The sequence below is a fragment of the Ochlerotatus camptorhynchus genome, unplaced genomic scaffold (assembly GCF_037179485.1).
Source record: "Ochlerotatus camptorhynchus isolate MF236.1 unplaced genomic scaffold, CSIRO-AGI_Acam_v1.1 ptg000211l, whole genome shotgun sequence".
Lineage (NCBI taxonomy): Eukaryota > Metazoa > Arthropoda > Insecta > Diptera > Culicidae > Ochlerotatus > Ochlerotatus camptorhynchus.
In genome coordinates, this window is record NW_027040701.1 from 2970618 (window position 1) to 3258975 (window position 288358).

The 288358-nt window shown below is 38.3% G+C and overlaps 2 protein-coding genes across 19 annotated transcripts; both read right to left on the bottom strand.

The window, feature by feature from the left end:
* Positions 1-11377: 11377 nt before the first annotated feature.
* On the bottom strand, positions 11378-173541 carry Ndae1 (Na[+]-driven anion exchanger 1). 18 transcript variants are annotated; one of them, XM_065224407.1, is made up of 16 exons: positions 173141-173541; positions 142086-142637; positions 71414-71508; positions 65499-65642; positions 60187-60666; positions 59824-59988; positions 52126-52281; positions 33869-34109; positions 33129-33806; positions 28724-29009; positions 28156-28661; positions 27783-28095; positions 27460-27705; positions 13413-13663; positions 12983-13109; positions 11378-11942 (listed from the first exon to the last, which is right to left on the bottom strand). In XM_065224407.1, the coding sequence occupies exons 3-16, from the start codon at positions 71496-71498 to the stop codon at positions 11805-11807; spliced, it is 3816 nt and encodes a 1271-aa protein (XP_065080479.1). In that variant the 5' UTR covers positions 71499-71508; positions 142086-142637; positions 173141-173541; the 3' UTR covers positions 11378-11804. The 18 variants fall into 18 exon arrangements, 17 of the variants coding, with proteins under 17 accessions (XP_065080479.1, XP_065080488.1, XP_065080487.1 ...); XM_065224416.1 differs by lacking the exons at positions 59824-59988; positions 142086-142637; positions 173141-173541 and adding exons at positions 53501-53695; positions 65128-65190; positions 105153-105184; XM_065224415.1 differs by lacking the exons at positions 142086-142637; positions 173141-173541 and adding exons at positions 65128-65190; positions 105153-105184.
* Positions 173542-188933: 15392 nt separating this feature from the next.
* On the bottom strand, positions 188934-217206 carry Wnt4 (Wnt oncogene analog 4). The gene is made up of 5 exons (XM_065224485.1): positions 216687-217206; positions 190296-190548; positions 189945-190202; positions 189672-189884; positions 188934-189606 (listed from the first exon to the last, which is right to left on the bottom strand). Exons 1-5 carry the CDS (start codon positions 216782-216784, stop codon positions 189370-189372), a joined length of 1059 nt encoding a protein of 352 aa, XP_065080557.1. The 5' UTR covers positions 216785-217206; the 3' UTR covers positions 188934-189369.
* Positions 217207-288358: the final 71152 nt, after the last annotated feature.

Here is a 288358-nt window from a genome sequence, read left to right on the forward strand (position 1 = left end):
CACATGGATATTTGTCAAGAAAAATGTGTAAATTGTTTTGAGTCAACCATAACCGAAACATTGAAATACTTGAAAATTTTAAGATAAAGTATAATAGTCAAAAATGCATGAAGAACATCAATTTTGTGTGGTTCTACGTCATACTGCGGTCGTGTGCAGGACACAACCCTTTATTTTTTTTAAAATCCATATCCCAAAATGGTAAGAGACATCACTCTGAAATGTGCACCAGCGAAAGGTAAAACACTTTAATGCATGAGCATTTTTTTTAGGAAAATTATCGCTGCTCGGAAAATTATATTTCTTGATTTTCTTCGCTATTTTCTCAAACCGTGAAAATATTCGTCAAAATCATATTTCAGATTATATTTTTTTATGGATTACTGAGATAAATTCCATACGATTTCTCAATAAAAAAAAATGTTTTTGCTACACTTGGTTCATGAATTATGGATTTTTAAAGTAATCGGAAAAGTTGAAATAAAATTTCTGGGCAGTTAGTTTTTTTTTGTTTTCAACGCAAAAATGGTAAGGGACACAACTTTGAATTTTTCGCCAATAAAAGATTTTTTTTTCTAAACATAAACAATATTAATTTAACAAAAAATCATCCCTCAGATAACGGTTTTTCCTGCTTTTCTTTGTGATTTTCCTCCATCTTGAAAATTTTCGTGAGTTATGATTTTTTATAGATTGAGATGATCCGAAAACTTCAAATAAAGTTTTCCCGGAAAATTTACCATTCCATTTTTTTTATATATTAACTGTACCTGTAGGCGCAATTTCATAGCATTCCGAGAACCTTTGGCTAGAATCAATAATAAAAAAAATCCCCAGTTCCAAGTGATTAAGAAATAACCGTGAAGCTATAGCTATATGCCACGTCCCCAATTTTGTTTTTATTATGGTTCCAAGTATTTTCGAAAAAAAAACCGGAGAGCTATATTGTGTTACCTGACCTATAACGAATATGCGTTGTGCCCGCAGGCCTCAGATACTACGTGTAATTCAGCTAAATTAACATATAATTTGCAATGCAAAACTAGACAAGTTCATGTTCCCCCGGATTACAATGTATATTCGTTATGAGTCAGGTAAGATAGTAGGATCAGCTTCGTGAACTGTGCATTTTTACGGGTGTTCTGGATCTTCTGGTCATTGTTTATGTCATGACCCCAAATTCATTCTTATATCGCAGTTCCAAGTGTTGTATGTATGTATGTAAGGTAGCCACCATCCTTTCAAGACTTGTCTTGGATGCAGCTCCACTTAGGCTCTGAACCATTTGGCGAATTTTTTTAACTTTTGGTTAAAATTTGACAGATGGAAAGTTATTGATTAACCCTGCTATCCGAGCATGGTTATTTCTGACAGACAAGAAGTTAAACTTTGACAACCGTGGCTCGAAAACCGGTCGATCGACAGCACGGGGATTTTCGAACATAGAAAATAACTTTCGAAATGTCACTTTTAACCACGAGTTAAATTTAACTCGGCAAATGGTTCACAGCCTTAATAGCAAGATCAATTTGAGCTACCGATCTGAATTCACTATATCGCTGTATGAAGGGCCAAAAACGGAAGGGTGGACCCGTAAGCAGAGACACTTACGCGAAATCCACGGGAATTTAAGAATCTCCTTCCAACGATACGCTCCAACAAATCGAATAACACAATTCGCAATACTTATTAAGCTTCCTACTGGATGGTTTGTTAAGAAGGGCGCGTCAATCGCCCTGAAACTGTTGGAGTAGAATTCACACCACCACAATCGAATCGGTAGGATAAAGAAAATGATAGGGTTTATTCCCTCCTAGACTCCAGCTGTCAATCATACCATCGTCCAGTTTCAGTTTGAATGATACCCTGATGCTCCCTCCCAACCCAGTATTTATTTATATAATGAAAATATATGCAATGGAGAAATGAAATATATCAGAACATTAAAATATGACATAATGAAATACATTTATATGGATAATATAGTTGCTACTGCAATGAAGAAATATTTTACATATAATAAGATGCAGCTCTATACCTCCTCAGCTCACAATGGCAGGTGGATGCAGCACTGAAATGTATAGGGTATATAAGGCAATTAAATATATTTTGCTCGAATGGTACTAACAATAATGCTAAAAATTGTGATGAATAACTAACAGACGAAAAATATAATTTTATTTAATGTTGTTATTTCCTCTGCTTCATCAGCTTCATATTAATTTCGATGACTTGCTTGGGTAACTGGAATATTAAGCTAATAGTAATAGTACATCATGCAATGTATAATTTATATAATATATGTAGTGACATGCAACATATAAAAAAAATAAACATGTTTTGTTATTTATAATCATTGGCCGTGGTATGATTGAACTCAAATTTACCTAGGGGAATTTACGTATTCTCATCAATCTAAGCAGCGTCCGAACGTCTATTAGCGATTTCTCAGCGTACCACACATACATGACAGGTTTGTTTGTTGACATTTATCTGCTGCTTGCTGTTCTACCAATTCCAATCGACAGAATTGATCAAAACGGGTTGAACATGTTTTTACAACGCTCCAAACTTCTCAGGTGAGTGTGACTATTGTCGGCAGTCTCTTTTTCTTCGGCACCCTTTCCATTTGAACTGCGTGTTAACCAGCTGTTCTATTATCGGCAACTCGAAATCAGCCGTATTTTGTAGTGTGTATATTTCATTTAAAGAAATATATGGCATAACAGGATTGCACAGTCGTAAAAATGTAATCAGATTGAAGCTGAAAAGGTAAGGAATCGGCTTAATATATTCAGCGAATAGTTTTGATGGGAAAATACAGTGAAATTAACGTTTCAATTTCGGTTGCCGAAAACAGTCAATGGGTGCCGAAGCCATAATTTACCCTATTTAATTAATCCACAATTTAAATAAAGAATCAATTTGCTGCATAGTCGAGGATATATGAGCATACAAGATTTATAAAAAAGTATCAATGAATAATTCTTGAAAGAGCAAAATTCTGCAAAAGTAAAACAAATTAAAAACATTGGCCTAATGTATGATGATATTCAGTTTATTCTCTGGGTAGTCCAAATTCTGAAAACCATAGATCATATTATATAATAATAAAATAAAATGTAAATAACAATGATTTGCTATTTGATACACCATCAGTATCTGCAGGACAACTATTTTCTGTAAATGAAAATTATAATTATAATGATATAATGAGATTTTAAATATGTGAAATAAAAATAATTTACTAGTCATGCAATATATAAAATATAATGAATGTAAAATAAACAAGTATTACAAAATACACATAAGTTCAATTTAAGTTAACCGCAGTACATTTTTTTATTATAATTTTTGATATTTTATTGGAATTGAACAAACTCTTTATTATGCATCATGGAATGGTTTAACGCAATATGGAATGCTTTTTTTTAAATATTGGTAAGCTTTAATAAAGAATCAATAGTCACAAAAATCAAGGTTATTTGGACAGTTAACAGTTTTCATGCAATTGTAATCATGCATTACAATGTATTTGTATTTTCCTGAACGAAGGCTGATAAAAGTGAATCATTATAATATTAATTTAAAAATGTTCCATCATCGAAGAGCTGAAAATAAACTTAAGGATTTAAATCAATAAATCCAGCCTAAACGGAGGGTTCGCGAACACAATAAGTTTCCACATCACTCATATTCCGAATCTGATTAAATAAGTATTTACAAGTATACCAATAAATATATCAACAAGTAATGTAATTTTGTCTCCTAGAAAGGAAAAATAGAAAGGTTAATTGCACTATAAACGGTGTGCATACATTAGAGAAAATCAAACAATGTTACTGTGCTTATTCCAGTTTGTTTTGCTCCTGTTTTAAATATGTATTATTGAATATATAATAATAATATAATAGATTCGGGATCCATTCAAACTCAAACTCCACGGCGGCGCCCCCCACACAAGAACAAGCCTCTACCACCAACGATCCTCCAAACCTGGAAACAAAAAAGGTCCCATTCCCTCATTAAATTCTATTCTTACACGACGTTAATAAAAAAATAATAAGATTCTCTTCAATTGGTCGGGTCGCGTTCACTCCGGCCGCGGCCCAAGACCGGACTTTTCTTTTTCTAGTCACTTTGTGCACCAAAGCAATGCACATAATAAACAAAAGATCAGCGCTGTTCAAGTCAAATTATCGCGCCCGGGACACAAAACAATTTCGTTCGAAAAAACTTTTTTTTTGCAAGCGTACCAATCACACACGTATAAACGTCCGGGAGGCAGAGTGACAGCGCTAATCATAAAAGATACAGCGTAAGATTAAATTAAAATCACTTACCATAATTCCTCGTAATCCAAATAGTCCAGTAAACGTATCTTACCCTAGATACTCAATTCGCTTCCATTCCATACATTCATTCTCACGTTTTTCACTTTCACATACAGAAAACTCGCAGTCACACAATCACACAGAATGCCTTTTATCTGTATTCTTAAGCTCCAGCCTAGGGTTCCACTGAGAGTGTTCTCTTTGTCTGCTACACGTATTTCCCCTCTCTCTCTCTCTCTCGTTATCTCGGCCCTCTCCGCTCCAGAATCTCTACGCAGCGCAAGCACCGCTAGAACCATTCGAACACTGCTAGGCGTGTGTACGTTCGTAGAAATTGATTCGCTTTTCTCGCTCTTTTTTTTTTGCTCTCTTTTTTACCACTGCACACGCCAAATAACAGCGCCTTCCAAGTAACCATGAATCAATCACACTACCACTGTGAGCATATTTTTCTTTTCTGTGTTATTCTTACTATTTCGACCCTCCTCGCACTACGGAAACTTCTTGGCCTGAGCACTCTTTTCTGTATTGGTGGAAACGATTTTTTTTTTCGTTCATTCGCTTCCTCCACACTTCACTTGCTGTAGATTTTACACTCTCTATTCGTGTGTGTGTGCGTATGAACGTTGTAATCACTCACTCCGTTTTTCCTATTTTCCCCTCCTTTGAGAGAATTCTATCGCCGTCAAAATGGCGCCCGAAAAATTTAGAAAATTTCACCAATTTGTAGCAAAATAAACACTTCACAGGTTATCCACTGCTACCTTCTTCCGACAAGAAGGAAATTTTGCCTCCCTACATATTTTTTGAGCCACTGGGTGGCACCAGCCAGAGACCTCACAAAAAAGAAAAAAAAAAACGTACATAATTACGCTCGTTTCCGCACTGTGCAACACTTTTATTATTCCAATGACTGTTATATCGCAGTTCCAAGTGTTACAAAAAAAAAAAAACGCGTTGCTCTAGGATCAGTTTCATGAATTGATCATTTTTACGGATGTTCAGGATCTTCCAGAGGACTAGCCCATGACCATGTGGGTCCATTTTTATGCCACGACCTCAAATCCATTCTTATATCACCGTTCCTAATGTTTTTGAAAAAAAAAAACTGCAAAGCTCTAGGATTAGTTTTATTAAGTGTTCACTTTTACTGATGTTCCGGATCTTTTAGAAGACAGTTCCATAGTCATGCGGGTCCATGTTTATGTCCCGACCCCAAATTCATTCTTATATAACAGTTCCAAGCGTTTTTGAAGAAACCGCGGAGCTCTAGAATCAGTTTCATGGATTGACCCCTTTACGGATGTTCTGGATCTTCTAGAGAACGGTCCCATGGCCATCCGGGTCCATGTTTATTTCACGACCCAAAATTAATGCTTACATCACAGTTCCTATTGTTTAAAAAAAAAGCTTTGGAGCTCTAGGATCAGTTTCATAGAATGACCACTTTTACGGATGTTCCGGATCTTCCGAAGGATAGTTCCATAGCCATTCGGGTCCATGTTTATGTCATGACTCAACATTCTTCTATATAACAGTTCCAAGTGTTTTCAAAAAACCACGGGGCTCTAGGATCAGTTTCATGGATGGACCACTTTTACGGATGTTCCGGATCTTTCGGAGGACGGTCTTATGGCCATCCGAACCCAAGTTTATGTCACGACCACAAATTCATTGCAGGGCTGGTAGCAGGTCACTTTTAAGTGACTTGGTCACTATTTTGAAGCCAGTCACTAAAAAGTCACTTTTTGCACCAAAAAGTCACTAAAGTCACTATTTCCTTAAAAATAGTCACTAAAGTCACTTTTTCACTACTAAAATAGAATAAAATTTAAAAATATCAACATAATGTTTAAATTGAGTACTTGGCACTAAGAAAGTCTACAGTAGTTTTAACAAAACATACATATCTGTTAAAATATTGAAAATTTTAACCAGAGTGACCAGTGACCGCAAAACATGAGAACACCAGGACAACTATTGGTAAATGCCTTCAATTTCAATTAAAAATCGGGAAAAATATACCTCCTTTCCCAGAAAATAAATTGTAAAACTTGGAAACTTTCCAAAGGTATTTGTCTGTAATAGATTTTCAAAAGCCTTTCAAGGTTGATTAGGAAGTTTAAAAATCCGAAATCAATTTTAAGAGAATTTTAAAGGATTCCAGGGATGACACCAAGATATATCAGAGAAGAATACCAAAGTACATACTACGAAAGTCTCATGTAAAATTAAGTGCTCTGAGGACCGATTTCTTCATCTTCGCTTAAATCAAAGACATCATATCAAGAAGACTGGCAACTTTGCCAGAATCCAAGCGACAGATACAGTATCGCTGCGCTTGAGCGAAGGTGGAAGCAACGCATAGAGAAATGAGCAAATACACAAACCTTTCTTCTGAGGATGTAATCTTTGCTATCAAATTCGTTCGAAGCATTTACCTTTGAACGGCAGATGACGCGATTGTACCTGTCTCATAGCGGTGTACGAGAAAATGGAAGAGTTGCCAGTCTTCTTGATATGTCGTCTTTGCTTAAATCTTAATCCAGGTTTCCTTGTTTAGGTTGGTAATAATTCCATTATAATTGAGAGTGCATTTTAACGAAAGTTCTGAGAAGAATTCTATGATGATTGGATGAGGATTCTAGGTCCAATTCTAATAAGAATTCAAAATTAGTTCTGAAATTCTACTTAAGGGAGCTTGATGAAAATTCCATGAACATCCCGTGAGCTCCAAAGATGCTCTCTGCGGATAGTTCTAAAAGAATTCTGGGGTGATTCCTGAAGATACTTCCCAGATAATTTTAAAGAGTTCAAAATAAATTCTGAGAAGAATTCCAATGGAATCGAATTTTGAGAATTCAATCTCAAAGGAATTATGGTGAGAGTTTCAAAGTTATTCTGTGATGAATTTTTGTTTTGGATAATTCTGAGGAAATACTGTGGGAATTCAATGGAGAATACGAATTGAATTTCCAATTGAATGCAGGGGAGAAGTTCAAGATTATTCTAAGCAGAAATTTATGAAATTTCTGAGGTGCATGGAAATTCTAAGGAGAATTCAAATAAATTTAAAATTGATTTATGGAAGGAGCCTTCGGGAGTTCCTAGAAGAATCAATAAAAAATCGAAAATAATCTGCTTTAACTAATCATGTGTTATTACCATAGAGGTAACGCTAAGACTAGAAGGTCCCGAAGAAACGTGCTCAACTTTTTGGCTTAGCTCTGGTACTCTCTTCGGTCCCAAGCTAATCGATTCACCCCTCGAAACATAGGAAAATCCACTAACCCCTAATTTTATCTGTCAAACATTCATAGCGAATCAAAACAAACATTGTGTAGTACTAGAATTTCGACTAGAATGGGATACGTTAATCGGTTGTTATTATTTCATGCGTGAATTTAACGATTTACATAGTTGGAGATGCTTAACGTCAAATATCAGACTTAAAGTGCAGATTTTATACGATAGATGAGGAAATTAAATTATAGAGTTGATAGCTCCGTTATAGCAACAATCAATACGAAACTAACGATTTTAAATTGGCTCACCACTTTAGTAGCCTATTGGTCCCAAGCAAACGATTAACGTACCCTATTCTAGTTGAAATTCTATTACTACACTATGTTTGTTTTGATTCGCTATGAAAGTTTGACAGATAACATCAGGGGTGTGTGGATTCATGCAGAACAGACCGTTGTTCTGGTACTGAGTGAGCCAAAAATAATAATGATTTTCTTCGGGACCCAGTGGTCTTAGAGTTACCTCTATGGTTATAGCAACGGGTGGAAACTAACGATTTTAAATTGGCTCACTACTTGACTAGCCTATTGGTCCGAAGCAAATCGATTAACGTACCCCATTCTAGTATAAATTCCAGTACTACACTATGTTTGTTTTGATTCGCTATGAAAGTTTGACAGATAAAATGAGGGTGTTGGTTCTGGCCACACCGAATGCGATTTCCTTCTCCCCGCGATCAGCTAGTGGTAGCAGATGCCAATTTAGACCAGTTTCTCTAGCCGTTCTGGCAACCGCGGTTGCACAGCTGATTGTGTGTGAGGCAAAAACGGATATTGTAACCGAACCAACGATCAGATTTATTTGAACACCCGAGCAGTGAAGTGCAATAAAGTGCCATTGTAAAGTTTGTGAAAGTTCTCAAATAAAGTTCTTTTCTTACCGCTTACCGTGATTTGCTGTCCGTCCTGTTAAAGAAATTAAAGTGAACTTACCTGTGCATCTGCTGTGCTGCTTCCTGCCTGTGTCATCTGCTGTAAGTGGCGGCTATCCACTGTCGCTGCCCACCACCAAGTGAAAGTATAAAAACACAACATAGGATAACTATTTTCGTGGTAAGCGCCCAATGAGGTACAGAGAGAGGTGGCGCAGATCGTGAAATAGGGTTGTATTAGTAAACCAAAAAATCAACGTAAACGCAAGTAGTGACGTCACTACTTGCGTGTACTTGCGTGTATCGTACAGTGGTTGTGTGAGTGATTGCTTCACCTCGGTAATCCAGCTCATTGGTAAGCGCCTACATACATTTGGTGCCGTGACCAATCGTTTGACACCTGCGGGCAACGTTTTCAAGTCTATGTAACCATTGGATGTGTGAAGTGAAAAACGCGATACACTGCTGCAAGGATGCCGTTCCACTTCCAGCTACGATGGTGTGGCCTTCAAGGTAGCCATATAGCTGAGCTACTTACTATATACAAATTTTACACTGCCCTATTATAACGGAGTTATCAATTCTTTACTTTCATCTCATCATCTATCGTATAAAATGTCCACTTTAATTCTAATATTTGATGTTAAGCATTTCAAACTACGAAAATAATCTATTTCCAAGAATTTCAAGAATGCAATATTATTTTTGTAAAAGCTTGTTCGCCTCTAAGTTTAAGAGAAGGGGAATTATTCTAAAAAAGTTCTTGAGATCATTCTGAAGAAATTCTGTGAAAAGTTCTTAGCGAATTATCAAAGTTATCTAACTAGATATACCAAAATTCAAGATTATAAAAGAATGGGAATTACTATTTGCTAGTCATCGTGTATAACGTAAATAAAAGTAAATTATTCAAATCACTTAAATACTCTTCACAGGAGATTCCGTTGTGAGATTCGATTAAATTAGGAGAATTTATGAAATTTGATTTTAAGTTCCATGACATAAAAAGTTTATTTCAATATCAAACCTGTAGTCGGTGTATTATGAGTCATGCGAAGAGCGAAGCCAAGTCTACCTATCGAACTGTCAAACCAGCTACCTATCGTACAAAGCAAACAAACCTTACGATGCTATGAAAGGTCCACGAAAGGTATTGCAATAAAATATAAAATATAATCGAAGAAATGATAATAAACACGCAGTGAGCATTCAATTGTCATGGGATACGTTTGGTAATGACCAGTAATGAGAATTTCTACTATTTTTTGTTAAGATAATTTGACAAAATCACTGATACAACACTGATTTACTACAGCCGCTATTATTTTTCCTCGCTAAAAGTCATTTGAAGTTGATGTAGAAGTCCTCTGTTGCCAAGTTAAAAGAAAGGGAATTTTTCGAAAACCGTGATGCGAGTTCAACTGTTTTTCTCTTGGCGTGACTCATTATACACCGACTCTAATCAAACCGTATTTGAATTTCTAAATTACCATATAAATGGTTATTTATTTATTATTTCAAAGTCACTATTTGGTCATTTCCGTAATTTTAGTCACTAAAGTCACTACTATTATCACCGACAAACCAACATGACACTTAATTCTGACTTATTCACGAAAATCGTAAACGGCCATTTTAAATGTGCAGTGATCCGAACTGTCAAAACCATAGGATTTTTTTTTATCTAGATAAAAATAATTAGTCCAGAATAGATCAGACACGAACCAATTCATTACTTTTGCATGCGGATCCGTGGCTTAGATAAATATTTCCCGCGAAAACGGAGCCAGATGTCAGTAGTGTGCTTTTGTCAGAAATTTTATTGTTTTTACTATGGGCATTCATGTCGGTTTGTCGGTGCTATTATATCGCACCAGCACTGCGAGCCCTGTCATTGTTATATCATAGTTCCACGTGCTTTAAAAAAAATCAGTTTCACGGATGGCCACTTTTACGGATGTTCCGGATGTTCCGGTGGACGGTCCCATAGCTATCCGGGTTCACGTTTTTGTCATGACCCTAAATTCTTTCATACACCACAATTCCAAGCATTTTTGAAGAAACCGTGGAGCTGTGGTTTGAACATTTTTACGGATGTTCCGGATCTTCCGGAGGACCGTTTCATCTCCAGGGTCCATATATAGGAACCATGACTATATTCTGACTAATTATAAACATTTGTGCTCTTTAATCAAAATTATAGATCTTAAGCCACTTGTAAAACCCATAAGCACACCTTAAAAAAAAAGTGTAACGACTCTTTTCGCTTTTAATAAAAGTAGAGGGCCTTATTTTCACATAATCTACAGACCCAAGAAATTCTAGACGTACCAGATTTTTTAAAATTCATCATGAAATTGCTAAGCTATGTCATTGCAAACTTGCGTTACACGTTTTTCGTAGGCATCGTGTTCAGAGTGTTAATTGCTCACTAATCGTTAAAGCATGAGTAATATTGAAAAGTACCATCATTACCCGATTTTGTAGATATGCTCATTTCGTCTCATGGGGGTGCTCAACTCACCCCGTACCTCTAAAATATGGTACTTATGTCAACCAATCTGAAAACTGTATTTTTCAACTAATTTCACACTTTTAAAAACGAAAAGGATTATATTGAACTATACTGCCGTTATACGCATAACTGTCCCATGTTCTATGCAATCCTTATGCACCGTGGGACTCTTATGCGTATAACGGTAGTATAGACGTCTAAAATTTTAAATAGTGATGCATTAAGTCACCAAATAATGTGTACAATGCTTAAGGTGCTTATTATGCCCTTTCTTCCCCTAAATCTTATGAATTCGGATTTTTTTTTCACAAAAAATAAAACGCAAATGCGATCAACCTAATTTGCATTGATTTTGTGTATGTTTATTATCGCAATAATATCAGGTTCAAATTTTACAACTGGATTAGTCTTATCCACTCGAACGGTTTATTAGCCTAGGTCAGGAAAAAAATGCATTTCAATAATTGAGACATGCGTTCGAATATTTGTTTCATTCATGTGGTTTCTCCTTATTTGCCTATAAAAATGGTAGTCTAGTTGGGATATTAGAGCTGTCGCCACAATATTTCAGTCCTAAAAATATGCCACTTTTCATACAACAGTATTGACCTACTATACACGCAACACAACGCTGCTTGCTCTTATTTACGGACGCATTCTTTCCTGTCAGCCAGCAGCGATTCCCCGATTGAGCCGTCAGTCGATCTCACAAACGTTTGTCCTAACCTCTAATATTTTGCCTATTTTCAATGGCGACGGTTCCTAGAGGAACAGGTCCTCAAACTTGCGTTTCTGAAGCATCTCCTCCTCCTCCTCCTCCGCCACCGGCGTCGTTGTGCTTCGTTCCGAACGTCTGGTTGCTTTTGTTACCAACAGCTCCCTGTGACGAGTTCAGCCAAAATTCTCGCTTCAGTTTCTACGGAAATTGCAAACGCGCACGCACATGGGAAGAGAAAGGAAGTTTGCATCAGGTTGGGTTTGTCCCGTTTTCGGTAGTTAATGCTAGTTTTTTTTTTAGGTTAGGCGTGGGTATGTATATTGAACATCAGTTGCTTTTCTTTATGCTAATTGTATAACGCGTTATGGCTATCATTTGGGCTAGTAAGTTTGGTTTGCGCAATGCGTCAACATCTAGAACCATGAACTTAAATGGAACATTTCTCTAATGTGCATAAATTTGGTTAAGGGCTAAACGAAGAAATGCGTGAAATGTACTACATTAAGAGAGCTTTCAATTTGCTAAGTAATTATAACGGCTGGATCTGATCCAATAACGAATTTCATCGACGTTTCGAGTCTCATGCAAAGCATTCTTCAGGGTTAGCTATTTGAATATTTATTAACAAATATTCCAGTAAACAATATGTGGAAGCCATTACAATTACCCTAAGTAGTTTTTTTTATGATGTATGAAAGACATAACTACAGTGAATGTTCGATAACTTGGTGATGTTTGTCCAATGAGTAGCTTTATGTAGCATAAATGAAATGACTGGCGTAAATCTAAATGATGATTGAAATGATGGCATCATTTGCAATGGATTTCTAACAAGCTGCGTGCAGGTTCATTATTCTGTATAGCGTGAAGCTTTATCATCTACTTCTTGCAATTAGTGTTTTGATTCAAAACTCCTATAAAGTCTGCTTTTTTTCTGCATTGTTGTTTTGCGGCTAATCAAGCATGTCTATTGAAACTCAGCTTCAATACGACAATAATTACATAGACAAAGATATAGATAGATGGATCGTAGTTCTTACATAAAACCTGGGGTGTAAAATTATCACGGCTATTTAACTGTACACACTTTGGACACATAAAAACAATATTTGTCTGTCTGGTTTAGCTTGAGTTCGAAAAAGAAGGAATTATGGTGTTCTGTAGCGAGCAGAGTAAAGTGTCTTATGGAAGGGTCTCACTTGGCTTTAGGAGTTTAATATATGTGATTTGCTCTAAACCTGCGTTCGTTTCTGGTGGTTTAATTGACGGTTGTTGGCATCGTCCGAGTTCGTTTCCTCCTCTTCCCTCATCGTGGACAGTCTTTTGTCGATTTCACTCATTTTCCTCAATTTGTTCTCGGATAGTCTGCATGCATGAAAGAGATTTTATTAGTGTTTTTTTTTTCATCCTCGTCATGACATTTTTCAGCCCTCATACTTAATTTTGTTTGCTGAATCTCGGAAAATTTTGCCAGAATTTACACAGCCGGCAATCATTTTTTCTGAGATCTCTGCAAAAGTGACGTTTGGTTGCTGAACCTTGGACTTATGTTAGCTGAGTTCTCAGTAAAATGTCAGTAAAAGCACTCGGCTGTGCGAATCTCGACAGATGCCGAGATAAGGAAAACAAAACTTAGTGAGCTACCCACAATAAACTAACTAAACTCACGATTGTTGTTGTTGCGTTTGTTGGTTGGTGTTTGGATTGTCACCACTGTTGAGACTTCCCGGTGGGTTTTTACGGTAGTTCTGGGAGGTTTTCTTGGTTTGCTTCTTGGTGAACAGGACGTTACAGTTGTTCACTTGCTTCCAGATGGTGGTTCGATTGACTTCTTCCGATATGTTGATTTGGGGTTTGGAGATGAGGGTTCCATTTTCCTGCGGCAGCTGCAGATTGTCGGCCGAATGTTGGCCCGAATCCTGTGAAGGAGTACACGAAGAAGACCGGAAATGTTTCTTTTCGATGATGATGGATATGGTATTGTAAGAAGGCGAGTTGATTTTTTTTTATAAGAACGACCACAAGCACAAAGAGAATCAAAAATTCAATTCAAATTATATGAATACAAAATGATCAAATCATATCGGGTACGTGGAAATGAAACCAATTAGAATGCAACTATTTTTTTTTCCCGCAATGGTAGTATATTGATCATAATTTTTACATGCCAATTATATCATGTTTCAGTTCCATTGTAAAAATATCGCAAACATTTGATATTTTCATGTTTTGCTGTTTCTATCAATATGATCTATTTTCACTAGTTATGTTTCCATATAAATTCATTAAATTACTTGCGACATTCATAATGTACAATACACTTTCTGGTTTGTCTTTCACTGATCATTAATTTTACATCCAATTTCACTACCAATTACTGCTATACTCTTATGTCCAGAACCCTTTAAAACTTAAGCAAAATTGTTCCAACATGCGTAAAATAAAACAAAAATATTATCAATGTTCAGAAAATGTAACTGAGCGACTTAGGTTTCTCTAGTGGTTAGTGACGATGATTTGAGTGCTTGGCACGGGTAGTAGCGTGTGATTTTCCTGTCAGAGAAAAAATAAAACGAAAGAAAAGAAAAGTGAACGAATCGAAAATGATACACTTCAATCTGGTCTGGTTGTTGTTAGTGTTTTTACTATGTACTTATCACATTCGGTATTTCTAGGAATGAGCGGGTGATGCGAAAATGTATGTACAAAGAAGAGCTTGTATACATAATTGGGAAAATGTAGAAAAGCAAGATATTCTACCTTATGAACTAAAACACAGCAAATTTAACTTTACTTATTTTGTGCACATCTAAATGTATGCTTAATTTCACAAACTTATCTAGTTGCTCAAAAACCAATAACTAGACATATAATATTTCAACACTTTTAAAAGAAGTTGAGTGTGCAAGGGACGTATTTGTATACCTTAATCAACTGAGCAAATCCACGCCAAATAGCGAAAAAATAAATTAATTTCAGATTTTCCCTCTCCGAATTCCCTAAGAGAAGAGGTGACAATACGGGGGCGAAAATGAACCACTTTTCTGTCAAACGTGAACCAGCTCCTGATTGGTCGATTTCATGTGCGTAAGATAGAGATAGAGATAGATAAAGATAGAGATAGAGATAGAAATAAAAGAGGAAGAAGCCAATTGTCACCTCTTCCTCTTAGCGAATTCCATGAGACTTTGGAATTATTCGCTATGGGACTAAAAAACGTCAACCGTTCAAACCCCAGCACAACACAGAAGTTTCGTCAATATTTCTATCAATATAGGTGGGGTGAAAAGTAGCCTCCTTGACCGTCAGAATGCGCTGCAACTGCAAAAAAGGTTATGGTGCCTCTTGTAGTCCGTTCATATTTAGGCAGACATTCCAAAGTTCAGTGTGATACTGTATTTAGTTTTGTTTTGACAGCTGATTGTTGTTTACTGAACATGATGTATGGATAAAAACGATTTTCGTTCTCTCATAAAACATTATTTTTTGAAAGGCAAAACGGCGCAGGAAACAAAATAAAAGTTGGATAAATATTATGGGGCTAATGTTCCGTCAGATTACACCGTCAAATATTGGTTTCGAGAGTTTCGTGGTGGCCACAACTCCAATATCGATCAAGTCCGCAGCGGCAGTCCCTCCGATGCGGTTACAGATGACAATGTCAAAAAATACATGAAATGGTGTTGGCTGACCGGAAAGTGACGGTACGCGAGCTAGCAGATACCGCAAAGATTAGTACTGAGCGCACACGCCATATTTTGGGCAAGATTCTGCATATGAAAAAGTTATCCTGCCGCTGGGTGCCGCGCCAGCTCACTCCTGACCAAAAACACCAACGAGAGAGCACTTCGAAAAAGTGTTTGGACTTGCTGATGCGGAATCGGGCGGACTTTTGGCGTCGATTGGTAACTGTTGATGAAACCTGGATCCACTATTACACCCCAGAGAACAGAATGTGTGCCCGGCAATGGACTGAAGCCGGCACGAGTGCTCCAAAGCGACCGAGGGAGGCTCGATGGGTCGTAAAGGTTATGGCGTCGGTTTTCTGGGTTTGTCATGGCATACTCTTCGTGGACTACCTCAAAAAAGGAAAACCCATCAACAGCGAGTATTACTGTGCATTATTGGAGCGATTGAAGGTCGAAATCACTGCAAAACGGCCTCACATGAAGTGAAAAACACGGCTAAAATCAATGACTTACGGCTCCAATTGCTTCCGCATCCACCTTATTCGCCCGATTTGGCTCCCTCAGACTTTTATCTCTTCCCAAACCTCAAAATATGGCTCATCAATAAAAAAAATTCAGCTCAAGTGAGGAATTTCAGAATTTTTCAGACCTTCTGGAAAATTACTTTTCGGACGGGATCATGAAGTTGGAAAATCGCTGGAATAAGTGTATCGAGCTAAAAGGGGACTATATTGAATAATATAAAAACAATTCTTTCCTAGGGAGGTTACTTTTCACCCCACCTAGTACTTTTATGTCAATATTTTCAACAATATTCTCGGTGGGGGCTGCTCGTTGATAAAATTGTTGTATCTGATGGTATATTCGAAGACAAATCACAAAAACCTTGACAAATATTGAAGAGGAACAGGCCCCATCTGCTGCTGTAGCCAAACAGACGGAGAAAATTAAGGGACATATTGAAAAGCGAAATTAATCTTTTTAGATTTTGCATCAATATGTTCACCAATGTTTTCGTCATCAATAATTACATCAATATGATTGTCCATACTTTTAAGTATTGACAATATGTTTGACCGTGTGTTGCTTGCTGCCATTTGTCGTCATTTCAATTAGATGAGAAGTTTTATTGGAAAATATCGACATGACGTTTTACAAATTAGCGCCAACTCAAAATCGAGGGAGGCGACACATCTAAAGCTCAATTCTAGATGCTCAACAAAACTCACATTTCGAAAAATCTTCTTTCATTTCTCGCATCTACTTGCATTGCGCATCATATTTTTGCAGGAAATCTTCAGAATCATCATCAAACTTTTTTCTATCTACTCAATAATCTCAATATAACTCCACTGTGATAGAAAGTATTTTTTTTTTCGTTTCATAAACACGATTAATAATATGTTATCATCATATTCCTTAAATATAATAAGTAGCATGTGGGGACCTAAGATTTACACATTTGATACGAAGTTCAGTATAAAATTCCAGTATATTTCAACGAAATATGACGGATTTTTTGAAAGGGTATTGACTTAAAACTTTTGAGTAATAATTTAATGTAATAATATGTGAATGCAAAATGAATAAGCAAACAACATGTGATCCATTGACGTTGATTTCGCATTCATCGGGATATGATCCATGTCAAGGAGAGAAAGTCTGGCACTGTGAAACTAGTCGTCTCATTCACTCTTACTCTACCTACACACTTAAGTATCCTGAGGACCTCAACTGGTGCAGAGAGCCATCGTGGAAGATTTCCATCCTTGAAGTCTGTTTCTGATCCCAGTATTTGTAACTTTGTGGACGACTCTATCTACGATGCAGGAAAGATTGTGTTTTGCTGTGGCTAGCTGCGTGCACGTTTAGTAGATAGAAAGAAGATTGCCGACGATTCTGAAGATTTCCTGCAAAAAGATGCGCGATGCAAATAGATGCGAGAAATGAAAGAAGATTTTTCGAAGATTGCTTCGCTAGTTGGAGATTTGTTAAGCATCTAGACTTGAGATTTAGATATGTCGCCCCCCTCGGTGGAAACCTCATAAAATTTCTTGAATGTTTAAATATCGGATTTTCTGAATCAGGGTTGCATCCACTCACTTAAAAAATCGTCGGTTGCGACATTCTGAAAGCGAAATAGGCAGGTTTAATGTGTCAAAAACATACTTTACAACCTCTTCTTGTAACCTACAAGTACAAAATATCGTTATTGCATCCAATGAATCCATAATTTAGAAAAAGATTATTTATAGCAAAGTCAGTCGAAGCAACCATGTTTTGATTTCTCATAAAACATTCAAATAGTAGAATTCAGAAATATTGCAAAGTTCTCGAAAAAAAAACTCTTCACTTAATCTTTGGTTTCTGATATCGATATCTGAACATTTTTTCAAATCCTAGATCTCACAAATTGTATGAAAGTTCATTTTAGAATCTGAAATTAAAACTTCAATCGCAGTACAGGACCTACAACCCGAATAAACTGCTCATGTTTAAAAGAACGAAAAATCTCCCAAAATTATTATTTTCGAGCTTGTAGTATTTAGGCTACTGTCACTCGGCCTAGTGTTATAAAACCATCCGAACAGAGAGTGCTGCTGTTTAACTGCTGTTTAACACTCCTATAGAGTTTTATACCTTAAATTATTGCCAATCCGTCAGGCAAATTCAGTTTTGATTTGTTTTCAAATTCTGGCACAATGAAGGTAAGTTCTTTGATGAAGATCACTTTCAGAACTTCCCCCCTGAACTTCTGCGATGTTTTAAAATTTTCTCTGCAGTTCTCTAAACTTTCCTGGACTTTTCAAAACTTTTCGAAGGTTCCCACTATTTTGCTAAAAATAATGGAACTGTCCTAAACTTTTCGAAATTTTCCTGATATTCATGGAACTTTCTGCTCCGAAGTTCGCAAAACTGCTCCAAATTTAACGTAACTTCCCTAAAGATCTGTGAACTTCCCTGAATTTCGTCTTTCTTCATCGCATTTCAAGCTTATTGCATATCGGATTATTGCGTGATCTCAACTCAGTGTTTTAGGTGCACTTCCACAGTTATTAATTGAGAGCTTTCGATGCCTGTATCATTTTTGGATTAATATAATTGTGTGGCAAGTACAATCATACAATAGAAAAGTCGAGAAATGTTCCAACCCGAAAAATGAACCGCAACAATAGTGGCTTTCGAATAAATATCGACAACTATGAGCGCACTGGTTGTGATTAAGCCAATGGCATCGTGTAACCTCACTTTTTACCTGTGAACCAACTTTAGAAACGTGATATGAAGCCAGTCTTGTAAGCGGTCACCGTAGTCGACCCATTTTCTGTGATAATCGACTGCCTTTGCTTCCGACACTTGCAAAACAAGCTATCACATTACAGTACCAAACTAAAATGTCATATGACAGGCTCTGTCATACGAAACTTTCGCCCAAGACCGTCACGAATGTATGTATTTTAGTTTTTCTCATAATTAGAGCTGCTGATGTTGTGCTTGTGTGAATTCTGGAAATAGCAAGCAACGATGTCCTAGTAATAACATTTCTGATCAGAAATGGTTTAATGTACACCAAATTGAGGAATTAGAACGAAATCACACATGTCATATGATAGTCATTTGAAAATTTTCTTTTCGCCCGAACGTTGTTCTACCGTTTGTGTTTTGTAAAAGAGACGACGGTAGAGCATGAGAGTACGAAGACAAACAGACTGTCGCGCACGACAACGAAGCAAGTGTAGTAAAAAACGTCAACCGTTTACACCCCAGTATGTACCATTATCTATATTCAAATCGATTGAAAATGCACAGAATCGTCTAGTTTTACTGATATTTGAAATTTTATCAATTGCAAGCAATATTTTGGCATTTGTTAGTGTTTTGAGAGCTGGTGCACAGCGAGATTGAGATGTTATTTAAAGCGAATTTTTAATTTTGCAGCTAATAATCCTCTGTTGCAAAATAGGCTATTACTAGCTTAAAATTCAATTAACTAAAGAAATATTTCAAGGAAAATGTTGGTTATTCTTTTATCTAAGGACCTATTACAACACATCATCAACATTTACAGGAAAAACATGAATGTTCAGTAATTGGTTCGCATTTGGACTCGTGGTCCTGGGTTATTGTTTATAGGGATAACGCCTTAAGTTATGAGTCGTTTAGTTTTAAACAGCAGCTGCGTATATTCACCGGGTCAATAAAATGAGTAAAATAATCAATATGGTAAGTATAAAGTTACGTTTAATCTTCGAATAGAACCACTGAATGATTCTTATTCCTGAAAAATGTCATTTAGTTATATTTTATGGGTGTTCAATAATAAGATCATAGACAACGAGAAGTCGTATAGTAATGTACAAACAGTATCGTAAATTGCTACAGTTTTAGTCAAAATCGCATATAAGAATGGCATACTTCGCATTATGTTTAAGTTAAATCGTATAGAATGCAAATTTCCGACCAATATGCGATGACTCATTTTTCCATCGTACTGTATCACAAATTAAATCGGATTACATCGTAAGACTTTTCAAAATGAATTTTTTATTACAGATTAAATCGTATATGATGTTAAATCAACTCGTTTAATATTAAATTAAAATATGCACGTATATGGCCTCCACTTTTGTACGTATAAGCCATTTCTTTGCATTATATAAGAATTGTTTGTTTGTATATATGTTTGTATATCACGAAAACAACTTTGAATATACGTGCATTCTGGTTGTCTGGGATACAATGTATGTAATAATAGAATTTCAATACAAAGGTTAGGTGCAACAATTGGGCTCTGAGGCACATTTAGAACAGTTTTTACGAATATATACTACTGATGAACTCTGGAAATGCTTCATGAATCGCATTCACAGGTTTGCAACCTCGTGGAAACGCAAATAAACAAAGAGCGCGTGCAACAATTGGCAAATTAGACTACTTATGTTTACTAGAATAATTCATGTATCATGTTAATGTTAATTTAGTTGTTACTTAATACATCATTCTAGAATTTTCCAATCATCAGTATCTTGTCAAACTTTTCATATGTGAAAACTCAAGGATCTTTAAAATTTCTTTGAGTTCTGGATCGTAAAATTTTACTCAGCTTGTGATCTGTATTCTCATAATTTGTCCACGGGTAGATCATATATCAATAAAATGTATATTTTTTCTCAAGCATTCGGCCAAGCGACTTTCGACCAAACGACCTATTCGGTCAAACGGCGTTTGGCTAGACGTCATTCGGATAAACAGCATTTTATCAAATAGCCGAACACCAGGGAAATCGTAACTAAATCATCTCACAAAATGGAAGGTACCATACTCAACAAACAATTTGCAACTGATTAAAAGCTGAATAAGCATATTTTTTTGCTGAAAAAGCAAATTGTTGCCTGAATATGTTCTAATTCAGCTTTTAATGTTATGCACAATGGTTCAGGATGAGAAAGTGCTAGTGCTTTTGTCTTGAGTTTGAGAGGTTTATTGTCTTCTGTGATATTTTTCAGCTTAAAAAACTACGAGATGAACTAGCCAAAGAGCTTAAAATCAATCTAATAAAGTCTTTAAAAAAGCTTAAAAAGCCAATTTTTTCGCCGTTTTTAAATTAGAGTGGTTCTCAAATTATTGATGTACCTAGATGAACTTTTTTTTTTATTTTTTAAAGGAAAGACGCGTATCCTCCAGCAAAGCTGTAGCTGAGATTATTTCAAGATGCGGATTTATCGTTCCGGTTCCTCATCCGTTGTGAAGTCATGAGCCCGCTGGTGATCAAAAACTTTGAGAAGCTGCTAGAGCGGAATCCTCAAACACGATTCATGAGCTTGTACTACGAGTACATGACTCTGGACATCGGCCCCTCCTCGTTCAACCCCAATCGCGCTGTCTCCCATCATTTCAGTTGTTCTTCTGTGAGATTCGATCTCACAATGAGGTAGGAGATTCAAGGAATTCCAGAGCCTCACCGTTCTCTGATTGTCCCAACTATTTTTGCGAACAAATACCGCCACGTTCCCACCGAGAAGAGATTTTTCACAGATGGGTCGGTGATAAATGCGTCCACTGGTTTTGGAGTATTCCACGATCTTCATAGCGCCTCATACAAGCTTCAAAAGCCGTGTTCGGTATACGTTGCTGAACTAGCAGCTATATCGTACACGTTAGAGCGTATTGCCTCACTTCCACATGATCATTATTTCATTTTTACGGATAGCCTAAGCTCCCTGGAGGCTATGCGTTCAATGAGGCTGATGAAGCACTCGGCGTATTTCCTCCAGGAAATACGATCGTCATTGAGTGCTTTATCAAACAGCTCGCATATCATCACCTTGGTATGGGTCCCTTCTCATTGCTCTATCCCGGGCAATGAGAAAGCGGACTCGCTGGCCAAGGTGGGCGCTATGGAAGGCGATATTTACGAGCGACAAATCGCCTACCACGAATTTTTCACGATTTCTCGTCAGCAAACAAAAGTGGAATGATGGTGATCTGGGAAGATGGCTACATTCTATTGTCCCTGGTTCAAAGGGTTGGATATGAGTCGTGATTTTATTCGTGTACTGTCCAGGCTCATGTCCAATCACTGTTCGTTAAACGCCCACCTCTTCCGTATTTCGCTTGCCGACAGCAACTTGTGTACCTGTGGCAAACGGTTATCACGACATCGATCATGTTGTTTGGTCCTGCTCCTTGCATCGTGAGGCGAGATCCGTTCTATGTGATTCCCTTAGGGTCCGAGGAATACAACCCTTTAAGCCAATTAGAGACGTCTTGGCTTGCCGTGATATCGACTTTATGAAGCTTATTTACGACTTTCTTAAAGCTGTTGATGTATGTGTTTAATGTTTTGTGTTTTAGTCATCCTTTAAGTTTAAGTTTTATATTAGTTCAAAATGCTTTCCCTTGTCCTCCCTCCAAATGATCAATAAATTTAATCCCTAATCTCGAGTAAGCCGCGGCCCCCGTTCTACTAACATTAGTTGTAAGAAATGATATTCACTCTGTAAAAATCACCAGTATGTAAACACAATCATGTAAAAAATATTCGGCTCCGGCCATTTTTCTGAATTCACTTTGGGTGATTTTAATATTTTGGAGCGATTTGAGAAACGATATCGTTAAGAGATAGAAAAAAAATATTTCTTCAGCAAAGTACCTTGAAAGCATCTCAGCTACAACTTTACCAAAGAACATGTGTCTTTATTTTATAAAATTAAAAAAGTAGTTAAATGACCAAAAGAAGATTTTTTTTAAGCTGAAAAGGTTCACAAAAGACACAAACCATCTAAAATCACTAGGACTCTTGTCTTGCTAAATTTCCAACTTGTACTACAGTGAACGGGTGGTATGTCGAAAATTTTAAAAGATATCAATTATTTTTTTGGGCAAAAATGTGTACTTCAAAAAGTCATAATATATAATCATCTGAAGGTGACTTTCATGGAAAAAAATTAGAAACTTTTTAAGGACCACCCCAAGTCAATTCAGAATATTGCTCCAAAATGAGAACGGTAAGAGACAGAAAAATGTTTCTTCGGCAAATTATAACTCTAAAACTTAAGATAAATGTACTAGAACTTTTTTTCTTGCTAAATTCAAGGTTGCAAATACTCATTTGAGCTAAAACAATGTTTTTTTTTTTAATTATGAAATAATTAGATGCTATGATCATATTTTGAATTGGTAAGATACAAGAAGAGGTTACAAAGAATGTGTTTGACATATTAAACCTGTTTATTTCATTTCATGACAGTCACAATAAGCGATTTTTCACACACTCACTCACTTACTCAGCGATCAGCAAATCGCTGATTGTGACTCATAGAAAGCAACATTTACAGGTTTTATGTTTCAAACGTATACTTTGTAACCTCTTCTTGTAAGTTACAAGTAATACATGTCATCATACCATCTTTTGGTTTTATTATTCAAAAAAACATTATTTTAGCTGAAATGAGCATTTGCAACCTTGGCTAAATTCCCACTGGACCACTGTGCATTGATCACTAATTGAAACTAGAAGCGATCTGAAACGTACCTATCACATCATGCTATACATCCAGACACATAAGAATTGTGGGCAAAGAGTACTATATTGGCCACACCTGGATATGTTCCGGGTGACCCCGGGAATGTGAATGGCCAAAACGCATCATGCGACACATTTTATAATTGCATGAGAATTTAAAATCAATATCATTACAGGCTACATTGTGTGCCAAGGACCACATTGGTCTACACGGACATATTCCGGTGCCTTCAGTAAAGTGACTAGCTACTGGCTAGGACTAAAACTTATCATGTGACACATAAAATCACAAGAGGATTGAAAAAAGACATGACCAATAGTGACCACAATGTCCTGGGCACATACCACATTATGTGCCCAGAACCACATTGGTCTACTCGGACATGTACCGAGTACCCCATGTACCAGTGCTGATAAAAATCATTTCTTCTACGCTCAAATTACTTCCGCTCATGGCAAGTCGGTCCCATAGCACAAATCAGAAATCCCGTTTTTCTGTTTTTTCCTAAGATTTCCAGAACAAAGATGTTGAGTTCATCCACTATTACGAAAATAAAGGTGACTATCTACCATTTCAATTGAAAAAAAAATCAGTTTTGTCAAAAACGCAAATGGGACCGATGGGCGGCAGATTAGCTGAAAATCGTGACAACCTTGAAAGATAAACCAACTACCTGCCTGAATTTGAATTTTTACATGACAACATTCTCTTGATCAAGACAACCGCTGAATTTCGAAGTCATCATTTGTGTTTGTTCATTCGTGAATGTATGTTCATTATCGCCTGTGTTGTTGTAATATCAATAATCAGAATCGACTTGGTGGCAAGCATGGGAAAAATCGTTTCATTTTGCATTTACTACTCACTCACACGCATACAACATCAGAAACGAACAGCAGCTTGTGCGAGTCGCACTGATTCCGTTCGTATTCGCATTGCTACTATTTTCTTGCATGAACGCAGAATTGAGCAAAACAGACAACTGAGCGTAACATGAATGAATCTGAGTGTAGTAGTGTGGATGATTCCTCTTTCATTATTTTTTTTCCATGCTGAGCCTTTTACGGTTGCATTCTGCTGAGTGAGCTGAATGAGAATTTTGTAGAAAGAATCACTTTTTATTTTCTAGCTTTATACATACATTGACACATTTAAATCGCTATTAATATCGAGAAAACTGTTATACTGTAACACATAAACATAAGCGTCACGCAAATAACATAAAACTGCTGTGGCCAATTGGGTTATTTAACTTCGAAAAATATACCGATTTTTATACATCATCTGATAGAGCTTCGTTTTCTGAGCACAACGATATTTTTATCGATCCCGTAGATATTCATCTCGCTTTTTAAATCAAGATTTAAATTTATGATCGATGACACTAAATCTATTCGTTGACAGCTCGCTCCCATACAAAGTCCCGCCGAGGGGCGCTAAGATGGTGATTTTTGCTAATGTAATCGTACTTATCTAAAATAGTTCCAGTATACCAAAATTGATTAAATTTCGGATATCGGTTCCATTTTTAATGCAGATGACGAATATGTATTTACCTCAAACAACCCTAAACAACCCAATTCAACTGATTTAAATCAGTGGGCCAAAAACAATCTGACTCGGCTATTTAAATCGTTAGCATTCGGATTGGTTCTCCCTCGTTAGAGAAAATTGTTCGGCTGCCTTTCAGTTTATCCTTCTTTCCTTCTACTGCTGTCAGTTCTGAGTCGAGCTGCTTGCTTGGAAGAATTTACACTCGTTTGGCAATCTGTTTGTAGGTGAGGATGGCTATTTTGATTCTGTGATGCTCGCGCGAGAGAATGAATTTTCCCATGCTTGTTTGGTGGAAATGATTTTGAGTATCAAATGCAAAATGATTTTTTTGACGTAGGATTACATCTTTCGGCAACATATTTGGGGTGCAATTTCAAACAACGAAAATCGACCGCGTTACGAAAAGTGGTCAGATTGGATGGCGGATGGATTTAACTCTAAATTTTTCTACGAATCTGCTAAAATGAACACTTTATCAATTTTCAATAGGTTACTATTGAAAATTACACAAATATCCAACTGTTGCAATGGTGATCAAAATTATCACCGATTGCCTGCAAAAAAAGTGGTTTCCCTAGCACAGTCGTCGAATATTGATACCGAGCACGTAATCCTTCGTCAAATCTATGGTCGTGTCTTGGATACAACCTCTTATTTTTTCTTTTTTTCACAAATATAATGTTATGGAACGCGTGATGTTGCTTTTCACACTCGGATCGATGGAAAATTATTGTCTTTTCCGAATTAATGATAATATCGAGGTTTTAAGGTCTGGGATCGATAATATTAAAAATAATCATTATGTCAAAAAGAATTTGATTTTTTTTGCTATTGGCGATCGCTTCCGATTTTTCAATTCCGGAGTGATTTGAGAACCACATTGGCCATATCCGAATGGAAGTGAGCAGTTTTTGGCTTCAAAATCTATCATGCAAACACACTGTATCATAAATTAGCGGTCATATTGAGTTTCCTGCTGATCATTGTATGTCACACTCTTGAGGAAGTAGCGGAAACTTATCATACGAGACTTTAAATGACACGAGCATTTAAAATTGAGCTAAACCTGAACTTTACCTGTATTAAAGTTTGCGAAATTATGAAATTAAAATTATTCTAAAATTCCTGTTTAACATGAACTTCAAGGATGATCAACGAAAAAGGATAAAGTTTGGTGTGGTAAGCATATTTTTACTATCTCTATTTGATGCAATAAAATAAACTTTGAATTAACTGTACGGATACAGCAGTGATGTCTGCAGCTTTTCGGATATTGCCTTTTTAGTGACTGACAGTAATTGGACACGAAAATAAAGAAACAAACGAAACCAAAAAAAAAACATGGCAAAATGTTCCTAATTTATTATTCGATCCATTATACTACAGTACGATATAGAGTTGTAAATAATAAAAAAAAAAAAACTAGGAAAATAATAGACAAAATCGAATTTTATCGTTGTAAAAATAAATCAATTGTTCTAATTGCGAACGTGCGTGTGTCTGGTGCAAAATCAGCGCTGTGATTATGGAAGCATGTGAGTAAATGACGTGATGTTTAGTTGCTGTGGTTAGCATGATTAGCTGTATAAACATTTATACAATCACAATCAAACAGAACTTGAATGAAAAATGATGCCTACAATTCTCGATGAACATTTCAAATGGTCCTATCTGCTTTGATCGATTCTCTTCATCGACTTTCTCTTTTCATAACCACTGCTATGCAAACAGATTTCGCGCTAATTCTACCACATAGTTTGATAAAGGAGGTTCTTATCTAGCGTCCAAAACGTCAAATACAACAGGGAAAGGTTTTGCAGCTGAGTTATTGACGAAAGAGAAAGTCGATGAAGAGAATCGACCAAAGCAGATAGGACCATTTGAAATGTTCATCGAGAATTGAACAAAAGTCGAAAAAAGTGCATTCACTACAATAATACACGAAAAGTCAGATTAGTATAGGTTGATGACATTGAAACAGAGTAGTGGAATACCATCCGAAGAGGAGTAGCGATTTTCTAATCCTACTTAATTTAAAGGGTTATTTGTTCTAGATCCAATTTGAGTCTTTTGATTTCACTTTTATCCTACACAATCATAAGAGCGTGTAGGTCCTAAAAACTACGGAAAGTTTAAAATATAGTATAGGCGGTCACGTATTGGGAAACGAAAGGTTGAGAAAATAGAAACGTTTGGCAAGTCACAGCTAGTGTTTCGGGAGAGAATAATAGTGTTTTAGCTGCTATGTGTATGGTTGACATTGTTTGTGGTGGGAGTGGCGTGATTTGTTGTAGTGCAGGTGCTTGTATTATTGACGATAGTGTTGTTAGGAGTGGTGCTATTGTTCTGCTTAGATTCTACAACTTTTGTAACGTTTATTGTGGTAACGGAGGACGACGGCTTATCGCCCATACAACAAGCAATAAATCGTCGATATAGGCCCACCTCGCCATCCTCGAGCTGCCGGAGGTCGTCGTCATGAGCTCGCTTCGTCATCTCCGGCATGACATCGTCTAGGATTTTCAGCTCCCGGCGCGTGAAGAGGAGGTCCAATGACTTTCGGATACCGATCATGACGACCAACATCAGCGGGAATAGAATTGAGGTGGAGGAAAATGATTTGATCACCCACAGCATGACCAAACAGGCCAGCTGAATTACCGTGAATAGATGGACTCGACGGATGGGAACCTGTGGAAAGATATCGAAAGAGATGACATGTTAATACACACACGTTTTGAATGATTTGTTTTGTTTAGTCAATCAACCTGTCGTAAGAACATGTAGTCCGGCTGATACTTGTTTGGCATCAGCATGATCATCAGGCGATCAAAGAACTGCAGACCCTTGAGCGATGCCGCTCCCATGTACAGAAAGACGCCGTATAATACTGGCATTGGAATGTGGGACAGAAGCGGTGTCAACAGTACCGAACAACCGATCGTCAGGAAGATCAATATGTGGGTAACTCGTTGTTCGCGAACTCCAAGGAACTGGGGCTTCTCGCCAGGAGCTGCCGTTTCGGATTCTTGCTTGAGTGAATTGACATGATTAATACTGAGTACGGTAGCAGCGACAAACCTGAAAGTGTAAGGATATTTGTAGATTGTTTGGAGATCACTAGGGAGTAAGTTAACCTACCATGGTAGTCCCATGATTGAACAGATCTGTATCAGCAAGGCTAGTACGAAAAGATCCAGATGATAGCCACAGCCCTTCTTTAGCTTATGCTCTTTCCTATTGATTATCACAGCCGTAATTTGTTGATCCATGAAGATCAGAATGGTGCCCAGCAGGGCGGGTAATACAGCGATCACCGGAGACCAGATCGGGTTCTTCTCGTGGAATGGTTGAACGAGCCAGCCTCGATCCGGAATGGTTGGCTTGAACTCCCGAGGGACATCCAGTTTCGGTGTCGGTACGTTGGTTGCATAGTCCAGTATGGTCATCGAAAAGATCGCGATAATGACTGCGAAATCGCTTACCACTTGTCGGATGTTGGACGGGAAGAACAGAGCATTCTTGAAGTCCTTCAGGATGACCGATATTATATACGTTCCGATAAACAGGATGATTGACATCAGGAAGACATCGGAGATGTACTCGGGCTTCAAGCAATCGTCACCAGTGAGGGTACCATTTAGCAACTGTATCGGTATGGCGATGTTCAAATTCATGTTTCCGTGGGACAAAGATTGACAACACTTACCATGCATCTTTTCTTACTATACTGCGCCCATTCGTGAATGATGTCTGGGGATAGGGCTTCTCCTTCCGGTGGCAGACAAGAACAGTCATAGTTTGTACCAGCCGTATTCAAAGGGTAGTCCTTTCCGATGTGCAGAACGTTCTCCACCGCTTTGTAGATGAAGATAAACGCAATAAGGCAGGCAAAGTTCTCCTCGGTGAACCTCGTGATGTAGCACACCAATGCACTGGCATCGACCGCTACCAGGATGACCAGGATGATCGTCACCCATGTGCCGATCCAGAACCTGTTGGTGAAGGAGACACGTTGTACATATTTAAATTTTCTCTTCAAGTTGTGTGGAAGCTCCATACATTCATAGTTATTTTAGATTAGGATCTTATTAATATATTTTTCTTCTTTTTCTTCGCTTTTAAAGCTTATTGATTATCGCATATTAGTCTATTTCGTGCTCTCAGTTTAGTGTTCTAGATGCACTTCCACATTTATTAATTGAGAGCTTTCGATGCCTGGTACTATTTTAACATTAGTATAATTGAGTGGCAAGTAAAATCATATTCTATGCCCAGGGAAGTCGAAAAAATCTCCAACCCGAGAAATTGCTAGACTGGACCGGGAATCTAACCCAGCCACATCCAGCATGGTATTGCTTTGTAGCTGCGCCTTTACCTACTGAGCTAACGGAGGCCCCCTTATTGACGTGCCTCATATGTTTTGTGGAAAGTTCTTCTATGTCGTAGAATGCCCTCTTAATCCATGTGGACTCATTTCTGAAGTCTTGTGACACAGCTCTCATGTTTTGTGAAGAGAAACATGAACTTCTTCCACTGGAGTTGTCTCTTAAATCATGTACCGAAGCTCTTCACGCAGGGTGTCTACTATCTGGAAAACCTGGAAAATTCTTTAAAAACCAGAAATCTTCAGGGAATTTTATTTAATCTGGAAACATCTGGAATTGTCAGGGATTTTCAAATTCCTTTATAATGCAAATTTTTAAAAATATAACATATTGAATTATGCCAGAGAACCTTCGCAGAAATTTAAAAAAAATATTTCATAGTACAACCAACTTTATCTTCCTCATTAGGTTGCTCTTACTCTTTGAACAAAATAATTCTGGTGTGGATTTATCTTCAGTAACAACATACATTCTAAGGTTTGAATTGTGTCTTTTTAAGACTCTGAAACATGGATAATGTCTACAGATTTAAAACTTAAACTATTTTCTAAAATCTTGGACTGAATGTTATCTAACTTGGAGAAATTTTCAAGAATTGAATTCCAACATCCCAGATTTCAAATAAATTAAGGGCCTTCAAAAAGTTTCAAAGCTTATGAACTTTAATTATTTTGTTTTCCTTGGATGATTCGAAAAGTACTATTAGAAGTATTTCATAGAAAATTTTAGGAAAGTTTCAAGGGAATTTTCAACGAAGTTTTGAGGTACTTTTCAAAAGAATACTATGGAAAATCTCAAAGTTGTCCTGTAATCATCTTTAGAGAACTCAAAGAAGAGATTCTAGGGAATTCTGAGGACAGTTTCAAGGAATTCACATTAAACATGTTTCTTCAAAAACCTGGTCATTTTCCGTTGAAGTCCTGGGAAAACCTGGAAAACTCAGAGAAGTTTACTTAGCAAGGGACAAGACACCCGGTCACGTCAATATGTATAGCTCCTCGTTTGTAGTATCTCCTTAAGTCCTCTGGAGTAACGCACTTTAGTCCTGAAAAGTACCTCCAAAATGTTCAAGCTTTCTTCTGAAATCATATTGATCTGCCCTAGATCTGTGGAGTAGCCCCATCCAGTCTGATGAGTTGCTCATTATGTCCTGTTGACTTACCGGATAAGTTCTATAGGCTAGTTCTTTGAGCTCTATGAAGAACTCAATTACACTAGTTTACAGCATATTTGAACTTTGTACGTGACATCATTTTTCAGTTAGATTACTGATATTGTTGACAAATTGTATGGAGTAGCCTATGAGGACTATGCCTTCAGCCTGTGGGTTAGCCCTTACGTTTTATGGAGTTGGCATTTAAGGTTTGATTGAATCCACAAATGGCCGCTATTATGGTTGTCTTGCCTTGCAACTTCGAATTTTTGATGGCACAAGTCTCAAAAACTACAAAGATTTTGAGTACGGCATTATATCAACACGTATGCTGCAGTGCAGCAAAAGTATTTATGTACCTAAATTCGTACACGGAATCTTTGTAGTTTTTGAGATTCGTGCCATCAAAAATTGGAAGTCAACCATAATAACTGCCATTTGTGGATTCTATCAACGTTGATGGGTCATTAAGCTGAATGCCATAAGGCGGAATGGGTCATCAGGCCAGATTATGAAAATATTAAGCAGCTAATGAAGTTTTCAGAATTATGTCGATTATGAAGAAGTCAGAATCATGCTCTGAATGCCTCAAGGAAAAATCTGCTATGAAAAATATTCAACTAGACATTTCAGTTGATAGAATTTCTAGAAACTCGAAAGAACTGCTCATGATTGAAAGAAGGACAAATCTGCTTTGTAGAATAATTGTATAAAAATTACTCTGCTGAAAATATGCCTATATGCGAGATCTTGAAAATCTCTCCAAGTCTTCCCAAAATTCAAATTAAAGATTATGCTATGTTAAGAATATCCTTTCTCAGACAAAGGCCTTGAAAAATTCTCGATGTTACATGTTCTACTAAGTTTAATCTTTAAGTTTTCAGCCTAATGACCTTTTTGGCTTAATGGCTTTCGGTCTAATGACCTATTAACCCCACTGACGTTCGATAGTACAGTACTGGAAAATATTCCTATATGCGAGATCTTGAAAATCTCTCCAAGTCTCAGTCCTTAAAATAATTTCTACGCTCATATAAAATATCTATGCTTGTGATCTTAAAATCAGAACTAAGTTTGGCATGTTATGTTTGAAAAACTACAAAATCTTCACAAAATTCAAATTAGAGATTATGCTATGTTTTGAATATCCCTTCTCAGACAGTGGCCTTGAAAAATTCTCCGTGTTACATGTTCCAAGAAATACTAAATTTAATCTTTGACTTTTCAAAATTCAGCCTAATGACCTTTTCGGTCTAATGATCCATTCACCCCACTGACGTTCGGTAATACAGTACTGGAAATTTAGGATTTTAGTAAATTTTCAACCAATTGAAAGAATTATGTTTTGACAAGATAAGAAGCCGGAGATGAACCAGCGTTCGGCTGAAAGTCTCCTTAATAAAGATAACTAACTAACTAACCAAGACAAGGAAAAAGAAATACAGCACAATTGGATCTTTGTGCATCAACAAATAGCCATTTTGTTAGTAAAATAAAAAAACATTTAACTAAATGTTCTCAAACTTCGTAAAAAATCATCCAATCAAGTTCAAATTTTCACAAGTAAATCTTGAATATTTAATCCACGAATTGCCAATATTTCAGAAATTTTGATGCACATACTGGAAAGCACTTTAAAGTTTTCTTTTCGATTGACAACAACATTATGGTGATTACTTTATTGTTGCTAGTACTTTAGTGGCCCTACACCCTATTAACCATGTCCTGATTATTAATCTCTCAATTTTAATAAACAATACTTCAAGTCCTGTGGGACGAACCAGCCGACGAAAAATTGGTCCTTTGGAGTAACCCTTGAGTTCTAATGAGTGGTTCTTCAAGTTCTGTGGAGTAGTCCCTCGATCAGCCCGTGAGTTGTGGAATATTTCCTTAGGTTTACTAAAGTAGCCCCCCCCCCCCCCGATAGCCCCTCGGTAGTCTTGTGGAGTGCATCTTAACACTCGTTCAGTAGAACATTCAGTCTAGTGAAGTGAAGTAATTCCTTAAGTAGCTTGTAGAGTACGCTAAGTTATGTGGAATTGACTCTTTGGTCTTGCTTACTTGTTATACAAGTTTTGCAGACTTCATTGAAATGATCAGACCCGAATCTTGCAATAAACTGGATCGCAGCTACCTGTTTCTATTATTTTTATATTTTTTAGTTATAGTTTTATCACAGACAAACAGGATATTTTTCACTGTAAAACATCGTCACTAAAGCACTACCGCCATCTATTGAGTACATTGTCATGATCAGTACGCTCAACAGATGGCGGTAGTGAGTAAAAGTCAAAAGCAAGGGAATTGAAAAATATGCTAGTGTAATGTCTGTTTGTTTGTGGTTTTATGATTCGTGCACTTCTCACGATTGCTAGGAATCTTTTGAAGGGTTCAGTTGTGACCTGTAGTAGTCTATGTGTCACCAAAAGGTTGACAACTGTGTGTCGGACAATCGCCCAGAGTCATTTTTGTGAATTGCTCAAAAATGCTTCTAAGGTACAATTTTGTAGCTGCCTAATAACAAAAAAGTAGAAACTCTGACCTAAACATGCCCTATTTCCCCAGGAACTTACCTGAACGTTAGATAGTCCCATCCGACTCGCATGCAGAAATCGTAGACGATCGTTTCGAACACCAGCACCGGGCCGGTCGAGCCAAGGATCGTCAACGGTTGCCCGGAGAAGAACCCATATCCCATACCGCAAACGAATCCCGAAACCAGCGATTCCATGGCGGCAATGTTGTTTCCGGTGGCCGATCCCAGGAGTCCACCGAACGTAATGATTGGCGACAGACAGGCAAAGTACAGAAAGATCCAGGATGCGATGCATTGCAGCGATAGTCCCTCCTTAAAATCGGACCAGTAGAATGGCTTCTTCCGCTTTAGATCGTTGACTAGCCCCCCGAATAGGCGTCCGGTTCGCGAAAGACCGGATTCTTCACGTTGACGTTGTTCTTCCTCTTCCTCGTCAATCTCTTCCTTCGGGTTTTTCTCCGGAGGTCGTTTGCGGACTTCCTGCGACGGAATGGCGGCCGGTGGTTCTATCCGAATCGATGGATCCCACTCACCCGGTGGTAATACGGTGACGGCATCTAGGAATTCATCTACACCTGCCAGGAGGTGTTCTCGCTTCTTGGCACGATACGCGACTTCGTGGAAGATTTCATCCGACATGAGGGTGGCCATCGCTCGACCGATCTCGTGGAAGCTATTGTGACTCCCTGGGGGACCCAGCAGAATGAAGATAAACCTGAGGAAGTATGGAGCGAGTTGTTAGCATGAAACTCCAACCCGATTGCAGCAAACTCGTACCTAGTTGGCACAGGGACTTCGGTCAAATCACCCATAACGGATGCGTTGTTCAGCCGAAGGAATGCGGCAAGTGTTTTGTCCAGAAAGTCCACCTCACCGACAAGGATGTTGCTGGCTTCGGCACCCGGTGGTATCTTCCTCATAAAGTTCGTGTTGGATTTGTGTTCGCCATTCTGCAGCTCACCGGAGCTGGTATTCCGGGCCATCGAGATGCTGCTGGGGCTTTGAATGAGATTTTCCCCTGCAAGTAGGCAAGTAGGATGTTAGAAATGACCTTTATCTCGCATGCGGGCGTGGTAAATTCCAGTTTTAAATTGATTCAGCCCAGCCGTTCGAAAAGGGAATTGTTTTTCCGAACGTTCTGTGTTCCGAGAGGAGGGAGTAAAGTGAATTAGTGGGAAAATCCAGACTACGTTTACTACACTGGCATTGGGTCGGAAAAATCGAATGTGTATGTGTGTGTGTGTGTGTATGTATGCGCAAGAATACCGTGGAGACGAATGAAATGTTCGTTTAAACATGCAAAGCGCTTTATGTGGGAAACAAACGTGTGGAATCTACATAACACAATCCAATTGGCTTACTCTAGAAAGGCTCGGGAGTGTTTGTTGGAGTGTTATGGCGTTTCGTGTTTTATGTCGTTCTTTGGTTTTGTTCGGCTGAGGAGGAGGATATTTTACATTGTCCGATAATCCTGTTTGACATATCGTGATTTCCAGGCTTATCTAGCAATGAGCTTCTATGGTTGGATTAGTTCGCTGAATCACATTGGGTATGCACCAAACAGGTCGAATATCTATTATTATTATTATTTAGCTTTATTTAGGAGGCTTTCAGCCTTAGGCTGGTTCGCCTCCACTATGGTCGAATATCTAACGAAAATATCATCAATAAGGCGTTTTCTATAAATATCGAATTCAATGGATACCCACGGTGGTTGCAGCTTGTGACTTGCTGGTCCAGTGCTAATGCACAAACCGTGGTTTGATTACCAATACGAAGCTTTCTACCTTCTGGTAATCGGCAGATTGTTTGTTGAATGAAGGACAGGATCTACGTTCCACTAAATCCTGTAATTAAAATTCTTTTGGTACTCCTCGCGTTGTCCGTTACTGGTATTGGAACGTGCTTTAAAATGTATCATTAAAGCTTGTGTCGTTGTCAGTGTTTGTGTAATTCTGTGTTGTATATTTTCGTGTGACATAAAAGACTGGTTGAATTCACCTGCTGTAACAGAACACTAATCTACCAAAACAGTAAAACCAGATTGGCATATTAACAGCACGTCTAGATAGAAAAAATGAAGGGGGAAAACGGGCCAATTTTCAAAACGAGAAAACTACACAACTACGTATATATTTTATATCTACACAAAAATGAACATCGTAACGTAACATGGAAGGTAGAGCTGAAAACGGTCGTAGCAGAAGTTCAAGTTTATCGCATGAAATTTTGGCATGTATATGTTGCTCTGTGTTGTCGTTGGTGCCGTCGGGATGAAAAATGGAGTTGATGAAATTATCGATTTGTATCTGTTTGTCTGGATCCGGTTGGACCTACGGCATCGACCGGTAATGGGCGGAATGGGAAAATTTGGAATGCGATGGGGATGATTTACGGAGCAATCATGGTTGGGTGAGATGTTTCGTGATGTTAACTACAATATTTTGTGTGGGCTTTATGGACTGCAAAAGTGGTTTAGTTGAATTGTTTAGTGACAGTGGCTCATACATATTTAATTAGGTCAAGTCGATGGTATTTTCAGGTTAGAAATGCGCTCGACTTCCGTGGGCATACAGTACTTGCCACTAAATATACTTATGCTCAATTGAAAACTGTGGATTTGTTGTATATAGTGCAACATAAATTGACAATAACTTCTTCGCTTGTGGAGAATGCCGATATACCGAACAAAGTACTGCAAAGTGGCAGGAAATTGAATTAAAACTTTGATATAATTTGATTCCAGTTTACGCAATTGACAAATGTGATAACAAATGTTGTTTTAATTTTGCTGTGCATTTGCTCTTCATCAATGTGTTGTTGCGCTTGCAGAACATCAAATTGAATACTTATTTTGTTATCAACTGGAAAAATGTACACCATATTAAGTTTTCAGTTTGCTCTCACTGATAGCAGAATTAGTTTTCAATGTAATGTCACAGCATGACAAAAGCAATCTGAGTAATCATTATCAGCAACATCACAACATCAAATTTAGTTTTCAATTTGATCCCAGACTTTACTCGGGATTGTATATGCACATATTATGACTGTGTCCAAAATGAAGAATTAAATCTTAACGGTCCTCTTCCTTCTCCTTCTTCGCATGTCAAGCTTATTGCATATCTCATATTAGCTTATTGCGTGCTCTCAACTTAGTGTTCTAGATGCACTTCTACAGTAATTAATTGAGAGCTTTCGATGCCTCTACCATTTTTGCATTGGTATAATTGTGTGGCAAGTACAATCATACTCTATGCCCAGGGTAGTCTAGAAGTTTTCCAACCCGAAAAATTCCTAGATTGGTTTGTAGATGCGCCTTCACCGACTGAGCTAAGGGAGGCCCCAAAATCTTAACGGTGCTTCGTCGAAAATATATTTAAATGTTATAAAATCATTCTGTTGTTGATCGGCCGATTTCTGACTAGCACACGTCAGTGGTTATCAAGTAAAGCCAGTGAAGTAGTGTAACTTCTTATCTTATTCACCAATTAGAACACAGCCTTAATAAATATGAATCAAGTTACTACATTGTCGAAAAGAAAGATACACGTCTCGAGCAAGAGAAAATAATTTATTAATACCAAATTCAGGTATGAAAATAGCATCACTGGCAACCTAAATATGATATTAGTAAAACTGACATAAGAGGTAAAATACCAAAAAAGATACACACTTAGAAAAAGTCATGTAAATTTAGGTGCTCTGATAGTGACATATGCGAGCGTATATTATGACATAAATTTGAGTCATAACAGACGCGGAATATAGCTTAATGAATTGTACTTTTGTAGAGCAACGAACTTTTCAGTCTCGGAGCACTTGTGACATGACATGTTTGTTTACGTCTCATCTTTTATGTCAAAGATGGATTCCGTCACTTGTAAAATTAGTTATTTCTAAGTGTGTACCTCAAAATATTCTACGAATAACGAACTAATAAATAATTTAGTTATTACTATAACAAACGGATAACAGACGCTTTTTTAGATGCCAGATGCCAGAATACCATAGTTTGTTATTTTGATGGTCTTCTAATACCAATTCAATAACTTTTTTAGGTGTTATAGTCTAAATAGATCTTTCAATTTCGTTATTTTTGTATTCATTTGATATTTTTCAAAATATTTCCATAACTGAATAATATCAAAACAAGGTTTTATACCACAAGCATTTCAATTCCAACCACATTAAGATATTCATTTGTTATCGATTAGCTATCGGTTCCTGCTCGGGGTATAAACATTAATTTTCTACATAAGGTAAGGTAAGGACATTTGGCATGTTCATATAAAAGTATTTAGATTTTCCGTATGATTTTATAACTTCTTTTGAAGAATCGACTGTTGACTGACTTTGGTTGAATATATTTTTTCACTGAAAGTCGTTTGATTGAACACCGTTTGGTCGAAAGCCGTTTTGCTGAACGCCATTTGACTCAACATAATTTATTTAGGTAATTCAATCTCAAGTGACCGATCTAATTTAAACTAAAAAATCCTTGGAGGCAAACCAGCCCAAGGCTGAAAGCCTCCCTAATAAAGTTAAATAATAATAATAATTTAAACTAAAATTGTTGGAGTTACTAATTTTGGGTCAGCAATCAATTGGTGAAAATAGATTTTTTTGCGGCGTTGTCAACTTTGCTATTTAAAACTTTAATACAAATAATTAGGAGCACTCCAGGAACAAATGCACTTAATTAAATAAGTTAAAGTTGAGTTTTCTTTATTATGGAGGCTTTCAGCCTGAGGCTGGTTCGCCTCCGTATACTTAATTAAATAAATTCTGAGAATTATAAATTATCCAAAATGACAACAAATGCATTGACAATTCTCGTATTTTGCTTTGTTTTGAAATTAATTATATCAGCGGTTCTCATCTTGTTGTACGCGTACCCCTAGGTGTACGCCAGACATATAAGGCGATACATCAAAAAATATTTCAAAATGTTGGAAAAGTTTCAATTTATTTTGTCAGAAGTTCTACGTTTTCTACGGAATTTAATTGTGATGTAAGGCGTGTTGCTTATAAGTGCTTTAAATATTGGTAGTCAAGCTTCTCAATAGAGTATAGTAAATTAAGTTTATGAAAATTCTTAACATTCAAAATCCTTGATAACTGTTAGATCACTTTGAAATGATGTACAGCAACTATTTTTTTTTCTTTGTACTTAAGACAAAACAATTTTAGGAGAGCACTTGAAAATAACGAATGACCATAAAAAGTTTAAATAGGGAAAAGGACGCCTTTAGCAGACAGTTACTGTTTTTGGAAGTCTAAATTGAAACGTTAATCTCACTGGATTCTTTCACCAAAATACTTCGCTGAATGTGTTCAAATGATTTTTTAGTCTTTCAGTTTTAAGCTGATTAGAATTCTACGACTGAGCAAACGCATTTTTCCAGGTTTTTCTTAACGACCGTAGATCTTAAAACGAAACATACACACTACAAAGTGCTGCTGATTTCGACTTGTCTAGCACGCAGTTCAAATGGAAAAGTTGCCGAATAAAAACAGCTTACCGACAATATTCACATTCACTACAGAAGTTTGTAGGTAGGTAAGGTAGGTACAGTGTTTTAAAGCATTTTTGGACAATTCTATTGATTGGAATGCAGGCAGAAGGTTAATGTAAACAAACACTTACTGCATACAGTGTATCTAAAAATTAAGCGTACACCTGAATGGACAATTTTTCGGAACACTGTGAAGAGATAGATTTTTCAAATCTCGGCTGGTGATTTAACAATCATTTATTGATTTATCGTTATAGTTTTGGACTTTATTGTAAACTCGTAATAACGTCAAAACTAGTCTTAAGACCAACGAAATTACCTAAAACCACTAAAACAGCTTTAAATCGCAAAAAAAAAACCTTTAAAGCATCTAAATGGTGTTTAAAATTCCAGATAAAGCATGGAAAAATAGCACCAAAAGTCGCCAAAATGCCTTCGAAATCGTCAACATTGTTTTTTTTAAAACGCCAAAACGACCTGAAAATCAAACATAATCTTGAAAATGCGTCAACATGATTCTGAAAACGTAAAAAACGGCATAAGAAACGCCAAAGAGGCCAAAAAAGCAGAAGTGCTTGCTCCAAAAGATATTCATGAGCATTTAATGGTTTGTTTTGTTATAATGACGCTTAAGTAATTATTATCAATTTCAGCATTTTAAAATATCTAGGAAAAAAACCAAATTAAGTTCGCCTTTAAGCTCACCTTTTATTAACCCACCGATCATAATTTTTAATTCAGATCTCATAAGCTTTATAAAGTTTTGATCTAGTGGCAAGAATTTCTGTTACCCATCTCAATCATTTTTACTTAAATTCGGTCATTTTGGATCTTGGCATCCTTGATTTTTTTTTTAAATGTTTGCACGGAAACGGCATTTCTGATCGAAGTTAGGTCTGAGGCAAAGTTGTAGCTAAAGATAAATTGAGATTGTTTTTGGGAAAAATCTACAAACAAATCTTTTTAGTAAATTCATGTAAAAATTCTAAAGAAATGTTAAATACTGACATACATCAAAATGTACTTGTCAATTTTTTGAGAAAATAATCAAAAAGAAGCCAATGAAAATCTTTTGGAATGTTTAACATTATGGACACTTAAAAATTGATAAAAATTGCACAACAAGAACTTTTGGTCAAATTTTGGAACTTTTTGGTAAAACGATTTTTTATGATTTTTTTTTATGTACCGTAAATTTTACAAGACCCAAGATGGTAGAATTTTTGCAAAAATGGTAATCATTGCCCATAACAAACAATTAGGCAAAGTTTCATGCAAATCGCAGAAGGTCGATTCATTTTTTTTTCGCTATTTGTTTAGGGACAATGAACCAAGTTTGGGCCGGAATTCGGCCATTTTAACACACGCCTAATGTTTCAGAATGACGCTTTCAATATTTTTTAATAAATCTTAGCACTTGGTTCATTGTCGCTAGTGAACAATCATGCGAAGTTTCATGGAATTTAGAATGGGAAAAATAGAATCGGTTCATCAGTTGGCGTGGAACTGCTCACATGGGGAAATATTAGGGCTACGTTTCATACCTAACCTGGCGTAATCGATTCCTTATGTATTTCAACCAGTGCTGCAAAATTTCGACAATATACGGTGATACTCAAAATTCTGCTTTGGTCACTCGTTTGAGCTAACAGTCATCGTCAAGGCAAACCATGTCAATTGTCAGTTGCATTTTTGTCAGTGACGAACATGTGCTGATTTGTTTATTAGCTAAATTTGAAATGAAATTAAATGGCTTGAGCAAAACAATTACATGGAGCCATTAAAGTGAATAAGCATCTACGTCCTGAACCGCTTGGATAACAATAATGTGTCTCAGAATGCAAGAAATTACACTTTCTGTTACCAGGTGAATCTTTGTCATTGACGAAAAAATGAATGAGATTTTGACAAAGATTTTTTTGAGGATCAAGTCTATCATTGACTATGTGAAAAACAATTTTGTCAATATCGCGCAAAAGTCTGTCAATGACAATGACAAATCTCAGCACTGATTTCAACAAAGGATTTGATTTGAATCAACGTAACCATTTACGATTTACGAAAATGTTCAAATAACCATAATTTAGTAGCAGTTACATGGGTGGCCAGCCCCTTAAGAATGTTCAGAAGATCATGTATTTACATGCCAGGAAAATGCTGAAATCATTTGCATTTAGTCTTAGAATACATATCACAAAGATTAACAACTCTGCCAAAATCCAAGAGACAAATATAGTAGCGTTGCACTCTAGCAAAAATGGAACCAACGCACATTGCACAGCGGGAAAAAGAGGTCAAAATTCCACGTACTTAGATGGTGCCCGATAGGAAGCTTGCAAAATAGCTCATCTCATGTAAACCATTTCGGCGAATCGATCATTAAAGACAGTTTTCAGGAAGTGGTCCATTTTTGTTGGATCTTTTCCTCAATCTGGAAGAAATATCAAATAGTCATGGTTGCTGCAATAATATTGAATGCACATTAGACTGATGCAAAATTTGAAATTTTTGCTCCACGGTGTTCAAACGGTTTCAATTAGTCTCCTAATTAGCCTCCGAAAGTTTAAACTCATTTGATAAGAAACTGACTTGGCACAAACCATTTGAAGTTTATATGGAAATTACTATGGGAAAACAAAACTTTTTGTTCATTGTCTTTTAGCGTTTTTACATATTGTACTGTTAACAAATTCAATTATGTCAGTGACTTGAATCATTAATAACTTTTGCTCCTTATATTCGATCGGAAACTAGTTTTCAACAAAATTGTAGCTGAGAAAAATAGCAACAAGTTCAGCTATATTTTTTTAAAGTAGAGTGAACTGGTGAATTTTGAGATAGATATAAACCGAAATTATGGTTTCTCCATAGTAATTCCTATACAAACTTCAAGTGGTTTGTGCCAAGTCAGTTTCTCACTAAATGAGTTCAAATTTTGGGAGGCTAATCAGGGCCCAATTTGAAACCGTTTGAGCACTGTGGAGCGAAAATTTCAAATTTTGCATCAGTCTAATGCACATGCCCATAAGGTTTAGATCTAATTTTGACCCTGCTAAGCACAACCCACACCTTAACTCTCTTTTTAGAATGGATTTTTACACCAAATCATGAGAAGGTCTATAATCAATAATCTGGTAATCAGATCGAGAATATATCAAAATACGATGTTCAAAATATGACTTCTAATGGATTCAGTACACTTAGTTAAATAATAACAAGGTCCATACAAACTTATATTAATGGAAGACCTTCACAATTTTTTGGATTTCCCCAAATGGTTTCAATATTACTGTGCATGCACATGGCTCCCCATGGCTAGTTTTTGCACCTTGACGTTGGTGGGAAGGCTTTTTTTTTTTTTTTTTTTTTTTTTTTTTTTTTTTTTAACTCTTTATTTGTTCCAAATTTAAAATAAATTACATTTCATTTTAACCTAGGTGCTCCAGTTACTGCAGTAACGTACCAGCCTTAATTGTTATGATATATATCTAAGTGTTTTTACATTGTTCATGTCTTGGCAATTCAGTATTTTAAACAGGTTTTTTAACCTGCATGTCAGTATAACAATTGATATCTTAAAACTAAAAACTAAAACTTAATCTTATCTAAGTATAAAGGGAATTAATCGTTGCAATTGAGGATTGCAACGATTTTTGCCTGAAATTATTAATTATTTTGTTGGACATTTGTGCTAAAGTCTCAACATTCGAAATTCTATGTACTTCGGTTGTACTGTACCAGGGAGGCAACTTCAAAATCATTTTCAGAATTTTGTTCTGAATCCTTTGAAGTGCTTTTTTCCTGGTAGTGCAGCAACTAGACCATATTGGTACAGCGTAAAGCATGGCCGGTCTAAAAACTTGTTTAAATATTAGAAGTTTATTCGTCAGGCAAAGTTTGGATTTCCTGTTAATAAGAGGATACAAACATTTTATATATTTGTTACATTTGGCTTGAATGCCCTCAATGTGATCTTTAAAAGTTAATTTTTGGTCAAGTATTAATCCAAGATATTTCACTTGGTATGACCAGGAAATTGGAACTCCGTTCATAGTGACTATGTGACTACTACTAGGTTTCAAAAACGAAGCTCTAGGCTTATGTGGAAATATTATAAGTTGAGTTTTGGAAGCGTTGGGAGAAATCTTCCATTTTTGTAAATAAGAAGAGAAAATATCTAAACTTTTCTGAAGTCTGCTGCAAATAACACGAAGACTTCTTCCTTTAGCGGAAATGCCTGTGTCATCAGCGAACAAAGATTTGTGGCAACCCTGAGGCAAATCAGGGAGGTCCGAAGTGAAAATGTTATACAATATAGGCCCAAGAATGCTACCCTGAGGAACTCCTGCCCTAACAGGTAGTCGATTAGATTTGGAATTTTGATAATTTACTTGAAGAGTTCTGTCAGTTAAATAATTTTGAACTAATTTCATAATATAAAGTGGAAAATTAAACTTTTTCAATTTAGCAATCAAACCTTCATGCCAAACACTGTCGAATGCTTTTTCTATGTCTAGAAGAGCAACTCCAGTTGAGTGGCCTTCAGATTTGTTTGAACGAATTAAATTGTTAACTCTTAAGAGTTGATGAGTAGTTGAATGCCCATGGCGAAATCCAAACTGCTCATCTGCAAAAATTGAGTTCGTATTGATGTGAAGCATCATTCTATTCAAAATTATCTTTTCAAAAAGTTTACTTATTGAAGAAAGCAAACTTATTGGACGGTAGCTAGAAGCTTCAGCTGGATTTTTATCCGGCTTCAAAATTGGAACAACTTTTGCATTTTTCCATTTATCAGGAAAGTATGCCAAATGGAAACATCTGTTAAATAATTTTACCAAGAAAGACAAGGTACTCTCTGGGAGTTTTTTGATGAGGATATAGAAAATTCCATCATCACCTGGAGCTTTCATATTTTGAAAATTTTTAGTTATAGACCTTACTTCGTCCAAATCAGTCCCCCAGGAATCATCAAAAATATTTTCCCGAGAGAAAATATTCAGAAAATCCCGAGCAACCTGATTCTCAATAGGACTAGTAAGACCCAAACTGAAATTATGGGAACTCTCGAATTGCTTAGCAAGTTTCTGAGCTTTTTCCAAATTTGTGATCAAAATTTTACCACCTTCTTTAAGCGCTGGAATAGGCTTTTGAGGTTTTTTCAAAATTTTTGTGAGTTTCCAAAAGGGTTTGGAACTCGGGTCTAATTTAGAAATATTATTTTCAAAAGTTTTGTTCCTCAGGGCAGAGAATCGCTTTTTAATTTGTTTTTGCAAATCCCGCCAGATAACTTTCATGGCAGGATCGCGTGTTCTTTGAAATTGTCTCCTACGGACATTTTTAAGACGGATCAAGAGCTGAAGATCATCGTCTATTATAATTGAATCGAATTTAACCTCGCATTTTGGTACTGAGGCAGCTCTTGCTTCAACTATAGAAGTAGTCAGAGATTCAAGAGCATAATTAATTTCATCTTTGGTTTGCAAAGGAATGTTTGGATCGAAGTTATATTCCATAAATGTTCGATACTGCTCCCAATCAGCTCTATGGTAATTGAAAGTAGAGCTGTTGGGATTACAAATTATTTCTTGGGATATTTCAAAAGTTACTGGAAGGTGATCAGAACCGAAGTCAGCATGGGTAACCAATTGGCTACAAAGTTGACATGAATCAGTTAAGACCAAATCAATAGTGGAGGGATTTCTTGCAGAAGAAAAGCATGTTGGGCTGTTTGGATATTGAATAGTGTAATAACCTGCAGAACAATCATCAAACAGAATATTACCATTGGAATTGCTTTGAGCATTATTCCATGAGCGGTGTTTTGCATTAAAATCACCAATAATGAAGAATTTAGACCTATGACGGGTAAGTTTCTGGAGGTCACCCTTGAGAAAATTCTTTTGCTGGCCTACGCATTGGAATGGCAAATAGGCAGCTATAAACGTAAGTTGTCCAAATTTTGTTTCAACAGAAACCCCCAAAGTTTCAAAAACTTTGGTTTCAAATGAAGAAAGAATTTTATGTTTGATTCGTCTATGAATAATGATGGCAACGCCACCACAGGGTCCATCAAGACGATCATTTCTATAAATCAAGTAATTTGCGTCCTTCTTAACCTTATGGGCAGGTTTAAGGAACGTTTCAGTTATAACGGCAATATGCACGTTATGAACTCTTAAAAAGTTAAATAGCTCGTCTTCATTATCTTTAAGAGATCGAGCATTCCAATTTACAATATTTAATGCTTTAAAATCCATTACTGAATTTTAAAGTCATGACAATATTATTTGCAAATTTTACTCCAGTTTGAATAGCATCAAACATGGAGTTAGATTTAAGCATATCAGAAATCATGTCAATTAATGAATTCTGTAAAAATTCCATTTTGGGGGCAGTAATGCTTCCTAAGTCAAAATTGTCAAAATTTCCATTAGAACGTTGGTTAGTATTTTGATTTCTACCCGCTGCAATAGCAGCATAGGTAGCTCCATTAACTCGCTGAACATTGTTAGCAGCGAGGGGAGTAGGTACAGATGAAACATTTGAAGCAGGGGAGATATTTGTACCTACTGGTACGAATGTAGAATTTGTTCCTCGCTGACCGTTGTTAACAGCAGAGGAATTTGTACCTGGTCGGAAACGTGGAGCGTTTCCTACCTGACGGTTAGAACGAGATTGTAGGATCGCTTTGCGAGTCTTACATTCCCAAAAATTGGATTTGTGGTTTTCACCACAATTTGAACATTTAAATTTCTTAGGATCTTCCTTCACAGGACAGTCGTCCTTTGCGTGAGAGGAATCACCACAATTCATGCATTTAGCTGGCATGTAGCAATTTTTAGTTCCGTGACCCCATCCCTGGCACTTACGGCACTGGGTGAGGTTTTGGAAATTTCCTCCAGTCTTCCTGAAGTGTTCCCACTTCACTCGGACATGGAGCATAAGGCTAGCTTTTTCTAAGGCCTTAAGGTTGTTTGGTGGGAAGGCTTAATTTCATGTCATAATGGAGCGTTGGAAACAGTGGGAGATTCTGCATTCACATATCGGTACAATTTAAATTATGAGGTGGCTACTTTAGTAGGTAGCATTTCATAGATTTACTTTATTTTATTTTATTTTATCAAGTGCATTTTTAACTTTCCGCGGCTGTGTATAAACACGGGGCTCAAAGTGAACTACAGAGCTTTCGTAATACATAATTCGATAGACCTTTCCAAACGCGTTCTGGGTTTATGTAGTTTTTGGAATTTAGTCGGTACGGACGCGAAATCTTAGAATCTCTATAGTAAAATTAGTAGAATATTTTGAGAGGAAATCACAATTAATCAACTTGCCAACATAGGCTATCACATTTATTTTGGTGGCACTCTTTAAGTAATTGGTTGTTTATTTTCTGCTGTTTCGCGCGGCGTTCGGAACTCGCCCGGTTTTTGGAACTCACTTATTAGTATAGATATTATATGAACAGATTTACTGATTCAATCGCACACTAATCCAGCATTTAGTTGTTCGGTATTTTTTTGTACTGGGCTTACACGGTAAAACGAAAGATTTACTGAAAATTCAGTTCAAATCAGGTGAATAACCGACGTTCTGTAAAACACAAACTGAACTTCGGTATCGTTTGATGCAAAATACTGTACACAGAACATTTATTTACTGAGAAAGTCGTTAATTTACAAATTTTCGTGATTTCACGAAAAGTCAGTAAAAATAATTACTGTGCACAAAGTAGTCTTTATTTTTTACCGACTGGTCAGCAAAATAGCCACCTCGTTTTACCGACCACGAATTGTAAACTCTAACCTGTCAATTTTATTCCCGCCGCCATTTTAGCTTCAGTAAAATCCGGGAGCAAATGTTGAATCGCGCAGTTTTGTTAAAATTTGAATAATATCAAGAAGTACCACGTGGACGCAGGGTTGCTTCCACTCACTTGCTATAAAACTATATTTTTTCGGAATTATACAATCATTAGATGATATAATAATATGCTGTACTTGTAAGTAACGAGAAGAGGGTTTAAAGTATGTGTTTGACTCATAAAACCTGTCAATTTTGCTTTCAGAGCGTCACAATAAGCGATCTTATGATTCGTGAGCGTTCACTCAGAGTGAGCACTCACGAGTCATAAAATTGCTGATTGTGACGCACTGAAAGCAATATTGACAGATTTTATGTGTCAAACACATACTTCACATCCTCATCTTGTAACTTACATGTACTAATTATCACTATACCATCTCATGACTTCATAATTCTGAAAAACATTTTTTTACAGCAAGTGAGTGGAAGTAACCCTGCGTGGACGTATCCTTTGACTCGTTAATTCTATTTTATGAAGTGCATTTTAAACTTCGTGGCTTTCGGATTTAACGTGGTCTGCGGAGCTCACGGGACTTACAATTCAATACTGATTCAATCGGATTACTACGCGGATGTATCTTTTCTAAAATTTACTCACATAGATCAAGTTTTGAAAACTAAGCTGTCAAACAGCACCAGCTTGATACAATGAAAAATAGTATTGTGTATGTATAGTAGCGGCCGAAGGCATAATCAATTTGGACATTTTTCAAAGCTGATTATCACTTCCTACTATGCTTAAAATAACACGTAAGTTTTATCATGATCTTTTAGTATCGTTCAGAATTATTACGCACAATAATTATCTTGCCAAGTGGATGTCATCTTCTTCTTCTATATAAATAAAAATGGATTTGCGTTGTGTATGTCACGATTTAACTCGAGAACGGATAGGCGGATTTGCAATATTTAAACATGGATTCGTTCGTCTTGATCCCGCCGTAGAAGAAACCCCCAGGAACATTCAAAACCCGCGAGTCCCAGAAATGCCGTGGGCCCCAAAAGGATCCAACGCCTTTGAATCCACTTTGATCTAGGAGGCGGTATCGCAAATATACGAAACCGCGACCGCATCAGCTACTGTCATTCACAATCGATCGCCGACGTTTAGATTAAATTTTTCTATTTGAAAGTGGCCTGTCCAAACATTGATTTGTGAAAAAAAAATCTACTAGAATTTTGCAATATACAAGTGATTTGTGCCGAAATTCAATATTGTCATATCAGTTTCAGCAGTGTTTAAGGCATACCGGCTGTGATAGAAGTGAGACTGTTGGAGCTATTTAATCTCAAGTGGTAAGTTCAATTTCTTCTGAAACCTTTCCAGCTTGTTACGAGGTTAAATTCACAATTTTCATTACTTTTAGTTCTGCCGTCGTATACCAACGATGCCCAAAGTGAAACGTGCGAACATTGGCCGTTGCACACGCAATGCGAGCCAACAGAGAACCATCCGTGGAGCCAAAATGCGGAACAGTGGCTAAAAATGAACGAGGCCACACGACACCGTAACGCTGAAGCACGTTACGAAATTTCTGGCCAGTTACGCTCATACAAATCTATAGATTCCGTTAAAAACGAAGAAGATGTCGTGAACTACCCCACTGAATTTTTGAATTCAATATCAATCAACCTCGTCTTTGCAATGTTACCAGGTTGGTTGTAAAGAAACTGATGAACAACGTCATTGAAGCGACATTTCTTAAGGGAAGTATAAAGGGTGAGGACGTTTTAATTCCGCGCATTCCAATGATACCAACCGATTTGCCTTTTGAATTCAAACGTGTGCAGTTTCCGGTTCGCCTTGCGTTTGAAATGACTGTAAACAAAGCGGAAGGACAGTCATTGGATATTTGCGGATTGAATGTGGAATTTCCATGTTTCTCGCATGGTCAGTTATATGTTGCATGTTCACGAGTGGGCAAAAGCTCTACACTGTATGTATTTGCTCCAGACGGCAAAACTAAAAATTTCGTTTATTTAGCACTTCAATGATTAATCTGTATAATTTTCGAAAACAATGATATTCGTTGTTTCTTTAAGTAATGAAGACTAGGGGTTAGTATAGGTCCATTCAGTATTATTCATTTTTCAAATATCACATCCCGGCAAGTATGTACCAGCAAAGCATAGAAACAAGTTTATTGATGCAAAAGTAAAGAGCCGAAATTAACGGATCCAGCTATTATAGTAAGGAAGTTACAATAGTTCAAAATAATTTTCCTAAATCTATCAAAAACAGCATTAAAGTTTCCCAAAACATACTACTCCGAATAATCCGGAAATCATCACCCAGAGTAATCCATTTCTCTGAATTTATAATTTTGCATTATTTATAGCATAAGCTGTTCTGCCGTTCTACGCATATCTGTCCCATGTTCTAAAAGTAACATTTGAGAAAATCGCGAATATTTTTTTAGAATTATTTCTGCTCATTGGAAGAAATATAAGTTAATATAAGTTAGTGCATTGTTCGCATTTCAACAGAATCAATTTGTTTAAGTGAAAACTACAGAAATTACCTTCAATGAAACTAGTCAAGCCTATTTTTATACGAAAACAATTCAGTGGGACTGTTATGCCGAGAAATTTGCTATGAAGTAGGAAATTCTACGCATATCAGTCCCACTAAGAACTATTACTTTCCGTGTTGCTTTGATGGCCACGTTGCGTTTGACGTCTTTACTCCTGTGGTTGTAGTTGTGTTTACATGAGCGTACTTGAGTTCTCCGTGAAGTTTTGAAAGTGGATAGTTTGCATAGGTTTGCATCATTAACTGAAACCAACAATAAGTGAGTTGACATTGCTGCAATCGTCGTTTGCTACATCTATAAAGCCTATAAGTATGGGCATATTGAGAAACAAATGATGAATGCTCTGTGCAGATCACAATAAGATTGTCGATCGATGATTTCAAGAAAGACTTTGGAAAAGTTAACATACACAGTAAGGATTTCATTATATTCAACCAAATGCAACAACGGTAGGATATTGAGAGCATTCTAACGACTAAATTTACGAAAGGACTATACGACAACGGATATTCTGAATCAGTCAACAGGATCCATAATTTAACTACAAAATATGGTAGCAGCTATCAACTAGAATAATGAACTCATCAAGTGACAGAAAGTGGCATCATTGTTAACTGCGTTGATTCGAGTTGTTTTAGGCAATAATACGTACTTTTTCAATCATACCAATATTGGAAGATGTTTATACATCGTTGCTTTATACAATTGAATTTCAAATCATGTTATTTTGTCTTTGGTTTATGTTAAGATCATTACACTGCTTCGTATCAATTGATTATTATTACTCTAATAATGCACAGTTTGACATCTGAACTATAATCTGGTGTTTTAATATGAATTCCCGTTACATCATAAAATAAAGCTTCTACTTCCCGAAATGACTCATTGAGTTTCTTTTGATCATATAAATCCTGTTTCAATCATTCGTGCACTCAAATCGATTCGTTAATAAAAGATTCAGTAAAAAATTCTTTGTGGGACAGTTATCCGTAGAATTTCAACATGGGACAATTAGATTTGATGTTGTTTTTAAATAAGCTCAAAACAAATAACATGTTTTTCTATTTTCATTCGAAAGTTTACCTAAAAAAGTACTGTTTTATGAACAAAAGTGAAAAACGTCCAAAAGTAACATGGGACAGATATGCGTAGAACGGCAGTGTTCTTCCATATAAATACTCTTACATCAAACTTAGCAAGGTATAACTCACGTTCAGAAGAAGGAAATAACTATTTAATTGTTCATTATTCCTTCTTTTAATCATGAGCGTTTTATTTCATATTTGTACTGTTCTACCAAACTGTAAAAAATTAAAGAAAAAAACAACATAAAAAGGTTTTCACAATAATGTTATTTTGAAAAATGTTAAAGGATCAGGAAATCATACGAAACTACTTCTTAAAGGTTAAGAAGGGAATACACTTTAAAACAAAATCAGAAACAATTTTGAAAAAATGTCAACTTATTATTTGAACTATTCATCATCATTCAAGGCAGTACGAAGTTTGCCGGGTCTGCAAGTATTTAAAAAATAATGGAATATTCGGTTTAACGAACCGCCCGAAATTCGGATTATAACGGTAAAATCTTGTTATATTTTTCCTTTTACGAACAAGTTTAAATATCTGTAATCTTTCTGGATGTGCATAAACACTTCTGAAATCTTAGCTGCTGGTTAATAAAATATTCTAGATATGTCGGTACAGTTTTGGGCTTGATTTTCGGAATTAAATTTCACCATTTTTAGTGAAACACTTCTGTGGAGTAACTTTTGGAAAACTGATATTATGTGAATCAATGAACCAAGTTAGTTGAAATTTTTCCCATAGCACAAAGCTAGAAAAAACAAGATTTTCGAGAAATGTGCTAAAATTGTACCACTTCTAACCATTACATACCACTTTCGAGTATTGGTTACTATTCATTATGAATATGTTTTTTTTCACATGATATTGTAATCTTTGTTTCAAAAGTTCACTCAGGTCGGTCGTTAGCGGTGTGGGTCTAACACTGTGTCCGAAACGCATTAATTAACTTTGAACATGGGATTTTTCTTCGCCAATAGGTAGTTTGGGTCCTCAAATTCCTCAATCGGTTCATTTTAAAATATTCTGTCTACTCAATTTTAATATAATTTTCTATACAAATAATAGGTTATGGCTCTAAAGAGCCAAAATCACCTCACACAAAAATGCACAAAAAATTTCCTCCGGCATAATATTTTAAAACCAAACGATTTAGGAATGTAAGCAACCAAACTATCATTTGGCGAAGAAAAATCGGTTTACATGAAATTTGATTAATCCGCCACTTTGGACACGGCGTGAGTCACTTTTTCGCAAGCAACTGAATGTTTTTTTTTCGCTTTTTCTTTGTCTTGTCATTAACCGTGGGATATCACCGTGTGGATAGGGCATCGAATTGAATGGTGCGGTGCTTGAGCCATAAAAATTTCCACTCCATGGCTTTGATGCATCACTTCATTTCGAGAAAATAAATTAAGGGTAACAATTACCGGATCATTCTCCTTGTTAAATGTGGTTGTAAATCGAATTAGTTATCGTTGTTAGAATCTACAGTTTTACAGCCTTGAGGTACTTGATTCCATTGTCAGATTGTGGACTGTTTTACGACCTAGCATACGTTTAAGTAGTTATTGTTTTAGTATCACTGGCGTCTGGAACTGTATAGATTAGTAGTTCAATGATGAATTGTCGAGTCACATGTTTGTATTGAAGGAAGTTTCCAGCTGAGCCAGCTCACAAATATTGGTTCTACATCACGTCAAACGCTATCGTTTACAGTTAATGGGAAGCAAGTTATGGATGGAAAAGGAAGTTTGTCAGTAATCGTTTGTATGTAATTGACTTTTTTGTCACATACATTGACTATTGCGTGACGTTGGACGCAATGTTCAGCTAGTAAATTGAGCAACACTTGAATGTTTTTTCCCTGTTTTGATTGTTACTAAAATTGGAACTTTATGGACAAAACAACGGAAACAACGCAAGGGTAACGAAACATGACATTGATTTTTGCGCATTTTGGGCATTTTGGATGCGAGTTTTGTGTGTATATGTATGTGCGTGTAAAAGTAGAATCATTTTTTACCGGAAGGTCTTCCAGGTACGGTCAAAAGTTTTCCATTGTTGCCGCCGGGTTTGGCCGAGGTTGTGGCGTTAATATTGCTACTATTGCTGGCACTTTTCAAGACCGGTTGGGAGGCAGAATGTAAGCTATGCTGTTGTTGCTGTTGATGATCGTCAACTGGAAGAATAGATGTTTGGATATACACATTTAAGGGACGGAATGTTACATGTTAGAAGCGATAAAGTTAGCTGAGCTAGAAATGCAACGAGCGATGATCGAAGGAATTCGGTTCGATTTGTCTTTAATTGTTCGTTTGCTTGCATATTCCTCATTCAGAGGATTGGCAAGTGATGCACTACAGGGGTACTGGGTAAGATATGAAGTGAACTACATAGACTGTGGTTGTTAAAGTGGATGAAAATGCTTGATGGCAGTGAATTAACTAATGCTACTGATTAGAACCATTAAAATAGATGACCAACTCTGAAAAGGACACTTAGTGTTAATTTTTGTAAAATATTATTATCATTGCCTTCTCCTGATGTGTGTTAGATTTATGGTCATGGTTTGATGTGTTGACTTGGCGACTCTTGTGTGTAGCATCAAATTGTGAGTTACAGTAAGGGTGGATGCTCCTTCTTCAATTGTCCGACAATTTCCGCCACAAACACTTGACTAATCGCTGCCCGAATGAAGTTGATATTCTCATGTCTGCTAAATGTACCGTCAACGCTATCAATCAGTCAAGCGCAGCGATAAAAAATTCCCTATTGACATAAAAATTTCCCACCACGCTGTGGTGTGGCACTGTGTGGATAGTATTGCAAAAAGGCTATCAAGCTTTAAGAAGTACACTCCACCATGAATGTATGGGTAGTATATAACCATTTCAACAAAGTGGAGAAGCCACGCTGTTTTGAAGCTCTCCATTCACAACGGGAGGTGCGGTGAAAGCTGTCTCTGGCTTGACTTGACTATGGATCGGATCTGATTGTGCTTTATCAATCTCCTCTGACGATTAATTTATTGCATAGAAAGGTTAACATTGGTCGCGGTTAAGTTTGTTGAGTGTGGGTGCTGATGCAATGACTAAATGGATGACCTTTGAAAGAGGATGATTTGTTTGTGAATCAACATCAACAAGTGACAGGTGTGGCGGAGCTACGACAAATTGCAGTAATTAACATGGTCAGAAAAGCTTCTCATAAATCAACATATAAAAAGGAAATTTAGAGATTACTAGGGATAAGTCAAGTATAGAGAAGACATTAAACTTAAGCCACGAATACAGATGAAAACTGCTGATGACACTCGGCAAAGTAGTAGTGCGGAGAAACCGAAAAGTAGTACATCGAGATGTTTATTTATAAGTGAGCCCATAGAGTAGGGTGGTAACCTCTTAATGATAATGGTATGGCCGGTGATGAAGTTGTTGCCGCCGGCGTGGACGACGTCGATGCTGCTGTTACCATTGAAGAGCTGGATGCACCGGCATGGAACCATGTGGTAACTCCAACGCCCGACGAACCACTACCGGTTACAACTGGAGTGGCCGCAGTGCCACCGTGTGACGGTGTTGGCGAAATATCACCTACAGTGAAAAGAGACACAGAGAGATGGGGGAATACCGGAGGTGGTATTTATTATGAGTTTACACACATGTAGGTATGAATAAATAGACCGAACGGACAGACCTGTCGCACTGGATAATGCTATTTACAGGTTTCGATTAATTGCTATTCGTGCTTCCGGGTGGTGTGGCAAGTGAATTGGAACTTAAGCTGAGCAGGTTTGGTGGTTTACAAAAACCAGATTGGAACTATCCTGGTGCAAGTTTTGGAGACGTTTAGATAAATTTTTGATTCATATTGTGGAATTTCCAGTTAAAATTATTGTTCTTGTTCTACTATAATGGAGATTTATAGAATTGAAAGATATTCAACTTTTTTTTTGTATTTTAGTCAGACAGGTTTGAATCGATGTTAGTAAATTTAATAGTACAACTCATGACCTACTATCGAAAATTTTAAAATTCGGAATACATAGCCAATAATGCTAAGGAAGTTATGTTGAAATGGACTAAATATCAGCATTTTCGATTTGTATTATTTTAATGATATGCTTCACTCTTTCGCGCTTCCGGCGATGCAATTATATTTATCGACTATCAAGAGTGACATCATGGGAGGTTTCTTCTGACTTGCTTGAGTCCTTTTGGCTTCGATGGAAATGTATTCTGTATTCTCCAGATTATTTTTGCTAGTCTTCCTAGGAAATTCCTTCTGTATTTCCCCGGTAAACTGTTCAGACTCCTCGTGGAACATCTTTTTGATTTTCTTTAGATGATCTTCAGTCTTCTCAGGAAGTTTAAGGAAGGAGCAACAAGTTTAAGCTCCTTAAGAAGGAGCAAGTTTAAGCTCCTCAGAAGTTTCCTTTGGCTCCTCTGGAAAAATTCTTGTAACTATCGTTAAAAAATTTAAATCTGAAACTGGCAGTCGGGAAACGTGATTTTTCCGTAATTTCCCGTGAATGGTTTCTCGGGGTATCCTGGTTGGGATTCACTTCTCCAGACCTTCTGGATGTTTTATGGATCAGTTCCAAAATTCTAGATATTCTGGTATTATAAAAAAAGTCACTTAAGATTTATAGAACTGCAGTTCTTTATAAAAGGAACATTGAGAATACCAACAAGTTTTAGAACGCAAAGAACACCAGGAACCCTTATAAATCCTGGATACTGTGGTCAAGACTCTGAAATCTCCGTAAACTTTCAGAAAAGAACTATAGGAACCTCTCATTATTCAGTAACCTTTAGAACTTGTGAGAACTCCCACTGGTACTGTAGAACTATAGGATCTACAGAACTTCCAGATCAATAAGAACTGTTGAATTGTTCAGAACTTCTTGAATGTCAGCTCCCATAGCATTCCTGGCAACTGCTCTGATAACTTTAAAAACATCCTTGAAGAACCATAACTTCCACGAAGAACTTTTAGGATCTCCAAGATATTCTGGTACTGTATGACTACAGTGTCTGTAGAACGCCCGGAACATTAAGAACTGAAATAATGTTCTGAGCTTCAAGAATATATGTAGCTCCAGCAAACATTTGAACTCTTTGGAACTCCAAGAAATTCCGTTACTATTAAAATGATGCACAACGATAAGTTTGGTAGAACTTTAAAACCATTGTTTGCATAAACTGTCAGAAATTCAGGAGCTTATTAAGATTCAGCTACCCTTAGGCTTTAAGAAGCATCCACAGGATAAAACACCGAAGTTATCTTTAAAATGTCCAAACACCAAAAATGGCCTTATAAATACCAAAATGGCCTAGAACAGGTTTGAACATGATAAATCTCCCTTGAAATCATCAGAACAGTCTGACACGACTTATAATAATATTGGATGCGACAAATCTCATAAGACCTTTGAAATGCCAAAAACGACCCAAAAACCAAAATTTGACTATCCAATGCACAACTGAATCATTCATATTTCACTGACTTTCCGAAATGCCAAAATGGCCTGGAAACGCCAGAATATTGTTGAAATCCAAGGATAGAACACCCTTGAAAACAGCACAAGATCCCTTATAAATTACCCAAATATCCAATTCCACAAATAGCATTGAAATTGTTAAATTATTTTTAACAGCCATAGCAAAACGATATGGAGGTTCTCAGAATGTCGTAAGAATTTGTAGCTTTGTTCTTGTGACCATTTCCAGGTTTGTCCAAAAAATCTATTTTTTTAATGACTTTTTTCAAAAGCTCATAACTTTTGATTTCTAAGATCAAAATATCAAATGAAAGGTAATTAAAAATAAATAAATATTGATCGAATCAAATAGGTATAGATTATGTGACTATATTAGGTGTGTATCAATGGAGGCGCATGGTAGTCTAGTATTGAGCAAAAAACTAAAATTTGATAACATTGAAAAAATATAACTCAAAAACAAAAAAAAACACATCACTTATTTTTTTATATGTTGTGTAAAAAAACCCTAAATTTTCAATGAAAAATATAAAAAAAAAAACATATTGCACTCTCTGTCTACAAACCATGAAAACCATAAAAAAAAACAAATACAATCAATGTTTTTTTAATACAAAATGCCAATATTTCAATATCGATAAATATTTTTCTTAAAATTATTTTTATTTTCCTTTCATTTGATATTTTGATCTTTTAAAAGTGGTTCAAATGATATACATTTTTGAAGATTTTTTGGACCACCCCAACATGGAAATGGACACCCTAATGGCAAAATTTAAAAATACTTGTACAATATTTTGCGATAAGGAACAAATCTACCCATTTTAACGAAATTCTAAGAACCACTATATCGTTTTGCTATGGCATGGCTGTATAATAAGATAAGATTCCGATAAGAAGTTGAGATTTGCATAAAAAAAATTCCTTTAGTTTTCGGATTTTTTAAATAATTTGTTTTTCAAGCTGTTTGGAATTCTGCGACCCACCTATGGGTCGTGACCCATGGATTGAGAAACGCTGATATAGGGTGTTGTTTAATGTGTTTTCTTGTACAGGCTTATCCAATTAAGGATTTTTTTAAACCATATGAAGAAACTTAATAGACTTTTAGCGGAAGTGCTAAGTGAACTCATTAAAAAAGTTTAGGGTAGCTGTGAGAGATTTCGTTTCGATTTTGAACCATCTATTCTTAATTTTCACAATTTGTTCGGAGTTCATGCTAGTCTTAGGGCTTGTGAAAACTAAAGTTCTATCACTACTTAAATGAATGTATATTTGTGACATAATTAATAACCAAATTGCATGAATGGATTGGTTGACAGCTGTATGAATATTCAGTAAAAAACATCATACAAATTGATGCGATTTTTTCTGTATATGAATTATCTTCTGTGTACAAATAGTTGACATCGCATTAATGAAACACTAGTGATAATAATTGACATAACCAAACTTATTTTTAACGCTCAGAATATTTTGAATACAGTTAAGGTTCAAGACACAGTCAATCAATTGGGATTCTTCTTGTTTTTGAAATCTTCTTCAATCATCATCATTAATATACACATACATTCACACACAAGCCATCCGAAAATTTAAAGCAAGTATTTCATGATTTTACATCGTATATTTTCTGGGTAAAACACTATCACTGCATTTACTTACTTGTGTTATTCGTAGCATTCCACAATTTCATGTAATCGTATACACTAAATTTATAAAAACTGCAAATCAAATCTCTTGGTGAACAAAACAAAACACCAAGAAAATCACTTCGTTTCCACTTCTTTGCTAGCGAACGTAGAAGAATCATTGAATCAAGCGTTGCCAGATGTATTACCTCTAGCATTGAATATATTTTTTTTTAAACATGCCAATACGAAGTTTAACCCAATAACTTAGATGAGTGGATGTTTTTAATGGCGAATAAATATCAAAAACTGAATGAATAAAAATAAAAGGTCCTATTTTGGAACTTAAACGTTCCAATTACAAAGGTAAACAAAGATTGAATTAAACACAAACAGGGGAGATGGCAGCATTGCATGTAGCATGTTATTTGCTTTCCCGCTCAGGGGTGGTCATACACCGTAGTCTGGCAGTGTGAATGTTTTGTCTTCGACATTCTTATACACGTGCATGTGTGACGTCACATTTGCTGTTGTATTGAAAAGTAGAAGAATAAAAGAGACGGCAGATTTTGCCCACCATACCAGTTGATATATACGATTCATTGACTGCTTTGGCACGGCGACGCACGCTACCAACGAATTTTACCAATACTTTTAGAAAGTGATGATTTAGGATTGCAAGAAGAAGAAGCAAAAGCAAATCGAGTGATGGTTAGTTGCCTCTTAAGCATTTGTATTATCAGAAAAGAAATAGACAAGAAATGTGACTAGATTTTAGTTAAATCTGCTGCTTGAAAAAAAAAAAACAATTAGGGGAAATGACGGTTTCGGCATGACAGACTATTTTCGGCAACCCAAATTGAAACACTATTTTCACTGGATTTTCTTACGAAAACACTTCGCTGAATGCATGCAAACGATTCTTTATGCTTTCAGCTTCAATTTGACTATATTTTTACCACTGAGAAAAAGCAATCTAGCAGGGTTTTCTTGAAATGAAACACACGCACTACAAATTGTAGCTGATTTCGAGTTGCCGATAATAGAACAGCAGATTTACGTGCAGTTCAAATGGAACGGTTGCCGAAGAAAAACTGGTTGCCGACAATACTCGCTCTCACTAGAGAAGATTGGAGCTTTTTTAAAAGCGTTTCAAAACAGTGTTTGACAATTCTTTCGACTGAAATTGTTAGAGCAGCTGGCAGCAAAGATTGTAAACAAACCAAACCTGCATATGTGTGCGTTCCATAGAGCAAAAGGCTATAGAAAGAAGGTCGCTGCTTAGGTTGCCGAGAATACGTAAATTCCCCTATTACGACAGAAATGTACTTGCATTGATTTCGCTTTCCTTTCCAAATTATTTCACAAAGCATCTTGAAAATTATAAACCTATCAACATTCTTAGGAATCAATTTCATACTTATGATCATCCCCTCGGAGATACCAAAATCTTGCCACATCCACCCACCCGTCGATGTTCAATTTAATACGCAGAAAACCTACACATACTCACACAACCTGACACAACACATACCCTTGAGAGAGAGAGAGAGAGAGAGAAAGAGCACCAAAGGATGTTCCATTCATTTTCTGTAGGTAAAAGCTGTTGTGACTTGACTTTCATCAATCTTTCTCTTCTGGGAAAAAAATCGTCCAAATTTGACGACCGACAGGGACAACGACGATGAGAAAATTTCGATGCGAATCGCACGAATAACACATCATCATGTGTGAAATGGATGAATGCCACCAAGTGGGAAAGAAGTTTCCATCTTCTGTGAGGATAAGTGGGAAAACATCCCAAACCATGCGATGGGCTGTGGTGCCGGTGGGTTATGGAATCACGGATTACTCCGGATTGCGGTCTGGGAGTTGATATGTTTACAAAAGAAGCAAAGCAAAATGAGGAGACGGCGATATTGTCGGTGTCGGTGGAAAAGGTCTTCATTAGCATCAATTATTGATGACAGTTTGATGATGTTTTACATTGATTGCGTTTCAGTTTGTGCAAAAGATCAGTTCGAAACACTTCTTCAAACGGACATGATGCCAGCATCCCGGCGTAATTTAATCAATAAACCATCCCCGTATTTCACATTTACAAGCTATGTATTAGTATTGCAGAATGATAACTTAAATATTAAAGAATATTTTTGTGGCTTTACAATGAAGAACAAGTTCGTTGTTCTCCGCGTGACGTACCGCCCGGAATGTACACTAGTCAAGCAAATTGAGCCTAAATCTGATTATCTGCTGCTGATACTGTGTGTAAGCGTTAGTGATTGCTTGCTCGAGCACTAACGACGAGCAATCCATATAGAGAAGTCTACCACCAACCAACCGAACCAACTACAAATAGGTTATATCGTTTATCCTTGTTGTGTTACTTGCTAGAGGGTGCAGTCTATACATGTACGTAGTGAAAGTTGACACAGAAGAACCTCCACCTGCTGCAATGATGCGGAAAGCAATTGAATGGTGCAAGCTCTGGCGTAGTTTACTCTAGAGGTCGGAAACAGAACAGAAATGTGTATCCCCGAATCAGTTGGGAGGAAAAGGTATAGTGGGACCCCGCTTTCATAGATACCTGTTGGCAGTGCTAGATAGTGACCCCGCTGATCTTTGGAAGATCCACCGAGCAGTGCGGTGAGTGCTGACGGTGCTGCTTCACCAACGTCATCGTGCATCCCCGGTGCCGATGAGACGACGTGCATTGGGTATGAATTGGCGGTGGATGAAGAACGACGCATATCTGAACGGATTTGTGAAGATTTGAATTCTCTTTCAATTGCATTCGACGACACACTTCTCACGATTGATTTATCACATTTCTGATATAGACTAAATATTTAGATTCAAATGAACCTATATCTACGCTGATAGGTATAGGCCGGTGGACTACAAGTCCAGCAATTTCGATCACCTAGTAGGAGGGAATGAGAATACTTACTCTTGGAGCTCGAGTGATTCTTGCCAATATCGGCCAGCGATCGGATCAGTGGCAGCCGCGTTTTCTTGCTGCCGAACTCGTGCTGATGTTTGTGTCGTTTCAGCAGCGCGTCGATAACCTTATCCCGCGCCTCGATGGGCAACGTGCCAGCATTAACCATATTCTCGCAGACCAACTCGGCGATTTGCTCCAAACTGACGGCTTCCATATCCAGCATGACAGAGCCGTTGAGCAGCAGACTTCTCAGTTCGAAGAGCGAATGCAACGAGAGGGTCGCCACGTGGGGCTTGGACCACCGATTGCCGCCCTCTTCGACGTCCTCTTCGAACTTGACCCACCGGGCGGTCTCCTTCCAGGCCATTTCGTCGCCTTCCTTGACCAGCTCCTCCATCTCGGAGAACAGTGGATGTGACTCATGGTTGCCGTCGTCGCCGACTTCGCCTCCCAGAATGAACTGGACTCTTTGTGCGGGTGGTGTAACTACAGTGGTAGGGGGAGAATCGAGAGGAACGTGAATTAATTTAAATTGAAAATCTGTCAAGCACACTGCACCGGAGAGTAAACGAGAATATGTGACGAAAACCGATCGTGGATCCAGGGCGGAAAGCCATACAGTTGAGTTTTGTCATTCTAAATGGTAGTCGCGTGCGAGGAAATGTGCTCAGCTAATACGTTATAAATGTCAGCTTGGTATACGGATAGCGAATAATATTTGTAATGGGCATGAGAGTTTGTTGTGATGATTGAATCAAAGAGGATCGAAATTGGAACGGACCGAATAGGAAATGATTGAATTCTAATGACGACCCATTAGTCTAGGGTGTCCCATATGCAATTATAGACGTTTTATTGGCGATTTAGAATAGGGCTGAAGTTTGTTATGCCCCTGCAATAGTTTGTAGTAAAATATAAATAAAATGCATCAGCCTAAGGTATGGTAAGGTAAGGTAAGGTATGCATATACCTTTCTATTTTTAGTATATGATTCCCTCTAAGGATTCCCCAGACATTGCTTAGCTCAAAAATTTTCAAATTTTCAAAAGTATATGATTCGCTCTAAGGATTCCCCAAACATTGCTTCGCTCAACAATTTTCAAATTGAACGATATTTTCAGCGTATAAATTTCGACAAAGAATAGTTGCGAACAGACCATAACTGTCCAATTGGTGTTGATGGAATATTTTTATTTTTTTCCACTCCGTCATATAGAAATTCAAGCCTTCAAAATTTGTTCAGACTAGATAATAAAATTTCTATTTCCAAGCTTCAGATTCCGAAAAATGGTGCAGGAACATTTTCATGATCCAGATATTTTTTTCAAAGACTAGAATGTTGAATAATCCTTGAAGTTCGGTAGCTTTAGTATTCATCCAAACATCAAGAAAAATCATGCCGCAGACTTTTGAATTCTTTGCTTTAATAATTGTATTGTATTTTCCGGACTTGCAAGCTGGAATCAACAAATTTCTTAGACCAGATTTTAGAAAACTAAACCATGTCAAAGATCATAATTTTTAGAGATCGAGATTTTAAGTCCTAGACACATACACAATTTTCTTTGCCCGTTATCTTTCCTTCTTGGAAAACTTTCCTCGTTGCAGAATAATGAAATTTGTTTCTTAGACTGCTATCTATAAAACTTGTGAAGGTTTATCAGAGTTGTAAAAATTTGAGGTGTTACAAAAGTTTCTATATCCCAAATCTTTAAAATTTATTGTCAAAATTTGCCTAACATAAATAAATTACATAAATTCAGCAATCGGATAAATTTTCAATAGCGGCCAAAAATATCCATTAGTACCGTCCCATCGCGTTCATCTAGATAAATAGCAGATTTTTAGCAATGAGCCCAATCTTAGAGTCATTTCCTCTAACTGTTCAAAAATTTAATTTCAATTGAGTCAAGTCAAGTCAGATTCCAAACTGATATAATTTCGGAGTTTTTTTTTATCTTATCGATTAGATACATTCAGATAAACTATTCAAAAACAACTGCTCTATCTCATATGCGTAGTTGGAAGGGCCATACCCCCTCCGCACAACGCCACCATTACTCTCATCAATGGAAGTAAAGTTTCAAAATGAAATAACTTTGCAGTTCCTTACCTTATCGATTTGGTATATTCCGTTGAGTTGTTCAAATACAATTGCTCAATCTCATAAGCGTAGTTAGAGAAGGCGTTCTTAATATACCCTCATCCCTCTTACTAATATCAAAGGAAGTTAAGCTTCAAACTGAAATAACTTCAGTGTTTCTCATTTTGTCGAGTTAGTATGTTCAGATGTGTTATTCAAATCTATTTGCTAAATCTAATAGGCGCAGCTGTATGCCCTCCACCCCCACACTTATATCAATGAAAGTAAAGTTACAGACTGAGATAAGTTCGGAGTTTCCCATCTTCTGGGTTTTCAAACCCATTTCAATAATCTCATAGGAGTGGTTTGGAAGTGAGTAGTCCCTCCTCCTTCCCTAAATTTTTGGTGTAATATACAGCATCAGACGTTTTCACGCAAATCTTATGGGATTGTATGATTATATTTCAGTTTAATATATTCTACGATCTCTTAGATGTTGAACTGGGTCTGGATTTCTTGATAAAGTCAGAAATTAGCTTCACCCCTTTTCAGCCACATCGTTGACAATCATCCTGGAAGCAACTCGTTGTATCGCATTGCAATAATCTGTATCATTACTCTACTCGTTTGCGTTTTCGCATGAAGTCGGTCGAAATTTCTAAAAGGAATCAACAACGTCAGAAATTACGTTTGACTATGATTTAGGTGGGCTACAGACCAACTAATGGAAGTCCAACTAAAACGTAGCCCACTTAAAGATACCGCACCCCAATAAAATGGTTATGGTTCTTTTGCGTAGCGACGTGTTCCGGGTATCATCCAAACCATTTGTGGAATAGTTCTATCAGTTAGGTAATCTTTTATTAGGGCAACACACTGAATTTGACTGTACCTACTTTCTTTATGTCTTAGACGAAACTCGTGAAGCCATTTTTCTATTTTTCCTGTTTTTGATTTGTTTTATTTTTTTCTTTTCTGTTTTTTTGTGAATTAATCGTCGCACAGGAAATGTGATTTATTGACCACTGATAAAATGTAATTAGTTGTGATGGCTCGTTTTTTGTTTATTTTTTTATAGAACAGATGAAGGAAATGGTCTGCCCTTTTGAACTACGAATATGAAATTGAGTTAAGATTTTTTTTTAAATCCATTCTAATATACCAACTCGAGAAGATGGGAAACTCCGAAGCTATTTCAGTCTGTAACTTTATTTTTATTGATATAATTGGTAGGCGAAGGGGTTATAGTAACCCACCACCTCCTACTCAACTACGCCGATTGAGCAAATGTTTCTGAATAACACTTCTTAACAGACCAACTCGACAAGATGAGAAACACCCAAGTTGTTTCAGTTTGAAGCATTACTTCCATTCCATTGATATGAAAAAGGAGGGTGGGGTATAGTAAGCACCATCTAACTACGCTTGTGAGATCGATCAATTATTTTTGAATAGTTCGACAGTGAGCATGCATAAGGGCGTATACGCGATGATCGGTTCTCTTAATCGATTTTCTCTTTGCATTGCTACAGCTAAGCGAAACAATTTTCTAGAATTTGTTCAATGCAGAGTTGTAACAGGTTGTATTAGCTATCAACTGTAACAGCAAACGCACCGAGAAACGTTAATTCTAGCGAGTTATTAACAAAAGATAAAATTGACTAAGAGAATCGATCATCGTTTTCACGCCATTATGCATGCTCACTGTCGAATTCACCTATCTTTTCCCAAATCGATAAGATTAGAAACTTCGAAGTTATTTCAGCTTGAATCTTAACTTTCATTGATATGAGTAAAGGGGGGGGGGGGGAGGGTGATGGTGTAGTAAGCTCGTTCTCTCCCCCCTTACCAACTCCGCATATAAGATCAAGCAATTGTTTTTTAATAATTCATCTAACCATACTAAATCGATAAGATAAGAACAAATAGATCGACACACCTAATCGATAAGATAAGAAATTCAGAAGTTATTTCAGTTTGAAGCTTTACTTTCAGTGATATGAGTGACGGTGTAGTAATGCCCCACTCCCCCTCATCAACTACGCATATTAGATTAAGCAATTGTTTTTTTTTATTAATTCATCTGAAAATACTAGATCGATAAGATAAGAGACTCACTCCACAATTGATCTTTGATCTTTGATCTAAAATAGTAGTAGAATTACAAGGAAAAAATAATGTAATATGGTAAACAATTATTCTACTAAAACGTTCATCAATCAATTTAGAATACTTTTATCTACTCACAGTGATGAGTACGTATTACCTATATGTACATGTAATCTGTTAAGTTTTTATCTCCACTCTATTTTTGAAAGATTCTTATGAATTGTATGCATGAAATTATGTATGTTTCAAAGCATAGCTCAAAGCTACATTCTATTTGATTAAACTGTTGAAATCCGTGGAGGAAGTCGTCTCTACCGCCTATCTTCAGCAAGTCAAACTTAATACCATATGTATTATTAATTAGAGTGTGTATGATCAAGCTAAACTCGAAATTGTATGTATATTGAAATGAAGCAATTATTGTTTCATAAATTAGAGCAAAACAGAAAGGTGTTTGCTGAGATTTACTAACATTTTTTTGGAACAGATTCCACTTTAAATGTCTCTATCTGGAAAATTCTAGGTTTTTTAATTATTGGAAAAGCTGGAACATGAAAATGGTTTGAGTATATTCTAAAGGGTGCAAATAGTTACAGTTCAACAATTTTATTTGTTTATAAAGGCCATGAAATGCGAGTTTTGTTTACGTGAATGATTCTAAAGACAATCAATTAAACATTGAATAATTGTGTATGAAAGAATGAACATTTAATGGAAAAAAGTGAACAGTTCTAGCAATAAAAAGTGTATCTTACAAGACTCTCCGTCATCAACGACACTGAATCTACGCTGCGTGACAATGTGAGGCATGGAGATAGCTGTTAGTTTCGTTTTGCGAAGTGCGGATAGTTTGTCGAATTGTTTGTTTTTTTTTTTTAAATTACCAAAAGGAAAAGAAAACACAGTAAATAGGATTAGTAAGAATGGTATGAGCTAGTCCTTAACATTACTGGACATGGGATGACAGCTACCTACAGCCGAGACGGGTCATTTTCGACGCAAATTATGTCTAAATGAATACCAATTCGAAATCGTTGATCTGAATTACGGGTGAATTAGTGTAAAATTTTGAATTTACAGCTGAAAGAGTGATGATGACCGCGAAAGGAAATTTCGATTGCTTTACCTGGTCGATCGGATTCGGTGCTGGCCGAGCTCTTGTCACCATTGTCCCTGCTCGTCTGATGGTGCTTGTGGCGACGCCTTTGCGAGTGGCGCCTCGATGAGCCCGGTATGTGGACGCCAACGAAAACCGTGTGTGCTCGGTGACCTGTAAAAGTAAATGTAATATCGTCAGAAATGTTGGTTATACCGTGTGCACGTCGATACAAATTAATGTGCGGTATGTGTTTCATGACACGTGTTACAATTATCGTAGCAGAACCCGGCGAGACGTAATGCTCGAAAGAAAAACCGTTTCTACTGCTTAAACAATGTACATACAACGATCGTATTTCAATTAACAGATCCATTAGAGCATTCCAGAGAACCTTCCACCCTGCTGATTGGTACGTGGGAAGTCAGATTTCCCGAGGTAATCGTTTTTAATCAACACCTCTCCCTGGTCAACAAGTAGATATAGTCTATACAATTATATAGTCATCGGCTCCTGCCGGCTTATCGTTTTGCAATCTTTCCCCCATATGCAAGCGGATCTTGACTGATGGCTGCGTTTACCTATTTCCTCATAGGTGCATGCATGTGAGTGGAGGTAAACACATCATGTCAGGATTGATTAATGTTATCAGTGGCAGGTAAATATATGTACGCTGGGTGTTAGAGGGTGGACCAGATTTCTTAATGTTCGCGATAATGGGCTTCCTTAAATCTCGGTGGTACTTAATATGATTGTGGCTATAAAATAATTTCATCGTAGGAGAGTCATAATTCTAGAAAAAAAAGTGAGTTTTTTGCAGGCAATTGATTCGAAACCTGTAGCAGAGACGTACATTTATCACTTTTTAACGATTTGCGACTGTCACTGTGTTATCTTTGATTGAATTTATGATCGACATGACCTCAATCAAACCATGCAGATTTGTTCAGCGATAAATGGTAGCGTGAAAAGGGGGAATCATAAATCAATATATATTCAATTGGTATGGTAGTTAGCTTCTGCTGTCATTGATTGCATCTGTGTATTTATAGGAAGGTGCTGTAGGTAACATGTATAGTTGTTGGATCATAGCATAGGGTTAACTGTCACTCATTCGCTCATGCATGTATCCTGCGCACCCCTAGTGGTGCATAGGGCCAACGTGAAAGATTTACATCCTGAGCGGCTGAAAGTCGTTGCCGTAAAACCAGTTCTTAAGCTTTCTCTGTTGGTTTCTATAACAAGTTATACTTTTCGAAGTCAGTAGGTGTTTGGCCTAAGGTCTCCTATCCCTGCGATGTCACCTTTTTGCATATCTCCGGTTCCTTGCATAGGAATTCGGTTCCGAAGATGTGTTCGGAGGTGTAGGGCCATTAGGCCGAACGCCATTAGGCCGAACGCCATTAGGCCGAACGCCATTAGGCCGAACGCCATTAGGCCGAACGCCATTAGGCCGAACGCCATTAGGCCGAACGCCATTAGGCCGAACGCCATTAGGCCGAACGCCATAAGGCTGAACGCCATTAGCACGGTAGTCACTCATTCGGGAATTAATCGGGAATCGAAAAAAACTGGGAAATATCCGGGAATTAGATTGCAATGTCAAAATATGATTGATCGAAGTCTGCTAAATTAAGGTTTGTAAATACAGCTATCTCCCGAAGAATCCGTTACCCACTGGTTTTTTTTTCGGTGGGGCTTCAACCAGTCGGTCTGATTTTTCGCATGTGAGTAGTGCCAATGGAGAACTAGTCACTCGCAGAAAATCAGAGCGCTTGGTTGAAAACCCACCGAAACAAAGCGGTGGGTAGAACTCAGTGGGTAACGCGTTCTTCGGGGGAAAGCTGTAATCATTTCTGATTTTTTTGAAATCCTTACATTGTGCAACATTTCCGATGTCATCAAATGTAAACAAAGTTCGAACTTCATTAGAGCTTGAGCTTGAGCTTGATTGACCGCCCACGGTTGCTACTCTGTTACTGCCAGATCAGCTGTAATTACACAGAGAACCAATAGACGATGCTTGGGACTAGCAATCATCCTCAATGTGTAAAAACTGGTGATCTTAAATTAGGCAATACCAGCGCCGGCCGCGGCCGAACACAGGTCAAGAAAGGAATGGGAAGGATTGTGTTGACATGACACTCGCTTTGATGGAAGCCGAGAACACCTCTGCACTTCCACGAGGAATCACTGGGATGTTGGATAAGAGGGTTGGGTTTGCAGCAGGGTTCGTTTTGGTAAACGATAAGCTGAATTGATGTCCTAACGATCAAATAACGCGAAGGAGCTTGGGACTAAACCCACGGTCTTCTGCTCAGTAAGCAAAAACGTTTGCCACTAGGCAGACGAGCACCTTTTTAATCACCGAGTTGCTGTTATTACCATGTAGTCATATTAACAAATAAAACGATTGACGAATCTTGAATGTGGATGGGCCTGAGATTAGACTCATGATGTTCTACTCAGTAAGCAAAAACGGTTGCTCTAAGGCCACCGAGCCCCTCATATCACATAATACCGTTGCTCAAATTTGTGTATCCATTCAAACCCGGAACCAACGACAACAACGAGTTTCGCAAAATACGCGATACACAAACGATTTTACCATAAATCTCTTTGATATGTAAGGACCTGGGACCGCGTTTTTCTGCTCAGTAAGCAGGCCACTGTAACCGACGATCTTTCAAATCCGAAGACTAAAAACTACGAAAAAGTACTTAGGCCTTCATTAAGTTCCACTTACACGCGACGTTCAATGACAGGGTTCTATCCAGGATTACATCTGAAAAATCCAAATCTGGCCAACGCCCACCTAAACCTGTTCTAATCCACCTGAAATGACTAACGAATGGAAGACTTTGACTACCCAGCCATGCAATAGTCTCATTCCGTGCCTTATGGCAACTTGATGATTCTATTGCGCTCATCTTTTGGCACCACCCAGGGGAGACTTGGTCCTGTACCCAATGCTTAACTTATCTCCATTCCACTCAGCTACTCGCAATTTCTTGTGATATAGTGGGCGGAATATTATTATATGAGACAATTCAATGCAGACGTCTTTCCAAATTTGGTAGATCGACAGGTAATCGGTGAGTTACCACGATAGTTGCTATTCAACAACTCGACAACGTCCCATCGTCAACGCCTGCTATGAGAATTTCCAATTGCAGACGTCAACGAAATGACGTCATCGAGCTATCGATCAACTACCCTGGTTATCGCCTGGTACCTTATAGCACGATGCTAGGAGGCGAACCGGAAGAAACGATGAGCTACCTCTCCCCCTGTAAACAAAGTTCGAACTTCAGTATGCAAACTGATTTTTACTTTAAAAAAAATCCTAAGTGACTTCGGAGTCTCAAACATTTTCGAAGTCCTGAGGAGGATTTAGCGATCCGACTTATAATGGGGGTTCGACTTGTGTCGTGTGACCGGAATCTTAAATCTTTTGTTGTACGCAGTGTTGCAGTGTTGTTGTCAATGTTACCTTGAATTTATTCAATATATTGATATTGACAATAAAAATGACAATATAACTTGATGTCATCAATATTATTGACAATGTTTCCCCCAAGGTTGCAAATACTCATTTCAGCTATAATAATGTTTTTCGGAATAATAAAACCAAAAGATGGTATGATGACATGTTTTACTTGTAACTTACAAGAAAAGGTTACAAAGAATGCGTTTGAAACATAAAACCTGTAAATTTCGCTTTCTATGAGTTACAATCAGCGATTTACTGATCACTGAGTGAGTGAGTGAGTGTGTGAAAAATCGCTGATTGTGACTATCATGAAGTGAAATAAACAGGTTTAATATGCCAAACACATTTTTTGCAACCTTTTCTTTGGGCCAAATTTGAGGATGAAAATCGGGTACCAAAATTTGGAACACCTTAACACCCCTCATATCGCGATGTAGGCCATATTTTTGGAGATAAATGGGTTAAAGATTTGGAACTCCCAAATAGGGTTTTTGGCCAAATTTGGATTGAAAATCGGGTACCAAAATTCCTAACACCTTTCAAATCGCGATTAAGGCTATATTTACGGAGATGCATGGGTTTAAAGATTTGGAAAACCCAAATAGTGATTTATGCCGAATTTGGGGTGAAAACGGGTTACAATATTTCGAGCACTTAATCACGATTAAAGCCATATTTACGGAGATAAATGGATTTCCGACTTTATGTTCATTTTATCATTTAAGTTTCATTTGACCTTTTGTTTTTTTTTTCGATCTGTTGTCCACTTCAACCACTTTTACATTTTGACCTTTTGTCTTGTCGACTTCTTGACCTTTTGTCCTGCAACTTTTTGTGTTTCTACCTTTTGCCATAAATTTCACCGAAAAAATAATTTGCGATTTCCTGGACGATGCCTAGTGCAGTTGTGACAATTTACTGCCGGCCGTTTTCGCACTTTGTTCTGCAGGGTCTGATTTTGTACATTAATTTCTTCATAATGAATCAATTGTAAGCAATCGCATCATCAAGATGTCACGTTCCAGTACGCTGCGAAGTTAAATTTATACTTTATTCATCAAAGTACTATTTCCAGCGCGTGATAAAAATCGCCTATAGTAATTATAGAATGCGAAGCGGTCGCAACCGCATGCACAGTGGGGCGATTCGTAGCAAAAGCTGGACAAAATTCTGAAATATCTCGATCAGTTTGAAGGCTAAGGGCCAGTTTAAGCCAAATTGGGTAAATTCTGAACTGGTACCGGATCAAAGAAGGAGCCAAAATCTATCAAAATCGTTCAACATTTCTACTAACCAAATCCACGCCAACTTCCGGTAAATATGAAAATGCGTTGAAAAATAGTAAATTTTTGTCCAAGGCATGATCATTTCAGAAATTCAATGTATATGGATAGTTGATTTCAATGGCATCATTTTTTCTCATCCCTGACGAGAGAACTAACATTTTATGCAATAAAATGACCTATAATCTGATATAAGCATTGTTTACCTAAGCTATTCTATGGCTAAATCACTATTTTATATAAATAATGTTTAGACATCTATAACTAAATTGCGCCCAATTGCGTCAATATGGTACTTGTGCTGACTGAAGGGGGTTTTCAAGATTTTTCTAAATATCCGGACCAAATTTTGGTCAAGTTTTTGCTTCTATGTTAAAATTGAATATTTTCAAGAAATTCAGTTCCATTCAGCTCTAGAGCGCTAAAAATGTTAAATGCCATAATTATTTTCAACTTTACATGATATTTGCAATCATAATAAATCATTTAGAACCACCCTAGAATGTTATTTTTTTTACATCATTTTGATCGCAAAATGTGAATTCAGGAGCATCAAATTGCTTAAAAAGTATGTTGGTTACGACTTTAAACATTTTGTTTTGTTATGATCGGTTTTTGTATGGGGTCGCCCACTGTGCACTGGTGACATGGTGCTGCTCATCGCAACAGCTGGTTTTATGGGTGTTGGTATAGGATAAAAACGATTTGGTGGAGCGGAAGGTTTTGATTGATATCGTAATCGATACCTTACAACCTACTGCAAATAGGAAAGAAATAGTCTTGGAAGCGATTTGATAGGAAAGGCATTGTTGCCACTTCAGCAGAATGGATCCAATTCATTCGTTTGTGCTTGACTTTATCAACTTCTTGGATTCCATTTGTGTGAAGGGGTAATAGGACGGAACGCTTTTTAATCAATGAAAGGGAAATGCGATATCAAGTGTGAAATACGTGTCGACGAGCCGGCATGAGATGGCACATAAAAGCTAAGTGGATGAACAACGTTTCGCTGGGTGTAAACACGGACACAAGAGAAATATTTACCCAGCGATCAGAGAGTTGCAATACATATTTCTAAACGATTTACTGCAATTTTACGACCGTGTTTGTTTAGATTAAATGTTTGCTCATTTTCTAGACAGAACAAGTAGGACACGAACAAGGCTTACCTTCATAATCAGGGTGTTCCGGAAACGTGCTGCTCTTGAGCCGAGGATCTGTCGGTGCTTCATCATCCCCGCCGCCGTGATCCATTTTCCAAGGCCTGAAATGACGAAATAAATATAAAATTAAGAAAAATTCACTCGAAACGTCTATTAGTCATATCTTTGAAGTGCACTTTACTTTATCACTTGATAACTATCGCTATCAAGAACAATTGAGTCTGTTTCTATGCATCAATCAACATTGAGAATTGAAGTTATTGAGTTCCACAGATAAGCTCTGCTACTAATTTAAAATGCAACTGACTGACCGTCAGCCAATTTCAACTGGTGACCTTTCAGCAAATCAGACATCTAGACAACTCCCACGCGCATAACTGGCATATTTTAAGTATGTCACTCCCCCAGATATGAATGCAAAGAATAATCTACACTATGCTAATTCTAATTTAAATTGAGCTTCCTCTTTCCTGGACTTGGTTCATTGTTTGCTAAAAATAACAACTGCAGCGCTGCATCAACGTAACTGATGGAATCCCGAAAACAATTAATAGCGACAGTCACCCTGGGTCAGGTGACAATTTTTCCGCTGCTACTTGCACGCACAAGGATGGGAATGATTTCCCATGGCGATTATTTAGCAACAGTTTTAAGCTGCAGCGTATTTTCTCGAGTTTTTCTGCGAATGTTAGGTTGTATACATAACGTTATGGAAATGCATTGTCCAGCATTCGATGCAAATGTGTATCCATTGTGGAAGGCTGGATCGGTAGGAAAACGGCAAAATGAAAACTATTATCGCAAACTGCATGTGAAGTGCTCTCTCTCTCTCTCTCTATAGTGGCGGGAGCAATGACAATAATTATGATAAAATGATAACTATATCTTGCGCGAATGCGAGTGTGGGTGGTTGGATAATGCAGCTTGTAACTGGTGGCAGTGGAGACGAACGATATGGTTTGTTAGAGGATGGGTTTGGCGGGAAATATTCATAATTAATGGTGCTGAAAATTCAACCTAGTGTAAATTGTTGCAATTGCATCGTTTGAGGGAGGGTTATGAGTGCTTTTATCTCGGAATGGGTAATGTGTTGACGTTAAGAGGGTGGAATAATGCCGGCAAGATTGATTGTTTATTATTAGCGAGGGAAATCGCAGGAAATTTAGCTACACTTATTCTGTGAAGGATTTGATAGAACCAATCATTTTCCTGACTTGAAATATTTTCAGATATTTAGAGGCTTCGCAAAATCAGGATCATATTTCCAATCTTGACAAATTTTTAGAACAGTTATAGATTTTGTTAAGTTTAAGAACTAAAAAAATCTGACCAGTGTGCTTGAAAATGTTGTCTGTACTTCTATACCCTGATCACTTAGAAAATTTTCGTTCATGATTAGGCCTTCTGGATGCTCAGTTCATATTATAACGCAGCGGCAAGGTTGCAAAGACTCATTTCAGCTAAAATAATGTTTTTCGGAATAATAAAACCAAAAGATGGTATGATGGCATGTTTTACTTGTAACTTACAAGAAGAGGTTACAAAGTATGCGTTGGAAACATAAAACTTGTAAATTTTGCATTCTATGAGTCACAATCAGCGATTTGCTGATCGCTGAGTGAGTGAGTGAGTGAGTGAGTGAGTTTGTGAAAAATCGCTGATTGTGACTCTCATGAAGTGAAATAAACAGGTTTAATATGTCAAACACATTCTTTGCAACCTCTTCTTGTATCCTACCAATTCAAAATTTAATCATGGCATCTAATTATTTCATAATTTAGAAAAACATTGTTTTAGCTGAAATGAGTCTTTGCAACCTTGCGCAGCGGTAGTGTGAACACTAAGATACATAGTTTTACTGATGTTTCACCACAAATCGGCTTAATATTCAACGCTTAGACCCACGTGAAAGGAGTTAGGCGCTCATTAGTATTAGGGTACATCACGGTACATATACACTACCTCGAAATCCCAATCATCGTGAATGCATCAGGGGAGCATTGCACACCAAATAGCGAAAATATAAACGATTTTTAGATTTTACCTCTCAGAATTCTATGAAATTTTGAATACAATTGTAATTGTTCGGTGGGAACAAATGAACCAGGTTTGTGCTGGGATTCGGCCATTTCATCTCGCATGGTGCAATATGTTCCAGATGATTTTGAGCGGTCACAATAGTTTGTACGGAGATCAGTCTACGTAGGGGAAACGGATGTAATGTCAGCCTAAATTCCCCTAATTTGAGCCCATACATATATTCAGCAATCGACTAAATTTTCAATAGCGAACAAAAATATCCATTAGTACCGTCCCAACGACGTGTTCATCTAGATAAAATTGATAAATAGCTGATTTTTAGCGATGTGCCCAATCTTAGATCCATAGGCCAACATTAGAGCCATTTCCCCAATGTAGGATTGTTCTTTGAAGACTATCAATCAAATATGCACGTTGTGAAAGCTTTGCTTCTAACTGAGCAACCTGATTTTTGGGCATCATTAAAATAAACTGCTGAAACCGAAAAACGTCAAGACTTCATAAAGTTTTATGCAACCCGTTTATTTTCGTACCAAAGTAAACTACTGCGCTAAAAATAATCCCTCAGAGTTTTTTCACTCAGTCCAATAAATATTAATATTTGCCACTTCAATGTAAGAAAGTGCAACATTTTACAATAGAGTGTCATATCGACATACTACTGGCAATAGAACTTTGATATTTATTTATTTTTTTATTTTTTTCTAGCAGGGGAATTGGCTCTAATGTTGGTCTATGGATCTTAGATTGAGCCCATCGCTAAAAATCAGCTATTTATCAATTTTATCTAGATGAACGCGTCATTGGGACGGTACTAATTGATATTTTGGTCGCTATTGAAAATTTAGTCGATTGCTGAATTTTTGTATGGGTCCAAATTAGGGGCATTTAGGCCGACATTACATCCATTCCCCTATGAGGCTATTTTTAGAACAGCAGTTATGCGAAATGCGTAATAATTAATCTTATTACATTTACAGGAATTGTATTCATTAAATGTTTAACAACATGTGATATCAGCGACATGTGGAACGCATGTAGCAATAGATGTTTTCTAATAAGTGGTAATGGCCTCAATATTACCTAACATAATTGGAACGGGAATTGAAATTGTTGCTGGTACTGAAACCAGTGCTGAAAAATCTCGACATTACACAGGGATATTCAAAATGCTGGTTTGGTCACTCATTTGAGATAACAGTCATCGTCAAGACAAACCATATCAATTGTCAATGACAACGCTGTCAGTGACGAACATGTGCAGTTTTTTTGTTCGCTAAATGTGTAACGAAATTAAGTGACATGAGCAAAAGAATTACATGGAGCCGTTAAAGTGAACAAGCATCTACGTCCTGAACTGCTAGGATAACAATAATGTGACACAGACTACACAAAATTACAGTTTTTGTTACTATGTTAATCTTTGTCATTGACGAAAAAATGAATGAGATTTTGACGAAGTTTTTTTTGTTGATCAAGTCTTTTAGTGACTATGTGAAAAACAATTTTGTCAATATCGTGCGAAAGTCTGTCAATCACAAAGACAAATCTTAGAACTGAATGAAACACAGTGAACGATGCATCCTTGTTAATGAAATCGGTTTTTAGCCTATTGGACATCGTGGGTGTTAAGTTATGAACTCTTCAACTGTAGCTACCAGTAAACCCTTTAAATGCAGCTTCAAATTGAATTCCACTGTTTGACTAGAGAATCCGGTTCAGTTATGTTCCAGTTCCAATTATGTTAGGTGAGTTCCAGTTCCAGTTATGCTAGGTACTAGTGAGGCCATTATCACTTGTTAGAAAACCCCTAGTGCTACATGCATTCTACAACCAAGTCGCTGGTATCACATCTTGTTCAATGTATAGAATTCCTGTAAATGGAATAATATTAATAACAGATTACAATTGCGGAAGTTGCCATCTTGGATTCCAATAATCGATTTCCGGCCTCTACACGTCGTCCCCGTTCCAAAAATGCCCATCTTGAAGGATATTCGGAATTTCATCACAAACCGGAAGTCGCCATCTTGGATTCCAGAATGACTTCAACCATAGATTTTCGGCCTCTACACGTGGTTCGCGTTCAGAAAATACCTATATTGTAAGGTATTTGATAGTTTTGCACAAACTGAAAGTCGCCATTTTGATTCCAAAATGGTGTCAATGATCGATTTTCATCCTCTACACGACCGTTTAAAAAATACCCATATTGTAGGGTATTCGACGGTGTTTAACAAACCGGAAGACACCACCATAGATTTCAAAATGGTGCGAATTACCGATTTCCGGTTACTACATGTCATCCCCGTATCGAAAATACCCATATTGTAAGGAATTCGAAATTTAATCAAAAATCGGAAGTCGCCATCTCGGATTCCAAAATGGCGGGAATAATCGATTTCCGGCTTCTACACGTTGTTCCTGTTCCGAAAGTATGTACCCATATTGTTCGGTGAACCCACTCGAAGTACACTTTCATGTTTGCTTCTCAGAAAACACTTAGAATCTGGTGGCTCGTAACCCGCGTTATTTAAAAAAAACGTGTTATTTAAAATAAAAATCATCGTAACAAAACGTGTTAAGTTTATCTGTATAAATCCGACCAAACAGATTAGAAAGAAACCAAGTCCTTTGAAATTTGCCTTGTTTTATTTCGGAAAATTGAAAACATTAGACTTCCAAAGCGGCATCACCATCATGACATTTACATAAAATTTATCAAGACATTGCAAATAAGGCTATTTTTCATTTGTTTCGAACATTTAGTGATAACAATTTCAAGATCACAGACAAAAAGACATAACACATTGAATATTTTTCACTGTAAAACATTGTCACTAAAACACTAAAAGTGGCGTCGGTGGTGTAGTGGTACACGTGATTGTTTCTCACTTCAAATGAACTGGGTTGAATCCCAGTCAGCGCCACCGGGTTTTTCTGAGGCATAAAATCTCTGATCACACCTTCTTTCGGAAGGGAAGTAAAGCCGTTGGTCCCCGGTCTATGAGTTGATGGGTCGATAGCTAGGGTCCAGGTGTGGGAGCTGCCTTCCTGGCGTTGGTACTAAGTACGGAAAACAAGATCGACGAAAAATCTCTGTTGAGTACATTGCGCAGTATGCTCAACAGATGGCGGTAGTGTGTCAACGTCAAACACAAGGGAATTGAATATGCGCGCCACAAGTGGTGGTACTGTCAATATTTTTTTTTTAAATTGACCGTTAAATGCGTGTTCGATGAAAAAGATGCTTTTGTTATGTCTGTTTGTCTGTGATAAGATGGAGTCTGAATTGATTGATGAGCGTTTTAGTTGAATAATCTTATCCCTTATTAAGTTGTGTTTTTCTTTTAGTTATACTACTATTGTATCAATTTCACTTTCGCTAACTCACTATTCACTTTCACTATTTACTTTCACTATCACTTAAATAAACAATAACAGATACGTGTTTCGTTTACTACTTGCAAACATATGCAGTGTCTAGTCTAGACACTGAAGTCTGTTGTAAGTAGTAAACGAAATACGTATCTTTTATAGTTTTTTTTAAAGTGATTGAATGGAAGTGAATAGTGAATTAGTGATAGTGAAAGTGAAACAATAGTAGTAGAATTAAAAGAAAAATGTAATAAGGTACACAATAGGAGGTTGCAAACACTGTGTTGTATACATAACACCTGCCAATTTTGCTTTCAAATTTTCACAATCTGCGAAAAATTAAGAATGAAGAATTGAAGAATGGGTCAGTGACAATGATTGCGACTCTCATAAAGCGAAATTGGCTGGGTTTATATGTCAAACTCAAACTTTACAACCTTTTCTTGTTATTTCAAATAACACAATATAACATTATAATACCTTATGATCCCATAATCCCATAAAACATTTTTTCATGCGAAATTATTGGAAGTGACCCTGGTTTGGAACATTAATTAAAGTGGCGATGCCTGTCTGTTAATTCAATTCGCATCGCATGGCAATATTTAATTTTCACAAGTCACGGAAAAAGTCAACAAATCTGAACAATATGGACTGAGCTACCACACCTGACGGACACTAGCAGTTACTCAATCGAGACTAACCACCGTGTGGCAGTTATGACTGTAACAAGCAGTGTTCATTCATACTGAAAGCCGTCCAAACAACAGTGCACCCCGCAGTAAATTGCTCCCGTTCTGTTGCGGCATAAAATGATGCAAAAACGAACTCTTTTCATGAGTGCACGATGGGGGGCACCTTTTCCGCTTTGATGTGTCATAATGTCGTTCACTCGATAACGGCTAGGTACCTACTCAGCACAGTCCAACAGGTTAGGATATTTCATTATGAAGCGATAATGCGCCAATCAAATTGAGCAAACTAGTATAATTACGTACTTCACGCAGTTTTCATCCATGGTTGGATTCCGAAGGTTCGAGCTTCCACTGTTGCAACCGACCGGTGATGAACTGCCCGATAGGAAATTCACTTAAACTATCACTACTCTTTTCACTTGTGCTCGTTGGTTTGACGTCGTTGTTGGTCGTTTGGTAGGCACTAAGTACCGGCCTTACCGGAGGGTTGTATAGTGACTACTGTAAGTAGCGGTTGTGATCGTTGTTAATTATTGCCGCCTGATGACGATGATGGTGAGCTACTGATAAAGAGGATGTTTATTGTTGACCGAGGGGTTTTGTCTTCATCAATCGGGAAAGCTGGCTGCAGTTGTTCCAGCAATAAAGATCAATGCAGCATGGGAAAATATGCTGATAATTACACCGACTGGTCGAAAAGCGAGGTTTGTCACACGTATTACTGATTACCGAAGCTAGTGATCGTCAAAGGAAGCTTGAACGCATTAAGGATGGTCTGGAAGTTGGACGCAGTGAGTTTATAATAATTGTGAGTTTATGACGTTGTAGATCGACGACGACGACGTTATCAGTTCATTTGGTAAATTTACGCTTCTAGTTCGTTCAATGTACTGCGCGATAGTTAACCGAAGGATGATCAGGCACTCGCCCCGTAAACCAAAGCCAAGCAGCACATAACAAACGGCGAGCATCATGCAGCGCATAACGACCGGCGAGGTCTGACCCAGATGATTGCCAGGTCGTGTTTTTTTTCATACATTCGCAAACACTATGGTCACTGATAAGCAGACGAGCCTTGTCGCAGTTTCAATAATCACAGGAATTTTCATCAGAGCACTCTTTCTCTGAAGTTGTTTACAAACACTCGACTTCACCTCGGCTTCTGATAGAGGATTAACGAGGCGATGCCTGTGGCACTTGTTGGTAAGCTCGACAGTCGACATACTCGACTGATAGGGCAGGTACTCGGCGTAAAAATAAAAACTAATAACCATCATCGGATCATTACCAACTGGGTGTAGGACCTCATCGGATCAGCTCGAGTAACGCGTGCACTCACGCGCTGCATTCGGTTCAGTTTGGTGTTTGAATCGCATCAATTATTAATCAACTGGTTTGAATAAGCATTCTGAAGTGGCACTGTTGCTTATCATTCGGCTTTGCATAACTGATTGGATTCTTTGAGCAAGATCATACACACACGGAGTTCAGTGTATGAGTTGTAGATAATTTCAATAATTTACACCCTTGTTTGATTGCACTACATGGTAGGTCACATTGCGGATGCACCACATATTGCAAGAAGACGCAGTCTTTCAAATGGTAGGTGCAAGGAGGCGTATAAAACCATGAATAGGAAAAAGAAAACAAGTGCAGTTGATGCAGGAAGTCTTGTTTTCCAAGCATCGAAATGCTGTCCCAATAAACGTGTGACTAGAAAAGTTTTATGCTTGACTATAGACAACATGTGTACGCCGTAAGGCAATCTATGATGGTGATTAGCCTCTTAGCAATTGTTTACCATGTGATATTAAGCTTTTAATTTCTTTATTGAAGAGTTTTGGCCGTTGGCTGATTCATCACTGTAGCATTATTGATCAATTTTCGATGTTTTTCATCTTCTTCAGTACTTTTCGATTGTTTTCAGTTTTGAAAAATGTGGGAAGATGTGTGGGAACTTTCATGACAGTTGTTTAACCAACTGAGCTATTAGACAGGGCTGTATTTGAGGGAGGCAATTTGGAAAATTGCCACAGACCTCCAGCTAGAGGAGCTGTCCAGCTATAGAGGCTGAACAAATACAGATTTGCTGTATTTTTTAGTATATAATATTTTTTTCTACTAAAGAAAATAATTTTTCAATTCATTATTTGAATTTTTGGAATTGGACGGTTATTGAGTAAATTGAAATTAGAAAATCAGTTCCTTCATTATTCATAATTAGGTTGCAAACAAGTACATCCAACTTTTGGAAACTTACTAATGTTAGTCATGGCAAAACAGTTTTAGAAATCAAACTGCACCTGACATCACAAATCTTTATGTTGCAGATCTATGACAGACAAGTGAATTTCACCGAAAACTTTTTTTTAAGTTAGTTTAAATTCAGTTTATCATACCTGTGCTCATTTAAAAAACTATAAAATAGCAAACGTTGTAATTGAATAAATGAGATGTCAATTTGAATGTTTCATTGTTAACCCCATATATACAACATTTAGTTTTAGTTATAGTTTTCATAACTTTCATTATTGTTTGTCCTCTTTTCTTTAGAGAAAGATTGCCACGCAAATTGCATATATCGTGAGATATTCATCCATATTCTTGTTTTCGTTCGAACCGTTTGAGCCATACAATAACATTTTATTTCGCATGGTTCGAACGGTTCGAATAAAGACAAGAATATGAGTGATTGAAAAACATATTTGTGTTTTGTGTATTCCCCATTTCCCAGGTAACGGCAAATAAAATGAAAGTTGAAGACATACACATAATCCCAGTTGGAACGTAACAATAAAATTACTAATTTGTTGTATTCATCTGAACAACTTTTCCAACGACAGCAACCTTCTATGTAGTAGAGCGGTCTAGTTAAAGCAAGCAATCAAAAGTCAAATGGTATAAAAGCGCCGAAAAATAGGGGAAATGACGGCTTCGGCATGACAGACTATTTTCGGCAACCCAAATTGAAACACTATTTTCACTGGATTTTCTTACGAAAACACTTCGCTGAATGCATGCAAACGATTCTTTATGCTTTCAGCCTCAATTTGACTATATTTTTACCACTGAGAAAAAGCAATCTAGCAAGGTTTTCTTGAAATGAAACATACGCACTACAAATTGTAGCTGATTTGGAGTTGCCGATAATAGAACAGCAGATTTACATGCAGTTCAAATGGAACGGTTGCCGAAGAAAAACTGGTTGCCGACAATACTCGCCCTCACTAGAAAAGATTGGAGCTTTGTAAAAGCGTTTCAAAACAGTTTTTGACAATTCTTTCGACTGAAATTGTTAGAGCAGCTGGCAGCAAAAGATTGTAAACAAACCAATACTGCATATGTGTGCGTTCCATAGAGAAAAAGGCTATAGAAAGAACGTCGCTGCTTAGGTTGCCGAGAATACGTAAATTCCCCTACGAGAATCTTGATTTGAGCTGTCCATTATACAATAGATCTTATCCATCTGAATAACTTTTCTAAAGACAGCCACTTTCCTATATAGTCGAAACACTGAAGACGAAACCAACTCAGAGAGTGAGTCACTTTTACTCATTCGTATGGAGAAATTTCTTAAAAGGTCACACAGCACATGAGTTTTATCATTCGTTTTCAGTGAGACTGCTTCAATAAGCAATCAAATGACACTAACGGTGTATGGTGAGTGAATTCTGAATTGAGAGGTCATTCATGCGATATGTCTTGTGTATCCGAATAAGTTCACTGAATACAGCAACCTGCTTTTTGGTCATGCTGCCATATTAAAACATCGAATTTGATGCAAATTGCACACTGAGCTTGACCATCAAAAGGCCTTATGCATCTGAATCACTTTTTTTTTAGCCAAGATGGCAAGTTACATTGAAAACTAATCTTATTCAGAGAGTGAGTCACTTTAACTCATTTGTATGGAGAAATCGTTTTCAGTGTACAACGCAACGAACATCCCTTTTTAGCACTCGGCAGTCAAACAATAACGACAGTACAATTTTCTACGTTTTCCTTACTTAAGCATTTAGATTAGCATTCTTAGCCCCACCTTTTATTTGTATTTTGCTGACGTAGGTAAATGAATAGAAAATAGCAAAGAAAAAAAAAATGAAATTAAGTGGTTCGTCTCTCTGTTCTCCCGATAGTCATAGCGAGCAAACACGTGATTGGTTGATTATGGCGAAAATTTTTGATCAATTTTCAATAGTTAACATTTATTCTCTAAACAGATTAAATATTCAAAGTAAATTTAAACATGTTTAAAACTAAAATATTTATGTTTGAATCAAATGCAAAAGCATGTTTATGTCAGCAATATAGACTTTGTTTACCCGTGTTCTTTTTGTTTGTTTGTTTAAACGTGTCCTTTTTTTCCTTTTTGTTTATATTCGGCAAACTCAACCGAAAACGGCCCACAAGCAGCGAAATCGAAGTAAAGGGTCCGGAAACCCACGTAGGCAAGTCTTCCAAGCTCGAAAACGGCGGAAAAGTATCAACTTCACTCCGTCGTTTCTGATGCCGATCCCCATATTACTCTCACCCCACCCGACGTCGAAAGATAAACGAAAATCTTAAATGATTTCTGAATCCATTCCGGATCTTCCCCCAACACCAAATGTTGAATGAGGCCGGTATGAGGACCAGCGTCAGAAACGACAAAACGACGCTAATATCACAAAGTTTCACCGATTCTACTGAACTGGATCCCCCGAATACCCACCCCGACGGGCCACCGGATCTCTGACCACCCACAGACCAGCCTTAATCACACCGAAAAATAGCAGGAATTTTGATACCCTGTCTACAGATTTCCATTTATTTACTATTCATTTTATTTTGTTTTATCCCGCATTAAAATGCTAAAATAATTTTAAAAATAGGTTGTTTAAAAAAAAGCATGTTTAAAACAAACATTTATTTTTTCAAAAATCAAAAATATTCACGTTTATTTTCAACACGAATATTTTTAAAATAAACGTAAATTATTTATGTTTAAAACATTGATATCAATGACTTCTAACATGGTATATGTTTGAAATCAACCTAGTTTATGTTTGTGACCAGAACAGTTTACGTTTAAATTTACCTCAAATATTTTTAAAACGACGATCAACTTTTCTGCGTGTTTATACTCAACACATCTTACATTCAATCTGAATAAAAAGATGTTACTAAAATTGAATTTCATTCATAAATTACCATGTTATAAGCGTTCAAAACCTAACACTATTGCGTCACAATATTTTTTTTTTATTTGCACCCCAGTATAACCCACAAGGTCAGGCAAAACATTGCATCGCTTTTCAACAATATCTGTGCTTGTTGATCACCAATTGTTGAGTTGAGGTAAAAGGTCTTTCATCAAAATAGCTTAGATTAATTGCATTTAATTTTGGTTATGTTTCGAAAGTAATGTTCTTAAGTAGATTGATTTTGAAGCATGACGCCTTCATTGAAGCTTTATGTAGTCATCAATGCTTCATGAATGTTTCCTTTTTACTGATTTGTGTGGTTTTTGTGTAGCATTGAACAAAGAGAATAAGCGGATCGCTAAATTCAATACCGTAATTCCGGGGTAAATTAAACACGGACTGCTTTATAGTTAGGCCTCAGCTGGTTGGGCCATGACCCAATTAAAAAGCAACTGGATGTCATAATCTCATGTCAAGTTGCATTTGACTATCAAACATAAATTCTTTCAAGGTGAGATCATATGCATTTTGGACTGCGCATTCAATGTAATGATTGTAAACATTTGGTATTTGTTCGAACCATTTGAGCCAACTTATTCTACTCATTTTCAGTAACTTGCTTCAATCAGCTTTGATTGAATCCGTTTACAGTGAAATCTTCTCAACCACAACAAAGGATGCGCTCAACCTTCATCAAATTTTGACCGTCACGTTAATTGACCCAACTACACGAAACGAAAATCAATTATTTAATTCATGTGTTTCACTTATACATTTTTGCCAAAGCATCAGCCTTATACAATCCATAAGACAAACCACATAGCTCCTATTAGAATGCATAAAAGGTATGTGTGACCGCTTATCCATTTCATTTGACACATGATCTTTATTAACTTTTTGCAAGGCGTCTGCTTATTAGTTGGCTTATACATTTTATGAATAATCAGCAATGGAAATTTGCCAAAAGGTATAAGGAGATTTCTATCCGTGTAACGAACCGAATCCGCTAGTTGGGCCGAGGTAGAGACCCAGCCAGGGAATTACCACGGTACTTATCAGATTGAGCGTTTTGTTTAGTTATTAGACATTTTTGACGTAGAACTACGTCTGTGGGGGTACACTTTTTGAAAGCCGAAGATGGAACATGTAACGAAATTATGAAAGATTTTGAACGTTAATAACTCAGCTGCCCCTGGACTAATTTCCATAATTTCCTCACCAATCGATCAGAAATATTTCCACGCATCGATAACAAAGCTTCCAATTGTTGATTTTCAAAAAAAAAACTATAGTAAAAGTGGTAAATGTCAAGCATTGTTCAAAAGCGAATTGCGTACATGCATATGCTGCTTCCCCAACACAGTCATCAGAGAATCGTTTCTAGACGAAACAAGTCGCATTCGCCTGCGATCTTCGGGCGTGTGTGAATAGGGAGGATGCAATTGCGAAATAGGTTAGTGAAGCCATGGTCATCAAAAGAGGAAATCGATGAAGAGAATTGACTTTCACCCCTCTGCTTCTAAGCCCCTTAATTCAATCGTCGTCATAGCAATGAAAACTAGCATCGCACCGCTTTTGGTTCTTGGGTTACACTTGCTGGTTGCAATTCTACTGGTGGAAGACCATCATAAACCTTAAATTACACTGTTTTTTAGGGATGCCTCGAAGTCCAATTATTCGATTAACAATTAATCGTAAAGATTTTTCCAGCTGTTCGATGTTCAGTTCAACCCCTGTCCAGCAGCAGACGGGCCGAGACTCTTGAGAGTGCCCAATCATGGAACCGAAAAATATGGGATTGTTCGGTCCGATTTGCTGATCCAGCTGCCAACACGTCATCATCATCTTTCATCGACTTTAAGCGTGTACTACAATTGGCCCTTTTCAAGGCCACCAAGATTTTCCAACATGTCCCAACTAAAATTCATATCAAAAGGTTCTTTTCAGGGCAATCATAGTCATACCAAAAAGAGTATAAACAGAGAGAACCCCGCTCAAATTCCTATTCCTACACAAAAGACAAGCTCTTGCTGCCGTTAACAAATAACATTTATTATATAAGACCACGTAGTCCTACGTCACCATTGCGTACAACCTTATAGGTTTTTAAATAACAAAGTGGAAAATATAGATATGGAGTGGAATTGATAAAATCCTCAAATGGCTTTCGAGTGACTTTCTATGAGATATTCGTATTAAATTTGGGTTTTATCTTCCATCCCTCCCCTCTTCTTCATTTATTTGAAAGGCTCAATTGCTTTAGCTTTACGGAGAAAATAATTCATTTTTGTAACTTAAGATTTGTGCTTAAATCTACATCTGGTGGTTTACTCGAGGTTAGAGGGTTGAACTTTTTGAGGATAGGATCAGATGAGAAGCTTTGGAATTAGTTTTCGTTGCCTCATCAGTAAATTGTCGCTAAATAGTTAACGGTTATGACGTTAAGACTTCGTCTTCGCTTGGAGCTCGGCTGTCGGTGGTGGGCGACGGTGATGTTCATATATAGAGTTAATTTCAAAAGTTTTCTGAAGGGAATTCCAAAAATGATTTGCACAGTAATCCAAGACTGTTATACTGAAAATTTCTAAAGATTACCGGGAAAGATCATTAAATTTTTAACGGGAATCCTGAATGTAACTCTGAAAACGTTTTGGAACGATCCTAAGGAAATCCTTGATATAAGTTCCAAAGACATTGTTTAGTTAATCTGGAATTTTTAAGTCCCATACCGACACAGACATTCATGATCCATAATTAAGACAATATCAAGATCCTGGTCTTAGGAAACTATTCAAGACTATGAGACTTTACATTTTTGAAAACTGAAACACAGCGTGTTAAAGCGTAACAGTGAAATGTGTGAGATCTTAAACAAGAACAAATTCTCTATACCAGTGGTTCTCTTTTTTTTTAGACCAACTTTTAGGAGTTTTGTAAGGCCAAAATGATATTTAAAAAATGCCAGAAAAGCCGTGGAATTTTAATGGCTATAATCGCCAATACAGCCCAAAAAATGCATAGAATGATAAAATAACTAGATATGACAAAATTTTGGAAAGCGATAAATCAATTCAAAAACGGCCTAACATGTGCGAAAATGATCTGAAAACACTGAAAGAGTTATCCAAATGCAAAAGTAGTATCAAAACATTAATATGGCATTCAAACAAATTAGAAAACCACCTCATAACGTTGTAAAAAAACCGACTTGAGACCTGCTTTCAACGCCAGAATGACCATTGTACAAAAAAAGGCTTCAGAATCGCTAAACATGGTTAAACCGACCTAGAATTGCTTTAGAAATGCCAAATTCTTATCAACTGCCTGAAAATGGCAACCATCATAATAATCACGAAACGTTAAAATGATCCTAAAACACCAACAATTGTCCAACTAAGTGAAAATAGCCTAGACTGGTTGTATAATGCCAAAATGGCATTACGTCCCAGCAATTGTTTTAAATAAGATAAATTCTGTATGCTTTTTAAAAAAAAAAAACGATTATGGTGGAATGTTGCTGGAATAGATTGAGAAATGTTGCTCTATACACCAGACATAATTTCAATATCCCCGATCCTGACAAATTTGCGTATCTTTGGGACATTTTAATTTTTTTGAAATCTCAAACTTTTTTTTTATTATAGGCACTTTAACGCTCTTGGGCCATTCGTGACTTGTCTGGGGTGAGATTTGAACTCGTGACTTTGGCGTGAGAGGTATAGATGCTAACCACTACGGCGGGGTCGCCCCTCAAACAAACTTAATTTATTGGTATTTCGTACTAAGAAAAAGTTAAGAATTTCGCGTCCTAAATAATAATCATAATTCTAAGATAATTGAGATGTTGTGCATATTTTGTGTTAGCAGAATCAGATTAATACACAACCATTCCATAGCAAAACTATATAGTGCATACTTAGTTTTTTTTCTATCGAGCTTGACTGCGCAAGTCTCGAAAAAAAAAAAGTTTTACTGTGATCTCAGCAAACATTTAATTTGTTTGCTGAGATTTAGCTAAGCATTATCCGAGACTCAGCAATCAAATGTCACTTTTTCTGAGATCTCAGTGAAACTTATTTTTGCCGAAATTTGCACAACCGAGCTCGGTCAAAAAAAATTAAGTGTGTGGTTTTCAGAATTTCGTAAAAATTGGCAATTTTGTTCCTAATCGCAAAATATTAGACGTGCATTCATTAGGGTGACCATATTAGTGTGGTCCAAAAAATGATTTATATCGACTGTAACATGGTCACGACACATCGCTTAAAGTGGAGAATACTCAAAAGTTTAGGTTTTCATCAACCGGTGCCTGGATCTCGAATGTACAATCAGAAGTTGATATGAACAAACATTCGGGAACGTATGGTGAACGGTGGTGGTTCGGTCACACAGTACGAAAAGGCGTTAACGAAATGGTCATGCAAGAGCTCGATTGGAATCTAACAGGATATCGTCGTGGAGGAAGACCCAACAGCTTATGGCTCATAGTTCACCTCAACAAAGAAATCATGCAAGCTCTAGACCAGGCTAAAGTCAACCAGGATGACCCTATGCACCACTGGAGGTGCTCGGGTCTTGTGCCGAAATTACACTATATATCTCAAAGAGTATGGTTGTACTTGCCACACAATTATACTGATGCAAATATGGAACTGATTAAAAAAAACTCACAATCATAAACTATGGAAGTGCTCAAAATACTTGAGAAATTCAATAGGAGCTTATTTGCATGTCTAGATGAAATTTTTCAATATTTCAAGCGCTTTGCATATCACATGCCATGCCGATAATTGAAAAAGGATTGTTCTGCAAATATGGTAAGTACTTGTGCTTGAGAAAATCCAGCAGAAAAAAAAATCTTCCTAAAAAAATCCACCAAAAAAATTCCACAATATCAATATATTAAAACGGTTGAACTTTGGATCATTCCACAGCAAAATTTGCGATGTCATCCTTTAAAAAACTGACGTCCGATCACTGATTAGCATTTCGCAGCCACGCCGTCGTGAAATAGCATATTCAGACTTCCTTTGACGCTAGTCTCGAACCATTTTGTGCGAAATGGTTTCTCGGAATCAAACTCTGGTCTGTGCCTTGATCGTTGCCGAAAACAGCTTTGTCACAGCTATCAAATATAACTAATTCGAATCTTCTTGAATTTACTAATGAGTGATAACTATTCAGGTTCCGTTAGCACCACGCGTATCGCGAGACGGTTTACGACGCGCTATCTACATTCCGAACCGGCCCACGAGCGAATTACAACTGATCGTCGTCCGGCGACCAGCGTCTCCATTCTCCGGTTGTGTGAGCATTACTAGCTTAGCCTCTTCCGTTGATAGTGGATAGGCAGTAGGCAAAAAAAGTAACTATCGCCGCCGGGTGGTGGCTTTGATCTGTAATCTACATGTGAACGCGACCTCTGCTGTCGGGTTGCATATTGTTATTTATATTGGTCAAGTAACAGACACACACATGGGCTGGGAGTATTGTGCAAATCCAGCCATTGAACGTCTGTGGCAGGGTCATCCAAGCATGCTTGATCTACGCAATGTTGCATGCAAGGTGAAGAGACTACCAGTGGGTACTCCCATTGATGATTTGCCTACATTGTTTAGTTCCGTTTTCCACGGTAGATCTCGTGCCACTGATTGGACGCGAGATCTTCCAGTTATTCAATTATACCGATCATCAGTTGAACGCTTATGCAAATTCTGGTTCTTAGTTGAGCAACCCTGGAATGGCTGTAGTAAATTGCAGTTGATCATGCGATCGATATTCGGAAGGAGGAAAACTGAAGAAAATCTGCAATATGCTTTTTGTGTTACTCATGGTTGATTGTACTCAAAACACTACAGACTCATCAGTAGAACGCAGAGAAATTGGGAACATACATGTTTACATACAAACTCTCAATCACTTAACTGTTGAAACTGACCAATTCACTAACTATGGACACTTTTACTGGTTTCCAAGTTTTGAATCCGACTTGATCTTTGAAATTTTCAGAAAACGTATACAAAATTACACAAAATAATCTCTCAACTCACTTCTGTACTTTATAGCAGTTAAACTTCGAATAAACGAAACATCTAGCAAGTTCGTTCCTTTTTGGCTTTTATATTTACCTGGAATGAAATAAAAGAAATCAAAACATTTGTCAATATTGACACATTTCATTGACAGATAATATTAGTAATGTAAATGTGGGCACGCAACCTGTGAATCATTAAATTCGAATTGTCGCTGCAAGCATTTCCGTACGGGGGCAAACCATTCTGCAAACAGCTGATTCAATAACGAGCTTCATAATTCGTGCTAATTAATGGCAATCAGATAAGCCTCTGCTATATGGCCCAGTTCGCGCACTTGATGATGAAATAAATGTCCAGAATCCAAACTAATGCGGTTTAAATTAGAGTATTCTAAGTAAGTCATCCACCGGCACCGAGTGAAGTAAAATAAAAACTATAGGTAGAGAACGTGACAGACAGAACGAAGACATCATGACACCAACCCGATAAATAGAGCTATAGATAACTCATATCGTTAAGCTGGTCCGGAAGGAATTGAGCCATCAATAAATTCGCCGAACAAATTGCGTATATTATGTCTACTACAAATGACTGAAGGACAAAAAGGTGCAAATGTTTCCACTGTTGTGATCGACCGCGGCACTTAGTTTTTTTTTGGAGGTGTCCGATCAAATTACCTGTCACACGTTGTTGCCTCGGTCAGGTTGGACAGGAAAAGCGATGTCTTTTTTTGCTGGCTGCCCATGAAAAATTGGCTCGATAGCGCTATCTCGTTGAATGAACTTTCGTCCGTGCTGTCGTGACCGTCGTATCTAATAAAATTGCTCCAATAGGAAAGTGTAGGCGAGCGAAAATAAATGGTGAGTTGGAATGGTTCCAAAAATATTGCGGAAAAGACTATGTTTAGCTATTCGTTTGCCTGCGGTTAGGTTGAATGATTTTGCAGCCTTCGTCGCTTGTTGCATGCCAAAAGCAATTAAGTTTCCCGGTTTGTTTACGTAGTTGGCTTCATCACCATGAGTTATGCTACCGAGGCCTAGTTGCAACAGGATAACTTTCGTGAGTTCAATGAACTGCAGTCGGGCGGTGTTTATTGATGACACTGAGGGATAGATAGTGTGAATTGCAGACGTTTTCTTATCCTGACAGAATTTTAGTATGAGTAACCGATCTTCACGCATGTTGGAATTATCGCTCTCTGGAGCTGCTAAAAATTGTGATAGCATAGCATAGTATAAACGAGGTTGCGCAATGTCGTAGGTGGTACGAGCTCTAAACGGTTGTTAAGAAGGAGACCCACCTTCATCCGTTGCTATTACATAGTAATTTGTGATAAATGACTCCCTCTTAGATAAAGGATGTGTCTCCCTCCAACAGAGCAGAGCTGTCCTGGCCACGTACTTGCATCTGGTGGGGAAAGGGGAGGAATGTTAGTCCGACACTTACTTAAAAGAGATGCAGAGAACTCAACGACCCCTCATAAGTGTCACGGGAAGGGTGGATTTTTGTTAGTAGGGAGGGTAAGCCGGCGTTGCTGGCAATCGTTGTATCAAGCATTTAATAAATAGAAGCTGTAAGTAGTTTATCTGTCCGTTGTTGCTGCCCATTACTTAAACATATTATTCAAAACAGTCTTCAGATTTTAGAATTAAGAAACGTTATCAGCTCGATCCTGTTGCTCCTTTGCGCCTGAAAATGTTTGTTGATCCTAAACTTATGCACAATTCATTCTGATCAATAGGAGGTTCTCTGTCTGGCACACACACACACTTCCACAGTGGCATTATGGATAAAATCTGCCTGCAATCATTTCTTATGAATGCAAGAAGCTTGAACCCGGGAGTTAGAAGGTGACAGCTCTACCGCAGCTGCAATAGCCCATTTCAAGAATGCAAGCATTCCGAAGCTATTTTCACACATGATAAGCCCCGCTCCAATACATTATCGATGCAAATATACACCATTGATACTGTACTGAAACTTTCAATCAAGCAGTAGTGCAATACTTGATTGACGCGTATTTAGTAAGTTTTGAAATGATCGTCTTGAATCAAATGGATATTTTCTATCGAGGACACCCAACTAACAATTTTAGCTACAGACTAGCTTATACAGCCAAAAATTGCCTTATGGAGCTAATTTTTGTCTGTATAAGCTGATCTGCAGCTAAAATTGTTTGTTGAGCAGAGGAACGAAAAGGTAAATAAACATAGCTGAGCGTAACTACGCGTAGGTTAGAACAGTCGGCAATTCGAATATTATCACTTAATGCACTTTTCAACTTCACTTCTGTACTTTCAAATTAACACTTTTTAAAAATGAAATTGTCAATTTATAACATTTTCACTAGAACGAAAACGACCTGGAGCTACTAAGAACTGTGATGAACATTAATTCTATGTATGTCAAGCTAGTTTTAGTTTTGGGTCTCTGATCTTAATATTTTTGACATGTCGTCAACTTATACGGGAAATCTGGATCACCAGTGGATTTCGATGACAAATCGGGAATAAATAAATAAGATCCTGGACCATTAAACAATTTCAAAACCTTTGAACTGTCCAAGAAACAATTTTGGTTTTATGAGGGTTCTGTAGATCATGATTTACACTTGTAGCATGCTTTAAAACCACTATAAAATTTACGATGTTACTTGGGTGCACAAGGTTTTCAGGATACAGTCACTGTGATGCACTAAAATTTAAGAGAATTTTGAAAAGATTTAAGAATAAGTTCTGGAGATACTCGAAGAAAAATACATAGAGATTTTTTTTGAAGAATTCTAATGCTGATAAGCTTCAACCGGTATTATCCTCAGATTAAATCCCGATCAAGAATGTCCTTCTACTTTGATGTCGACATCAGAGTTGATCAACATGACTCTCAGCAAAACATTTGTTGATCATCCAAACAGGAACGGTATTAAAAGTTAATCCGAGTTGGAGCTTACCGCTGCACGCTATGTCTTAAGGCACTGTTTTTGCAACATTCATGTACCTCAGTTTTTTCTTCACAGGATGTTAGTACTGATCCTATCAATCAACTCTGTGATGGTTTGAAAATATTTCATCTTGGGTTTTTTGAGAAAAGGTGTTTTGAAGTTTACAACGCCGATGACGAAGGCGTATTGGGCTATTGACGATACAAAACTATTTCGAATTGAACAAATGCAGTTAAATCAGGTTCAAAAATGATAGAATTAATCCAAATGGCATTAAAGAATTCCCTCTGACTCTCAAGCAAGATGCGTATTGATTTCGTCGACTTTGCGCAAAATCAATTAATATTTGTTGCTAGAACAACTGCTTGTTTAATTTCTCTTCCCTCATAAGAGTAAAAGAGAAATAAACGAGCATGACAGTTCAAGACAGCCACGTAATCATAGTAGGCATTGATTTTCTGCCTGTTTCGAGTGTTTTTTGAATCTCTCGAAGAAAATAGAGAGTTCGCTTGTTGTTTTTCGAAAAAGCGATTCTGTAAAAAAAAATAAAATCACGCCATTCTAGTAGCGACGTTCGTTAAAAGATTTTTATCGGAGTTCAATAAAGGAATTAGTAGGTATCTGAAATGTTTGTGTCCCGTACTCAGCTGGTGACGAAGGTGGCATTTACAATTTGAGGGATAGAAAATTAGTTTGGATTTTTGGAACCCATGACGAAGTTGTTTGAAAATCGGTTAACAGATAATGCCGATAATACAAGAATGAAACTCACATGATGTTAGCTACTCTTGCCCAGTTAGTTTAGGTAGCCTTCACCTTTAATTACTACATAATTGCTAGAGGTTCATTGCAGTTCCTATATTTTGTCTAAGGAAACTTTCAGGAAGGCTCAGCGACTTTCTAGGAAATTCTGGGAACTATAGGGAACAGTAATGAATATTAGGAAGGTTAAAACGTTCCTTAAAAGAATCAGAGAAGTTTAACAACCTTCAGAGAAGTTCAATGATCTCAGTTCAGGAAAATTCTTCAAACTTTAAATATGTGTTTCGATCTTCAGAGAAGCTCTATAAACTTCATCGAAGTTCAACGAAATCAAGGAAAAACCAAATGAACAGGGATATAAATTTGAATGTATTTAACTTCTTTAAGCTGTCTCATCGGGTCGTTGGTGGAACAACTCCCACTCCATGTCTTAGAAAACAGGTATGCTAGTGAGAATTTGTTGCGATATCTCTTTCTCTTTTACACTTCCTTTATGAAATGTGATCAACGGCATGAGCAGGGTGGCAGCAGGGGCGGGATGTGCTGTCAAATCGGCCTACTGAAAGTCCATCAAAGAGATAAAAATATTTAAGGCGTAGTGAATTTGTTATCTCTTTCGTTCTCCCGCTGTTTAAACGGTTGAAGGAGTGTGACGTCAAAATAACTTCATCCATTTAATCAGCCGGAGAACGAAAGAGACGACAAATTAACTGGGCCTCACCTATTTACGCTCATTGATTTTCCATATGGGAATTTGGTTCCAAACATCAACAAACCATCGTTGCTTATGCCTTTGTTGTCGTTTGGAACCAGTTATACGAGGTAGGCGATAATTGTTCGTATTTGACAGTCACCTCCCCCCAGGGTGGAAGGCCGTAAAAAATGAGAGTTCACCACCTACAAAATATCCTGAGTACGGCTCACGCTTGTTACATTGCCGTTAACCAGTATAAACAAATTGATCAGTTTATGAAAATTTAAGGTTCACAAATATCCAGAAAAAGATGTTAACAAGACGTTCAAACCATGTTGACTGTCGAATTGTGCGAGTGTGTAGATATGTATAAGAAAAAAAGTAACACATAAAATAAACAAATTCATAAAAATGTGTAAATAATGCAAGGGGTAGGTCACTTCGCACACCAATCTTGGGTCATCTTTTTTGCAAGTGTGCCGATTGTGCCGGTCATAGAGTAAGCTGCGGTTGTTTGTAAAATACCCATCCTGGCAACCCGGTATTTCTGACGCCTTGAATGTTTTGGTTTGAAATCGCAAGGATAATTCGAATTGAGGATGACCCGCGGAAAGAGGCGGGTGTGTGAAATTGTGGTGTTTTGTGTTCATAAGATAATAAAAGTCTTGTGTTTAAGGGTTTTAAATGCGCTCAAAGGCAGACTAGAAACTTAGTTTTTCGTGATGTGAAAAGCAACGGTCTATCAGCGGTCGGAAAGAGTTGGAACCGGGGTTGGGAACGTTGTTGGAGACCGACTATAGAAGAGGATGATGAATATGACTTCTGTAGTTTGTTTTGTGTGAGTTACAGCATTATTTGAATTAAGGGTACTAATGGGTACTGATTAACTGCCTCTTTCTCTTGAGCCCAGTCTAGAACCTACATTTCGTATTTAGATCTATAAGTGAACCGAGAAGTGAACTGCTGGTCTGAGTTCCTCTGGTTTATTCAATTAGAGGAATTTCTTGAAATTCAGTAAACAGCACGTAATGTTGTGAACAACTTCAATGACAGTTGTCCGTCAGTGCTCCCAATTTATTAAAAACAATCCAATGCCTACTAGATTGTGCCGAAGGTGTGCCGATAGATGTGCCCAAGCTGTGCCGAATCTAATTTCGACAATATGGGCTGAGTGACCTACCCCTTGAAATCATTTCTGACGCAGAAGAACCTGGGGAACGTCATGCATGTAGTGAAAACCGGAAACTTCAGAATCGCTCCGAGTTGGCAGATGAAAGTAAGGATCACTTTGTTGCCAAAAGCATTAGAGAGATAGCAAGCAAAAAACTAGCCGTGATAAGTTTTTCAAACGTTGCTGGACGACCAGTGGGCTTAAATTTAAAACAATCAGGTAAAAAATCTCTTACGAAGATTTACTCAGCTTTAAGAAAGATCTTAATCCGAGTGTTAATAAGGTCAGTATGTACATAACTTTACACTATATTTTTGTTATGTTACATACGCATGATACATACCGACCGTCAAACTATCTAGCCCGGTCTCAAATCAGCTATGACGAAAGGCAACGTGGCCAATAATGATCCCAATAACGCATCAAATTCTGTGGCTGCTGCAGCAATTGTCAAGCAAACATGGAGTATCTATAAAGCAGTGGAAAATAATTTCAGTCGTATCTGATGAAAGCGGTGGTATCGTATAGTAGTGCTCATTTGAAGTAATCTCCTTATCTTGACAGCTCCATGTTATTTATCATTCTCTTTAGATTTAAGCATTTATAAGAATGGATGAAACAGATGGAACTGATAATTATAGTAAATTTAGAGAATAAACCATTGTATAATTATTTTATCATTTTAAACATAATGAGATCCTGACAAAGTTACGATATCTTACGGTGCCGAAGAGGAAATCTTACTGTACCATTGAAACGAAGTATTTTTTATACTTTAATCTCCAACAATCATATTCAGCTGTATTTGTTTCGATCCGTAACAGTTTTGTATAGTCAGTAGTCCATATACGCCTTCATAAACGACTAAGTATATTTAAAATAGTTTTTCTCAAAAAACCCAAGATGAAATATTTCAAGACCATCACTGATTTGGTCGTTAGGATCCATTCTAACTTCCTGTGATGAATAAACTGAGGTACATGAAAGTTGCAAAAAAAGTGCCTTCAGACATAGCGTGCGCTGTAAGAGAGATTTGACTAGTCGTTTGTGGTAGTTCAGACGTTCAGAGTAGACTCTTTAGATAGTTCTTTTGGAAAATTCAAGACGATTGTTGGATTCCAGGTCCATTTCTTATGAATATTCAAAATAATGTCTGAGTATTTGTTTTAAGGAAATTCTGTGGAAACATTGCAGATAATTCTTAAGAGAGTTACATTGAAATATCGTGATAAATACCAAGAGGATCGAATTTTGAGGGAACAATTCTTAAGAAATTCTTGGATGAGTTTTATGAGAATAATTCCAAGGGCATCTCGTGAAGAATTTCAAGATAATGCTATGGAGAATACCAGTTGAATTTTCAGATAAATTTAGAGAAGAGCTCCAATATAATTTTGAGCAGAATTGCAAGACAATTTTGAGGATAATTTTATGGAAATTTTAAGGAAAATTCAGGCTATTTTTAAATAGAATTATGTAAGAAAGCCTCATGTTTTTAAAATTATAGTTACTTTAACGCTCTTGGGTCATTCGTGACTTGTCCGGGTGAGATTAAAACTCGTGACTTTGGCATGAAAAGTATGAATGCTAACCACTACGCCGGGGCCGCCTCCAGGAAGCCTCAATGAATTATTTCGAAGTGCATCTTTGTATGAATTCCTCGAATTGTTTTTTAGTGTTTTGAAATGTTGTTTTCAAGGGACTCTCAGAGAGATTCTCGAATTTATAAACTCTTAAACGAAGTCTGTGAAGGGAATTGATTCTAAATGAAATTTAAAACCATTTAATAAAAATCCTGTAAAGAGTTCTGTGCGAACTTTTTCAAGGTTGTTAAAACATTGAAAATTTTTGATGACTTCAAACGTAGAAACAAACGATTTTTTCCCGGAATTTTGGAAATTTCCCGGTTGTGTGGTACACATTTAAGTTAAGCATATAGCCTAATGCGGTTGAGCTGGATTAAATGGGTTATAATTTAGACAGCAGAATTTGTCCTAGGTCAAAACAATCGGAAATATTCCTGGAAAAAATCTTTTAAAAATCAGGGATTTGATACGGGGATTTGCTGGTCACCATGTTCATTTAAATGCTTGAAATTCCCATGAAATTCTCCGATCTTCTTGAAAGGTTCTCGCAATTTTTCTGATGTTAATGGAACTAACATAAAGTTAGTTATCGCTGACGTTCATAGGACTCTTAACTTTTTAAAGTTAGCAGCGCCGGTGGTGTACTGGTAAGCGTGATTACCTCTCATCCCAGCAGGCCTGGGTTCAATCCCAGTCGGCGCCGCCGGGATGTTCTGAGGCATAACATCTCTGATCACGCCTTCAAGGAAAGGGATCAAGAGAAGTAAAGCTATCGGTCTCCGGTTCATGAGTTGATGGGTCAATAGGTAGAATCCAGGTGTGGGAGCTGCCTCCCTTACATCGGTAGCATTGGCGCTCAGTGCAGAAAACAAGATCGACGGAAAACAAATGAGAAATCAATAAAATCTTTAAATTTTATTTTTATAAATAAATGGGATAAACTGATCAAAGTCTGTACAAGTTTGGAATAAATATATTAATTATTGGATTTTTCATTGAATTTTAAACTTTTACCGAACAGTTTTGATGTTCAAGATTTACTGAACGGCTGAGGCCTGGATTAGTGTGTAAGTTCACACAAATTTATTGAAGCGCGTAGAGCTGAACTGAAGTTCTTGGAACTTGCTCTTAAAGATCTTAAATCTTCCACAACGATCTGGAGTTTCTTGTAGTTTTTGGAACTTTCATGAAGTGTTAAAAAGTTCTCTGAACGCTTCGCACATTCCGTAAAGCTCTTGGAACATCACTAAAGACAGTATTCGAAACTAACCTAAAGAGCTGCTGATTTTTTCACGGCCCCAACAATCGGTTTTTGTACATGCTATTCCCCTTGCAATTTGACGTGCAATACAATGTTGAAATCACTCAGATTCTAAGTTAACCATGCTGTTAAGTACACTCTCAATCAGCATGTTGTTTGTATAGGATACGTCCGCTGGAAGTGAGTAAGGTTGTTTTTAATCAGGAATTTATGTTGAGGTTTGAGTAAGATAATATGAAAGCTGAAAATAAGATTAATTAATTAATTTATCTTTATTAGGGAGGCTTTCAGCCTGGGGCTGGTTCGCCTCCAGGTGAAAATAAGATCTGACAACGTGACAATTGGCATGTTCCTTAATCTTTTCCTTCTACTTTCAGCTAATTAACCATTCAAATTATTAGAATCAATGATAGGGATAGTAATTTGATTTATATTTAAATTATAGTCAATTAAACTCATTTTAAGTGTCATTCGTTACTTGTTTGGGGTTGAGATCGATAGATTTCATGACCTACAGTGTAAGAGGTGTGTGTGCTTACTTCTGCGCTAGGCTCGTTCCCCATTATATTAAATTGTCATTAAAGTGACTTACAGTAAATTATAAGTTTATTTTGAATTTGTCTCACATAATTTGTTGTTTGACTAGTTGATTTCATCGCCACTTCTGCTCGCTAATCAAGTAATCAAATATGTGCCACATTTAGCATTCACGTAGCTGTGACAGAGAAGCAAGATGATTCATCTTATTTTGATTGTCATTTCATAGCAACAGTAGTAGAGGTAGGTATGAGTTACGACAGTAGTGAGCAACCCACAACGACTAATTTTGCTGTTGCCTTTCAAATCACGTCCTCAAAATCAGACAGCTAAACTGCTGAACCGAATTAAATGGACGAGAGTAAAAAATTCGCATTCAGTTATTTGGAAAATTCCACCAGACGCAAGTCATTCTTTGATTGGCGGTCATTTTGTCGGTGGATTTCAGTCGATACAATTGCAAACAAAATGCATCCTTGTTCGCTCAGGTGTGGAATGCGGATCCCCCGACCAAGTAATCAACCGTGCATGGAGGGGGGAGGGTGGAGAACATTAAGGAAGAAGAGATTGAAGACCGTCTCGTCTATATAACCGTCGTGGAAGACAGCTGTCGGTTGATCGAAAGTTGAGTAAACAAGCGATTGGGCTGCAGTCTTGGTTGCATACTAGTGGGGTGCAGTGGCGTTCCAGTGCATTGACTGCGTGGTGTTCACACAAACATGTGAACTCAAAAAAAAAGGTGAATGGCAGTAACTTGAACTCGTACATGGTCGGTAGGTACCTATCTACTCTAGTGGAAATAACTACAAGAAGAGAGCTCTATCTTGGGATGCACTTGGGTGGGATGACTTGCAACAAAGAGACCGTGTGGAAGTCAGAACAGGAAAAGGATCACGGCTCTGTTTGCTGCGGGCTATTAAGAGATTTGCTGACGTATTTTATACGCTCCAAACATGTGGCTCCAAGATGTCGCATGTTGGTTGTTGCGAAGTTGCGAATTGAAACGTGTGGCAAATTTTGTTTGGGTGTGTGAGTTCGCTAAAGGGTACTGACCTACGAGACGACGAATGAAGTGTTGTAAGATTTTCGTTAGGTTTTCTTGAGGGAAGAGAAATAACTTGGCCGGTTTTTTTGGGTATCCAAGAGAGTAGGTCATTAACTTTCGTCATGAGTGCGATTTTGTTTGTTTGTTTGGGTTTCTCTTTGCAGTAGTGTTCCGTTGTGCTACTTTAATTTGGGGGACGTTTATTGTATAGTTTTAATTTGAACGATGCATGTTATACGGAAGTGGGCAGTGGTGTTTTTATTTGGTTGAATTTCTGTCGATAACTTTTGTGAGCATTGTTTAGTGCTTATAATTTATTCTAATGGAAGAAGATAATCATATGGTTTTACTCATAACAACTGAATTGTTCAACGTCAACACGCAGGGCTTTGATTGTTTTAAAATCAATGTCGCGTGTCGGTTGAGGTGTTTTTATGAAATGCTCGTTTTTGATTCGTGATTGAATAATCTTGTTGAATTGAATGTAGAGGAAAACTTGTTTGTGGACGTCGAATTTAGTCAATTTTACGTTATTTGATATTATACAACATGAATTTTTCGACTCGATTGAGTCACTTGAGACACTTGAGTATTTCGATATTGATATCGAGTAGTTCCTTACTGTAAGAATTGCATCATGTTATTTATTTCTATACAACTTAGATTTAATATTTATGACCTTTATTGAAACGATAACTAGAATGCATGCAAGAAAATTCAACAAACCACCTTTAAGCTGCATTCAGGTGACAGGTTTATTTTTAGACCACTATGTTCACGCCCTAGATAAAATATGCAAACTTATCTAACCGCAATTGCACACACCTAACCTCAATAACTCATCGGCTTATTAGTCACATCGTTTGCTGGTGGGATTGAAACGGGGTCACGTGATCGCATACCAAAATAAACAAAAGAAATTGTAACAACCGATGACAACCAGCAGACAACAAGTGCAGCAAGTCTAACCATGGGTGTTGTTCTCAGGTGTATGGCGCTCGGCTACTTTACTTATTAAAACTGCAATTGCACTCAAGAAGGTGGTGTCTCTCCACCAGTACCAGTATATGCATACAAGCAGACAAACTGCATCGAGACCAAAACAGAAAATTGCAAAAACTGCATTCCAGTCACACATACACTGAAAGAAACACTCATCCGCGTCGTAAAACAAAACTTGCTTGCTGCGCTCCATGCACGTTGCACCGCGGTTTATTAAAATGCGAATTTTAAAAACAACACCACGCGACGCATTCCCCCCAGCTGCACCGGTGCTGGGTGTTGATATTGATATCCAATAGGAAAGGAAATTCGAATAAAACTGATAGCGCGTGCGAGTGATTGTTTGGTTTACTCAGTAGCTACAGCATCTCCGGTTGCTCCTCCGGTTTGGCGGTTGATGAAATGTGGGTGAAGGTGATGGCCGTTGTTGTCGGTTGGCGACGATGCTAACAAACTTGGAATATGTTTGTGAAGGAGATGCAGCAGTGCATTCAACTGGGTTATTGTCCTGTCTTGGGCGAATGTGCTTCGCGTTCTGCTGCTGTTTGTTTTGTTTATACTATAGTTCAAGAGCGTGTCGGTGCAAGTGGCAGGAAGGTTTTTGTACCTTTGGAAGGATTGTCATTCTCTGACTGTGGTCTGAGCTTGAAGTGTTGACTTTTGGTAATCTGTGTTGTTCATATTATGGAGCAAGATACCCTGTCATTGTGAATACTTCCCAAGCAACACAAATCGTCATAAAGAAGATGAAATTTCTGTTCATTGGCTTATGCATGTTATACGGAAATATGCACATTTATATAATTTTTAAATAACATAATGAGCGTAATTTATGATAGGATGATTTGATTTGATCGCTGGCATTTCTCATTATTTTCTGCATTTAAAATATTTTTTTTTTATTGTTTCAGGAGCTTCAGGGTTTTATATCTGAACCAAAATAATGAGGAACTTCAGTGATCAAACAAACCCCGCTGATCAATTTGACCACGTTTTATGTTAACGCTTCCATAATGCCAATCAACCAACCTTGTGTGTTGTAGTTTTGTGGTGGATTTTGAACTGAAAACTCAATTTGATGAACGTTTTGCCTGTTGATAACAAAATAAGTATTCAAAGTATTGAATTTGATGTACTGCTAAAGCAATGAAAACAAAACTGCAACAAATATTTTTGAAAAGCAAATGTACAGCAAAATGACAACAAATTTTGTTATAAAATTGGTCAGTCAAATTATGATTTCAGTTTGAACTTGTTAGCAAAATTTGATTTCGATTTGCTGTCATTTTGATGCTGGACTTTACTCGGGTACCCGAGTAAAGTCCAACATCAAAATAACAGTAAATCGTAATAAAATTCTGATGCCAACATCAAACAAAAATCAGTCTACGCGATTAAAATTTTTTATAACAAATTTTATTTTCACTTTTCTGTGCATATGCTCTTCAAAAATATGTTGTTGCAGTTTTGTTTTCATTGCCTTAGCAGAACATCTAATTAAAATACTCATTTTATTATCAACAGGAAAAATTGATATCAAATTGAGTTTTCAGTTTGCTCTCACTGATAGCAGAAATAGTTTTCAACGTGATATCACAGGAAGATTTTTTTGTTTGCTGATATTTTAACCGTTAAAATGACCAAAAACGACAGCAACCTGAGCAATCATTATCAGCGAAATCACAACATCAAATTTAGATTTCAATTTGATCTCAGACTTTGCTCGGGTAATTACCTATATTTTCATAATACTAGATAAATTCTACAACTTTGTTCTGGAAAGTTTTGAAAAAGCAGCAAAACGGATTGCCCCATTACATAAGAAGCAATGGTACGAAGCAAACATAAAATGGGTTTTTCTCGGCTTGCTGATTTTTGCTATGGGAACGGTAGTGCATCACTCTCATTCAATGATTATGTAAGCACTGAGGGAGAGAGGGGGTGTTAGAAATTTTCTTACGTTTTCTTACTGGGAGGGAGGGGGTCTCAGAAATCTCTTACGTAAGCATGGCCATAAGACCATTCAAATATTCGATGGAATAGGGGTTGGAAAATCTCCCAAAAGTGCTTACGTAATTAGTACATAACCCAATAATACATTTTCATAACAAGTAATTCTTGTTCCTATTCACCAATACGTTTGGGTTCTGTTGTGGGTTGAATTATGGGACAGTTTCTTAATCAGATTGTTATTACTTTATGCGTGAAGTTGGCCATTACACGATTGAAAAAAAATGCACACTTAGAAAAAATCCTGTAAATTTTGGTGCTCTGAGACTGACATATACACCCATCCGGGAAATGTAAAATCCTATTACAGATTTGCATGAAAAGTATGCAGCATTTGAAATGTTTTGTAATATGAACAGATTCAGTAATGTGGAAATTTTTATGTTAGCTTAATTTACGAACAAAGCTTGTTTCCCTGAATGCATTGCGTCTAGAAAATCATCACGTTTTATATATGCATTCTTGAAAAAAAAAACTTGCGTGTACGCTGCTGTCCATTGCAAGAACTGTTATTACATTTATTGCATGAAACATATGCAGATGATGAAATGAATCCAACCTTCCATTGGATGTAAGAGAAATTCGGTTTGCGTGTATGAGCGTCAATTTCAACATAAAATTAAGTCATGGCAGCTGTGTTGGGAAAATATAAAAAAAATCCAATCTCACCAATGCCCAAGATCACGCTTGATTTTTGTAGACAAAAATCAACAAGCATACAGCTGCGGTTGATTTTGCAAGCTGTGATATCGCAGCTCGGAATATCAAGCTAACGAAACTCACCAGCTGCAAATCTCAACAAACTGTGGTGAGATTGAGTTTAATGATTTTTGCTTTAAACCCAAACGCAACCGAAACTTCCATAACGGCTGGCAGCAGTCACTTCGTGTCTTGTGTCGGTGAACAGTAAAAAGAGATAGCATACTATACGTTCTCTTTCTACGAAAACGATGTGCAACGGAATGATTTTTGTGTCTAGTCAACTCTCCGCTTGATTTTTGCACGTTGTGAATAGCCTCGCAATATCAAAGGAGCTTGTAAAATCAATATTAAGTATGATATTTTGTTCCTATATCACGCGTGATATTGAGAGCGTATGAGAGCGGAAAAATATCACTTGATTGATGATTTTGCCAACACTGCATGGCAGACACGAAAATCAGTTCAATCAATTGTACTTTTCGTCGAGTAACGATCTTTTCAGTCTGCACTTAATATTTCATGACATGTTTGTTTACGTCGCATCCTTTATTTTAAAAATGGATTCCGTAACGAGTAAAATAAGTTATTTCTATGTGTGTGCTTTACTTAAACCATGGTCCACTTAGTTATGGAACAAACTCTTTTGCTTATTACAGCGCTCCTAGTGAAAGTTTTCGGAAGTTTTTGACGTCTGTTTGTTTCGTATTTTTTTCAGTTCATAAAACGACAGTCACTATACAAGAGGAGCGTAAAAATCCATCGTGGTCCGCGTCCAAACTGGTTAAAGGGTTGAATTTTCCTAGAAACACCGTATGGCGCGTGCTCAAAAAGTACAGGGAAACCTTGATGACGAATCGGAAGCCTCCAAGTAAACGCCGGAGTGGAACTGCCAACCGTCAGCTCAATGGACCCAGGTATGTCAGATAGCGATTTGAGTAAAAAGTATGATGCCCGTAGTACAGTGCAGCGAATTCGCTACCGCGAAGGCTTAAAGCTATACCGAACCAGAAGGCAACCAAATCGATCACTTAAGCAGAATACCTTAGCTAGAACCAGTGCTCGAAAACTGTATGACAACCTACTGACCAAGTCCCTGTTTAAAGGCCGATTTCGGACAGCTTCCAGGAACAACATTTTACAAGGCGAAGGCTCGAAGAGGTGTGCCTTGCAGATTCAAATTTGTTTTTGCGGATAAATTCGCACGCAAAAATATGTTCTGGAATTTGCAGCTGCGGTGAGAAGATAAAGGCTTCCGTCACTGAGAAAATGATGAACTCGGAGGTTTACAAAACCCAATGTCTCCAGAAGCAAATTCTGCCCTTCATCCAGTCACATGATGGTCCGGTGACATTTTGGCCGGATGTTGCGAGTTGTCACTACAGCCGGGAAGTACAACAATGGTACAATGACAACAGAATCCAGTTTGCTCCGAAAACTTTCAATTCGATATTCACAACTGTGTCATCTAAGAGTATTAATTTAAGGCTTATCTTTGCTTGCCTATGTACACTATGGTTTAACTCCGACTATCTGTATGACATTGTAATACTATCTTTTTGTCCCTAGATTATCTGTTTATGTTTGCTCGTCCCACTGTCTTCGCAATATAGATATGACCTACAAGAAAATATACAACGTTGTTATTAAAAAGTCGTTTATGAAGCTTACTTATAGTAAAGCTGGGCAAAGGTTTTTGAAACAATGCCTCAGACCAAAAGACCCGTAAAACTTGCAGTCCCATTGTATTTATTGTGGGAAATCACTATTTATTCAATTCGTTGTTTGTCAAGCTCTGGTGGTTTCTCCATGTCTTACAAATCTTCATTATATATTGTATGCCGATTTTCATACAAAATTATCAAATTTGACATGATGTAACTTTGTTAACTTATGATCAATTGAGCTATTATTTTGAACAATTGTAACACTTTCCGGCAGGTGCTTCCAAAAATTTAATATTTTGTAATCGTAAAATTGTAGTTCTTTGGTGAACGTTTCAGCTCAATTGATCATAAGTTAACAAAATTACATCATGTCATAGTTGACCATTTTGTATGAAAGTCGGCATGCGCTGCTATTTTATCGAACAGTTGTGTCTCATCCTTTATGTGAAAGATGGATTCCGTCACGTGTAAAATTAGTTTTTTCTAAGTGTGCATGCAAATGGTACAGGCATCGAAAAACTGTGGAAGCGCATCTAGAACGCTGTGTTGAGAGCACGCAAAAGCTAATATGCGATATGCAATTAGCTTGAAATTCGAATAAGAAGAAGAAGAAGAAGAAGAAGAAGAAGAAGAAGCCAAACTGAAACTTTTTTCCTTGATTTGTTTTTCGTCGGTCACGGAAAACAGCTGAGCACCAATGCTACCGACGTCAGGAAGGCAGCTCCCACACCTGGACCATACCTATCGAACCATCAACTCATGAACCGCAGACCAACGGCTTTACTTTACGGCGTGATCAGAGATGTTATGCCTCAGAACATCCCGGCGGCGCCGACTGGGATTGAACCCAGGCCTGCTGGGGTGAGAGGCAATCACGCTTACCACTACACCACCGGCGCCGCTAAACTGAAACTTTGATTGATTGCTTAAAACCCTAACAAGTAGTGATTGACCGAACAGAAGGGTGTAATTCAGGTTGACCAACCGCTACTGCGAAGGTCAATTTAAATTTTATGCAAAAACGACCAAAAAAACTCACCTTGCTTTATAAAATCGCTTGTTATCCTTCATCTTAACTGGTGAGGGGCTTTCACTGTCAAACGATGGCTACTTCCAACTGGGTCAAGTATTATTCTATTGCCACACTAACATCTCCCTAATCGTTTTCCAAGTCCAAGTAAAGGAAGCAAACAAGTTTACTCGTTATGCTCGAATTGACTGTGTCGTGTAGTGCTGGTGTCGTGAATATCCTTTCTTCTGCCGATTGGGTTCGTTGGTTGCACCATTAGCCAACAGCTGCGCTATTTATCCCTAGCACACAATGGCTGCTTTATCACTACTGTTGGGTATCATCATCGTCGGTAGCGAACGCGGAACTGTTGACGATAATACTTTCTCGTGATTCATCAACAAAACCACACAATCTGACTCCCGTTCCTCGTGCGTGTATTCAAACAAATGTTGGATTGATTGGTGGACTTTGTTTTGAGGATTGAAGCTCTTCACTGTGTTCGTGTTGTGCGGTTGAATGGAACGGGTTATTTGCTTGGGGTGGTGGCAATGACAAACTGATATCGTATCACTGTAGACAACTAGCGAAAGGATACCAATTGAGATATGGTCTGACAAACCAAACAAGTTTCCAATGAATGGCGCCAGTTCACAGCGCAATCATTTGTGGTCGAAGGATATTCAATAACACCATTTTAATTGAGCTTAAATTGAAATTCAAAACGTTGACGTAAACCGGACGGCTGTTCAAACACTTTGGAAAACGTTGTTCCTTATCACGTTACGGGGAAATGTATCCTTTTAAGATAAAAATACTCGACTTTTTTAATTGCAGTTCCCTTTTTCATCATTCAGCTTATTATGTTTTGATCGTAACTTTTGCTTCTTCAGTAGCATTTCCTATCGAATTCACTAAAGGCACACATTTTCCTGATTTGCCGGTTTCCTCCAGAAACTTCTAACATCACAAGAACAAAATTCTTACTCACAGCGCACCGAACATCAACGGCGAAATAGAACGACACCAAGGGGGAAAAGTCGGGGAAAACTACCCAAAAGGAAATGCGCGTTCCCTCCCAAGCAGAAGAAAGGAAAGAAAAACTTATACTCTTTCTTCGCCAACGACCACACGTCCGTTCGCGTCGAGAGTCGCGTGGCTAACTAACTTGGAAACCGTCGTCGTGGTCGTTCGTTCGCTTGTTCGTCTACCAAGTAGGAGCCGTTTTACGGCTGCTTGCTACCATTGCTCCACTTCCATCGCACATATCGCCGCTGTTCGCCATGCTTATTCTATCCCCTGCTGCAGGCCCCTCTTTGTGCTCTGCCTGGATTTGCTTTTCTTGTAGTTTGGTGCACAAGGAGAGACCGATCCGACTCCCCATTTCTTCGCCCCCTCCTGGTTGTTGCTCATGTGCGCGAAGGTTTGTTCTACTACTGTACGCTACGACTAGGTACTGTTTCGCCTCTCTCTCGAGCCTTGGACTGGGACGTGTGCTTTAGCTCCTTGTTTTGTTGTCTGGGTCGGACGAGCGACATCTTGATGCGACGCCGGTCGGAGTTGGGGCTGACTGGAGTGGATCGATGAAGTTGCGGCTCGACGATGTGTGTTGGTGAAATCGCGGAGGAGCATAACGATCATAGGTTGACAGGGGAGAGTGGGGTGAAATGGGTTGATTAATGCATATGAAAAAGGGTTGCAACATGATTGATGATGATATTTGCGCAGCATTTGTGTTTGGATGGTAGTTTAATGTTTTAAGTAAAGTTAAAGTGGGGTTTTTCAGATAAGCCAGTAGGCTGAGGCAAAATTTGAAATTTGCACTCCACAGTGCCCAAACATCAAAACTCAAAAAACCTGATAACTTCATGAATTGAAAGGATATACCTTTTGAAACATGGCAAGCTCAATATCACACTTTTCATTCTTATTGAAAATTTAGAAGTTTTAACGCTTTTAGCGCTTCATAACTATGGACCAAACATTAGGGACATAATTTTAAGACGTGTTCCTAATTACGACCTACGAACTTTATTTGATCACTTTGTTTTGGTATTGGTGAATCCATTCGCGATGACAACGACTCTGCAACTGTTCACTTTTATAGGAAAACCCCATAAGCAAATGCCAATTTTTTTTTAAACATTGCGGAAGTTGCTTTTCCTTTCACTCCACTGAAAAATCTCGTAGGCACAATGTTTATCTTTGCGTGAAAGGATTGGTCAACACGGTACACAGTTCTATAGATTCGATTCTCTAAAGTGAGCTGATGACCCGCGGTTCATTTTTTAGGAACCGTAGCTCATCAGCTCACTGATATCACCAGTCTAAACCATTCAATCCATCACAAATAGCGAAACTTTTCAAAAAACGACTCATTAGGTCGTATGAATAAAAGCGTTTACTTTAGTTTTCCCGTAAGAAAAGCACGGGTAAGTAAAGTAAACTCTTTTTATTCATACAGCCCATTACTCCACTTACGCATTGAACAGTCTCCGCGTAAACTAAGACGCGCGCTTAATACAACATGTGCCTACTGATCGACAGCACCAACGGTAAAAGCAAACTTCCAAGCGGCTGTTTGGGAGAGAGAAAAATATGTACATGTGCTACACGATCTTAATTTTCTACTGGTATTATCCAATTTATTTATGTACCCGGCTCTTATTGCTGTATTGCTTATTGCTGCTGAGCTCTCACCTCTCCTCACATAATTCTCTGGGGGAGCGGAAGATCCGCACAAAAGTAAATAACCTAAAAGCGAAATGCAGCTCCTACCGCTTATCAGCTCAGCTCCGGATCCGAATCATCGACTCGAATGATTCACTGGGAGCTGTTTAGGATGACAACTCTCGGACCCGTCCAGCTCTTCGGATCTTTTTTTTTTCTCTCTCGATTCTTCACGATTCAGCTCCATATCCGGATCTGAGCTGATGATCTGGAGCTGATGCCGAGAATAGTGACAGATATTCTTCTGGAGAATTAACATCAGAAATAAAATTTGAACGTAGACTGGATTGCATAGCTTGAGAAAAGGCGTAACATCGTGTTCCACGATGTCAATCATATCATCGCGTGTGACATACGTGTAGCTCTCTCGCATACATTTTTTGTTTTACTGCTTTGTTGTTGGCACATTTTGCGCGCATTTAGGTTGGTGGTTGATCAGTTGTTGCGTTAGTGGCGTTTTCCGTTGAAAAGTAAAACCATGTTCTAAGGTACAAATTAATTGGTTTAGAATACTTTCACGATTTTATGCAGTTTTGAGCACTAAAACCACAAATTAATTTCCCGATTTTGAATTTGTGTCATAATTTCTATAATTTAAATGTGAGCTGAAGAGCTGTTCAAAAGAATCAACTCCCTTTAGTGAGCTGGATGGGTTTTATCCACTCAGCCAGATGAGCTGTTTTGCCCACCTCTACTTCTGACGGATATGAGTTGATCCTACTCAAATTTGGGTTGTTTAGAAATAGCATGCAGTCAATCCTACCGTCAAAATAAACTTCAAGGCAAATTAGACTGACTCCGTAACCGTTCACTCAAACTCGCAAAAGCGTAGGTTACTCGTGGAATGATTTTATAATAGATGACTAAATGTCACTCATATTTAAGTAACATTAACTCATTTTTTTATTAAACATTTACTCACCTACGTTTTTGCGAATTTTAGTGAACGGGATTTATGCAAGCCGAACAATGCATTAGGTCCTAAATAACATTGATCGATTCTCTTCGTTGACTTTCCCTTTTGTTAATAGCTTGGCTACAACACCGTTTCTTGACGTGTTTGCCGTATTAGATGCTTCAACCCAAGTAACCAAAAGTTCTGCATTCAACGGTTAAAATCACTTCCAAGTTCCATAAAGTTCAAATAAAGTTCCGACCTTCAAGTTCCATTAAGTTCAAATAAATTTCTGACAGAACTTTCAAGTTCCATCAAGTTCGAATAAAGTCCCGACAGAACTTTCCAGTTCCATGAGGTTCAAATAAAGTTCTGATAGAACTTTCAAGTTCCATAAAGTTTAAATAAAGTTCCGACAGAACTTTCAAGCCTCATGAAGCAATCCGCACAAGTCTTTATTAGTAACAAAATTTAATGTACGTAAGTATGAAATGATCAGTGGCCCGAATAAATCATAATTCTTATATTTATGCAGTGCATCAACATTCTATCAAAAAAACAAAATTAAAGAGTAATTTCCTGGATTCGAGCCCGTGTGTTCGGCATGCGATCTACGATTGCTAACCACTGCGCCACAAGAGTGTTAGAATACCATGCGGGCAAACACCAATTTAAAATTAATCAAGGTGTTGTGTTTCGTATTCAAGTCAGTCAGCTGGCACTGAGAACTCCAACAGTAGGCGGGACAACAGCTCACTTTAATATATTTCAGATGACGTAGCGGTTCGTGCTGAGGCTCTCACGCAGAAGGACTGGGTTTATTTCTTTAAACAGCTCCAATTCTCTACTACTAATGCTGATGAATCAATTCACATTAATACCTGCCATTAGAAATAACTTTCATAAAAGTGCGAACTTTAAAAAAATAAATTAAGAAAGGGTTTTGTCCTCTAACACCAATTCTATTATTAAGAATTGATGTTAGAGGACAAAAACTTTTCTTAATTTATTTTTTAAAAGTTCCATTCAGGTTCCGCCAGAGGCTGCTTAGAATGCTCTATGGTACCGGAACTTTCAAGTTCGACTTAAAAATGAGGCTGCTTAGAATTCTATAGAACACCTTCAAAAAAGCTGCTAAAGCCGAGGGGGACGACTCTATCTACGATGCAAAAAAGATTGTGTTTTGCTGTGGCTAGCTGCGCGCACGCTGAGTAGATAGAAAGAAGATTGATGACGATTCTGAAAATTTCCTGCAAAAAGATGATGAGCGATGCAAGTAGATGCGACAAATGAAAGAAGATTTTTCGAAGATTGATTCGCTAGTGTGAGATTTGTTGAGTATCTAAACTTGAGATTTAGATGTGTCTCCCCCTCGGCTAAAGCCACAAATAACCTTTTATTACAACTTTTGGTTACTTGGGTAATAGCTTCTTTTATCGATGTATATGTTGAAATGTCTTTACATGGCCGTGGGGATGTAAAGAGAAAATCTTCAAAGAAAATCTGTCTATGTTACTTAGGAGCTAATGCATTGTTCGGCTTGCTATCAGTTGACTTAACAGTTGGCATATGTGTGATCGTAAGATGATCTATTTGGCTTTATTTTTATTCTAATAGCATCTTGATTTATGTTATCTAATCCACCAGAAAGAAAACACTGTATCTTTCATCCTTACACGCAAACCAAAAATCTACTACAATGAATGTTAGTTCCGTTTCCTATCATCCTCTGTTCATGAACATCGCAACGAATGTTAGAAATTGACCATGCTGGCGATGTAATGGTTTTTTGTCTTTTTTTTTATTTCGTGTTCTATCTACGCTTTAGACTATACCAGTAAGCTTGTAGAACGACGCACATTGTAGAACATTGTAGAACGACGCACATACTTGCCTCGAATCTCTCCAGCAGAAAAAGTATACGAAGTCGAGTATGCGAGAAAATGAGCGCTTGATGTTTGCTTTTAGGCTAACCATCAGAAGCATGGAGAGAGCAGTGGAGAAAGCAAAGGTCTGATAATCGCAACGTTCGTGGTTCGAGCCCAGTCGGCAATCTGATTCCTATTTTTTTCGACATAACTAATTTACCTCACTAATACACTCTACATTTTTCGGTCTCCAATTTTCTTGCATTGGACCGCAGCTAGGTATATCGCATCCTCGGTTCATGCGGTCTCCACTAACATCAACTGATGATGAATCCCACATAATTGTAAGAGAATCTTACATCCCCCGGTTGGGTGTATCAATTTTTACGCGAGTGTGGTTCATTTCCGATAGGACGAAGTTGCATCCATTTATAGACTCAATTTGAGTACAGTAATTAGACATGACATCCACGTACCTGGAAAATTTTCATGTTAAAATGGCGAAATTAAACAATTTTCAGTCGTACCTAATCAATATACAAAGCTTGCATGTTGACAGTGAAATATCGACTGCACCTCAATTATTACATACGGCATCAAATGTAATTGAAGGCTTCATGTTAGACCGAGGTTAGAGACATATATCCTATTTAAAATGACCCTCTTCAATATGTTTTGAATATTTTTTGTTAAAAAGCGTATAAATTTTTTATGACGATTTCAGGTTTGTCCCTTTAAAAATTGATGTAAATCATTAAACAACAACTTTTGGTAACAGTTTTGAACTTTTTGTTTAACTTTTGCTCGGAAATCAGTTTTAAAAGTCTAAGTAAGTTGAACAAAAACTACAAAATAAAACAAGTTTTTTTTTAAATTCATCAAAAATTGTTGTTTAAAGATTTTTGATAATTGTTAAGTGTCCATCTTGAAATTTAACAAAAAAATAGCATTCTTAAAGCTTTTTATTTGTTTTAAGTTATTGATGTGGGTAATTTTGTTTTATTCAAGCTTTAAACACTTTTTTGGATTCTGGATTCGTTATCCAAAATTCTTTTATATTTTAAACTATTTTATATTTTTCTTAAAAATTCATTATTTCAACTTTGTCCCAGCCGTCATTTCGATTGGAAGTTACATTTTCGGGTTAAGATTTTTTGAAATTTTTGAGTACGCAAGTTTGAAGCTTTATACGAAATTTGAAATGCCTGAATTTAAGCTCAAATGTAAATAATTTACCACAACAATCAATTATGCAAGGTTTCATGCAAATCGGAAAAGGTCACGTCAGATAGATTCGTCATTTGGAGTGGAACTGGTTCATAGTAATTTTCATATAAACTTCATATGTGTTGTGCAGTTTTTAACTAAATTAGTTCAAATTTTGGGACGATGATCAGGATCCGGTTTTGAACCGATTGAGCACTGTTGACCGGGTTTTTAGTAGACATTCCATCGAAAAGTACTTTTCTTTTAAAGCAGCAATTTTTAAGAAAATTGCACTAAATGAAAGATCAAGCTAGCTATTCTGGATGAAAAACCATTACATTTGGTTTGAAAATACCTTGAAAAAGGCTGTTATTCATATAGCCCTACTGGCGCGTTTTACACCATTTCTCCCTACTCTTCATAACTCGATATTTCCACAAGTTGATGTTTCCTTTGGTCGATAGTCTATACAGTGTTATTTTGATTCTTCAACTCGATATGTCAAATGCAGAGCTTCTGAATTCTGTGATTTTGCTGTTAACTGCCGTAAATGGATTCTAGAAGGATATTACAGTAGATGGAATAATTCGGGATAATTCTTAAAATTATGGACGAACATCTTTTTTTCTTCTATGAGTCGGTAATTATATAGCTCGATAGTCCTTTCAATGTCGAGTTTTGGAGAGTCGACTATATTTCTTTTCCTTCCAGAATAAACAAATGACAACTGATCACCACCACCCTCTAAATAACAACGTCAGTCAGTGCTTTTATCTAAGATACTCAATATTTTAGATTTGCATAACATTTAATAGGCCATCAATAGCCATGAAACCAACATGGTCCTGAAATACGTTTGATGTCTAAAGAAGTCTACAAACTGGATAAGCTGGTCCAAAAGTATTAACCAAATTAATCATTAACTGACTATACGAAAATAGGCGCAATGATGATGACAATCAGATTAGATAATGCCTCGATAAACTGTTCTATCCTTCCATAAAATGAAAAATGTCTTTCTTTATTAAAGCTTCAACCACGGATATTGTGACTCATAAAAGATTGTTTCACATCTCTAGAATTATCCTAGGTATTTATTTTCATCCTAACATCCATCATACCCCTCGTTCCTCCAGACCAGACTTTCATTCTCCGCTCGCGTTTGGCATAGTCAGCCTTTTTCCATCACTCCCCACCACATAATCACACAGAAAAAATAGTCTGAATTTTACTACTGATGTACCATGCATGCGAACACTCATGCGAACATCCTTTTCAAGTAAACTAGAAACTTGAAAGAAATGTTGCTTCCAAAAATGGACGGTTGCATACAATATTCGGAATATTTCATGAAATGTCTCATATCTTTACTCGTTCTATAATGTAAATTTGTATGATATATGACGCTCCATTTATGTGCATCATAGTGGCAGATATTTACAATACTTTTTCGAACTGTGTAGGCAGCTCCTATCCCGATCAGTCGCTTCAACTTCAGCTTGAGTGTGACTCAGTTCTGAGCGGTTTTAATTTCATATTTCATGTTGCTCCATTCGGCACCATTCTGCACTACATCATCACCATTATGTTTTGTATTCTTTTTTTTTCTAGTAGACATTCCTCACACAGACACATTGACTGACTAACTGACATTGCGGCGAAAAGACCCAGAACGAACGTTGCTTCCGCGCTGTGTTGTACTTAGCGAGTCAAGCACGTCACAAAGGGCAGAAGGGGCAACGGGGGCAGAACGGTTCGTTCGTGTTTCCAAAAATCAGCTGTTTCACTCGGAGCGCTGCTGTGAGTCGGCGAGTGAGTGAACGTGCACGCGAGGAAATGATTTTTAGTCAGACGATGCCCATGGGCAAGGAAAATCTTAGGTGGATTTCCGTCGGTGTATTTTTGCATGGCAGGAGAGTGATATTTTTGGGATAAAGGGAGAAAATGGAAATGAGTTTTACCTTCCTGCTTTTTTGCGCCGAGACGAGAACGAACCGTGAACCATGATGGCAATGCTGAGGTAGGTAGCTGGGTTGGTTGGTTGGGTGGGTGGTGAATAAAGGAGTGAATGATGTGTTTTCCCAGTGTCTGTCTGACGGCTCACCTTGGTGAGATTGTTTTAGGATTTTGTTAAACTTTTTGGATGTTTGTGTCGTTCCGCGTGCATTGGGAGGAATGTTCGCGGAAGAAAATGTGTTTCCCATTGCTTGCATATGCCGGAAAAAGCTAACTCGGAAATACTCGGATACGAGGTGAGAGAAGGAGCGAAGCAATGGGAGTGTAAGTGTTCCAGATTCGGGAGTATCCGATGCTTAGGTTGAACTGTGGAGATTGTCATTGTGTTTCGACCGAGATCATTGAGGTTGGAGAGGGTATGATTTTCACGCAGCTGCTTTTATCGTATATACCGGGAAATTTATTTGGGTATCAAAAGCTCTTAGGTGCGGATTAATAATTGATAGGAAATTGAGCGTGTAAGTAGGTATCGGTTTGTGTTGCTATCTCTTTAACTTAGCAATTGTTTGCAAGGCAAATCAGAGATATGGAATTAGCAGTTTCCTGTTGAATTTAGCAAAATTCAATTTAAATTAAAAAAAAAACATAAAAATACTGTTAAATCTAGCTTTATAGTTGCGAAAACGATCTTGATTTATATGTATCATGAAATAGCTCCCTTATTTTTGTTTGATTAATTGACCTATGTGTCGATTTTAAAATTTGAAGTTTGAATAATTATACTTATTACCATAACGCTCACAAGTTGATAGATGCTGAGAGGTGCCAAAACGAAATTATAAAAAAAGGATTTGGTTAAAATAATGTCAGTGCCCTATAAAATTGTGGATTTTGGCTCTGTTTGCAATGCAGATTATGAATAAGTACTGCTAAAGAAGCATACTCAATCGTTGAATATCGTACTCTTTTTTAAATTTCCTTTAGGCACCGTTCTTTAAACTGAAACAACGGATAAAATAGGGTTACTCACTGATGTTAATTTTGAAATTACTGAAACATATTGTTCAAACGGCTTCAAATCCGATTTTGATTTAGCCTCCTAGAATTTAAGTTCATTTGGTTAGAATCTAACTTTTTACAAACCATTTGAAGTTTATTTGGGAATTACTATGGAAAAATCTGTCTTTCTGTTCATTTCCTTCTAGAATGTTACCATACTGCTATAAGAAATAGTTTATGCTTTTCCTAGTAGGTAAGTAGATATAACTTTGCTGACATCTTCTTCTTCCTCGCATCCAATCCTATTGCTTATCCATATTAGCTTATGGCGTGCTCTCAACTTAGTGGTATAGATGCACTTCCACAGTTAATAATTGAGAGATTTCGATGCCTGTTCCATTTTTGCATTAGTATAATTGCGTGGCAAGTACAATCGTACCCTCTGCCCAGCGTCAATATTTCTATAGAATTGGTTGTGTTATCGCGCTTTTTTTTTAAACTCTTTATTTGTTCCAAATTCAAAATAAATTACATTTAATTTTAACCTAGGTGCTCCAGTTACTGCAGTAACTTACCAGCCTTAATTGTTATGTGTCTAAGTGTTTTTTCATTGTTCCTACCTGGGTATTTTCAGTATTTTAAACAGGTTTTTTAAAACTTAAAATCGGTGGCGCATGAACCAGGGATTTTTATTAAAGGAATAGATTCCATTCGTGTTATTAAAGGAATAGATTCCATTCGACCTTCCATTGTGTGAGCAAAGCCAAAACTAATATGCAGTACCAGCAAAGCAAGACATGTAAATTATATGAAAGAAAGTTATTCATACCTAATTATTGTACACACAGATAAAAATTCTGAATTTTAATTGTGATGTAAACATTCATTCGCGTAGACTTGTATTTCATTTCACGCAACCGAGCAACTTGCAAACAATGTTGTTTACAAAGATGGGCTTTTGTATACAATATTTGCTACATTGCATGAAATGTGTCAGAACTTTACATGATACATAATGTAAACGTATACGATATGTGACGCTCCATTTATGTGCATCATATTGAACAGAAAATTACACTACTTTTTTGGACTGTGCAGGTTTAGGGAGTTCACTTTGTGCTTTGGTTGAGAGAGGAAGTGCATCGACGTTCTGCCGTGACGTGCTTTTTTCTACTGGGTATGGCTGATTAGTTTTTTGGTTGCGTTTTTGTGATAGGATTTTATTAGTTCCATGCACAGTGCGTGATAATTTAATTTGATTGAATTAGTTTTTGTAAATCTTTTGTTCTTGAATTGGTGCTAAAATGGTGCATTGTATGCTGCCCTCACCTTTTATTTTGCTATCGGGTATGACCTCGATCGAGTGTGCGGTTGCACGCACCGATAAGCCAGGCTTTTGTTCATGAGAGTGTCACGATCGATCATTCAGTGTTTGAGCTTGGTTCTTGGCTGACTGGAGTGAATGACCGGGTGATGAAAGTGCCAGAAGGCAAAAATGAAAAAGATATGAAAGTAAATTTAATCATTCCTAATTATTGTGGTGAAAGTGGTGCAATTTGAATTCATATAGTGCACCAATAGACATCGATCATGGATTAATTGGGTAAGTTCCTTTCAGTTGAAAGAATATTTAAATTTAAATTTATTATAACTAGGGTAACTTGCCAATGGTTGCACATGTAAGCACGTGCTTTTAAATATGTTCCGTTTTTACGAGGTTGAAAACATTTTTGAAGTAGGATTTCCTCAAGAAACCTTTTAATGTAATTTATGGAGCATTTCCAGTACTCATCAGATATTTATATTCGTATAAACTATCCGTATTCCATAAAATATGGCTAAATGCATAAAATGAATGAAATTTGGCAGCAAGAAGAATAATTCAGTAATTCTGTTAGATTTTGAATCGTAAATTTTAGGTATATAGTACTTACTATATCAGTTATTTTATTTACTTTATTGAATCAGTCAACAATAGAAGGACAATATACGCAGCAGCTGATTTATATGAAACGTTGTACACCATATTGTACGGGAGTGATCAACTTTGATGTTTAACCTTGCTTAGTTACGGCTTTGCAGTCTGATAAACCATGATTAGAACGAATGAATTATAATTCGTTCCTAGGTTTTGACTTTGATTAGAGGGCCGAATAGAAATTCATTCGTTCTATTCTTGGTTTACCAGACTTAAAAACTGTAAATAAGTAACGTTGTATACCTCTAGGCATTACCCCATCGATAATAATCCAGCGCCAAGAGACTTAATTCGATCAAATTATCGAACATTGCATTTTTTCCTGTAATTGCATTGCAATTGATTGTTAGATAAAAAGATAACCATAATCTTCCGTAAAGATTACTTAAGTTAATTGAATTTTGTGGTAGTAATATCTTATTTTACAACTGAGGATAATTAGCTGAACAATTAGGCAATCGCCTGAAATCATATGAACAATGTTAACAATTATTACAATTATTCAAATACTGAATATCTTAAACACATGTCACCATGATCGGCAAATGTCATGCACATGGATAAATGCTGCACCATAAACAATGTGAAGTGTGAAACAATTGGATGATCTATGAAATTTCGTCAAGAATTTCCTCAGATTCACCGCCAGATGTCTTCAGAGTTGCATTCAGGATTCTCCAGAATCATTTTATAATTCTTTTTGGCATACCTTAGAAGTTTTTGTCCATAATAAACCCTTAGAAATTCTCTTCATAACTCTTAAAGAATCCCCTCTAGGGAATTCTTAGAATTTATTCTACAATTATCTTAGTATTATCAATAATTCTTATGATAATATCTATAAAATGCTCTAAATACTTCTCTGTAAAAGCTGGCCCTTTGGAAATTAATCTTTGAAAGATTCCTAAGATTTTTCTTTAAATTCATCTCAGAATTGCATGGAAGTCTGAATAGAAGTACATATTAAGGAAATTTCTGATTTTTTCAGGAAGTTCCCTTGAAATTTAGCTAAACATTATCATCCTCTCGGGATTTCCTTTAAATTCTCTCCATAATTTATTTGGATTTCTTCTTTTATTTCTACGTATTTTGATCTCACAACAACATACTGCACTCATATGGGTAAAAAATTATCCGAATTAATAATCTATGTCTCAACTATCAATTTTGTTTGTATCACCCAGGATATATTATTATTGTTCGTCTGTATCTTAGCTGTTCTTAAAAATGCACATGCCAGCGAATCAATTTTTGTAAAATCTTCTGTTATTTTCACATATAAATCCATCTACCCGTATCGCGCTCAATATCTAAAATCTTCAGCAATTGTTTTTCTATCTATTCAGTGTGTGCGCATCTCACGACATCGAAACAAAATCTTGTCTGCATTGTAGCTAGAATCGCCTTTCCGTCCGGAATTGGAGCATTTTATCGATCAATTTCAGGGTGAACTATTTGAACTTCAATATGTTTTTTGGGCAAAAAACTTGTTTGAAGAACATCCACAGGGTTAGTTCTGAGCTACCTTAGTAATAAAGGGTGTCAACAATTAAATTGCATCACTCTAAAAAAATTGTAACATTTTGCCCTTTGGGTTAATTTTAATGAAATTTTGGGTGAGATGGCTTCAGCGTGCATTGTTTACACAGCGTGAGTTTTATTGTCAAATTACTAATAGTTTTGAAAATGAAGTCGAAGGAACAGCGTGTGTGAGAGAAAATTTCGCACACTCACCTCAACAACCCACATCTTTCGCACCGAGCCATCGGAAAGATGTTGGAAATCCAACAATCTACTGTTTCTTGTGTCATAAAATGTTTCGGAGAAACAAGTGAGTGCAAGAAAAACTGTTCCGTACTGCGTTCAAGTTCACAAGCGAGTGATTGCTGCCTTCAAACGCAAACCCAACTATTCCGTTCGGGATTTCACGAAAAAACTGCACCTAACAAAAATTTTCGTGCATAAAGCCAAAATACGAGCAGGACTACGTTTATTCAAGGTTCAGAAAGCACCAAACCGCAATGAACGACATAATCGGACAGCTAGAATGCGGGCACGTAAGCTGTACACACACATATTGAGAAAACCACACTGCTGTATCATGGACGATGAAACATACGTAAAAACGGACTTCAAACAAATTCCGGAAAACCAGTATGTGACTGCGAAAGACAAGTTCGATGTTTCAGAGTCCCTCAGGAAGCAGCAAGTGTCGTATTTCCCAAGAAATTCATGATTTGGCAGGCGATTTGTTGATGTGGAAAACGGAGCAAGTGTTTCGTAACAACTACAACCGTAAATGACCAAGTCAACATGCGTGAATGCCTGAAGAAACGACTGTTTCGGTTTCTCAAATCACACAACGTTCATATAATATTTTGCCCGGATCTAACCTCTTGTCACTACTTCCTACTACTATCCCCCAAACACACTGGAGTTGCGGCCGATCGAAAGATACTGGACTATAATGAAGCACGAATTCCGTAAGCATCCTAAAGCATAAACAATTGTCGATTCAACCGTTGTACAAAACCTTATGGGTGGAATTAAGAAGAAAGCTCGGGCATTTGGATTTGGTGAAGAAATAGAGTGAAATAAAAATACCTAAACCAAACTTATATATAGTATTACATTCCCTGAATATTTCATGATAATCAGTTGAGACTCATTTTTTCCGAACGCTTCTAAGTGATGCAGTTTAACTGTGGACACCCTTTACTGCCATTCGTATCAACGTATTTGTGTGAATCTCTATTTTTCATTATCTACAGACGATAATGATATATTGTACCAGACTAGACCTTTAAGATAACATGCGATGTGCTTTGTTAACAGATAGCTCCAAGGATTTAGGCGCCAACCATTTTTTTCTAAAAGGGGAATGGTGGTAAGACATTTTTGGAGAGGGGCATGGAACGGAAAAGGTTGAAAACCACTATAGCAAAATTTCTTATAAACAGTCCATGCCGAATTAGGACAGCATCTTATTCAATATACAATTAGAATAAAAGATATAAAATGTGTAATGAATAAATCTTAAACCGGATGATGATTATAAAATTCTTTGGAGTAGTTATTCCGCATTTTGAACCAAAGCAGAATGCTGCGCTGACTATAATAATTCATGACAGCCTAACCACAGACAAACAGACGTAACTCTTTGAAAAACTTGTTCTTGAAAACATAGTATTTCAAAACATATAACCTCAGTAATGACATCTCTCTGGCTTCTCGCGGAAAACAAGCTTGCTCGCTAACTCGTAAACAATATTGCATAAAAGTTCTATATAATATATAGAAACGTCAAAGTGATCCGATGCCAGCGCTGCTGCGAGTAGTTCGCGGAACTGATAATATTCAAATCAACCGTTAAATGCATGAACGAAGATACACAATGAAAAGTTACGTCTGTTTGTCTGTGGCCTAACATTGATTTTGCCCCACCTAGCTAAATCGATTTCAAATCAAGTCCTGATAATTCTCCCAAAAGTTGAGCTTATTTTGACATTATCCTGACGTTCATGTAAAATGTTGTAAAGTAGCTCTGAAAATATTCTACAGTACACATAGCAAGCTTACCCGTAAATCATTATGGCGGAAGGCTATGATGAGCTGAACAAAAAGTTCATGTTTCCCATAGTAATTCCCATATGAACTTCAAAGAGGCCGAAAAAAATGTTTGGAGAATAATCAGAACCTGATTTAGAATTGATTGAGCTTGGTGAAGCAAAATCGCTATTTTGAACCACCCTATTATACATGTAGTATACATATGAAACAAAGTCAATTTAGCTCCCGTCAACCTCAACCATATGCCCTCGAAATTACTACCAGCACTGGTCAGGGGCCAGAGAACGACTCAAATTTGAGTTTAGTTAACTCATAAATCACATACACAGCAAAAAAAAAATGTAATATCGATCAACGTAATTCAAGCTGATGCATGAAATAATCATGTAATAGCAAAACGCAGATACAATATTACATCAATGGATGTAATTTTGTTCGCAAAATCGATGTACATCGTACAATGTGATTTTACACAACCGATGGATTGACCTGGTTGCAGCAGTTTCGATGTAATATTCAACAACTTTTTTTGCTGTGTAGATAAAGCAACCGGTGAACACTCGTGTTTATTTCAGTTACCATGGAGACGTAATTTGTGATTAGTCCCGGTCCCTTTCAAATTGTATCATTATTTATGAACGGCCTTTTATTTGAAATGACGTTTCACATTCATCTAGTGATGTCCGATTTTCATTCGAATAATCGTTTAATCGATTAACGAACCGAAAAGTAAACTATTTATAATCGGTTAGATCATGCCGATATAAGCATTAACATCTCCACAGGATCATCACCGATCGTTTCAAACATGTGCTGCACTCTCATTGGTAGAAAAATTGCAGCACAGCGAACAAAAAATAATCGATTAGTTGTTAATCGAGTAATTAAAAAATGGGACATCTCTGATTTTGGTTTGATTGTTTTGATAAAAATGAGCGCAAAATTTCATCTCTTCCGAGGGGGCAGCAAAACCACAAAATTACCTTGAATACCGGGGGTTCTCATTGGATGAAAGGGACCGTGAAAGAAGACACTAAAATAGAAAGTGTTTCTTCCGACAGTTTCATCTTAGTATTCATCTTTGGATAAAGTGCAGGAACTCAGCGATGAGTAAATTTGTGTTTCAGGTTTGTCCAGGTAAACATCCCGAATATGTGAGAAGTAAAGCTTGGATTCACTCAGTCTAGTGGTACTTCTCCTAGACTGGGTAATTTTTTGTCAATTTTCCTCATTTTCCGGCAGATTTTTGAGGTTTTCCACTAGAAACTATGAGGCAAATTTACTCATCGCTGAGTTCCTACACTTTTGGCGATTATGAGTGAACTAAACTCAAATTTAGGTTGTTCTCATTCGCCCTTTACGCTTTGAATACATATTTATGTTGTTGTAGGTATGCTGGCAACGTGTAGCATTTTTATTTTCCGATGTCATTGTTTAAAATAGAAGTCTATTGAAATGGTTTTCCTTCCAACGAGTGCCTAATGAAAGACGTGACCCTGGAGCATCAAAGAACAAACCACGTTGCAGGAACTTTCCTTTCCTGTTGTAGGGACGACAACAAAAGCTTGTGAAGCGGCTTTTAGATAAATGAAATGAGAAACAAGTGGTGAAGCCTTTCAACCGTCTTAGGAAAGTTTTTAAGATCTGAAGGGAACGTGTTTACTATCACATGTAGAATAAATTTCAAGTTTCACGTCATCTTAGTTTTCCAATTTTTGGGTCAGTATTGTTCAACTCTTTTGTTCTTTTAAAATTTCATAAACAAATCGCAATTCATCCTTACGTACGTTAAGCTTCATTCGACCGAAACAAAGGACTAGGATGATAAAGTATTACCATGTTATACGGGAAATGGCACCCACTATGTGCTTCATTTTCTTCGCTCAGCAGAGGCAGCTGATTGAAGTTTAATGAAATTACGAACCATAAATCTTCTGGGAAAAGTTCCTCAAGAGTTACGCTGTTACCTTATGGGTAGCTCCAGATTGAATCGTCTGTCAATAGGCATATTGCTAAATTATCATGCTGATATATGCATAATATAACAGATTACGTTCCATTTTGGGAAATGGAATTGATGGGGGAATGATGATGCTTGACAGTTTTGTTCTAACCGGTCAATGCCTGAATGTTCAGTTGACCTGGTTGTGATGGGTATGGGTATGTTATCCAGATTACAATCGATAAATCAGATGGACATCTGGCGATAAACCACTGACACGGGAGGAAGAGAAAAGCACTGCTTCGAGGGAAAGCTCGTAGGTGCGAAGAATTTGACATCCCACTTTATTGGTTGGTTAGAGTTGGTTGGCTACATAATGAAGCATGAAGAAAGTGCCAGACCGTATATTATTACATTATTTCAGGTAAATATTTTCTGTCGGTTACACATTGAAAGAATTTCGAAGCGGACTGATAAATGTTCCTTTTCAATGAGTGTTTTTCAATGGAATTTTGCAGCCGTGTACCTTCACATTTGCTTTTCCATTAAAAATATAATTTCACATTTTTACATTTCGAGAGCTGTTTCTAAACCGCTCTCCCAGAAATGCTAAAACATGTTCAAATGACTGTAATATAAACAAATAAGCTTTTCGCAGCTTTCTTGGAAAAAATGATTCACGTATGTGGTGGCATGTATGGAAAGCATTATTCGCTCAACAAAGCTTGTAACTTTGGGGAATCCCGTCCATCTTTCTGACATAAAGTGAATTCCATCATAGAAACATTCTGGTAAACACATCTGACCACCATCTCCTTCTCTTCCGGTAAAGAATCTCAGCGGAATTCGCAAATGCTGATGACAACAGAGACGACAATGACGAATGCATGTGGGTAGTAACATTTTAAGCATCCATTACTTTCGACGAAAATTTAAAATTGCAGTGCGTTGTCCTGTTGCTTCCATATTGTAGGGTTTTTGATCTAATTTCCGTCCTACTAAGCACAACCCGCGCTTTACTTATCTTTGCTGAACGAGCTTAAACTAAAAATGGAATATTTCTGTCAAATATGACTTGCAAATTTATTCACCTTTTCATACGTACCGTTGGATTTGATAAAGAGTCACAAATTGTTGAGATATTGTCTAAAATCTAACACTGCTTCTTGATTCTAAATTCGTTCTACGAGTTTCAATTCCGTCCTAACGCATTGAAACGCCATTAGATTTTCTTCGTCCTACGGATAAACGTAGAAAAAGGGGATTCGCTAGGAGCGCTTCTTTTGTTTTGACAACAATGAGCGTAAATATTCTTACTATGCGCTCTAACAGGATTTATGTTGTTGCTAATGAGCTAGCGCATCGGAACAAACCTATTATTGATTTGTGCACGTTGAAATCATTGATATTATTGATCTTTTATGATCGATAGAACGGAAATGGGCGATTACGACGAAGTAGCGAAAAAAGTGGGACATGGCCATTTGCGACGAAACGACGAAGGGTAGCATTTCGGTGTCTTGTAAAATATTTCTTCATTTGTTGAGTACTTTATTTGGATGGTGACAATTTTTGCTTTGAGGGCATACACTCAGATAAAAAATACTTTAAAATTGATGAACATGTATGAAAACATTGTAGATGAATTCATTTTAAGAAGGTTTGTTTTACAATAACTTTTTAGTTTGAATTTTACAATTTTTTCAATATTTTAAGAGCAAATATAGTGCTCTTAAAATGCAAATTTTTGCTGAATGTAACAAATCGCTGTCTTTTTGTTTTGAGGATGTACGTTCGCTTTTTTAATTTTTCAACACTATCTTTAAGGGGGTGTATCTTGCTGGTTAGCAGGTATTAGCAGCTAATCTCAACGTAATTTCGATCAGCAACTTGTATGTACAACTCATAGGGAGATCCAAGGGGATGCCTAACGTATAAAGTACTATTATTAGTAACGTATAAACGCCTAAAGTATTAAGTACTAGTACTATATAAAGTAAAAAGTATCCAACTATTTACATTGGGTTGGGTTCCCTACTGCTCTTTAAGTGCTTATTCAGGTCCCCAACAACTGAGCAAAATTAGAGCAAGTTTGGTTTTAATCTCGATTGGCGGGAGTATTTTAAATTTTGTATAGAAAAATGTATGGAAAACGGAACGATCTTATTCTTTTGCTAATCAAATATCGAAATATTGCTCTAATTTCACCAAAGAGGACTTAGATTGAGAATACTATACCAAACAACTTTGTCTAATCTGCAACCAACCCTAATGTATATATTTGGAAAAATGGTCGCAAAAACAGCAAAATGTATCAAAACATTGAGCACCTTTATTAAAAAATTGAGCAAGCATCCTCTTGGATCCCCCTTTGCATTGTATGTATATGTAAGAGTAGGGGAAGTAAGCTGCTTAATAATGGAAAAAAAATGAAGACACATTTTAGAAGACATCAAAATTCCACACTCAATAGTTTCGTCGCAAATGGTCATGTCCCACTTTTTCTGATTTCGTCCCACTGTGCGACGTATTACCTCGATGTAAATACTTCTTTGGCTGCAGAGGACGGCAGGGACGTAGCAAGGGGCATAAGAGGAAGTAGTGTTCTTCCCACCTAATTCAGTTTAAAAATAAATTTTAAGAATATTTTAAAGATGTTTGTAAGAATCTTGTGTTTCAAACATTCGAACGATATTAAGGATTAAGGATCAAAGGGATTAAATACTTAGAGAATATTGAATAGAATAGTAGTAGTAATAATAGTAGTAGTAGCAGTAGTAGTAGTAGTAGAAGTAACAGTAGCATTAGTAGTAGTAGTTTTTAGTAGAATTCAAAGGTAGCTGCGATTAAAGTATTTTGATGAGTTCTCTGAAGAGATATTTGTAGTATATGTGATAAAATAAAAATCAATTTCCTGGGTTCGGATCCAGGAAATTGATCTTTATTTTACACATATACTACATGAAAAATTTGATCGAAATTTTGCGGAAAATTCATTAAAGAGTTTTAAGGAGAATTCCAACGAAACTCTGAGGATGATTCTGAATAAGCTCTGATACAAAATCAAAGAGAATCCGAATCTGAGTATAGTCCTGAGCAGAATTCTATGGCAACTGAGCAGTTTCACACCAACTGACGAACTTATTTTATTTTTCCATCTCTGAATTCCATGAAACTTCGCAGAATTATTCACTAGGGGTAATGAACCAAGTTGGGGGCTCCCTTAGCTCAGTCGGTAATGGCGCAGCTACAAAGCAAGACAATACTTGAGGTGGCTGGTACAGGCATCGAAAGCTATCAATTAATTACTTTGAAAATACATCTAGAATACAAAGTTGAGAGCTCGAAATAAGCTAATATACCACCAGGGTTACATCCACTCACTTGCTATAAAAAATGTTATTCGGAATTATGAAATCATGAGATGGTATAATGATAATTAGTACTTGTAAATTACAAGAAGAGGTCGTGAAGTATATGTTTGACACATAAAATCTGTCAATATTGCTTTCAGTGCGTCACAATCAGCGACTTTACGACTCGTGAGCGCTCACTCTGAGTGAACGCTCACGAATTATAAGATCGCTGATTGTGACGCTCTGAAAGCGAAATTGACAGGTTTTATGAGTCAAACAAATGCTTTACATCCTCTTCTTGTTACTTATAAGTACAACACATCATTGCATAATTCCTAAAATCATTTTTTTATAGATAGTTTCTCGAAATGGCGTATTCAATTTTTTTTTCAATAAATTATACAACGAAAACGGGTTATCTAATTGAAATTACGTCTGAGACAAAGCTATAGAAAACTGAATTGGCTCTTTAAAAAAAAAATACATACTACTATTGAAAACATCAATAACTTAAAAGCTTAAGATATTAGCTTACCAAAAAAGCAAACTTCTCTGATATTGGACATAATGTACATTTAAAACTTTACCGAAATCGTAAAAAAAAAAATTAAGTAAAATGTTTGAACTTTTTTTAAGCAATATTTATTTGCATAGGAAACAAATATCTTGACTAAAAAATATGTGATCTGTATAAAGGGCTGTAAATTACGTAGACAGTTTTGAGAGGGTCTAGATCCCCCCTCCTCCACAATGCTCCATAATTTTATTTTGGAAATTTATATTAGCCATAGACAATTGCCAAACTCCTCCCCCCTAAAGTGTCTACGTGTATAAGTAACAGCCTCTAAACAATAAAAAAATATTTATGGATAAAAGTTCAAAATTTCTACTAAACGTTGATGTTCTACGATTTTGGTCAATTTTAAAGTGTTCATTGTCTAATCTAATCTAATCTAATCTAATCTAATCTAATCTAATCCAATCTAATCTAATCTAATCTAATCTAACACCAACACAGCCAGTTCATGAAAGCATCCTGGAAAATGATAGATATACCTCCATCCTTTTTCTTGTCTATTTGGTATATTTTGAACATCAGAGATGCGCAAAATATATCAAAATGGCCAGGCCTACTGTGCAGCATTTAAGGGGCAAGATGATTCAGAAACATCGGGCCTGTTAAAATCAAAGATTAAAACACGATGCTTCAGAATCCAATTAATGGAAGAAACTTGGATATCTCGTACCGTACGTTCCGCTGTAGGTCAATTTTAAAGTGTCCATTGTGTCCAATAGTAGAAAAATTAGCAGTTTTAATATGCTTTCATATAAACATTAGTTGGAAAATCTTAAAATTGCAAGTTTTTGGTAATTGTTATTTTTTAATTTATTTTTACGATTTTTTTTAAGTCTGTATTTTCTCTGAAAAGGCAATCCAGTTTCCTATAACTTTGTCTCAGGCGTCATTTCGATTAGATGAGCCGTTTTCGTGCTAAGATTTCTTAAAAAAATCGAATACGCCATTTTGAAAACATAGGCTCGAGCCAAAATGGTCAAATTCCAGCACAAACTTGATTCATTGCCTCTAGCGAACAATTATGCGAATTTCATCGAATTCCTTTTTTTAAAAGTTTTTTGCTGTTTGGCGTGGAATTACTCAATTCTCCATTGATGTTTTAAAAGGTTTTGTAAAGTAATTCTGAGGAATATTCCTAAAAAATGCCAGCGCATAATTGCAATAACAAAAGCATTCGGAAAGATTGTAGAGAGAATTCCATAAGAGTAGTTCCAGGCCAAATAGCCTAAAAAAATGGAATTTTGTACTCAACCTTCTCCGATTTACATGAAACTTAGCCTAATTGTTTGTTATGGGCAATCATTCACATTTTTGCAAAAATTCTGTCATTTAGGATTTTGTTTATCGTCATTTGGTGTGGAACTGCGCATGAGTTTTCTGAGAAGAATTCCTAAATCATAAGAGTATTTTACTTTAAATTTTCAAGATTATTCTAGTAGAATCTTGATAGGATTAAATTGAGGATGATTCAATGATCATTGAAAAAAAAAATATTAAAAAACCTGTGAGAGTTCCAACTAAACTATAACAATAATTCAAATATAGGAAAAACTCCAAAATGTAGGATCAAACCATTCACAAGATTTTGGAGCATAAATTGGATATCATGGACTCAGTGAAAATATAAAAAAAAAATCCTTTCTTTTTTTCAAACTGATTTGAAAAGAGGCGTAATTTTGATGATTCACCAAGGGCGTTGCAAACTCTCACTAAAGGGTGTTACGATCAAAATTTGGTCGACTTAAACTTGATGCATTTATTTTAATCGTGCCTTAAAAAAACCCCTCATTTTGTAGGTGTGCGCCTTTATTTTGATTTTGACATTTACCCTTCAGTTATCATGCAAGAGGAGTAACGCATTCAACCAACCAGAAGGGTTAACGTGGCAGACATTTTCAAGCATATGAAACTGTCGAAGTTCACAAAACAATATCTGGTTTGGCAGGCTATCTGTACCTGTGGCTTGAAAAGAGAAATTTTCATTGCAATCGGGACCGTCAACCAGGAAATTTACGTGAACGAGTGTCTGGAAAAACGTCTTCTGCCTTTCCTGAAGTAACACGATTGTTCCGTGCTGTTTCGGCCGGATTTGGCATCCTGCCATAACGAAAAAAAAGGCCATGGAGTGGTATGTCGCCAACAACGTGCAGGTGGTGCCCTAGGACAAGAACCCTCCCAACACGCCAGAGCTCCACCCAATCGAAAAAAAAATGGGCCATCGTCAAACGGAACCTGAAAAGACCCAAAAAAACTGTTGGAAACGAGAAGCAGTTTAAGGCAACCTGGCGTTCTGCGGCGAACAAAGTGGAGGTGGATGTACAGAATCCGATGGCCAAAATTAAACGAAAGGCCCGGCAATTCGGGTTCGGTCAACCGGAAGCTTAGCTGAATATTTTATTTGTATTTTATACAAATTGAACTTAAACAAAAAAAAAAAAGATTTCTTCAATAAAAAATTAATCAATTTACACGCATGCTTGTTTGACTATTTTTTTATCGTAACACCCTTTACATCTCTGAAGTATGGGTATCGATTTCGCGAGACAACGTTACATGGTCAATGTAAGATATTACCTAGTTTAGGGGTAGTTAGAGATGAGGTATCGATTTGGTGACGATATCTTTAAAACAAAACGAACAGTCGAGAGTAAGAGCGACTCGTTTGACCTAGGAAATGGAACAGGAAGGTGAAGCCTAACAAGTACACCACCCAATCAATATGTTGAGGTTATTAGGCGGTATGGGTGTCTGTTTCATGTTCATGTGTGGTTGTGCCCGTATTTCTAACTATCCTTCTTGACATCGTTCGTTGCTTGGGGACAACTTTGCTACATATGTTGATACAAGAGTGGCTCAAAGACTTGGTTAAGCTTTTATATCAATGGGCAGGATACTTTTAAAGCTCATTTAATAACGTTTTCAAATGATGGAACGCTCATGATGGAACCCCCGGCAGAAAAGTAATTCTAATTACGTAGTTAACCTTCCCGGAGCTCGATACTGAAGCAAACGGCAGCGGGAAAACGTGTGGTAGTTACACGTTTTAATTAAAACTGTTATCCCGCTATAGGCATTAGGGTAAGTGTACTTCTTTTCGACCTTTTTTTTTACCAAAAGTCGGACAAATATAAACCATATTTTTGATGAAGCGAAAACAAAAACCAATCATTTTGTTTTGAACACAAAGTTTTGATTTTTAGCTTGTAGATAGTTATGATTTCTAGCTTGTAGGTCGAAAACTAGTGCATTTACCCTACTCATAACTCCGATAGCAGGTGCGTGGATACATCGGCTTCTTTCGAGTTTTTGATCATGCCAGCAACACCTACGCGGTGCTACCGTGATAATAATCCTTAATTTTGCACCGTCTTGTGTGCAAAAAATGCTTCATTAGCTGGTGCTGTAATTTGGGATTCTCGTCGATGAAGGACCTCACGGTACATATATCAGTTTCAGTGTTTCATATTGCAGTGCCTGCATTCCCCATACGGTGTTTATTTTGGCTTTTTTGCAATGAGGTTAATACGGTTCATTTGCTATGAATTCATGACATAATGGATTGTGAAAAACGCTGACTCTGCTGCTTGGAAGAAAAACCACGAAAGGACATGCATTCACTCAACATCGAAAGTGCAACTTTTCCACCCTCTCAAGGAGAGGCTAACGTTAGTGTTGCAGATCTTTGAGTGCTACTATCACTAGCGTGCGCTGCGTGCATTGAGGGGCAAGGGGTGGCATATTCACCCTAGATTAATCTTAGATTTGTAAAACCCATGTGTATCAATATGTGGAGCTTGAAAGGCCTAAAACTATCAAATTAACAACATAATTTACGGGACTAGTACGACAGTTGTATGCCACCCCTGCTGCGCACACTAGTGACTACTATACTGTAACGACAGATGTAAGAATGCGCCACACTTCTCTACTGGTGCTCAAACCGTTCCACTGAAGCACTTGGTCGTCGGTACTGTGCTGTCTATTCACCACGAATTGCCACTTCGGTGAACAAAAGTGGCCGCTTCTTCGCCGTCACGATGGGAAAAGTTGCCAGCTCTGCGAACCATATGGCGATCAATAAATTTTAGATTATTTCTTGGGGTGAGCTTTCCCATCTGCTGCTCCTTGCGCACGACCTTTTCTTGGTCCGTTGTCGTATAGGGTTAAGACCTGATTTCCATCATACTAGGCACAACCCGCACTTAAGCAGTATTTTCCTAACGGGGTTGAACAAAAAATTGAATGTTTCTATCAATGATGGCTTCGAAATGTGTTTACCTTCCCACACACACTCGTTAGATTTGATAAAGAGTCATACATTGTTGAGATGTTGTTAAAACTTATAGCGAATTCGTTTATTATCGGGGTTAACACCAGTTCCAACCCAGTGCGAAACCGAACTTTTTGTCAGTGTGAACCTCAACCTGAGCTAGGTTTTAAAAACAAACGAGCAAACTGACGTTTGACAGAAAACAAGCAGACCCAATCTTGAAACCCGATCCAGGTTGGAACTGAATAATAAACGAATTCGCTATTAATTTTATTTGCTTAATTTTTGCCATGATTTGCACAGCCGAACACCCAGCAAACATATTTTGCCGAGATCTAATCAAAAGTGACGTTTGGTTGCTGAATCTCGGAAAATATTTTGCTGAATGTCAGCAAACAAACGTCATATTTGCTGAGATCTCAATAAAATTTAATGCCGAGTACTTGGCTGAGCAAATCTCGGCAAAAAATTGTCTAGCTGGCCAAAACGAACCTACGAGTTTCAATTTCGTCCAAACACATTGAAACGTCCATGGATTCACTGCGACATATAGACTAAGGCGGGAAAAAAGGATTCGCTAACAGCGCTTCTTTTGTTTTCGAGAAGGATAGATGTAAATATTCATATTATGCGTCCTTTAGCCTTTTTTGTTGCTTCAGTTCAAATATCACTCCAGACGTATGATTGATTCGTTCACGTCGAAATATTTGATATATTTTATTTTTCTGCTGAATAAGTCGGAAATGGGCGTTTATGCCGAAGTATTTCTCCATCCTTTAGGCATAATCATTCACGGCGAATGAGAACGACCCAAATTTGAGTTTAGTTCACTCATAATCGCCAAAAGTGCAGGAACTCAGCGATTAGTTAATTTACCTCATGTTTTCCCAGGATTTTCCAGGAAAAATTCCTTAATTTGAGAAAAGTAAAGATTGCATTCACTCAGTCTATTGGTACTACTAGGAGACTGAATAAAATTTTTGTCAATTTCCCCATTTTCCGGCAGATTTTTTAGGTTTTCCACAGGAAACCATGAAAAAGATTTTACTCATCGCTGAGTTCCTGCACTTTTGGCGATTATGAGTGAACTAAACTCAAATTTGGGTCGTTCTCATTCGCCGTGTTGTAAATCCTTTTTACTTGAAGCACTTTTGCTATGCAGGGTGGAGAACGGTTTCGGGTCCACCGAGACCCTATTCCAAGCATGAGGTAAACAATAACTTACAACGCTAATTTTTTTGTAGTATGAGAGCATCTTTTGGATAGATTTATGATTAAGGTTTCTTTTGAAAAAAAACCCCGTGCTTGGAACATGGTCTCGGGGGGGCTGAGGCCGTTCTCCACCCTATGTAGCTTTGATAGCACGTCCTTCCACGGGAGTTTGTTCGTGACACTGCAAGGCACTTCACGTTCAACAGTCAACTGTGTATATTGATATTGACTTGTAATGTAGTATATTCAATCATCACTTTAAGTAAACCGATTAAATCAAATAAACGAATCTGTAAAAGTAGCTATCACGCACGTTTTTCTCACGAAAGTTATCCGATTATCGCCATCCATCTGGAATGATTTTTTACGACACACATTGCAAAGCTTAAACATGGAATGGAACTTTTTGTATTTGTTTCCAACTTTGCGTTTATACGGTGAGAGAATATTGCTAAGTATGTACCTACTAAAGTTGTTTGGCAAGTTTTAGGTGTTCCACGGCAACACAGATGGCTGACGAAGTTTATCGATCACGCTTGGATAGGATGCTTGCCGCTTAAGTAAAGTTTACCCAATATTGTTTAAGGAGCAGGTATATATTTCTGCTGGTCATTTATCTAATTCAAAATTTCCTGTAAAGCGTGGACCAGTTGGAATCCGGTAGCACAGTTTATTGTACAGCAGCGCCCCTAGTGGGAATGTTTTGACAGCAGTTTGGTTTTGAAAGTGCTCGTGTTTCAGTGCAATTCATGGAGTTTAAAAAAAAGTTGTGCCAGATGGAAGCCGAGGGAAGAACATTTATATTGCACAAATCGAATATCCAACTTGGTCTTCAGCTTCGAAGATCGTGAAAACGTGGAAATTGGCAAAATCTACAACGTGCTTAGTAAAACTAAGTTCGTCAGGTTTTCGTCACAAACAAAAGACCCTCCCCATGTATATGGAGGTTGACGGTACTGAAGCAAAGGGTTATGATTAGTCTCTTTATATCTGCAACTATGATGATATCCAATAGTGAAGCATATCCCTTTCATAGTACTTCCGTTTGCCTCAAATGATTAATACGTGGTTGTTAATAGAACTTCCATGATGAAATCGGCTGCTTCATGAAGACTGAGCAATTCTGATTATGGTATCAGATTTGTTCTGTATACAAAGGAACTTCACAGCAAAAAATTAATTTGCATATTACATCAAAGTAGCACTTCAATCGTGTCGAAAATATGATGTAATATTACTTGCCAAAAAGGACAAAATTATCATTAATACAGTGCATGAACTGACATTACGCTGCTTTTACTGCATTTTTTTTTATTTTTGTGGCTATAAAAATTACATGGGATTTTCGACATGATTAAAGTGCATCCTCTTGGATTTAATATTAAAATTTATTTTATGCTGTGTAGGCCTAATAGAAAGATAGGTAGAAAAAAGTGTATCCTGAAGAATAGCTTCGTGAAACACTTTTGTGAGAATATCTGGTTGAGACCATGATTAAGACTTGTAGAATGCTTTAAAACCTCCATAAATCTTGCAATGTTACTTGCGTGTAGTCACGTTTTGTCTGCAGTCAATATTTTATTTCCAGAACAACATGTGAAAAGGGCATACAAGCTTTTTGTAAACAAACCTTTGTAGGCCCTTTTCTCACCAACCGAGGGTCGCCCACGCAAACCAGCAATATCATCGGGAAGGGGAAAGTGTCCCCTACCCGGTGATGTTAAAGGTTTGCGTTGGTGTCATATGGGTGGCGAGAAAAGGGCATAAGAAGGTTTGTTTACAAAAAGCTTGTATGCCCTTTTCACATGTTGTTCTGGATTTGATGTTTTCCTGTAATTATCGTAAGGCTAGCTTGAACGCTATCGCTTTTGCTTACTGAGTAGAAGATGGTGGGTTTATTCCCAAGCTCTTCCAAAACAAAACAATTACTATGGTCGCATCGCCTGCTTAAGCGAATCCTGATCCTGACCCATCTCCTACCCAACTATCCAAATCCGTAGCATCTTTGGAGTCATCGGTGAGTTGTTGACCTTCCGTTAAGTAGATGTTACATCAACAATATCCTTCCAATAATGGTAATGGTAATTGTCATGCTTTTCCTATTCTGAATTATGACTGGAGAGCTATTCATTCCCAAATAGCAATAAGAATAAGAAATTTAAAGTATACAGAGAGAATGATTAGTAATTTCCATTTAATTCCACTGTCTTATTTGTTTATCCTTGACAGATACGCGTATTTCGTCTACAATGTGCAGACTTTTTCAGTGTCTTGTACTAATACTCGACTGAAGTAAAACATCGCATTTTACCGAATATATATTAACCCAGGTACTTTTTCACTTAGAAGCTACCAGCAATCTTAACGTATTGGTCAAGCAAAACAACGGTATTTCAAATATAAATGGCTACCTGAAAATTTGCGATGCATGTGTCTTCGGGAAGCAAGGCCGTGAATCATTCAACTGAACCCGACCACGTACTAGCCGTCCATTGGAAATCCTTTCTGACGTTTGCGGCGATGGCGTCAGCAGCGTTGGGCCATGCTGTGTCGAAATTGACCGTTGACCAATGCCATGAATATTTTGCCATCGAACATAAGCGATACTACGACGAAAAAGGTATCCAAATTGAGCCCACGGCAGCATACACACCTCAGAAAGGTTTAACCAGACATTAATAGAGAAGGTTTTTTTTTTTTTTTTTTTTTTTATTATAGTCACTTTAACGCTCTTGGGTCATTTGTGACTTGTCCGGGGGTGAGATTTGAACTCGTGACTTTGGCGTGAGAGGTATGGATACTAACCACTACGCCGGGGTCGCCCCGATAATATAGAGAAGGTTCGTACGATGCTGGTGGAGTCGAAAGCCCCGAAATCCTTGTGGGGTGAAGTGGTGTTTTCTGCAGTTTACTTAGCTAACAGGAGTCCAATCCACGCAACCGCTGATAGGAAGACTCCTGTGGAGCTTTGGTTAAAGGACAAACCCGATCTGGCAAAACTTATAGTTTTCGGATGCAAGACTTTTGCTTGGATACCATCGCAACAGAGAAAGAAGTTAGACCCCAAGAGCATAGCTACAGTGACGGTAGGGTATGATCCTAACGGCTACCGCTTATGGGATGCGGAAACTAGGCAGCTATTTATCTCAAGAGACGTTAAATTAGTTCAATTAAGGGTTGTCTGCTGCAAGTTCAAGATATAAGCACTACGAAGCAGCCATACCGAGAGTTACTGGGAAGTATCATGTAGACAATGCTATGTGTCCGTCCGGATATCAGCTACTCGATAGGATACCTAGGTAGATATCAGCAGAATCCAGGAGATTCCCATTGGCAAACTTTGAAGACAATCGCTCGCTACTTAAAAGGCACAAATGACATGAAGCTCCTATATACCAAGAAGGATAATTCAACTGCTCTGGTGGAATTTGCCGACGCGGATCGGGCTTCAGATGCTGTAGACAGGAAATCTGTATCCGGATTCGTATTTCAAGTTTTTGACAATACATCTTCGTGGGCAAGCTGGAAACAACAGACGGTGGCCTTATCATCCAGTGAAGATGAATACGGTGCGCTGTGTCTGAAGGTAAATGGTTGAAATGAATTCTAATGGACCTATAGGTTAAGGCATTGGATCAGTCCTTCACGATCTTCGAGGACCACGGGTGTATTTCTATGGCGAAGAATGCAGAACGTAGAAGAGCGAAACACATCGATATCAAGCATCACTTCCTCCGGGATCACGTCAACAAGGGAACACTGAAGATTGAGCCAATCCTAAGCAACAAGCAATTAGCGGATATATTCACCAAAGCGCTGGATACTACAAGATTTAAAGAACTTTGGAAGCTCCTAGGATGAGCCGATTAAATCGAAGCTACCGATGACTTTATTAGTTGTTAGCAAGTTCTTAGCAACACTATTGATAAAAAATTTCATTCCAATTTTAACGCTCCACAAAATCAGTCCAATATAACAATTGTTCCCGTTTCCATACCAATGCTGTTTACTTTCTCTTGAGACATTATAGTTTTCTTTAAAAGAGTTTTTAATTACCTTCCATTTGATATTTTGATTTTTGAAATCGGCCGGTGGTTCAAAAGTTATGATTTTTTTGAAAAAAATCATTTTTGAAAAAAAATCTACATTTTAGGCCAGCCTAACATGGAAATGGTCACCCTTATGACAAGAAAAAAAAAATCACCAAAGTCACTTTTTCACTACTAAAATAAAGCGAAATTTAAAAATATCAACAAAATGTTTAAATTGAGTAATTAGCACTAAGAAAGTCTACAGTAGTTTTAACAAAATATACATATCTGTTAAAAATTGAAAATTTTAACCAGGGTGACCAGTGAACCGCAAAACTTCAGAACTCCAGGAAAACTATTGGGAAATGCCTACAATTTCGTTTAAAAATCGGGAAAAATATACCTCCTTTCCCAAAAAATAAATTGTAAACCTTGGAACTTTCCAAAGGTATTTGTCTGTGATAGATTTTCAACAGTCTTTCAAGAATGATTAAGAACTTTAAAAAATCCAAAGTAAATTTTAAGATAATTTTAAAGGATTCTAGGGATGACACCAAGGTATATCAGAGAAGAATACGAAAGTCTTATGTAAAATTAAGTGCTCTGAGGACCGATTTCTTCTTCTCCGCTTAAATATTAAGCCAGGTTTACCTATATAGTTAAACTTGGCTTAACACATACGAGCGTCGCTTTTGATTATTGTTTAAATTATTAGAGACGCAAAAGTCAGCTCCGAAACAATTTTGGGAATAATTCTAATATAATTGAGAGTGCATTTTAACGAGAGTTCTGAGAAGAATTCTATGATGATTGGATGAGGATTCTAGGTCCAATTCTAATAAGAATTCAAAATTAGCTCTGAAATTTTGCTGGGGCTGGGGCTCTGAGGAAAATTCCATGAAAACCCCGTGAACTAAAAAGATGGTCTCTGCGGATAGTGATGAAAGAATTCTGGGGTGATTTGTGACGATACTTCCAAGACAATTCTTATGAGTTCGAAATAAATTCCGAGAAGAATTCCAATGGAATCGAATTTTGAGAATTCAATCCCAAAGGAATTTTGAGAAGAGTTTCAAAGTTTGTGATTGATGTTTGTTTTGAGAATTCTGAGGAAATACTATGGGGATTCTGAGGAGAATACGAATTGAATTTCCAATCGAATGCAAGGGAGAAGTCCAAGATTATTCTAAGCAGTAATTTATGAAATTTCTGAGGTTAATTGCATGGAAATTCTAAGCATGGATTTATGGAAGGAGTCTTCAGGGAGTTCCTAGAAGTATCAATTAAAAATCGGAAAATAATCTGCTTTAACTAATCATGTGTTATTACTTCATGTGTGAATTTAACGATTTACATAGTTGGAGATGCTTAACATCAAATATCAGACTTAAAGTGGAAATTTTATACGATCGATTAGGAGATTCAATTATAGAGTTGATAGTTCCGTTATAGTACGGCTGTGTGAAAATTGTATATACAAAGAAGAATGCGAGCAAAGGACAATTTTGAGGAAGGTACGAACCGGGTAGTTGTTTACGTCATATGGCGACTTGAGTGTGAAACAATCGATAGAACTACGCGTATCTGTCAAGGATAAGCAAGTAAGGTAGTGGAATTAAATGGAAATTACTAGTCTTTCTCTCTCTCTTTATACGATAGAACTGTCTCCGCACATCGGAGTTACATGAGGAAACATCCCTCACCATCCCTCATTAACGGATGAGCTTGGTAAAGGAGATGCTCTACGCTATTCGTACCTTCCTCAAAATTGTCTCTTGTTCGTTTTCTACTTTCTATATACAAATTTCACACTGCCACACTATAACGGAACTATAAGCTCTTTACTTTCATCTCCTCATCTATCGTATAAAATGTTTACTTTAATTCTGATATTTGATGTTAAGCATTCCCAACTACGAAAATAATCTATTTCCAAGAATATTGTTGATTGTTCTGCAATGAATTTCAAGAATGCAATATTATGTTTGTAAAAGCTTATGTACCTCGAAGTTTAAGGGAAGGGGAATTATACTAAAAAAGTTCTTGAAATCATTCTGAATGAAAAGTCTTAGCAAATGATCAAAGCTATCTACCTAGATACATCGAATATTTAAAGATTTCGAACGCAGAATCAAATTCAATATCATAAAAAATGGGAATTACTATTTGCTAGTCATCATGTACAACGTAGGCAAAAGTAAACTATTCAAATCACTTCAAATGCTCTTCACAGGAGATTTCGTTGTGAGATTCGATTAAATTAGAGGAATTTATGAAATTTGATTTTAAGTTCCATGACATATCAAACTGTATTTGAATTTCTAAGTAACCATATAAATTATATATTAATAATAATATATAATAATAATATTATATATTATATATTTAGTATTTACAAGTCACTATTTGGTCAATATTTCCGTAATTTTAGTCACTAAAGTCACTACTATTATATCGCATCAGCACTACCAGCCCTGCTATGGAATGGCTGTTGTAGCTACACACTTACCGACTGAGCTGAGAGAGGCCCAAGTGAGCTTAAGCTTGAGCTCAGATGACAGTACATTTCGTAGCTGCTACTCCGTGATTGACTAGAACGAGCAAAATTGCACATAGGTCCAAATTAGTGGGGCTTGGGATGAGATAACCGTTCTCTATTTGCATATTTTGAAGGTTCATAACTTAATATGGACAAAAACATTACCAGGGGAGGGATTCCCGAGCAAAGTCGGAGATCAAACTGAAAACTTTTTGGTCGTTTTAACAGTTAGTATCAACATTGAGAATACCAAAATCTTCCTGTGACATTACATTGAAAACTAATTCCGGAGTGATTTGAGATTTGGGCGTAATTACTTTTGTAAACAAACACGTCAATTGCTGATTTATCTTGAATAAAAGCTCAATCTCACAAACAAACTATACCAAATGATAGAGGAATCATTCCTCTACCTCATAGTGTTATAACTTTTCGAGATTAAGCTTTTATTCGCGAGAAATCGGTGATTGATGTGTTTGTTTACAAATGCAATTATGCCAAAATTTCAAATCACTCCGGAATTATGCTATCAGTGAAAGCAAACTGAAAACTCAATTTGATGTACATGTTTCCTGTCGATAACAAAACGAGTATTCAATTTGATGTTCTGCTAAGGCAATGAAAACAGAACTACAACAACATATTTTTGAAGAGATGATATGATTTCATATTCATATAAAATTTGTTATAACATTATTTGTCAATCGCGTAAATTGAAATCAAATTTTGATGTCAGTTTGATGTTGAAATCAAAATTCAGTTTGATGTTGGTATGCCAAATGCTGGACTTTGCTCGGGTTCTTAGCTCGGCATTCATAATTACTAGCGATTGACTTCTCCTCCACGGTTGTCATCAGAAGGACGTTTTCGTTAGTGAGAAGAGTGAATTATACATGGATTCACTGTGAAAAGTTATGCGATCTTTCAGAACATGGTAACCAAATGATGCGATCCTATAATTTCAGTACTGTGAAGGGGCCTATAATAGCAACCGGTGAACACTCGTGTTTATTTCATTTACCGTGGGGACGTAATTTGTGATTAACCCCGGTCCCTTTCAAATTGTATCATTATTTATACGGTATGCGGTTCTTATATTTGAAATGACGTTTCACATTCATCTAGTGATGGCCGATTTTCATTCAAATAATCGATTAATCGATTAACGAACCGAAAAGTAAAATATTTGTAATCGGTTATATCATGCCGATATAAGCATTGACTTCTCCAGAGGATCATCACCGATCGTTTCAAACATGTGCTGCACTCTCATTGGTGGAAAAATGACAGCACAGCGAACAAAACATAATCGATTAGTTGTTAACCGAGTAATTAAAAAATGGGACATCTCTTATTTTGGTGTGATTGTTTTGATAAAAAAAAGTGCGCAAAATTACATCTCTACCGAGGGGGCAGCAAAACCACAAAATTATCTTGCATACGAGGGGTATTCATTGGACGAACACTAAAATAAAAAGTTTTTCTGCCGGCAGTTTTATCTTAGTATTCTTCTTTGATAATAGACTCCACGATCTTCTAATCAGTAAGCAAAAACGGTCGCCGCTAGGTCACTGGGCTGTTTACATCACAGGATATTTCTACGACCGACGACCGGTCAAGTCCGGTGACTTTAAGCTATACAAATGGAATTACGTTTTTTAACCTGGTCATCCAAAAAATTTTATAAAATTTTGCAATTTAAAAAAAGTAATTTTTTAGTAATTAAAAAAAAATATAATTGCATCAAAACAGTAATTTTTCATCGGAAATAATAACATTGGGATTAACAGCTTTTGATTCATGATTGATTTTGATTTCAATTACCTTTCGACATCATCCGAATCGTGCTACCCCTCGCAAATCAGTTCAAGTGAATACAACCACGCGAAAGTGAAAGCCACTATAAGTTATTGCCACTATTTATTCCAGTCCCACATCTGACCAGTTGTGAGAATGCCCGTATGTTGTAATCCCTAAATGGTGACTCCATCGATCCATAAGCCATTTTTGTCATAGCGTTCGGTTCGCAATCTTTTTTCTGCGGTAATGTCACGAAAATTCAAGCCCACTGTACTGTAAGCTAATTTGATACACGACCACCAGACAGCTCCCAGACTCCGTTCCTCCGTCCTCTCGTCTGTTTGCCTCCGACTCAGTGAAGGCCGGTTTAGACGATTCAAATGAGTTGACGTTCCAGGGTAAGAAGAGCCAACTAATTTGAACCGTGTAAAACGGGCTTTAATATTTTTCAGGGCAGCTCACGGAGCCTGATGGTGGTGGTCAATGCTACAAGTGGACTAGTTTGGTTAGTTCTCATTTATCACTTGGGGATGTGTGTAGGATTTAATTGTCGTAAAACAGTGCGGTAGTTGGTAATGATAGGTTGCGTAGTTATCAACCGTTTGAGTTGATCATTAAAGGAGGATTTTAAATGACAGTGGCAATCAAGTTTTAATTAAATATTCTGAATAATCAGCTGGGGATAATAGGCATTGATTACGCAAATAGGACTCAATTTATGATTAACGGAGGGGAAAAATCAGGGTGCTGCCAACGGTCACAGAGCATAAGTAAAGCTAGGTACTGTTATTGAGCGTGAATGTTGGAGCAATTATAATTATATTAATAAGTGTTCGGAGTAAAAAATCATCGGTCCCTTAGCAATCAATCTCTGTCAAATAATAGTTAATTTTTAATATTTTCAAATTGCGCATTGAGCATCAGCTCTGCTGGATATAAATCAATTCGACGAAACGACGTAAATCAAAGATCCCAGCGGGCCATCAATCCACCATTGCCCTCCATCTCTAATGAAACGCGTTTGCTACAGGTCGGAAGCGTTCGCCTTTTTCGTTTTTCCAGAGCGTCCTTCAAAATCCACTGGACCGTCTATTCATAACAGAAGTTTAAATCTCATCGCTTTCGCTAATGAATCTCACGTCAGGTCGCAGCACCGCACTCGCATTTCCATTTCTTCGGTCACTGGCGGTTAGTAGCTTGGAACTTCCGCCCCTTCACCACGCACTACCTCGATAAGCGAGCATCATCGTCACATCAAACAGAGACAGCAGCGGCAGGAAGGTTGAGCCTACCACCAACGATTGGAAATGGAGCTATACTTTTCCATCACATTTATGTATCACCCGACCTTTAGAGAGAAGATGGTGGAGCCAGTCAATGGGTGGATTTTAGCTCTGGTTGGAAAGCGTCCATTGTGGCCAACGGACAAAGGAACTGCCTAGCAAATTTTTGGGTCTTAACTATTGCAAGGGATGAAAAGGTAGCATTTCGGTATATGTATTGAAGGAATGAAGTGTGCTATTTATACATTTACGAAGAATAAAAGGCAGACCTTCCTAACATGTAACAGGATATATGTTTATTTGTAAAATTCGAGTTGAACTACTCGGCTGTTGTTGATTCTCTCTTTTGAATGCATGAATGGATTTCTTTAGATTGTTGGATGATTATTATTTTCCGGTGTAGTTTTCTAATTGATTTTCACTATAGTTCAAAGTATGCGGTTTCTATACATTTGTAATTCAATAGCTATTAATATGTTTATTTTTATATTGTTAACGCCTGGTTAACCCTGCTGTTCAACAACGTTGATCTAGTAGCCAGACATTTATTTTATGCGACGCAATTAAGGACAAGGTTCTCGGTCACTAATCTCGCCATCTTCTCTATAGCATAAATTGCAGATTAATTTAATACTTTGTACATTAAGTAGATCGCCAGATGTGGTTAGTAAAATTATATGGAAAAAAGATTCCGTCAATCATTACCCTATGTTAATTCTTTAGTTGATGTACCATCTGAATATAAACTTACCACTTAAGATTTTACAGGTGCAATCAAAAGTCAGCCAACCGGTTGCTTCTCGTCTCTCAGGTCGGAAGATTTTTTCTTCCAGCTATCCTCTTGCAACGAATTTTTACAACTCGTTTTCTACGCTAACACTAACGACTGACATCTGGTTTTATTACGTCAGGTCGCTAGATCCAATCTCAACCCACCAGCACTCGGGTAATAATAATTTTGAAATTGACACTGACCGGATTCAGGGTGGTGCAGATTCTCATTCACTCGGAGTGTATTACACTTTCTCTGCTTTCTTCCTCTTCTTCTCCGGAAATTTCACTCTCGAAACAAACAAAAAACTGTTTACCTTTGGATGAATTATTTGTATTTACACACACGCGTCTCTATTTACTGTTTGCACGGGAAATAAAACAACCGATCCTGGTATCGCGAAAAAATCAACGATGAGAGCTGTTAATTCAATATTGCGCAAGTTTATTATTGGTTTTTGCTTTTTTCCCCGGAAATATTTTCCTGATTGATGCGACCGATGACGCTACACCAAATAATGCTGAAGATTTTCTGGAAAGAAATATGATAAATGAGATGGAAAATTTAACAAATCGCCACTGGCAACGAGTGGGGGAGGATGTTGGAAAACAATAATCACATCAATAGATAATCTCTCTTTGCCTCTCCACTCTTTTAGGACAGTCGGTTGTGTTTGAATTACGGAAATGATGACAAGTAATAACTTCCCGCTGTACCGTTAGTGGAAGTTACTTTATTACCGTGAAATTAATCGAAAAAAGTTTACTTTTTGTATGAGGTGAATGGGTTTCAATCCTGCACGGTACACATTGTAGGGGCTACTGTTAATGGAAAACACTCCAGCGTTATAACTTAATTTCTGTTAAGGCGTGCAATAACCTCTACTGACGGTGTCGTATATAAATAATATAGCGTGGCAGTTTCAAGTGGCTGCAACGTAATCCCGATTAATTGAAGCGGTTCAAGTGTGAGCTACACTGGGAGTGAAAAAAGGATTAACTACATGGTAGAGAGAAATCGGAGTTTATGGGGTGTCATTGAACATATGATTAATAATTATATAACCAAGCCTGGAATATTCGTGTCAATTCATGGATTTGGACAAGTATTATGTACTTAATCGAAAAGTTGGGCTTACTATCAACACCGTACTCAACAGGCGGTGAAGGTTCCAGAGGGGCGGGAAAATTACTTGGATTTAGAATTTTCAAAACTAAAGAGCAGTTCCACGTCAAATGATGATACGATAAATCTAGACTTTCTTCGATTTGCACGAGACATTATGTAATTGTTTGTTATGGACAATCATTCACATTTTTTCTAAAATTCGGCTATTTGTGTTCAGTAGGTTTTTTTTCAAAATGGCGTCTTTGACATTTTTAAATAAATTGTAGCACGAAAACCTCACTTCTCAATATGACGCTTAAGACAAATTTGTAGATAACGGTTTTCCGGGAAGAATATAAACTGTAAATATTTTAAAGCAATTCTATGTAATTATTAAAAAAGTGGTAAGTACTTATATATTTCAAAATGTTCTTGTTCATTTCTGATAATTTATTTTACCTCATGAAAAATGCAGTCTTTATGATCATTCAAAACCATGGACACTTGAAAGTTTATACAAATTGTAGGACAAGAACTTTTGGTCAAAGGTTTGAACATTTTATTTGTTGTATATAAAAATAGACTATAAGAATTTTGAAATATTTGAGTATTTAACTTATTTTTTAATATTCACCCAAAATTATCAAAAAACTACTACGTATACATTCAAAGTGTTTTTTATGTTACTTCATACGCGAAGTTAACGATTTTCAGAGTTGGTTGGAAATGCTAACATGAAGCTTTAGTGTGATGATTTATTAGCTAGAGAATGATCTTTAGAAGAGGGAAGGTGGATAGTTCCGTTAGAGTACGGCAGTATGAAAATTGAATAGAAGTTGAAAATGAGCGAAGGGCCATTAAAGCGACAGTCTTTCAAGATAGACGCACATTTTTGCCTAGCCCGTACGATGTACGCGGGGACTTGAAGTATGTCTCCAAGTCCACAGGCAAAAATGTGCGTCCCTCTTGTTGCTCATAAACTGACTGCGGCTGTGGAATAGTTCTAGCGACGTTTTCATCACTACCTAAAGCCCCACGCTGCTAGAGCATTTCCAGTAGACCTGTGCGCCGATCAAAATATTTTCGGCGGCGGCGTGATATGTTGTTTTCTGCCGGCGGCGGCGGCGTGGCGGCGTCACGCCGTTTGCTATCGGCGGCGGCGGCGTGGCGGCGTTGGTCGGCGTGAGTTTATTTTTAATTATTTAGAAAAAAATACTTTCTAAACCAATCGCACATGGACAAAAAATTCTACCCACATTTGAGTTAAGATTACTCCAAATCGCTAAAACGTAGGTCACTCATAGTATGAGTAAATTTTCCGACACTTTCCCGGGAAAACTTCTCGACTATGGGGAAAATTTATGAAATTTATACACAGGTGAGAAGTGTACTAGTAGATAGACAAAAACCCACAATCAGTTTGCCTCGTATTCGAGAAGTTTTCCTCGGAAAAGCGTCGAAAAATTTACTCATTCTATGAGTGACCTACGTTTTCGCGAATTTGAGTAACCCGAACTCAAATATGAGTAACTCTTACTCAATTTTGAGCATTTGCCGTGCATGCAGAATTTGTTTAGAAAAGTATGTCAAGTACGTATGTAGGGGTGGATAGTATATAAAAGCAATCTGTTGCATTACGTAACAGCCACTGCTTACTGCAAAACTCTATTTTTGCAAATGCTGTTATTTTCATGAATGAAGATTGTTTTATCCACATTTTAGGGTGGATGCCTCGTGCAGATACGGTCAGTCCAGCTATGTTAAAAACTCATTCACTAGGCGTGCTGGTGGCGGGCACACACAACACCTTGATGCGAACCAAGGGTACCAACCAAGGATACTTACTTACACCACCGGAGTTGCAAAGGGCCAACGCGAAAGACTTCCATCCTGGGCGGCTGCTCGCTTTTGTCTTGACCTGGGCCCAGGTTGGATTCCTATCGACTTACTTTATTTCCTTGTTGAGGCTCCACCACCATGAGCCCCTGGGTCTGCCTCTGCTGCGATGCCCTGGTGGATTCCAATCCAGCGCTTGCTTTCAGATTTCGTGTCCGCCCCGTCGAAGTGTGTGGCCGACCCACCTCTACTTTCGCTCTCGAATTTCTGTTTCTATCGGCTTCTGATGACATCGACGATGGAGCTCGGCATTAGAGATCCAGTTGTGAGGCCACCAGGCATGAATTATATACCGCAGGCATCGGTTGATGAAGACCTGCAGCTTCTGAGTGTTCTCCGCTGAAACACACCACGTCTTGCATGCCTTTAACAACACAGATTTCACGTTCGTCATACGTTTCGTAAACTCGCAAAGACAGCCCTAGCCTTCTTGATTCGTACACCTATGTCGCTTTTGGTCCCACCGTCCGACGCTATTTGACTGCCAAGATATTGGAAACTTACGACCTTCTCCACTGTTTGCCCGCTACCGTAAAGTTGGAAGGGTTGCCCGTGTTGACATCCAAATGAAAATCAACGTAGGGGAAGGAGGGGCATACTGAACAGGCGAGGCATAGTGAGCATCCCGCACTTTGGCTCTGGATCTCCAGCTGCATGAAACAAATCAACTGGTAGTAGGATCAATATCATTATGATATTGATCCTACAGCCAACCAATTTGTTCCGAACGGCTGGAAGTCCAAGCTGGTGCATGGGATGCTTACTATGTCTCACCTGTTAACTATGCCCAACTTACCCCTACTTGATTACAATTCCTTTGAGTAAATATCAGTTTGCATATCAAGCTGGTAAATCAACAGTAACAGCTTTTCACACGCTTGTTACAAACCTAGAAAAATCTTCTGAATCAAAAGAAATGTTGCTAACAGCGTTCATTGATATTGAAGGAGCATTTGATAATGCATCTTATAACTCCACGAAAATCACTATGTTGAAGCGTGGATTCGACAAAAGCATCGTTAAGTGGATTACTGAGATTCTTTCCAAAAGAGAAATTTCAGCAAATCTTGGAAGCTCATCCATAATAGTTAGAGCTGTAAAAGGGTGTGCTCAAGGAGGTGTGCTGTCACCTATTTTATGGTCGGTCTTCGCAAAAACTTAGAAGCAAAGGGCTTCGAGATAATTGGCTTTCCTGATGTCAAAGTCATAATAATACGAGCAAAATTTGATAATGTCATTTCAAATAGAACGCAAACTGCTTTAAATTATGTTTCATCGTGGTGCGCAAAAGAAGGATTTAATATAAACCCTTTTAAGACCACTATTGAACTGTGAACGGTACTACACGGAAAAGAAAATTTTCTATAACAAACTTTTAATAAAAAAAATTTCTATAAATTGAAAAAAATAAAACTTCTTTAGAACTTTCATGGACAGTCAATTATCTGGGAGGCATTCTGGTAAATTTAACTGGAATTCACATATAGAGCAGGTTGTAAATAAGGCAATAAATGTTATTTGGATAAGTAAGAAAACTTTTGGTAGGAAATGGGGCCTAAACCAAAAAATGATCCACACAGCAAAAAAATAATTTTGATATCACATCAAAGTAGATGCACTTCAATCGTGTCCAAAATATGGTGTAATATTACTTTTCATAAAAGACAAAATTATCACGAATACAGTGCATAAACTGACATTACGTTGTTTTTACTGCATTTGTTTATTTTTGTGGCCATAAAAATTACATGAGATTTTCGACATGATTGAAGTGCATCCTCTTGGATGTAATATTAAAATTAATTTTTTGCTGCGCACTGGATTTATTTGACGATTGTAAGACCCAGAATATCCTACGCATCATTGATTTGGTACGGTACACGATCAATTGCACCCACCATGATCTCGTCGATTACGATGAGGAACAGTAGCGGTGATAGTATACATCCTTCCCAATTAACATTTAACGATTTATGAAATACTACAAGGCTACTATAAAACAACATTTATAAAACCCTGGTCAAGACGGCTTTGCCTTTATTTCATCCACCAAAACCTCATTAAGTCTATAATCTAGTTGGCCCACCCCGAAAAAGGATTTGAAGGACATATTTTCGAGGCACTTCAAGATTGATTTGCTGCAAAAAGGTTATACGGCGGAAGCATTGAAAACCATTTTAAATCCTTATTAAAACTACAATAAAAGCCATTTGGCATCAATATTTGTGTCATTTGCCTTTGACGCTTGCTAACCGCACTGAAAATAAAGCATGGATCAAGATAAAAGTGATATATAAATATCATCAGATCTTGCCAAAAATGAATCTTTCAAAAATCTTTTTAAATTTCCTCATCCAATGCAAAAGAATTACCAAAATTATCAAAGTAGTTCTCATTTTGTGGTCTAGTTTTGGGTGACAGATTAAATCTAATGTGAAATATGCTTCGAAAGATCGAAAAAATGGGTCCGCCTTCGGAAATCGTTGATTTTACTTATTATTTTTAATTTAGGACACAACGTATAGTTAATTTTTATATGAATCATTACGTCCAGCCGAGATATAAAATGATTTTCGGAATCTCTATTACTGATCAATGATGAATTTATGAGATTAAAGTTATTTTCATGGAATAGCATCTTGAAAAACGAAGATAGTAAAAAATAATAGCAATATGGCGGTGGTATAAAAATTGATTTTCCATAGGCTAATTGTCAAAAAGCTATTTTGCTTTCATGATATCGTTAACAAATACAAAACGTTTTAATTTGGCTTTAATGGAGATAATTTTCAGACTGAATTGTTTTTATCTAAGGTCATTTTGCTTGATCCTATTCCGTTTAGTTTTATGACGGTATTAATGGTGCCTGGAAAAAGTTAAACGTTAAAATTTGTTTATATTTCGATAGTTCTGTTGCGCGATCATTGCACCGAGCTTCTACTACTGCGTTGGATCACCAATTTTCGTGGCATCCTCGATAAGGGCGATTATCATCCATTGGAAGTAGTTAATCAGCAAGTGTTGACCCTTTCGCCGAATGAAACCGCTGCTATTGTTCGTAAGGCAGTCAGTTTCCAGCTGACTGACAGCTTCTGAGGTTACCTGTTGGCAGTCCCAGTTTGGCACTGATGCATCTTGAATCATCATAGAAACGCGATTTCTGGAGAAAGTTGGTCTGTGTTTGTTTAGATCGCGATGAAACGCCATTGACAATAAGTTGGGTATTTCCATCAATTTTAAGCGTCTAATTTGACAGCTTCCAGTGCTTCGTAAACCACATTCACTCACTCTTCTCAGTCGGTTGTTCTGTCATTGTTGATCGGTTCAAGCCATTTTGCAGAACTATGCACGTAAAAGCCTGATACCGTAGAGGTAACTCTAAGACCAGAAGGTCCCGAAGAAACGAGCTCAACTTTTTGGCTCGGCTCTGGTACTATCTTTGGTCCCAAGCTAATCGATGCACCCCTCGAAACATGAGAAAATTCACGAACCCCTCATTTTATCTGTCAAACTTTCATAGCGAATCAAAACAAACACAGTGTAGTACTAGACTTTCTACTAGAATGGGGTAGGTTAATCGATTTGCTTGGGACTAATAGCACAGACAAACAGACGTAACTCTTTGAAAAACTTGTTCTTGAAAACATAGTATCTCAAAACATATAACCTCAGTAACGACATCTCTCTGGCTTCTCGCGGAAAACAAGATTGCTCACTAACTCGTAAACAATATTGCATAAAAGTTCTATAGAATATATAGAAACGTCAAAGTGATCCGATGCCAGCGCTGCGGCGAGTAGTTCGCGGAACTGATAATATTCAAATCAACCGTTAAATGCATGAACGAAGATACACAATGAAGAGTTACGTCTGTTTGTCTGTGCTAATAGGCTAGTCAAGTAGTGAGGCAATTCAAAATCGTTAGTTTCGTATTGATTGTTGCTGATACTGCGCTTTGATGAGGTTGATGATTTTATCCGGGACTCCCTTGCGTCTCATGGCGCCCCACAGATTCTCGTGATTGAGTCGGTCGAAAGCTTTTTCGTAATCAATGAATACCAAATAAAGGGACATTGGAAGTCATTGACCTGCTCCAGGATGATGTGGAGCGTGACAATATGGTCCACACAAGATCTTCCGGCACAGAATCCTGCATGCTGCCACCAGTGTCGCGTCGATCTTCTCCTGTATCTGATTCAGGATAACTTAGTACAGAACTTTGAGAACAGTAACATGATGCCTCGCCAATTGTCGCACACAGTCAGATCCCCCTTCTTTGGGACCTTCACTAAGACGCCCTGCATCTAGCCGGCCGGTATAGTCGCGGTGTTCCAGATAATACAGAATAATTGATGCAACATTTGAGCGGATAGCATGGAGACAGCATTGAGCATCGCTGCTGATATTTTGGATTTATGGGAATGAGTAGAAATAACTCATCAACAAATAACTAGCCTTTGGTAAATACTTAAAAGTACAAATTCGGTGCTGGCTATGTTACTCAATTTAGAGTAGATCTGGTTTTAATTAAATTGAGTGGGTTTTCACTCAATTTTTAGCTGCCACGAACGAGCGTGCGCAAAAGTTCTAATTTCAACGCGTTCAAGATGCATTTTACCGATAAAAATTTCATCGGCGTGACATAAATTTATTCGGCGGCGTGAACCATTTTACTGCGGCGGCGCGCCGGCTCAATTTCATCGGCGGCGGCGGCGTATGGAAATCGTCGGCGGCGGCGGCGTGGCGCGGCGGCGCACAGGTCTAATTTCCAGTCGATGGTGTGTTATAATGCAGTTCTTCTTTACCCAACTATTGTGTTGCTCCTCTCGTCATGACCAACGTGATCATCTCAGAGAGGAAGCAGTAGGGTGGTTGTTGCGTGCTGTACCATCATCAGCATTGTTGACGGCTACTCCCGCCTTGAGTTGTTACATTCAAAGTGTTTTTTATGTTACTTCATACGCGAAGTTAACGATTTTCAGAGTTGGTTGGGCTTTAGGTAGTGATGAAAACGTCGCTAGAACTATTCCACAGCCGCAGTCAGTTTATGAGCAACAAGAGGGACGCACATTTTTGCCTGTGGACTTGGAGACATACTTCAAGTCCCCGCGTACATCGTACGGGCTAGGCAAAAATGTGCGTCTATCTTGAAAGACTGTCGCTTTAATGGCCCTTCGCTCATTTTCAACTTCTATTCAATTTTCATACTGCCGTACTCTAACGGAACTATCCACCTTCCCTCTTCTAAAGATCATTCTCTAGCTAATAAATCATCACACTAAAGCTTCATGTTAGCATTTCCAACCAACTCTACTACGTATATTTTTCCTATAACCACTTTATATTTCTCAACAACTTTGTCAAAGACGTCATTTCGATCAGAAGTGACAATTCGGTGCTAAAATTTATTGAAAAATGCCAAAGACACCATTTTGAAAAAAAAAAAATACATTATTCGAAATTGTTGAATTTTAGCAAAAATTTAGATGATTGTCCATCACAAAAAATATGCAAAGTTTCATACCATTTATTTTACTCTTGGCCTGGACTGCTCTAATAAGAGACTTGTTTTACATAACGGCAAGATCGAAAATAAATTCTGGATCCATGATCAATTTCTGTTTGAAAATCATTTGATCAAAAATTTCGATAGGTCAGGAATGTTCGAATTGGATTGACGAAACTGTCACTTAGGTGGTGTTCCATTTGATGTAATTTCACTTAAAAAACGAACACTTCGAAAAGTGCTCGACCAGGTCTAAATAAACTCCTTGTCTATCAAATTATGTAGGGTTATTTGAAGTTTTGCCATCAGTAAAATTTAAGTGAAAATTCGCCAAATGGAACACATACTTAGAGCACAGCTTAGAGGCTGAATAGTGCCTAGTCCATGTTAGAGAAAACAGGTATGATCACGGCTGTGGAATCGGTGAATCATATTCTGACCCCGGCTCCTCAAAAATATGTATGTCGGCTAGAATTCCGAGTCCGACTTTGACTCCGAGACAGCATATTTATGAAAAATGGTTGATTATGCGGAAAATCTGGTAATGATAGATTTGGTTTTCAGTTGAGTTCCATGGAATAGATATTGAGTTCTTCAACATAGAAAGTTTTTACAAAGATCTTGAACTGGTAATTTTCCTATAATCTGGATATTTTTAAAGTTTGTTGAAATCCAAGGTTAAACAATATGACGATTTGACATTGACTCTCAATTTTTGTTATTTTTTTATAATTCTGAAGAATTTTTATTTGATTTTAAAGTATATTGATATATTATTCTAGCTTTCAATACAAACCGTTAGATTTGATAAAGAGTCACACCCTGTTGAGGTAATGCTAAAAAATCTATCACTGCTTCTTGATTCCAAACACATTGAAACATTAAAAAACTGGGAGAGCCGGGAGTTCACCGATAATCTAAAACAACCGGGAAAAACTGTGAAATAACCGGGAACTTGATTGGATGAATTGAGTAATTTATCATTTTTTTAAATGTATGTTCTAAGTTAAATTAGCTAGTATAAGTTCAAATATTTTTCTTAAAATATAGTACACGATACACAAAATTAAGCCTGAATTCTAAAAAAAAACAGCAATGCCTCAGAGTTCGTCATTTTGAATACATTTGTTGGTTTTAGAGCCTTGAAAACTTTTCGTGTCACAGAATCTAGAAGATTTTCCCTAATTTGAGATCTCAAATGCACTGTTACACTTTTCTGAAATTTCCTTGCCCCATAATCTTGAACGGTTTTCCATGACCAGGATCTTAATATTTGTTCTCAGTCAAATTTTGCAATTGTTTGTTAGTCCTGGATCTTGAATTTCTCTGTACGGAATCATTTCAATGTTTGAATGCACTAAATCATTTCTTTGGAACTTATCTCAGGATATCTTTGTAAATTTTTCTAAGATTTCCTTAGGATTATTCCAAAATGTCTCTTTTACTTTCTCTCAGTGATGGCATAATCATTAGCAATTTGATATTATTCCGCTCTCACGTGATATTGGAGCAAAATATCATACTTAATATTGCTTTTACAAGCTCATTTGATATTGCGAGATTATGCACAACGTGTAAGCTTGTTGCGTGTTGAAGCTGAGAGTTGAATCGACGCAAAAATAATTCCGTTGCCCCTCGTTTTCTTAGAAAGAGAAGGTAGTACAATGCTATCTCGTTTTTATCTTCACCGATGCACTATGGGCAAAAATGGGTCCAAAATTACCCAAAATTCAATATCTCAACAGCACGCTGAATTCCGGCCATGAAAAACGACTTTTCAGAAGGGAAATCGTCCGGGGAATCGATTGCACGTGGTCCCATAGACCGAAGAGCCTTGTAGGTATGTGTTTTGGACCATTTTACCCCATTTTCCCCTACTTTTTGGAGGAAATGTTTTTTCACAGCTCTATTTTTCGTAAAACATAAGCACTTTATGCATGGTTTTAGAATACTATGTATTTAAACAACAGTTCATGAGATATTAGGGGAATACGTGATACCACTTTATAGGGGAGTAAGGGGTAAAAGTGAACCCTCGCTAAATTTATTTTAATTCATAAAAATGTTGAACGATGCGATTGTTTGAATGACCCCAAAGGTTGCCTGCAATAATAAGATTTTTATTCGAAATTTTAAGGTTAATTGGGATTAAATAAGTTTTAATTTACTGCTACCTGTTTTAAAAGAGTTTTCACTTTTTTGTTTGTATACAGCAAAACGATATAGTGGTTCTCAGAATTTTGTAAAAATTGGTAGTTTTGTTCCTTATTGCAACATATTAGACCCATATTTTGTATTTCGTCATAGGGTGACTATTTATATATTAAGGCGGTCAAAAGAAATTTTTTTTTTAGATTTTTTTTTCAAAAAATTATAACTTTTGAACTGTTTGGCCGATGACAGAACTCAAAATACCAAATAAAAGTTAATTAAAAGTTTTTTTCAGAAAAAAATAAAGTTGTTTTTCATGGCCTGAATTCAGCGTGCTGTTGAGATATTGAATTTTGGGTAATTTTGGACCCATTTTTGCCCATAGTGCGATGGCACGACACGAAGCACATGGTGCCAGCCGGTATAGAAGTTCCGGTTATTTGCAGCTGGTGATTGTTTAGTTTGATATTGCAAACTGCGATATCACAGCTTAAAATATCAACCGCAGTTGTTTGCTTGTTGATTTTTGTCTACGAAATCAAGCGTGATCTTGTTTTTTGGTGAGATTTGATTTTTTGATATTTTTCTAACACTGCTTTCTTTCTGTCAGAAATTCTGGGCAGAGTATTTTAGGATTTTCCGCCAGAAACTTCCATCAGAAACTCTTAAATTCGGTACATTCTTAAAAATTATCGCGGAAGTTTGCTTTTTTATTTGTCTCCTTAATTAACAATTCGCTTGGTATATTCTTTAGAAATATATTGGTATGCAATTTAGAATTTACAACAGTATTCTCTTAAAATTTCTTTGGATTTAACCTTAAAATTGTATGGAAATTTTCCTTAGGATGTCCCTGAAATTCTTCTCAAACTGCCCTTGAGAGGATGTTGGGAATTTTCTTGCCCCTCTCGTTAGATTCCCAAATTATCTTATATGTCTAGGCAAATTCTCCCCACCATTCCTTTAGAATTATCTTTTAAATTCTTCTACAATTCTCTTCAATTTATTTGGCATTCTCATTATAATTAAATGCCTAAAGTGTCTGAATCTTAAAATTTGTCCATCTCCATGGATCATGTTTTTTTTTTCAATTTGAGATCATTAAAATACGCTATATTGTTAGCGTCTTCTGAAGTTCAAAAAATGCGAAAATCTAGCTTAGCCTCATAATCTTAATATTCAAAAAAAAAAAAAACTTCGCCCGAACGTTCAAATGTTATTCCGTAAATCTAATTTATTTCTCAATAGAGAGGGAGAGTTCCTCCAGTTTTCTGCATTAATGTTAAAATTTTAGTCTTTTTCCAGTGACATCAATTGCTGGTATCAATCATGCCGGGAAGTGATGAACCAGCCACTGGCTAAAAATCACTCTATTGAAGGTAAAACAATCATGCTGATATTCGTTTTCTTGCCATATTTAGCTGGTAATACAACCATTCTATAGCTAAACGACAAAGTGGTTTTCAAAATTTCGTAAAAAATAAACAGTTTTGCTCCTTATCAAAAAATATAAGACTCATATTTTTTTTATTTATTTTGTCATTAGGGTGACCATTTCTGTGTTAGAGTGGTCCAAAAAAATTTTTTTTTTCATAAATTACTTTTTTTCAAAAAATTGTTTCTTTTGAACCACTGGCCGATTTCAAAGATAAAAATACCAAATAAAAGATAATTAAAAATAATTTGCAGAAAAAATATAATGATTTTGAAAATTGGGATTTCGCATTGTTTTCTTTGGTTATGGTTTGAGTTTAGTATTTTTTAGTTATCAATTTTTGGATTTTTGCTAAATACTCCTATGCCTATACTTATACCTTTCATTTGATATGTTGATCTTTAAAATCGGCTTAGTGGTTTAAAAGTTATAAATTTTTGAAAAAAGTTATTTTTGAAAAAAAAATGATTTTTTTGCACCACCACCAACATGGAAATGGTCACCTTAATGACATTATAAAAAATACAGGTCTAATACTTTGCGATATGGAACAAAATTAGTATTTTCTATGAAATTTTGATAAAAACTATATCGTTTTGCTATGGAATGGCTGTGGGAATTTAATTTCTTAAATTCAGTGCCCATCCTGAAACATATGATTGATGAATATGGACGCTTATGTCAAAGTTGTGCTTTACCCTATATGATGATTTTTTATGACCGTGTAATCTCAATTTGCAACCAAATTTAATGCAACCTGCTTCAAAAAAAAAAAACGTGGTATAACAAGCTGTTTTTTAAAACGCATAAGACCTTTTATGCATAAGGGCATCATCGAACGAATAAAAATCGCGTAAAATCAGAATCTAGTGCATTTCTATTTTTAGTCTGTATTAAATCATTTGATCTAGGAATCGGAATCGGAGTCGGAAGAATTTCACCGACTCCACAACCCAGGGTATAGTATAGCGATGAATTTGATTCAATTTGATGCGAAGGCATCATAAAAATAAAAGAACAGGGCGAAACCCTGAGTTCAGCTTTACTTACTATAGAGCATTTCCTTGCCAAACGACGAATCAATAAGACGTGAGCTTTTCCGATTTGCATGAAACTTTGGATAATCGATCATCATTCACATTTGTGGTAATATTGAACCATTTTGAATATTTTTCAGTAAATCTCAGCACGAAAACGTCACTTCTAGTTGAAATGACGTCTGAAGAAAAGTTGTAGGTAAAAAACAAAAAAGGAAAAGCAAAAAATATTGAAAATTATATTAAAGTGGATTTTTTTAATCACAATAATGAACCTTTCCAATATGTTGCAAATAGTTTCCATTGGAAAACTTTAAAAAAATATGTTTTAATGAAAATTTCAGATAAGACATTTTATGTTTGGCAATAATTGTAGAACATCACCTTTAGTGTAGTTCGAGATGCTTAACGTTAAATATCATTCTTAAAGTAGACGAAGTGGAGATGAAAGTATAGAGTTGATATTTCCGTTATAGTACCGCAGTATGAATATTGTATATAGAAAGAAGAATGCGAGCAATTGCAGTTATTGTTGCCTCTACCACTGTATGTGCTCCTGTTATTGTCAACTTAACGATTTCAGTTTCCAAACCTATCGACTAGATGATGTATGTCAGATGGCGACTTGAGCGTTAAACAATCTATAGAACTGTTTCCTTACATCCGAGGTACATGAGCAAATCGGCAAACAATCCTTTTTCCAGTAATGGCGGGACACACACACCTCTCACCATCTTTCATCAACGGATGAGTTTGGTGAGGGGGATTATCAATCCGATTCGTACCTTCCTCAAAATGGTCCTTTGCTCGCTTTCTTCTTTCTATATACAATTTTCACACTACCGCACTATTTATAACGGAACTATCAACTCTATACTTTCATCTCCGCATCTATCGTTTAAAATGTCTGCTATTTGGCATTAAGCATTCCCAACTATACAAATTCTTAACTTCACACATGAAGGAATAAAAACATGACCAGTTTAATAAATATCAACTTTAGGTTTTATTGCTTCTGGTTGGAATATTAATTTAAGAGCTGGCACAAGCTCATGTAAGAGTGTCAATGGCAGGAAGAAAAATAAACTTTTATTTTATACTTCGGTTAAATAGAGCAACACAAATAATCTCTTACTCCTACGTTAATTATTCGGTCGTGGTCACAACCCCTCAATTCCTTGGTATCAACAGTCTGACAATTTATTCTCTTTTCCTTATTAGAGATTTGAATAGATTTTTCTCCTTTACTTTGCTAAAACCTTTGGTTATTATTAGTTAGGTAGGTTCCGATTCTACACATTGTAGTTTCATTTTCATACCTGTGACATTTTTACCTAGGGGATGAGTACTTAAGGGGGTTAGGTTTTTCATAAGTCTTTAGTGGGAATGACACTGATGAAGACTGCACATTGTAGTCGAAATACGTCATGGATACCAAAATTATTTAAGTTGAATTAAATGGAAGATAACCCTGTTTTGCTGTTTTATTTTAATTTATTATCATTATTGTCCAAAGATTTGTAAGTGAAGTACAGGTATTTAAGATAAATTATAATTAAAAAATCCATGCGACTTTGAAGTGCGTTGTATTTTTTATTAAAGAGTAGAATAACTGATCAAACGAACTAGATGTTTTCAGCAAATAAACACTTAATTTGCCCATCTCTAATAAATAAAGAAACATCAAGTAACTTCGAAAGCTGATGTTAATCGCTCAACTATTTTCCAAGCAAACAATAACATATTCACATAAGACCGGCTCGTAAAAATACACTCAACTTTGGCGCCAGTCTAGCCGTATTTACGACAATCTCTTGTAATCGCTCAACCACATAATCGTGTCGTTATCAAACTGATATGATTGCGCACTACTCCAATTACCTTGCAGTAGCCTTTGCAGCAACAACTATTCACCGGCGGACCTTCTCGCGGGTCACCACGGTTGTTTGCGTTAGTTGGAGTATTTTTTTTATATGACTGAACGGCCTACCTACTTGTCATAAGAAGGAAAGAACTGCGCCGCTGTAATCAAAATGAGACTACTAGACTACACTATCATCATCACGATGATGTGATGATGGTGGCGGCTATTCATTATCATTTTCGCAAAATTACTCTGCGACGTAGATGAATAGCGTATGGAAAATGAAGCGTCCACGGGAGATGAGATTGGATGTTTTTTTTTTATTCTGTATCAATGAGAACCTATAAATTGACCGACTGGGCACATTTTGAGCAGACGGGCAGACAAATGAGCAAATAATTAGAGGGACAACAATAAATCCCTCTACCCCACCGAGTCACGGTTTCGGTTGAATATGGCAAAGCGGCTGATAAGAGCAAGGGCTCGACAGTGTTTCATCGCGGACATGGATGTTATACATTTTAAATATGAAGCAGTTGCCACTTGCAATTACCAGTTGCAACAGTTTTGTGCAATGATTCTGTCATGTGTGATTTACAGCTTTGAAGATTGAATGGATGATAATGGGTTTTTTTTGTAATTAATGTGCATTGTGTGGCGAAGGAAGCAATGAATTTGGTTTGGAATTTTAAAAGAACAAAAAACTATATGTGATTTTAAAAAGCCATTTTGTTTCAGTAATTGCAAATTTGCATTATTCATGAATATCAGAAAACATCACATATTTGTTCAACTTTCAACATTGCATGCTACTTGTTGACGCATTTTGCTACGTCACCTCTAATCAAAGTACAACATTCGTCCAATCTACCCAAATCATCTCATGCAAAGGTTGCTTTCGCAAATGGAAGCAAATTTGCATCACCCACGCTTATCAATTTGCTTCACATACGAAAGCATCACGTGCTACTGTTGCTACTTTCGGTAGATAAAATCTGGCAGTCGCAACGGGACCTACCATTATTGTTTTCAATTGCCACATCTAAATCTCCAAAAGACCGGACTGAGCGGGTGACACTCATGGATGTTAAATTCATTCGACAATCAAAGATGACATCCGAAACGGCTCTACAGATATCACAGTCTCGAAGTTAAATAAGCAATACGTACCACGCACGGACTGAAATGGTTTGCTTTATTTAATTCACTTTAGATTATTGCTTTAGCGCAACAAAGGCAAAATAAAATAGAACTTATAGCTTTTCACAACCCACCCGATCTTCTTCTTCTTCGAGGCTTTTCACGCTTGTTTTGTGAGCGTTTTTCCGGCTCTCAACTTAGTGTTCTACTAGCGTGCGCAGCAGGGGTGGCAATCAACTGTCATACTGATCCCGTTAGTTATTTTGTTCAGTTGATAGTTGTTTTTGGGCCTTTGGGGCACCATTATATTGGATACACATGGGTTTTACAAGTCTAAGATTAATCCAGAGCGTCTGTGATGAACTAGCCAACGGCTTAAAATCACATTAAAGAATTAAAATAAGGTCTTGAGTAAGCTGGCCACCCGTTGGCCCCCATAGTTATTTTATTGAGAGTTGTCTATGCCAACCAATGCACAAATTTGTAGATTGTTTGACAAGCTCAACGATACTCTTTGCCCACCCAGGGAAGACGAGAAAATTTCCACCCGGAAAGTTTCCCTCGACTGAACTGAGACTCGAACCCACCGCCACCGGCTAAATAATACCGAGCATTTGCTGATTAAAATACATGAGGCCCCTTTTGGCACCCGATGGTAATAGTATATCTTGATTAAGATGAACGAGTGGTAAATATATTCATAAGAGATGTTTGCACTGTCTTCCTCCCTTGATGATCTACTTTCTTGCCATTTTGTGGGTATTATTATTCTCGAATTTTGCTTAGTCATGCATCCGATGGGAGAATGTAAGGGAAAATTTATAATCATTAGACCTCTTTCGATTAGGAAGACGCGGTGTGAACAGTTTTTTATTATTTTAATTTGTATTTCGGGAACGAAAACAAGCGCTTCAGTGACCGATTGTTATGCTAATCAAAATGGCGTTATCGTCGTTTTTTGAAACGTGGCTGCACAAATATTTATAAATGATGAATTCAATAATCCCTGAACGATGTGTTTTAAAATTAAGTTGCCCCATCATTGGAAAGACCACTTCTTGACTGTATATTGATGCTATTTTCAACACCCTCATAAAGCTGTTACAGACGTATACAATATGGTTGCTTTGTTGAACTCATATATTATTGATTAGACTTTGGTGTTCATCAATGAACAGGATTTATAGAGCTGTGATATGCGTATGAGGAAATGGTTTACGTGTATTCATGTCGATTAATTTTCATTGTTTTTTTTTATGTTCTACTGATTGGATGTTCGATAAATTGTGCGAAAATCAAGTTCAATGATTGTAAGAACAAATTCATCGTTTATTTTGGTGTTATCATAAACGGTGATATTGATAAAACAGCTTTTGTCACTCACACGAGTTAAAGATCATCTATCATCTTCAACGAAAATTATGTCAATTGTCAGTGACAATTTAGTCAGTGACGAACAAGTGCCGTCTTTCATTTCACCTAAATTTGAATCGAAATTAAATGAATTAAGCAAAAAAAATCCATGGACCCGTTAAAGTTAACGAGCATCTAATCCTTTTCTCGCTCCCCATAAATTCTTCTCAGACTCAACTTGAAATTTTCCTTCATGTTCTTTTCACAACTCGCAAGGAATTATTCTAAGAATTAGCTTCCGTTATTCTCCCCCGAAATTCCTTGGAACTCATCTCAGAATTTCTTAGGATATTATTTCAGAATTACAATGTAATCCTGTTCAGAATTTTCTCAGGATGTTTACAAGAAATTTGTAGTTTTTTTTTCTCAGCAATTCTTTTGAATTAACACTTTAATTTCTTTCAAATTCTCCTGAAAATTCCATACGTAGTCTCCTCAGAATTTCAAAGATTTTGTTATATAAATTGTTGGAGCCATGAATATTCTTCAAAAAAAAAAAACTTTCCAGGGCTACCATATTTTTTTATCTCCAGGGGCTTGTAACTTTTTTCAACGTCCCACATTATTAAATTCTCCTTTTTTAAATCTACGATCTTAAAGTTTTTATAATTCACACATCTCGAAAAAAAAAACCATTGGGGATTCCGTTAACCCTCCGTTACTCGCGCCAACTTTTGTAACACGAGTACTCGCCTGTTGTACTTTGTACAACAGTGTGAGTTTTCCATTGCCATTTTGCAGCCGAGCTTCCAATCGATATGAAACCAACGGGTATTCCTTAAAAAACTTGTTTTTAACTAAACAAGTTAAACTTTTATCACAGTTAACTTCCAAAAATGCGGATAAAGGGTGATACGGTCAAAATTTGGTCAATATCAACTTGACGTATTTCTTTCAATTTTGCATTTAAAAAACCTGAACACCCCTCATTTTGAAGGTGTGTGTGTGTAGAATGTTGCTCCTATTTTGATTTTGGAATTCACTCTTCAGTTGTCAAAATGCCGTCCAAGCAAGAAGAGCAGCGTATCAAAATTTTGCTCGCGCATCGCGAAAATCCGAGCTACTCGCACGCAAAGTTGGCAAAATCGCTAAAAGTTGCCAAATCAACCGTTACAAATGTAATTAAAGTGTTTGGGGAACGTTTGTCGACAGCCAGGAAGTCTGGATCGGGGGGAAATCGAAAACCGGAAGCCGCTGAGACGACAAAGAGAGTTGCCGGTAGTTTCAAGCGAAACCCTAACCTCTCTCTCCGAGATGCCGCAAATAAGCTGGGTGTATCGTCTACAACCGTGCATCGAGCCAAAAAACGAGCCGGACTATCGACTTACAAGAAGGTAGTGACTCCAAATCGCGATGATAAACAAAATACGACGGCCAAAGCGCGATCCCGGAGGCTGTACACGACGATGCTGACGAAGTTTGACTGCGTGGTAATGGACGACGAAACCTACGTCAAAGCCGACTACAAGCAGCTTCCGGGACAGGAGTTTTATACGGCAAAAGGAAGGGGAAAGGTAGCAGATGTTTTCAAGCACATGAAACTGTCAAAGTTCGCAAAGAAATATCTGGTTTGGCAAGCCATCTGTACCTGTGGCTTGAAAAGCAACATTTTCATAGCTTCCGGGACTGTCAACCAAGAAATTTACGTGAAAGAGTGTTTGAATAAACGTCTGCTGCCTTTCCTGAAGAAACACGGTTGTTCCGTACTGTTTTGGCCGGATTTGGCATCTTGCCATTACGGTAAAAAGCAAAGGAGTGGTACGCCGCCAACAACGTGCAGGTGGTTCCCAAGGACAAGAACCCTCCCAACACGCCAGAGCTTCGCCCAATTGAGAAATACTGGGCTATTGTCAAGCGGAACCTAAAGAAGACCAAAAAAACTGCTAAGGGCGAGCAGCAGTTCAAGGCAAACTGGCTTTCTGCGGCGAAGAAGGTGGACAAGGTGGCTGTACAAAATCTGATGGCAGGGGTCAAGCGTAAGGCCCGGCAATTCGGATTTGGAAAAGCGGAAACCTAACTGAATATTTTTCCTGAATTTTATACTAATTGAACTTGAAAAAGAAATTTAATTTGATTTTTTAAATAAACGATTTCCCGATTTACACGCGTTTTCCCTTGACCAAATTTTGACCGTATCACCCTTTAATAGAGAAAATGTGAATGGAACCCGCTTAAACGGTGTCCGTACTACGTGGGATTTGACTTAGTTGGTTACAACATGGAAAATCTCGAGATCCTGACCAGCTAGAATGTTACTGTCTTTGGCAAAGTTGTTCTAAAGATCATAATCTTTTCGCTGGTGGAGAGTAGTTTAGAATTTTCTCACTACGTAGCGCTAGAGTACATGTACAATTATCACATGTAATATATCTCGCGATCATGACCAGATAGAAATTTACTGTCGTCGACAAAGTTTTTCATGAGATCAAAGCCTATTTCTTGGTGCACAATAGTTCAAAATTTTCTCACTCCGCGGTGCTAGTATACACGTGAAATTCTCATATTAAATATCTCGAGATCCTGACCAGATAGAAAGTTACAGTCGTGGGTAAAATTGTTCAGAAGGTCAAGGCCTTTTCGTTGGTGGAGAAGTTCAGAAAATTATCACTACGTGGCGTTAGTATATACGTGCAATTTTCAAATATACAGTAGATCGATATCCTTAGTAGATAGAAAGTTACGATCTTAGGCAAAGCTGTTCAGGAGATCATAGCCTTCATTTGCTGGTTAACAGTAGTTCAGAATCTTCTCACTAGATATTGCTCGTATACATGTTAAGTTTTCGCATGTGATACTTCACTAGATCCTGACCAGATAGAGAGTAAATGTCTTTGGCAAAGCTGTTCAGGAAGTCAAGATCTCTTCGTTCGTGGACAGGTGTTCAAAATTTTCTCACTACTTGGTGCTTGTATACACATGCAATCCTCGCATATACAATAGCTCGAGATCCTGAGCAGATAGAAAGTTATTGCAAATTTGTTCAGGGGGTCCAGATTTTTTGGCTGGTGGACAGTAGTTCAAAATTTTCTCACTACGTAGCGCTAGAATACACGTAAAATTCGCGCATGTTGCATGTTTCGAGATCCTGACCAGACCAGACACATGGAAAATTCTGAGCTACTGTCCACCAGCCAAAATACCTTGACCTCCTGAACAACTTTGTGCTAGACAGTAACTTTCTATCTGATCAGGATCTCGAGATATAGCATATGCGAGAAGTGTACATGGATACTAACGCCACGTGGTGAGAAAATTCTTAACTACTGTTTATCAGCCAAAATGTCTAGACCCCCTAAGCAACTTTGCCGAAGACTGCAACTTTCTAGCTGATCAAGATCTCGAACTATTGAATATGCGAGAAAGGTACGTGTATAGTAGCACCGCATAGTAAGAAAATTCTGAACTATTGTCACCCAACAAAAAGATCTTGACTTCCTGAAAAACTTTTCCGAATACATTTACTTTCTATCTGGTCAGGATCTAGAGATATGTTATATGCAAGAGTTTCACATGTATAGTAGCGTCGCCAAGTGATAAAACTCTGAACTATTGTCAACCTGAGAAAAAGCCTTGACCACATGAACAACTATGTCGAAGACAATACCTTTCTATCTGGTTAGGAACTCGAGATATTTTATATGAGATGTTCACGTATATACTAGCGTCATGTAGTGAGAAAATTCTAAACTATTGAGCGCCAACCAATAGGGTTTGACCTCCTGAAAAACTTTGTTAAAGACAGTAACTTTCTATCTGGTCAGGATCTCGAGATATATCACATGCGAGAATTTCACATGTATACTAGCGCTACGTAGTGAGAAAATTCTGAACTACTGTCCGCCAGCGACAAGGAACAACATGTTGTAATCAATTAAGTCAAATCCCACGTAGTATGGTCACAGTTTACGCGGTTTCCATTTACATTTTCCCTATTATCCGCATTTTTAGGTGTTTACTGTAATCAAAGTTAAGCTTTTTTAGGTCAAAACAAGTTTTTTGAGAAATACTCGTTGGTTTCAGATCGATTGGTAACTCAGCAACAAAATGGCAATGGAAAACTCATATGTGTTGTACAAAGTACAACAGCGCGAGTAACGGAGGGTTAAGAGGTTCGACAAATTTAAAACATTGTCCAATGCTACTTACAAATGTTGAAGCTTCAGAATCTTGAAAATTTTCTTATTCCCATTTTTTTACGATTTTTGTTAGTACACACTACGAAGTGTTAAAACATTTTCCTACTCTGAGATCTCCAACAGTTTTCTCTAGATCTCATATGTATAAAATTCATAATTTCTAAAACAATTTCTCAAGCCAATATCTTACTCTTTAGAATCCAGCCTATTGACCCATTCAGCGCAATAGCGTTCCACCTAGTGACTATAAAAATGTTCCACGACTCAGTAACTCAGTAAGTTATGGGGGTAGCGGTTCCGGTGGTGAAGGGGTAAGCGTGATTCCCTATCACCGCAAAGGACATGGGATTCATCCCTGTCGGTGCCGCCGGGATTTTCTTAGGCATAACATCTCTGTAAAGCCGTTGATCCCCGGTCTATGAGATGATGTCGATAGGTAGGGTTCAGGTGTGGAAGCTGCCTTCCTGGCGTCGGTAGTGTTGGTACTCAAATCGGCAAACATAGTTTTAAGAATGTGGAAGCTCGAGAGAATTAAAAAAAATCATATAAAAATTCCCTGAGTCCTCTCTTCTACGCAAAATGCATGTCATGAAAAGGGCATCAAGAGTCCTCGAATTTTTCAAATTGCGTTTTCGGACATATTTCAGAAAAAAAAACGTTATTTTGCGAATTTTCATATTTCTTTGGAAGCTTTAGATTAAAGTTACATAAGATATTTCTCTCAGAACCTGAGCGAAAACTGCATTAAGTTTCGATTTTTTCGCTGTGATGTATCCAAAATTAAAACAGCTTCTTCTTTGCATTTCAAGCTTATTGCTTATCGCACATTAGCTTATTGCGTGCTCGCAACTTAGTGTTCTAGATGAACTTCCATAGTTATTTATTAAGAGTTATTGATGCCTGTACCATTTCTGCATTAGTATAGTTGTGTGGCAAGCACAATCATACTCTATGCCCAGAGAAGTCGAGATATTTTCCAACCCGGAAAATTCCTAGACCAGACCGGGAATTGAACCCAGCCACCTACAGCATGGTCTTACTTTGTAGCTGCGCCATTACCGATTGAGCTAAGGGATGCTTAATCTCCCCTATTGTGAATAAAATTTGCATTTTAGACTTTGAGATTTAAAAATGTTAAATTCGAACTTTGGAAAACTTGATTGTTCTAGGATACGAAAAATTTACTAAAAATTAAAATCTTGTGTTTATACTAGATTTTTCCTTCTTTTATTTATGATCAGTTGTCAGTTGTCAAAAATCATTGTTTTATACGTGAGCAATGCTTTTGTGAAAAATGTCATTACAATTTATTCTTTAAAATGCACTTATTCTTTAAAAAAAAAAAAAATAAAACGAGGAATTCATTTTCGAAGCTTTTTCTCTTTTAACCTTTTGTCCTTTCAACTTTTTGTCATCTTCTACTGATAATCTTAGTCATAATGGAGCTATAAGCCTAAAAACCCCATGGCAAATAGAATAATAGAGAAAATAATGAGCAGCTTTTAAAAGAAGGAAAAACAAGGTTATGGAACATTTTATTCCAAATGCCAAAACAAACTTAAACATTTTAATTCGCGTAAAACTGCGTAAATTTTAGCTCGCATAATTTTGAATTATTTATAAACTGCAAAGCCTGCAACATCCAAAGTTCAGGGGATATAAACATTAATCTGTCAAAGAAAATTAAAAATCACAAACCAGCAGCCTCAAATACTTTATCAAGTCCTATACGTTCCTATTATAATGTGAGCAAGAGCATGAGTATGATTGACCGCCCATGGATGCAACTCCGTTATTGCTAAATCAGCTGTAATTACACAGAGAACCAAAAGACGTTGCTTGGGACTAACAATCATCCTCAATGTATACTGGTGATTCAAAACTAGGCTATACCAGCGCCGGCCATTTCTGAATGCTGGTCAAGAAAGGAATGGGTAGGAATATGTTGACGTAATAACCGCTTTAATGAAAGCCGAGAACACCTCTGCCCTTCCACGAGAAATCACTGGGATGTTGGATTAAAGGCAACAGCAGTATTCGTTTTTGTAAATGATGTGCCGAATTGATGTCCTAACGATTCAATAGCGCAAGAGAGCGTGGGATTGAACCCACGGTCTTCTGCTCAGTAAGCAAAATCGGTTGCCACTAGGCCACCGAGTTCCATATATCACAAAACAATTACGATCAAGTTTCCGTTCAACTTTTGTTATCCCGGTGGCGACCTCCCCAACGATGACGACAACAACTGATCTTGAGAAGGAGAAGGGTTTGATATGGATTTCCGATCAACACGTCTTTCCTAAAACTCAAATATTACTCCTTTAACGTACCCGGCCCTACAACAGAATTTCTTTACGTACTATGAAAGAAATCCGATTTAATGTATAATTCTATAATGTGAATGAGTTTTGGGATTGCAAAATCGGTCGCCCCAAGGCTACCGAAGTCTTTATTTCACAAAACAATTACGACCAAGTACCTGTTTAACTTCCTGTTACTACGATAAAAACTTCTCTTGAGAAATATTTGTTATAGATTCCAACACATCTTCCCTTAAACTCGAATATAATTACTTTTACGTACTTGTTTACTCTATAATGTGAAGGAACTTGAGGTTGAACCCATAATATTTTGCTCAATACGCAAAATCGGTTGCCACTAGTCCACCAAGCTTACTTACCTTACCTTACCAATCAGGCTAAGGCCTTGTTGTCCTCTGCTGTCCGAAGAAGTCGTCTCCACTCTACTCGATCCATGGCCACAGTTCGCCAGCCTCGTAGTCTGCGAAGGGTCCGCAGGTCACCTTCTACTTGGTCGATCCACCTTGCCCGCTGCGCGCCTCTTCTTCTTGTTCCTGTTGGGTCGCTTTCTAGAACCATTTTCACTGGGTCGTCGTGCGGCATTCTTACGACGTGCCCAGCCCACCGTAGTCGCCCAATTTTTGCAATGTGGACGATGGATGGTTCTCCCAGCAGCTGGTGCAATTCGTGGTTCATTCGCCTCCTCCACGTTCCGTCATCCATCTGCACTCCACCGTAGATGGTACGCAACACCTTCCGTTCGAAAACACCAAGGGCGCGTTGGTCCTCCACGAGCATAGTCCAGGTCTCGTGGCCGTAAAGGACCACCGGTCTAATCAGCGTCTTGTAGACAGTCAACTTCGTGCGGCGGCGAATTTTATTCGACCGGAGCGTCCTCCGGAGTCCAAAGTAGGCACGATTCCCTGCCATAATGCGTCTTTGAATTTCTCTGCTGGTATCATTTTCGGCGGTCACCAGTGAGCCCAAATACACGAACTCATCGACCACCTCGATTTCGTCACCGTCAATCTGAACTCGGGGTGGGAGGCTAACATTGTCTTCCCTAGAACCAAGGTTGCAAAGACTCATTTCAGCTAAAACAATGTTTTTCTAAATTATGAAATAATTAGATGCCATGATCAAATTTTGAATTGGTAGGATACAAGAAGAGGTTGCAAAGAATGTGTTTGACATATTAAACCTGTTTATTTCACTTCATGAGAGTCACAATCAGCGATTTTTCACAAACTCACTCACTCACTCACTCACTCACTCAGCGATCAGCAAATCGCTGATTGTGACTCATAGAAAGCAAAATTTACAGGTTTTATGTTTCCAACGCATACTTTGTAACCTCTTTTTGTATGTTACAATTAAAACATGCCATCATACCATCTTTTGGTTTTATTATTCCGAAAAACATTATTTTAGCTGAAATGAGTCTTTGCAACCTTGCCTAGAACCTCTTGCTTTCATATATTTTGTCTTTGATGCGTTGATGGCAAGTCCAATCCGTCTAGCTTCAGCCTTCAGTCTGATGTACGTTTCCGCCATCATCTCAAAGTTCCGTGCCATAATGTCAATGTCATCGGCGAAACCAAGGAGCTGGATGGACTTCCTGAATATCGTGCCACTCGTGTCTATCCCAGCTCTTCTGATCACACCTTCTAACGCGATGTTGCACAGCAGACACGAAAGTCCATCACCCTGCCGTAACCCCCTTCGAGATTCAAAGGGACTCGAGAGTGTCCCCGATACTCGAACAACGCACGTCACTCGATCCATCGTCGCCTTGACCAATCGCGTCAGTTTATCCGGAAATCCGTACTCGTGCATAATCTGCCATAGCTGATCTCGATCGATTGTGTCGTATGCGGATTTGAAATCGATGAACAAATGATGTGTGGGCACGTTGTATTCGCGGCATTTCTGCAGAACCTGCCGAATCGCGAAAATTTGGTCCGTGGTAGCGCGGGCACCCATGAATCCCGCCTGGTATTGCCCCACGAACTCTCTTGCATATGGTGACAGACGGCGGCATAGAATTTGGGAGAGTACCTTGTAGGCGGCGCTCAGCAGTGTGATCGCGCGGTAGTTGCAGCAATCCAACTTGTCGCCCTTTTTGTAGATTGGGCATACGACACCTTCCATCCACTCTTCCGGTAATATCTCCTCCTCCCAAATCTTGGCAATTACCCAGTGCAGCGCTCTAGCCAGTGCTTCACCACCGTATTTCAATAGCTCACTTGGTAGTTGATCTACACCAGTTGCTTTGTTGTTCTTCAGCCGACCGATCTCCTCCTCAACTTCTTGAAGATCAGGGGCCGGTAGCCTGTCGTCTTCTGCGCGTGCTCCAAGGTCTGTTGCCGTGCCACCTTCGTTTTCTGCTGCTTCACCGTTGAGGTGCTCGTCATAGTACTGCTTCCACCTCTCAATCACCTCACACTCGTTCGTGAGAAGGTTACCGTCCAAGTCCTTGCACATATCGGCTTGCGGCACGTAGCCTTTGCGCGAACTATTTAGCTTCTCGTAGAACTTCCGTGTGTCGTTTACGCGGTACAGATTTTCCATCGCCTCGCGATCTCGATCTTCCTGCTGACGCTTCTTCCTTCGGAAAACCGAGTTTTGTCTGTTCCGCGCTTGTCTGTATCGCTCCACATTCAATCTCGTGCGGTGTTGCAGCATTCTCGCCCGTGCTGCATTCTTCTCCTCTACTAACAGTTTGCATTCGCCGTCAAACCAGTCATTTCTTCGGTCCGGGATTGCAGTACCTAGTGCCGCTACAGCAGTACTACCTATGGCTGAACGGATGTCCCTCCAGCCATCTTCAAGAGAAGCTGCGCCAAGCTGCTCTTCCGTGGGTAGTGCAACTTCCAGCTGCTGCGCGTAGTCCTGGGCAACTCCGGTGTCCCGTAGTTGCTCAATGTTGGGTCGCGGCGTTCGACTTCGACGTGTGTTATGCACCGTCGAGAGTTTTGAGCGCATGCATACTGCAACTAGGTAGTGGTCCGAATCTATGTTCGCACTGCGGTACGTGCGGACGTTGATAATGTCGGAGAAGAATTTCCCATCGATTAGAACGTGATCGATTTGGTTTTCTGTGTGTTGGTCAGGTGATCTCCAGGTGGCTTTGTGGATATCCTTGCGGGGGAAAAAGGTACTTCGAACTACCATACCCCGGGAGGCTGCAAAGTTCACGCATCGTTGGCCGTTGTCGTTCGATACGGCATGCAGGCTGTTTGGCCCGATTGCCGGTCTATACATTGCCTCCCGTCCTACCTGAGCGTTCATGTCGCCGATGACGATTTTGACGTCCCGTTGCGAACAGCCGTCGTACACCTGCTCCAGCTGCGCATAGAACGCTTCTTTCTCGTCGTCGGGTCTCCCTTCGTGTGGGCAGTGCACGTTGATGATGCTGTAGTTGAAGAAACGGCCCTTAATCCTCAACTTGCACATCCTCGCGTTGATCGGCTGCCAACCAATCACGCGTTGGCGCATCTTACCCAGCACTACAAAGCCGGTTCCCAGCTCGTTGGTGGTGCCACAGCTCTGGTAGAAAGTAGCCGCTCGATGCCCGCTTTTCCATACCTTTTGTCCCGTCCAGCAAAGTTCCTGCAGTGCTACGACTTCGAAGTTGCGTGGTTGAAGTTCGTCATAGATTAACCTATCGCAACCCGGGAAGCCGAGCGATTTGCAGTTCCATGTTCCGAGTTTCCAATCGTAGTCCTTATTTCGTCGCGTAGGTCTGTGCCGATTGTTCCGATCCGTATTTCTTTCTTCGGTATTTGCAACTTTGTTTTTTTCCAGGGCGGCTTGTTGGGCCTGCCCCAACCCCCTGTCTCGCCGGGGGACCATCGTGCACAGCTCTGTTTAGAGTCCCACGCTGGCACTAGGACGGTGATCAGCCGCTCCTAACATGGAGAACAGACGCCGTTTTGAGCCGCACCTCCATGGTGAGCAGACGCTCAGGTTTGGTGAAGCATTTCCTCTATCACCGTACTATGGTTACCGCGCCAGTGTTCGCGTCGCACCTCTTCACTTTGCTATTGCCGGACTGGCAACATTGCCCAGGCTACGCCAACCAGCTGTGTCCATGTTTCAGCTGGTAGTCTTTTGTTATCATATGACTCGAGGAGGCGTGAAGTAGGAACTTGTGAGGACCAGGGCTAGGTATTCCGCTCCTTCCAGGTTGTCAACTCACCATTTTGTAGCCCAAACCAAATGTCCACCAAGCTTCTTATATCACAAAAAAAAACTACGATCAAGTTCTTGCTATTACTAGATTTCGGTCTCAGCGGCGACGACTACAACAACTGCTATTGAGAAGGTTTTGATATGGAACCAACTCTCAGCTTCAACTTTACACGTTGTGAATAGTCTAGCAGTATCAAAGGAGTTTGTAAATTCAATATCAAGCAAGATATTTGGCTCCAATATCACGCGTGATATTGAGAGCGTATGATAGCGTTAAAATATCAATTTGCTAATGATTATGCCATCACTGGTTCCAATTATGGCATATGAGAGTTCCATAGGAAAAATATTAAAGTGTTGAAAATCTTGAAAAATCACAACATTTATAAGTTGTCGAGGAATTCTGAGCATTTTCAAACATTTTTAAGTCTGAGTATCCAAAATTGTTAACATGTGTCAAACGTTCGTATGTCAATCGTCCATATGCCAAACGTCATGCCCCCTCCAAAGTTGCAAATTCCATCATTTTTGCTAAATTGTACGTATACACTTTTTTTTCTACCGAGATCGGCTGTGCAAATCTCGGCTAAAATAAATTTCACTGAGATCTCACAAAAAGTGACATTTGATTGCTGAGTCTCGGATAATACTTAGCAGAATCTCAGCAAACAAATGAAATGTTTGCTGAGATCTCAGTAAACCTTTTTTTGCCGAGACTTGCACAGCCGAGCTCGGTAGAAAAAAAACTAAGTGTGTAGAATGTATTGCTAGTTAGAGAAAACATCGCAGAAAAACTATTAAAAGCTACGTAATGAAATCTCGAGAAAACGTTCAAATCGACGTACCGTAAACCGGGGGTAAATTGATCACTGTTTAACGTAGATATCAAATTAAATTTCATCAGATATAAACATTGTCCATCTAACGGGTGTCCACTAAAAAATGTGAATGATTCAAAAAAAAAATTCTAACAGAACAAAAAAGTACGCAGATCAATGTAACCTTAGGTGAATGAATCCTTACACTCTCCAGAAAATTTTTACACACTTTATTTCACTCTAACATGTTCAGTCGTGTTCAGCATGCCGTCGAAACAGAGAGAAATGCGTGCCCACATTGTACAATTCTTTCAAGCGAACGAAGATCGTGGAAAAAGTACACGAGGGACCATGTTTAGAGGGAAAATGTTCTGGTATCCATCGTATCCATGGTATCCGTATCCTGATATCTATGGCAGTAAACCTGAATAGCGGTAGCGGCCGTCCAACGCTGCACAACATGTTCAACAACAAGGATTCGGAAGTTAACGGGAAGCAACCAGAAAGTTCCGTTGTTCGAAGTCACACATCTGCAAGACTCTATGGAAGGAGGGAATAGTGTGTAGAAAGAAAATCAGATTCCTAGAGTACACTGACGAGCAAGTCCAAACCGTGAGATCCCAATGCCGCTGGATGACCTGGAAGTACGGCGGAAAGCACAAATATACCATCCGTGCCAAAAGACCGGAATTCGACAAATCTTCCGTCCTATCGAAGATATTTTTGGTCTATTGAGCTCCATGATATACAAGGTTAATTAATTGGAAGGCCAAGGACACCAAGCAACTCACCAACAGCTGCATCCGGAAAATCGATGTGGCAGCCGTGAAATGGTCATGTTACAATATCATAAGCTGAACCACACGGAGGACCACGGACTGTATGCCAATATTCACTAAGCTCTGTTTGAAGACTTGAGTTAAACATTTGTTTGAAATAAATTAGTTTGAACTAAACTTCACTGGTGTTGTTTCCAGAACATTTTTTTTTTCATTCTCATTTTTTGTGGACACCCGTTATTAAAACCAGTAGCTATGGAAAATCAACTTTTCATATTGGATGTGTTGTTTATTTTTAGATAATTTTTTGAAATCTCATATTTGGAAATGCTGATAGGGGTTTTGAATTTTATCTACCCTTCAAATGCCTTCGAGGATAACCAATTATTGCATTTAGTTGTAATGTAGCTCGATCACTCCTGCCACATATTTTTTCAGTAATCGTTTGCAAACCTCATGAAGAAGTTTTGCAAACCCCTGAAGGTTATGATCCCTTGACATGGGGAACCTTGTTTTTATTCTTTATAATTGTTTTACGTCGTGCTTCAAAATAGAATGATTTGTTTTGATTTGTAAAGACTGGAAAGATGAAAATACGCTCCAGAGAAATCAATCACAATCGTTCAACTTACACGTGAACACTGAACTTTACTCTTTTCAACTTTATTGGCCAAGATTGATTGCTCTTTAAAATAGCGTTTAAAAATAGAATCCATATGTTTGATACCAAACTAAACTATCACTTCTAGGCTCCATTTCAAGTGCCTTACTTGTCGCTGATTGTGTATAAATAAAGGCCGGTTCAATTAGACGTAGAGTTGCCTTTTTTGCTAAGTAATAATACAGCAACCATCAGCATTTGGCGCTTCATCTCTAACCTGCTCTACTTTACTTATCTTTCACGAAACATTCCGCAATCCCCAATGCAAACATTTTCCCCAAAATAGCTATATTGTCTCCCCACACAGATGGGTTCACATGTCAACGCAGACCCTTCTCTGTACCGCAATGCCGATCGCTTTCTTCATATTGTGTCCCACATTTTCTTGGGTATGGCCTTTCTAAATCATCCACCAGATTAGGCATGATGTGCTTGTTACACGTCTTTTGAGGTCATTAGTTATTGGAAAGACTCCGGCAGTCGGCAGGAAATACTGCGTCGCTTTGGTATTAAATTTCCCACCATTCCACCACCAAAACACTGCAAAGGTGGAGGCAAAGAGAAATTTTCGCGCTTCCTAAGGAGGATTTTTCTTACGTTAATTTAATTATACGTTCGATCCAGCGTGGAAAAGCGATCAGAGTTTATTTTTTCGTTCACTGCTGTTTTCGCGCTGCTACTTGAAGAACACTTCACCTCTCACGTTTCAGCAGATTTCGTTTTTTATTCGACACTAATTTAACATTTTTTACTAACGACGCAACAAAATAAAAATGCAATCACTTCGCGAACAAATAGCCGTCCAGGCTTGAATTTCATCGAAGAACAGATAACTTTAACTAGCAACAACACTGTGACGATGATACAACCCTTTCCTCAGATCTTCCCTCTACTTAGAGGAAAAATTGCACAATTTCTGTATTTCAGATCTTCTTTTTTTCTTCGCACCCGGAGCAGAAACGGAAAAACCGTAGCACTAGATAGCGAATGAAAAAACACAATAAAGCAGGTCGGTGGAAACCAGCGCCTTAGAACCTGTGATGGATTCTACTTTGGAGGAAAACCAATCGTCTCCCAATCTCTCGCACCTATGGTTCATTTAGCGAATCGCCTTACTCTCCCGCTCCCGGTTTGGTGCTCGCAAAATTGTTATGTATTTACTGTAGCATAGGTACAAACTTCACCCACTTCTAGATCTACAGAGAGGGGAGACGTTTATGTTGGTTTTCAGTAAGGCTGATATAAGCAGAGAACACGAGGCGAGAAAGGGTATTTTTGCTCACCAGATTGTTGAAGTTTTTGAGAATTTTGAAATAAATTCTCGCTCTCTTTGTTGCTCTACTTGTTCGCAGAGGGAAACCCCGAGTCCCCATCGCATCACTGCCGCGACGGACGGTTTCGTACGATTTACTGTTTTGTCTAGTGACGGACACTGAGCAGCATTGACGTTAATGATGGTAATAATTGACACCAAGGAGATTTCAATATTCCAGAGCACTCCACTGGAAATGGAAGGGTAGACGGTGGGGAGGTTTTATTTACTAATTTGTTTTGGTTTCGTTTTCATTTGTTTCAAGACTGCGTTGTGTTAATTTTAGATAGCATTGGAGGAGGCAACCACTAAAACTGTGTATGATACAGTGTGTCAATATAATAATAGTAATGATGCGTATTTGGGAATTTAGGAATCTTTGACACAGAGGTGTATTTTGCACTAGCTACGATAGCTACGATATCATCAGCAGCTTGTCACAACAAATTTACTCAACATAATTGCTTTTAATGTAACATAACATCCCAAGCAACAATTCAAGTATTATCGAAGTTTTAGACCATGCTTCAAGCCTAAATTATGGAACGTAAGAGCATAACAAAACCAACATTGTTTCTTGGGATGGACTTCTATAAATGCTGGAGTTGTCAGTACTGCTCTATAAGCAAAAACGGTCGCCTTAGGCCACCGAGATCTTTTAAACACAATACACCGCGTATGATCGAGTTAGTGATGTAACCAGGTCCTGTCATACAACGCTGTCGCCGAAGACCATCACGAATGTATGCATTTTAGTTTTTCTCACAATAAGAGCTGCTGATGTTGTGCTTGTGTGAAATCTGAAAATAGCACGCAACGTAGGGTAGTAGGGTAGAGAACTACTTCGGCCTAATCGCCCATTTTGGGCCTATCGAGCAGAAAACTTCAAATAAATCCATGATTTCAGAGTTAACAAGTCAATTATGCGTTTGGTACGATACTTTAGTTAATAAGCTACCGAACGAAGTCAATGAGAACGAGTGATATGAACGTTTGCAACCATTATTCCCAAAAACAAAGGAAGCGCTCCGACCGATTCAATCTTTATCTTCATCCGATAGGCCGAAGTGAATTTATTGTCGTTTCAAAGGCGTTTCAATCCGTTAGGCCGAGTTTAGAATCCGTAGGCCGAGTTTGGCGTCAAGAAGCAGTGTTAGACTTTTGACAATATCTCAACGATTAGTTTCTTTTTATCAAATCTTACGGTACATATGGAAAGGTAAATAAATTTGGATGTCATTAGTAATAATAACATTCCGTTTGGTACTAAACTGCGCTAGATTAAGAGAGACTAAATGCGGGTTGTGCTTAATAGGCCGGAAATGGGGTAGTTAACCCTAGTTGAAGAACTAAGACAATTTATTTATTAAAAAAATAAATAAACGATGTACACGCAATTTTTATTCGTCAATCTATATGCTTCAATCTCTATTGATTCAGATTTTTAAAACTTGTAGCTCAAATAACGAGTAAAATCTTCGCTGAAGATTGCATCATGAATAAGGTTAGTTTTATTGAGAAATTCGCTTTTGAATGTAGGGGAATTTACGTATTCTCGTCAATCTAAGCAGCGTCCGAACTTCTATTAGCGATTTCTCAGCGTCACACACATACATGACAGGTTTGTTTGTTGACATTTATCTGCTGCTTGCTGTTCTACCAATTCCAATCGACAGAATTGATCAAAACGGGTTGAACATGTTTTTACAACGCTCCAAACTTCTCAGGTGAGAGTGACTATTGTCGGCAGTCTCTTTTTCTTCGGCACCCTTTCCATTTGAACTGCGTGTTAACCAGCTGTTCTATTATCGGCAACTCGAAATCAGCCGTATTTTGTAGTATGTATATTTCATTTAAAGAAAAATATGGTATAACAGGAATTCACAGTCGTAAAAATGTAATCAGATTTAAGCTGAAAAGGTAAGGAATCGGCTTAATACATTCAGCGAAGAGTTTTGATGGGAAAATACAGCGAAATAAACGTTTCAATTTCGGTTGCCGAAAACAGTCAATGGGTGCCGAAGCCATAATTTACCCTATATGAGAATTTCGTATATGAAATTTTTTACCAAATCTCCTTTCTGAACATTAAACCAACATTTTTAGTGGTGATCTAGTTTAGACGTTGCATAAGCTGCCTGTATTTTGTTGCAATATGCGAGCAAAATGCACATAATTAATTAATATCTCCATATTACTAACTTGAACCGCGATGCTGTCTTCAGCAAAATTGCTCCTTATAGTTTTTTTTTCGAGGCTTTTGCCACATTCTGCTCCATTTATTATTGCAAAGCATGAGCATTAGACTGATGCAAAATTTGAAATTTTCGCTCCACAGTGCTCAAACGGTTTCAAATCAGGTCCTGATTAGCCTCCCAAAATTTAAACTCATTTGGTAAGAAACTGACTTGGCACAAACTATTCGTAGTTTATATGGAAATTACTATGGGAAAACCAAACTTTTTGTTCATTGTCTACTACCCATTTTCCATATCGCTTTTTCGAAAAGTTCTATAACTATTCTTATGGGAATTTTTTTAAGCTACAACTTTGCGGAATATCGTTTTTCAGGCAAATGTCTAATTAAATAGTTATTAATTGTTTAAGAAATTGATAATCTTATGGCATGATCAAGCAGCTGTTCTGTTAGCAGCACTGTATTCTGCAGTAGCCATGATATTTGTGCTCTATTATTCTCACCAGAAACACCAATGTTGCCAGCTGAACAGTTGAATGAGCATAATCATAAGACATCAGTGACTTGAATTATTAATAACTTTTGTTCCTTACATTTAATTGAAAAGTGGTTTTGAACAAAGTTGTAGCTGGGAAAATCATGCTATCATTTTTAAAAGCATAGTGATGTGGTGAATTGTTAGATACATATGAACAAAAACATAAGTTTTCCCATAGTAATTCCCATATAAACTTGAAATGGTTTGTGCGAAGTCAGTTTCTTACTAAAGTAGTTCAAATTTTGGTAGGCTAAGCAGGACGCAATTTGGAACCGTTTAAGCACAGTGGAGCGAAAATTTCAAATTTTGCATAAGTCTAATGAGCATGAGCATGAATGATCGCCCTTGGTTGCTACTCGGTTATTGCCAGATCAGCTGTGATTACACAGAGATCTAATAGACGATGTTTGGGACTAGAATTCGGCCACGCCAGCACGCAAATCAATGAATTAATGGGTATGAATGTGTTGACGTGACACTCGCTTTGATGGAAACCGAGTAGTCCTCTGCACTTCCACGATGAATCACTGGGATGTTGGGTAGGAGGGTTTGGTTTGCAGCAAGCAGGGTTTGTTGTGGTAAACGATAAGCTGAATTTATGTCCTAACGATCATATAACGCGCAGGAGCTTGGGATTGAACTCACGGTCTTCTGCTCAGTAAGCAAAAACGTTTTCCACTAGGCAAACGAGCTCCTTTTTCATTATCGAGTTGTGTAGTCATATTAACAAATAAAGCGATTGTCGAATCTTGAATGTGGATGGGCCTGAGATTAAACTCATGATGTTCTGCTCAGTAAGCAACAACTGTCGAAGGTCACCGAGCCCGCAATATCACGTCATACCGTTACTCGAGTTGTTGTAACCATTCAAACCCGGCACCGACGAAAACAAATATCGCAAAATACACTATAAACAAGCGATTTGACCATTATCTCTTCAATATGACCACGTTGTTCTGCTCAGTAGGCAATCTGCTCCATTTATGATTGCTAAGAGTAAATAAATGCACTTTAGACATTTGAGAATGATTACATAGATTTGTGACATGACTTGAACTTTTTCCCCGCTTACTCGAATTTTTATCCCACTATAGGCAAATACAGGTTCCTGATGACATATAAAAAGTATCACACTCCTAAAATCATGTTCAAGAGAAACGCAATCATGTTAAAAATAAAATTACTCCTTCACTATTGAATTTGTCTTGTAGAAAATTTGGTACAAATATTATAATATATTACCCCGAAACAAACTTTTTGAATTCTTCGGAAACATAACCAATTTATAAGTTTTTTTGGGATCGGATGGCTCTTAAAGACTTTCAAAACAAAACTTTGAGTTTTATTTTGCACGGGCTTTGAAAACCTCAAACCGAACTTTAGCCTCACAAACGCGTCTAAAAGCGGTCACGGCACACTGCGATTACATTTCTGAAACACAACCTCAACGCACAAACACGACGACGACAACATTAAATTTTGATAACTGACCTTCGTCCGGGAGGTGGAACTACCCAACAAACAATTCAGAGTCACAAATAAGCATATATATTGAATAAATGCTTTATAACAGTGTACAATGCTGAATAAAACGGGTTGCCAAATTATGTGCTCAAAAAACCTCATTGAGATCGATAGATGCGCCTTTATTCCGCTGTTTGCTCTGATTTGATTAATATACTTATTAAAAGCTATATAAACGATGACTATCTTCCTGATTCAACATCAGAAGTTTGATCTAATTACATACTGAATAAGTGTAATTTGTTCATACATTGACGCTTTAATTCGACTGTTTTCAATTGATTTAATAACATGCTTTATTATACGTCTAATAATTGTTTTCTAGCTCCATTATTAGATTCCATTGCATTGCTTAACAATATTGCTGAATAAAGGTCAATACAGTCAGCATAATAGCTCTTATACCACTATGCGTCCATGTTTTAATTGCATGCTTTGTAAATGCTTTACAAACGGCGTATTCATTCATTATTTCACAAAACTGTTTCAGGCTAACAACAAAACGAAATTGGTAGCATAGTGGTTACCGTTTCCGCTTTCCAAGTAGAAGGTCGCGAGTTCAATCCCAACCTCATCCCTTTTTGTATATATTTTCTACGCCTAATTAATTTAAATCGTAATCATAGATCGTATCACTCACGACAACCAATTCATCGATCTATCGAAAATAATAGCCCAGCATCCTTTCTATCGAAATTAGAGAGATGGAGAGGTAACATTGGTCTCATGTAAAACAACTATGAATGAATTAATCATTCTCACATCTCCTTGAATTAGCTAGAGTTACGGCTGCGAGTGCCAATAGGTATTCAGATTCAAGCTTTCATTGCTCATTTAGTTGCCCATATGATGTATTCTACGATAGCTCAGATGGCAAGGCAAGCGGCTGGTGATCGGAAGGTCATGGTTCGAATCCGATCCATCGACATGGGTGTATGTATGTAATGTAATAAATTTTCTAGTATCTGTGTGGTCGGTGTAAAAGTATGGACGTCTGTCAAAAGTTGTTCCAATTTAACCGTCAAAGTGTTCAATTGGAACAACTTTTTTTCAATTTTGCGGTGAAAGTCGTCAATACTTTTACTATAGTGCTTTACTTGGAACGCCAGCACGCAGCAGACAAATGGAAAACGAATTACTCACACATAGCACGGTACGAGTTGAACTGCTAACGTTGAAAGCCAAACGTGAACTCAACCCGGTAAGCAAGGACCCTCTACTCTCAAACCTCTCAACATTTCTATTGAAACAATAGAGCCAGCTTGCTCTTCGGTAGATGATGTTTTATCGCTTCGTTTTATAGTTAGCGTCTTATGTAATGCGTTTATTTGTTAAGGCTCATTCGAAGTAGCTTCACGGAGCTGAAATTTAATTTTATGTTTAGCAAAACTACTTAAACTATAATTAGTATTTCGATGGTTACGCAGAAAAAAAATCTGAATTTTAATAGTGATGTTAATATTTATGCATGATAAAATTCATGCATGTAAACTTCCTTTTCACGTAAACTAGCAACTTTCAAAGATGGACGATTGTATACAATATTTGGGACATTTCATGAAATGTCTCATAAATTTACACGATCTCTTATGTAAATATGTATGATATATGACGCATCATTTATGTGCATCATAGTGACAGCAATTTACAGTACTTTTTTTATTAAGTTGTTGTGTTAAGATCGGTTCGGATCGGTTGTTTGTTGAGTCCTCCCAAAGTAGGTGGCCGACCCTGGGAGAAATTTAAAGAATTAAGTGAGCTACTTAGCTGTAGGACGTGTCGGCGTCTAACAAACTTTTAAAATCTACCGCTCCGGTCACAGTAGTAATGTTCGGTACACAATGTATCTGAATCTAATGCAATGTGGTAAATATAACAGTTAGACAATATACTTGCCCTCACTTTTCGGCAAGGTATATAATATAGGTGTAAACGATGAGTTATATAACGCATTAATCAAGAAGGACCTATCGTTTGTAGTAAGACCAAACCTATCTATCACAAAACGTGCACTTACCCATTAATGGGTTCTCTTTTTACTCAGAAATTATGCAAAATTAATTAGGTGACTCAATCGACTTACTTTCTCACTTTTAACTCAATTGAATGCCCTTTTTTTTGCTTTTCAACGTAGTACTCATTTTCGCTAAATCCTAGAGTTTTCTCCATACTGAAAAAGTGTAACTTACATTCGAAATCTTAAATCAAGAACGAACAAAAAGACGTTTATTTTTAAATTATGAAATTTTTCAGTTAGATGTCAATGCAAATTCGGATTTTTACAAGTATCAACACGGCCTAGTAAGCATGTCTCGTTTCTTAAACTGTTTCCCAAAGCAGACTTTCTCTCCAACATAAATTTTTGTTTTGATATTTTTTTGCGAGAATCTCTCTTACAATATTCTCGCTTTGCTCTGTTATGTTTTCGATGCTCAGTGTACAGAATCCCATTCCCCGAAAAAATCTGTGCATCATCCTGTACATAATATTGCCTCTCGTGATGCTCTTCATATACCCTTGAACAAATTGACTCGATATCAACTTGCTGATTGTATCTCAATCACTGTTGGTACAATAATTGCTTACCGTTTTCAGATTTCCTAAAATATCCATTTTAAAAAACCGATTGACTTGCCCACGGGCCAGAAACCAGTCACCTCCAATTAGAATGTCCATTCACAGATCATTAAAATTCAGTCCAATGAATAAATTACGCATTGTATGGACATTTTCGGAGCGCCACCTCCTTGGCAGCGGACATTCGAACCGATCCGCAGCATATCTCGTTTAATCATTGTGCAAAAATCAACTGACGCTGCAGGCAGCAGCGACAGCCTTGAACCATTCACTACTTCTCCAGCTCTGCATTCGCTTTACTCGAATTGAAGTTGCAAAATGCCATACGAGTAGGCAAAAAAAACTGCTTGAAACTTGTCCTACCCACCAATGTCCTTTTGCGTCCTCTGAGGTTGCACATCATAAGGTAAAAAAAAGTAACATCAAATCTAGGTCACTTGTGCACGTTCTGGTCGTTTACGTTCTCAACATCTTTGCCTTGGTTGGTGGCAGGTAGGTATGTGTTGGTTCGAAGCATAGTGTGCTTCGTGCAACCCATATGGGAGCGATACGATTTGGAATCATAAAACGTGAGCATTGCTTTGATGTTGTGGGTGGATCACTCTAGATTTTCGCATTTCCTGGAAATTTTGCCACGAGAGCAACCGGTAAAATAGAGAGATAGAGAAAAAGAGAGAGGTAGAGAGAGAGAAAGAGATTGTTTACTGTCTCTCACGTTTGAAAGTGCCTATCTGTGTGTACGTTTGTGTTTTGGTTTTCGTTTTTCCTGTTCCCCGGTTTTCCCGATTTTTCCAACGCAGAAGGTTAAAATATTGTTGCGACTTTTTTTTTCCGGGAGATGAAAATTGTCAGTTCATTGGACGATCGATAAAAAGCTATACTTTTTGCTGTGTGGTAAGGGTCGTGAAACTTCCCTGTTATTTCAGGTGTGTGTTATACATCAAATAGAAGGAATATGCTTTCCTTGTATATTTGCAACATGTTCTAACGTTTTAGATTTAAAGATCTATGGGATGACTTCCATTCTCCAGCATTCTATACTTCTCAACAGCCTCACCATCAAATCGGGGCTGTATTTTACTCAGTGTTCGAGTAAACTTACATTGCTATCTTTTTCTCTCACATTAATATTACTGAGTTGTCATGATAACTTGCGTTACTAAAAGCTCTGAGTGAATGAATTTATAATAACTGAGTGATTATTCCGTAAAAGAAAAAGAGATTGCAGCTCAATTTTCCTCTGTCACTGAGTGAGACTCAACGGCCGTGCATGAATGAGTTAAGGCAGCGTTTCTCAATCCTTAGATGTGATTAGATGAGCTGTAAAATTTCAGACATTACCTATATAAAATATTATGGAAAATTAGGCAGACTTGAGTCAAATTAAGAATCTATTGTTTTTTTTTTAATAAAAACGGTTTAAATTTCAAATGATTTTTAAGCATACACACAGAACTGATTCTACCCAAATTTCCAAAGATTTAAACTCAAATGGTGAACATGAAGGTGATGCATCTTTACCGTGGACACCCTTTATCAAAGTCCGAATGTCTCCCCATAATCTCCCATATGACCCGAAAACTTGTGGATCCCTGAAACGGCCTTCCGCGCTCACCCCAAAATAACAAGACCAGGCATTTAGGCTAAAGTTGATTCCCGTTCTGAGTCTTGTCGTAGATTTTCTCGGGAGCTAATAGAACCATACCAGAAACAGTAACATAAGCTGCAAGAGGCTTTGATATCGAAACCTATATTAAGCATTCATTTGCTAGCGGTTCAAGTGGAATGTTGATGCAGCGACAAGTGTACGATAACCAATTTCATCCGGTTATGTTATACATATTCGCGTAAAACGCCAACGGCTGAGTCCGTTTTACATTTATTTGAACTTGAGACGATGGCAATCGTATTCAGAGTCAAACGATTCCAAGTTTGTTTATTCGGAATACCTACATTTTAAATTCGTAACGGACTGAATTTCGTTGAATGCGACTTTAGCGAAAATTGATGTGAACCAGGGTTTCTATTGGAGGATTGTAAAAATGTCGAAATGGCCTTGGTATATCAACGCAAATAGCTGAAGGTAGTGAATTCAATTAGAAAACGTAAAATAGACTGGACAAAAGTGATCAAAACAATCGCCACGGAATCTGTGCTAAAGCTCATGAGCCATGTCAGATCAAAAGTTCGCTCATTGTCGCATGAATAACGGATCTGCGATTTTTTATCGTTCCATTTCTATAGAGAATATGTACATTGTACATTGGGGTGTGTCATTTTAACAACTCCCTGCTCCCAGGTGGCTGATATGCCGCCATATTATTGAAACCAACATCTGAATCGTCACTATGCCAGTGTAAACTGTTTTAAGTTTTTCAGCATTGAGATTGTTCTCTCGTTTTAGCCATATAAGTGGTTAAGCAATCATAAATCATAGCTATTATTTGGTCTATATTAGATCTTCTTTTATATATCATAAAATTTGAGCGAAAATTTAAAAAAATATCACAATGATCAGTCATGCCTTTTTCGGAATTCATGTCAGAATCTCTTGTTTTTTACAAACTATGAACAGTTCATAGTTACTATCAGTGGAGTTCGCAGTTCATGGACCAGCTCTTGTCAAGGCAAGGTTAATAAGATAAGGGTGCTACGTAGCTGCCACTAATCTTTAGATCTGTATTGAGGTCCCCAAGAACTGTGCCGAATTTGAATGAATTTGGTTACGATCTGGATTTGCGGGAGAACTTTTTAAGTTTGTATGAGAAAATGTATGGGTTATGGAGCAACAACGAACAAGGACTTAGATTGGGAAAACTATGCAGAACAACTTTGTCAAAGATCGCAAATTGATCCGACTTCTGTGCAAAAAGTCAATAATCTTTTACTTTTGTCCAAGTTACAAGTTACTTTGCTTGGCTAGACTACCAAAAGGGTGGAATTCCAAAATCACCATATCGAGAAAGTAATCCTATATAACGACTTCCCATTTTCTGGATGATTTTATTAGCTTGACATTGTAGTTAATAGTCTTATCTAACATCATGCATCAAATCACTAAAAACTAAAAAAAAAACGTGTTTTTTTGCCGTGAAATTGAGAAGAACACATCAAACGCCCTAATGATTTCTTACAAATGTAAGAAATTTCCAGGACGTTTGATGTGATCTCCTCAATTTCACGGAAAGAAACGCGTTTTCTTTTGTTTTTACGTGATCTGTTGCAAGATTGTTGCAATATTGCTGCGCCCAGGATCTGCCACAATTTAACACTGGTGATACGTCGTGGAAATACACCCTCGGGATTTTTGGTTTGTTGTTCCGCCTTGGTTCTTCTTTCGCAAATTTTTTGACCCGGAGATTTTTTTGGTTTTCTTTTTGTTCGTTGTTTACACGGATGTATTTCAAATTAATCGGGCGTGATAAGACTATAATACCCCGTTCAGACTAGAGAGGGTCTAGTATAAGAGAGGAGCGGATTCAAAATAAACTGCCTTGGCAACCTATGCCTGGGTGATTTCTAGCTACACTGCCAATGCAATCAAGATAGTCGCTGTTTGATTGGGTCTGGCTTTGACAGTTCGTTTAGCTCGAAACCAGTCAGTTCGCTCATCTCTTATAAAAGACTCTCTCTAGTACAGACTATGGCTTATATCATGTAATATAGGTTGTCTTGCAATGAGCACTCATACATCTAGTTTTCACTGGAAATCCTATGTATGGGTGCTCATTGCAAGACAGCCTATATTACATTATATTAGCCATAGTCTATACGGGGTATAACACCACATAATCAGTACGTTTTACATATTAAAACAATATCATAGAACATTGGAAATAAGCCATGTAAACGGAACCGTTTTTGATAATTTGAAATGATGTTTTCTTCTACTTTTCCGTGTTTATTGAGTAGTTTGTGAACTGTTCTCTCTATAAGTGGCAAACTATTTATGTTTGGCTCCTCCGCCCTTTCCAAATTTGAGTCTAGAAATATTAATTTCTTGCCTTTGCGTATACTTCGGCATCAACATTTCAAAAGGGCGAAACTAACACAGATGTCGAACTGTGAAATACACTGTCAAAGTTTTCGAAAAAAAAAAACGATTTATTTTAAATCAGTATTCAGTGCAGGTCTATTATTTACACCGATTAGCTTGAGTTGGTCTTTGCTAATCAGTTCATTATAGGTTCGATTTTTATTTTGTGATTTTAATGTTAAAAATCCTCAAAATTAGATTTTGCCCTTTAGGGGAAATGGCTCTAATGTTGGCCTATGGATCTAAGATTGGGCCCATCGCTAAAATTCTGCTGTTCATCAATTTTATCTAGATGAACGCGTCATTGGATATTTTTGGTCGCTATTGAAAATTTAGTCGATTGCTGAATTTATGCATGGGCCCAAATTAGAGGCATTTACGCCGACATTACATCCATTTCCCCTGTATTCAGTAATTTTGACTAAGCCCTTTTGTTTTCGAACCTTTTATTCGACGAACTGTCAATTTGGCCCCACTGGCAACGGCTTATTGTTTTTCGGGTTTCAATTGTGCCTTTTTAAAGAAATTTAGTATCTTGGGTTTCTTTTGTTTTCTTTAATTTTATTAAATGCAAATTTTGAATGGTTGTGAAAACAAAAACAATGAAATAACCAACACCATCTCTGAAGGAATTGTCAAAGTTTTCATTTCATCTCCCAATGGTTATCAACGCGCAAAAAATATAGAAACTAAACATATGCCAGATCAAACGGAGGCCACTTGTGTGTGGGTGTGTACTTTACAGTAAGAAATTACTTCTCGGTAAGTGGTGCAACATAGGATATGCAATGGAATGGATGCTGATTGCGTTGGTTTTATTTTTGTTTCAGTCATCAGCTGGCCCTGTTGTATGTCGATAACAGCGTATTGATCCAGCGGCTGCTGGTTTGCCGTTTGCGACGATTGATAGATAAGATTCATTATCAAGAGCTTTGAGTTTGTTGATTTATTTCCTTTAAATTCGGTTATAATTCAAGACCAACAATTGAAATGGCCTTAACTCTATTTTGTAAACAAACCTTGTAAGGCAATTTTCTCGCGAACCGAAACCTTCATTCGCAAACCTAAACCACAATCGGGTAGAGGAGAATTTCCCCTACCTGTTCATTATGTTGATTTGCCTTTGCGGACTTCGGTTCGGGAGAAAATGGCCTTACAAGGCTTTTTTACAAAATTGAGTTAAGGCCATTTCAATTGTTGGTCTTGAATTGCTTATCTTTTGACAGATACGAGTATTTCGTCTACTACTTGCTGACATTATCAGTGCCAAGTACTCAACACCAAGTACTTGGCACTGATGAAGTCTGCAAGTAGTAGACGAAATACGCGTATATGTCAAAAGATAAGCAACGGAATTTAAAGGAAATAAACCAACCCACTCAAAGTTCTTCATAGAGGGATTCCGTTAAGAGGTTCGACAAATTTAAAGGATTGATTCATTATCAATAACTTGGAACCGCGGAGACAGGATGACTGAATCGGGTCCTGGGATTTCAAATATTAAGGTAACTTGAGTTGTGGGCGAGCTTGTGAGTGAGTTTGAGGGAATTAATAGGTGATATTCATTTTAGGATAATGCATTTCAGCAACTACAACAGATTTTGCTATGCAACAGCGTTGTCAAATTGCTATACTACCTTGAAAAAAAGGGGATCTTATTGACGGACACTTCCCGTCGGTCAGCAGTTGGAAGGATTTGCTTTGATTCAATGGCACAGTGCTGGGATTGTTGGTCATTTGGCGCTTCCTTTCTTTGGGCTACAAACGGGACAGATCTGTATCCCAGATGGGTAAACTATCCCACCATGCTGATGACCATGTTCCGGAATTGACCAGGAGATTTCAGTTTCCTAAATAGTCTCACCCACCAGCTGCTTGCCTCTTCGCTTCGTTTCAGTACCATTAGTTTCTCGCGTTTCGATCTTGATATCAAAATATGACGTGTTTTTATCATTAGCATATCAAAGTTATATTTGTTTTAAATGATCATCAATTGTGTAATTATTACAACATTCCATCTAAATATTCCACGTATCATCCGGATCACGGAAACGGTAGACGATAATGTTGAAAAATTAGCCGAGCAGGAATAACACGGGAGAAAATTGACGAATACGTTCCTGTTTCCAACATCTTCAATAACGATGAGACAAATCTATCGGATGATCCGGGTAATGATTTTAAGCGTGGTTTAAAATATTTTGAAAATGTGAGGAACTTCAGTAAATCTGCCACTTCCGTTATGTTTTGCGGTAGTGCAACTGGAGAACTGTTGCCATAATACGTGGTGTTCAAGGCAGAGTACCTATGGAATTTGTGGACGCTTAACGACCCTCAAGGAATGCGCTATAATCAAAGTGCTTCTGGCTGGTTCGATAAATTTTTTTTTCGAAGATTGGTTCAACTCACTTTTCCTACCAGCAACACAGCATTTGAAAGGGCCAATTCTAGATAGAGCTGGAATTAGGGACTAACAGCTTTTGTAAACAATGACTTCTCTTGATGATTTCTAGAAATTCAAGGGTCGCCCACGCAAACCAACATCCTCATCGGGTAGGGAAAGACTTCCCCTATCCGATGGTTAGGTTGGTCTGCGTGGACGTGCCTTGAATTCCTAGAAATCATCGATACGAGTCATTGTTTACAAAAGCTGTTAGCTGTCGGGCCAATGAAGCGAGAATGGCGAAAGATTCTGGGACGTTGGCGTGCTTATCGTGAGCGTTCTAAGAATGCAACGATTCCTAAAAGCAGACTCGGAAGCCTTATCACCGAACTTTTAAAGGCACCGCCACCGAAAACTAGCCGTATTGTTATTGCGGGCTTCAGGAAGCGTAGAATTGTACCATGGAGTCAGTTGCCCACTGTGGAAGTAAAAACCGATTTGGTCGGAAAATCGTTTAAGAAATTCCTAAAGGAGCATCGAAATGACGCTGGGTCCCAAAAAAAAAAAAATGAAAGTTCCACCAGAAAAAAAGTGTTTTACCCGATGACGTTCCTCAATGAGATCCGGAGCCGAAATCCAAAAATTATACTAAAAGTGGAAGGAAGTCCAAAATTGTTTCACCCGACGAAAACTCCCGCTAAACGAGGTAGGAAATGCTAATTGGTCGCGTTGTGAAGATCAAATTTGAATTGATTTATGTTTTGATCTTTATCTACGGAATGATGCTTTTTTTTTCTTCTAAAGTGCTCAAATATATGACAATCAATTGAAATTGAATCAAACTTATCAACATTTGCCAAGAATAATCAATGTAACTATCAAATACAACCTACGTTTAAAAACTAGCCCCCATGTAGCTCAGGAGCTCGTTTTTTAATTGTTATATAAATCATTTTTTTGTTTCCTAATTAATTCTACTCATATCTTGCATACATGTCTCATACGCTGAAAATTACTAAAAAAAAATCCATTCACTATCATAGCAGTTAAATTTCTTAAAGTTGAAAAATCTAAAACAAGTGTCAAAAGAAGCCCCGCACGATGGTAAGCCTTGTGTTGGTCTTGACCGTTGGATTTTTTTTTTGACAATCATTTCCAGTGAAGGTATCCACGGAACACTAGGTCATGCTGCATAGCTTTGCCAATCTAATTCTCAGGTTTGATCAAAATTCAGCAATTTTAGAATTGTTGACAAGTTTATGAACAGTTTGTTCTGTTTCTCTTACATTTGTTCATTATAATTTTCCGGCAAATCCTGATCGTAACAAATTCGTTAAAATTTGGCACAGTTATTGGGGACCAAAATATAGATCGAAAGAGTGATGGGGAGCTGGGATTTGTGATCCACCATACAAACTTAACCCACTCTATTGTAAATGCAATCAAAATTGAAGTTCCTTGATAACAAATTAGGTTTATAGCAGTATCAAGCTGTGCTTGTAGAAACTGGCACACCCTTGATACAGTTGTATCTTATCTTATCTTTATTAAAGAGATTTTCAGCCGTCGGTATTAAACAGATGTGTTATGTTATTTAAAAATATCCCCACTATTTCGTGGTTTTGAAGACTCGTATGGCAAATTGCTGGCCATTTATGCGTTTTGTAGGTATTTTGACGTTTCATGGCTATATTTGGTAATTTTGAAAGGCCATTTTGATGTTTAGTTTGAGAACCGCTGCGGTACTGAGGATAACATTATTGGGAGAGTTGATTTTAAGTAGATTCTAAATATTAGTTAGTGACAAATGCGAAACCATCGAATTCTATCTACAGACATGGAAATTTATTGGCTTCAAAGAGTAGGACATAAAGTTTGTTACAATCATCGTGTGCATTAATTCTAAGTCGCGTCTTAACCCTAAGGAAAGCAAAATTCAAGTACAGCGCATCTACTCTAGCTCTAGGTACACGTTTATTGTATAAGTTAACACTTCAACATACACGAATAGATTGAATTTGTTGGATTTTTTTGTAATATTAGCAATGAATTCATGAGATTGCAACCTAGTACATGAAAATGTGACATTGAAATTTCTTTGTGCAAGTTCAAATGAAACGTTCACAAAATGACTACTTTTTTCCTTTCCTACATTCATTACTCTCGATCCTTATGCGCTAGTTGTAATAAATAGATTGATAATAATTAGTATGGAGTTATTAAAAATTGTAAACATGTCATGATTTGGATGTTGGTGTCTTATTTACAGTAATATCGATCTTCGTATTTCTCGCAGTAATCACACACTATTTGACAGCAGCGTCCGTTTGTGAATCGGCAGCGACACTTTTCGATGGTTTTGATCACCTTGGTCGTGTAGCCACGGCCACAGCACAGAGTGGCACAATTGTCCGGATGTAGACAACGACGACCACGCGTTACGGAGCAGAATGTGGGCGACGTCTCAAAGTAGTACAGTTGGTCGTACGATGCATCCTAAAACAGTGAATTTGAATGTTATTTGAACTTGGCAATCGATTTGTCTGAATAGACAAGTGTACCCTATCTCTCAACTCCTTGGGAATTGCTCTTCTCGATGTCTTATTGTTGATCGGAATCTTCCGAATGGCATGATGGTATTTGAATCTGAGCGAGGCTGCCGTGGCATTGAAATCCCCCAATTTTCTCCAACAGGTCTTGAGCGAGCACGAGCCTGACACTCCGTGACACTTGCAGCGATCATTCATAGTGGACGTTACGGCCTGGATGCCAACCTGCAAATTATCCAATTGAGCGACGAGCTTCAATAACTATAATTTCCACCATCATCATACTTCACTATCATGCCGCAGCATCTCCGCCACCGGATCACCGTCCGCCGGCTGGAGCTCCAGAAAGTTTCTCGTCACTCGTTTGCCGTGCTTTATGTTATCGCTGCAGCCGCCCCATTTCCACGCCAGCCGTGTCGCTTCCGGCCTTTTCTCTGACGCACACTGACACTTGGACATCTTCCCTTCGGCGCAGGCACGTGCCACCGAATAGGTGATGGCCGCCGCCGTCAACGCGTGCACGAACGCCGTTTCGCGATACACCTGCAAAAATTGACAAATCAAAACTCAATCATCGATGAAAAAAAAACTGAATCCGATCAATCAACATCATCATTGAACCCAACACCGACCGACCTTCTTGAATATGTTTCGCTTTCCTCGTGTTTCGATAGAACAGTTCCAACGGTCATAGCGAAACTGTTCCTCGCAGTGGGTGACTGCGAGCCGGCGGGCTTCCTTGATGGCATCCGGAAGGCCTACGTCACGGCGACATTGGTGGTTCTGCCGACGGGTCCCGGAAAGGAACCGGCACGGCCCGGGAGATTTGGTCATTGGGCTGAATACGGCCATTACGGTATTCTTCGCCGGAAGCGATGTTTCTTTGTTGCTGTGGTGAATAGAAGAAGATGAAGAAGGGTGGGAGATGAGATAAACATAGAAGACATGAGTGTGGTGGTGGTGAGATTCGATGTAAGCTTATGCGATGAGGATAAGCTTGAGTTGAGGTGAAAAGTAATGAAATTTGGAAGCTTTTTAACAATGATGAAACTTTGTGGTGAATAAGCGTTCATGTAGGAACGCAGCCAGTTTGTAAATCGATGTTCCACATAGTCGATCAGATCAGGTCACATGGAGACGAGTTGACTCAATTTCGTTAAAATGGATTTACTCAAAAGTGTGTTGTATTTTCCGGGCTTTCCAAGAAAAACTTCCCGAATATGTGTCAGATCGATAAAGCTTTCTTTCAGTCCATTAGTATACTTCTAGACTGAGTAAAATTTTCATGGATTTTCCTTATATTCGAGAAGTTTTTCCTGGGAAGTGTTACACGGCTATAAGATCAATCCAAATTTGAGTTCAATTTACTCATAAACCGTTAAAAGTGCAGGGTGCAACGCTGAGTAAATTTCCCTGAGTTTTTTTCAGGTAAAAAATCCAGAATATGAGAAAAGTCAAGATATATACTGAGATTTTTTTTGTCAATCATCCTCATTTTCCGGTAGATTTTTTAGGTTTTTTACTGGAAAACATGAGGCAAATTCACTAATTGCTGAGTTCCTGCACATTTTGCAGTTCATGAGTAAGCTGATTTCATATTTGGGGTGATCTCTTTGGCCGTGTATACTTCTAGACTGAGTAAAATTTTCAAAGGGTTTTTCCTCCTATTCGAGCAGTTTTTCCTAGAAAATTCCATGGCTTGTGCCCGGAAAAGTCAACTCACTTTTGACTCAATTGAGGTGACTCGACTCAATTTTGTCAAAAGTGGATATATATAGTATACTCTAAAGTGAGTTTAATATTCTGGGCATATCCAGGAAAATCTCCTCGAATATCTGGAAAATCAATACAGGTTCCACTGAATCTATTAGTATGCTCTTAGAAAGAGTGAAATTTCCATGGATTTTCCTCATATTCAAAAAGTTTTTCCTGGTTTTCCATGGATTTTAACCGGAAAATTCAACTCAATTTTGAGCTGATCTAATAGATCGTGTGTTGATATATAGGTAGCGGTGATTCAGGCGTAAAGAAATCTGTTCAGAATACCATTGGGCGATCTTGTGGCAAGAGTCGATCTTAGTGAATCGATTCATTTTTCGAAAATAATCGATTCACCGATTTAATCAATCATTTCGAATCGATCTTTTTGAATCGATCTTTTGAATCGATTCATTTTTCTTCAAAATGGCACAAACATGTTTCAAATACAACGGATCATAGGAAAGTTGGTGCAGTATAATGCCAAGTTGATATTACGTTACATAAGCTATCTTGATATGACATATCACTTATAATAGTAAGTTAGTGTGATGATTGATATCATTAAGAAATAAATTGTGTAGTACGTACGCAGTAAAAGTTGTGAGTGTAATATACATACATGATGAGAATATAGTCGACTATTTAGATTTAATTTGACATGTCAAAGTTTTTGCTCAAAATACTTGGTTAGGTGAGTGATTCAGGTTATAATATTCGTTCTATTGGTATTAAATGAACGATTTAAAAAACGAAAGATTAACATATGAAACAAAACGATTGAATGATTGGAGTGTAAAATCAGATAAGTACGGAAAGTAGGGGAATTTACGTATTCTCGGCAACCTAAGCAGCGACCTTTCTTCTATAGCCTTTTTCTCTAAGGAACGGACACATATGCAGTATTGGTTTGTTTACAATCTTTTGCTGTCAGCTGCTCTAACAATTTCAGCTCCAATCTTCTCTAGTGAGAGCGAGTATTGTCGGCAACCAGTTTTTCTTCGGCAACCGTTCCATTTGAACTGCATGTAAATCTGCTGTTCTATTATCGGCAACTCGAAATCAGCTACAATTTGTAGTGCGAGTGTTGCATTTCAAGAAAATCTTGCTAGATTACTTTTTCTCAGTGGTAAAAATATAGTCAAATTGAAGCTGAAAGCATAAAGAATCGTTTGCATGCATTCAGCGAAGTGTTTTCGTAAGAAAATCCAGTGAAAATAGTGTTTCAATTTGGGTTGCCAAAAATAGTCTGTCATGCCGAAGCCGTCATTTCCCCTACTTTATTCAGATATCCCAAAACTCATCCGAGAGGGAATTTGGAAGCTTGAAACAATGATGAAACTTTGTGGTGAATAAGCGCTCGTATAGGAACGCAGCCAGTTTGTAAAACCATGGTCTTATTGGCGTTGACGGCACCGTCGAAAAATTTGCTCTTCCAGCAAATTTAGACAGTTTCTTATGGGAATTTTCGGTGGAGTGAAAGGATAGTACCAAGCCCGCCATGTTTCACGCACAGTCTGACGTTTGCTTATGAATTTTCTCATAGGAGTAAAGAGCTACAGAGTCGCCGTCAACGCCAATAGTCTTTCAGATCAGCTCAACATTGAGTCGAGTGGACTCAACTTTTATAGAAATGGATTTACTCAAAAGTGTGTTGTATTTTCCGTGATTTCCAGGAAAAACTCCCCGAATATGAGCAAAATCGATAGAGCTTTCTTTCAGTCCATTAGTATACTTCTAGACTGAGTAAAATTTTCATGGATTTACCTCATATTCGAGAAGTTTTTCCTGGAAAGTTTTACACGGCTAATGAGATCATCCATATTTGAGTTCAATTTACTCATAAATCGTTCTGAGTTTTTCCAGGTAAAAAAATCCGCATAAGAGAAAAGTCAAGATCTAGACTGAGATTTTTTTTGTCAATTATCCTCATTTTCCGGTACATTTTTCTGGTTTTCCACTGGAAAACATGAGGCAAATTCACTCATCGCTAAGTACCTGCACTTTTTGCGGTTCATGAGTAAACTGATCTCATATTTCAAAAGCCACATGTGAAAAGGGCATACAAGTTTTAAGTAAACAAACTTTTGTAGGCCCTCTTCTCGCCAACTGAGGGTCGCCCACGTAAACTAACAACATCATCTCCTATTCGCGCATTTTTTCCTAGAAAATTCCATAGCTTTTGCCCGGAAAAGTCAACTCACTTTTGACCAAATTGAGTTGACTCGACTCAATTTCGTCAAAAGTGGGTATACTCAAAAGTGTGTTTAATATTCCGGGCATTTCCAGGAAAATCTTCTCGAATATCTCAGGCGTAACATTTGATAACGGCACAAAAGCTTTTGTAAACAAAAGTGCTAAGGCCCCTTACACGCGAACCAAAAACGCCCATGTAAGCCAACAACATCATCGGGTGGAGGAAATTTTCCCCTTTCCGATAATTGTATTGGTTTGCGTGGGCGTACTTCGGTTCGCGTGTAAAGGGCCTTACAACTTTTGTTTACAAAAAGTTATCAAATGTTACGCCAGATCTGGAAAATCAATATAGGTTTCGCTGAATCTATTAGTATGCTCTTAATTTTGAGTTGATCTGATCGATCGTGTGTTTATATATAGCGCTGATTCAGGCGTAAAGAAATCTGTTCAGAATCATAGGGGCCTATCGCGTGCATGGTCGAATTTTATCGAATACCTTAAATTGGTATGAATTAGCCTGACCAAAGAAAAATACCAAAACAATGCCACACAGGTATTCATTAGGTATTCAAATATCAATTTTTGTTATGTTACAAGTATATAGTAGGCTCTTGAGGACTGCTGAGCAACGTGAAAGCAGCCATTAACAGCGCTGCTGAAGGTGCCGTTGGGTTCGTGGAGCTGAATCGACGGAACGATTGGTTCGACGAAGAGTGTCAGACGGTTTTGGACGAGAAGTACGCAGCGTGGGCGGCGATGCTGCAGCAAGGAACCCGCCATTGTATGTAAGTAAACATTGTAATAATCATTGTATGTAGTCTACACTGGTTTGACGAAATGGAAATAAATAAAGAAGTCAAGTAACTACCTGGAAAAAATAAATAATGTGGAGCGATATAAAGAGAAGCGAAGACAGCTAACCCATCTTTTCCGGGATAAGAAGCGCCGCCTGGAAGAGCTGGAGTGCGAAGAAATGGAGCAGCTGTATCGTTCTCAAGAAACACGCACACGTTCTACAAGAAACTCAACGCATCCCACCAAGGCTTTGTGCGGCGAGCCAATATGTGTCGGGATAAGGAAGGGGGTATCTTAACGGAAGAACGTGAGGTGATTGAAAGGTGGAAGTAGCACTACGATGAACATCTGAACGGCGCAGAGGCGGAGGACCAAGGCGGCAGGAGGAATAGCTTCGTCGGTACAGCGGATGAGGGGGACATGCCAGCTTCCACGATAGGTGAAGTAAGGGATGCTATCCGACAGCTTAAGAACAACAAAGCAGCTGGGAAAGATGGTATCGGAGCGGAACTTATCAAAATGGGCCCGGATAAGTTGGCCATTTGTTTGCACTGACTGATAGTCAGGATCTGGGATACAGAACAGCTACCGGAGGAGTGGAAAGAGCGAGTAATATGCCCAGTATATAAAAAAAGGCGACAAACTAGAATGGAGAACTATAGAGCGATCACTATTCTTAACGCGGCCTACAAAGTGCTTTCCCAGATCATCTTTCGTCGTTTATCGCCGCTAGCAAGCAGATTTGTGGGAACTTATCAAGCCGGTTTTGTGGACGGGCGACCGACAACGGACCAAATCTTTACGTTGCGGTAGATCCTCCAAAAGTGTCGCGAATATCAAGTTCCTACGCACCACCTATTCATCGAATTTCAAGGCCGCTTATGATACTATTGACCGTGAAGAGCTATGAAAGATTATGGACGAGAACGGTTTTCCCGGGAAGCTGACCAGACTGATCAGGGCTACGGTGGATGGTGTACAGTGCTGCTTGAAGATATCGGGTGCGTTGTCGAACTCGTTAGAAACTCGCAGAGGACTTCGACAAGGCGATGGTCTTTTCTGCCTCCTGTTCAACATTGCGCTAGAAGGTGTTATGAAACGTGTGGGCTTTAACATGCGGGGCACGATCTTCAACAGAGAAATTCGTCGGCGTATTATTGCCGGAAGTCGTGCTTACTACGGACTCCACAAGACCCTGAGGTCGGGTAAACTTCACCTCTGTACTAAATGTACCATGTACAAGACGCTGATAAGACCGGTACTTCTCTACGGGCACGAGACGTGGACGATGCTCGAGGAGGACCTGCAAGCACTGGGTGTTTTCGAACGACGAGTGCTTGCGAACCCTGTATCCAGAAAGTTGCGAAAGCTGGACGGGTACGATGGGCGGGACACGTTTTAATAATGCCGAACAACAATCCCGCAAAAATGGTGTTTGCCATCCGGCCGGTACAAGACGAAAAGGAGCACAGAGAGCAAGGTGGTTAGACCAAGTGGACCAGAATCTTGGAAGTGTGAGACGGTCAAGAAATTGGAGACAAGCAGCCACGGACCGAGTGAATTGGCGTAACATTGTGATGCAGGTGCAATCCTGAGGGATGTCGGACCAGGATAAGTATTACTTACTTACAAAAAAATAATAATTTAAAATTGATAAGACCTACATAAATGTTATCCAAGATTTGAAAGAAGATTTGTCGAAAATGTGAACGAGTTTTGGATACATAAATAAAATATTATTCCTACACTTAATTTTTTTTTTTCAAATTCCAAATTGATTTTCCTCAAATACTTTAGTTTTTAAAATCAGATTTTTTTTCTACAGAAAGACAGATTATTTATCTAGATCTGAATTGTAATTGGGCCCATACATAAATTCAGCAATTGCCTAAATTTCCAATAGCGACCAAAAATATCCATTAGTACCGTCCCAATGACGCGTTCATCTAGATAAAATTGACAAATAGTGGGTTTTAGCGATGGGCCTAGTCTTAGATCCATAGGCCAACATTAGGGCCATTTCCCCTATTTCATTTCTTAACTGAAAAAAGAAATCATTGTACACTTAGCTTAACTTGCTTATTAGTCAAAGGCTTCGTACCAACAATGTTTTGTTCTAATTTGGGAGGGCTCTGGATGAAATTTATCCACTTTGCGATGTATTTCATTGGCGAAGCGAGTTTCTGGACCAAAAATATGTTTTCTGCATAAAAAACAATTAAACTTATTTGTGGAAACAAAATTCAACATATGTAGTGTTTGTACTGATAGGTGGTTAATGTTCTACGATTTTGGTAAATTTTGGATTTTGATTCCTCTACCATTTGCGAGATTGAGCTTTTATACGTGAGAAATCGGTGACTGATCTGTTTGTTTACAAAAGCACTTACACCCTAATCCTGACTCAGTCCGGATATATCACTTGACCCCCCGGGCCTCGGAATGTTGCGTTTGCAAACGGTATGTACCGTGATGTCAAATTCCTCCAATGCTAAATGATGCAAATCCAAAGGGCTACGGATTTCTTTGTATGACATCATACTGACCAATTCAATCGTTACTTGACGCATCGTGTCTCCTTTTACCATAATTCTTCGTTTGTTAACAAACACACTCCTGCTGAAAACAGTTAGGTATTTTCCATATTTGCCCACCGGCAAAATTTGCAACTTCGTTGCTCTACTCGTTGGCAGTGTTTTGTTTTCTCAATGAGTCAATTAGCCGCCAGGAAATACTACCCCTTTTCATAGCGATGAATTAATTAGCCACTGCATCTTGGTATGTAAGTAAGTATGCAATGGAAGCCGTAGTCCTCATCTCCATTCAATATAAACGCACTCATTGTAGCTTTTGCGCTATTGGCAAAATGAGCATTCCCATTCATTAACCAGCTTTACAATCTGTAGTCATGAATGAGTCAGTGCATTTCAATTGTTCCGGAGCTTGCGATTCTGATTTAGTAAATGCTTTTCCGATATTATGCATCTTTAGGTGAATAGCTCCTTGCGCTTAGGAAAATATTTATCCACTGAAATGCGCTTCCTCCTCTTGCTGCCTCCGTCGAGAAAACGCTAATTTTGCAAGTAACTTATTGTCGAGTGGATCCCCCACTAAGGGACATCATCAGATGAGGCATATGTTGCACGGTTGCAAAACGGTTGTACGTTAACAGGACTACATGAATGACTGCTACAATACATTTCAGGGTTATGCTATGAGGGGGATCTGGAATAGGACGGCTTGTATGTTGGTTTTAAATATTTTCACTTGAATTGAGTTTGTTATCCTTTTTTTTAAGCTTGTGGTGTGGTTCGGAACGGTAGATGGAATTCAATGAATGTGACCTTCCCCACATGCATACGCCGCTATTGTATGCTCTGACAATAGAAGCATATGGGGCATATTAATGCAAATGGGGAGTATGTAACTTGTATCCTTCCACCGAGCAGAGTATGTAGTCAGTCGGAATGGCAATCGTCAACGAAGAAGTTCATGAGCTCCCCGTACGGCGCATAATTGCCATCTAGGTTAAATGAAACAAAAACAAAAATATTTCTATTGGAGTCACTTGTTGAATTGAAATCTTTCTCAAATGGTTTTGAGAGGGGACACAGAAAGCCATCATAGTGGCTGCGTTGTTCCAACTCAGACAGAAGCCATAAAATAAATTGCGACAATTTTTCGGATCTTTTCTCAAATATGGAAACTGTAATCTCGGTTGTTTAAGTTGTGTGAGGGAGGCAACCGATGGGTTCTAACTGGGCATACTCATTCTGACTGGTGCTCTCCGATGATCAACTAATTAAAAGCATTCCAACCGTGGATGCACACAGTGTCGTTAAAAAAGGATTATCATTCCTCAAACCGAGTAAAAATCAATTTAAATTCCACCAAATCGTTGTCATTACTATATTAAATATTCATAAATTAATTAAAATATTTGCCATAAAAGTCACCCACAATTTTTTGATAATACTGAAATGATACAGTTTCTGCTCTTTTCATTTTTTTTTGTCGTTGCACGCATACCCAGTTTCCGATTTTGTTGTTGCTGTTGTTTGTAGCCATTTTTGTGGTGATGTCTCTTTGACTGTTTCGGTTTAAAAATGCCACCGTGTCGCGTGCGCACCACATTTGCACCTCCACATGTTTGAAGTAGGGTTGCCCGCGCTCAAATCTCGTGCATTGTTGCTATCCTACTTGGCACCTATCGAAACATCCCTGCATTTTCGCTTGATCCCTGATTGAACAGTTTTGTCTGCGTTTACCGATGATGATGGTTCATCGCATTGCAATGGCATGGCAGTAGAGATGGCCTATCAACAATCAGATTGGCTAATATGTGTGTCGGGGATAAATATTTGATTTTTCGGAATTTTATTTATAAACGCAGAAATGGAAATGGCTATAAATTTTAATTCGATTTTATGTTATCGCTCATTTTTGAGCGCTTTTAAGCATCCGTGGAATGCGAGCGAGCTGGCTTTGAATTCGTTCCACGGATTGACGCGGCTTTCAATGAATGCCAGCAAGGTGAGTGAGTGAGTGAGTGGGTGTTATTTGAAAAGGCGCGGATCAACCGAATACATGTTGGTAAAGACAATTCGACCACGACGGTGGCACACACAGACGGTGGTATGTTAATTAGTATAATTGATGCCAAGTAGCGCGGTTGGCTGCCGTGGATAACGAACGAATGCTTGGGTACTGCTGATGGGGCAGATCACCACGGATGTTGTGGGAAACTGTATGAACTGAGCAAACAGTGGATGTTTGAAAGGGTTCAATATTTGACTGTGAATACACAAATCGTGGTTTGGTGGAGTAATGTATTCCGATTGATATGTAATCAATTAGATTTACTTAGCTCGTAATTGTGTTGATGAATTGAGTTGTTTATAATATGTGACTAAGAAGTGAAATTTGATCGTTAGAGATTTTGGCGTATGGAGAAGAGTTTGATGACATTATTAGGGTGCCAATGGAAACGGTCATCTTGAACTTTGCAAACGAACGATATACAAAAAAGTTATTGGGTCGATAAAAGACCCTATGCACAATTTGGGCTCAATCGAATATGATTTAGGAGTGTCGTAAAGTGGTCAAAGTTTGAAATATTTACATCTAAAAAATCTCTTTTTTTATGCCGAATGACTTAAACATGCATGAAACGTCAAGATGTGGTGTTTTTTTTGCAAAATTTGATTTTCTGAGGCTAAGAATTTTTCAAGAGTGGGATCCGGGATTTGGGACCTTGATGAAGTGGCTTAGGGGCTGTTAATAAACTACGTAGACATTATATATGGGGGGAGGGGGGGGGTAACATTTTTGTATGGACAATTGTCTACGCAGGGGGAGGGGGTTAAGAATCCTAAAAAACGTCTACGTAGTTAATGAACAGCCCCTTACAAAATTGTTCACAATTGTATCCAAACTTCTTGTAAAACATTTTAAACCATGACTAGCATTTGGAGAGTTTTTTTTTACCCAGTTCGTTTATTGAGCCTTCCAGCGTTAGCTTTACGGAGCCGATAATTCAATGTTCTTTGTTTGTAACGAAATTCTCTTAAATCTATGTCTAGTAGAACTTGGGCCAAATACTCGCGGCTTATTCGAGCTTTGAAGGGTACATAGTCGAAGGAAAGGATCAGGGGAGAAGCTTAGGGGTGGGTTTTCGTTGTCTCATCAGAGCGTTGTCGACAGTATGAATGGTAGTTCGGTTCTAGATTCGTCTGGAGTTCAATTGGCTATGGTGGGTGACCAGTGGGTGACGATGAGACTCATCGAGATGGTGGGACAAGACAAAAAAAAAACAAATAAAGAAAGACAAAATACAAAGTAATTAAAATCTTATACTAGACATTTGAAGAAACATATAAACCGACTGCATATAGCAGATATCACGAGCTCCCAACACGTCTCTGATAGGAACATAGGGCTGTCTTCCTTGATACTCGAGGGTATTCAAAAGTCGCTCTCTGGCGGCGTCATTATCCGTACATTGCCAAACTGCGTGATCGATGTCATCGTAACCGTTTCCACACCGACAGATGTTGCTGTCCACGAGGTTTATTCTATTAAGATGAGCATTTAGGGAGTAGTGGTTGGACATAAGTTTACTCATCACGCGAATAAAGTCGCAAAACAAGCCCAAGCCTTTAAACCACGCTCTCGAAGAAACATTAGGAATAATTGATTGTAATGACTGTCCAAGATTTCCCAATCGGTTCTCCTACTCGAAAAGGTAACCATTTGGTAAGTGATACTTTACCAGGATGGAAACCTTTTTTTTATTAGGGTGGTCCTTTTATTATTAAAAATTTATACATGCAAACGTCATAACTTTTCACCAAATGATTCTAAAAATAAATCCGAAAATCTTCCCACCATAATGGGAAAATTTGCTATTTCATGTCCATTAGACTAATGCAAAATTTGAAATGTTCGCTCCATAGTGCTCAAACGGTTCCAAATTGAGTAATAAATAGCCTCCTGAAATTTAAACTCATTTGGTAAGAAACTGACTTGTCACAAACTATTTGAAGTTTATATGGAAATTACTATGGGAAACCAAACTTTTTGCTCATTGTCATCTAGCCTTTTCCGTATTGCACAGTGTTAACACCACTACCGTCGAGTTGGTCACTAGACTGATGCAAAATTTGAAATATCTGCTCCACAGTGCTCAAACGCTTCCAAATTGGGTCCTGATTAACCTTCCAAAATTTGAACTCATTTAGTGAGAAACTGACTTGGCACAAACCATTTGAAGTTTATATGGGAATTACTATGAATAAACCATAATTTCGGTTTATATCGATCTCAAAATGTACCAGTTCACTCTACTTTAGAAAATGATAGCTTAACTTGTTGAAAATTTTCCCAGCTACAATTTTATTCAAGACCACTTTTCGATCAAATGTAAGGGACAAAAATTATTAATGATTCAAGTCACTGATGTCTTATGATTATGCTCATTCAACTGGTCAGCAGGCAACATTGGTGTTTATGGCGCGTAGAATAGAGGACACAAATCATGGCTACTATGTCACACTGCAGAATAAAGTGTTGTTCACAATACAGTTACTTATTCTTACCATAAGATTATCAATCTCTTAAACAATTAATAACTATTTAATTTGACGTTTGGCTGAAAAACGATTTTCTGCAAAGTTGTAGCTGATAAAAATTCTCATAAGAATAGCAATAGAATTTGTTAACAGTACAATATGTTAAGAGGCTAGAAGACAATGAACAAAAAGTTTTGCTTTTCCATAGTAATTTCCATATAAACTTCAAATGGTTTGTGCCTAGTCAGTTTCTTATCAAATGAGTTTAAACTTTCGGAGGCTAATCAGGACCCGATTTGAAACCGTTTGAACACTGTGGAGCGAAAATTTCATTTTTTGCATCTATTGGTCACCCTATCTCAATCGGTTCCAAAGCTTGTCTGATGAGCCGTCGTTCCACGTTGACAAATCAAAACAAATGAAAAATAGCATAACAGAATAATAGCTATTGTCACACGACGTGGATTGTATTTCTAAAATTTCTACTTAAACTTAGTTATCCTACAATAAAGTTATTCAGTTAGCGCTTAAAACTAGTGTCCTAAAATAATGGCGAACTAGTGGACGACCTAAAGCTACACACTTAGAAATACTCAATCTTTCACGTGACGGAATCCATCTTTGACATAAAGGATGAGATGTAAACAAATATGTCATGTAAAATTAAGTGCTCCGAGACTGAAAAGCTCGAAAATACGATTGATTGAGCTGAATTTCGCGCCTTCTTCTTCTTCTTCTTCTTCTTCTTCTTCTTCTTCTTCTTCTTCTTCTTCGCATTTCAAGCTTATTGCATATCGCATATTAGCTTATTGCGTGCTCTCAACTTACTGTTCTAGATGCACTTCCACAGTTATTAATTGAGAGCTTTCGATGCCTGTACCATTTTTGCATCGGTATAATTGTGTGGCAAGTCCAATCATACTTGTATGCCCAGGGAAGTCGAGAAATTTTCCAACCCAAAAAATTCCTAGACCGGACCGGGAATTGAACACAGCCACCTCCAGCATGGTCTTGCTTTGTAGCTGCGCCTTTACCGACTGAGCTAAGGGAGGCTCATTATAAAGAGAATAAATACTGACGATGGTCAAATACAATAAATAATTAGTTTAGATAGTTTAGAAAAACAATAAATAACTAGTTTAGGATTATCAATGCTGTTTTTTATAACTCATCTTAATTTAATTCTGGAATAGAAATATCTACTCACCATAAGAACAATAGTTCATTTCCATTTCTATCCTTCTCAGGAATTCGCCAAATTTACCAAGGGTGGTTCTATTTTTTATATATTTTAATGTATAACACTCATGTCACCAATTTCTCGTAAGCATCAATTGAATCACGCATAGTTGCATCATTGATTAAGTTGTAAATGAGAAATGTCAGTTACGTTATATTTAGGATTAATACCTGTGTATTGGAAAATAAATATGCGATAAACAGTAAACCTGTTCATTTTAACAGAAATGTTCGGGATGCAACGGGTCAACCGTGATTACTGTTCGTCATGTTAATTTGAACTTCTGTGTAAATTTTCAGCAAAATCGGTGATGATTTATAGGTTGAAGCACCCAGCCATTCAAAATGTTCGTTATTTTTATAAATTGCTGTTATGGCTCGAGTTGAACTTGCCTGTGACAAAAAAAAAAACACGTCTACTGAGGATTCATATTTATAAAAAAAAAAAATCATCTATCAATGAAACAGTCATCGGTCATCATAGAAAAGCAATGCAACTATGTTCTGTCAATCTAATTGAAGCTTTTATTGGCTCTGTTGTCTTTTGAATTTTAACTATAACGGCCTCTTTTCTGATTTTTATCTCTCAATCAAACTTCAATAAAATCTCTTTGAATAATCAACCTTTGGTCACAAAGTTGGTAGATAACACATTAAGCTTTGCTATGAAAGTTGTTACAGTAGTTTTCGTTGTTTCAGTCTCGAGATGCAAATATTATAAGCCGTAAATTACCTCAAAAACATAAATTAACTTGAAGCACAGAAGTTCAAATTAAGATGACAATGCATGATGCATTCCGAACATTTCTGTTAAAATGAACAGGTCTAATATACAGTATATCGCAAAATTGAGCGCACACCCTTATGGAACATTTGCTGAAACATTTTGAATACCTATTTTTTTTTAAATCTTGGCTGGTGGATAAATAGATGTTATTGGATTTATCGCTTTTTTTTTTCCTCTGTTCGGGACATAACACCACTGCGACCAGTAATTTGATCTATTGTAGTATATCCCGTGTCCTTAGTTTAGTGCATGTCGTATTACTCCATCACTATTGAGAAATGATGAAGTATTCGGTTTTGATACAGTTGTCATTCTTGCCTTCATCGCAAGGAATCGATTCTAACTGAAAGGTTCCGCTATTTATACCCTTCGGAGTTGGAACACCCTCCAAAGGCGCGCCCCTTTGTCAGTCAAAATTGGATTCCTTAACAACAAAAACAAGCTATGACACCGATAATGGCCATGCATCAGAACCCTAGTCTTAACCACTTCAAACTAGGGAACAACGATTAGAAGATTAGGAATCACATAGATGAAGACTAACTAACTCATTTTTTCCATTGTTTCAAGATCATCCTCGGTCCAGGCAACCCGAGGACTTATCACTATCAACAAGGCATAAAAAGTAACAAGGACTAAGATGTGTTCCTTTGATTACTGAAAAATCCTGTTCCCCTAGTTTGAAGAAGTTAGGACTAGGAATCGGTGGTAGATCTTACATCCCGTAACGTACCACGAAAAGGTGATCTACCCACGTTACGGGGCATTTATCGCTTTAGTTTTGGACTTTATTTGAAGAACCTGTATGAAGTTAGATTAATTTTTGTAAACCGCTCGATTTTCAACTTTTTACCTGGTGGACGAGTTTTAGTAAAATAAGTGGAATATGAATGATATTTATTATGACTAAAGATGAGCAAAATTTAAAAAAAAGTTTAGTTCATTATATTGCAAGAAATTATGGGTTTTCAAGCAAAGGGCGTTTTTCTTAAATAGTTCTTACTTTTAATAAACGCAACCAAATAAGCCCAACACTGTACCAATAATTGATAAATTTATGATGATTCTACAGCCAGAAATTCAGAAACGTATCTTTTTAAATTGTGCTTTTAAATCTGGTTTTTCTAAAATTTAAGCACATCTGTACGCTCAATTTTGAGATACACTGTATGATTGTTTTATGTATAATATTTAATATTTATATAATATTTGTGTACAGCATTTAATCATATTTAACAAATTATTTCAAAATTTTAATAGTTCTTGGTCGCTTAAACCCGAGCACGCAAATAGATTAGATTAAATTAGTGGTTTGAGGAAGCTGCTGCTTTGGACCGGTGAAAATGTTTGAAAAGCTATACAGTGCCTTCCCGTTTTTGGCAACACGACCTCATCAACTAATTGTTTCTTCAAATTTCGGCTAGCACTTTCTGAGGATTAATTCATGACATTTCAAGTAGATAGGATCTCCAAAGAGGGTTCTAGTAATATCAGAGATGGAATTAATTAATTAATTTATCTTTATTATGGAGGCTTTCAGCCTTGGGCTGGTTCGCCTAGAGATGGAATTAAGCGATGGATGGATTTTCTAGAAAGTGAAGAAGACAAAAATCATGTGTTGCTAAACACGGGAAGGCACTGTATTTCTAATATCCTCGATCACCAAATCTTTGGGCACGATTTTTCTACGCTGATGTTGATCATAGGAATCCGGCAAAATTAAAAAAAAAACTGTTATTTTTGTATGATTAAACGGTTGTAGCTAAGAGAGAAACTTTGTAAACAAGCGTCTAATGATTCAATAATAATATGCAATGAATATTCAGTGTTCACTCGGTTGTCGACAAAAGCAGGCCACTCTCGATGTGTGCCACGCGATCATCTGTTTTCTCGGCAGCAACCATTGTGTCCCAACAAACAATTGAGAGCTCTTATAAAACACCTGAGTTGATCAAACGTTGAATAATAGCTTCCAGAGTTGAACAAGAATGTAGTTGTATTGCCATTTGATTAAAAGTTTTAAAAGCTGTTGGAGCACTCTTAAATGATTGTTTACGTTCGGTTTAACTATATGCTTTATAAGACCTACGATAACTTTTATAGCACCTTAGTTAAACTGATTCACAAAAGCTATACAGAACGTGGAATAAACGCATCAAAACAAACAATTGGGAGCTCTTATAAAACACCTGAGTTGATCAAACGTTGAATAATAGCTTTCAGAGTTGTACAAGAATGTAGTTGTATTTCCTTTTTGGTTAAACGCTTCAAAAGCTGCTTGGAGCACTCTTAAATGATTGTTTACGTTCGGTTAAACTGTTTGACAGGAGCCATATAGGATGTGGAATAAACGCATCAAAACAAATCATTGGGAGCTCTTATAAAACACCTGAGTTGATCGAACGTTGTATAATAGCTTTCAGAGTTGTACAAGAATGTAGTTGTATTGCCTTTTTGGTTAAACGCTTCAAAAGCTGCTTGGAGCACTCTTAAATGATTGTTTACGTTCGGTTAAACTGTTTGACAGGAGCCATATAGAACGTGGAATAAACGCATCAAAACAAACCATTGGGAGCTCTTATAAAACACCTGAGTTGATCAAACGTTGAATAATAGCTTTCAGAGTTGTACAAGAATGTAGTTGTATTGCCTTTTTGGTTAAACGCTTCAAAAGCTGCTTGGAGCACTCTTAAATGATTGTTTACGTTCGGTTTACCTATATGCTTTATAAGACCTACGATAACTTTTATAGCACCTTAGTTAAACCGATTGACAAGAACTATATAGAACGTGGAATAAACGCATCAAAACAAACCATTGGGAGCTCTTATACAACACCTGAGTTGATCAAACGTTGAATAATAGCTTCCAGAGTTGTACAAGAATGTAGTTGAATTGCCATTTGGTTAAAAGCTTCAAAAGCTGCTTGGAGCACTCTTAAATGATTGTTTACGTTTGACCAACCACCAACCACAATTTTGTTGCTAAAAATAGCACAAGTGATAGGCACGTTTATATGACCATAAGGCAATGATTATTCGACTGCAAGAGAAGTCACTCAAGATGAGCTTCATATACTTCTCTCATATGATCAAAATATGTATTCAAGAATAGAGCAGATGGAAACAGAAGCGGCTGGCAATCCGGGATCATGAGTTCGAATCTTGCTTCGAGAAACCCTCGGTGGAGTAGAGGTAAATTATATATAGGTGTTATTAATAAATGCAAACATTAATTTAAGACATAAAGGGTGATACGGTCAAAATTTGGTCAAGGGAAAACGCGTGTAAATCGGTGAAATCGTTTATTTAAAAAATCAAATTAAATTTCTTTTTCAAGTTCAATTAGTATAAAATTCAGGAAAAATATTCAGTTAGGCTTCCACTTTTCCAAATCCGAATTGCCGGGCCTTACGCTTGACCCCTGCCATCAGATTTTGTACAGCCACCTTGTCCACCTTCTTCGCCGCAGAAAGCCAGTTTGCCTTGAACTGCTGCTCGCCCTTAGCAGTTTGTTTGGTCTTCTTTAGGTTCCGCTTGACAATTGCCCAGTATTTCTCAATTGGGCGGAGATCTGGCGTGTTGGGAGGGTTCTTGTCCTTGGGAACCACCTGCACGTTGTTGGCGGCGTACCACTCCATGGCCTTTTTACCGTAATGGCAAGATGCCAAATCCGGCCAAAACAGTACGGAACAACCGTGTTTCTTCAGGAAAGGCAGCAGACGTTTATTCAAACACTCTTTCACGTAAATTTCTTGGTTGACAGTCCCGGAAGCTATGAAAATGCTGCTTTTCAAGCCACAGGTACAGATGGCTTGCCAAACCAGATATTTCTTTGCGAACTTTGACAGTTTCATGTGCTTGAAAACATCTGCTACCTTTCCCCTTCCTTTTGCCGTATAAAACTCCTGTCCTGGAAGCTGCTTGTAGTCGGCTTTGACGTAGGTTTCGTCGTCCATTACCACGCAGTCAAACTTCGTCAGCATCGTCGTGTACAGCCTCCGGGATCGCGCTTTGGCCGTCGTATTTTGTTTATGATCGCGATTTGGAGTCACTACCTTCTTGTAAGTCGATAGTCCGGCTCGTTTTTTGGCTCGATGCACGGTTGTAGTCGATACACCCAGCTTGTTTGCGGCATCTCGGAGAGAGAGGTTAGGGTTTCGCTTGAAACTACCGGCAACTCTCTTTGTCGTCTCAGCGGCTTCCGGTTTTCGATTTCCCCCCGATCCAGACTTCCTGGCTGTCGACAAACGTTCCCGAAACACTTTAATTACATTTGTAACGGTTGATTTGGCAAATTTTAGCGATTTTGCCAACTTTGCGTGCGAGTAGCTCGGATTTTCGCGATGCGCGAGCAAAATTTTGATACGCTGCTCTTCTTGCTTGGACGGCATTTTGACAACTGAAGAGTGAATTCCAAAATCAAAATAGAAGCAACATTCTACACACACACACCTTCAAAATGAGGGGTGTTCAGGTTTTTTAAATGCAAAATTGAAAGAAATACGTCAAGTTGATATTGACCAAATTTTGACCGTATCACCCTTTATATCATATAATCAACGATAACATTTCTAGATAAATTCTCTCAATTAATGATTAGAGAGATTAATTGAAAGAATATCAATCAAAGATTAAACAGATGCTTGTTACTACTTCCTCCATGATCACAGAATGTGAATTATGGCATAATTACATATTTTTTCAATGTGCACAAATAAATTAAATTAATAAAAACTGTACAAGCAATTATTTTGGCGTACCACGACAATTGTTAAACTAATTTTAATCTGTGAATATTGTGAGTACTTACACAACGGTTATTAAGGAGTCATTAAAAAGTGCTATAAACACTTTTCACCGCTTGCTGTATAGTGATTATTTAGGAGTCATAAAAGAGTGTAACAAACGCCTCTCAGGTTCAATCTCTAATACATTTCGAAGCAGCTGTTAGGAGGTGTCTACAAACGTTGTATTAGAGTTTTCACCAAAACAATAAAGCTTGAGTTCAAATATGTATCTATAAACGTTGTATAAAAGTTGCTTCTACTCCTATACCGCGTATACATATAATGCTGTAGTTGAACAGGTTCTCCAAACCAGTGTAAACAAGAGTTTTACAGAGGTTGTAATAAACAAATTGTACAGTTATTATTCAGCATGCAGTTGAATAAAATCACAATGGAAGCGTTTCTTCAACAAGAAATTGATTTTGGGTAAACGTTTTACTGAATACGTTAGACAACACCTTTGTGTTGCAGTTGTATAGGTTCTCCAAACCAGTGTAAACAAGGGTTTTATAAAAGTTGTGGTGAACAAATTGTGCAATTATTATTCAACATGCAGCTGAACAAAATCAAAACGAAAGTGTTTCTTCAACTGGAAATTGTTACTTGGGTGGTCCTCCTCATTGTTCTTCATCAGCAGTTCTTTCGGTCGATGCATCGTCGATTTTGGAAAGCAACCGTTTCGTGATGAGTGTGTGAGTGCTGACCACGTTTTGCGTCCATTGTTGCAATGGACGCGCTCTGACCCTGGTTGGCGTAACCGCCATACAATGTAACTACTGGACGCGCCTCCAGTTCTGATGGAGGAGGCTTTTTGGATAGCGGAAGATAAAGTGTTTATTGTGTTGTACCTTTTGACTATAGTTTTAAGATGTATTGTATAGTGACCAAGAATCCCCGGCTCAGTAAAGTTAATTCGTTTGAGCCTTATCAAATAAATTAATAAACAAAAAAAAAATATAACGAATATTAAATAAGTTGCTTTCGGGTACATTTACCGCAAACTAATGGTTTTGCCTTTATTTATATATTTATTTATTTATGACTAAACATCAACAGGCGTCATTGACCCCAATAATGTAACCTAAACTGAACATGAAAACATGACCCTATTGAAGAGTCTCTGTAAACCACCGATTGCGCTGAACATGCTATAAATGGTTCGCCGTATGGGCAGACGTAGTATTGAATCATTCTGTAGGGCTCTGGGTTGAACATTGATGTCAATTTGCTCAAGGAGAACATGGCAATCGGTGCGTCCTTGCAAAATATCTGCAATTAGCAATGCCCTTGCTGTATTTCTTCGGACCGACAGGGTCCAAATTCAAAAATATAAAATATACTTTAATAATATTTAAGTGCACCATCGTAGTGAATAATCACGTAAAGAATGATAGTGATGGTAAAAAAAAAGTGATCCAGTAACGCCTGGGGGATTACCTTTTCATGGTGCGTTACTGGCATTAAGATCTACCACTGAAGCCTACCCTGGGTATTGGCATAACCTTGAGGATTGCTCAACTGCAACAAGGTCGCAGGGCTTGTCTGTATCTTTACATTTTGAAAGATGCAGGATCTCGGCAAAGAAGAAAATTGGAAGACCATGCTTCACAAAACCTGCGCTGGTTTTGTGGCACGGTGTAGAAGAAAGCGGTTGATCGGGGGATTATTAACAAGAGGTGGCTAAGCTACGACAAGATTTTTCACTGAAATGGTGGAATCGGAATACGAAAACTCGGACGATACTACCAGTGATTCAAGTAGCGATGATCAACTGAACATTCCGGATTTCAGAGGTTTCTCTAAACGACGAGGATGATGCTTTCCCAGGATTCGTCTAATCAGCATCATAATAACCATCGCGCTATTGTCAAACTCTGTGAGGGTAAAATCAACTAACAACTTCCCTTACTTTTCACGAATCTCGATCATTATTAACAGGTAAATATTCATTTTATTCAATTAGTATATTAAACTGTCATTACTGTTCATACTATCATTGCAACTAATTCATTTAGGCATATCAAATTGACCTGCATTGGGTTATTATTTTGCATGCAATGATATGGGAAAAAGGAGGGCTCACGATTCAGCTTGGAGAGTGTATGGGAGCCGTTCTAGGGGTTGTGTTGGGCATGTGGTTCATTTAAGGAATTAAAGTTTGACGATGGTGATCCACTTACGTTCTGGATTGTGGCCTTGTGACTTGAGATTGGGCCTTCATAAGGCTCCCTTCTGTCTCGCAACATAAAAAAAATAAAAGAAAATAAAAAGAAAGAGTGGAATTCAGGGTAGCTACTCGATCGAGAAAACCAGCAATTAAATTGGAACTGAAACCAGTCCTAAAAAAGCAGGAAACAGCCGGTAATTTGGTTGCAATCGCAAAATATATTTGTATTTTAACCTAATTAACGATTTGTACTTTCTCCTCTGTTTTATGTTCTACTTGTGTATACAAACTGATTTTTATTTTTTTTTTTACTTAACTTAACGACGTTATTCTCCTTAGTCAGTGATAAAGAATCATAAAAAAGGCTTAGTTTCAGAAACGTTGGTGTCTCATAATTTATTCGAAGTCCTGAGTATCACCACCCGAGTATCTAGATAGAAAACCTTAGTTTCACGTATCCATCTATTGGAACATAAGTGAACCACTCTGGCAGTGTTCGGAAAATCATTCTCAAATCCAATTCATTGAGCCTCCCTGAGAGAATAATCACGCATTCAAACCTGGAAAACAATTCTCACCAAACAGATTTTCAAGTACTTTCACGCACTTACACTCATAATTTCAAAAAATTATCCAGAAGTAGCAAATATTATATTCAGTTGAGAGATCTACGCAATGAACTAGCCTACGGCCCCGTAACGTGGGTAGATCACCTTTTCGTGGTACGTTACGGGATGTAAGATCTACCTCCGATTCCTAGCCCTGACTACTTCAAACTAGGGGAACAGGATTTTTCAGTAATCCAAGGAACACATCCTAGTCCTTGTTAAATTTTTAATGCCTTGTTGATAGTGACAAGACTCGGATTTGTCTACCGAGGATGATCTTGAAACAAGGAAAAAAAAAATGAGTTAGTTGTCTTCATCTATGTGATTCCTAATCTTCTATTCGTTGTTCCCTAGTTTGAAGTGGTTAAGGCTGGGGCTCTGATGCATGGTCATTATCGGTGTCATACCTTAATTTTGTTGCTAAGGAATCCAATTTTGACTGACAAAGGGGCGCGCCTTTGGAGGGTGTGTCAACACTCCAAAGGGTATAAATAGCGGGACCTTTCAATTAGAGTCGGATCCTTGCGATAAATGCACTGTAACTGTAAACTGTGTAAAGAACTGTGTAAACTGTAAAAAAATCGAATACTTCATCATTTCTCAATAGTGATGGAGTAATACGACATTCACTAAACTAAGGACACGGGATATATTACAATAGATCAATTTACTAGTCGTAGTAGTGTTTGGTCTGGAACAGAGGAAACAAAAAGTCTACGGCTAAAAATCTAAAAAAGAGTTGAGAGATCTGGTCCTGAACCATTTTCCATATCTTCCGAAATCTTCCGTTCGAAATTTACATGATTTTTTTGCAGCGTGTTCTTATAAATTAATCGTCATGGTAACTAGTAATTGATTGATTTACAATGTATTTCAAAATCGAATGTACAGCTGTTCTTAAATTTTAGAAAAAAATAGAAACAGATTCTCGAGCACAATTTGAACAGACTGGCTATTGGCTCATCATACATTTATCGGTTAATGGAATAGTATTGCGTTTATTTGGTTGAGTGTGTATGAAGTTTGAACTATTGTAGAAAAACGCCTTTTTCTCAAAAATCAATTTTTATTGATATACAATTAACCATACGTTTAGAAATTTTCACTAATTTTTATTCATAATTAAGATCCTTCATATGCTACTAATTTAGCTAAAATCCGTTCACTACGAAAAATGTTGAAAATCGAGCTTTTACTAAAATTACTCAAACTCTGCAAAGCTCTGCCAATTAAGTCCAAAGCTATACGGATAAATCAATAAATAATTGTTCAATCACCAGCCAAGATTTTAAAAATCTATCTTTTCAAAAAGGTAGGGGTCTCACGCTATGTTTAAAGGTGACTTTTAGGATTGGGTCATACTTGGACCTCTAGCATCAAAATCTGTGTGGTTTGAAATATTTCAACAGTATAAAATTTCATTTTTCCATTGTTTTATTTTTTACTTAGCGTAAAAATACATTTTGATTTTTCTAAAAAAAATTGACCAATATATTGAAAATTAAAAGAGCACAGTTTTTTCTTCAGATTGTGACTTTGTTTCGGACAGAATTTTCTAGAATGCTTCAAAGGAATATTATGCATAGATTCATGGTGAGGTAGTATTAAAAATGACTTCATTTTCAACAAATATTAAGGGTAGTGCTCTTGCCCCTAGTTCTCATACCTATACCATTATACGAAACGTCAGCATTGAAAGGAACATTTTCAGGACTGGATAGAAAAATATAGGAAATTGCTTTGGCAACTACGTCCCAATTGAAACTGAATACCTTCGGTTTTGTGCTCTTTTGTATAGGAGGTTTTAATTGAGAGATTTCTAAGCGATTTTTCCAATCGTATATTGCACGAGTAGATTTGATTAAATTAGTAAAACTCATAATTGGTATAAGCAGATCACATTGGCTATAAAAAGACAGGTGGAAACTATAGATACTCATGTGATGTGTGGCTATGTACCAAATTTGATATCCCAACGAGCATTTCCATACGATTTGTCCGTGCGTTTGGATACATTAGCTGATATTTGCACATCTATTACGTGAGTACTATTGTAAAACCAACGTCTGAGAAAGCAACAAAATAAAAAAAAAATGCCTCTGGTTTAAAATTTTGTTTAATATTCCTACATTATCAGTATGGAGAATTTAATGATTTTGGTTTTAGGAGAGTTCTGTAGACTATGACTTATAGGATGCTTTAAAACTACACTGTTACTTGCAATGTTACTTGTGGTGTCTAGAATTTGGCGAAAGCAAGTACTTGTTAGTAAGCAATAACAAATCCGTTTTAAAATAACATATATGGTCACTATTTCTGATAATAATTGGCCTACCTACCTTTAATTCACCAACCACCTTGTTTTATTTTCTTATCCCATTGGATCGCGTCTTTTTTTTCCTCTGTTCGGGACCTAACACCACTGCGACCAGTAATTTGATCTATTGTAGTATATCCCGTGTCCTTAGTTTAGTGCATGTCGTATAACTTCATCACTATTGAGAAATGATGAAGTATTCGATTTTTTTACAGTTGTCATTCTCGCATTTATCGCAAGGATCCGACTCTAATTGAAAGGTCCCGCTATTTATACCCTTTGGAGTGTTAAAACACCCTCCAAAGGCGCGCCCTTTGTCAGTCTAAATTCGATTCCTTAGCAACAAAATTAAGGAATGACATTGATAATGACCATGCATCAGAACCCTAGTCTTAACCACTTCAAACTATGGAACAACGAATAGAAGATTTGGAATCACATAGATGAAGACTAATTAACTCATTATTTCCTTGTTTCAAGATCATCCTCGGTGGACAAAGCCGAGTCTTGTCACTATAAACAAGGCATACAAAATAACAAGGACTAAGATGTGTTCCTTGGATTACTGAAAAATCCTGTTCCCCTAGTTTGAAGTAGTCAGGACAAGGAATCTGTTAAGGCACTTCTAATAATTATAAAATTTACCCTAAATGAATTTGTGCCAGTTGAAGTAGGGCACTCATACTCAATTTATTTTGCATGCCACAAAGCAGAGAAGAAAGCCCGTAGGTAGGATTTCTCACACACCATATAGGGCACACTCAACCTCTCTTCACTGATAGCCCGTATCAGATTATCGAATAAAAATCAGTACAATAAAGCTACCGACGAGTGTACATCTAAAATTCTATCGCAGTAAATAAAGTTCCGAGTACAGTAGTTCAGTGTACCACGTATCATCCACAATTCGCATTTTTTGGTTACGGTGAAAACCACACCCGAAGGACACTAGCCGCCGCGAGTCCACCACTAGTCCGGAGAACCAGCTCCCCTACAGAATCGTTGGTAGATCTTACATCCCGTAACGTACCACGAAAAGGTGATCTACCCACGTTACCGGGATGGATCGTGTATTACAAATTCCTAATATCTTGGCAGGATTCAATTTCGGTAACTAGATAAAGTACACTGGGGGTAAGTGGGATCATTGGCTTGTGAGACAGAAATCTTATTAACTCGATCTGATTTTCACTAGAATGTGGAAGTTTGTATGGAGTTCTGTCTAATGCATAAACATTTGGAAGACATTTGAGCAAAAAATCGATTTTACAAAATCATCGCTTTGGAACCATGATTCCAAATTAAGTTTCCCTTCTTATTTTGTATATAGAAATAAGACAATAAAACCAATTTTGCTGAAATATTTCTACGGCAAACAGAATAGATTAATTAATCTTCTTCTGATGGAACAATGCGATATTTTGAGGGTATTTAAACAGAATAATCATAAGCACCACTTACTCCAGATAATTAAAGGCTGCGGGGTAAGTGGGACCACGCGATAAATGAGGCATTTAAGATTAATTTTACTAAATACATCTTGTGTGCGTGGTAGGATAGGTACTAGACTGATGCAAAATTTGAAATTTTCGCTTCACAGTGCGCAAACGGTTCCAAATTGGGCCCTTATTAGCCTCCCAAAATTTGAACTCATTTAGTGAGAAACTGACTTGGCACAAACCATTTGAAGTTTATATGGGAATTACTATGGAGAAACCATAATTTCGGTTCATGTCTATCTCAAAATTCACCAGTTCACTCTTTTTTTGGAAATTGATAGCTGAGCTTCTTTTCTGAGCTACAACTTTGTTGAAGAACAGTTTTCGATCAAATGTAAGGAACAAAAGTTATTAATGATTCAAGTCACTGATGTCTTATGATTATGCTCAATCAGCTGTTCCGCAGACAACATTGGGTTTTATGGCGCGTAGAATAGAGGACAAAAATCATGGCTAATATGTCACACTGCAGAATACAGTGTTGCCCACAATACAGTTGCTCAATCTTGCCATAAGATTGTCAATCTCTTAAATAATTAATAACTATTTAATTCGACGTTTGGCTGAAAAAAGAATTTCTGCAAAGTTATAAAAAAATCCCATAAGAATAGCAATAGAATTATTTAACAGTACAATATGTAAAAAGGCTGACAAATAATGAACAAAAAGTTTTGTTTTCCCACAGTAATTTCCATATAAACTTCAAATGGTATGTGCTATGCCAGTTTCTTATCAAATGAGTTTAAAATTTCAATGGTTAATCAGGACCAGATTGGAAACCGTTTGAACACTGTGGAGCGAAAATTTCAAATTTTGCATCAGTCTAATAGGTACATTAGAATGGATGCCATAAACTCATTAGAAAGTAACATATTGTCAGATTTAGTGATGCTTTAGGATAAACCATCAAATTAATGTTATAAAAGGCCTGAATGTATACTATCTCTTTCTTTCGTATAAAAATGATACATTTTTTCTTTAAACATCAGTTCATTTTACTATATACATTTACTGAGATGTAATGTGATTGAAATACACACGTTTTTCGAAGACCTTATACGTTTTCTTGTTATGGAAATTCAATGCAAAAGTACAATGAGTGGTTTTGTTCCTGATAGCTGGGTTAGTTTTCAGCTCTTGTGATTGAGTTACAGAGTTTGTCCACCTTATGTTTTTGTTACTCAATTTCGAAATCATAAAATTGTTAGTCAAGCTCATGGAAAGTAATCAAAACAAGTGTTCCCACTTACCCCATACCCCAAGTTGAAAAACTTACCACCTTTCACTTCGTAAGTGAACCGGCATTGTTTTTGGGACTGTCATACGAGTTTATTCATACCACAAGATTTAAATTCGATGTACACAGTATTGGTCTAGCGAGGTTTAAGCGTAATTGTTGATTTTTTAGGACCCACTTTCCTCAGTTTTAGAATCATAGTTAAAGATGATTTTCATGCCAGTTAATGATCCCTTATATTGATTTTCTATCAGTTTCATTTTTCTTCTATAACTGACCTCTTCCATTTTGAGTTGTGGAAGGGTAACTCTAATTGGACAATATTTTTAAAACAGATTCTCACACTGTTTTTCTATCAATACGGTCTTCTTTGCCTATTTACGGATCATTTTGCGTGTTTTGTTCGAATGACTATTTGAAAGCATTTCTTTAGTCTTAGAATATTGCCATTAGGTGTGATTTTTACTGCAACGATGCCATTAATTTGAAACTGGTCTGTTTCTCGTATCAAACAGAGTCACACTTAATAGTCATTAATGATTATTATTATTTTTATCATACTTACCCATTCGAAATGATGATATCATTGCACTCACTAATACACCATATAATACTGAACAAAAGCACACTAAATACAATCATCTTCCCCCCGAAGCCTTCCATGGACGTTGGTTTTCGTCTGTTCACTGTTGTCTAATGAAATCTTCTCCGAACAATCAGCGTTCAACTTCCAAACCGAAAAAGAAAATTCGTTTCAAATCTCAGCGATAATCACCTCCACTAGAACAACGCGCCGACGAAACACTGTCTATTCTCGACCGTACGCCAGCGTCGAATAATCTTCCCTTGGCGATTTTGTCATGCTGTCGATGATCGCGTAATGGCATGATTATTGCCACGGAATTCATATCACCCTGCGCTCATGTGTAGAGCAGTAACGGAATCAGCAACATCGTATCGTCGTGCACTGCCAGGATAATGTGCAAGGACAGAAACAACAGTTTCCATTTCGCTTCACATTTCAGAACTTTCCGATGGAGTTTTTAAGTTACATTAACCATTGTACGGGTGCAGAATTTCTTAACGTCGAGGACGAAACTATTTGGAAGATGATGGTTCTCTTCGCAACATTCCTTGCAAACGGTTTATTATCTTTCTTTCGCGGAATTGTTTGGCGGGAAATCGATGCAATCGTCTGCTACCACCCCACACACGACTGGAACGAAACGCACTCGAAGAATGGAAATGGTTTCCAAAACACAGTGGCAGCTCTTTGCTAGCAAACGGTTTAGCCCCGCACTCTCTTCAACACAAGCACCGGAACGTTTGCTTCGATTTGCGAAAATGCTAATAGCCCCTCTTCTGGAAAGCGAATGAGCCGGAAAATTAGCTTCTCCAAATATCCGAGAAATATCGGATCCCTCTCCAGCCAGCATTCAAAGTTCAGCAATTAATTTCACTTTTATTTTCACTTTTCACCACCTCCGACCGGAGGGAATCACTCGCAAAACACCTGACGGAAGCTGAACATCCTCCTTGCCACACACCGAACGGATAACGGATTTCCATCAACAGTGGTTTTGCTGGCTAATACACCCTCTCTCTAATAGCCAATGGGGGCGACCTGTTCTCGCTTGGACCGATGCTTGTTACCGTCTGATGTCCGTCGTCGTGCGGGTGAGCAGCATGTGGTGAGTGCATCAATACACGGCGGCACAACACACGCGGCGCAATTTTTCGAAAAAAACAAACCAGAGCCACACGGACGGGGAGCGGGAAAACATCGCCGCCGCAATGCCACACAACATCGGACCTGACTCTTGAAGTCGGAGTGTGTCTTGTACGCTGAAAGTGCGCGCGCTCTAGCTAGACGCGATGATGTTGGGTCCTATACTAGGAGAGCTGCTGGTAAAACTCGCCAACTGATAGAGATGTGATGCTGCGAGTGACATTCTGTTTTTGATGGAAAGAGAGTGAGACCTTTCGTTTCAGGTTGTCGTGTGACATGCTGGCGGTGATTTCAAATGTTCGGGTGCTTTACTGGTGGTGTTTTGTCACATGGTGAGAGTCTTAATGAGCATGCTCGACAGGTGTTGACTTGGAGTCTACTGTTTGGAGATTAAACTGTGTGGTACTTCAATGTTTAATTATTGTGGGATTGATGAATATAAATGCTTTTAAATTGTACTTGATTTCTCAAATGATTGCTGTACCTTCTTTCATGCATATAACCCACGAAACAATTTTTTCTTTTAGATTTAAAAAAAGTAAATCTTTTTAACTGGAAAAATTACACACTTAGATTATTTTACAGGAGTCAGTATTTTTACTGGGTTTTTGAATTGCTGAAAAGTCGGTAAAATTCAAATGATCGTTATCCGTAAGGATTTTCAACAGATTGACTGGATTAGTGTGTATGCTTGGTCAAGTTTAGAAATATTCGTTATGCATGATCATGAGCATTATTTACTGCCCTCGGTTGCTATTCCGTTTTTTTTTTCAGATCACTAGTCATACCGCAAAAACATTACAATATAGTATATCTATGCCAAATGATGAATCCATTAGACACGGCCTTTTTGATTTGCATTAAACTTTGCATAATTGTTTTTTATCATTCACATTTGAGCGAAATTTCGGCCATTTTGGATCTTGATTTTTTTTTCAAAATGGCGTCTTTAACATTTTTTAATAAATTGTAGCACGAAACCGTCACTTCTGATCGAAATGACATCGGACACACCTGCCGTTCTACGCATAACTGTCCCATGTTCTATGCAATTCTTATGCACCGTAGGACTCTTATGAGTATAACGGCAGACAAAGTTGTAGAGAAAATTATAGCCTTTGAGTAAAAAAAAAACTTAAATACAGTCAATTCTGTATATCTTGATCTGCGACCACTTTTTTATATGTGTCGATGGTTATCTCGGTGGTCCCTTCAATATCGATGATCTCGATGGTCCATATCTCGATGGTGCCTTCAATATCGACATATGGAGAGTTGACTGTATCTTAAAATGTCCTTTTTATTTATTTTTTTATATATAAGGTCTCATCAAAAATACAATCTTTAAAAAATATTGTGAACCTCGGTGACTTGAAAATTAGCATCAACCGTAGAACAACATCAAATTTATAATCTTTTTGTTAGATCACTTTTTATGCATTTTTTTTGCACCGGAAAGAATACTTGAGATATTTTCAATTGTTTTCTAAGCAAAATTTAAACAAAAAAGTGTAAAGAAATACAAATATTTTACCAAAAGTTGTCGTTTAACGATTTTTGTAAATTTAGAAGTGTTCAAAAGTTTTCAAGATTTCAAAAGTTTTAATTTTTTATGAGCTTTTTTTTAAAACAAAATAAATATTTGAGTTATTTGTGTGATATAATACTTTCTTGTTTTTTACTCAAAATTAAGAAGACATTTTGTGTATAATGTTTCTAGAAATTATTTTTTTCTTCATCTTTGCGTATGACGTCATTTTGATAAGAAGTGTCGTTTTCGTGCTACAATTTATTAAAAATTAATAAAGACACCATTTTGAAATAATTTACAATATCTTTAATGGCGCAATTTTAACATACATGCTTATAAGCAACAATTATGCAAAGTTTCATGGAAATCGAAGAAGTTCCAGTCAAAAATTATTAATTATTTGCTATTTTTTGATATTTCTACCAAGATGTACCCACATTTTTATCTGATTTTCTGATAGTTTTTGAAATCTAACTATACCTAAAATTTAAATTACCCTGAAATAGTATTGCAGATTTGGAATATGCGATATATTTTCTACAAGAATTTATCAAGAGTTTATGAATTGAGTAGTTCATAATGATTTGGTGAGCGGCTTGGTTGCGTGACGTTACTACATTTTGCATCTCTCAGCTTCACTTCTAAACAACTATTAATCAACACGTTTTGAGCTAATCAAATCAGAATCTCTTGATCAATTTTTATAGGAAATTTAATGCACTTTTACAATCTGCAATTAAATTTAGGGGTTACTGTCACAGGGCGACAGCTGTTGTAGTAAGCATGAAATCAGCCGGAACGGCTTTGACATAACTATCCATATGAATATCACTAGGGAAATGTTGAAACTCTTACTTTAATCTTAATAAATCAACTGTATTGAATAACTATTTGCATTGTTTTAATATTGAAGATTAGTTTTCTAAAGACCGGTTCTCGATTAGCTGGCGTATTTAACAAAAAAATCCTGCAGAACATTGAATATCAGTGGTCCCTTTACGATGTCAAAGTCATTTGCGCACTGACATTGAGGCGAATGATAATGATATTCTAACTGGCTCTTAAATAAAGAAAGGTATGATAAGATATTCTAACTATGTGAACTGATGCTGACATCAGTTGGCGAGTGAAATTCAGCATTTTGTAGGTATTAATATTGGTTTTTTGCAGCACTGGTCCTGAGATCTTGGTTGCACCGAGAGAACTTGGAAATTATGAACCTTCGGAAGAAATTCATAAAATTTCGCAGAAGTTGAGAAAAATTTCAAGATGTGGAGCTTTGTTGTTGTAGGTTGTAATAGCTACGGAAAATCTTGGAAGTTCAGGGATCTTCGTAGAAGTTGATGGAACTTCTCACAACTTCAGAGACGCTCAGGTAGCTTCGGATAAGCTCAATGGATTGAGAACATCGTTTGCGTTCATGAAAGTTTGTGGAAGTTCAGGGTCCTCCGTAGAAGTTCAAGAAACATCGTAGATTTTTAGCGAACTTGGGTGATATTCAAGGATTTTTAAATAAGATATTAATGAAGTCCTCTGGAAATTTTTCAAAGCTTACGGTTGACCAATTATTATTCTGAAGATCGGTTCATAAATTCAAATATCGTCCCTCAGATATTCTTCCAAATAGCAAGTTGATCAGAATGTATTCAACAGATCTCCAACTAAACGAAGGTTTCAGCAAATGTGTATAATTGGGGCAATCTAGAATTGTATTTAAATAAATACTGATTTTGATAATATGATTCATACTCGACATTTTCAGGAAGAAGCCAAAAAATAAAGACAAAATCTTCATTTCTACCATGTCTGCTTAAAATTCAAACAGTCTTCTCAAAATATGAATCAAAAAATGTCTTACCAGAATTTTTAATGCCTTCAAAACGAAACCGTTGTCTGTATTTTGGGATCAATATGACTCCAGGCAATTTTTGCAATTCTCATTATCAATCATTACCATCAAAACGATTTTTTCTCTGACATTTTTGCATGCTGAAGTATTTTTGATATGACTGCCTCTTAGTTAAGACATATTTAGAATTTATTTTCATTTTGAAGGATTTTCGCTAAGAACTTAGCATTATTTTAGAGGTACAGACTAGTAATCCTCAAAGGGATGGGCGGAGAAAACAAAATACAATTCGGCAGCAGGAATTTGTGCCTAAATTATCTTGCAAACCTTGCTAGAAGCTAGCATTTCACATGCCTTGTACTTTTGATTCAATTTACGTGCAAAATAATAATTGAGCGCATCGCAATATTTTGCACATTTATTGGTGCCGTTAATCAACCAACTAAGATCAATTAATCAAAAGAGTTAGCATATTGTTTTAGATTCGATTGAATTGATTGATTGAATTTCTGGTCGATTGCAATACTCTCAAATTTAATGTAGTAAGAATAAGAAATTATCGGAAAAATTCTAATGGGAAGGTTCGATTGGCTCACATTTTGACAGTTCATTTGTTTCAAAACATTCTCTTCGTCCATCTCTCCCTCTGAGTATTTCTAGTACAGACAAAGGGCTAAGTGACGACAACCAAATTTGATCATTTCTGTATTATCAACATTGTCATTCAAAGTATTTTAGAATAGAAATTTTGTCATGGTTAACTAATGTTATTTTCGATTTTGCCGTTATAAGTCCAGGTCATTTTTATAGTAGCAAATACCAACTTTCGCCATCTGCTGAGTAAGTTGTATGAATCTGGCAAACAAATCTCACACTTGAGATTCTCATGTATTTTTGGTCTTCGAAACTTATCGGTGATTTTTGTGCAGTTGAATTTTGCAGGTTTTGCCTGGCGAATAAACTCACACATGAGATTTGAGTTTTTGAGTTTTTCCAAACACTGCTCAGACGAATACAATTTACGAATTTATTGAAAAAGGTTGAATACGCCGAATATTATTGCTCACAACAAACAATTACGCAATGTTTCCTACGAATCTGTAACAAAAGGGCGAAGAACAAGGGGTTGAATCCTTTCCTTCGACCTTTTGTCTTTCGACCTTATGTCCTTCGTCCTTATGTCCTTCGACCTTTTGTCCTTCAAAATTTTGTCATTCGACCTTATGTCTTCTTTTGTTCAACAACCCATACAACAACACACCACCAATGATCGAGCTGGCGCTAAAACATGGTCCAACTAGAATCTTGATGCAAGGAATCAGCTCTATCTCGGGTTTGGTTTAACGTAAGAAATATTTGAAAACTGTACTGTTTTTGCAGTTTCATTAAAAGTATAAAAAAAAAAATATTTTTTTCTTAAAATTCCGCCCATAATATATTCCACTCTGCTGGTTATCCCAATATTTTCGATTGAGTAGAATTTGGGGCCAGTAATATAATTTTTTGAGCGGCATCGGTGGTGTAGTGGTAAGCGTGGCATAATATCTCTGATTACGCCTTCCTTCGCAAGGGAAGTAAAGCCGTTGGTCCCCGGTTTATGAGTTGATGGGTCGATAGGTTGATCCAGGTGTGGGAGCTGCCTCCCTGGCATCGGTAGCATTGGTGCTCAGCATGGAAAACAAAAATGACGGAAAACAAATCAAGGAAAAAATAATAATATAAATTTTATTAATTAATCTTCTTAGTCATTTGTTTCTAATATTTGAATCCAGTCCAATAATCTTGAAAATACATATGCATAATTTTTTTCTCAATTGAAGTCTCATAGAAAAGGATCTCTTTGGAAACTCTTTTTAGAATTCCCTTGGACATTTATTTAGAATCTCCTGGAATACTACTCAGAGTTTCATTATAAATAAGCCGAACCCAAACTGTTTAATATTTCTTCAAAATTCTCATAAACTCCTTAGGAATTTTCTAGAAGCTAGCTTCGAACTGACTTAAATTTTTGCAAATTTTTTTTTAGCAACGGTAATGACCCGATTTTGTCAGCCCATCCACGCATCAGACTTTCATCTTTCAATAATTTTACATAACCGTAAATCCAAATCTATCTTATTGATCGTCTAGACAGATGTTCAAGGTATAGTTTTGTGTAAAAGACTACCGAAAAAGCGGATGAGTTTTGAAATTGAAAATTAGATTCCCTTCGAATTATTATCCTTATTTTTTTGTAGCTCTACTCAGAATTTCACTTTGGTTAGGTTAAATCGTTAGGAGTAGTTTCAGGTTTTTGTCAAATCTTCATTAAGTTTTCCTCATGGTTAGTTCACTATGAATGCTCCTTTAAATTATTTCCGATTTTCTTTTGAGATCCTTTGAATAATAGTCACCTTCAGACCCACACACTTTGAAAAAATCATGTAAATTTAGGTGTTCTGAGAGTGACATATACGAGTGTCAATTTTGACATAAATTAGAGTAATAATAGACACGAAATATAGCTTAATCAAACGTACTTTTCGTCGAACAACGAACTTTTCAGTCTCGGAGCACTCTTTTTAATGTCAAAGATGGATTCCGTCACGTGTAAAATTAGTTATTTCTAAGTGTGTACCTTAGAAACCACCTTACTATTTTTTTTGAAATACTTCTCAAAATTACTTGATATTTCTATTAAATTTCCATTGAAAATCTTTCCATAATTCCTTTATAATCATCCCTACACACTAAGAAATACCTAATCTTACACGTGACGGAATTCATCTTTGACATAAAGGATGAGATGTAAACAAACATGTCATGTAAAATTAAGTGCTCCGGGACTGAAAAGTTCGAAAATACGTTTGATTGAACTGTATTTCGCGTCTATTATGACTCAATTTAACGTCAAAATTGACGCTCGTATATGTCAGTCTTAGAGCACCTAAATTAACATTAATTTTTGTAAGTGTGTAGATTTCCTTTACAATTGTTATCAAAACTCATTTGGCATTCTCATCATAATTCTCTACACAGCAAAAAATAAATTTTGATATTACATCCAAGAGGATGCACTTCAGTCATGTCGAAAATCTCGTGTAATTTTTATGGCCTCAAAAATAAACAAATGCGGTAAAAGCAGCGTAATGTCAGTTCATGCACTGTTTTAATGATAATTTTGTCCTTCTGGCAAGTAAATCATATTTTCGATACGATTGAAGTGCATCCACTTTGATGTGATATTAAAATTATTTTTTTTGCTGTGTATCCAATGCTTTGAAGTATCCTGACGATTATCCTTAAATGTTGTCCAAGCCAAGAGGCAAGGTTTTTTTTTAGTTCAAGATCTTTAAAATACACTATATTTAGAGTCAGAAATATAGCAATGATCAAGATTGTAAAAACTGACCTAACATCAGATTATTGAAAATATTCTCATGTAATCTTGAAACTATTTCTTAGTCCGGAAATTCAAATGTTATTACGTGGATTTCATCGTTTAATAAAAAAAATATGATCAATACTAGACAAATTTTAAAATTCTGAAACATTTAACAACATTTAAAATGTTGGACTTAATAGAATTATCTAAATTATGCTAATTTTAAAATTGCATTTACAATCACCATATAGTCTTTTCAGAACTACCTCATAACTAACCTGAAGTTCTCGATACAAATTTATTTAAATTCTAATTTTGTCCTGAAATTTCTGTTCCAATTCCGGGGGCAAACCAGCCTCAAGCTGAAAGCCTCCCTAAAAAAAAAACTTAACTTAACTTCTGTACCAATTACATTGAAATTCAACCCAGAATCTGTTTTAAATCATCTCTTCAAAACACTTTGAAATTGTCATATTAACTCTCTAGCCAATGCTTCGGAGTGTCACGATGCTGATTTTTTTCAATTTCAAGATTTTTAATAATCGGAGATAAATCATATTTGAAGTCAGAAATCTCGCATGAATGTAAAATCAAAATATAATTATAAAAAAAAACATGCATAATTTTCAAAAAAAATTCAAGTTCGAAAAATAAAAAGTTATTCCGTGGATCTCACTGTTTTATGGAGAAAAAAAAATTCAATCTATCAATACAATCTAGTGCAGTTCGAATGTAACCGTATGTGGCTGGATTCGATTCGCGTCTAGTCAACAAATATTTTGGGTTAGAAAATTTCACGACTTTCTTTGGCATCTAAGTTCTCAATTAAAATATGGAAGTGCTTCGAATAACATTATGTTCAGAGTAGGCATAAAGCTAATATGCTATAAGAAATAAGCTTGAAATGCCATAATAGGTAGTAACCAATGAAAACAGTTTTCAAATTGTCACAGATCATTATTTGAAGTCGCGGATTTCTTTTGAGAAATCGTGGATTCTGCGGATTTTTTTTTAAATCTTGTTTTACCTAGTCGGAGGCGGCGGGATTGATTACCGGTCTTTCGGTTTAAACATTTCCTCGATTTCCCTCAGCATGGAGTATCATTGTGCTTACCACATATTGGTTGGAATAGAAAGCTTTCAATTAATAACTGTAGAAGTGCATCAAAAACACTAGGTTATGAGTCGGAAAAACGCTCGCGAGTGTAAAAAACCTAGAAGAAGTTATCCAACAACTGTCCTTTTCAATGGTCCAGCTAAGCTAATGTTGTGGAAAATGCACTGCACAGTGGTCCAGAATGGAGATTTAGGTGTTAGAATATGTTTTGAGCCTGAAATTGAAACTTTAGACTAAAAGTATCTTCTATAAAGTTGTGCCTTATAGTTAGGCCCTCATTTTTATGACAATTAATTCTAGGGTAGTTCCTATTATAATTAAAATCAAAAATCTAACTTTTTTGTTTGTAGAAATTAAGGTATTCATTTTTCAGCAAAGTTATAGCTGAGCTAATTTCAAACAACTTTATATGAAAGATCTTTTTTGTATCGATTTAGAGCTACTTTTTTTTGAATGGAGTTAGGGTGTCTCTAAAAAAACAGTTGTTTTGCTCTAGTTTTTTTTTGTTTCAAATTTATCAACAAAGTTGTCTTCAAATAACTTTTAGATCTTAAGAAGGCGTAAATTTTTGCTGCACAGAGCTTGTCGATATCTATTGTCGATCAAGAGTTATTGATGCTTTTCGACCAAAAATATGCCCTTTTCAAATGTTAATATCTCTGGTTGGGACAATGTTTTATAGCAAAAGTTGTTGTCTGTATCTCTTCTAATAAAAATTGTTATTGATAAAAAATTGAATAAATTAAAATTGATTTTATACGAGTTTAAATAATAATATACGCCTTCTAAAGATCTAGAAGATATTTTAAGACAACCTTGTTGAGAAATTTAAAATAAAAAAAATAGAGAAAAACAACTTTTGACGTAGGACTTTGTCTTTGATTTCTAAATGGGGGTACACTTTGTGAAAACCGAAAATGGAACATGTAACAAATTAAGAAAGATTTTGAACGTTAATAACTCAGCTGCCCCTGGTCCAATTTCAATAATTTTATCACCAATCGATCATAAATATGGCTACGCATCGATGCTTCCTAATGTTGATTTTCAACTAGAAACTTTTGAAAAACTGGTAAATGTCCAGCATTGTCCAAAAGCGTCGAATTAACTAACAAATCCACCAATTACCTACATGCACATGCTGCTTCCCCAGCACAGTCGTCAGAGAGTAGTAAGTAGACGAAACAAGTCGAAGTGGCATTCGCCTCCGATCCTCGGGCGCGTGCGAATAGGGAGGATGGAATTGCGTAATATTTTGCACACTCATCGCCATATTCAGAACCACACGCTCCCAACGACCACACCACGGTGGTGTTCGGTCGTCGAAATTAGTAGCAGCAATAGCAGCAGTAGCAGTGCTTTCGGCGTGTGGCGTTGAAAATTGTTCTCCAGTAACAACGAAAGGCTGCCTGCAAGCAGCGAGCTGCAGAACTCACATAAGCAACCATCAAAGGAGGAAGAAGCTGCACCACTATGCTATGGATCGGAATCAGTAGCTTTTCGTGAGTCGCTGCGGGTCGGTCATCTATGCCAAGCGTGTCACCCTCGCTCCAAACGACATACAGCTCGACAGCCTCATCCGTGTTGAACACCCAGCTCAGAATTACTCAACCATCACTACAAAACGGTCCTTTTCAGGGCCACCAAAAATTTGTTAAAGAGTATTATTTGGACATTGGTCAAGGTCATCAGCTCCCGCAAGCAGCTAGCTATCAAGGCTAAACCTGTCTATAGAAGGTGTGGAATTGTAGGCCTGAATATATAGGTCCAATTAGTTTTTCCTCGGCTTTCATTCCGCACGATTCGTTTCTTTCGTTTAATCAATCACCCAAAGATTGTTTCAATCGGCGTTTACATATGGAATTTAATGTTATGTTACCAAAATTTATGCATGGTTTACCACTAAATGTTGAGATAATTTATTGATTATTGAATTATCACACTGTATACCATGAAAAAGCAGCCTGTTTGTGAGTTTTTGCCTGTTTTCAAGTAAGGAGTTATAACAAATCGGCAGCTGGTATTTCCCGGCGACTTTACAAATAAATAAAATCAAACGAAATCATCATGCAGAACTAGCTAGGATTTTTTTTACTTCATATTTCATCAAATTGCTTTCGAGTGTTAAGACATCGTCTCCCGCAAAGTTTACATTTTTCCTCTACCAACACATACATCAGGGCTAGATAGATCTCCACAGGATCTATAGAATCCACGCAATTTCAAAAAATAAAATGCACAGCATTACGAAAAGACGTCAGGTTTCGACCAATAGCAGATAGATTTTAATTCTAAACAAGCCAACCGATTGGAAATGTATCTATCAATCTGCTAAAATGAACACTTAGGGTAAACGCTCCTATAGTAGCGGTACGTTAGAAGCGTTAAGTTCCTATAGTTGTGTATGGAGACTCAATACACAACTATAGGAATCTAACGCTTCTAACGTACCGCAAGTATAGGAGCGTTTACCCTAGTTAATTTTCAATAGGTCACTATTGAAAAATACCAAATGTCCAACTGTTGCAATAGTGATCAAAATTATCACCGAATGTCTGAAAACAGCGCATTCCCTAACACAGACTTAAAAATCGAATTCGATGCGGTCCCACTGAACGGTGCTCATTAAATCACCGTAAGTGGTGGTGTCCAGTCCAGCAGCAGCAGTAGTAGCAGCAGCAGGAGTGCTTTCAACAACAACAACAACGAAAGGCTGCCTGCAAGCTGCAGAGCTCATATGAGCAACCATAGAGAAGGAGGAAGAAGTCCCACCGCTAGGCTAGGATCGGAATCAGTAGCTCGTCGTGCTCAGCTCAGCATTACTCAACCATCACTACAAAACGGTCCTTTTCAGGACCACCATAAATTTGTTAAGAGTATTATTTGGACATTTGTCAAGGTCATCAGTTCCCGCAAGCAGCTAGCTATCAAGCTCAACCTTGTCTCTATAGAAGGTGTAGAATTGTACGCCCGAATGTATTGGTGAGATTAATCATCGTCCGACCATTTTCCAGAACACGCTGGTAGGAAGTGTTAAAAATCCACATAGAATTTGAGAGAAGTGGGAATTCGCTTTGGGTGTATATTCAGTCCCCAGAAAGCCAATAAAATCAAATTTGTGAGAAAATTAGCTCTCACGAGTTCAATCTCTCGAATTTCCTCCTTTTTTACATATTCTGCACAAACGATACGCCCCATTCATATAATTCGGAAGGAAATCCTGTGAGGGGTGAATTGAATACACTTTAATACCAAAATGCACAAAACTTAAAACTAGGCACATACCCTTTTCCTTTTTTTTTTAGAGACACCCTAACTCAATTAAAGAAAATAGCTTCAAATAGGTCAATTTAAGAGATTAAAAAGTTCTTTTATACAAAGTTGTTTGAAATTAGCTCAGCTATAACTTTACCCAAGAATGTATACCTTAATTTCTACAAACACAAAAGTTAGATTTTTTATTTTAATTATAATAGAATTCATTGTCATAAAAATAAGGGCCTAACTATAAGGAACAACTTTGTACAGAAGAATTTTAGTCTAAAGTTTTAATTTCAGACTAAAAACATATCCTTCCACCTAAATCTGCGCTCTGGACCACTGTGCACTGGTTCTTGACTATTTTTTTTTCCTGAAAGACATCAAATCAACTTTTTAGCACTGCATTGGTGTGCCGCTTAACCAAAAGCTATGCAGTCTGGCTTGAACTTGACAGCAGGGAAAAACAAAGCATTTAATTGACCACGCATTCGTCTCCGGGAATCCATTCGTTCCGTGTGTCTTGCTCTGATGGGTGCTCTTGCAGTGCGCCATAGCTCATAGTGTTCCAAGTTCCAATGGCTCATGCGGACACGGACGACTGGTGGCGGCGGCATGTGTCACATGGATAGGAATTTCTGTCACGACCAACAACAAAGGTTGTCAATCTCTTCAATGTGTCAACAGAGCTTTATAGACCACACCGGTACCAGGCGCAGGTGGAGTCGGTTGGAGGGTTTCATACATTTATCAACAAGTACATATTGACACGTTCAGTGTGGCTTCGTCTTAAGACTGGACTGCTTTTTGTTTCGCGGCCCCAATAGGCTTAATATCCGAGAAATTGTGAACGGGCTTACCGAGGAGAGGTTCGTGTGTGGTACTGGCACATTCTTTTTGAATGGAGGCACTGCTGCAAAGCTGTAAAATGCCAAACAACAACAACAACAAAAACTGTTATACGGGATAAAACGATATGTTTACATAACGGAGCGGAATGAAAAAAGTTTAATTAAAGTTTTTATGCACTTTTCATTATCGGCTCTTGAGACGTTATTCGGTTATCGCTTGTGGGAACGGACGGCTTTTCGTGGGCTTTAATGAGAATTGGGGTGGGACGTTGAAATCTCACAGTTTAGCTGGTTACGTAAGCAACCATCATATTCGCTTCAAATTACCCTTGTCAACGGCAGATCTGGAGCAACAATCAGAGTGTCTGCATCGGCGATGGTCCTCATGGTAGCCAGGCCGAGGGGACGCATGGTCGATGAAACAAAGAACTATAAACGTTTATTTGGTCCCAGTTGACCAGCCAGCGTGATCCGTCCTCCGGTAGCCAGAGAGTATGGAGGCAATTAAAATTTAATGTCCCGCATGATTCGGAAACACAGTGTTGCTGGCAGGGATGTGATGTGGCTATAAAAAGAATTAATCCGTGCGCAAGCGAGGGTGAGCGAAAATTGCGAAGAAGTTGGTTGGTTGACTCCTGATAGAATGTTGCAGTTTTGCCCGAAAAGGGGTTTAGGCGAGGATGCTTTTGCTGAATAAGAGTTGGAGGAGTTCAGAGGCTTGGCCCGGGGATGCGACTGCAAACGTCAGCGTTCCATTTCAATTTAATTTGATATGATTTTGATACATGTGATGCTGGCGATAAAAGTGAGCGTAACAAAATCGTCCCATTTTTATGGCATACGGTGGCGTTATGAGTCCTATCCGTAATGGTCAGCAGTATGATGAGAGGGTTGGTCTAAAAATGTCCTAATATATGGCAGCTTATTGACATTCGCTTGTTAGGCTTCCAAATTCTTGCTAAATGTCTAATTTCCCTTGGAAGTTTTCACTGCCTTCTAAACTTAACCTTAGTTGTAAGTGCAGGCAAAGGTTTTTTCTAATAAACGCTTGGTTCGAGTTGATTGTACACGTTAATCTCGTATGGGTATTGGATTTATGTTAAACCATCAAAATAGCACCCACATCTTCTAGAAGTTTTGAATCACTGTCGTGGCCCAATAGCCAGTCAAAGCAAAGTTTACCTAACAAAAAGTACCGAAGCAGAATTCCCCGAATCCTACAGTTTCCTCCTTGGCAACAACAAATCGAGGTGTGCACTTCCTGTTTCTCAATGTCACACTGCCGGAGTGCTGTGGAGTGTGTGTTCCTATTTGACCAAAGGGAAATGAGATCATTGCCTTCGTCGCGGTATTGTTTGCAGACCATAAATGCATCATGTGTGAACGAACGACCGAACACTTGTCGCACGCATACATCAGGTCATGTTTCCGTTCAGCCAACCAACCAACAAACCAGCGATGACGGACGGTTCTTCGTCATGGGAATGTTTGATTATTGACATTTTATTTCACTAATTTGTAGCTTACACACAAGTAACATGTTGCTGCAAGGAACCGGTTTGAGAATCGTGATAAATGTCGCTATGAATGAAAACATGTTGCTGTTATCAGTGGAGAATATTGTGACCGATGATCGTAGGTGTGGGAAAATTCCAATGCATATCTTATCCGTCATACGTAAACTTTCGATTTCATCAGCCCCACTTCAAGTGAAAGCGCCAGTTTGTCGTTCCATCTATCGCACCTGTCAATAAAATCACTGAATTACGAGACATTTTTATCAGCTTCTAGCTGGCGAGAAAACTTCGAGCCTCCGACCACCTACAAGAACTGCTTGAATTTATTCACAGTTTACGCCAATCGCGCTCCCGGGACCTAGCGAGCGGCTAGACAAATTCTCCAAACAAAAGTGGTGGCGCTAACCTAATTATCTCACGCTTCCTGTCTATCCGACGAAAAGCCATTCATGCTGCCATTAGTTTGACTCCAGCTGAGTGAATCGATCTGGCGAACGAGGCACCTGCCTCAGCTTTCCGAAATGGAAAAGATAAGTATTTTTTTTTTATTAATTATGGAAGAATTCTCTATGCTTCATTCTTGAAGCCGAACGCGCTTTGGGCACATGTGTTATCTATCGCTTAGCTATTCATTCGATATGATACTTTATTGGGGTGTGCTGTGTGATAGCGCCAGTCAAGCGATCGTAAGATCACTGTTCACAGGGGGAAACCGCTGTAGTCTTGGTAGTGTCGCATTGTTGTTAGATGGGCTGCCGATAGGTGAGAAACAGCAGTAACGTGCGTAGGGCGATGGAGGTGTGGCAGTTCATGCATGAAGAAGTTGATGCTATATGAGTGAATATTGAGCGGTTCACATCGAAATCAATGCTTTCACATTTTTGATCAATTTTTACAAGTTGTAGAATGAAAGGTAGATTACAGGTTCGCTAACTGAAATTTAATTGAAATATTTTTTTCTTGATTTGTTTTCCGTCGATTTTGTTTTCCGTGCTGAGCACCAATGCTACCGACGCCAGGAAGGCAGCTCCCACCCCTGGAGCCTACCTATCGACCCATCAACTCATGAACCGGGGACCAACGGCTTTACTTCCCATCCGAAGGAAGGCGTGATCAGAGATGTTATGCCTCAGAACATCCCGGCGGCGCCGACTGGGATTGAACCCAAGCCTGCTGGAGTGAGAGGTAATCACGCTTACCACTACACCACCGGCGCCGCTAATTTATTTAAATATTTGCATATTTAAAAAAATCCTACTTCAAAAATTGGTCAACCTGCGACTTATTTTTGGCAATTGTCGAAAAGGGGCTGCAGAGAGTTTATATTATAAAATAAAAAAAAAAAAACCCCTCAGTTAGGGAACGTATCGTGTATAGGTCTTGGAACAACTCAAATGAAAATGTTATGTCATCAAACTGTAAATACTGAACTAGCAATCCTTTTCGCACTATTCCACTGGCACTGAACATATTTTTAAGGTTTGTGTGCAAGTTATGGAACTAGTACTTCAGTTTTTGGCCCTCAGGGTCTAATTCAAATTTTAAATAAATGTTCATGGCTTTATTCGCATAGATAAGTTAAGAACGCAGTGTTCCAGAAACCATTTGAATTTCATACACAAGGATGAATCAAATCGAAACCTTTCATTAACATCAACTAGCAGCAGCATGAGGTCTCCTTCGAGGAGCAGTCACAATCATCATGTTCATAGTCAGCAAATTCATCGAAATAAACTGAGCAGCATAGCAACGAACCAAACAAACTGTAACGCGCTTCACCAGCAACATGCGACCGGACGGCGATTCTATTTCACCTCATAGCTAAGGCACGTTTATCCAATGAGAGTATATTACCTATTTTTCTTATTAACTTTGCTACACGCATAAGTCTCATAAAATTCATATTCTTTAGCGGGGATACCAGCTTTGAAGACATGTCTTCATTTTGAAGACATTTAAAATTATGTGAAGTATTTTTTTCCCGCAGACATTTTGCAAATAGGGGAAATGTAGGTAATGTCGGCCTACATGTCCCTAATTTGGGCCCATCGCTAAAAGTCTGCTTTTTATCAATTTTATCTAGATGACCGCGTCATTAGGACGGTACTAATGGATATTTTTGGTCGCGATTGAAAATTTAGTCGATTGCTGAATTTATGTATGGGCCCAATAAGGGACACTTAGGCCGACATTACCTGCATTTCCCCTATGTTTTGAAGATGTTTGAACTGTTTGAAGATACGCGGAAATTGAAGAAGACATCTGAAGGCCTTCTGAGTCTTAATCAGACAAGTGAATATTTTTATTATTGAAATGAATATTTTGACTTTATATGTCAAGCTCTGTCTTGGTCATGTTTTCTATTTTCTTGTTTTGTTTTGAAACTATACTTGTTCGACCTAAATTTTCGCAGGACCTTATTGTAATCTTGAATTAGCTGGAGATCATTGAATACTTTCTGATCAACGTGACATTCTGAAAGAATATGTAAGGGACGACATTTAAATTTTTGACGGTTTCACAATTAGAACTGATCAACCTGAAACCGATAAAAATTTCCAAAGTAATTATTAAAACCTTTGATCAGCTGGAGATTCTTTTTGATCAACCTGCCATCTTGGGAGAATATCAGCATACGCATACTATTGAATAGGATAAAAACTTCAGAATGCACTTTATCACCCTGAAGTCTTGGAAATGGAATCAGAGAACTATATCTAGATTTATTATCGGGAGTGGATCTTTCTAAACAGTGCCATGATAATATTTGATGAACCAGCAATCAAGCGAGAATCTTCAGAATGTTACTTTATTAACTTGTAATCTTGAAAATAAATCTATAGAATTTTATTGAAATCTTAGCTGGAGATCATTCAAATACTTTCTAACCTGGGGGCGACCCCGGCATACCTAGTGGTTAGCATCCATATTTCTCACGCCAAAGTCACGAGTTAAAATCTCACCCCGGTCAAGTCACGGATGACCTAAGAGCGTTAAAGTGACTATAATAAAAAAAAGCGTTCTAGCCTAGAAAAAAAATATCTGCGAGATTTGAAATTTTGAACAGTTTCCGATATTCAGGAAAATATTTGATCACCCTTATCATTTACCAATATTTTGCAACATTTTCTTTTGTGTATCACTTTTTATTGCATGGGTAAACATTGATGAAATTTTGAGTAAAACTAGTGTAGAGTGTAATCTCGTCACAATCTGTCAAGTGTTTATCGAGATGGCTTCCAAGCAAGAAGTGCTTCGACAAAAAAATATGGTAGCGGTCGTGGAAAATACAAGCCAGTCCCACAGGTGGATCGCGAGACAGTTTGGAATCGACAATTCGACCGTTTCCATTGTGGTAAAATCGTTCAAGGAGATCCAGACGACCCAGTGGCAAGCGGAAGAAAAGCGAAGATAACCGACCCCGTGAACGCAAGATTGGTGAGGGATTGCTTCAAGCGCAATTCGAACCATTCGATTCGGGACGTGTCCTAGAAGGTCAATTCTTCCGTCTGGTTCGCCCAGCAGACAATGAAGTGGGATGGACTTCATGTCTTCAAGGTAAGGAAGGCGCCTAACCAAACCGATAAACAGAATACGGTGGCCAAATCCCGCGCCAGGAAGCTGTACCACGAGTGGTTGGTGCAGCCGAAATGCATTGCAATGGACGACGAGACGTACATTAAAGCGGACGCCAAGAAGATCACCGCCCTGGAGTTTTTCGTCGGCAAGTCCCACCTAGATGTTCCGGAGAAGTTCCGGAAGAAGAAGGTCGACCAATTTGCCAAGAAGAACTTAGTGTGGCAGGCGATCTGTGGGTGCGGAAAATTCAGCAAGCCGGCACCATCAACGGCCAAATATATAATGAAGAATGCCTCCAGAGGCGCCTGTTGTCCTTCATCCGGTCCCACGAAGGTGACACTCTGTTTTGGCCGGATCTGGCATCGTGCCATTACGCGAAACCGGTGATGGAGTGGTAAGAAGCCAACGATGTTGTTTCTGTGCCGAAGGAGGTAAATCCGCCAAACTCTCCAGAACTTCGCCCAATATAAAAATTCTGGTTGATTATGAAGGGCAAGCTCCGGAAAACAGGGAAAGTCTTCAAAAACGACAAGGATTTGAAGAAAGAGTGGATGAAAGTATGTAAGAAAGATGACCCAAGTGTTGCACAGGATTTAATGGGTAGTGTTAAGTTCAAGGTGCAGGAATTTAGTCTAGGAGAAGAGGTTGAATAAACCAACTTTGCAAAAATATGGCTCATATATGTTTATTTATTCCCTGAGTGTTTCAAAAATATCCGACTTAAAATGAATTTTTGGTGATTATTTTTGTCTGGTGCATTTTTTTTTCGAGTACAGTCTGTAATTAATATCTTATTGGAAATCTGTGAACATCAACAAAGTGATTTAAAACTTCTACGAAAATTCCTCACATTTGGGAAAACTTTATCAACATTTGAGTAACTTTCATGAGATCTAATCTACAGTTTATATGAATATGGGTCGTTTTTATATTTTTTCCAGTGCCCAACTCAAGGAGCAGATGATCGTGGGCAGAGCAGATGATCGTGGGCAGGGCTCTACATTTTTGAACGAGTTTTGTTTCTTTCATACATCGTGTTTTACGCATAATTTCTATTACGCCTAGCTAGATCATCAGCACGAAACGAAAATAAAATAGAAGCATGCTCAGAACGACAGGCTTTGGATTTTATCGTCGTTACTTTGCTCACCCTTTTTAATGAAAGTAACGTCGTCGATTTTCGAGTTAAAACGAAACCTCAATAAGGCTTTCAAGTCCTTTCCCCGAGATTCTGTCACCACTCTTTCAATTTGTTTAGTATGCGTTATGTCCCATTTTCGTTACTTTTTTTAGATAAATAAGTGGATGGAAGATAAATTAAACATATTCCGTGTAATCTTCAAGTATTTTCACGTGAGAAATGGTTTAAAAATATATTTTCATTTTCCGTCATATGGAGTAAATGGATGAAATGTCAGCCTAAATGCCCCTAATTTGGGTCCATACATAAATTCAGCAATTGACTATATTTTCAATACCGACTAAAAATATCCATTAGTACCGTCCCAATGACGCGTTCATCTAGATAAAATTGATAAATAGCGGGTTTTTAGCGATGGGCCCAATCTTAGATCCACAGGCCAACAATAGAACCATTTCCACTACGTCATGAAATCATGAAAGTCGAAACTATCGAAGCTTGAAAGAAAGACGAATGAAGCGACGGGCGAAAGAGAGGCAATCGAGAGAAAATTTGTTTGTAGACACCGACTGAGGTTCTAGAATGCTGCGATGCAGCTCGACTTCAATAGTAAAAGAAAGCTAACAGTCTCTTCGATATGATCGATTCAAGCTGATAGTGTAACGCCCTGGTCGTGGGTTTCATCCACAGCGACTTCTTCTTGGAATAACCCAACCGGCAAAAGAGTTCTTCAGCACGAGAGAGGCATTGCAAAACACACACTGCCTTGATCTTCTCTCCTCTCGTCCAGTAAGTTCCTGTCTTCACGGTGACTTACTTCCTGTCTTCACGGTGACACCTCCAACCCTCACCCATACTGATGATGTTTCGACAAAGATGTCTAGGCCCAATGAGGTACAGAGAGAGGTGAATCAGATCGTGAAAAATGGCTGTATTAGTAAACAAAAAAAATCAACGTAAACGAAATTAGTGTCGTCACTAATTGCTTGTATCGTACAGGGGTTTCACTCACACAACTTAATCGATTGCTTCACCTCGGTAATCCATCTCATTGGTCTAGGCCTACGTTGTGTTTTGGCGGAGCTCGGTTGATTCGTTATTGGACGTTCCGGAAAACCGAATGAAACCCACTTTAAATATGTAGTAGCGCCCGGCGCCCATTGCCCAATCAAAATTGGACCTTTTTATTCATCGCGTCAGTAGAGCCCTTGTACAACTGCCACCATTATTTAGGAATATTGTTGTCTGACTCATATTCAATATGGTGCTAGTCATGTATCCTCTCACAATTAAGGTGTGATAGACATAGCAGGCAGTCCCAGCTAGGCTCAACTAGTCTTATAAAATTTAATAATCTTTTGGGATAGCTTTGCTAATTTTCAAGAGGTTATAATAACCCTTTTACAAATATTGACAATCATTGATTGAACAGTGCTCCACAACTGCAGAGTATATGAACAGCAGTTTCGTTTTCAAATTGACACAAAGGACTTTCGCTAGACTGATTTTTTTTTCTATTTTATCAAATTGGATGTTAGCTGAACAATTGAAAGAAAAAAATTCATATTGTTACCATTAACGATATAACAGACAAGTAATCAATTCTCAGTGTGCATTCCCAGAAGGAAAAATGTTAGCGTTAGACCAACGTTAGACGTTACCATGATGATCGATCTGCATGACTCGAGTCGAATTATGCTCGAATCGATTTTGATCGCAGCTGTCATTCCGCTTTCCATCCAGTTCTAGACGAACTTTTCAAAAAAGTCTTCTCTACTTTGATAGATTTTCTTCATCGACTTTATCTTTCGTAATCAATATCTCAGCTGCAAAACCATTCCATGTTGCGATAGACGATTTGAACGCTAGACAAGTACCTCTTTTATCAAACCATGTTGCAAAAATACCAATTAACATCTTAACTTGACCGTGAGGATACAAAGAAAAAGTCGACGAAGAAAATCTGTCAATGTTACTTAGGACCTAATGCATTATTCAGCTTGAATTAAGATCGAACTGATTCTGATCGTAGCTGTCATTCACTTTCCATCCACAGTTGCTGTCGTGTTGTTTCAATTTCGCGTCGGCCTCGAAGTGCCGTTAGTTCTGTCCTGGGAGTGCGGTAAAGATAAGCGAGAAGACTTTGTGAGAAGAAGTGTTTCCCTAAATTGTGCTCTAAAACCGACAGTATAGTAGCGGTATTGGTTTCGGTTAATTTCGAGTATGAGAATGTGATTGCGTTTGATCAAAAGTGCCTGAGTAAAATTCAAATACTTTCGATGATTACCAGTAGCTGCGATAGTGAAGATGTCAGTGCCAACATTTCAAAGGGGCGTAATTGCTTTTGTAAACAATGACTTTAGCCGTAAATTTCTCGCGAATGAAATCTTACCTCTCCAAAATAACAATGCTAGCTGGTAGAGGAAACATTCATCTACCTGCTGGTGTCATTATTTTTCATGAGTGAGCTTTTATTCGCGAGAAATCGACGGCTAAAGCCATTGTTTACAAATGCAATTACGCCCCTTTGAAATGTTGGCACTGATGTATACCAATTTGTCCGGGTGTGTTTGCCATACAGAAATTTTTTATTTCATTTTTTGCATATGCATATTAAGTTTACATTAGGATAAAGTTGAAAAATTGAGAAATGTATCGCTTCAGTTTGAGAAGAACTTTACTTCGCAACCGATGAACCATTCCGATGGCCCATATTACCGTGCAAACTTTGTAGATTGGCAGGGTCCAATATGGGTTAGCTTGATGTTTATAAAGTACTAAACTGCATTTTTGAGCATTAGCTCTATATATTATTTGGTGTTTCCTAGCAGATAATCATGTTGGTGTTCGCTGATGCAAATAATAAATGGGATAAACAGAGCTGTCCATAGTTGGGCGTTGTTGAACTTGTGGTAGTTGCAAAACATTTCAAGACCAACAATTGAAAGGGCCTCAACTTCATTTTGTTAACAAACCTTGTAAGACAATTTTGTTGCGAACTGAAGTATGCCAACGCAAACTTACAAAATGAAAAGGTAGGTTTTGGTTCGCGAGAAAATGGCCTTACAAGGATTGTTTACAAAAGCATTTGCATCATAAAGAATAAGTCGACAAGGCACCAAGACGATTAGACGAAAACTCGCACTTTTATTACACCTAAGGAAGCCTCAGAATGAAAATTCAAGAACGCAAATTTCAGTTCACTCAAACATAAAAATATGAGGTTTTGTCAATATCGCGCGAAAGTCTGTTAATGACAATGACAAATCTCAGCACTGCTTGCAAGTCTACAACAGAGGTTCTTTGTTTGCTTTTTCGATGGTGATTTTTTCGATCCGTACATGTTCCTCCAGTTCGTGGGTAATTTTCATGTTCGACAAAGCTGAAAAATTACCGATTATTTAATTGAACTCTTACACGAACGATGAGATCGACTCAAAATTTAATTGAATTCGGCACAATTTTGCAAAAAGTGTATTTACTCACTGAAACAACGCAACGCAAACGGATCAAATGTGGGTGGCCCTTTAGTATACTAATAGAATGAGTGAAATCTCTGTCGATTTTCCTAATATTCGGGAAGTTTTTCTTGGATAAGCTTGGATAATTGTACTCTGTAAGTAAGCAAATCCACTTCTTGTAAAATTGAGTCGAATTCAACTTAATGTTGAGCCAATCTCATCATCCGTGTAATCACAACATGAAACAACTTACAGTCCTTCGTTCCCCAGGTGAATTTATTTTTCATTGGTAATGTTTCTGTTTCGTGCGTCATCAAACGGTTGAGTTTGATGCAGTCCCGTACCTTAGGAATCCCCAGGAAGCCAACAGACATCAACGAGAAGAAGTTACTGCACACCCAGTAACACAGGATCGCACCGGGAAAATTCATTATTAGGGGAAACAAACAGCGGCATTGCTGTTTGTTTATTTTCCGTCAGCACGTCATCCTTTCCACGGAGACCGACCATCGTAGATTTTTTTTTCCTTTGATTTGTTTTCCGTCGATCTTGTTTTCCGTGTTGAGCACCAATGCTACCGACGCCAGGGCAGCTCCCACACCTGGACCCTACCTTTCGACACATCAACTCATGAACCGGGGACCAACGGCTTTATTTCCCTTCCGAAGGAAGACGTGATCAGAGATGTTATGCCTCAGAACATCCCGGCGGCGCCGACTGGGATTGAACCCAGACCTGTTGGCGTGAGAGGCAATCACGCTTACCACTACACCACCGGCGCCGCTGTATAGTGGATTTGTTGCTTTACAGGTAAGAAATAAACAAAAAAAGTCATCCCATCATAGTGCTTCTCCCGCACTGATCGGGTCCAGTCCGTCAAAATGCTTACCTTTTCCACCTTCGGTTTTAAGTCATCAGGAACGATTCCCCCAGGCCAATTTTAAATCCGTTCACCCAAACTAAACCACTGGCCTTACGTATGAATTAATCCTCCGGAGCTGGATCTTGCTATCGATTGTTTCCTCTCGAGCCGGAACCGTATTATCCGTTTACGTACTTTATATTAAAAAATAAACACTTTTCTCTGATTTTTAGAGGCAAATTTTTTAATGCATCAAAGTTTTATGGTCGTTTGTTTACACTCTGCTATCCGAGCACAAAGTTTGACACTTGACGCTCGTTTACGTCAAGTGTCAAACTTCGTGCTGGGATGGCAGAGTGTAAATAAATGAGCATAAATTCCACCCAGAGGTGGTCTAACGACGTCTAACCAGCCATACAAAAAAATGTCTAACGTTAGTCTCACGTTAGACTAACATGTTAGATCGAAAAGAGCTGTAACGTCTAATATTAGACGAACATTCGACTAACGTTAGACCAAATGTTAGTCTAATGGTCTAACGTGTTAGACTAACGTTAGACTCATGTTAGACTAACCTTCCGTGTTGGGTTCTTACAGCTGTCACGGGAAGGACGTTTTTGTTAGTGAAAAGGATAAATTCATCTGGGATCTGGATTAATTCTGAAAATCGATATGAGTGTACAAAGGCTAAACAGCAAATAATGTGATCCTATCAACACAGTAATGTACTGCGGCTTGAATTTGAACCGCCGAGTAAGCAAAAACGGTCGCTATTAGTACATCACAATAATCAACTGTGATTAGCGATCGTTTAATGGCGTCCACGAAAGGAGTAAACTTAGATTTAGAACCCAGATCAAGCATACGCTACATTTCACCGTTTTCCTTACATTACCGAATTCTATCTATAAAAAATTCTTTTCATAATAGAGCAAATCCACGTAAACTGACAAAGCGATAAAATGTTTTTTTTTAACTTTATTTAAGAGATTTTTAGTTTTAAGCTAGTTAATCTCTTATCGATAAAATGTTAATCCTATTCGAATTCCATGAAAATTTGCATAATTTTACACTAGAGACAATAAACCACGTTCGTGCTGTAATTCGGCCACTTTGACCCGCACCTTTTTGTTCAAAATGGCATATCGATATTTTACAATTAATCATAGCATCATCACGGCTCGTCTAATCGAAATGACGTCTGAGACAAAGTTGTAGGAAACTAGATTGCCTTTTCTAATATTTGTGATATTTTATATACGGAAAACAAATTATTTAGTCCAATAAATCGTTTCGTATGAACAAATTAAAAATTTTGCACGAACATTTTTACTAAAAGTAGATGTTCAACACCTGGATACCCATTATCAAATCGGTCTTTTCTGAATGGTAAAATTTTGGTTCTGCCAGACGTAGAAGTAGGTAGACGAGCCCAAAAACAGCTCTCAAATAAACAAAACGACTGTCGGTTTCAGACTACTGTCCGGATTTTGTAAGGTTGTCTAAGCACGCTACTGAAGTTGTATAATTTATATACTGCCAACTTTAATCGAACTGTATGAAACATTTAAAAGTCGAACATCTGCAAAGCTGCGGGACGTTCGTTCAGCATGTTGGGAATCCTCATCTCCTCTCTAGGCATCCCACGTGTTTGTTTATCTCCACGATGAGCATGCAAGTGCATCTCCAAGAAATGAGGAGTGGCAAGCAAAGAAAAGAGTGAAAAGTTAATAAAAACGTTATTTATGGAGATAAAAGTCAGCGATAGAACACAGTCATATTTAATTTCTTAAGTGTTTTCTATAAACAAACTGTTTTCCTTTCAGGGATTTTTCAGTGCCGAGCCGGCTCCGCCTTGCCCGTGTCAGTTTATTTTCTATAAATATTTGAATTTTTCTGGTAAATTGAATCATAACACATTAACAGTTCTTCCATCTTCAGGCTTTAGCTCCGGGAAAGGGAGGTGAGAATAATTGTTGTTGTTTACCAAACAGTTTGAGGTAAATAAAATTCCTTCGATCCAATTATCGGGTAATCGTCAATTTTCTGATGCAATTTCCATATTGCAATCGAGCCAAATACGTCATATTCTGAGGAGTGGAAAATTGTACGCTAATAAAAATCAATGATTTTCTGGAAAAATTTCTAGTTTGAAGTAATTAAGACATGATTTTTACCAGAGGAAGAGAGAGAGAGAGAAAGATCAGTGTGGTGTAAATTCATAAAACAAACTCGTTGTGAAATTGAGCCACCAAAACATCATATTCCGAGCCATTCAATCATCGCACACATTGCATTTCATAAAAATTACAAAATTGTTTACACATTACATGATAAAGGTAGGCGCATAGGTATCTACCGATGGTGGATAAATTAAACAAACGCGCCACCGAAACTGAGCTCCGGCCCTTCGTCACGAAGATGATGGCATGCACACGGAACTTCCTTTGTTCGTTGCCGCGCGTGTTTGGTGGAATAAACATAGAAACATCTCCCGCTCGCAAGACAAACGCGACAGACGCGAGTGACAAAGTTTTCATAGAAAAGTGAGCATCAATCATCGGGCCGTCATCAACAACACAGGCACAGATTTCTGCGCGAAAGAGCATTGCGACAAGCGAGAGAGTGTTGTGAAGGATGTCGGCCAGTGAGTAAAGCTCTCGCCTAGTTCGTAAGCTTTTGGGTAGATGTCGACTTTGTGGTTTGTTCAGCATGGAAAGGAAGTGGAAGTAGGGGATGAAATAATGACGATAAGGGCTGCTAATAGAAGCTTGAAATTGAGGCTTGGTGTAGGAATTGGATCGGGAGTTGTCACGCTACAATGGGGGAGTCTTATTTGTCAGTGGCGATATCAGATTAATGGATATTTTTTTTCATTAGATTTACTTTCAATACTAATACTAATAAAAACTCTAAGTTGAATTCAATGCATTCACACCAGGATTGTTAACCGAGCGAGATATATTATTGAATGCTTCCGAGAAGGTAATTTAATTTGAATTGGCTTCCATCAAAGCGAGTGTCACGTCGACACATTCCCATCCATTCCTTTCTCCCGTTCTCTGTGTAATTACAGCTGATCTGGCAATAGCGGAGTAGCAACCGTGGGCGGTCAATCATGATCATGCTCATGCAACCACATTGATGATCTATGCCCAGAGAAGTCGAGAATTTCTATATTCGATCTACCGGTGTTCTAGTCAGGACCGGGAATAAAACCCACAACCGCTGGCTTGGTGGTGGGGCCTGCCTTAGCTTGGTCGGTAAAGGCACAGCTATAAAACAAGACCATGATGGAGGCAGCTGGGATTGATTCCCGGTTGCGGTCTAGGAATTTATCGGGATGGCAAATTTCTCGACTTCCCTGGGTATTGAGCATGATTGTATCTGCCACACAATAATTATAATGCAAAAATTGTACTGGCTTATAAAGTTTTCAATCAACTGTGGAGGGCCGGCGTAAAGTCACAGTAGGGACGTAATGAAACCAATAGAAGTAAGAAGCTCTCCGGCTTGGTAAAACTAGACCTTAACTGATTTATTTATTTGATATTTTTTCAAATTTATATCAAACAGAAATATATATTCGAAAAACTAAAAATTGATTAACATAATTTTAAACATTAGCCATTGTAAAATAAATGTTAACCGCAATAATGTTAGAGCAAATTTCTCTCCAAACCTTGTGTTCTCAATCCCTATTCTGCCATCCATTTGCTACAATTTGTTACCCTTAATCTCGAGATAGCCGCGAGTAATCGGCCCCTCACTTTACTAACGTTAGTAATTCTGTGATTTAAACAATGTAGATCTGCTCCGCAAAGCTACGAAAAATGAGCCTGGAAAAATAAACGCATTATAAAAAAGAAAACAAAGCAATCTTAACACATTTTGTTAAACAAATTGCTCTCTTGCTAATAGTGATATCATAAAACAAAACCAATCCTGCATGTCACCAACAGAGACATAAAATGAAGCAGGTATTGACACCTTTCACTTGAATTGCTCATTCTTTAAAATAAATGGAAACAGTGCACTCTACATGGTGTCTTCACAAGTCTTCACAAAGGACAAGTTTATGAGAATTATCTCAGCTTTGACCACCCAGTTGGTAACCGACCTCATGGGTGGTGTTAAATTAATAAACAACAACTTCTGAAAAAAAAACTGCCAATAATTTACCAGGGATTAACTGCTATTAGGACATCAAAAATTTCAATTAATACAAATCAACATCTCCAATCATGTCAGATGTCAGAGCATCGTCCTTCCATTAAAACTGCAGTTGTATAACGCCGCCCAACCAATAAAGGGAACTCATGACACCGTCGGTGTGGTCCTTGATTCTCAATTAAAGTTATGACTCTTCTTCTACACATCTCTTTCCTTTGATCCTGAACGCATACCATTCAACACCCTTGTACCTGCCGTCTGTTTGTACGCCATGCGGCGTCTCTAAGTTTTCCATTTTTATGTTTCAATCCGGGTGCAATCGGTGATGATCTAGTGTGTGGTGCGGGCGAATGCAGCTCACTCGCATCCTCCAAATGGTGCTGTGTTTAGCAGCGCTGCCCAATGTAGATCAATTCTCATATTTTCAACACCCAATCCCAATCAACAGCAGGAGACCTACACCGAAGTGATTTATGATTAGCACACGAAGTCCGATCATTGTCGATTGCCGTTTTTTCGGTGATTTTACGACTGAAAAAAAAAGTTGCATCCCTTGCTGCGCTGACCGGCGACTTTGCTCTGCTTTGGATTGATCGGATTTAAGGCCCGAAGGAAAAGGAAAGCGGTTATGAGGTCAAAGTGGTGCTGCCGGTGTTAACCGAAGAAATTTACGACCTATGAATTTGCTGTGGAAGCTTCGTTTTTGCTGGGTTCGGACCGTGGTGGGTATTAAAAGAACATTTTATTGTTTTTACTGGGAATCGTCCATTTAGAAGACCACCTCTAAGCGGTCCGAATGAAGACATAGACAAATGGCGCTTTTAGGAATCTTATCTTTTGGGGAGGAAAATTTGCATTCTTATCGGTTTATATTTTTGTTAGTTATTTTACATTTTCATTTCTAGAGCGTGGGATCGCGAAATGAGCCGTTGGTGAAGCTACGGTGGAGGACTGAAAAACGTCTTAACTCCGAAGGCATTATTGGTGCGACGGCTTCGACTTAGTGTAGCTTTAAATGGCTTTTGCATCAAGTTAAAATTGTTTGTCTTTCGAATTGAAGTTGCTCATTGCATCCTCCGTTGACAATAAAATTGATTGTTTGTTACTGTTTTACAAACTGCAATTATAATTGAATTGAAAATCACATATTTTTACTGTTTAGTGTATTGGAAAATGTACGGAAGCACGTCGTAAAGCAAATTGACTATTTCTTGCTTTGGAGTAGCGAAGCTTGCAAATGCTTATTTCACTATAAATAATGTTTTTCATGCTTAAGAGATCATTAGATGTTATGAAGTCATTTTGTACATGTAAGTTAACCAAGAAGAGGTTATAAAGTATGTGTTTGAAGTTACAAGCAGAGGTTGTAAAATATGTATTTGACACATATAACCAGTCCCTCTCACTTTGACGTGATCAACACATTAATATTCTGGGTGCATCTTCATATGCCCAGCCAAACCATGTGTTTGCGAACTAATTTATCGGCAAAAATAAATTTGAATTTATCGTATTGGATTTTAAAAATAAAAGATGATTTTTCACAGATATTCAGCGAACAATTACAGGAAAACTGTGGAAAATCTCCGAACTGTTTACCTATTGTTCAGCTGTTGAGATTTCGGTAAAATTTCACAGGAATATTTGAAATAATCTTAGTTTTGGTAACTTCTGATAAGTTTCCAAAATTTTACAGGGTAATGCAATTTCCTAAGCATAACATTTAAAAAGAAACAAAGTCTCAGAATTAGCAGTTTTTTTTAAATCTTGAATCTTGATTTTTTTTCTGTCTCTAGGATCTTGGCATATAGAATACTCTTCTACAGAAAGTTCTCTGAATTCACTCTACAATGCTCTTCATATTATTATTAATTACTACCTAGTACTTGTAGTTCTTTCTCGATACCGAAGGATTTCCTTTTTAGATCCGCTCAGATTTTGCATTAATTATTTGATATACTCCTCATAATTTCCTTGGAACACTTCTTTGAATTTTCTAAAAAATGTCATCGGAATATTCTTGGAGTTCTCCTCGGAATTCCTTTGAAATTTTCCTCATTTTTTTATTACTGTTCTCAGTACTTTGAATTCTTCATCCATTTGAAATGTTGGTTTGTATGATTGAGTTATTATTTGCGAGAAATCTCTGCCAAATTTAGCCAATAGAGACAGTTCCGTTATACCGAGGAATACATGTACTCCTAAGAAATGCATTGGAATTATTTTTAGAATATTCGTTGAATTCACTAAAGTTTAATTGTAATCCTTTTTTTAGCATACCCCTCAAGTATTCTCTGAAAATTCCAATGAAATTATGCTCTGGATTATTTTTCTCCCAAAAACTTCTTGAATTAATCCTCAAAATTCCCACGAATTTCTTATTTGTGGTTCCTTGTAAAGTAATCATCAGAATTATCTAACACATTCATAAAATTATTTGGAAATTCTCTCGGTAAATCCTATGAATTTTCTTAAATGTTTCCTTTGAATCCTATACATCATTTCCATGGAATTCTACTCAGAACTACCTTGGTCTTCTTCATTGGTTTGACATGGAATCTGGAGTTCATCAGACCTACCTTGACAGCAGATTTCACTTGATGTTTTTCTCACGTTCTCGCAGAACTCTCTTGGAATGAGTTCGTTAGAAAGTTGAATGGTTGATTTTTGTTTTCAAATCTGTGATGTCGATAAATGTGCAGTGCCAAAAATCATAAATATTTATCTACGTTCCAGATTCCTGAAAATTTCATCTGAGTATTTTTTTAAAGTTGTTCATGCATACAATGTGTAAAACATCAATGTTCCAAAAAAAAAAAAAAAACAAATATGCGGCCCTGGAATTTTAAAACCTATTTGATACTGATCATAAATCTGGTTCAGTTTCATTTAGTTCAATAAATGAAATAAAATAACTAGGATAATTAAATGTTTATTCATTTTAAAACTATCTTTTTTAATTAATTGTAGATTTTTTTAGTAATCATTGAGGAAAGTAATCCCCCTTTTGGGATTATAAAAATTACGTTGATACTAGCTTAAATAAGATATTTTTATATAGATTTGTTATTGGTAAATACCAATAGGAAATAAGCAAATTTTCTTGAAAATTCGAGTTCACCCAACTAGTAATTAATATTAGCTTTGGTATTATTATCCAAATCAGTAGCCCTTTTTGCCTTTTTCGAGCTCATCACTTACAACTCCAGGTATTTTTTCCTCTTAAAAATGTAGTAATGCTTCGTAGGTCAGCATTTATTTAAATATTTTCGACTCGGTAGTGTTTTGTCTTTTTTTTGCATTATAGTCACTTTAACGCTCTTGGGTCATTCGTGACTTGTCCGGGGGTGAGATTTGAACTCGCGACTTTGGCGTGAGAGGTATAGATGCTAACCACTACGCTGGGGTCGCCCCCGTTTTGTCTTTGTTAGTGGACAATGACAATTCAAACAGCAAAACAATACATGAAACTTTGTATAGTTATAAAGAGAGAGAGAGAATGATTAGTAATTTCCATTTAATTCACTACCTTATTTGCAAATCCAATCTTCAATGTCTTGTACTAATACTCGACTATTAGTACAAGACACTGAAGAAGTCTACACATTGTAAACGAAATACGCCTATCTGTCAAGGATAAGCAAATAAGGTAGTGGAATTAAATGGAAATTACTAATCTTTCTCTCTCTCTCTCTTTATATAGGTATTCCACTAAGACGATTTTGTATAATTGTTTGTTAAGGGCCATTCAAATAAAAAAAAAAAAAAGTAAATTTGCATGTTCTATTTTTTTTTCAAAATGGCCTCATTGGCATTTATCAATAAATTTTATCGCGAAAATGTCACCTCTGATCGAAATGACATCTGCGACAAAGTTGTACGTAAACTATTGGAGTTCTCTTATATTTTTTCTGAAAATATACTTTATATTCTCCTTAAAATTATCTTGGAATTATTTTCAAACTATGCTCTGAATAAATGTAAAATTCTTATAAAAAACAGCAAAAAGCAGTAGGTAATCATGTCAAGAAATTCGTCTCAAAATGCCTTTAAAAGAATATCTTGGAATTTTCTTGAAACTCTCCTTAGAACTTTATTGGAAGATTCATCAGAATCTCCTGAAGCACTACTCAGAATTTCATCGGAAATATGCTCAACATTTTCCTGTGAGTTATCCGCGTAGGAATCCTTCCGGAAATTTATTTTCAAAATTGCCGACGAGTTCCGTGACCCACTATGTCTCAGGTCACTCTACTGCTCGCTTGTGCGATCCTTATTGGAGTCAAGTTTAGTTGTTTGGTGCCTTTTCCATGCTAGCTGGATCACTAGAATTGAATCCGTTCAATGCAAGTTTGTGAGATATGCTCTTCGTTTCCTCAACTGGCGTGACCCAACAAACTTGCCACCGTACGAGGAGCGTTGCCGTCTCCTGGGAATCGAACCATTAAAAGTGAGACGGACGGTTGCTCAAGCTAAATATGTTCGGTGGAAAGCTGCTTACGGGTGACATTGACTGTCCAACACTGCTGGCTCAGCTAAATATGTATGCCCCTGATAGGCCTTTTCGTCAACGCGACTTTCTGTTTCTGGAACCACGGCGCCGAAAGTCAAGAGTCAATTAGAGCAATCAGCTGGCAATTCAACAACTTCTTTTATATGTTCAACTTCAATGTATCAGCTGACGTGTTTTGACATCGGTTACTTGGCCTTTTCCGTACCGTTGACCGTATCTATTTAGTTAAAGTTTTATTCACTTAGACAATAATTGTCAGTTGAATTTTTCAATATACAAATAAACAAATGCTACAGAGTGAATCGAACAAGTTAAAAGGACTAAAATCTGTAAGTGAAATAATGAATTTGTACCTTAAAATTAATTAACAAGTGAAAATCGTAAACGTATTAAGTAACATAAAAACACTTTGAATATAAATCTCTTCTCGCTATGAGGTAACCCAAAGCAAATTGGAGTTTGCCATATAGACGTTCGAAACTTTGACGAGCGATTTTCACTCCTGTGGCAACACTAAAGGGCCATTCAATAATTAAGGGAGGGGTTTTTTTTAATTTCTTAAGATCTACTATGATGGGGGCGGGGGGATACGTAAGAAAAATAGTGTTAGTGCAGCTCTCCAAATAACTATTTTAGTATTTCCTGGAATTGCGTTTAATGTTCAATTTGCTGGTCCGTACTTCTGACAGTACTCACCATTAGAGAGCTGCTGTATCGTATGGATCGTATGGTTTGGTGGACAATTGACTTTAGAATGTGAGTATAGCAAAATTTACTTTTAATTAAAATAAAACAATGCTAGTGTTAAATACGTCAATGGTATTATTTCGATGAAACGTCGATGTTACTAAAAGAACAAAATAAATTAATTTTCTCACCGCTAGAAGCAATATTTGAAGAGAAGTCGAAGATACCTACGTAAAATTTTAATATCCCCGCTTTCGTCACCAGCTTAAGGAAAATTAATATTACCGCAACCGCCGAAAAATTCACGTTTTGATGTTTCTAAAAATATTGGAAAAAGATATAAAAAAACAACGTAATAATTTTGTTTTTGTATCTCAAATAAAAAAAAAAGTAATATCTAAAATATCAGGATATCAGATATTTTGAATTTAGTTTACTACTAACTACAGTAACTAACTGTGAAGTTCTTTATGTTTAGTTTGTTTCTTTAAATGCTTGTTTAAATAAGAAAGTGTTGTTTTGATCACCAAAAAGCCAATTATTTCGAAATACCGATTCAAGGGGAAAAAAAGCTAGCTAGATCTTATAGGAGGGGAGGAGGTATCGAAAAATCTTACTATATCATACAAGGGGGACCCTCTCCCCCTATATCCAGTCAACTTTTTTTTCCTTAAATCGGTCGGATATATTGGAAATTATGCTTACGTAATTATTGAATGGCCCCTAAGACTGGCATATACGAGCGTCACTAATGACATAAATACAAATTCGTAAGTGATAAATTCCGTCATGTGTAAAATATTTTTTTTCCGTCTGAGTAAGCATGAAGGACCCGTTTTCCTTTGGAGTCCCAATATCCCCTGAATGTCAAAAATAAAGCGTCAGCTTGATTGATCAACCTATAAATAACGGAATTAAAATAACCGTACAGCTTTCCCACTTAAGCGGTACACATAAATCAACAATCCTGACCCAGTCCAATGAATAATGCGTTCGGAACTGCATCGAGAATTCCATTTTCCTGGGCGGCTATATCTGGCAGTTCAATTTCCTCGGGGCACATTACTTCCCCGGGTGAAAGAATGCATTTAGTATAATTTATTACAATTTGTATATGGATACTTTCCTCACAAACCGGCGATTCATTGATCGTCACACTGACGGTGGCTATTAATAGAGCAATCTCTACCTCCCACATTACTTCATCCCCTCGGACTTGAGGAGCGCAGTTCAACGAAGCGTGGAAAATCACTGCATCAAACGGAGAAGCCAATAAATCAATAGACCTTCTTCAGGAGTTACGTCGCCGTTTTTATGTGTATGCCTTACGAATCAACTTACGAAGAAAGCCCCATTTATCTTAATACGGCTTGATGTGTTCATTAATATTCGCATTCAGGGGAGTCTCGTCCACACCAGCGGTGGCCAGGTATTTTTGAGGATTTGCGGGACAATCAGCTCTTTCTCGTTTGACGATCAACTTTCGCATCCTTTTTCATTGAACTATACGTGTGGTTTGGAGAGGTGCGTGCGTATCTCGTTGATTTTCACCTAACTGGATTTGGACACGATTATACCTCCCCGAATTGTATACCTACATGATCCGTTTCATTGATCCCCTCTGGGTGACCTGCTGCTCGCACACGTTGGACGATTACCTTCCAGTAGACCGGGCTGCGTTCATTTCTCATTCTCATCTCGTCTTAATTTAAGCTGATGGACATCAATCAATTTTCATTGCCTCATCCCCGTTTCACATTCAGGGGGCAATTCGTTGGGTTCCACTCGCGGCAGCAAAGATGGATGACGAATCTTCGCCAAGACTTGCGTGCCTGCTGGTTTGGGAATGCACGTATGTACTTCTCTGTCCATTGGTCATTAGTGGTGAAATAATTCAATAAAAATGTAAACAAATAAACAACCTCGAAAATCCAGTGGAATAACAAATGTCCGGCCATCAGCAGAAACAGCAGTAATGGAGGCTGCAGCAGACATCAGTTGATCATTTGGTTAGGTGAATGTGTGAATGATCATAAATCATCTCTAAGGTTGATGGCTGCGGGTTGATCGTGCCAGCTGGTCAAGGTCATGTCGAGGGATTTGTGTTGCCAACTTTTCTGATCTGTTGTGATCTTCATAGTCCGATGAACCGAACCATTTTCTTCAACAAAACCACGATTTGAGGTCGAATCACCATTGTATTTGGCAACATTGATTCCATAGAAACTCTTTACAATGAACCTAAATTGCTTCTGACTGAGGGATCAGCCGCAATGCGTCACCTGTAACAAAAGTGTTGAAAAATTAAACAAATAACTCTTAACCGTCCGCACCTTTCAAATGAAGACAGAAGAGAAATCACCTCTTGCTTGCAAGCAGAACATTCTGGCCATACCCCTTTGAACAGGACTCGAAAAACGAATGAGGGTGCGATTCTCCTCACCGTGATATGATTAATCAAACACCTGTTTGTTACGGTTTATGCAAATTCAATTAAATGCTAATTTACTGCATTATTTATTATTCGTGCTTGTTCTCGCTGGTTCGAGTACGGGATCGTTGTTGGTACAGTTGTCTCGTGCATCACACCGCTCGCTAGTGTGCAATTATTTTATAGAAGAGCTGGTTGGTGTGGCGCAACAAGGAAGGCTCATCGCACCAACCATCAAGGCCGGGGCAAAGTGGGTTGAAAAAGTGTGAACAAACGGGGGCACAACATCACTGACGGCTGTAATTTAAACACAACCCGCTATCAAAAGCCTTTTGCATAGCGAGACGACGATGACGATGACGACGACAACCAACGGCAACGGGTCTTGAGTAACCGAGGACGAATGGAATGGATCGTACCTCAGCAACAAATGGATGAGCTGTTGATGATCAGACTTGACAAGGCCCGGCTCCTTGTGGCACCTTTCGGTTGTCCTATTCTACATGGACTGACGACGACGACGACGACGATTGAGGTGGTGGTGATGATGATGATGATGATGATGTATGCGACGACGACGGTAATTAGGCATTGTATGTATGCATGGTTGATTAAAAATGTTATGAAGAATTAAGTGATTTAATAGGAGCTACCTTGAGCCCCTGGATCGATGTCAGTGCTTTGCAATGTGGGGAGTTTAATGATTTTATTAAAGGTATAAAATCTGCAGGTAAGAAAATGTGTGTAATCACTTTGGGTGCTTTGTGATGAGATCATTGGAATTTGTACTAATTGATGATAGTAATCATGTGATGAGTTTGCAACCTTAAGCATATCTCACTTTGATGTACTTGAAGGGAATTTGAGTTATGTATAACGGTAGTCATAGTTGCAGCTTGACAGCAGCTCGTTTGAGGTGTTCAATTTGTTAAGAGATTAATCTTTAGAATCGGCTATTTATTCTGATGAGTCTTATTTTATGTTGCAACTACGCATTATAGTTATTCAGTTTCATACATTACATGGGGCTTCCCTTAGCTCAGTCGGTAAAGGCGCAGCTGTACAGTAAGACCATGCAGGAGGTGGATGGGTTCGATTAGCATTTTCTTGAACATTTGAACTGATTTGTTTTCAAACTTGAGAGACTTAAAACAATTACAGGCTTTTATTTTATTTTAAATTTGTAGTTTTTGATAAGATTTCTTCTTCTTTCATTTATTTAACGTCGGTCTCTGTTCCGCAATCTAGTGCCAACCACCAACGGACATCGATTGCCATTCATTGTCGGCAATCGAATGTGCAAGGAAGGCAGCTTCCACACCTGCGTAGGATATCGCACCCCTTCAACACACATAGGCCAGGACCTTCCGAAGAAAGACGTGACCAGAGATTTGTATGCCACCGAGTCCGGCTGGGATTGAACCTAGACCCATTGGAGCGATAAAGCAGTCACCACTACACCACCGGCGCCGGCTTAATAAGATTTTAGTCATTATTTATTTTTCAGGATCCTGGTTTTAGAAAAAATGTGAAATTTTCAAATTTGAGAATTTTTCAAAACTTTGGAGTTTAGAGAAATTGAAAAAATGAACAAATGATGAAAAATTCAAGATGTTTTTGCTTGATTTGTTCTTCGTCGATCTTGTTTTCCGTGCTGAGTACCAATGCTTCCGATGCCAGGGACGCAGCTCCCAAACCTGAACCCTTCCTATCAACCTATCAACTCATGGACCGGGGACCAATGGCTTTACTTCCCTTCCAAAGGAAGGCGTGATCAGAGATTTTATGCCTTAGGTGCCATCGAGTAAGCAGGCTTGGTTCTTGGCTTGTTTGATTACATTAGTTGTTTGGAAAAGTTGACTACAATATTTTTTTTTGTACGAGTTTTTTTTTCTTCCCGTAGTTTTGATACGGGCGTTGAAAATTAATCGATGATCATAGGCATTTAGAATACATTTTAGGACAGTTATCACTAATCTTTTTCCTTCATCACAATGAAGCAATTGATTAAGATCAGTGATTAACAATTTTGGTTGATCGTTGATCATTAGTGACTTAAGGTGATTCTTTTAAGTGTCCAATAATGGCAGTCATCATGGCTGATATGTCCTATCACTTTAAGTTTTCTAGAGTACAAATTTCGGACACTGTTGGGACATCGCTCATGAAATTAGAACTGTATGCAGCATAAGTGAAGTTACAGTTTTGTATGTTATGTGAGAGCTGATATTTGTGTTCTTGAAATTTTGACGCAATAACGAGTTTGATAAGCTTTAGAACTTTTTGTTAAAGGCCAACTGTTGGAGTATTTAAATAGAATAGTTCGTTGATACCAGAACAATCGGCATATCGGGAAGGTCATTCTTGTGAAACCGCGTTGAATTTGGCATTACCGAAGTGAATAGATAACTTGGAGAGTAAAGATACGATTGTTGCTTTTTTTTAATCTAAAACACGCTTTAGAAGGTCCTTATGGTTTAAATCAATCAAGCGCTTTGTAATTACGAGTACTGCTATAAATGGTTTGAAATCTATTTTTTTGGCATAAATCGACGGACTATCTTTAATAATTATGTTTCCAGTCCTGTGGGGAATATCCTTGGAGTGCCCCAGGGAAGAGTATTAGGGCCTCTGTTATTTATTATGTATATTAATGACATGCGACGTGCTTTTCGATTTTGCGACATAAATCGATTTGCAGATGAAACTGTGTTATTCATTGCAGCTAAGGATTTAGATGATGCCGTTTTGCCATTGAATGAAGATTTGTGTTCTCTAAGTAGATGGTTGAAGTATAAACAGTTGAAATTGAATTCAAGTAAAACAAAATGTATAGTAATTTCACAGAATTTAGTTAATGAGAACGTCTCTGTTGTTTTCCTCTGTTCGGGACATAACACTACTGCGACCAGTAATTTGATCTATTGTAGTATATCCCGTGTCCTTAGTTTAGTACATGTCGTACTACTCCATCACTATTGAGAAATGATGAAGTATTCGGTTTTGATACAGTTGTCATTCTTGCCTTCATTGCATGGAATGGATTCTAATTGAAAGATCCCGCTATTTATACCCTTCGGAGTGTTGGAACACCCTCCGTGCCCCTTTGTCAGTCAAAATTGGTGAAGTCGGTGAAGTAAAGAATTGTATTTTTGACTATGGTGTTCATTTTAAAAGTAGTTATCGGTATGCTGCCTCGATATTTGTGTGATCCAATTGAAAGAGAAAGTGACTTCCATAGATATAATACTAGAAACTCATTTCTTGACTTGTGCTTCACAAAATTCATTGCATTTTAAAGGAATAAAGGTTTTCAATTCGATGCCTGACATATCAAACGTTCAGCAACACTTATCGAATTGTGTTTTGAACAGATATCCAGTGATTTTTTGATGAATTGACAAATTGTATCTTGACGAAGTTTGTAACGGATTATTTAAATATGGAGGTTTTATAAGTTCTGTTCCCATCTTACGTAAAGTCCAAATCTAAACAATGAACATCGCGTAAAAGTAGAATTTAGTGAAGGCCTAAATGCTTTTCCGTATCTTCATGTCTACAGGTTCAATAGATTGACGGTCGCAGTGGCACCATTGTCCGGTGTGAATGATTAAAGCACCAACTCGATCATAAGTGGTGTGATGTGATATGAGGGCTTCGGTTGCCTTAGACAGCCATTTTTCCTTACTGAGCTGAAAATCGTGGGTTCAATCCCATGCCCACTGCTGATTCGAATTTTTGTCCATGGCACGTGTTTTTGTCACGAGTAATAGAGCATAAAAATCATGAGTACTATGTCACACTGCACAATGCAGTGTTGTCAACAAAACAGCTGCTTGATCTTGTCATAAGATTAAGAATCTCATAAATTATTAATTATTGTAGTTGGGAAAATTTCCCAAGTGAATAGGTTTCGAAATTTTTATGAGATCAATATAGAAAAAAAGCTAGAAGAAAATAAACGAACAGTTTGGATTTCCCATAGTAATGTCTACATAAACTTCAAATATTTTGGGCCAAGTCAGCTCCTTTCCAAATGAGTTCAAATTTTAGTAGGCTAATCAGAGGCCTATTTGAAGCCGTTTGAGCACTGAGGAGCAAAAATTTTAAATTAGGTATCACTCTAATGGGGATCATGTGTACATTCCTTAAGTTTAGAGGTAAATAAATTTTTCAACTACGGTTCGATCACCTACCCCACAGTCGTCTACGTGGTTCGGTTTGACTGCACATTTTTTATTCGATTTGACAGCTTCACGCAGCTCAAAACATTTCGGCTACCAGTTTCAGGATAGTTTTTCATTTAAACTATGAATCTAACAGCTCCTGTATTATTTAAATTGAAAATAAGCAATTTGAGGTGACAAAAAGCTAGTAAAATGCATTTGCTTCGTCGTGAAAAGCGAATCAAATTGAAGCTAAATGGAATCGTTTAAAAACATTTAGCTTACCGTATACGTGATAATGTTTGCACCATTAAGCAATGTCAAAATTTAAAAAAATCGCAAAAATATCGTTTTTAAAGTTTTTTATTTATTCAAAGGGGGATGTTTCTCAGAGTCTTAAATTATGTTAATCATCGATCGAGTTTCCACCTGCTGCAATTACGGCCTCCACATGCTTCCGGAATGCACGGCAAGTTTTAATAATGTAGTCTGGATCCATTTCTCTCCAGGTACGGGTCAATGTTTGTCTGAGGCTTGCTGTACTCGGGTGGCGTTTAGAACAGGCCTTGGCCTTCCTGACGCGCCATATTGAGTAATCCAGCGGATTAAGATCGAGGCTGGATGGAGGCCATATATCCTTCGCCCACAACGGAAGATGTTCCTGCAACCACTTCTGAGTGCGGTTTGAGGTGTGGCACGGAGCCCCATCTTGTTGAAATACTACATTTGGCTTCGGAACGTACTGTTATTTGATCCACGGAAGAACATACTTACTTAAAATCCCGATGTAGACCTCCGTGTTGACCTAGTCGCCTTCTGGAATGAACACCGGGTTCATTTTTTTGCCATCGGAAGCCACCAATCCAAACACCATAACGCTAACAGGATGCTTGGTCAGATACACGTTCTTGTGCTCGTCGGCCACGTATTTTACCTGAAGAAAACTAATATACCAGTCTGTTCTGGAATTTGATACGGGATCGACGGTAAACATGCTCTCGTCGGTGAACAGGATTACCGGATTTTTTCGCTTAAGGAAGTTCAAGATTTTCTTGCATCGTTCAACTCGTAGCTCCCGAATGCGGTTGGTAATCATGTGAGTTTTTTTTTCCGTGCCCTCGACTTCGCCCCGCAATCTTCCTTTACGATCTTCCGTGCCGTAAAGTCACTGATCCCGTGTTCCTTTGCAATTTTTCTTATTGAACGCACTGGATACACCCAAATCTTCCTTTTGATAGCAGCGATAACCCTCGGAACCCGAGCTGACCTCGGACGACCTGTGGCCACCTTCGCGGATATGTGTCCTTTCTTTTCTCGGTCTAAAACCCTTTTGACGGTCTACCGGGACACTCTCATGGCGATTGAAATGTCTTTTTGCGACATTTGCGCGTGGGACAAATCACGAATACGCTGCCACTTCGTCATGGTACAACTGTCAAACTAAGTAAATCATTTTCTTTTATACACAGCCTACTACGGTTTGAGCTATAGGTTACGTGCATGCAAAGAAAACCAAGGCATTGTATGCACAGGTGAAACGGGAACCTTATTTGTACGATGGTGCAAACGGTAGTGTTGGGGCGTAGCAACACTGCAAAATCAGCTTAATAATTTTGGTTACCGAAAGCAATAACTGTCTGATGACATTTACCCTACATACTGTTCACAAGCTGTTTTACTTGAATATCTAGATTACTCAGTAGCGGCGCCAGTGGTGTAGCGGTAAGCATGATTGCCTCTCACCCCAGCAGGCCTGGGTTCAATCCCAGTAGGCGCCGCTGGGAAGTAAAGCCGTTGGTCCCCGGTTCATGAGTTGATGGGTCGATAGGTAGGGTCCAGGTGTGGGAGCTGCCTCCCTGGCGTCGGTAGCTAGGTGCTTTTACTTACTTAAGGGTCCTGTGCACCACCAGCGGTGCAAAGGGCCAACGTGAAAGACTTCCATCCTGGGCGGCTGCCAGGCTTGCTTGCAGATTTCGTTTCCGCCCCGTCGAAGTGTGTGGCCGACCCACCTCCACTTTCGCTCTCGAATTTCTGTTGCTATCGGCTTCTGATGACATCGACGATGGAGCTCGGCATTCGAGATCCAGTTGTGAGGCCACCAGGCACGAATTATATACCGCAGTCATCGGTTGATGAAGACCTGCAGCTTTTGAGTGTTCTCCGCTGATACACACCACGTCTTGCTGGCGTATAACAACACAGATTTCACGTTCGAGTTGAAAATTCGGATTTTGGTGCGTTGACTTATCTGGTTGGATCTCCATACGATTCGTAAACTCGCAAAGGCAGCCCTAGCCTTCTTGATTCGTGCACCTATGTCGCTCTTGGTCCCGCCGTCCGACACTATTTGGCTGCCAAGATATTGGAAACTTTCGACCTTCTCCACTCCTTGCCCCGCTACCGTAAAGTTGGAAGGGTTGCCCGTGTTGGTCTTGTTGACGTTGATGGTGAGACCCGCCGCTGAGGAGCATTCGGCTAGGTCATTGAGCTTACTCTGCATATCAGAGCGCTGTTGTGCTAGTAGAGCAACATCATCAGCCAAATCGAAGTCGTTGAGATGCTCCATGGTGATAGGCTGCCAAAGCAGCCCACGGTTTGGTACACGGTCAATTTCACCTACCATGATCTCGTCAAATACGATGAGAAACAGTAGCGGTGATAGTATACATCCTTGTCTCACACCAGAGACTACCCGGATAGGGTTGGACAAGGCTCCGTTATGCAGAACTCTGCACGTGAAAGCCTCATACTGCGCTTCGATGAGGTTGACGATTTTATCCGGGACTCCCTTGCGTCTCAGGGCGCCCCACAGATTCTCGTAATTGAGACGGTCGAAAGCTTTTTCGTAGTCAATGAATACCAAATAAAGGGACTCTTGGAATTCATTGACCTGCTCCAGGATGATGCGGAGCGTGACAATATGGTCCACACAAGATCTTCCGGCACGGAATCCTGCCTGCTGCCGTCGGAGAGTCGCGTCGATCTTCTCCTGTATCCGATTCAGGATAACTTTGCACAGAACTTTGAGAACAATACACAGTAACATGATGCCTCGCCAATTGTCGCACACAGTCAGATCCCCCTTCTTTGGGACCTTCACTAAGATGCCCTGCATCCAGCCGACCGGAAAAGTCGCGGTGTCCCAGATATTACAGAATAGTTGATGCAACATTTGTGCGGATAGCATGGGGTCAGCTTTAAGCATCTCTGCTGATATGCGATCGACCCCTGGAGCCTTGTTGAATTTCATGCTTCGGATAGCTGCTTCAATCTCTTGCAGTGATGGGGCCTCGGAATTGACGCGAGTGATGCGCCGCACCCTAGGCGGATCATGCCGAGATGTTGATGGCTGGTTGGCCGTCGAAACTTGTAGAAGTTGTTCGAAGTGCTCAAACCAAGTGGGGTCGGTAAGCAATTGTCCAGTCGTGTCCTTCACTGGCATCCTCGGGTTCATCCTTGCTCCACTCAGGCGTCGTGAGATATCGTAGAGGAGGCGTATATCGCCAGTGTTTGCGGCTTTCTCCCCTTCGTCGACCAGGGAGTTCAGCCACGCTCGCTTGTCCCGTCTGCAAGAGCGCTTGACTTCCTTCTCTAGAGCCGAATACCGTTGACGGGCTTCGTTCTTGGCTCCTCTGGTTCTCGCCCGGTCTATCACGGCTTTTGCTTCTCTACGCTCCTCAATCTTCCGCCAGCTTTCATCTGTGATCCACTCTTTCCTCTGGGTGCGCAGCTCACCCAAGTTGTTCTCAAGCGATCACTTTGGACCCATCATCTATAAAGGCATTCTTGATGGCCGTCCATTGTTCTTCTACGCTGCCACCTTCTGGAACGTACGCAGCTCGAGTCTCAAGTTCTTCAACAAAAGACCTTTTTACCGCTGGATCTTCAAGTGGCGTGTGTTGAACCGCCGCCCGAGTCTCTCCTCCCGTCACTGGATCCACGCCATGTGTAGGCGGATTTCGCCGATTAGAAGGTGATGGTCAGACGCGATGTCGGCGCTGCGTTTATTCCGGACATCAAGAAGGCTCCGCCTCCATTTTCGGCTGATACAGATGTGGTCGATCTGATTTTCGGTATGTCCATCACGGGAAACCCACGTGACTTTGTGCACTGGCCGATGGGGGAAGAGCGAGCCCCCGATCACCATGTCGTTATTGCCACAGAATTCTGCAAACAGCTCACCGTTCTCGCTCATTTCGCCGAAACCATGGCGTCCCATGACACGCTCATAGTCCGTGTTGTCGGAGCCGATCTTCGCATTGAAGTCGCTAGTGTAGATCTTGATGTCACCCTTTGGAACCTTATTCACGACGGCATTCAGTTGACTGTAAAAATTCTCCTTGTCCTGTAGCTCGGCAGCATCGGTTGGCGCATAACATTGGATTATGGTAAGGTTACGAACCCGTGTTCTAAATCTGGCAACGATTATCCTCTCATTAACAGGCTCCAACTTGATGAGCGCAGCACTTGCCTGGACGCTAAGTAGGAGACCAACTCCACGATGGCGGGGAACGTTTTCACCTCGAATACCAGAGTATAGTAGTACATGTCCCGACGGCAGTTTGTGTTCTCCAAAGTTTGGCCAATGAACTTCACTTAGTCCCAGGATTTCTAGCTTCATGCGTCGTGCCTCGTTGGCGAGTTGTGCCAGTTTACCCTGCTGGGCTTACGTCAATACATTCCATGATCCAATTCGTGTCTGTTGTTTTGCGCTAAAAGTCGTTGCCGTTTCTGTTGGTTTCTGTAACAATTGTAAAGGTTTCAGAGACAGTAGGTGGTTGGCCTAAGGTCTCCTATCCGCCGTGATGGGGCTGCCATCTTATGTGTAGCTTCCGGGGAAGAGCATTTCTTATTCAGCCGCTGGATGTCAGTCAGACGCTGTTTGAGCCGCACCTCCATGGTGAACAGACGCTCGGGTTGGCGAAGCATTTTCTCTATCACCGTGCTATGGTTACCGCGCCAGTGTTCGCGTCGCACCTCCTCATTCTGCTATTGTCGGATTGACAACATTGCCCAGGCTACGCCAACCAGCAGTGTCCATGTTTCAGCTGGCAGTCTTTTGTGATCATATGACTCGTGGAGGCGTGAGGTAGGAACTTGTGAGGACCGGAGCTAGGCATATCGCTCCTTCCAGATTGTCACTCACCATTTTGTAGCATTGGTGCCCAGCACGGAAAAAAAGATTGACGGAAAACAAATCAAGGACAAAAAAGTAGATTACTCAATTGGATGTACAATTAATGCAAATAACTCTTTAAATGATTCATTTAATCAGGATCAGATGTTCAGGATCATACAAACTTGAACTGAAATTGAAATTAAAACGCGGGTTGATGGAAAGTTCACAACATACCAAAGTACTCATTGAACGCTATCAGTTTTAAAAATTATCAAACCATAACTGATTTCGAACTCTTCGATTATATCTCCCGCAGCGGCTACAAGGAGGTGACCTTCAATTCCCGGCACCACCGGTAACGAATGTTCCTCTTACAACCGCACTCCGCACCGGTTCAGCTGGCTTTCGGTGACCGTGAACAATTTTTGATTTACACTTTCCGTCATGGCTTTGCTACACATTTTAAGTTCCTAATTTAGATGTTATTATCCTCCTCGTCTATCCCTCCCGAGCGGACAAATTCCCCTACCCAGGAGTGTCGGGTATCTGCACACGTACTTACCAACAACGCCCTTGAATTGTGTGTCGGTATATGCAATTGGATTGCCGTTCCTTTCTTTTCTGGTTATTTCGCTTCCCAGTCCCCGGTATTTCAAACGATTCAACCCGGGATGCATCTGCCAGCCATGCATGCACTTCAATTGGTAAAGTGGTTTGCTATCTAAATGCGCATAGTAAATAGGTCGGAGATAGGGAAATGTTGTTTTCGACCTTTAATGCGTGTCGAACATTCGTTTCGATGTCCTTATCCCCCTGGTCCATAGACAGAAGCTCATTTCGATGGCTGGCAGCAGTTTTTCGGAAGTGTAGACAAGCGCAGTTGACAGTAAGTTGATACCAGTTGTTTCTGCTCGGATGGGCACGTGGCTGGTGCACCGCCACTGCATTGAGTGTGGTTCTGAGAGCAAAGTGATGAAGCGTATTTTCACGACTCGAGAGCTAGCGTCATTTGAGATGCGTTGAGGCAGAACAACAAAAAATAATACACAGAGATACGTAATTCGATGCTCAATTGGATTTTTACGACCGTGAGATTGTCGAGGCAAAAAACGGTTGATAAATGTCTTAATTATGTCCCTACGATGAGAAACGACGGTAGAATTCCATAAGTCTTATTTTTTTTCTTCACTCAACTGCGAAATCCTTTCCGATGTCTGGGCGTTTTTTTTCCCCTCACTCATTCATGCTGATGATTTTATTAGCTCGGATAATGATCATCATTACCGCACGGTCTTACCTAGTTTATTACTGGTGACCGGCTCATCATACTCATCATCTCCAGCCAGACTGCTTATTCATTTTTAAATCCCCATTCAAAGACGGTGCAGAACGAGAAAAAACACCAGTGCGCAATGTACGCAACCTTGCAAGGACCTGTTGCCGAGCGTTCTTTGCTTGGGTGAAGCTGGTGAATTAACACAGGTAAATCCTTTTCATCTGACAGTCCCTCCTTATAGGATGCAATAAAGTTAAGAAGCACAAAAACGAAAGAATTTTTAATAACACTTAAGTAGACATGTAGGAGGACCGAAGGATTTTTTTTTTCGTGTGAGTCTTCTTCACTTCCCGTGTGATTAGCACAATAGCCGGGTCCAAGCCTGAGATCACGACGACCCATCGATGGAAAGAGCAGAGGCCATGTTCTCTCACATACCGGCAGCACCGAATGAATTAATGAGCAAACAGAAAAACAAAATCGGACCCAGCAAGAGTAGAGGACGTAAACGAACCTTGCAGTATTTATTAATAAGCAAACACAATAAAATTAATATCGATGTGCTAATTTTTCTCGGCGGCCTGAGTTCCCATGGACTGGAAGTGGTAGCCAAGGCAGTCAGTCAGCCAGGTTTCCAGGTAAATGGTTATGATTTGTTGTTTCTGTTCCTTCCGTGGGCATGTTCGGTTGGAATCTAAGGTTTGCTGGGCTCCGGATAGGTTTACTGTTTTATTGCAGATGTGTCGTCGTAAGGTGCAACAACAGAAATAAAAACAAAAGTAGATTTTTTTGTTCTGACGACCTCCGGTAGGGCTACCTTTTGTGGGGTCTCTTTGTTCGCGATGATGCTCGAAATCTGGGTGTCATAAAGTGGTGTTTTTCTGAAGATGTGCTGAATGCCTTTCTTTATTTTGAATTCAGTCGAACATGACTACCGATTGCATTGGTGGAGCTTTTGTTGTTAGTGTTACAACTCAGTCACCCCACCCATAGCATCTACAACATTGTTGTGGGTATATTGTGTTTGGTTGCATGTCATTCAGTTTGTTCGCAGATTGATTTAGTCGAATGGGATATCGACTCAGATTTAAATTGATTACTTTGTGTTTGATAGACATTAAAGCTATTTTGTGAGCTGATTTACAGATGATAGTGGAATGATCAAGTTGACCATCCTAAAATCAATTATCTCAAGTGAGAAATCACTTCAAATTGCAAGTAATACTCAACCACATGCACATTGTATTAGAAACGAGCCACTCTGATTTCGATAGGTTTCACTTTACTTTGAATAGATCATTACGAAATGACAGAAACAACTGTGACTGACAGGAATGATGATATGGATGTTGCTACTCTGAACGATTAAAGGGTGATACGGTCAAAATTTGGTCAATATCAACTTGACGTATTTCTTTCAATTTTGCATTTAAAAAACCTGAACACCCCTCATTTTGAAGGTGTGTGTGTGTAGAATGTTGCTCCTATTTTGATTTTGGAATTCACTCTTCAGTTGTCAAAATGCCGTCCAAGCAAGAAGAGCAGCGTATCAAAATTTTGCTCGCGCATCGCGAAAATCCGAGCTACTCGCACGCAAAGTTGGCAAAATCGCTAAAAGTTGCCAAATCAACCGTTACAAATGTAATTAAAGTGTTTGGGGAACGTTTGTCGACAGCCAGGAAGTCTGGATCGGGGGGAAATCGAAAACCGGAAGCCGCTGAGACGACAAAGAGAGTTGCCGGTAGTTTCAAGCGAAACCCTAACCTCTCTCTCCGAGATGCCGCAAATAAGCTGGGTGTATCGTCTACAACCGTGCATCGAGCCAAAAAACGAGCCGGACTATCGACTTAAAAGAAGGTAGTGACTCCAAATCGCGATGATAAACAAAATACGACGGCCAAAGCGCGATCCCGGAGGCTGTACACGACGATGCTGACGAAGTTTGACTGCGTGGTAATGGACGACGAAACCTACGTCAAAGCCGACTACAAGCAGCTTCCGGGACAGGAGTTTTATACGGCAAAAGGAAGGGGAAAGGTAGCAGATGTTTTCAAGCACATGAAACTGTCAAAGTTCGCAAAGAAATATCTGGTTTGGCAAGCCATCTGTACCTGTGGCTTGAAAAGCAGCATTTTCATAGCTTCCGGGACTGTCAACCAAGAAATTTACGTGAAAGAGTGTTTGAATAAACGTCTGCTGCCTTTCCTGAAGAAACACGGTTGTTCCGTACTGTTTTGGCCGGATTTGGCATCTTGCCATTACGGTAAAAAGGCCATGGAGTGGTACGCCGCCAACAACGTGCAGGTGGTTCCCAAGGAGAAGAACCCTCCCAACACGCCAGAGCTCCGCCCAATTGAGAAATACTGGGCTATTGTCAAGCGGAACCTAAAGAAGACCAAAAAAACTGCTAAGGGCGAGCAGCAGTTCAAGGCAAACTGGCTTTCTGCGGCGAAGAAGGTGGACAAGGTGGCTGTACAAAATCTGATGGCAGGGGTCAAGCGTAAGGCCCGGCAATTCGGATTTGGCAAAGCGGAAGCCTAACTGAATATTTTTCCTGAATTTTATACTAATTGAACTTGAAAAAGAAATTTAATTTGATTTTTTAAATAAACGATTTCACCGATTTACACGCGTTTTCCCTTGACCGAATTTTGACCGTATCACCCTTTAATTAGGTAACTGCCTCCTGTCAAAGTACATTTATTATTTAAACTAATCTAAATCGGTAGTTGAGTATCCCTTGACTGATTCTGAGTAGATATGGTTGTCAAAAAACCAGCTTGCGTCTCAAACGATGTCGATCGAAAAATAAAGCTTATGATCATCACGTTTAAAATATTATCCATATTAATTATAAAACAATAACGTAAGTAAATTTCTGGGGCTAGGGGAACAATAACGTTAGTAAATTTCTGGGGCTAGGGGAATTTATTTGTGCAAATAAAACAATACAATTAAGATGTTGCACCAAACACAACATTGTTCAATAGCACAGCTTGAACAATGCGTAAAGAGTCAATCGAAACATTGAACGTCGCGTGAAAGTGGAACTTAATGAAGGTCTAAGTGCTTTTTGTAGCTTTTAGTTTTCGGATTTGAAAGATCGTCGTTTGCAGTGGCTTGCTTACTGTGCTGAAAAACTCAGTCCCAGAGCCTTTAATATTAAAGAGATTTATGATCAAATCGCTTGTTTATCGTGTATTTTGCGAAACTTGTCGCCTTCATCGGTGCCATTCAATTACAATAACTCGAGTAACGGTATGATGTGATATGAGGGGCTCGGTGGCCTTAGAGCGACCATTTTTGCTTAATGAGCCGAACATCATGGGTCTAATCTCAGGCCCATCCACATTTAAGATTCGTCAATCGTTTAGTTTGTTAATATGAATACATGGTAATACAGTTATGTCCCGATCTTGTCAGCCTCTCCGCGCATCAGACTTTTCTTGTTAAATAATTTCACATAACCGGAATTCCAAATTTTTCTCATTCATCTTCAAGATGGATGTCAAGGTATGCTTAAATGCGATAAGACCACTAAAAATGCATATGGAATCCGTAGAACATTAGAAAATATTTTAAAAAGGGGGCTGACAAAATCAGGTCATTACTGTAGCAGCAACTCGACTATTAAAAGGGAGCTCGTTTGTCTAGTGGCATACAGTTTTGTTTACTGTTACTGTTACCGTGGGTTAAATCCCAGGCTCTTTTGCGCTATGTGATCGTTAGGACATCTATTCAGCTTATCGTTTACCAAACCGAACCCTGCTGCAAACCTCTTAGCCAACATCAAAGTGATTCCTGGTGGAAGAGGACTCCTCGACTTCCATCAAAGCGAGTGTGATGTCAACACATTCCTACCCATTCCTTTCTTGATCTGCGTTTGGGCGCGGCCGGTGCTGGTATTGCCTAATTTGAGATCTCATGTTTTCACACATTGAGGATGAATTCTAGTCCCAAGCATCTTCTATTGGTACTTTGTGTAATTACAGCTGATATGGCAATAACAGAGTAGCAACCGATGGCGATCAGTCATGCTCATGCTCATGCAAAAGTATTTTTTACGAATATTTAATGCAATTATTATGATCTAATAATCCTTCAACCAATAGTGGTCCAGAATGGGAATTTAGCAGGAAAGATGCATTTAGAGCCTGAAATTGAAACAGTTGAAAAAAGTGTCTACTGTAGAAGATGAGAGTATAGGTAGAGAGATTTTGGTGTATATCCTAGTATGAGGTTCTTATTATCATAGAAATGAAAAACAACATTTTTATTTGAAGAAATAGAGGAATATATTTTTAGGCAAAGTTGTAGCTCAGCTAATTTCAAGCAACTTTGAAAAAAAAAAACTTTTTTTTTGTATCTCATGAATTGACTATTTATTATTTAGTCGTGCAATGTCTTCGGTGAAGATTTAGTGCTTACTAAATCCTTTCTTTTCGGTACATTGGGGGTGGTCCTCAAATTAACTGATATTCAAAACAAACTTTTTTATTTTTGGAAACTGGAGACTAATGTTTTTTTTTAGCAAATTCTAGCTTAGCTCATTCTAAGCAACTTTGCTAAAAAAAAAACATTTGTTCGTTCTCTTACCTCTCACCCCATCAGGCCTGGGTTCAATCCCAGTTGGCGCCGCCGGGATGATCTTAGGCATAACATCTTTGATCACGCCTTCCTTCGGAAGGGAAGTAAAGCCGTTGGTCCCCGGTTCATGAGTTGATGGGTCGATAGGTAGGGTCCAGGTGTGGGAGCTGCCTTCCTGGCGTCGGTAGCATTGGTGCTCAGCACGGATAACAAGATCGACGGAAAACAAATCAAGGAAAAACAAATCTCTTAACGTTCTCATTTTAAAGCAATTTCCAGAATTTCATTAAGGCGTTCCTTAAAATTTCCATTCCATTTATCTCAAATTTAAAAGTAATATATGATACAGTTTTGAAGATTCATGAGACATATGTTGTGTTTGAAACATATTGCCCATATCTCGTTTAATAAAGAAGTTATTCTCAATTATTTGTTTAAAAATGAAAAAGTCAGATTTATAGAGTTTGAAAACATACTATAGGGGAAATGGATGTAATGTCGGCCTAAATGCCCCTAATTTGGGCCCGTAATAAATTCAGGCATCGACTAAATTTTCAATAGCGACCATAAATATCAATTATTATCGTCCCAATGAAGCGTTCATCTAGATAAAATTGACAAATAGCTGATTTTTAGCGATCTTAGATCCATAGGCCAACATTAGAGCCATTTTTCCTATATCTTATTTTATGGTTTTATGTAGAACAATATTCGCTCTTTAAAATGACGTCTAAATATATTTTTTTATTTTTGTCAAAACCAGAGATTTATTTATTTATTAGTCGTCAATCAGTGTAGACCGCCTTACAATAGTTGCCTTAAGTGCTATTTTACAACTTTACTAAGTTTTAAAATAAATATACATACATATAGTATGTTGTTATGAGAAAATAATGGTATTGCCTGTCTGATCTCGAAAAGAAAGTCTTTTTAAGAAAGCTTTAGCGCATTGTTAAATCAATTGATTCGCAATATGCATTATAGCTAGACATCATTCTTTTTAATGTTTCTTTTTGGGCATAGTTTATTCTTTGGTTGTTAACATAAAATAAGTTTCTATTCCTTAGTGAGCGAGTGGGAGGATGAACATTTATATTTTCCAAAACCTCTGTTTTTTTTTGAAAATAGCATCGTTTATCAATGTTATAATTGCAAACTCTCTTTGCTTTTTGAGCTCATCTAAATTTATTAACATACATCGCAACTCATGGGAGTGGAAAACTCTTTCAACCTAACTTTTTTAGAGCAAACAACAAGAACTGCTGTTGAACAGACTCATATGCTACGTATAGTGCTTTGATTGTGTAAGGATCATTACAGTGCTTTCTTAATCGTTTGATAAACTTGGACATGCTATTTAATTTAAAGATAATGCTATTGTAGTGATCAGCAAATGACAACTTAGAATCGAGAACAACACCTAAGTCTCTAACTTCATAACATCTTTGAACTGGTTTCTGGCCTAGAATAATTGTGCCATGAAAAATAGCATGCTTTCTAGTGAACGATATAGAAATGCATTTTTTTCATTTTAAGTTCTAACACATTTTTCTTACACCAGATGTAAAAAACGTCAATTTCATGTTGATATGTTTGAATGTCAGATGCTTTGTTTATCTCTATGGTAATTTTGATGTCGTCTGCATATATTGAAACAGGAAGAATTTTCAAAATGTGTTCTATATCGTTGATAAATATAATAAACAGTAATTGTGCAGCAATGTTGACGTGTACAGGATCTAGAATATGCTCTCAATCTAGGTTAGACAGCACATGGACAGCACATTCAAAAGGCCATTGATTTGTGACAGAATTGCGGTACTATAACTGTCCAGGAGCTGGATGGTTCCTACGTGGAAAGAAGAACGCTCGTGATCAGGGCAAAAGAAACCACTATGGGTTGGAGTCCATGCAATGTCCGGTAGGTTAAAATCGCCAAGAACAATAACTTCGTCGGATGGGCCGGCTTTGTCTAAAGCGACCAAGACGGATCAACAATGTGCGTCAATAAGCTCCAAGTCACGGGTTCGATCTGGAGGGATGCACACTGCACAGAGAAGCAATTGACAATCACCAGGTTGAATAGCCACCCACACTTGTTAAACCGTTTTCCAGGAATCGTCCTCGATAACTTCTGCTTTCAGCTTGGAATTAACTGCGATAAGGACGCCTCCGCCAGTAGTTTTCCTACTATTATTCGTGTTTCGATCGCAGCGAAATATTTGGTAGCCAGCACCAAAGACATAGTTTGAAATGGTTCGATAATTGAGCCATGTTTCGGTCAAAACTAAAATATCGTAACAGTGATCCATGCCAGATGATAATCTTCCACGAGGCCGTTCATACAGCCAACATTCTGATAGTAAATCGTTATGTCCGACCTCCGCTGTTCGGGGACAATGGAAGGTTCAGCATGTAGTTGCATTTGGGAGCTGGTAGATGTCACTTGACGGAGGAAGGATGTTCGAGTAGGGCCGCTGGAATCAAGATATTTTCAGGCGATAATATATTCGTCGGTTGATCATACATGCCAACAACAGGAATGTGGAAGACCCTTTCTCCCATCTCAAACGCAGGGCCGGGACGACTGCTGGTCGCTGGCAGGAGGGGCTTGACTGCGATGAGCGGAATAGGGGCTTCCTCAGGGCAGACGGCAAGGATGCGTCCCGGAGTGCAGTTGACTGTGATGGCTCAATGTTGCCGACTGGCAGCTGTTTGAGGTTAGTTGAAGGCACTGGAATTATGATCATCATCAGGCAGTGAAAGTTCGCTATTAAGTGTGTACTTGCCTAATATAGCAAGCTGGGAGACCCTCAATCCACATCTAAACTTAGGGTCAGGACGACTTGGATGAACGCTGGCTGCAATAGGAGCGACTGATTTAGAGCAGAATTATCATAGCAATTCCACGGTTTTTGTTATATCAGACCTTTTCCCACTTTTATAATTTTGGATTATGATTCCTTCCAAATTGGAGGAAGAATACTGGACTCCAGAGAGGAATCAAATAGCCAATTTGAAAAGGACGTACTTTCATAAGAAAAACATCAATAATTATTGATTGGCAAAATATATCGATAAGTTCTACATGGCAACAATTGCGTATTTAGAAGTTCTAAATATTATTTTCAGACAACTTTGCTAAGAACTATGATTAGTACACAAAAAGTGTGTTTTTTAGAGACACCCTTTATCTACTTAGGGAAATTGCTCTTAATCGGTCAATTCAATATACAAAAAAGTTTTCTTATACAAAGTTGCTTGAAGTTTACCGAGCTACAACTTTGTTGAAGAATGTATACCTTGATTTCTACAGATAAAAAAGTTTTTTTTTATTTGAATGATAGCCAGAACCACCCTTGTATTAATTGACAACAATATGAGGGGTTAACTGTAAGGAACTACTTTGTAGAGTAAATACAACCAAAAATGCGAAATAATGTTCCTATGGTTACTTGGGAATGCATCTCTGCTAAATTTTCTAGTACCTGGCCATTTAAATAGCATACTTAAGCATTTTTCCACTCTTCCTCAGTTTAGCTTTAATGATACCCCAAAAAATTTCGATTGAGTAGATCATCCCTTTCTGAATGACGTGAACTCCATTAACCTAATGAACGGCAATACACGTTTTTATAAGGCATTTGTTGATGTATAACTGTCCGTTCATATTGTTGGCTGTGATGAAAATCAAAGTCTTCTGACCTCCAGATGCAGATTCCTTGCCAGATCATCAGCTCTAAAAGCAAATTTATCCGCAAAAAAAAAAATTTACATTTCTTGAGAACCATCCCACTGCGTCCTAGCAAGAAGTACGGTCGACTTAGTTCGCGCTCCGCTATTTTGGAAGTTTTCTCGCTATTCGCTTGATTTAAATTGTCAGTTTTTTCTCGCTTAGAGTTCCCAGCTAAATAATTAACTAAAAGTGAGTTTTTTTTCTAAGAAGAAAGTGTGTTTTCGGCATCATCGGAAGGAAAATTGTTTTTACGATTGCCAATTCGCCAACCATTTTGCGCACCATCGGTGCGTGGTAACGCATACCTGCACACGGATCATCGTCATCGAGTGTCAGCATCTGCCTCCGCATTTACACCGCTCATCTATCATCGTGTGTTCAGCTGAGTGCCGACCCTCACATAAGCAGACACCAACGAAGACCGCCCGCACACGCTGATCGAAGATCATCCACGCTGCGCGTCGCTCCGCTGCTGCCGTTTAAACGCTCGGTGGTAGTAGTATAGGATTATCAGATAAGTTTTTGTTCTTGTTTCTCTCTTTCGCCCACAGTTAAATTTTAAGTTTGTGTTCTGTGTTTGTAGTTTTTTTTTGTGTATTGTGTCCGAGTGATTATCGTTTCAGTGGTAGAGCGTTTTTCGCTCCCACTAGTACGGCAAAATGGACATTTTGTCGCAAGACGAAATGGACGTTTTGTCGGAAGATGACACCACTTTGCCACGCGATGGCAAGAAGGGTCGAAAACGTACGTCATCTCTCCCTGGTTCATCGTCTCAGTCTGGCAAAGGACAGGCTCAGATAAACCCCCGATCGCGAGCCTATCCAGATGACTCGACTGGCCCATGGGTTGTCTACTTTCAGCCCAGAAACAAACCTTTGAATGTAATGCAAATTACTAATGATCTGACGAAGCGATACTCGGCCGTGACTGAAATCACGAAGGTTAGGCACAATAAACTTCGTGTCTCCGTCTCTAACCTGAAGCAGGCTAACGAGATTGCTGCCTCCCAGCTCTTCACGCTCGAGTACAGAGTTTACATCCCAGCTCGTGATGTGGAGATCGAAGGTGTGGTCACCGAAGCGAGTCTGACCCCCGAGATCTTGGAGAAGCAGGCGGTTGGCCGTTTCAAGAACCGTTTGCTTCCTCCGGTGAAGATACTGGATGTCCAAAAACTGGGCTCAGTATCTGTCAGCGAGGGTAAAAAGAGTTTTACCCCCACAGACTCGTTCCGTGTGACCTTTTCTGGTTCAGCCCTTCCTCATTACATCGAGCTGGGAAAACTTCGACTACCTGTGCGTTTGTTCGTTCCCCGGGTCATGAACTGCCAAAACTGTAAGCAGTTGGGACATACGGCCTCCCACTGTGGCAGCAAGGCACGCTGTTCCAAATGCGGAGAGAAGCATGGGGATGACACCTGTGCAGCTACCGCACCAAAATGCGTGTACTGTAAGGGAACTCCTCATGGTATCTCGTCATGCCCGGTGTACAAACAACGCGGGGAGAAATTACAACGCTCACTTAAGGAACGTTCCCGGCAGTCTTTTGCAGAAATGCTTAAGACGGCCACGCCATCGACCAACGACAAAAATCCCTTTTCTCTTTTGTCAGATGACGAGACTGACTCTGACTTGGCTGAGGAGGGAACTTCAGCACGGAAACGAAAACGCATCCGTTCGCGGAAAGTTGAGAATGAAGAACCCCAAATCAGCTTGCCCAAATCAAGGAGTGGTGGAAAAAAGGAAGTTTCTACTCCTCCTGGATTCAGAAGAACTGACTATACCCAGGATTTTCCACCTCTCCCGGGGACATCCAAAACCCCTGATGTCCCATTTTTAAGAACAGAAGCCCCTTCTTCATCCGGGTTGTTCTCATTTGATAAAATTGTGGACGATATTCTCAAGTACTTGAATATTTCTGATCCTCTCAAAAGCATTGTTCTGGCAATGCTTCCTACTGTGAAGACCCTCTTGAAGCAATTGACATTGAAGTGGCCCCTCATTGCAGCAATCATTTCCTTCGATGGATAATTTTCCAAACGAGGTCGGGGATTTGATCACTATTCTACAGTGGAATTGTCGAAGTCTTATTCCTAAATTAGACTCTTTTAAGTTTTTAGTTCACAATAATGATTGTGATGCATTTGCTCTTTGTGAAACTTGGCTCTCTTCAGATATAGATCTTCCTTTTTATGATTTTAACATTATTCGACTGGATCGTGAGGATTCGCGTGGAGGAGGGGTACTTTTGGGGATCAAAAAGTGCCATTCTTTCTATAGAGTGAATCTTCCACAATTTACAGGTATTGAAGTTGTCGCATGTCAGGCTATTATTAAAGGTAAGAGCCTTTGTATTGCTTCTGTTTATATTCCTCCTAGAGCCGTTGTTAATCGAAAACAACTTTCAGATATATGTTCAGTACTTCCTGCTCCACGGTTGATTATGGGAGATTTTAATTCTCACGGTACAGGCTGGGGGGAACTGTATGATGACAACCGTTCTACTTTTATATATGACCTCTGTGATAACTTCAATATGACAATTCTTAACAATGGAGAAGTAACACGTTTGGCTGGACCATCTTCGAATGGAAGTAAATTAGACCTCACACTTTGCTCTAACTCATTATCGTTGGATTGCACGTGGAATGTGATCCAGGATCCCCACGGTAGTGATCACTTGCCGATTAAAATTTCGATTGCCAGTGGGTTCAATCCGTCGGAATCCGTTAACGTCGCGTACGACCTCACCCGTAATATCGATTGGACAACGTTCAAGACCGCGATAGAGGAAGCCGTGTCGTCGGTAGAAGGGCTTCCACCGTTGGAGGAATATAACTTCCTCTCCAATCTGATCTTGGACAGCGCGCTTCGAGCTCAAACTCGGCCGGTTACAGGAACGTCTTTGCGTAGGAAACCTCCTTCCGCTTGGTGGGACCACCAATGCACTGAGGTTCATCGTGAAAAGTCCGACGCGTTTAAGCTTTTCCGGAAACGTGGAACACCCGTGTATTTCGAAGCGTACTCGGCTCTTGAACGCGAACTCAAGAGCCTCATCAAAGCCAAGAAACGCGGATACTGGCGGCAATTCGTGGACGGATTATCGCGCGAAACGTCGATGAATACGCTTTGGAACGCGGCGCGAAGGATGCGTAACCGATCTTCGAACAACGAGAGCGAGGAGTACTCAGATCGTTGGATTCTCAAGTTCGCGCGAAAAGTATGTCCTGATTCCGTGCCGGCACAGATGATTCCTCGCGAAACGACGAATTCTGTAGACGAGATCAGCCAGCCTTTTTCAATGCTGGAACTCTCACTCGCGCTCCTTTCGTGTGGCAATTCGGCTCCGGGGGCTGATAGAATCAAGTTCAACTTGTTGAAGAACCTCCCAGACGTCGCTAAGAGGCGCATGTTGAACTTGTTTTGTCAATTCCTGGAGCTCAATATTGTTCTGGATGATTGGAGGCAAGTGAGAGTTATAGCCATTAAAAAGCCTGGAAAACCCGCTTCAGATCATAACTCGTATCATCCCATCGCGATGTTATCGTGCATTCGAAAATTGTTGGAGAAAATGATCCTTTTTCGCTTGGACAAATGGGTTGAGACGAACCACCTACTCTCAGATACTCAATTTGGATTCCGTAGGGGCAAGGGAACGAACGACTGTCTCGCGTTGCTTTCCACAGAAATTCAGTTGGCTTTTGCTAAAAAAGAGCAAATGGCTTCTGTATTCTTGGATATCAAGGGGGCTTTTGATTCAGTATCGGTTGAAGTCCTTTCAGACAAACTCCACGCTTGTGGCCTTTCTCCATTAATAAATAACTTTTTGTACAATTTGCTGTCAGAGAAACATATGAGCTTTTCTCATGGAAACTCTACAGATTCTCGATTTAGTTACATGGGTCTCCCCCAGGGCTCATGTTTAAGCCCCCTTTTGTATAATTTCTACGTCAGAGAAATTGACAATTGTCTAAGTGACAACTGCTCGTTGAGACAACTTGCAGATGACGGCGTAGTGTCTATGACAGGGCCCAAAGGGGTCGACCTGCAAGGACCCTTACAGGATACCTTAGACAATTTGTCTACTTGGGCTATTCAGCTAGGTATCGAATTCTCCACGGAGAAAACTGAGTTGGTCGTTTTTTCTAGGAAGCATAGCCCAGCACAACCAAAGCTTCAACTTTTGGGTAAACCGATCACTCATTCTATGTCCTTCAAATATCTTGGGGTCTGGTTCGATTCAAAATGCACCTGGAGATCCCACATTGAGTATCTGAGACGAAAATGCCAACAAAGGATCAATTTTCTCCGAACAATTACCGGAACGTGGTGTGGAGCCCATCCGCAAGATCTTCTAACGTTGTACCGGACAACGATTTTATCGGTTTTAGAATACGGTAGTTTTTGTTTCCAGTCGGCGGCTAAAACTCACATCATCAAACTGGAACGTATCCAGTATCGTTGTCTTCGTATCGCGTTAGGATGCATGCACTCGACTCATACGATGAGTCTAGAAGTGTTGGCGGGCATGTTGCCACTATCGGATCGGTTCTCGGAATTGTCCCTCAGGCTCCTCACCCGTTGCGAAGTTATGAACCCACTGGTAATCGAAAACTTTGAAAAGCTTCTTGAGCTGAACCCTCAAACTCGTTTTATGTCATTGTACTACGTGTACATAACACAGGATGTCAGCCCTTCACAGCATAATCCTCATCGTGGATGCTTCTCCGACTTCGGCAATTCAATTAGTTTTGATTTATCTATGACGCGGGAGATTCGTGGGATCCCAGAACATCATCGTTCCATGATTGTTCCGTTAATTTACGCTGCAAAGTTTGGCCAAGTTGATTCCGCAAGATCGTTCTTCACAGATGGATCACTAATAGAGTCGTCCGCTGGTTTTGGTATTTTTAACGAATTTCATAGCGCCTCTCGAATGCTTCAAGCTCCTTGTTCCGTATATGTTGCTGAGCTGGCGGCAATACATTATACGCTAGAAACGATCGCCTCACTTGCACCAGATCATTATTTTATTTTTACGGATAGTCTCAGTTCTGTCGAGGCTATTCGCTCCATGAGGCCGGTAAAGCACTCCTCGTATTTTCTCATGAAAATACGAGAGCTTTTAAGTGCTTTATCTTTAAGATCTTTTGTCATCACCTTTGCATGGGTCCCATCTCATTGCTCGATTCCGGGCAATGAGATGGCTGACTCACTTGCTAAGGTGGGCGCTATGGAAGGCGATATTTACGATCGACAAATCGCCTACGATGAATTTTTCTTCATTTATCGTCAACAGTCACTCGTCAGCTGGCAGAATAAGTGGAGTGAAGGGAGTTTGGGACGATGGCTATATTCGATCATCCCTAAGGTGTCGAAGAGTTCTTGGTTCAAGGGGTTGGATGTGGGTCGAGACTTCATTCGTCTGATGTCTCGCCTCATGTCCAATCACTATTCGTTAAACGCTCACTTGTTCCGTGTTGGGCTGAAGGACAGCAATCTCTGTGAATGTGGACAAGGTTACCAGGACGCAGATCACATTATTTGGTCTTGTGCTGAGCATCGCGGAGTCAGATCTGAACTGTACGATTCCCTTCGGGCTCGAGGTAGACAACCTAATGTTCCAGTTCGGGATATTTTGGCTAGACGCGATCTGGAGTTTATGAAACTCATATATGTTTACTTTAAGAATATTAACATTAGATTGTAAGTTTTATTAACCTTGTGTTTAGTTTGTATTTTTTACGTGTGGGTTTTTTTTTATGTTTGTTTTCAAGATGAATAGAAATTAGTTCATGTTTTAGGATTAATTAAATATTTGTATCGTAAACCACATTTCAAACCTCCCTCTCCCTTATCCCATCCAAAAAAAAATTGTAAATCCCCACTAACCTCGAGACAACCGCGAGTATCCGGCCCAGCTCCTTTAACTTTAAATATAAGAAATCAATAATGTATAACAAAAATGATAACTCGGCTCTGTAAAGTTTATTCGATTGAGCCTGTACAAATAAAGTAATTAATAAAAAAAAAAAAAAATTTCTTGAGAACATCTCCACGACCCCTGGCAACATAAAACTTCTGTCCAGGAAACTGTTTGAAGTCCTATTTGACATACGTTTCATCGTCCTTATGGATGCATCTGATGAATTTGGTCAACACATGGCCTTACAACTTTTGGGCCCGCGTTTTGACCGCAATGTTTTGCTCTACGGTCCGGTTCGGTTGCTTAATAGCCCGATACTTGAATAAACCTTCCCGAATGCGTATATTCCGAACTATACTGCGAACAGCTCCGAGTTTGCTGACCACATCCACGTCTGAAAGTCCTAAATTCGCTTTGAAAGCCTTCATGACGTTCTGACGCAGTTTCCGGTCCACTGTACCACTTCGACGCCTTGATTGCACCTTCCGGGAAACAGACAAACGTTCCTTGAAACGTATCAGCATTGCACGGTCGGGTTTTCATATCTTGTGTGCAGAATGAATTCTCTTATTTTTTCTTCCATCGTGTTGTAATTCAAGGAAACATAAACTTTTTTTTTATATTATTGCGCAGGATTTCAACAAAAAGACATTTAAAACAAATGTATGTCAAAAGATTCCAGAATCGACCACTAGGAGTGCTGTATCAGAAAAAATAAGCGTACCGAATCTAAATTGCCTGAGCTTTATACTGTGCAGACCTCAACAAATGGATGTATTCTGCGGAGAATTGGGCAAAATGGACAATTTTTCATGGTCTGCACAGTGTGACATGGGTACCATTAGGATTCCCTCAATTTCTTTACAATAGTGGTGTGCTATTTGACTCCATTTGCCGGGCGCCAAACAAGCCGTCAATTTTGTTATTAGGTACTATCATGTATTTTGGAAGGAATCGGGCAAAATAGACAATTTTTTTAAGTCTACATATTTTAAAAATGGGTGACATTCAATTCCCTTGATATTTTTTTTATAACAGATAGGTAAAATAAGTTGCCAATTGTTTTATTAGGTTCTAAAGTCTGGTCCACTTAGAATCCGAACACTTCATTTATTATATAGCACCACCTCTAGTGGTTGAATTGGGAATGTTTTGACAGCGATAGTACACGTGTTGAAAATTTTGCCTCGATACGTGCAGTATTAAAAAAAATTGTACTAGATGGAAGACGAGAAAAGAAAATTGATCCTGCACACCCACGTCGAAAATCCGACGTGGTCAATTTGAAATATCGCAAAAAAGTTGAAAATTGGCGTTTCTATCATGGGACATGTCCCGGAAGGTTCAAAGCAAACGTCGTACTGGAACTTTGGATCGGCAGCTAAACTGGAAGGTAGTGAGGTCGATCAAGAGAAAACCAGGACTCTAGGATCGGGATGTTGCCAAAAAATACGGTGCCAACCGGAGTACCGTCCGGAGGATCTGTCTGTGAGCATGTTACCGTTCATTCCATGCCTCTAAGCAACCGAACAGGACGATGAGGCAGAATCTAGTAACCGGAACACGCACCCGGATGTTGTACGACCGAGTTCTGACGAAGTACAGAGGATGCCTTCTCATGGAAGACAAAACATACGTCAATATGGATTTCAGGCAGGTTCCCGGACAAAAGCTTTATATGGCCACAGCTAGGTGATGTTCCCAGCAAATTTAAGTTTGTTTTAAATTTATAATATATAAAATCAACCGGAAACTGATGATCTGGCAAGGAATTTGCAGCTGCGGACTCAAATCCAAGCTTTTCATCACCAACAAAACGGTGTTCGAGACGAAACTTTCACCACTGAAACACGTGTACTTTCAAAACAAATCGCTGTCAAAACATTTCAAGTCTGACCACTAGATGCTATCGATAAAGTGTTAGAATTCAAAGTGGACCAGACTTTATCATGTTTTTGGGAAGAATCGGGCAAAATTGAACATTTTTTTAGGACTACAAACGAATGTAGTCAGTAACGTTTTACTGGGTTTTTAAATGCGGAACTGTTCGGTAAAAATTTAACAAAATCTGTGGAAAATAAAAAAAAAATAGAAAATTTATTTTGAATTTTTACAGACTTAGTTCTGTTAACCCCATTTAATAATAGAAAATTAAAATTTCATTGCTTCTACACGGACAACGGCAATATTAATTTTGACTGACTTTTTCAGCTGTTCAAAACCCAATTAACAAATACTGACTCCTGTAAAATAATCTATGAGTGATATTTTTACATTGAATGGGTGCTATTTGAATTCAATTCTCGAAAGCCATATAAGTTTTCAGCAGTTTTATTATGATCTATCATCTATTTTGGTGAGAATCAGGAAACATTTGCCATTTTTTGAGATCTACTCAACATGGAATGGGTTCCATTCTATTTATTTAATATTTTAACAATGGATGGGTGTAATTTGAGATCTTTTCCTGGCTCCAAATAAGTTTTTTTACTGTTTTATTAGGTTATATCTGTATTTTGCGACGAATTGGGTAAAAATTACCACTTTTTTTTAGGTTTGCGCAATATGAAATGGGTGACATTCGACTCCACTGATATTTTGGCAAAAGATGGTTTCTATTTCAATTTATTTCCTGGATGCCAAATCAGTTTCTCTACTGTTTTATGAGCTACTATCATGTATTTTGGGAATAATCGATCTTCTTCCTGAGATCTGCACAAGATGGGACCATCACCAATCGATTTCATGTATTTTTTTTTAAAGTATAGGTATCCTGTGGGCCATCACACTAGCGCCATCTAGTTAATAAAGTTTACGAGCCCGTTTTTCCCACTGTGCATCCCTGGCTTCAAAATCACCGGCTCATTCTTGGCATTTATCCTTCGAACTCGGGAGATGTGCCTCACATACTTAAAAAAACGTGTACGAGTACACACTTGTTTATCTTCCGAAAGCATCAGCACCCGATATCCTATCATACATCTTATCCCTTCGTTTCTGGTTGACTTACTTCAAACATACGCACTTGTTGTTGTTTCGGAGAGATCCATTTCATCCGCTAAGCGGTCCAGCCATTGTGTCTCTCGTTTCGTTCACCTGATCCAAAAATAAACTAAAAGGGATGCTAATCCGGATCACTCGTGTCCATCGGGAGAGAACTACATGTAAGACACCTACATCACCGGTTGACCTAACGGATTGTCCACAGGTAGGCAAAAGGCGCATTATCTGGCCTTGATTAGTAGCAAAACTGTAAGCTAATTTTCTCGATGATCGAGGAGAGCAATCCCTGGCAAACGTGGCAGGTTTTGTGTGAGTGTTTTTGCGTTCCTGGAAATGAGGCAAACGGTTTGCTCCGGCTGCTAAGAGGATTGTTTATTTTTGTAATTATGCTTTCGACCTGTCAGGAGTGCAAATATTTTAACGAATAATGAGAAGTAATGAGTATCATCAGATCGTGCATTGGGATTAGCACTTTGCGGGTGGTGGTGGCTGTTTTTGAAAGGGGTACTCAACAGATTTACGACGGCCATGTTCTTGAAAATGATTCGATTCTTTGTTTGGTGTGAATTTCTAGATTGCTGCTGTTAACAAAGTTAATAATTGTTGTACAATTTAACAGCTCCAGGAGTTTCGTGCATATTTATAATACCTTTAAAATTGTCTTCTCACAATAATTTGGTCTGCTGAAATTCTGTGGGAGCAGGTGAGATATTAATTCAATGAACGCGGGCGATGAGCGCATCGCTTTTGAAGAAATTGCGATACCGATCAATGCACGGTCCGATAAAATGAGCCTAGGGTGAAAGAGAGTAAACTGTTTTCGGAACCGTTTGAACCTGTGAGAAGCTATTACGCGCCAGGGCAAAGCCATGATATGCATGTTCTAGCATGAGTAAGCATGTATCCCAGAGCTAGTCTGAATGATTTGAAGTTCCGCAACGTTTCTACCAGCTCATGCTTTGGGTGGAAGCGCTTTGTGGGTAGCTAGTAATTTGCTCGGATTTCCAGGAAAACATTTGGAAATTACTTCTCGATACCTCCAGCGGGATTTTTGAGCTGATAATGACAGGTTAGGGTATGAATGAATTGATGCTTGAATCAATGTTTTGAGTGAGCCTATTAGGAGGCGATGTAGCTCAACTTAATTGATTGTTTCAAATTGAAATGTTCACGGCGAATTGATTGAAACTGAGAGCTATTGGTTGAGTTCTGTAGAAAAATTGCTTCTTTACATGATACATTAGGCGTTTCTAATTTCTATGAATTTCATGGACTTAACGTGTGTATGTATCCTCATCGACAAATCGGGCAGTGAGAACCATCATTATCTTTTTCCAACAATAAGAGTCATTTCATAACTACTCGGGTCTCATCCCCATTCCAAGAAAAATCTCCCTATCATAATTCTCCTGAACAATGTTGCGAATGTTCACCGGCAAGCTCCACTACTCAACGTAGCCGGCCATTTAGGCTGTAATCGGAATCATAAAACAAATCCAACGAGAAATTAGTGCTCCATTCTAGAGACAGATAGTAAATGTTCTGTAGAGCAGCATAGTTCCAGATAAATCGCTCCCATAAAGCAGGTGAAGCAAAAAATGACAACAGTTTCATAATGCTGTGCGTCGTTCTCATTAAGCTGAAGCCTATCAAAGTGGTTGACTTCAGGCCGTTTCCGAGGATAAGGGCCCCCACACTCAGAGCAGAGTAGCCGGTTCGTTGGTCGGTCGGAGTGGAGGACGAGTTGCTAACTAACTGACTCACTCACCGTTTTTATCGGCCTAGATAGCGCGCGAGTGACCACGGCCAACGGAACGCGCGCGCACACACACGACGAAGACGACAACGACGGTTGGTAAATTAACCGAAGGAGAAGTAATGGCTAGCAATAACATAACATTTCCGTCTTATCAGCACAAGTCCATTAGGTTTGACCACTGGATGACAGTTTTATACGATATTTCATGGTGGATTAAAAATTACGTCTCCACCTTCCTCAGCTTCTACTGAACGATGATGACGATGGTCTGGAAGTGATCACTGATCTGGAAGGATCTGTGTATAGCATCAGGAGGGTAACTAGAAAGCTAAGGAAGGCACTGCGGCTTAATGAGCCGTAGAGTTGTGTTTCACACGCACGTTTCGATCCCATTCCAACTGAAGGGAATGCAGTCAGTCCAAGTGAGGCGCTATCGCTTGGAGCTCCCACTCCCGGAGACGCTTAATTGGCTCTACATGCCAGAACATGCCACCAAGAGGATGCCACAGGCAAAGTCCGGTTGATAAGAGCTTCTTTCGATCCACCTCCGGCAGTCGATGGGATGAACGCATCTTCGTTTTGTAATAATTTCTGTATTTATTAAAAATTACAAATTAATGATAATATATAGCGGAGGAATTAAGTGATAACATGCGGAGTGCTGTGGTAGCCAAATGGCTGTCCGATCGGAGATGCGCTATCGTAAAATTGCAATTTAATAGACCGGATTGGTGATTGCTTCTGGTCGATCCAGTTGGCCACGACGGATTGGCACCCGTGTGGTCCCGGAAAACAGGTTCCCTTTCTGGTGAGTGTCTTCATCAGCAACTGCGCTGTTTATTGGGATACCATTTAGCCACCAACGCGCATCACACACTGGGAAAGAGGCCATCGTTGTTGTCGTCGTATTCGTCGTCTTGGTCGAGGTGTTGGCGAAACAGGGGAATCAATTAAAGATTAAAAAGAAGTTCCAACCAGTGCAGTCGGTAGTGTATGGTCTGTGATCGTGTGTGGGCGTTTGATGAAGTGGTTTGGCTACCTTGCGGTTGGCCCGCTGTTGCCATGGTCAGTGCCTTATGGTCGTCCCGATCGGTAAAACATGGCATTCAACAAGTGGGAATGGCAAGAATGTGTAAGATGCATAATGCCAGAAAACGAGTTCGAATGTCTGAGCATTAAAATGGCTTCTTGAGGGTTGGTGCATTGAAATCTCAACAACGTTCGAACATGTAGGATAGATGTACAGACCACATACCATAATTGGAACACACCAACAAGGAACGTATAGCCTAAATACTTTGATGAAAATGTTGAAGTGATTTTCTGAATTTGTTTCTAAAATGCATTACATAAAAGATATAACTACGTGATGAAAAACAAATATAATTCTTTAATCTTTTAAGATTTTGGATGATCGTCATTATTTCTGCTGATATTTTAATTTGTATTGGTCTGATATCTGGAAGACATTTGTGATTAATATGAATTGATAGAAAATTATTATTGGTTTAGTTTGATTTTATGTACAACATCACTCAAACAGGTCAACATTTTTCGTCAGCGAATTATGCATTTATTGCTTTAAATTTGTTAATTTGTGTGCTGAAATTTAGTTTCAATTGTTCATAAAGTATCATTTAGTGATATATCGTGTGTTGCCTGTGTTTGCCTTGAGTGACTCGGTTGACCTTGAATCTAACCTCCAAAATCTACGACGCAGCATCAGTTTCATTGTTCGGTGTCGATTTTCATTGCTTCCCGGGAGCCCGGTTCTACACGTTCGGATGCCACATTTTCGACGTGTAGTTATGGTATATTGAGAGATTCATCACCATGGGTGAGTTTGAACCCGGTCCGGTTGGTGAATTATCCCGGGAACGTGCTGATAACGTGTCCGTCGCGAGTTTTTGTGGTGATTCGGTGGCTGACGTTGCCGATAATCATTAAGTTTTCCACTTGCAAAAGTGCTCGGCTGCTGGTCTCTCGCTGGAGTCGGAAATTACGAGCAATATGAAAGATGCTTCACTGGATACGCCCAAGACTGGACGTGTGGTAGCTGGTGACCGTGATAGGTTCCTGGGGAAAGCACTAGATGTGAACCTCCTCCTACATGACAATGGCAATGCAAGACCATTTGTGTTCGTTGAAGTAACTATTACGACAAAGGTGAATCATGAAATGAGATGCAAAACGTAGAGAAAACTAAGGAACCCGTGAATTGGAGGATCAAATTAACATTGTGAGACCAGTCCACATACTTTTTATAATAAAAAAAAAGAAAACATAAACTAAATACGTGCCACGATTTAAAAGAACATTTTGAAACTGGAAGTGTGTGTGTAATACTAATATCTAATTGATAGAGGTAATACAATATATGCGCGGCTTATTGAAAGTGAAAGTAATTGCAGACATTCTGAAATGGGTTGCTGGATCTGCAATAGAGCTATGACCGTCTAACTCCCGGACTAAAGCTGTCTACAATGACCATAAAAGCGACATTGTAGAGAGAGTTCTTCCAAAATGATATTGCCGGCCAGTGGTGATTAGAGGGAATACACGCACACACGCACACACACAGACACACACACACGTACACACACAGACACACACACACACACACACACACACACACACACACACACACACACACACACACACACACACACACACACACACACACACACACACACACACACACACACACACACACGGGCTACAAATGGTGAATTGACAACCTGGGAAGAGCGTTTTTCCTATCTCTGGTCCTCACAAGTTCCTACCTCACACCTCCCCGTGGTGTAGCCTGGGCAATGTTGTCCTTCTGACAATAGCAAAGTGAGGGGGTGCGACGCGAACACTGGCGCGGTAACCATAACACGGCGATCGAGGAAATGCTTCGTCAACCCACAGGAGTGCCAACCGGCACATTAGGATCGACGCCAGTAAGATCCTTATTATGGCATACTGGATACGGCATGGAACTATGGACACGACACGGTACAATGGATTGGATACCACGCTACAGGGCTGACAGTCGTGCTATTCTGCTCCCTAAGTAAAGAAGGGTGACACCTTCTTGAAATGGCGAGTGGGCTAATAGTGCGGCTGCCCCCGTCCCGGTAAAACCTTGGCAGGCCTCCGGATACGTTCAAAACTCGTCACCAATTGGTGATTGGTGAGTAGTAGACTCAGATGTAACATTCCTGACTTACGCCGATCTGGCTCTGAACACGGCCCCCATGAAGGACCGTGTCAACCCTAGCATGGCCTCCCTGCTTGCATAGATAACCATGGGATCACGATAGGCGACTACATACAACGAGTGGAGATAGCGGCCCGGAGGGGGGACCCAACAGAATGGAGAAAAACGGAGAAAAAAACAAAAAAGAAGAAAATGAGAAAACCCAAAAAAATATGAAGGACGACGGCAAGACGCCAGAAATTGAAAACGGAGGAGCGAACGTGTTCGCAAGGAGCGGGATATTGCAGAGATCACCAGTGTTGAACCTGGAGGCAACAGCGAGTTCCAACAGCAGCAGTAAGCCCCAAGGTGAGCAGCAAGGACACCAAGGAGAGCTAGGTCTTATGCTAAGCCAGGTGTTCACACCGAAATCCAGCAGTAGCACACCCCAAGAAGGATTGCAGCTTGGGAAGACCAAATTGATGGAGGTCAGGAGGAGGATCAATGAACTCCATGACTTCATCAAGGATAAGAGCAACGTCCACAAGGCAATAAAGGAAATGGTGACGGGCATCAAATCCGCCATTATTGCTGCCGAACGTGAACAGGATGCGCTGAGGACGAGGTCCGTAACTGCCGAAAGGGCACTGATCGAGGCCAAGGAGAAAGCAGCAGCTGAAATACAGGAGACGCCAAAGGGACCTCGAAATCCACGCTCGGAGAAGAGGAAAAGGGAAACTCCAGGAGAGGAAGAGGAGTTGAAAAAAGTCAAGAACGACAAAGAAGACAACAAGGAGGAAGGCTGGCGTACCGTCGAGAAGCCAAAGGAGAAGTGGAAAAAACGGAAGGAAAAAGACATGAAGAAGAAAGCTGAACAGAAGAAGGTGATACCCAGGACTCGTCGGGAGCGAAGTAAGGGCGATGCTCTGATCGTCGAAGCTAAGGACAAAACGTCGTATGCAGCACTCCTCCGGAAGGTACGAGAGGATCCGGAGTTGAAGCAACTAGGAGAGAACGTGGTGAAAACCAGGCGAACCCAGAAAGGCGAGATCCTCTTTGAGCTGAAGAAGGATCCTGCTATCAAGAGCTCAGCCTTCAAGGAGCTCGTCGAAAAGTCTCTTGGCGAAGGGGCGAGCGTAAGAGCTCTATCCCAGGAGACAGTGGTCGAGTGCAGGGACCTGGACGAGATCACCACAGAAGAGGAGCTAAGAAGTGCGTTGAGAGTGCACTGCGATCTGGGAGATGTCCCGATGTCAATCCGCATGAGGAAGGCGTACGGCGGCATGCAAACGGCGGTTATACGGCTTTCGACAGCTGCAGCGAATAAGCTGTTGGAGACGGGCAAGGTCAAGGTTGGCTGGTCATTGTGCTCGCTGAAAGCCACTCCTCGGGTTACCAAGCAATTGGAGCGATGCTTCAAGTGCATGGGATTCGGTCACCAGGCGAGGAACTGCAATGGCCCTGACAGATCTGATCTGTGCAGGAAATGCGGAGAGAAAGGCCATATTGCAAGAGGCTGCACGAAGCATCCGAGGTGTATGCTCTGCAAAAAAGAGGACGGTAACGATCATACGACGGGAGGCTTCAAATGCCTAGCATACAAAAAGGCGATGGCAGGCCAACAGTAATGGAGGTAACCCAAATAAACCTCAATCATTGCGACATTGCTCAGCAACTGTTGTGGCAGTCGACAACAGAAACAAAGTGCGACGTTGCAATCATTGCGGAACCGTATCGAGTCCCTCCCGATAACGGTAACTGGGTTGCGGATAGAGCTGGGATGGCAGCTATACAAGTTATGGGCAGATACCCCATTCAAGAAGTGGTTGCGAGCTCATACGAAGGCTTCGTCATCGCCAAAATCAACGGAATCTTCATGTGTAGTTGTTACGCACCCCCCAGATGGACGATTGAGAAGTTCCACGAGATGCTTGATGGACTTACCGAAGAGCTGGTCGGACGACGACCGGTAGTCATCGGAGGAGACTTCAATGCTTGGGCAGTGGAGTGGGGAAGCAGGTGTTCCAATGCAAGAGGGCACAGTCTGCTGGAAGCTCTGGCAAAACTGGAAGTTATGCTGGCCAATAAAGGCACCAGCAGCACTTTTCGCAGAGATGGCCGAGAATCCATTATCGACGTTACTTTCTGCAGTCCGTCGCTGATGGCAAACATGGATTGGAGAGTGTGCGAAGGATATACCCATAGCGACCATCAGGCGATACGATATGGCATCGGTCAACGGAATACTGTGGCAGTACGGAGGACGAGAACTTGTGACCGAAAGTGGAAGACGAAAGCTTTCGACAAGGATTTGTTCGTTGAGGCACTTCGTGTGGACGGGAGTCCCGTAGATCTAAATGCGGACGAGCTGACAGAAACGTTAGTGAGAGCATGTGACACGACCATGCCGAGGAAACTGGAGCCAAATAACAGACGGCGTCCAGTCTACTGGTGGAACGAGGCACTTAGTACTCTCCGCGCTAGTTGTCTCAGAGCCAGAAGACGTGTTCAGAGAGCAAGAACGGAAGCAGACAGAGAGGAACGAAGAGAAGTGTTTCGAGCGGCCAGGGCCGCTTTTAAACGAGTGATTAAGCAGAGCAAGTCGAACTGTTTTAAGGAGCTGTGTCAAGACGCTGATGCCAACCCCTGGGACGACGCATACCGAGTCGTGATGGCGAAGATCAGAGGTCCAACGATGCCCGCTGAAATGTGCCCAGAGAAGCTGAAAGTCATCGTGGAAGGACTTTTCCCGAAGCACGACCCAACAACCTGGCCACCTACACCGTACGGAGAAAGAGAGGGAGATAACGTCGAAATCACCAACGAGGAGCTCGTAGTAGTGGCGAAAGGATTGAAGGTGAAGAAAGCTCCCGGTCCAGATGGAATCCCCAACGTAGCGTTGAAAGCGGCGATCCAGTCATCCCCGGACATGTTCAGGATGGTGCTGCAGAAATGCCTGAACGAGGGTCACTTCCCTGACAGGTGGAAGATACAGAAGCTAGTGTTGCTGCCGAAACCAGGAAAACCGCCGGGGGATCCAGCATCATACAGGCCTATATGCCTGCTGGATACACTCGGAAAACTCTTGGAGAGGATCATCCTAAACAGGCTGACGAAATACACGGAGAGTGAGCACGGATTGTCGGAGAGGCAGTTCGGATTCCGGAAAGGGAGATCGACGGTGGATGCAATTCGGACAGTGGTCGAGAGAGCTGAAAAGGCGTCCAAACAGAAGCGGAGAGGAGATCGATATTGCGCCGTCATAACGATCGACGTCAAGAATGCGTTCAACAGCGCCAGCTGGGAGGCCATCGCCGAAGCACTGCATAGAATGAGGGTCCCTGACTACCTGTGCAGGATCCTGAGGAGTTATTTCCAGAACCGGGTTCTGGTCTACGAGACAGACATGGGACAGAGATCGA

Coding starts and splice junctions, on each gene's coding strand:
- Wnt4 (XM_065224485.1), bottom strand. CDS start 216,784: ATGGAAGGCTTCGGGGGGAAGATGATTGTATTTAGTGTGCTTTTGTTC. Junction 190,203..190,295: donor AGCGAAACATATTCAAGAAG/GTCGGTCGGTGT, acceptor CAATTTTTGCAG/GTGTATCGCGAAACGGCGTT. Junction 189,607..189,671: donor CCAAGGAGTTGAGAGATAGG/GTACACTTGTCT, acceptor TCACTGTTTTAG/GATGCATCGTACGACCAACT.
- Ndae1 (XM_065224416.1), bottom strand. CDS start 105,184: ATGAAGGATAACAAGCGATTTTATAAAGCAAG. Junction 52,282..53,500: donor CATACCATTATCATTAAGAG/GTTACCACCCTA, acceptor CTATTCTTCCAG/TTGACGATCATCAACAGCAA. Junction 34,110..52,125: donor CGTACCTGGAAGACCTTCCG/GTAAAAAATGAT, acceptor GCCTACTTGCAG/GGGAAAATCTCATTCAAAGC.